The 202294-nt window shown below is 35.7% G+C and overlaps 4 protein-coding genes and 2 pseudogenes across 5 annotated transcripts; 3 read left to right on the forward strand and 3 right to left on the reverse strand.

Moving 5' to 3' along the window:
* Positions 1 to 5442: 5442 nt before the first annotated feature.
* Positions 5443 to 120098, reverse strand: VMP1 (vacuole membrane protein 1). The gene is made up of 12 exons (XM_019736323.3): positions 119962 to 120098; positions 102149 to 102250; positions 99698 to 99833; positions 98335 to 98425; positions 96806 to 96916; positions 74399 to 74566; positions 67372 to 67503; positions 33577 to 33657; positions 30041 to 30157; positions 24975 to 25036; positions 8259 to 8361; positions 5443 to 7204 (listed from the first exon to the last, which is right to left on the reverse strand). Exons 2-12 carry the CDS (start codon positions 102222 to 102224, stop codon positions 7061 to 7063), a joined length of 1221 nt encoding a protein of 406 aa, XP_019591882.1. The 5' UTR covers positions 102225 to 102250; positions 119962 to 120098; the 3' UTR covers positions 5443 to 7060.
* On the forward strand, positions 47286 to 48173 carry LOC148756495 (thymosin beta-4, Y-chromosomal-like). Its single transcript, XM_088788991.1, has 2 exons — positions 47286 to 47743; positions 48137 to 48173. Exons 1-2 carry the CDS (start codon positions 47649 to 47651, stop codon positions 48171 to 48173), a joined length of 132 nt encoding a protein of 43 aa, XP_088645117.1. The 5' UTR covers positions 47286 to 47648.
* Positions 85428 to 85813, forward strand: LOC148756496 (small ribosomal subunit protein eS27 pseudogene; annotated as a pseudogene).
* A 92-nt stretch (positions 120099 to 120190) lies between the features above and the next one.
* On the forward strand, positions 120191 to 125822 carry PTRH2 (peptidyl-tRNA hydrolase 2). The gene is made up of 2 exons (XM_019736325.2): positions 120191 to 120330; positions 125200 to 125822. Exon 2 carries the CDS (start codon positions 125200 to 125202, stop codon positions 125737 to 125739), a length of 540 nt encoding a protein of 179 aa, XP_019591884.1. The 5' UTR covers positions 120191 to 120330; the 3' UTR covers positions 125740 to 125822.
* Positions 125823 to 130022: 4200 nt separating this feature from the next.
* CLTC (clathrin heavy chain) lies at positions 130023 to 194658 on the reverse strand. 2 transcript variants are annotated; one of them, XM_019736320.3, is made up of 33 exons: positions 194246 to 194524; positions 173753 to 173960; positions 170680 to 170948; positions 170051 to 170212; positions 167135 to 167248; positions 166544 to 166717; positions 162461 to 162658; positions 160454 to 160654; positions 158198 to 158350; positions 157582 to 157704; positions 156787 to 156924; positions 156376 to 156540; positions 156048 to 156228; positions 154500 to 154663; positions 150007 to 150132; positions 149227 to 149369; positions 147343 to 147577; positions 144030 to 144152; positions 142911 to 143056; positions 142503 to 142686; positions 142110 to 142302; positions 141498 to 141655; positions 140677 to 140841; positions 140444 to 140551; positions 140191 to 140358; positions 139919 to 140068; positions 139693 to 139824; positions 139465 to 139575; positions 138409 to 138579; positions 137801 to 138022; positions 136541 to 136561; positions 132839 to 132914; positions 130023 to 131061 (listed from the first exon to the last, which is right to left on the reverse strand). In XM_019736320.3, the coding sequence occupies exons 1-33, from the start codon at positions 194285 to 194287 to the stop codon at positions 130937 to 130939; spliced, it is 5049 nt and encodes a 1682-aa protein (XP_019591879.1). In that variant the 5' UTR covers positions 194288 to 194524; the 3' UTR covers positions 130023 to 130936. The 2 variants fall into 2 exon arrangements, with proteins under 2 accessions (XP_019591879.1, XP_019591881.1); XM_019736322.3 differs by lacking the exon at positions 136541 to 136561 and having other exon boundaries at positions 194246 to 194658.
* LOC109449756 (ran-specific GTPase-activating protein pseudogene) lies at positions 185787 to 186870 on the reverse strand (annotated as a pseudogene).
* Positions 194659 to 202294: the final 7636 nt, after the last annotated feature.

Consider the following 202294-nt stretch of genomic DNA (forward strand, 5'->3'; position numbering starts at 1 on the left):
GGTCAGTTATCTGACCTCGGAATGTTCAAAACACAGTACATCCCCCTCCCTCAAACCTGCCCCTCCTACGTTCCTGGTTCGCTGACCCTATCCGTTTTGCCATCTTCTCGGGGTTCTCTGGTTCCTTCTTCACCTGAACTCCACCCACCTCCTTTACTCTGGCTTTGCCTACTAGCCAGGATTTTACTCAGGTAGCACCTCCTGCCTGCCCTTGACTCTCCACCACGGCCTCACCTGGGCTCTTGCAATATTCACTCAGCAAATACTCACTGTGAGCCTGCCAAGGGCCAGGCCCTGTTTGGCTCTGGGCATAGAAAGGAGAGCACAACAGTGTCTGCCCTTACGGGGCTTAGGTTCTAGTGGAGAAAACAGAGCAAAAACAAGAAAACAGACAAACCAGTTATGAATTCTGTCCATATTTTAAAGGAAACAAAACGGGGCTAAGACAAAGAATAACAAAGGAAGCTCATGACTCATTGGTCTGGTCTCTTCGAGCCACCCCCCACATAGCTCTCCTACTTGTGCTTTCCTGGTGTCTCACAGGGCTTCCTCAATTAGAATACCTCCCCTCTCTCCACCCCTACCTGGCAATTCAAATGCCACATCCTCAAGAAACCTTTTCTGATCCTTCCTACTCAGCAATTCTCTTCCTCACACCATTCACTTCACTCTACATAGTTATCTGCATATATGTATACTGCCCACAAGACTGTTCAAAGTTCCTGGAGGGGTCGTTTTTCAACACCTTTGTCTCTTCCCTATACCTTAAACCAGTTGAAATTTAAAAAGCGAATAAAAAAATTGTTTCCCCCAGTGTGGCTAATGCCACTACTAGCCCTAACTATTTCATAGAGTTATTATAAAGATGAAATAAAATTCAAGATGTGAAAGTGCTTTGAAAAAGAAAAAAAGGTCAGTACACACAGAAATTGCTTTGTAATCATTATAGCAAGCACCACTCTGGGAACCTGCCCACACAGGATGGCTAAGAATGGAGCTGGCTTTTCCAACCCTTGGTATAAGGGAAACACAAAGGCTGCTCATCTATGTAAAGAGCACAACTTTTGAGGCTGTCACTTTGATGTTTTGTTGTCTCCCTTTCTCCATTATCTACTTATGATCACAAGATAAAAACAAGTACACCAGAAGCTTGGACTTTGGCACTGGGCTGTTCTGCAGAACTGAGTGGCTGAAAGCCAGAAGGCCTGGGTTTGAATTCTAACTGCTGCTTCCTTGCTTATTCCAGCGAATGACTGAACCTCTCTGCTTCAATTTCCTCAGGGGGTTGTAAGGATTTAATGATTAAATACATTACACGTAAAACAACACTGAAAACAATGCCTGGTACAAAGCAATCCATCAATCATTATCAAAGTTACAGTAGTCCAGTGTGCTTCCTGGTACAAGGCACCAGAGGTTCCTGGTTGCTAATCTTGATTGCTGGTAGTGTGTGGGTAGGAACAAAGGATATACCACGGAGGGGATTTAGGGGTGGGAAGAGTTGGTGCAATGGGCAGAATGGCACAGAAGTGTGGGAAGAGTCTCAAGAGTGTGACCAAACAATGAGGCCAGGCACAGAAAGTTTGGGGCTGTAAGTTTAGGGTCGTCATTCAAGTGAAAGTGACTATCCAGAGACTGAGATAAACTGAAAAATGAAACAGAGCAAGGCCTCCTCTGGTTATGTTTGGCTTTTGTCTTTTTAGCTTATGAAGAGGTTCAGAGCATGGTTCTTGGGTGACGTGGTGCGCTGGCCTTCAGCACTGCTGCCAGGGGTGGGCCTGTCACTGATTCCTACACAACCAGTGAGACAACAGTGAACTGACCAGTCTCGTCCCCCACCTTCAGGGAAAGGCGGAACCATCCCTTTTCCCATCCCCAACGGCCTCACTCCACAAAAACAATCCCTTCCGCCCCCCCCCCCCCCCCCCCAGGAAACAGACCAGGACACAATTAAGCAGTGCTAAACGGCTGAGTTAGTCAAAAGTGGCCTGAAGGTAAAAGCTGCTCGTGCTATTCCCCAAAGAGATGTATCCCAACAAAGGGAATGTATCGCAACAAAGGGAAATGCTGCATGGGGCATTGGCTGAGGTAGAGAAAAGGAGACTAAACCAGGCTTTTTCCTCAAAGGGCTTTCGGTGCAAAGCCATCAAAGCAAGTTGCAGATATTTCTCCTTGGAAACTCAAAAGAAGGCTGTGACTGTCAGCTTAGATGGGTGGCCCAGGGGTCCCTTAGATGCCCGGAATAAGCCAGAGGCTTCCCGTCAAGAATTCAGGACTGTGCTCTTCGATACAGACGACATTGTAGAAATAGAGCTGGAGTGTGTCCAAACTCTCTCCATGTCCTTTGAGTCATTTGGAAATGGTTAACTAATGGGTTGAACACCTGGGCTGATTACTCCTGAAGGGGATTTCCACACTCTATATTGTACAATCATCTCTTCCCTTCCCAAAGCAATTCAGTTCCACCCTCTCTGGTGTGCCCTCAAGATTCCAAAATTTCTAACGCTGATTCTAGGCTTCCTAAGTTAGAGCAATAACTGCTGCTGACACAGAGAAACAAGGAGCCAAGCAACTTTGTGCTTTTTAAAGTTTGTTTTGAATTACGAGGAACAGATGTCCAATGTTTCAAAAAGCCACACATTTGTGGATTTGGCTGACAAACCCCCTAAGCTGCACTTCGTTTCTGTTCCCATAGAGTCGGCCACTTACAACTGACTCAGTCTCTCTTGGCCACAGTTTGGACCAGTATCCCAACTACAGAATTAGAATCACAGATCTCAAATGAATCCAGGGCATCTGGGTGGAGAGCGGGGGCCATCTAAAAGTTTTGTTTTTTCCTTTTAATTTAGTAGTATCAACACCCACAGAGCAAACTGCAAGGCTAGTAGGTCAAAGAGAATGAACAGTTGGCACCTGCCTATCTCAGCACCATGCCATTCTAAAGGCAATGAGTAAGCAGGTGTCCAGAACAGGTTTTCCTTATAATCCCTCTTAGGAGTACTGGTGATATATGCAAATACACGTTATTTGCTGCAATTCAAGGCCTCACCCCCAAGGCAAACGCATTACCTCAGGTGAACTCTTGGCCTTGCAGGGAAGGGAGGGACAGGAACTCAAGCCCCTGACTACCAGACATAAATGACTCAATTGCTTCTAGAATTTTAAAGTACATTATGTGCTTTCTTTTCTTGTTGTCTTTGAGAATAAAGGAACAAAACACTTCAGATGCCTGTTTGGTGCAGCATTTCATTTACCATGTTTTGTGAAAGCCGGAGTTTTGATCAATATTAGAAATGGAATGTTACTTAGCTTTCAAAAATAGCTATTAAACTCCAGCTTAGGCTGTTTTAACTTTTTGTGAATACATTAATAACTAATTACTTAGGGATAAAATAAACCAATTTTGTTTTTCTAATAGGAATGAGACTTTGAGGCCTATTGAGTAATAGCTTACATGCTACCAAATTTTTTTTTTTTTTAAACTGTTTAAAACCTATTTACACCCAGCAAATCTCACTGGATAATCTAGATGGGAAGTTTCTAACAAGGAATTAAAAGTTGATAGTAAAATAACTGGAAAGTAGGCGGGGATTATTAACTGTCTTTATAATTAAGTAGGAAGTGTCAACATTTTAAGGTGGGAAGGTTAGAAAAATTATTTTCAATTATTTCAGTTTATTTTGTGTATCTGTGCTTTGTACTTTAGGCTAGCTGGAAACTTATTTTCTTATTTTAAAAGGCTTTGGTCTTATGTATGAAGTCATTAGTTCATTAATTTCTGCTTTTCTCTTTAATTTGTACCTTGGATTTAATTTCTTTAAACAGAGTATATCTACTCCAAAACAAAGGTGAATGTGCTGAGAACATTAAAATCATTTGTTTTGGGAGTAAATACAATGTTGTGAAATTCTTGCATGGGTACCAAATGCTCTTGGATGAGTTAAAAGTGGGAAACATACGAACATTATGGCAGTATTTTACATTGTATTTGATTTAACCCTTAGGACAATCTGGCTATCTGTATTTCTATTTTGGCAGTATTTTACATTGTATCTGATTTAATCCTTAGGACAATCTGGCTATCTATATTCATATCTATTTTTATAGATGAAATCTAGGCTTAAAGTAAAAAATTTCCTTAAGGTCACATGTGTTAGAAGCAGAAATCTAAACCATCATTAACAGACTACTGCACGTGGGGGAAAGTAGGTTTCAAAACATATGGAAAGGCCTTTTAATGCCAAAAGGTTGGGAACTTCTATGAGCTCTTCACATACAGGGAAGTCAAAACACAGCTCACCCCAGGGTACAAGAGGGCAATTGATTATTTAGCTTAACCATTACTTGTACTCAGTGGAGTTGGTGCTGAGTGACTAGTCAAAGTAAACAAGCCTTATGCTGTCCCCCTAAAGCTGTAAGGACAGCACAGGGCACACTGGGAATGTGGGCTGTGCATTGTCTGCATAGGAGCACTTGTTACTACATACACTGAATTAAGCAATGTACTTCAGAAACTTCACCCCAGCATTCTTTTTCTGGATTTTTCATGGAGATAATGGCCATTATCCACATGAAAATAAAACTCTTCCCTTCTCCCAAGCTCCCACTTGATTAAGTATATATAGAAAACACTGCAGTTTCCAAAATATGTTAATTGTTTCAAGGGAGGTGCTTCTCAGTACCAAGGGTATGAACTGCTGATGTACATACTGCACTGTACTGTACTCCCCCAGTCACCGAGAGGAGACATGATACAACACTGCAGATATTTAAGGCACAAAATGAGACCTAAACAAAGTAGAGATGGAATTAGAATTCCCAGGCCCCTCCACTATTTTTTTATTTGCAGTAATATCAAACCATCCATTTACAAAGTTTCTGGTCTCCTACCTGCTGGAATTAACTAGGTATGTCTTTGGGACCATGTAGTGCGTCCACTTTGGTGGATACAAGAAAGGAACAAACCAACCACTGGAACACAAGGGTGGCATACTGCTGCAGCGGGAATCCAGCAGTGTCACCTGAGCATCTCACACCTGAACACTGAGTGGAGGAAAGGAGGAGAGCTGCTCTTCATTTGTTTCCAAAGCAAATTCGTTTGAAAGAGTGAACAAATCATCAAGTCAAATGTTTTAATCACTTAGACCTTCAGCCCAGGACACAAAGTTTTTCTTTTTCTAACACCCTATCCTGAAATAAATTTAGCAATAAAACCCAACGATTTAGTACAGATAGCACAATTCATATTTGCTTTCCTCTTTCCTTTTTTTTTTAGACAAACACCAAATAAAATGAAGGTGAAGATGAAACACAACTGGAAGCTGACATAGAAACTACACTAACCCTAGAGAATCTAAAAGCGTTTGGGTACTACTGCTTTTCAAGTCATAATGCTACAAAGTCCCTGGGTGGAAAACAAAAACAAAAACATTGAGGATAACCTTTTCAAAAAGATTACGGCAGGTTGATTATATGCTTTATTTATTGAGCTGTGGTTATGGAGACTATCCCAATTTTCCATAAAATTCTCTTGACAGTGCTGCAATACTATGGCACAAATGATTCAAAGTACCACTACACATAAGGACCAGAGTTTTTGATAATAAACCATGATTTTGGGCAATGTTTGGATGGGAACATTTGATATGGATGGTCAGATGAAAGATACCAAAATGTCAGACAGCCCATCGACTGCTGTTGCCATGAGATTCAACAGTCAACATCAGTCTGATAAGCTACCCGACAAGGTGGTACAGCCATGGAGATGTCACGACGGTAGGCAAAACAAGCAGACATTCAAGCAGGATTTGATAAAACAAATCAGGCATTTGTGGCCTGTTGAGATTTAAACTACTCTCAACGTAATGTCAGTACCAATTTTCCTAAAGGAAAAAAGTGAAATTGTTTATTTTCCTCCGAAGCAAAACAAAATGACCAAGTTCAACCAGAAATACCACAAAGGAAAAAAAATCATGTAAGAGCAAAACACTCACTGAAAAAGACAAGAAAATTAGGTTACATATAAATTTCTGTTAAAAACCAGAGTACATGCTGAGCTAAAATTAACGAGTAAAGCGCTTTTTTTTTTAATGAGTTATTTCTCTCGCCATTGTTCTTAGATTTGCATACTACCATCTCTCCCGTTTTCACTAATCAAGAAGTCACCTCACTTAGCCAGTCCCTAAGGTGCCATTTCAACAGTGTGCAGCCTGTGGCTCAATTCCAGCCTAACAAAAAAATGCCTTGGCGGTGGCTCTTTTCATGCAAACAAATGAAGGCTTAAACTACGGTTCTAAGTGGATATGGCAAGGCTGTCATTCAATTGGTAGAAGCTAAAAGGAAGTAAAACATCAATACGCTCAAGAAAACAAACACAATTTTGGAATGATCAAAGAGGTCTTTATAAAGTTTTTTCATGACTTCATTCTAAATATACAGAATAAAAAATGGTGTCAGTACATTCATGAGACACCAACCAGATTTTCCTTATACTGTCTCAAAATTTAAAGATCAATTTCCCAAAAGGGTGTGCAACGCATCATAAGATGGCCCTTTTTTGTAGGTGTGAGAGGAAGGGTTGGGCTGGATGGCATATTAAATTTTACCATGATAGACATGCAAGACTGTTATCCAATCTAGTATAATTTATATACATTTTGATGACTTAGAAAAACAAAGCAGTCATTTGTGACAAGCCTAAAAAGCTTGATATATTTAACACACTGAGGAACTTCTTTTATGGTGTCCGGAATTCTTTAATTGTACCACGGGGGCCTTTTGAAAGTAACAAACAGAAGGCGAGTTTCTGTTCAGTTTGCTGAACATCACATTCCACCCTAATAAAATAAAACTTGAATTGAACTGAGGGTGGATACCTTACCTTAATACACAAAGGAAAATTATGCCAGTGCAAAATATGGACTAAACTGCTTTCAGGGGAAAAAAAAAAAAAATAAATTGATCCAGGATGGAAAAGGGAATTTTCCTTCCTGGTTTGGAGTCTTCCCAATTAAGACAGAACCCATCCATTATAATTTCTGCTGTTAAAAAATTTTCCCACTTATTTAGTTTTCTCCTCTGAGCTGAACCGCTGCTGGATTCTTTTGGCATAACTTTGTGCCATGGAGTTAATGATGGACAGGATGAAGTAACACACCATTACAACGACCAACTTCTCAAATATCCAGGACAACCAGTTTTCTCCCTGCAGGAACAAATACAAAACATCCACGAGATACTTTATCACTTCAGTAGTAAGAAAGGGATCAACTACAATATTTTAAGGAAAATAATGAGAATTTGGAGCTTATAACCTATAAAGCCTGAACAATTAAAGATGAAAAGTCTAGTGTCTCCAGCTACTCTGAAATCTACATTCAGACCTTTTTACACCCACTTATTAAGATTTCACTTTGTTGGGTATAAAGTCAATGTTGATTCATATAGTTTAGAATGGGGCAAGCGTGAAGTCATCTCGTGTCTTTTACTACATACTAAAGTCTTTCATTAACTTCTGCTATCTGAAGGCACCACACAGACACTTGGGCAGGATAGTGTCAAGATAGTTATATATTCTTGTTCCAGTATTGGGAGCAGCTTTTAAAATATAAATGTTATCTGCTTCTGAAATCATGTTTGGTCAACTGAGGGCAGCAAAGGGCCACATAAAGAGTATAAGGCTACCCCCAAAAAACACAAAACTATGCTTCCTTCAAGTTTCCCATTTCAGGTTATTGCTTACTCATCTTGTAGTCATTTCCCTTTGTCACAGAACTGCTTACAAAAACGGCAGGCTTAGCTGAAGTTAAAGATTTTATGTTCAGCTATATTAAGAGCCTTGGTTTATTAAAACATGATTATTTTCCCACCTCTGAAAATAGTGCCAAAATGAAGGGAGATAGTCAAGTGACCTCAGTAAGCCCAATACTTTGTTATGCTATACATTTTAACTTTTTAATCCACTCAGGAACTATCACTGCTTATTAATAAATCATTTAAAATCAAGGCAGTAACTCATTCTCCACAACAGATCTATTATTTTCCATTAGTCCTACCCTTGTTTTTGAGAGACGATGTACAAAACAGAAGTTACATTTTCTGATTTAGACAAAGACAAATTTCCCAGTAGAGCAAATCGAGCATCAACTTCTGTTAGGGCAGACTGACAAAGCTAAATGCCTAAAAATGCCAGTGACTGCTGTGAAAGTAGTTTCAGCCTGAAACTGTGGGGGTGGGGAAGCGAGGAAACAGAGTCTCACCTGTGGTGTGCCCATTCCACTTCTGTGGTGAAGCTTCTGCCGCTGGGCTTCCAGGTATTCCTGGAATGGCTTCTGCAGAGATGGCCCTATGCCAGGGACAGCACTGGAAACAGGGTACAATACCCCAAGGAAAAAGATACATTTGGGAAGAAAAGAAGGAAAAATGTTAAAGAAAAATCCACTTACCGCCTGGAATCAAAAAGTAGGGATGGATAGAAAGAGTTTGAAAAAACTAAAACTATCAGCAGAGCTGGTGAAATTTTGTGAAGTCTTTTTAGTGGATAAAAATTCATCCTTTAACAATCCGTTAAAGGAGAAAAATCTCTCCCACCAACATGTCTGGGAGAAAGTAGGAGCTGAGCTCCCTCCTTTTAGCAGGAGAGTGTCCTCAGAGTGAAGCGAGCTTAGCTGATGGTGCATACTGGTGTGGCACAAAGAATAAAATGAATGACTTCGGAGAAGTCTCACATTTATCACCCCCAGTTCCTGTAAGAACTGGTTTGAACCGATTAATAAGGAAATGACTTATGCTTGTGTCATCCCTAGTTGAAAAAGAAACTGCCCGCCCTCTCTCTGACTTGTCCCATCTTCACAGAGGGGGCGGTACTTTCTCAATCTAAGTCCTTATTAGGACAATCTGTGCGTCATCCATTTCCAAAAAGAATGCATTAGCAAATTTGGGAGGCACCTCCCACTAGTCAGAAGTCAGTGATTAACAAAGGAACAAAGAAGGAACTATGAACCTTGAATCACTTCGTGTTTTATGGTAGACGGTTTGCACAGAAACTACAGTACATTACTAAACAACTTGTTCTGAGATGACTGGCATAGTGATCTCTGAGAAGTTTATGCACTCGGAGCTCCCTCTCACCCAGAATAAGTGGAGACCGTGCTGTTAAACCGGTTTGGCAACTGCAGCTACAGACTCCCGTTTTAGAAATGCTTGCAGGCGGTTTTTAAAATGGTAACTTGGGGCAATTTAGAAAACCAAACATCTCTATTTTCTGCACCCTTCATTTTCTCATTGTCATAATAGGGCTACAAGGTAAATGGGTCCAATCTCTTTCTTGGGGCCAGAAAAAAGTATTTCAACATGTGCCTAATGCTCTCCCTTTTAAGTAACTATTAAATTAACTTCACCTCCTCGTTTCTAGAAAAATTCACTTGCTGCTTTCTGTAATAAAAAGCAGAGGAGTAGAGGAAGAGAAATTTTGTGCTACTGTATTTACCAGAAGCTAACAAATACATAACTCCTGGCTGACAATTTTCGTTAATCCTTTTAAATTGTCAACCACCAAACACTTCAAATGAAGTCCTTATTTTGTGTCCAACACTGTAATTGGTACCATGGGGGGGAAAAACTGCAAGAAGTAGTCCATGCCCCCCAACGACTTACAAATCCTCATTATGAGGATTCAACACACACACACACACACCCCAAAAATGATTTGGGGACGAAAGAATTTACAAACCAATACTAAATTTTTTTCATACAGAAGATATTTTCCAAAGGACCTGGGAGGAAGGAGAGATCAGGGTGGCGAGTTTCTGTGTGAAGCTGTCCTTTAATGCACTCTGAAGGAAATGTAAAAAGCCCTGAACAGACTATGTAGTCGAGGCAATGGCTGCAGTGATCAGACCAAAAGACCCGTATGACAGACATCAAAGATGGAGACGGGCGAGGTCTTTCACCTCACAGTCTCAGTCTCTCTCCCCCTCACTGACGTTTAAGTGGCCTTACATTAGTGCGGTAAACCAGAAGAGCTGTATCTGAACTGTGTTGCTGTGTATCAGTACTGACTGACTGCAAAGGAGCAACAACAGTACCACAAACTTTCCCTTTAGGAGAGAGATTTTCCTTATATAATGCGTAAGGAAATAGCTCATCCATTTACACTTGAAACAAACCGCATAAACGGGGGTGGGGGGTGGGACAATTCCAGTAAAATACATACACAAAAAGAGTGGAGATTGAAGACTGCAGATTTGTAAGAACTTTCCTCCAGAAGTTGATTCATTCACACTTAGGTAATTTAAACTCCCAAGGATAACCATAGGGCACACCATTATTTATTTTTTGAAGGTAAAAAAAACCCCAAACAAACAAACAAAACACCCTTTGATTTAAAAGGTTGAAATGATTGTATGCTAATTTGAACAGCTAGGTTGTACAAGAAATGACTTGAAAATTTCCTTTTTGATGTTCTCCCGGGAGCTGGATTTCATTGTGTCTTGTTCTTCAGTTTTCTAACTTCAGACTGGAGTTGAGCAGAAATGCTTAATTTCCTTCAAATTATTCTTGGACTCCAGGGTCAAGTCATTATTTAAACAACAAAATTAAGAACCAAGACCCAAATGCTAGAAAGTGTCTACTTTTTTGTTGTTGTTGAGGGGAATGATCATTCTAGACTCCCTTCAAAATAATTAGAAAAGATAAATGATTTGCCATTGTAAGTCCATGTTAGCTGATAGAGAAAATGTTATTATATATTTATATGACATGCAACTATCAAAGATATATCTTGGGCTAATGTTGAGATTAATTTTTCAAGGTGCTATCGTGTTACATACTTTTCAGTATTTGGTGGTGGGGTGGGAGACGCACTTTCTCACAAAAGACTAGAAAAACGGTTGAAAATAGAGATGTTAGGGTTTTTATAGTTTTTAATCAAAACTATCACGAACAAATGCCAAATAAATCTAAAAAAATTAACATATTTGAAATCTGGGTATTAAGTGTTATACAAACAATTATTTGTCAGATCCTCTTAATCTGTTTTACATATTCATCAAAATTTTAGTTTTCCTTTACCTCTACAAACAATGGCTTAGGCCACAGAAGCCTCAGCTTATACAAAGCACTTTTAGACTACAGTTTTCTTAATTGACACTAAAGCTATTTCAGTAATGGACTAGATAAAAATTGAAATTACAGCTGTCACTATCAACATGCATTTAAGGCAAACAATGCCAGCCCACAGCCTCGAGTTATTTTCAAGCAGCAGACAAAAGTTAAGAGTCCCTTCTGACATTTAAGATTAATTTAAGGTATACATATTGGGGGTGGGTGAGGGTAGGAATAACTGGCATCACAGTTCAGTGGCTTTTTATAGTTGGCTTAGGAAATAGCTTAAATGCCATTCTCTGAAAACCGTTACATTCAGAGTACCCTGTTGCACCTGGCTAAGAACTCTCATCTCAACCCGTAGTGAGTGGGTGAAGTGTTCCATCTGCCATTAGGAGCTGATTAAACTCAAAGTATTACAGTTTTGTGATACAAAAGAATATAAAGCAGGAGGTGAATGAACGTGCAGAATTATTTTTCAGTCAATGGTTGGACTTAAATATGCGCACACTAGCCTTGTAAATAGCCACTTAATCTAGGTGAGAAAGCCTTAAAAAAGGAGCAAAAGAAACACAAAAATTGATCTCATCTGCTTTTCCTTGCTGCAGACGTTCAATATGATAGGCAGAAAAAGCATTATGAATAGTAATATCTTGATATTTATTTTCTCCACACACACATTTTTGAGATAATATAACTCATTAAAAAATAAATTTCCAACAAATTATTCTAACGGCAATTTTTCAACCTTTGTTACTGATTTTAATAAAGGCAAAAAACAAAACAAAACAAAAAAAACCCTCAAAAATTGCAAACAAAAGGGCGGGAGAAAAAAACCCACAGAAATCCAAACCCGAGAGCTCAAAAGTGGGTTTTGTGGGAACAATATTTTGCCATGCTTACATACGTAAGTACAGGGTGTGATCAAACAATAACGGTGAGTGTTTAAATAAAAACAGTTTATTACAGTAAAAGACATTGCCATTAATCCTCCTCAAAATATTTCCTTCACTTTGAACACTTTATTCACCACACCTGGCATCATGCAAGTTCTGGCTCTTTCCCAAAGTCAAAATGACCATGAAAAGTAAACGTTTTGAATCGATTCAGGACATGGAGGCAGTCACAACAGCTCAACTAAGACACTCACAAAAGAGGACTTCCAGAACTGCTTCCGAAAGTGGCAAGAACCATGGGATAAGTGTGTTCAAAGCAAGGGGGAGTATTATGAGGGGATTAATGACAATGTGTCTTTTACTGTAATAAATATTTTTTAAAATATTCACTGTATTTTTTTGATCACATCTTGTATGTGTTTAAACAGAAATAAGATAAACTGCTTTGCAAAATTCTGTCAAGAGTCCTGATCAATATGCAAACAAAATCTATTATTTTTTCATAGTTTTTAATACATATGTGACTCTGCTTCTGGAAATCATTTATCTGGTAAGAAATTTGTATTTTAAATTCTCCCCATATTGACCCATTATAAATAAAGGTCTGCATTATTCTCTGTACCCACAAAAGCCAGAAAACCTTCCAGAGGAAGCACCACCATTAGCAGATGTTGCACAGAGCGTGGGTAGTGTGATTACTCCTGTTTTTCACAATGCTTAAATTTTCATGTTAGTCCTGAGCATACACCCATTCCAAAAATTCATCAGTCATTACTATTCTTGCTTTCAAGGAACCCCTTTCAAATTGTGTACCTCTCAAACAAACTGGTTCACCACATATAAAAAACATACCATTTGATTTACTTTGAATCTCTTCTCCATCATGGAGACAGTCATCAAACTAGGACTTGTTATTAGAAGACCTAAAATTTTCCTGTTTATGATTCTATTTGGGTTTTTCCAGCCAGGTGTTTTCTTGTTACTATGTGCCATTATAAAACTGGGGCACAGTGCCCAATAACACAGAAATAACATGAACTTAAAAATGGATTTGTCTTAATTGTTTAGCCCTATTTACACGGGGACTTTAAAAGGGTTAAGCTGTTGAAATGCCTAAGGGACTTAAACAGGTATTAATACAGTAAATTTTGTATTTAATATCTACCATGTTCCTTTCTTAACCACTTTTTTGGAGGATCTTAGCATTAATGTGATTGTGTAAGTAACACAGGCTTTCCAGAAAACATACTGTCTGACACAGGTTCCCGGTACCATTCATTATAGGGTAATAAGCCTTTAACTTTCTCAGAAAAAGTGTGGGCACAATGGTTTTTCACCTTTGTTTCACTGCTTGTGAAGTACTTTGAGACTGATTTATTTAACATCCTTCTGATGGTTAATCAGAATGTCTAGGGTGTGATTAGTCAAAGCTTTGAAAACTTCTAAATCTGAGAAAATGTGTTTTTTTTTTAATTAAAGTTTACTGGGGTGACAATTGTTAGTAAAGTTACATAGATTTCAGGTGTACAATTCTGTATTACATCATCTATAAATCCCATTGTGTGTTCACCACCCAGAGTCAGTTTTCTTTCCATCACCATATATTTGATCCCCTTTACCCTCATCTACCACCACCCTCCCTCTTACCCTCTGGTAACCACTAAACTATTGTCTATGTCTATGAGTTCTTGTTTCTCATTGTTTGTCTTGTTCTTTTGTTGTTTTTGGTTTACATACCACATATCAGTGAAATCATATGGTTCTCTGCTTTTTCTGTCTGACTTATTTCGCTTAGCAAGAAAATGTTTTTAGAATAAGATTCAAGTCAGGGGTAATATTAAAAGACAGGGAGGAGAAGGGTTTAATCAATTCTACCGCTGCTATAATTCAGAAAGCATAGAGAGCTTTTGAAGTAGACTACCAATAATGACAAGTACTTTTTGATAGCGGCTTTTAAGGGCAGAGGAGCCTAGATCAATGGTCTGCAAAATGCACAAAAACAAATCAAAAAAGAGAAAATAAAGATTAAATTTAAAAACTTATTTACTTTAAATGTTTTGCTAATTATGATGGCTTTCGTGCTTCCATTAGTGACTATTTCAAGGCATATTATACACTTGTCCTTTATTAAGATTGATAATTACTGAGTATTTTGACTGACTTCTATAGACATATACTAGGAACAGGTAAAATGTCAATGCTGCAATTATTTTGCTGTTTCTTGTGGGTCCTTTCTTAGTATTATCCTCCATTATCTATAGGAAACTTTTTAAGCCACTCGTCTGTCTGTGTAGGTTTAATTAAAACTAGGAACTACAAGCTATAAATCTGATTAATGGGGACAGAAAACAAAATTGCAATGTGCCCATTTTAAGTCCCTTTTGTACTGTGGAACTCCCAGTCTTCCCCAGCCTCAGTTCTGTAATCTTCTGCCATGTGGACTGAGGGAGCACCTTACCATCAGACTGATGGGAAGCTATATCCTCCTTGTATGCATAGCCATGTAAGTTACATATATGTGCTGCCATAATAATGTTACATATGTTTCAAAAATACACAAAAAGAAAATAACAAAGGTTAAAATAAATATAAATGGAAGTCCTATAATTTTAGTACCACTCCAATAGTAAAGATGACTGGTTTAGACCATGAAGCTAAACTGCAAGGGTTATTATACCTTGTTCCCAAAAGGTAAGAAATACCTTGAGACTTAGTTAGCAGATCAACTCAATGCAGGACTGTCAGGTAACATATTAGAGAAAACAAAAGCTATTTCTACAAAGATGTGGACTGGATCTCTCTTTTTCGCTCATCCTTCCAATAGGCCACTATGAAGAGAGCCTTAAAGAATCTGGATGGTCAAACCTCAAGAGATTGAAACCCTGTGCCCACAGTTAAAACTTGTAATTATGTTTCAAATGAATATCAGGATCTTTCAAATTTTCTTGATTGAGTGAGGATTACTGTATGTAAATCAAAGATCAAATTTATACTCTGACTCCAGCGAAATCTATCAATTGAGATTTGGCCCAGGAGCACGGGTGTAGAGCCCTAAATAGAAGACAGTCCTCTTCTAGACTGAAGCCAACAGACTCTTCAATGATACTAAGTAGGATGTATTTTCAGTGATTCAATAAAAGCCCCTCCCCATCCCATCCCCACTATATGCTTATCTGTCTTTGGTACAAAAGAGACAATGACAATGACTGCATGATAGAAGTTCAGTAACAAGATGGACTAGCAATTCCCCTTCTTAATAACAGTCTTATTAATAATTCTTTGTTTTCAGAAATGTGCACATTTTAGTCAAACATTATAGAGTTAAATTTTCCGCCCCACCCCCCAGGCAGTGAGCTAAACAGGCTTAACGGTTAGTATTTTAATGAGTTGTCATTTCCTGTCTGATAACGATTCTCACAGTATTTAACCACTGACTTCTCTAGCCCAACCAATACTAGAGCTCTATTCACAGTGACTCAGAATGTATCTCAGGCTCTTGGCCTGATTCAACAATGACAGATTGCCCTCCAAATGAAACTGTCTTTCCTCCTAAGGTAGAAGGCTCTGGAGCGGGGAAAGTGGGAGTAGTTTATCATGCAATCTTTCTGAAGAAGTCAAAGGCCATCATGCTGACTTCCACTAATATCTATAGGCTTTCAGTCCTCAGAGATTAGAGAAAGAAAAAAGAGAAACAAACTGATATCTTATTAACCCAGGAACATGACAAGTAAATGAACTGGTGTTAACTGCAAATCAACTTTAACCTAGCAAAAATGGGATCCAGTAATCCCGGGTGACATGAATGAAAGTGTTATTTAATTTTCTCGCTTAATTGAATGGAGAATCTGAATCTTTGAAGCTGATATTATAAGAAAAATTGGTAACTGATGTATTCTAATTGCATATGGATCTGAAATGTGGTAGCCCCCCCAAACCAAGTTCTTTTACATCTCAGAATGTCGGAAGAGTACCTCAAAATAAATTCAGAATAAAAAATACGCGATACATAAAAAAATCTAGGTCTGTCTCCTATGTACAAGTTTAGGTTGATAGTTTCTGGCACCGTTTAAAATACGTTGTGATTCAACCTCAGGATTTGGAATTAAAACATCTTGAATTTCATTCACATCTGTGCCCCTTTCAAATTATTAAAACCTCTTTTGTACTCGTTAGTCCATTGTGTGCAGACTAGTATTATAAACACACGACACCATCCATTTCTTAGTGGCTGTGTAGAAGGAAGACCACTGCTTTATCTAGAAATATGAGGTGTATTGTTGCTACTGCTTCACAGCATATTTATATTACAGGTGTCCTTCAAAACAAGAATTTGCAACTGCCCTTGCATTTGGAATTATATTCTGTAAGAGTCAAAACGGAGGTAAGAGCTCCTTATTATAAGCAGCTTCTCTTTGAAATACGCTATTGATGGGGAAACTGACCTTAAAATGGTTCCCTGCCACGTGGGACTGAGCTAAAATGGTGGCCCAAGCGGGGAGAGAGAAGTCCCAGCCTAAGCCCCAGCCCACTTCCGCATAACCCCCCTCCAAGCCATACCTTGAGCCAATCACCAGACGACACCTACCCCTTCCCCAACTCAAGGAAGTCCCCAACCCATAAAAACCTGCTCAAAACCTTGCTAGGGGCTCAGTCTTTTGGGAAGGATCCCGCTGAGCCCGCCAGTGTAATAAAGCTGACTCTCCTAACTCTCTGAGTGCCACTTGGGTTCTTTCTGGTCTTGGATTCTGCAACACTATCATTAAAGGGAAGCTTTTGAAAACAAAACCTTGTTTTAGAATGTGGACTTGAGCAGCACCAGCCAAACAGGCATTTATGTTAATGAATGAGGCCAGCGCTAATGAAGGAGTGGTCTATAAGAACCAAGTAAAAGTGACTGGCTGCTAACACAAAACCTGTTAAAAATCAAATGATTTCAGTTACAGAAAATGACAGACTGGTCGCAGCTTTATATGGTGACAAAACAATCTGTGACAGGCTTGAAGACCCACTGAGTTCTAAGAATGAAATAAGCAATAAGGACCCATAAGACCCAAAGGTCAAGAATAAAGAGTAGTTTGCAGAATTTTAAATTTAAGGTAAAATGGCTCAGAAGCTTATTGGCCTTTAGATCATTCAAAGTGGCATTATGATGAGTGGACTAAAAAAGTGACAGTAATGATTGGAATTCAATGTCATCTAAGAACAACCTAGTTATTCCAACTATTACTTAGGCAAAAACATCACTATATGCAGTAGATAACTAAGAAAAAAAAAGTCACGATCTCTGCCCTCAATGAACTTAATCTAGTAGGGCGATGAGACAAAAAGATCCTTTTTAACCTAAGTACAAAACCAGTAGATCTCGCTCTCAAAGTAACACCAGTAGTAACTAGTTTCAGCTAGTTAACAAATGTGAAATAGAGGAGTGTGGACAGAAAGAATTCATGCTGACTCCATATCCAATTCACAAAGCAGCCATTTGAAACTGACAATCTCCTCCAAATTTTCCACTTCAAGCACATTACCTCACTGATTTCTATAGTGCTCCCACAATGTCCCTTTTCTCTCCCTCAAAAGATCTTAGAATCTTTACTTCTGAAGGAAGAAGTGGTTAAGGAGGATAATCAATCCAGTCAGGCTTTTAATCCTATCTCCTTTCATCTTGCTATTTACATGATTTTAACTTCTCTGTGCTTTAGTTTCTTGATCTACAGCAGTGATAGTACCTTATAGGTTTTGTTATGCATATTCAATAACAATGTATGTAAAGCATCTGACACATTGTGTACTTACTAAATGCTAATTTCCAACCCACATCCTTCCTTTTTTTCATTTGTATTTTCCATCTCTAGCTTTTTACTAGTCTTTTCCTCGGCCTAAAATACACAGAGGTCTCATCCAATAATGAATGAATGAATTCACTTAGTCAACAAATATTTACAGAACACTTAAAATGTGTCAGGTATACCATGGCCTATGTTTTTTTACCCAACACTTCTATGTAATCCAATATAATTGGGTTTTAGTTTTCACCATTCTACAGAAATGCTCTAATTATGGTTAACAGTAACCTAATAGTAACCTCCATTTCTCATCTAACAGTCTAACTTCAGAATTCCTCTTTAGCCTTTAACTATGCTGCCTCCTAATATCTGTAACAAAAATATAGAAGAGTCAAAAGAGAAGATAAACTATATGAAGAGGACATGAAAAGGAAGGAGTTTATTACTGTTACAAAACAAAATTCAACTGTGTAAATTTTAAAGATCTTACTGACTTTATTCTATAATTCATGGATCAGGCAGCATCCCATCTAGCAGGAGCTCTGAAGAGGTGTATAAAATGAAAGTTTTACAGACAGAAGGAGGATAGGACCAGGAAGTTACTAGCAAAGAGTGGATTGTTTCAGGCAAGGTCACCTTTCTTTGGGGGACGGCAGGGGTCCATCAGGCAGGTTACCTTACCAGTGCTGACCAGGTAATTACAGATTGATTGGTTTGATTCCACTCCTGGGAGATGCTGAAACTGTAATTAAGTTAGATATTAAGTCTCAGTTTGGCGTCGTGTGCTTATTAGCACAAGTGACTCCATTTTGGGCCTGTTGTCTCTTTTTTTAATACTATCTGAATTACATAAGATTATATTAAAATCAGTGTGTACAACTGAATCGCAGCAGCTGGGGTCTTAAGATCTATGTGTCCTTTTTCAGTTAATACAAATATTTGTGTTCCTCACTTCCATAACTTTTTCTGATTATTTTACAATGATCGAAGTCAAAGAGAATCAAGTACATGAACCACTTTATATTTGAAAATGAAAGCACATAGATTTTCTTTTTGTAGAAGAAAAAGTCTGGGACAACATAGCTCATTCTGACCACTTGTCACTGAGTGAGGAACAAGAAACAGCATTAAGATTCAAATACTTAATTACTCACTGGTTAAAATGATATCTTATGCCACAGGCAAGTACAACTCTGAGGTCAAACATCAAGTTTACTCAGAAACAGGAGACAGCACAGAAGAGTATGGAACATTCTGTATCTAGTAAAAAGTCCCTGCTCCAGCCAAGTCCCATCCCCCAAGTTCAATGATTGAGTTATGGAAACTTTCTTGTGTGGTAAAACTGGAGACTTTGTCTTCTAATAAGACCCTGGCAACCTGACAATGAGCCAATGTTCTGTATATGGTTTGTTACGGGTCATATGCTTAATGTTATTTTCTGGAAATTCTCATCTCTATTTGGTGAGAATACCAGAACATGTCATTTTAATCATGGTTTTAAAGCTAGACTTGGTTCTGTTTAAAAATATCTCCAGGTCTCTCTCACTGGAGGAAGGCAATAAATATAATGCCTTTGAAACTCTTAAGTTACCTGGTTCTTGGTACTGTCCCCTGACTTATTTCCAGCCAGGATACCAAAAAGTGAAAAACTCCACTACATGCCTAATCTTTTTTCAGACCCATCTTTCTGTCCTCCTGCCAAACATACCATCAACCAAAAATCCTTTTCTAAAGGCTATTATTTGTATTCTAATCTCTCTCCGAATATCTGATTCATTACATCTGTTCAGATGTCCATATATAACTAGACAAACCCTTTGATTTAGGAATAGATAATTGGGATACCTTTCTCTAAACCTAATGACATTGCCAATTACTTTCCAGAACTGTCCAACAAATAAATCTACTAATTACTATTTCCGAGGAGAATCATTTACTTTTACAATTACAGTAAATTTTGAAGGTAGGGCTTACATTCTCTCTGGGACCTTAGGACTATCATACAAAGACATACTGTACTAAAAATACCACGGGCCCAAAGCATACTTACTTAGGGCATCGTATTTCGCTAGGCCACTCCATGGGCATTGTGACTAAAGCCCTTTGGGGAAGGATATTTCCTTTAGTCATCAGTATAGCATTCAAACCTGTATAAAATTAATACTTAAACCTCACCACCGGAGATGTAATGGTCAACACTAACTGCCACGTGGGGGGAGGTGAGTAACCTGGCCTGGCACACCTGTGGTGAGATTTTACCCAAGTTTGGCCCCTAGACAAAACTAAGTTATCTTAAATTATTGAAACTAAGTTATCACAACAAAGGGTTATGTTGCTTATGTCCAATCTCTCTTTCCTTTTCCTTTTCCCTCTTTTGTGTTGTCCCTTTCATCATCCCCTTAGACTACTTACTATGTGCTCAACACATCTTACACTAAGAAGATGTGTACACTAAGAACTATGTGTACACATCTTACACTAAGAAGCTCCTGTTGCTCAGAACAGCAAAAAACATGAAAACATTCCAAATGCCCATCAGTGAGAGAGTAGGTGAATAATTCCCCAATGGAATAATATATAGCCGTCAAAATTAATAATCTTCAGCAACACACAATATATCAGCAATATAATATGTGAAAAGTCCCAAAAGGTTACATATAGTATGAACTCCTTTTTATGAATGAAAAAAACTAAAATAAAAAATTATGTGAGTTATTTATAACCACTTAGAGCCCATTTTCTTATCAATAAAAGAGGGATAAACACCCATCTACATGGCTGCAATTAGAAGTAAACAGTAACAATAATAATTGTATGTAGAATACTCATTATGTTAAAAAAAATTGTATCCTCAAGAATTATTTGTGTGGCAACATGGATGGACCTGGAGGGTATTATGCTAAGTGCAGTAAGTCAGACAGAGAAAGACAAATACCATATGATCTCACTTTTATATGGAATCTAAAGAACAAAATAAATGAAACAGACTCAGATACAGAGAAAAAACTGATGGTTCCCAGATGGGAGGGAGGATAGGGGGCTGGGTAAAAAGGTGAAGGGATTAAGAAGTACAAATTGGTTGTTACGAAACAGTCATGGGGATGTAAAGTACAGCATAGGGAACATAGTCAATAATTTATTATTAATTATGTATAGTGCCAGGTGGGTTCTAGATTAATCAGGGGTTCACTTTGTAAATTATGTAAGTCTAACCACTATCCTGTCTGTGCACCTGAAACTAATATAAAATAACATTGAACATCAACTATAATTGGAAAAAAACCAAAAACACTGAGGTATGCTCATATATACTTTGATGAAAAACTTTGTCCCGGTTAAAGGCATTTTACTGATCAGAGAATAAAGTAAAGAAATGACAACTTCCTGCAAGGAAAAGAATGCGTTCCCTCAATCTTCCCCAAAAGCACACAAAAACAGTTACTAGTAGTAGTATACCTTTCTATCCGCAGTCAGTAGAAATTTTGGAAAATGAGACATTAAGAACACAGGTAATGCAGAACTTCAGAGGAAAGGCATTTTAAAAATCCACATGTCTTGGAATGTTAAATCACTGAATTGAGTATGTTTCAACTAAACTAGAAAATATTTTGATATAGGACACTTCACATTTTGACTGGAAGTTGGAAAGATTATCAGTAGTCTCCTAAACTGGGAAAAGAAACGCTACTCTACTCCTGTTGTTTGAAAGAACAGCAAATAAAAGTGGACACAAGCAAGTAACTGTGGCAGAGTTCATATTCAAATCTAGATTTGTTTTCTCTGAAGCCTGTGTGTTCTCTTCATCTTCAACTCCATAGCTGTCCTTACTCTTGAGATTAATTTTTCTTTCTTTCTTGCCTTAGTGTCTCATAATTTTATATTTGAACAGTTGCTGCCTCTTTTTTGGTCTTGTCTTTTGACATTTTTTTCTCTACCATGGCAATTCATCACTCCCTTAATTGTAGGCACGAAAATTTTAAATATTCTTCAAAAGGTTGTATTCCAAAATTTACTAGTTTACACTAAGAAGATGTGTACACTAAGAACTATGTGTACACATCTTACACTAAGAAGCTCCTGTTGCTCAGAACAGCAAAAAACATGAAAACATTCCAAATGCCCATCAGTGAGAGAGTAGGTGAATAATTCCCCAATGGAATAATATATAGCCGTCAAAATTAATAATCTTCAGCAACACACAATATATCAGCAATATAATATGTGAACAGTATTAAGAGGGAGGAACTAATAATCAAAGGAGAATGTCTCTACAGTAAGCTCCAGGCCGTATTTTGAGTTCAACTCAGCAATGGGTCTACGGATTGTGACTGCTCTTCCTTTTCTGCAATAAACTGCTAAGCTACTCATTATGACACAAAATAATTTTAGGTCTACTGCAAATTCATTCTCCCTGTTTTAACTTAATTTTCAGTTTAGGTTTGATGAGCCTATTTATGAGTTATCATTTGAACATTTACTATTTATACTATTTAATATATTATCTTGAAAAGAAGTTGAGGTAATCCCTACAGACAGTGCTGGGGAAAAGATGAAGATATCAGGACATTCCAACATATGTCTCCTGAAAACAATTTAAAAAATATGACACCACCCATCTAATTCAATAAAAATAAGAATTCAGTAGGTCTTAAATACCTTAGAATAACTTTATGCAAAACTTTCTTTAAGAAGAAAGGATCACTGGATTTTTTTGAGGGGCTGCGCTAGAGGAGATAAGGGTAAGGAACTACTGATTCTGAAAAACATAAAAAATTCTAACTTTAAAATGTCAGTTTAAGTTTAAGTACACCTTTTTTATTTCTATTTACTGTAGATAAGTAATATAATTTCTTAAAAATTCCAAAGGCTAGAGTTTTATATAATTTGCTAATTTTTATTGGCCAGATCTTTATTTAGACACCATGTGTTCATTTATTCACCAGGTATTTATTTAGCATCTGCTTTATGTCAATCAAGATGCCAAGTGCTGTGGACTGCGTGGTGAACAAAAACAGTCCTGGCCTCTGTCAATAAAAAGCTTACAGGTTAGTGGGAGGAAAATAACCACACACCCTTAAACACAGACATAACAGTACAATTGTCAGTGCCTGTAAGAGTGTATTTGACCTAGTAAGGAAAGGCATTTTGTGAATATAATAGTGGAAATCTAAAGGATATTATCTAGACCAGTGGTTCTCAGTGGGTTGGTGGTGGTAGTGAGGGTTTACTTGCCGTGGGACAATTGGCAATGTCTGGAGACATTTTGATTGTCACAACTGAGACACTGTGGGCATCTAGTGAGTAGAGAACAAGGATGCAGCTAAAACATCTTACAACACACAGGACAGTCCCCCACACAAAGAATTATCTGGCCTAAAATGTCAATAGTAGAAATGTTTTCTGAGAAACCCTGAACTAGGCAAAGGAAAAAGCACAAGCCAAGATCAGTGGTAGCTGACTCAAGCAGAGAAAACTATAGGGGACAAATCATACAAGGCTTTATAGACCATGTTAAGGAGTTTAAGCTTTTCTTAAAAATAAAGGGGGAAAAAGTAAAGGGTTTCAAGAAGATGATGAACTGGGGGGTGAGGACAGTGGTGGTGACCTGCTCAGATAAAAATTTTTAAAAAGTTACTAACTGCAGTATGGTGAACAGATTGGAAAGGAATGAAACTGGATGTGGGTGGATAACATAGGTGACTAACTAATCTATCTTCTTAGAAACTCCAAAGGCTGGAAAGACAAAAGGTGGTAGTGGTGAGGATATAGAAGTAAACAAGAAACTTCTTTCTAAAATGTTCAGTATGGCGAAAGGAGAAAGGAAAAATATAGGATGCTGCGAACCCAGTCACTCCTACAACGTGTGGGTCTGTGTGGCATTTAGCTACATGTCCTTCAGAATTCTCTCAGGGCGCAACAGTAATCTCTAAGAACAGATATGAAACATCTTCTTTGTAGTTAAAAAATAAAGCTGCAAGAATAGTCCTTCTTTCTTTTCAAATGCCACATATGGTTACTTGTAAAGCACTTTTTTGTAAGGATTCAAGCAACCAAAAACTGGAGTAATTAAACTTTAATGTACAAGCTATAATTCACATCTATAATCAGAAGTTTAGGAAGTAATAAAACTAATAATGTTTGGCTCCACTGGGTATATTCTCAAGATATGTTTTTCCTCAATTACTACTAAATTACTAAAACTAACTAGAAAATATTAAAAAGTATTTTATTATAAAAATATCATTATAAAAAAGAGGAAATATATAATATACGGCTTAAAAAATAAAATTAATACTCATGAACCTCTAAGTGGCAACTTTTTAAAAAATAGCAAAAAAATTTCACAAATGTTTTGTTTTATAAATAGCTTTTAAGATAAAGATTTATTTTAAAACCACACAAAGGGTATTTCGACTTAATACTTTTCCACCATTGGGCAGTTATACTATCAAATGAAAAGAAAACCTCTCAGCTATAAACACTGAATTAAAATCATATATTAAAAAAATCTCATTGAATATATCACTGTATTCACATTCCAATTGACAGTTAATTTGACTAATCAAACAAAATGAGTTTTTCTTTACTGTTTTATCAAAGTCAACTCCACAAATTTATGACATTATTATTTAAAGTTTATGTTAAAACTGGTCTTACTTCTGTAAATACAAAAATGAAAGCTTTGAATACTAGCTTTTTAAAATAGCCTGATTTTTCTCTAACGAAGTAACAGGTTCAAGACATCATATTATACTATCTTATCATATCTTATTTAATTAAATGTTAATATTTTATGAAGGTTTCTTTTTAAATTAAATGCAACTGTGTATCTGGCTAAAAATCAAGGCACTGTACTATAAAGCACTATTAAATTGTAATGACACACATGCCTTTTATATAAAGAGAATTTCTTACTTCTTTGGAGGGCAACAGTCTCCAACTCCAAAGCCTCTTTCAAATCAAGAATTTTATGACTTGATACATGTTTGGTTTAACATTAAACAAGGATAATCTGAGCTTTATCCTTCCCTGCTGCAGGGCAAGAGGGTCTTCGTCAATTTAACTAATAACAGGGCAAAAGTTATTTCCTCAAAAGGAGAGTTATCTAACAGTTCTAACCCAATAAAGTCTTTTATACATTTCCTCCCATTCAAACGGTGATATTAATATTAGTCCTTAAAGAATTACTCACCCAATGAAAGCCACCATCTGCTCCACTATGTGTTTGCTGAATGTTATTATAACAAAGATTTTCTGTAAAGAAAACACCAGTTACAATAAGTATTTCTCATGAAAAAAAAAAAATAAATTCACAATTCTGGTAAGTCTAAAAAGGTGAGGTGCTGCCTCTAATTGCAATCTTTAAGATTCTTTATAAAAAAATAAGAAACACCATTTGCTGCCTACGTGGTATTTTAAAGATGTTTTTCCTTAAGCACTGTTCTAGACTTACTGAGATACATGACCATGTCTGAGGGAAAACTATGAGTCATGAAACCCAAGACTGGGAGGACATTCCACATGTTTTATGTATCTTAGAATGGTGTATACAACTGAAATCATGGGTTCCCATATAGCCCCCACTACTGAAATTAAAGCTGATCAGCCTGATGACAGGGGCTTGGCTAAATCTAATCCAAAGGATCTTGGAAAGACTACATCCTTCATGGAAGTATGAAAATTCCATTTTTAGATCCTGAATGAGCTTGGACTTTCAGGATTAGGACACAAACAAAGGCATCAGCAAATTATTGAGGATCTTTATTAGACCCAGGTCATTTTCAATTTGGTGTTACTGAGGTACTCTCCATTAATTAAAGATGTTGATACCTTATCTTTCTGACAAGTAAAGATGCCTTTAGGGCTAACGGGTAGCAAATATTCTTTTTTTTTTTTTAAATATTCTTAACTCAATTCAACAAATGTTACAAAAAGTACTATAAGGAATTATTACGGGTTTTCAGAGAACACAAAGATGAGAAGAATACTTCTTCAATGCCCTGAAGATATTGACAATTTTTTTCCATACACAGTACAAACATGGTAAATACTATATATATATGAATACATGTGCCATTTGTGGTAAAAGCAATGTGTTATAGACATTCAAGAAAGAAAAGGTCACATAAATACAATTAATTAGAGACTCAAGAAGGAGATATTAAAGTTTAGCTTTATAGGATTGATGACTGATTAAATATGAGTACTCCTATAGTGTCTCTCCAAATTCCTGATAACATTTTAGTGCTTTGTTATTAAATAATAACTTTAGCCTATGTAACCAGGGGAAGGAAGGGAAATAAATACTGTTTCCCCGAAAATAAGACCTAGCCGGACAATCAGCTCTAATGTGTCTTTTAGAGCAAAAATTAATATAAGACCTGGTATTATATTATATTACATTACATTATATTATACCCTGTCTTATAGTAAAATAAGACCGGGTCTTCTATTAATTTTTGCTCCAAAAGATGCATTAGAGCTGATTGTCCGGCTAGGTCTTATTTTCAGGGAAACACAGCAACAGTTTTCTTTTTATCCATTCATTGTAACTCTCAGGAAAGTGCCTACTTTAGACTAAAAAGCTTATTATTTTAGGTAGAAGAATAAGGCACCGGCATTTTCTTCATGTGCTAGTGTTAAGAGATATTGGCAGCTGCACAGTATAAGGAAAAAAGTCTAAAAAAAGTTCGTAGTCCTTTTTTGGTGTTTGTTTATGCACCTATTAATTTGAAAAGGATACTTACCTATCTCATGGAAAAAACAAGCACATATAGATGTCAAACAGCTACAAGATGGATGATTTTATAAACAATGTTACATCAATGGTATATGAAGATTATGAAGCTAATAAAACTATTATAGATCATTTAGGATAAAAGCATTACTATATGAGGGTCCTTCTAATATCTAGACTAAAAGCCGCTTACTTAGAGCTATAAATCTTTTACTAAAAAACAGAGCTAATGGTTTTGTCTCTTAGTGATCTCACCACCATAAGCTTTCCCTACCATCATTTCCTAACATTCAAAATAAGCCAATACCCAGATAATTGCACAATTTCATTGCTTGAAAACAAAACAAGACTTTCTTGTTATATGCAACAGCTTGAAAATTTATTGTTCTCGGCACGACGTAAATGTCTTGTTTTTAATGTGTCAGACATTTAAGAACATAAATCTCAGGCTAGAGGTCTGAGTGGGGATTCTACCAAGTAAAAGATCACAAAACAGCCCACTCAACCATGTGCACAGAGGAAACAAGGGGAAGGGGAGAGTATGAAAAAAAAAAGATGGGTATAGGGAACTAATGATGGCAAAATGAACAAAGAAGAACCTATCTGTAAAAGAAAGGTCCTTCAATGATAAGAAGAATCTTAGATTCATTTATTAACTATTTACTGCGTGCCTACTACATGCTAATGCTACTCTAGGCAGCAGAATACCTCAGTGATCCGAAAGACAAAAATCTGTGTCCTCCTGGAGCTTATATTCCTGTGTATGTATGTGTGGTGGTGGTGGGAGGGTAGAGCGGCAACAAGCAATTCATATAGTAAGTAAATTGTATGGTACATGAAATATTATACATGAACATGTTGACTTCTCACCTTCTTCATTATTAAGGTTTCTAATGGTCCTTCTACGGGCAGAGTCTTGAACTTCTCCAGTGGAAGGGGAAATCCTGAACTCACATTATTAAGTGGGCTGATTTAAAAGTTTTAGGGGAGGTTTGACAGCAAGATATCAATAAAAGTAACAACATTTATCAAGGAAAGTTAAAAAAGAGGAAAAAAAGAGAAGAGAACCAGAAGAGGAGATAGGTTTACTATTAGAATATAGAAAAATCTGTGCATGGTGTTTTTCCGTTATTTCAGGATGTTACAATGTTTATATTACTCACTAATATTGCTTACCCAAGGAACACAAAATGTTTGTTGCCCTGAGCTACACATCTAGTGACATGCCTTTAGAAAGTATGTCTCAGAAACAGTGAAACAGCAAACACATCCCATGGTCTCAGTTTAGTGAAGCAACTCAGATTCTTTCCTTTCAGAAACATAGATGGATTTTAGCTTTCTCTTTTTTCTTTCATACAGAAACAGGGAATGAGCTTTGACTTTATAGAGATTGGTTTGAATTCCTGGCTCGTAGGCATGTATTTTATCTTCTTTAACACTTAGTTCCCCATCTATGGATAATAACCACCTCACAGAATTGTTCTGAAATAACCAGTGCCAACTGCTTGGCACAAGTCCTCAAAAATAGCAGGCATCAAACAATTCCATTTCCTCAATCATATAAATAATTTATAGTTAAGAAGGCAATGCAAAAGACTGGAAAAAACACTGAACTTGAAGCCAAAAGACTAGAGTTCAAATTCCAGCTGTTACTTACTCTCTTAGGTAACTATTACTTATTAACATCTGCAAGTTTGATAATTACAAAATGGGAGCAATAATCCCTCTAGCCCAAGATTATAATAATTAAATCAAATGACATACCCTAAGCACTTTAAAGTATGAAGTACTATGTAAAAAAAATCAAGCATTGTTCAAACTTGAAAAAAATCTACTGAGAATGTTTTTAAAATATACTACTTTTGAATATTCTGTAATAAAAGGTCTGATATAAGTTGCACACCTTATCACTATAGGGTACTTTTAGCATAACAAATTGTACTATAATTTATAAAACATTACTACAGAAAGCAGGATGCATGAAGATTATGGATTCCTAAAGAAGTTGCTGTTAGCAAGGGAATTAAAATGATCTGTTATTATTCCTTGGGTATTACTACTTTCAAAGGACTCTGAAAAGCTAAATGATAGCTTCTTCTTCCCCCAGAAAGAACTAAAAAGATCACAGAAAACATTATCTTCAGATACATTGTAAAATAATTCATTACTCACTACAATATTTTATCATTTGAAAAATCCTGTTACGGTATTTTAAATATTTACCAAACTAACTAGCATTCCAGTATTAAAAAACTCATGTTCACAGAACAATATACTTAATGTAAGTAGGACAAAATATACTCCCTGAAGGAGAAAGAAACATACCCTTGAAATTTTGAGTGGTTATTATGGGAGGAGAGTGGTTTAAAAAATTCATCTCACATGCCAAAATCTAATATTGAAACTGTGCAGGTAGAAGCAGCTGAAGTTTTTCTATTTTATTCTTTTCTACTAAGAACTGGAGGTAGACAAGTGTTAAGAAGCTTGGAGGATAGACATTCTTTCAATTATTAAGGAATCATACCAGGGCATAGACATTACTCACTGTTCTTGCCTTTCCTTTGGTGAATGCCTCTTTGTTGCAAATCTCATTGATTAAGAAATTCTTTCCAGGTTAATTTTATTTTATTCTGGTGAGATTTGCACTTAGAAGGAAACAATTTATATCACAGTCCTAGAAGCACACACGCTTTCAGCTCATTTAAATTCTTAGTCTCTTTTATCTCCTCTGTACATACAGTATATACACAACATACCATGTTTCCCCGAAAATAAGACCAGGTCTTATGGTAACTTTTGCTTTAAAAGACGCATTAGGGCTTATGTTCAGGGGATGTCATTCTGAAAAATCATGCTAGGGCTTATTTTCCAGTTTGGTCTTATTTTTGGGGAAACACAGTACCTGCTGTCCTAAAGATTTTGTTAAGAGTGGCTTTGAAGACTAGCAGATTTTTACTTCTCTAACCATAAGCCACATCTTTTTGCCTCTTTGGACACCCCTTTCTTCTCCATTTTACCCCACACTAACATCTGGCTGTTTTCTGTAAAGGATAGTGGTGTCTGGAGAGGAAGCATTACTATATGCCATGTGCAAAAGGAAAGTAGAATGAGAGAAAGGAAATATTCTCTCAGCTCATGGTCAGCAAAGACACACTGTTTGGGGCTATGTATGTGAAAATGACATGAATTTTTTCTATATAGGAACACTATTTTTGTTTGGTAAAAGTCTTGGATAAACAGTTTCACAAAGAAAAAAGTGAAATAAAGAAAGAAAAAAGGAAGGAATGGAGGTAGGAAGAAAGAAGAAAGAAAACAAGAAGAAAAATAATAAAGGGTCACAATTTTCCAAAATGGACAGGGAAAACCTACCCAAAATTCACTAACCTCTAAATGACATATGATAGTTGAATACCTAAGCAAGCTACCAACCAAAAGAAGCAGAACCAACATCTTAACAATTTGCCTTGGAATGCATTTTAATCGACTCATCACCATTAGGCAGTGAATAAGGGTATAATTACCTGAATATGCATTTTAATTATTGCTTTTCCAATCAGGGTCGCACCAAAGAAAGTCCAAAAAGGTACAAGAAAGTGTCCACATGTGATTCCAGCCAGATCAAATAGAGGATTTGGAATCTATTAAAAAGAAAATTAAAATGGGACTTACACATATAATACAAAGAACAGTTTAATTTCACCACCTATAGGTAAAGCCTTATTTACATTGCAAAGAGAGGTACGGGTTCCCCTATCAGTACTAGACTGTTTAGGTTAGGCAAGTGTTCTAACGTGTCTATAAATTGGGTCTCATATTTATCTCAGACTATTCAATCTATTCAAAGCAAACTGAGCTTTCCTTTTGCTTGTATTACTTATAGTTAATGTCCCCAAAATATACTTTTTTCTATCATATTAGAATTGGACAAAGCCAATGGATTCACAGGAATTTAATACTATTCAGTAGATACTTGGTTTTTGGGAGCTAGCTGTTTTCCAAGGTGAGGTATAAATGAAGAAAAAAAGCCTTAAGATTATTTCAGTAGTTACTGGGGTTTACAGATCTTTACACTAAAATAAATACTATCTAGAAAGTGTTCACATCTATAGCAAACATTCTTGTAAATTCACAAACACATTTATATATTGATCTACTTTTACTTTGCAACATAAAAAAAAAATAAATTCATTATTTGTATTTTATTTTATAAGAGCCGAAGGCTGTGGAGCTGTGTGACATGTTTTAGAAAGAAAATCAAGTGTGGAAATACAACACTGATTCAGATGTTTTGAACACTCAGTCCCAGACAAAGAAGTGATTCACAACAAATACCTTTTCCAAACAATCCCACATTTCAAGAATACTAAAAGACAATTCATGTAAAAATGCAAAGAAACCACAAGCTGTTTTTCAGCACTTCATCCGTTTTTCTCCCACAGAAGTACTCCCATAGAAGTGGCTGTTGGCCGAATCATTTATAAGTCAATTAATTTATATAATTTCATTTTTGAACTTTCAAAGAAAAGCCTAGTTGTTTTAAAAGATATTTGTCATTTATGTTCTTTTTTAAAAACAGTGCCATGACTAAATTAGAATTCAAGTATTCTTTTGTTAGTAACTGGATTCGATAAGTTTTGTTTTCCCCATCCAAATTCAAAGTGTTTACACAACTTCATCTGTCTTACAACCACGTAATAACAATATCATTTGCATAGCACTACAACTGTCATTTCTTATATTTTCTCATTCGACCCTCAGAACTCTATGAATAATTTTCATTGTTTTCCTTTATTATCAGGCTCCACCTCATGTTGAGATGCAAATCAAACTATACAAGATATGTAAATCAGAGTAGATAAAAATTGGAATTTGTTAACATGTTGGACACTTCAGTGTAAGTAGGATTATAATCAATGAATTGGTTGTTACATGTGCATGTTATTTATTCTTTTTTTTCAACTTTAACTAAATACATAGACAGAAAGATTAGAATTAAAAGAACTATTAAGTAGCTTTGAGATATTCCCTCAACTACAAATTTTACTTATTTTTACCTTAAATATTTACTGTTTTATTTTTACCTTAATATTTACTGTTTAAATATTAATAGCAAAATAACTAATTAATAAGGCTTTTACCTTAAATCAAGTATATATATCTTTAATACCTTAATGTATTAAACATATCTTTAAAAACAGTTCTTAGGGCAAAATTAATCTATCAATTTATGTTAAATATTGACTATTCTAGTCAAATATAAAGAGGACTGGCTAGTATAGAAAGCAGATTTTTAGCAGTTTGGACACAGGTATAGACGAGTGCCAAGGAATAAGTATTTTTTGCTTTAATAAATCAAAGATATTTGTATTTTCCCTAGGAATAATGAAAGCTAACTTTTATTGAATGCTTTGATTTGCTTGGTACTTTTCTAAGGTTTCTACATCATCAACTTACTTAATTCCCCAAACAAGGCTATGGATGATTCTGTTCCATCCATTTTACAGATAAAAAAAGTGAGACAGGTTAAGCAATTTGGTCAATGTAAATGGCAGCAGAGCAGGATTTCCACCCAGGCAACAACCCTGGTTCCCAGGCTTGTTGTCTTAGCCTGAAGCTAAGAACATTATTATCCATTAAGCCTCTCAGCTTAATCCTGTTCTGCTTAGTTTCCACAGCACTTGTTACTTCTCGATATATTTCAATGGTCACCCTCACTAGACTTCAGGATCCTTGAGGAAAGGGAATATTCCTTTCTCTTCTTTATTCCAAGCACTCAGTGGCTGATCCAAAGCTGATGAATAACAATTAAAAAATGGTTGACCATTTATGTTCTAGGCACTGTGTTAGTTCACATATATAATCCTCACATCAGCCTTTGCAAATGTCTTATTGCCCCATTTGAAAATTAAAAAACTAGGGCTCAAAGAGAGTAACTTGACTGAGGTTACATAACTAGGTAAGAGTGAAAACTAGGAACTTAAGTAAGCCTGACTCCAAAGCCAATTCTGTAATATCACACTACAACATACCTATACATTGCTCAAATAGTTAAGATCAATATTGTAATAAAGAGCTTCTATATTAAAAAGTTAGATTATGAAAATTGCTAGTATTGCCAAGGTCAAAAGATAGTATAATTCAGGCACATGTATATTTTAAAATATCTCTAGACTGCTGATACCACATTTGAAATTTTGGCACCAAATGTTCTCCTTTGTTGGCCATTTGCTTTGCTAAGGCATGGAAAGTGGGTACTCAGAGATATATTCATGTGCTCATACATAATAAAGTAGCTATGTGTCAGTAGACAATAATTTTGTGAATTTTACTTATAATTACAGCTTTTATCATATCAACTAGGTTCACCTAGTTATTCTGGCCAAATCTACCACAGAACTACCAACAAGTGTATAAGGACTACCAAAGAAAATTTGGCTCAAAATGCTGCATTTCAAATGTAACTTTTTATTATATTTGAAAAGGACAAGGATAAACACCAACTCATCAAAGAACATCAATTTCACAAATTTTGCAATTTGAGAGATTAAGTTTCTGACATAAATGGGTTCTGAGTTCACGGTAACCAAAGATGGCCTTAACTTTGCCACAGATGTTCCAATTACCTAACTAGGTGTTAATGTCACGTAAGACGGGTTTTATGTGAATTCATCTTTATAACTAATGCTTGAAACTTTGGAAAAAGACTACTTATCTACAACTCTGGAAAGAATGAAGTCATTGTTATTTGGTTAAATGCACTTCATTATAAATTCTTCATGGGAAGGATGGATTTTGTCTCCTTTGTTCTTACTGAATCAAGCCATTTAGGCCTGAAGTCATCATGGCATGATGAAATGCTTAAAAGTCAATAAACAAAATATGAACCTATCTAACAGAAAACAGCTCATTTGATGAGTAAGATGATTAATAAAATTACATACCCATTAAAAGTGATACCATTTTTCAACACTCAGGCTTGTATCTTTAAAAACAAGTTGGATCAAAATATAAATCCACTATTTATGGGAATTTCTCATATTTAATACAATTCACTTACTGAAGCACAGGCCAAAATTCCAAAAAATCCAACCTTCTGTACTAGTTTTTGAACTGCCAGTTTAGCCCGGGAGGCAAAGTCCTGTATAAAAGAGGGGTATCAAGACATTAATGAAAAGTACAAGGAAGAAGGAAAGATAGTTCTTTATATTATAGAGTTATATGAAATGTCTCACAATCTGAAAGCATTGATTCATTTAATAAGATGAATGATTTTTTAAAATCACAACAGGCTGCACTGGAAAACATGCAAATAAAATCTTGATAGAACTTTAATTACATCCGTAAAGATAAACTTGTACCACATTTCAAGAATAAACCAAAACATTGTTAATTAATTTATTTTTTTTATTCCCTCTGGATTATCTAGGGATGAAAAAAGTGCTATAAACTAACCATGAACCAACACATTTTTTTTAGAAACACTGGCCTACCACCTCTACTTCTCTTTCCTTCTCCAACTCACTCCTTGATTTATATCAGGGTAAGAAATCATAGGGTTTTCCAAGACAGCCAGTAAAGACACCTCTGCTGATCACTAGCCAGAAGATGGAAAAAAAACGGCTATGTGGCAATAACTAAGCCATTCATTATACCCCAAAGCAAAATAACATCCTACATTTGCACAGCTTGTGCTAGTTTTATAAGACGTTTTCACAAACATTGTACTTGAGCCTTTCAATAATCCTGAGGTGTAGGTAGAGTAGACTCTTCAGATTCTGAAACCAGTGCTCTTTTTATTTCTCCATTGCCACTTCCCATGCTGAAACATGTATTTGGCTGGCTAGTTTATTTTCACAATTTTCTTCTTCTAACATGTTCATGCTACAATTATACATATGTCTACACTTTTTCTTAAAAGTACCAATCTGAAATTTGACTCTAATTCTTTCATGGTTTTGAAATGGTATGTACTCCAATCAAAATTTCAATGAAAATGATTGAGACAATAAAAAATATTAGCTAATGTGTAAACGTCTTTTTAAACAGTAATTCACATCATAGGTCTTCTTCCTCTCACTAGTTCAACACTCTAATAGACAGAAATCTTATAGAAAAGTCAGAATATAAGATAGAAGGTTCCTTCACAGAATATTAACAGGGTTTAAAGCACTTCACTAATCCACAACAGAAAGTGTTTATTTCTACTTAAAAAAACAAACAAACAAAAATCCTTTAACAAATAATGTAGCATAGCCCTATCAAATTACCACATTGAGTATTAAAATAAAAAAATAATATCTTCCTCCTACTCATTTGCTGAGAATGGTGAAAAAGTCAAAGGAATTCAACCAATAAGGTATATTTTAAAAGCTATCAACAGTCAATATAAACACTTTTCAAGTTCAAAGTTAATCATTAACTAAATTCTGCAATGCAATTTTGTAATTTTACAATTTATTTCCAAAGAGACAATTGTTTGGGGGGGAATTAGGCTTACTTTCTTAGTAAGTCAATTACATCAGATTTAATATTGTAAACAACTGAACTATTGCAGCAAAGGACACTTTCAATTTTAATTCAGATTTCTAACTAGACTTTTTTTTTCCTTAAATTAACTATTGCATTAAGAGTGAAATATTGATTGTGATTTTAAAACTGTTTAAGAATATATAATGAAATCAGCTTTCCAAAAAAACTTATTTTAAAACAAATTACACTTCCATTTATTTTGAATAATTTACACAATCTAAATAACTAAATTTATAATTTATTAGAGGTACTAAATAAAAATTGGTAAGCCACAGTGAATAGAAATGTTTTGAGTTTTTAAAACATCAAACAATACTATTAGATTATCAACTAGTTATGAAATTTTCATTAATAAAGTCTAAGAGTTAAAACTATAAATTCAGGAAAATGCCTTCCTTTATAGCCCTTGATGTGTTTACAGCAAATCTATTTTAATAAGAGGCAAGATGGTATTCAATTGCTAAGAAAAAGTAAAACAGAGAAAAAAAACAACTACACAAATTTTATTTCAAAGACAGCATGCTTTTTATAAATGTGTCTTCCAAGTCAGACATGTGTGTGAACATTTTTCTATCACAGGATTTATTAGTCCTCAATACATAAAATTACAGAAAATTAGATATCTGCATAAAATGGCGTAGACAAGAGCAACAAAGTATTTAGACATTTCAGTGTCCTGTTTCCTTTTATATTAATTTCAAGGCTTTGGAATCTCATATTTATTTAAACCAAGTGGACTATGGTAGTATTATCATTTTACTGATGGTAGTTTTCTTTTTTTTATTTCCACTTTTTTATTTTATTTTATTTTAATTTATTGGGGTGACAATTGTTAGTGAAATTACATAGATTTCAGGTGTACAATTCTGTATTACATCATCTATAAATCCCATTGTGTGTTCACTACCCAGAGACAGTTCTCCTTCCGTCACCATATATTTGCTAAGGTATTTTTCTACTAGTCTCTCTCTTTCTCTCTCTCTCTCTCTCCAACTGGAAAACAGGTATAAATATACCAGTTGGTTTATATAAAAAAATGATTAAACATTATGCAGGGCACCTAATATACAAAATAAAAAAATGTGTAAGCCTACAGAAGTTCAAGGAATTATGTTTTTAAAGTCATCCTGAAAGTAAGGAGCCATTTTATCCCTTTGGGGCAGAAATCTCTTTACTCAACAGAAATTAGACAAAAACAAAGAAAAATAGACTCCTTGTTCTTTCAGATGCCTGGGTACCCATCATCAATTATTCTTAACAGTGCTTCAAGAATTTTTATTTGAGGCAAAAGAGTTACTCTATCCAAATAAGTGAAGTAGAAATCTCCCTAACCTTTTTCAAAATTAACTTTCAGCTGGCATATCTTACAAGGAAAACAACTTAAGTGCCTTTTTAATGGGGAATCTTACTTTTTAAAAAGTCTGAAAGTCATCTACTGAAAATGGATTTCATAAATCTTACTGTGTCTTTAACACACACGCACACAGTGACCATGCTACTTTCGGTTCCTATAATTTATTTTCCAGGTCTTTCACAATAGTCTCAGAATTAAAATTACATTTATACATTAAACCATCCATGAACATTTACTTAAATTAAACTAATGTGAAGTCTGCACAGTTGTTTTCATTACAAGAAACCAACAGTAGGAGAACATGCAGTCTGAGGGAAAATTTTTCTTGATGTTTTTCCTTGCCACTGTAATGAAAACAAACTCAGGGAATCATTAGTATTTGTACTAAATGTAAAATATTTTACAATAGCAAAATAACTTGTTTAGTTTTCATAAATACAATCAAATTTTGTTGTTTTTATTTTACATTTATTTTACTTTAAAACCATATATTCAAAACTTAATGATATGGCTTTAACGTCTTTATTAACATAATTTTGTTGAAAATATCATTCTTTTATTATTGTCTAAAATGTTCTACATGTTAAATGTAATGTACTTTTCCTTGTTTGTTGTTCTATAGTTCTAAAAGTTCTTTATTTTTTAACAACTTCTGTACTTTTTTATTATTTGAATAATTTGACAGCTCTTATATTGATTTTAAAGTAACATTGTCTAGGCATTAAAATATTTATATTTCCACCTGCTTTAAAATAGAGAGAATTGTACTGTGTATTATTTGACAATAAGCCCACCTTAAATACACATACCGATATTAACAAAAAGCCCCTCTTTAAAGTTTAAAAAAATCATTTCAAATAAAACTTGCTATTGTTATTAGGCCATCAAATAAGCCAAAAGTGTGTACCAATAATAAACAACAATATTTTAAAGCAGAAGTTTAACAAATTAGTATGTTATGCATTTGATATTCAAGTTAAATATAAAAGGAAATTATCATTTCATTTTAATGGTTTTGGTGTATTTGTGGGAACAATGTAGTTAAGTTCAGTTTGAATACTTCCTCAATTGTCATTCTTCATAAAAAAAAAATCTGTACAACTAAAACCAAATTCCTTTTAATACTTTCATTTCTCTGGATTCACATTTCACAACGTTTACCTATTTCACAATTTAAGTGCCTCAGAGGAAAGTTTCATTCTCTAGCTCAACCTAAATAATCAGCAAGCATTTACAATTAGTAATCATACATCACTTTCTACTTTTTAAAAATAAATAAACAACATACAAGTAAATAAAATTATCTTTCCCACTCCCACCAACAGTGATTATGTGTGTAACTGACCATGCTTCTAAAAGTAAGAATGAGAAACACTAGGAACAGTTCCCAATGACTGTAAAACAGATGAAGAAAAGTTACAGTAAGTCCTTAACACTGAGATTTCAAGGATTAATAATAATATAAAACTACACAGTCTTCAAGTATAAATATTCCTGGACTACTTTCACTTCACATTTCTTTTTCTTAAGAAATATATTTGTGATTCAGGAGAAAGAGAAACTGTAGAATTAATAATAATTAACTTGTAAAATACTAATCTTTGAATCTAAATATGTCAGCTTGGATCTGAATATATGAAATAAATGTATTTACTTTCAAATAGCAACAGTAATGTTTCATTTTCATGATCCGTGACCACACGAAATTTCAAGATCTCTTTAAAAGAAACTGAAAATCCCTAAAGATATTAAATGAATGCAATATCACTGAAGATAAATATGCATTTGGTTAACAGCTTATGTTAGTTTGAACTGACCTATTATCAATATAATAGTAAACATTCAGCAATTTAATACATTATCTGCCTTCTTAACCCAGTATATATTAAAATTTCTGCTGAAATGCTATTCTTGTGGTTGGTATTAAACCCTGCTCCAATATTAAAAACCACAGAGCAACTATTGTAAATAATTCCTTGCATACAAGTTGAATTTATGTTAAAATATACTGTATTTGTGAAGTTCTTTTGCCATTTAAAATGAATTGCTAGTTCCTGTATCCTAGTCAATTATGTTGTGTCAAGCAAGTAAAACTCTATTAATCAGCAATGGAGCTAAATAGTAATGATGACTTAATGTTACAAGCTGTTTCAGCATCATGGACAATCACTCTGAACTATTAACTTGTTATTAAGACTCTAATAACCATGTAATTAAATATTTTCTGCAATGAAATCATATTACACACAATAAATAACAGAATTAAAGAGTACAATTAATTATTCATGGAAATGGCAATGAAACATGACTCATAATCTTTAAATCTTTCTCCATCTAAAAACAGGCTAAAGTGTGTCTTAATAGCAATTTTCTACCTGTTATCAGGGTTCTTTACTGTTTTTTAATCCAAAAATATACAGCATTAATTCATTAAAATTAAAATGAGTAAAATATTTTATCTTACTGTTGACTTCCTCAACAATACCATTAATGTAACTGCTATGTTAATATTGTAGATTTGAGTAGGTCTCCTTTAAATGAGGTACATTTTCAAAGAGTTACACATCATCTATTCTGTTATAATGGACCCAGACCCACTTATGAGATGAAGATTATTAGGAAATAAACTCTAGGGTTACAAGAAAAAGTAGGGATATTAACTTGATGAAATAAAGTGATTGCGACAGTAAGAAGTAGTAAATATTCACTACTGATAGATGCTAGATTATAAAATATACACACATTTACCAAAAAACAGTAATCAGAACAGACTTGTGCAACTATTTTCTAAAAAGGAAATGTTTTAATACACAATTTATGGCCTTTACATTATTCATGAGAGAGATCACTAGAATTTCTACTTAAATTGGAAATGAGGGTAAAATTCTATAATAGTGTAAACAGAATACATCACAAAAACATAAATCCAAAAGCAAATAAATTTTATTCTGAGAGTAATTTGGATATTTAGAAGTTTTAAGAAGATATTATAGAGTTCTGATTCAAGATGGTGACATAGGAGGAGCCTATACTCATTTCCTCCTAGGAATACACTGAATCTACAGTTGGAAAAGTAACAATTCCCTATGAAGGAAATTCAGAAACTAGTTGAGTGACTCCTAGCCTGATGCCCCAGCTTTTGTGGCAGTCACCCCAGAGGACACATCTCCATAGTCTGGCTCTAGTGGCCAGCAGGGATTGTGTGTTCATGGGTTCAACAGGATGGTAGCAAACAGAGAAAGTTAGTTAGTAGGTAGCTATTCCCCCAGGGAGCAGTGCAGAGAGAGCAAACAGAAATGCCCATCTTCCAGTCTTTCATGGAAAGGGGTGTATTTGAATACTTTAAAATTTGCTGCCTGAGGGAACACCTTCCAATCAGCCTGCACCTAGGTGCTGATAAGATAGTCACAGGTTTTGACACACCCTCAACAATTGAGACAAAGGACAGAGGACTCTAAGGACAAAGAAAGCTTCTTAGACAATCAGAAAAGAGTAAGAGCCAATCTAGAGCTAGGGCAGAATTGAAGAATAAGGTTCATCTCCTACAGGAGGCCACTCCTTCAAGACTGGGAGGGGTGGCTGTTTTATAATACATATAAACTAACACAGTCAAAGAAAATGAAGAAACAGAGGAATATGATCCAAAGGGAAAAAACAAAATAAGACAAAGCCTCAGAAATAAACCTTAACAAAATGAAAATAAGTGATTTACCTCCCAGTTCAAAATAATAGTTATAAACATGCTCATTGAGATCAGGAGAACAATGTATGAACAACGTGAGAATTGCAACAGAGATACAAAATATAAGAAAGTACCATATAGAAGTCACAGAGGTAAAAACTACCGTGTTTCCCAGAAAATAAGACCTAGCTGGACAATCAGCTCTAATGAGTCTTTTGGAGCAAAAATTAACATAAGACCCGGGTATAACATAATATTAATATAATATAATACAATACTGGGTCTTATATTAATTTTTGCTTCAAAAGACACATTAGAGCTGACCGTCCAGCTAGGTCTTACTTTCGGGGAAACACGGTATGATAGCTGAACTGGAAAATTCAATAGAGGGGTTCAAGAGTAGACTAGATAAAGAAAAAAGGATCAGCAAACTTGAAGAAAATAAGGCAGTAGAATTCTTCCAATCAGATGAGCAAAGAGAAAAAAATGAAAATGAGTGAAGACAGCTTAAAAGACTTATGGGACAACACCGAATGAACAAGTATTTACATTAAAGAGGGTCCCAGATGGAGAAGCGAGAGAGAAAGGGGAAGAAAAGTTATTTGAAAAAATAATGGCTGAAAACTTCCCTATCCTGATGAAGGAAAGAGACATCCAGACTCAGGAAGCCCAGAGATCCAAAAAAGATGAATTTAAAGAGATCCACAGGAAGACACATTATAATTAAATAGTCAGAAGTCAAATACCAAGAGAGAATCTTAAAGGCAGCAAGAGAAAAACATGTTACATATAAGGAAAACCCATAAATGATAAGTGAATTTTTCAACAGAAATTCTGACAGCCAGAAGGGAGTAGCACAATATATTCAAAGTACTGAAAGAAAATAACTGCCAACCAAAAATACTCTATCTAGCAAAGCTGTCCTTCAGAATAGAAGGAAAAATAGCAAAAGTTGAAGGAGTTTAGGGAAAACATGAAAATATAAACCTCACTGCTAAAGGTACATATACAGTTAAATTCAGAATAATTGAATGTTGTGAAGGTGGTAGGTTAATCACTCATAAAGCTAGTAAGAAGTTTAAAATCAAAAGAAATTAAAAGAATTATAAGTACAGTAATTTGTTAATACACAGATAAAAAGATGTAAATTGTGACATCAAAAACATAACAAGCAGTAGAAAGTAAAAATGTAGAATGTTAGAATGCATTTGAACTTAAGTTGTTATCAACTTAAAATAGACTTATAAATATAAGATGTTTTATATAAGCCTTGTGGCAACCACAAGGCAAAACCCTACAGCGGATACACAAAGGACAGAAAACAATATAAGCATACCGCTACAAAATCATCAAATCACAAAGGAAGGCAGCAAGAGAAGAAGAAAGGAACAAAGGAATTACAAAACAGATAAAAACAATAAATAAAATGGCAATAAATCTATACCTATCAATAATAACTTTAAATGGATTAAATTCTCCAATAAAAAAGTACAGAGTAGCTAGATAGATTAAAAAAAAATACCCAGGTATACGAGGTGTGATCAAACAATACGGTAAATGTTTAAATAAAAACAATTTATTACAGTAAAAGACACATTTCCATGAATCTCCCTCAAAATACTCCCCCCTCACTTCGAACACACTTATCCCATCATTCTTGCCACTTTCTGAAGCAGTTCTGGAAGTCCTCTTTCATGTCTTTAGTTGCACTGTGGTGGCTGCCTCAATGTCCTGAATCGATTCAAAACATTTTCCTTTCATGGTCAGTTTGACTTTGAGAAAGAGCCAGAGGTTGCACGGTGCCAGATCCAGAGAATAAGGTGGATGAGGACACACCAAAACGTTTTTATTTGACAGAAATTACCATATACCAGAAGTGATGCGTGACACGGAGCGTTGTAATGATGGAGATGAAAGTAAAGACACTCACGAAAGAGGTCTTCCAGAACTGCTTCAGAAAGTGGCAAGAATGATGAGTTAAGTATGTTTGAAGCAAGGGGGAATTTTTTTTTTTTTTTTTAAGATTTTATTGGGGAAGGGTAACAGGACTTTATTGGGGAACAGTGTGTACTTCCAGGACTTTTCCCAAGTCAAGTTGTTGTTCTTTCAATCTTAGTTGTGGAGGCATGGTGCCATTCAGCTTCAAGTTGTTGTCCTTTCAGTCTTACTTGTGGAGGGCATAGCTCAGCTCCAGGTCCAGTTGCCATTGCTAGTTGCAGGGGGCGCAGCCCACCACCCCTTGCGTGAGTCAAACCGGCAACCTTGTGGTTGAGAGGACGCGCTCCAACCAACTGAGCCATCCAGGAGGCAGTTAAGCTCAAGGTGCAGTGTTCAAGCTTAGTTGCAGGGGTTGCTGCCCACCATCCCTTGCGGGACTCGAGGAGTTGAACGGGCAACCTTGTGGTTGAGAGCCCACTGGCCCATGTGGGAATCGAACTGGCAGCCTTCGGAGTTAGGAGCACAGAGTTCCAATTGCCTGAGCCACCGGGCCAGCCCCAAGGGGGAATATTTTGAGGGGAATTAATGGCAAAGTGTCTTTTACTGTAATCATTTTTTTTAAATTTAAACATTCACCATATTTTTTATCACATCTCATATGTTGCCTACAAGAGACTCACTTCAGGTTTAAGGACACACACACTGAAAATGAAGAGATTGAAAAAGTTATTCCACACAAGTAGAAATCAAAAGAAAACTTAGGTAACGATACTCCTATCAGACAAAACAGACTTTAAGACAAAGAATGCAATAAGAGGCAGACTGTCATTATACAATAAAGGTATGAATCCAACAATAGGGTATAACATTTATAAATAGTTATGCACCAACATTATACACCAACATAAGAGCACCTAAATATATAAAGCAATATTAACATATCTAAAAAGGGAGAAATAAACAGCAACACAATAATAGGGGACTTCAATACCCCACTTCCATCAATAAATAGATCCAGACAGAAAATCAATAAGGAAACATTGGACTTCAATGACACATACTAAGACCAGTCACAACAGATATTTACAGAACATTCCATCCAACAGCAGCAGAACATTTTTCTCAAGTGCATGTGGTACAATACACAGGATTGGATCATGTATTAGAACGTAAGACAAATAATAAATTTAAGAAGATTGAAATCATATCAAGCATCTTTTCCAACCACAATGGTATTAAACTAGAAATCAATTACAAGCAGAAAAACTGGAAAATTCACAAATAGTGGAGGTTTAACAATATGCTATTGAACTACCAGTGGGACAAAGAACTCAAGAAGTGAAATCAAAAAAATATCTAGAGGCAAATAAAACTGGAAATATAATATAGCAAAACTTAAGGAATGAAGAACAAACAATGCCCCAAGTTAGTAGAAGGAAGGAAATAAGAAAGATCACAGTGAAAATAAATGAAATATAGACTAGAAAGATAATAGAAAAGATCAATGAAAGCTGATTTTTTGAAAAGATAAAACAAAATAAACCTTTAGCTAGATTGACCAAGAGAAAGAGAAGACTTAAGTAAATAAAATCAAAACCAAAAGAGGCGACATTAACACCAATACCACAGAAATACAAAGGATCATAAGAGACTACTATGAATAATTTCACACCAAAAAACTGGACAACCTAAAAGAAATGGAAAAATTCCTACACACTTATAACCTACCAACAATGAATCATAAAGAAATAGAAAATCTGAAAAGACCAACTGCTAGTAAGACATTGAATCCGTAGTCAAAAACTTCCCAATAGAGAAAAGTGCTGGACCAGATGGCTTCACTGGTGCATTACACCAAACATTTAGAAAAGAACTAATGCCAGTCTTGCTCAAATTCTTCTGAAAAATAGAAGAGGAGGGAAGACTTCCAAACTCATTTTATGAGGACACAACATTACTCCAATACCGGTACCAGGCAAGGACACTACAAGGAAAAAAACAAAAAATTACAGGCTAATATCCCTGATGAACACAGATGCAAAAATCCTCAAAAAAGTATTAGCAAGCTGAATTGAACAATACATAAAAAGGATCACTCACCATGATCAAGTGGAATTTATTCAAGATGCAAAAATGATCCAATATCCACAAAGCAATCATCATGATACAGCACGTTAACAAAATGTAGAATAAAAATTATATGATTGTCTCAAATGGTTGCAAAACAAGCATTTGACAAAATCTAACACCTATTCATGATAAAAAAACTCCCAACAAAGTGGGCAGACAGGGAATGTACCTCAACATAATCAAATGCCATTTTTGACAGAAAGAAAAGCACAACTAATATCACATTCAACGGTGAAAAACTGAAAGCTTTCCCTCTAAGATTAGGAACAAGACAAGGACTCCCACTTTCACCACTTTTATTCAACAGTCCTAGCCAGAGCAATTAGACAAGAAAAAAAAATAATAAAAAAGGCTCTCATATCGAAAAAGCAAAAAGTAAAACTGTCTCCATTTGCAGATGACATATTATTTACAGAAAATCCTAAATACCCTACCCAAAGACTCTTAGAATAAACTAATTCAGTAAAACTGCAGGATACAAAATCAATATATAAAAATCAGTTGCATTTATATGCACTAATAATGAACTATCAGAAAGAAACAAAGAAAATAATCCCATTTACAATTGCATCAAAGAGAATAAAATACCCAAGAAGGTGAAAGACCAGTACACTAAAAACTATATGACATTAAGGAAAGAAACTGAAGAAGACACAAATAAATGGGAAGATATTCCGTGCTCATGGATTGGAATAATTAATATTGTTAAAATGTTTATACCATCCAAAGCAATCTACAGATTCAATGCAATCTCTATCAAAATTTCAATGTCATTTTTCACAGAAATAGAACAAACAATCCCAAAATTTGTATGGAACCACAAAGGACTTAGAATAGCCAAACCAATCTTGATAAAGATGAACAAAGCTGGAGGCATCACACTTCCTGATTATAAACTATATTACAAAGCTGTAATAATCAAAAGTATGGATTGCCTTAAAAACATACACAGATCAATGGAAAAGAATACAGAGCCCAGAAATAAACCCACGCATATATGATCAGTTAACTTATGACAAAGGAGCCAAGAACATAGAATGAAGAAAGAATAGTCTCTTCGATAAATGGTTGCTGAGAAAACTGGACAGCCACATGCAAAAGAATGAAACTGGATCCCTATTTTACACCACAGATACAAAACTCAATTCAAAATGGGTTAAAGACTTGAACATATGATCTGAAGTTATAAAACTCCTAGAAGAGACCATAGGGGGTAAACTTCTTGACACTGGTCTTGGCAATGATTTTTTGGGTGTAACAACAAAGCAAAGGTAACAAAAGCAAAAATAAACAAGTGGGATACATCAATCTAAAAAGCTTCTATACATGGCAGCCACTTTGGAAATCAGTATGGAGGTATCTCAAAAAACTGGAAATGGAACTACCCTATGACCCAGCAATTCCACTCTTACATATCTATCCAGAAGAATCCAAGATGCTAATTCAAAAAAATATATGCACCCCTATGCTTATTGCAGCGCTATTTACAACAGTCCCGGCTTGGAAGCAATCGAAACGCTCATAGGTAGACTGGATTAAGAAACTGTGGTACATTTATACAACGGAGTATTAAGAAGAATGAAATCTTACTATTTGCAACGATATGGATGGATCTAGAGAACATCATGCTAAGTGAAGTAAGTCAGTTGGAGAAAGACAAATACCGCATGATCTCACTTACATGTGAAAGCTAAAGAACTGAATAAATGGGCAAAGTAAACAGAAAAACAAACAAGAAAACAAATAAATAAATAAGCTTCTATACAGTAAAGGAAACCATTGAAAAAAAATGAAAAGGCAAAATCAAATGGGAAAAAACATACACACCATATATTTAACAAGGAGTTAATATCCAAAACATAGCAGGAACTCATACAACTCAATAGAAGAAAAAAAATCTGATTAAAAAATGGGCATAAGATCTGAATAAGCATTTTTCCAAAAAAGATACAAATATGTCCAACAGGTACACGAAAAGGTGCTCAACATCAGTAATCATCAGGGAAATGCAAATCAAAACCACAATGAGATATCACCTCACAATTATTATAAAGGCTATCAATAAAAAGAAGAGATAACAAGTATTGGTGAGTATATGGAGAAAGGAGAATCCTCATGCACTGTTTGTAGGAATGTACGCTACAGCCAGTATGGTGGTTCCTCAAAAATGAAAACTAGAACCACAATATAATTCAGCAATTCCACCTCTAGGTATTGATCCAAAGGAAATGAAAACCATTATGTAAATTTAAAAAAAAATCTGCTCGCCCCAAGTTTAGTGCAAGATTACTTATAATAGCCAAGATATGGAAACAACCTAAGTGTCCATTGGTGGATGAATGGATAAAGAAAATGTGGGACATAAAACACACACTCTCACATTACTCAGCCATAAATAAAAAAGAAAATTCTGTCATTTGCAACATGTATGAACCATGAAGGTATTAAGTAAAATAACTCTGACGGAGAAAGACAAATACTATATGATATCAATCATATGTGGAATCTAAAAAATCCCCCAAAGTGATAGATACAGAAAACAGATTGTTGATTGCCAGTGGAGGAGTCGGGGAGTGGGTAAAATGGGCAAAGGTGGTCAAAAGGTATAAACTTCCAGTTATAATATAAATAAGTTCTGGGAATGTAATGTACAGTATGGTAAACAATCTGTATTGTGTATTTGAAAGTTGCTAACAGAGTGAATCTTAAAAGTTCTCATCACAAGAGAAAAAAACTGTAATTGTGTGGTGATGGATGTGAACAAAACTTACTGTAGTAATCATTTTGCAATATATGTTTATCAAATCATGTTGTACACCTAAACTGATACTATGTTATATGTCAATAATATCTCAATTTAAAAATAGCAGTTAAAATAAAATAAAAAAAAGGAACTAATGGTACCACTAATGGTTTATAGATTTGACAAAAATCAAGCCTGTAAATGACAAATATGAGAAATTTGGTAATCCAATGTGTAGTGGGCAAACAGTTGTCCTGTCTTCTTCATATCCCAGCCAGTATACCAACTTTTTATTTATTTTTTAAACTTTTATTTATTTTAAGTGTTTTTCCAGGACTCATCAGTTCCAAGTCAAGTAGTTGTTTCAATGTAGTTGTGGAGGGCGCAGCTCACAGTGGCCCCTGTGAGGATTGAACCGGCAACCTTGTTAAGAGCACAGTGCTCTAGCCAACTGAGCTAACCAGCCACCCCCGTACACTAACTTCTTAGAGAGTTAAAGATAATTATTACAAAACAATATTGGATTATCAAGCTAAAATTATTTATTGCTTGCTTTGTCACTATCAAAAAATGGGACTACTAAAAGTAATATAGAAGAACAAAAAAGCAACCAACTGAATGGGAGAAGATATCGCAACTATTTCTGATAAGCGGTTAATATCCAATACATATGAAGAAATCAGACTCGGAGACCGACCCTGAACAGATCGGACTCCACTTGTTGGCGTGCCTCGCCCCGCTTCCTCTGCAACCATGTCTGACAAATCCAATAAGGTTGAGATCAAGAAATTCGCTAAGCTGAAACTGAAGACAGAAACACAAGAGAAAAATCCATTGTCTTCAAAAGAAACAACTGAGGGGAAGCCAGATCACTCAGTCAAAGTGAGAGCTCTGAACAACAGGGTTGCCAGTTTGATTCCCACATGGGCCAGTGAGCTGTGCCCTCCGCCCTCCACAACTTGATTGAAGACAAGCTGCTGCTGAGCTTCCAGAGGGACAGCTGGATGGCTCAGTTCATTAGAGCGTGAGCTCCTAACAACAAGGTTGCTGGTTCAATTCCCACATAGGATGGTGGGCTGCGTCCCCTGCAACTAAAGATTGAAAATGGCGACTGGACTTGGAGCTGAGCTGCGCCCTCCACAACTAGATTGAAGGACAGTGACTTGACTTGGAGCTGATGGGCCCTGGAAAAACACTGTTCCCCCAACATTCCCCAATTTTTTAAAAAATTGAAAAACAACAACAACTGAACAGGAGAAACAAGCAGGCGAATCATGAGGCATGCACTGCCAATATGCACTGTACATTCCATAAGTATTGCATTCTTATTTTATTTCTTCTACCTGTTTAACTTTGTAAGATGCAAAGAGATTGGATCAAGTTTAAAATAATTGTGCTGCCTCCTTTCACATCAGAACTACTGACAACGAAGGTCGCACCTGTCTCTCTTATGCCTGTCTGGCTGGCAGGGAAGGAAACGAACTTGCATGTTGGTGAAGGCAGAAGCTGGGTATGAAGACAATGAAATCTAGAGTAAAAACCCAGCTGGTCCAAGGTGTCCTGCAGGCGGTAAATTGCAGCTTAATCAGAGTGCCATTTTTGTTGTTGTTGTTGTTCAAATGATTTTAATTATTGGATTGCATAGTTTTTAAAATATGCAAATAAAGTTTTAAAACCTGAAAAAAAATCATGGAATTCAACAACAACAAAACAAACGACCCAATTAAAAAATGGGCAAAAGATTTGAACATTTTTCCAAGAAAGACATACAGAAAGTTAACAGGCACATGAAAAGATATTCAACACGAGCAAATATTAGTGAAATGCAAATCAAAACCACAATGAGGTATCATCTCACACCTGTTAGAATGCTTATTATTAAAAAGACAAGAAATAATAAGTGTTGAAGAGAATGTGGAGAAAAGGGAACCCTCATACACTGTTGGTGGGAATGTAAATTAATGCACCCACTATGGAAAACAGTATGGAGGTTCCTCAAAAAATTAAGACTAAATCTACCATATGATCCTTATTCTGTGTATTTTATCCAAAGGATATGAAAATACTAATGCAAAAAGATACATGTACCCCTATGTTCACTGTAGCACTATTTACAATAGCCTAGATATGGAAATAATCTGTGTCCATTGATACATGAAAGAATAAAGATGTGGCATATATACACACACACACTTACATACATATATATCACATATATACACACACACATATACATACGTATATATGTGATATATATATATTCATGTATGCTTCCCTGAAAATATGACCTAGCTGGATAATCAGCTCTAATGCATCTTTTGGACAAACATTAAGACCCAGTATATTTTTTATATTATATGATATTATATTAATTATATATTATATTATAAAGACCCAATCTTACATTATAGTAAAATAAGACTGGGTCTTATATCAATTTTTGCTCCAAACAACACATTAGAGCTGACAGCCCGGCGAGATCTTATTTTTGGGGAAACACGGTATATACACATATACATAAAATGGAATACTACTCAGCCATAAAAAATATGAAATATTGCCATCTGCGACCACATGGATGGATCTTGAGGGTATTATGCTAAGTGAAATAAGGGACATGAAAAAGGACCAAAAAAAGTATGATTTCACTCATATGTGGAATATAAAACAAAAAAGTAACAAATGAACAAACAAATTCATAGATACAGAAAATAGATTGTTGGTTACCGGAAGGGAAGGGGGTATGTATGGTGACAGATGGAAACTAGACTTTTGGTGGTGAGCATGCTGTATAGTGTATGCACATATCAAATTATGATGTTGTACACCTGAAACTTATATGATTAAACAATGTTACCTCATAAAAACATTAAAAAACTAAAATTAAAAAAAAAAATAGAACACAAAACAAAGACCATCTTTTATCCTTCAAAAAAGGGGAAGGGATTATATGTAAAAATATAAAAAACAGATGTTACATCAAGCAAAATAAATGAAGGCATGTCTAAAAATGAACACAAGCAAAGAGTATCTTGCGTATTCTTTGAAAACGTAAGAAACATTTATTTTGGCAACCAGCTAAATTTAATAAGTACTAAAAAAATTAGATCCATTTAGAAATCTGGAAAGAAAATTCAGATTTTGTTTCTGTTCATATTCATATACTTCTATTATTTATTGGTTTTATTAGACGGCATATTGTGAAAATTTAGCTTCCATATAGCATCTCGTTTTTTAATAAATAGAATAAAAATGTGAGATCAATAAATACACGTGATAGCAGTAAATATTGTTTCATGAAACATTTGTTTCAGTTACACATGCATAGGCTCTGCATTGTGAAGTACAGTCAATTTATTTTTTTTATTATGGGTTGTAGTAAAAATAAAGGCCCAAGTCATTCACTTAAAAGCAACTGTGCCCGTAATAAGTAGGTTCCATGTCACTTCATCCACATTAAACCTTTCAAAAAGTATGTGAGAATGATCAGTTGTTTTTTTTCCACATAAATACACACATAAGGAATATATAATCTACTGTGAACAACACACATTTTGTAGCGTTGTGTCAAAAATGGAGGCTATCAGCTATATCTGTGTCAATATCAGGATTAAATGGATTTCTGCATGTACTGAGGTATTTGTTACCATATTTACTTTGAGGGGAGGGTGGTAATAGTATTTTTTTTTTAACTGAGGTACAACAGATATACAGTAAGGTACACAAATCTAAAATATACATCTTGATGGAATTTTACAATGAACACACCCATGTAACTACTGAGATCCAGATATAGAACATTACCAAAACTCCAGAAACCCTACTGTGGCACTCCTAGTAATTATTCCTGCCCCCAAAATAAACACTGTCATTCACTTCTATTACCACAGATGCAGCATGACTATTTTTGAACTTTACATAAATGGAATTATACAGTAGGTCCTCTTCTTTGTCTAGCTTCTGTTGCTCAACATTACGTCCGTGTGATTCATCCACACTGCTGCATTTAGCAATTATAAATTTGTTGCTGTTGCTGTATACTACTCCACTGCATGAATATACCACAATTTATTTATTCTACTGTTGGTGAACATTAGAGTTGTTTTCAGTTTGGGGCTATTATAATAATGCTGCTATGAACATTCTTGTACAAGTCTTCTGGCGCATCGTTCTGTTGGGTATTAATCTACATATGGAATTGCCACATCACAGGGTATGTGTCTGCTTAACTTTAGCAGATAGTGCCAAAAATTTTTCAAAAGTGGTTGTAATATAGATTACTCTTAATATTGTTTCCATGCTACCAATTGATAATAAATCTCAATTGAAAAAAAATCTAAAGGTTTATCTTCTGCTATAGATGGCTCTCATGAGTGTTTATGGTAATTAGCAGCTTTGAAAACTTACACATATGAAGAGTAAGTAAAGTCAAACATGAAATCAAGAGGAAAAGAAAAGCTTTAAGTATTTTAAATGCAAAGTTATGGAAAAAAACTTACATATTTTCTGTAATATAAAATTTCATAGAATTTTAGAAGAAAATTAGAATCTTTTTTCAAAAACCAGAATTCTTATCTAAAAGAAATTAAATTCAACCAAATAAAGCTGGTCACTACTATATGCAAGGTAATAAAAATACAAGGATGAGGACATAGTGATTCAATCATTCATTCAACAAATGTTTACCAAGTGTTTACTACATGTCAAACACTATTGTAGGAACAGGGGATATAACACCGAATCAAACTGGTCAAACAATATGGACCCTCATGGAGCTTACATTTTAGTGACAGGAGAGAAAAACTATAGAATGGGGTGGCAGGGAAGGTATAATTTTAAATTTAAATTTAAGGCAGAGAAGGCCTTACAGAAAAGGCGACATCTGAACAAAATCCTAAAGGAGGTAAGGGACTAATCCAGGCTAAGAGTTTAGGGGAAGAGAGTTCCGGGAAGTTTCTTCCTTTAAGAAATGAGAGAGAGAGAGACAGAGACTGCAATTGGTAAAGAGAAGGGGAAAGAGATGATGAATGACTCAGGAAACCTACAATGCAAGGGAGAGCATGAAACACAAAAAAGATGAAAAGTGCTTAGGAAAAGAGAATACAAATACCAACTGTACTGACTTCCAGTGACATCAAAATGACACAGCACCGAATATACTGCCTTCAAACTTCTCTGAACTATAGCTTGGTCATCTTTTCTATAAAATGGTGATAATATCTACCACCATGATAAATAAGAGACAAAAACTGATTATGGGACAAAATTGTCTACACTGAAGTTATATTAACTTACCGTCAAAAGATGAAAAAACCTGAGACCCATGAAACAAAATACCTTGTCAGAATTCTCAGTTAGACATTATGATGATCTCAGTTCCAGTGCAATCTCATAACTCAGGGATAAGAGGTTTTTGTTTGGTTTGGTTTTTAATTTCAGAAAGAGAAAAGCAACATGTTAATATCAAGGAAGGAAGAGAGGCTGTAAAGCAGCAAGGAGGGAAGGAAGGAAATGAATTAATAACTAAAAATTATCAAATCTGCCCTGCAGTGCCCGCAATGAGTTTATTAAATCCTCCATCACAAGAGGGTAGAAATGGATTAGATTACTACTCCTGAATTCTAGTACTTTTTGTTTTCTTTTTTTTTAAGGAGGGCACAGCTCACAGTGGCCCATGTGGGGATCGAACCAGCAAACTTGGTGTTACTAGCACCACGCTCTAACCAACTGAGCTAACTGGCCTCCCCTGAATGCTAGTTTTTAATCAATATATTCTTGTCTCCAGAAAATAAGAGGAAATTTTTTAGTTATGTATACCTGTAATGATCATCTCACTATGATTAAAACTCACTAGGATTAAAATTCACAAATAATCTATTAAACAAAGTATCTCTTGGGTAGTGTAGGAGGAAAGAGATGGAAAGAAGTAAGGTTTCAGGAGGCTTTCTCAGGGACTGACCATCAGCATTTGTTAACATTTTCAGATAAAAAAAACCCGAGAAATATTTTTGGAAGTTCAGATAAGTATACAGCGCTTTTTTTTCCTTTTCACAGACAAATTAAAGTCCAAGTTACCAGCATACCATGCTCCTTTCTTCTCCTCTGTCTCTGTTGAAAAGAAACCTAATGGTAGGTAATTCTTAGGCAGGCAGGCATCTACTCCTATCAGTGCTCGCCTAGCCTCTACTTGAAATGAGAACGGAGTCTAAAGCCCAAGAAGAACAACAGTGTTCTAGACACTCAGGGAAAATGTCTGATTTTGGAAAATGCAAGATTTATTAGAAATGACACATACAAGTAATTAATTTTGTTTCTTCTCTTTCTTTTTCCTGTCTGAAGCCAATATCTCATGTGATTTCCTTATGTCACTCCAGAAAGGATTATTTAGCAAATCTCAGTTGATATGGGGAGGCGGAAGGGGGAATCACCTTTCATTTTGAGTACTTTATTACTGATTGTATTTTGGTTACAAGTAAGTAATGAATAACATTTATTTCTAGAATCAAACTGGAATCTAAAAAACAAAAAGCACATGACAATCTGCTATGTATGTAAGACAGCAATATTTCTAGTTTGTGGGTGAATAAAAAAAAAAAGAAAAATGGTTGAGATGAACCTGACTTAAATTTCCAAAGCTATGAAAACTACCATGTTTCCCCAAAAATAAGACCTAGCCGAACCATCAACTCTAATGCGACTTTTGGAGCAAAAATTAATATAAGACCCGGTATTATATTACATTACATTATATTACATTACATTACATTATACCCGGTCTTATATTAAAATAAGACCAGGTCTTATATTAAGTTTTGCTACAAAAGACACATTAGATCTGATGGTCCGGCTAGGTCTTATTTTTGAGGAAATATGGTTAGTCAATATGTCAGGAACAGGAAACTTAAGATACTGAAAACAAAGGATAGAAATAAATGGGATCTTCTCTATGATGGGAAATGTAAAGCGGGATTTTTTCCTAAGATAGAACTTAATAAATTTATAAATGGCCCTGGAAAAAGGAGCAGAGAGTTTAAGTTCCAAATCTGCATTTGAAATCAGAAGTGCCAAATATATAACAATAAATTGGAAAATCATGTAAGCTTGAGCAAGTAAGAAGAAAAGCGGCAGGTGAGTTTCAATGTGAACAAGAGTAAGATAACACATTTAGAGAAAATCTATTTAAATATTAAATGATGGATTAGAAAAGTTTTAAGATATGAACAAAGAAAAAAGAAATGGGAGTAGTCTCCTAAGTAAACAGTTTACTGAAATAAACAATTTATTAAAAATATCATCGAATATATGGTGATGGAAGGAGAACTGACTCTGGGTGATGAACACACAATGGGATTTATAGATGATGTAATACAGAATTGTACACCTGAAATCTATGTAATTTTACTAACAATTGTCACCCCAATAAATTTAATAAAATAAAATTTAAAAAAAAAATCAAAAAAAATCAGGGGCCGGCCCGGTGGCTCAGGTGGTTAGAGCTCCGTGCTCCTAACTCTGAAGGCTGCCGGTTCGATTCCCACATGGGCCAGTGGGCTCTCAACCACAAGGTTGCCAGTTCAATTCCTCGAGTCCTGCAAGGGATGGTGGGCTCTGCCCCCTGCAACTAAGATTGAACACAGCATCTTGAGCTGAGCTGCCTCCCGGATGGCTCAGTTGTTGGTTGGAGCATGGGCTGTCAACCACAATGTTGCCAGTTCAATTCCTCAACTCCCGCAAGGGATGGTGGGCAGCGCCCCCTGCAACTAAATTGAACACGGCACCTTGAACTGAGCTACTGCTGAGCTCCCAGACGGCTCAGTTGGAGCATGTCCTCTGAACCACAAGGTTGCCGGTTCGACTCCCTTGGGGATGGTGGGCTGTGCCCCCTGCAACTAGCAATGGCAACTGGACCTGGAGCTGAGCTGCGCCCTCCACAACTAAGATTGAAAGGACAACAACTTGACTTAAAATAAATAAATAAATAAATAAATAATTTAAAAATATATATATCAGCAAAATACATTGCCAAACAGGACTTTAGTTGTAGAGATCTGAAAAACATGAATATAGTAATGTAGTTGCCCTTGGAAAATCATGCACAGTTCTGATAACTTCATGGTAAAAAAGATATAAAAGAATTAGATAAAGTTCACACAAAAAAAGTTAGAGTGATCAAAGTCTTTTGGGGCTGTCAGATATAAATTGTGAACGATTACCTTCTCTAGAAACGCTGGAAAGGCAACAAACTGAAATCTACAAAGTTTTCAGAGGGGAAAGGAAGTGTTTAAAAATCTTATAATACTAAAATGTGAGGCAAATTTGAAACAAAGAAATGGAAGCACTGCTTTAACTTTCTGAAGCTGTTACCTCAAGAAGCACTAAAAATGCAAATTTTTACAAGTTTTGATAAATTAATTGGTGCAGATCCACATCAGGGAAAGGGACAAAGAAGTCTAGAGTACACGCCTACTTTTGAAGGGAGCACTGTATTAATTATCATGCCCACTTCCTGATATCTTTACAAAGGGCTAGTTTTGATTTAAAAGCATGACAAGTCATGTTTTTACACTACAAGGCCCAAGACAGGAAAATGGGAAGAATACTCTACAAAAAGAAAGTTCCTTAAATATTCACCAAGAGAAAACTATAGATTATGACAATCTAAACACCTTGGCTAATTAAAAACAAAAGCATCATTTGTAATAGGAAATGAGCACAATAGTTATTCTGCCATCCATGTCTTGCATTAAACTCTGATCTTGGGCTAGGACCCCTGGGAGCACTCAGCAGTTGTAACAGAGTGTGGGTTTGTGTTTAGTGTGTTAACTGATTTGCAAAAATCAAGACCAAAAGCACAGCATACATAGTCTATTGGTCAGATTCAAAGAAAGGGGCCTTTCTAAAGGCATTTTACAAAAGGTGTTTGAAACACAAACCTGAAAAAATCTTTAAATTAGTTTAGCAGATGTAACCTAATCCTTGTCCCTTGCTTATTTTTTCCGTATCTGTAAGCAGGTGTGCAAATGAAAAGAAAAAAAGCAGACATAAAACTGCTTTTATGTCCACAGCAAACTAACAGGAAAAATCGTAAGCATTTATTATTTACCACGCTTTGTTAATGATGGAGCTATAGTAACTATTTTTTTTTCATTTTAAAAGAATCATCTAATTTCAATTAGAATTTTCTTTATCAAATTTTTTTGTATTTTAATTTAATCATTGAGAGTTAGTATTGCTAGAATATAAACAATTTTAATCTTCCATTAGTCTGTATTCTTTCCTGTGAGGAATAACTAGCTCAAAATTTTCTACCTTGTTATTTTTCTTAAACTAGTTTTGTTACAAAAAAAAATTAAGCAGAATAAAAGTGATTTTTAGGAGGTTGGTTTTAAATGAATTCATTAAATTTATGTTTTAAATAAAAGTCTGCCTGAAATGGCATGGTTAAATACAGAAATGCACATGTAAAAACAAATGGATTCAGGAATGCAAAATGAGCAATTTCCCAGTGGCCATTCATTCAGTAGCTTGCATAAAGGTGCAACTCTCTTTGGTATTCAGTTAGTTAATACTATTATAGGAGTGGATTAAGAACCAGAGAAGAGTCAGAAAAGGAAGAAAGATTAAAAATCTGGGATTGGGGTGGCGAGAGAAGAGTTCAAAATAAAGTAAAAGTTTCCTGAGAAAGCAAATAAAAGAAGCACTAAGAATTCCACCATAAATCATGCTAAGTGTGTTTAGAGACTGCAACTGTGTATTCTGTGCCATTGAGTTGGTTCGGAGTCCTGGCGACCCTAGGAAGGAGTGAAGTCCACAATGTTCTGTCCTCAACAGCCCTGCTCAGCTCCTGTAGATGCAGGCGGATGGCTTCCTCTATGGACTACAGCTACAGAACTACTTTAAGTGCTGCTACCTTTTCTTGTCCAACCACATGAAGTGACCTTTGTGTACCAAAGCTAACTCTGCTAGTTCGTCGCAATATCCTACAACAGAATCCTTCAAAAGAGACCACTTAAAATTGCTTAATCTTGATGGTACTTTGTGGTAAAATCATGAGCCAGCTCTGAAAGAAAAGAAGGCCTGCCTTTTCAAAAACTAAACGTTGCTGGGTGTGGTTGGTTGATTCTGAAAAGAGAAACTACAATAAGCTTTGGTAGTTTTGACACGGACTTTAAATGATAAAGAAATGTGTTTAACTTGTCTCTCATGTTCATTAGGGCAAAGTTTATCAGTTTAACCCTTTGCAAACAAGCAAGAGATCATGAGAGCAGGAAGCTTTTCTGTGGAACTCCTGACGCAACACAAACCATAGCAGTTACAGCAAAGCTTAATGCAAACCCTCTAGAGTCCACGTTGACAAATTCTTTAACAAGCCCTGTGGTTACAGGGAAGCTGGTTTCACTCTGACTCACTCCTACTCAAACAGTTTACTGGAAATGAAGGGGAGGGGGAATTTTCAGAGAAGTCATGTGATGGCCAGACAAACCACAGTCAGTAAAGGTTCAACAGAGTCAAAAACAGGTCCCAGCAACAACTGACACCCAGAGTGTTCAAATGGCACTAAATTATATGAAAATGAGTCCTGTTGGGTTCTAGATCATCCAGACTATGAACTCTTTCTTAAATATCTGTATGTAAAGGAACAGATACTTCACAAGGAAAAACCAGCAGGCATTGACATGGTGTGGGCAACTGCAAACACTTCATAGGAAAATGTGCTTAACAGAGAATAGCATCAAAGGAATGTTAAAGCACTTAAGTGAGTGTATAAATAATCATTATTAAATGCTTTCCCACAGTCTGTAAACTCAAATGATCAAACACATATACTATCATCAAAAGAATGTCAAGAGAACCTTTAATTATCCCCCTTGTATTGGGGGTATGTTTACTGGGTAATCTATTCTACTACATAAAAAGAAAATATACTAGCCATGAGAACTACCATTCCAATTGAGGTACTTTTTCTTGGAATTATGTTTTCACTAATAAAATAAATCGACTCAAAATTTCTGAACAGGATAAAAATTCTATTAAGCTAAAAAAAGGTGTTTTTCAGCCTTAAATATATTTAGTACAAACTAGTAAGGTAAAAGATATTAGTATTTAAACTTGCAGGTTTAACTTCAATAAGTCAGGTTAAGTGCAAACATTAATTAATTTAAATACTGCAGCCCTAAACGAAAGCTAAAAAAATGCTCCTTTAAAATAAGATTAAATAAAGAAACTATAAAATAACCTTTGAGTAAATGCTTAACCTAAGACAGTGTACAGACTCATGAGTTATATTCAATAGAAAGACAAGCTAGTCAATATAAATCATGGAGGAAAAAACTGCATTCTTTCAAAAGATGAAGTTTTAAGAAATTTAATTTTCTTACTTCTGACTTAATTCTCAATTTCCTATATTGATAGGAATTAAGAAACAGTTTCACAGTCAGCAAACTAACATTTTGTAATAAAGAATCCAAGTAGCTAAGTCACTTGGACAGATGGTGTTTAAAAAAGCACACTTATTCAAACCATATTCTTCCAAGTAAATATGTACAACATTCCTTCTCTATTGTGTAAGCTTTAAACACAAAAAAACCACAACCACCCCCATGATCCCATTCCCCATTACTTCAATACTGGCTGCCCTAATTTTTTAGGATACATCAAGCAAATAAGTTACTTTATTTTTCAAACTCTTATTCCTAATGCCTTTAATTTTCCTTTTTTTTCTCTTTTTTTTTTGTTATACAGCTTATAGAACAAATTACAAGAACCTTCATTTGTTTCTAAAGTATGGAATTTTACAAATGTTATTTTTCTTAATGTGAATTGAAAATTATGTCACTTAACTTAATGATGTCTTCTATATTATCTTGAAATCCTTGCTCTCAGATGAGTATTAAACTCAAAGATGCAACACAGTTCAATCTTTTTTAACGTAAAATGATTTCTGTGTTCGCTGTGTTTTACATTTTGCAGTGAAGACAATATTAAAAGAACCTGTTTCGTGTAATGCTACATTTTCTCTCACAATTTGATATTTCTCAGTTTATTCCAAGTATCTATCTCCTGAGTTGTATGTGCAATACCAGGCGGACACTGATGAAAATACACACATTTTTGTGGCCTCCTCTCAAGGAGTTTAAAGACTCCTGGGGGACATAAGGAAAGTCCATAAATAGTTTTAAAAGCAGGAACAAAGTGAAAGGTACACAAGGAAGACAGAGCAAGAGACAATTTCCAGGGATTGGGAAGATTTTTGAAAAGCAAAGTTCCATGACTAGAGGTATTTTTCAGAAAATTACTTTTTTTGCTTTGTGTGAGACCTGATTACAAAGAAAGAAAAAAAAAAAGACCCATAAAGAGGAGACCTATTAGGAAGTCACTGGAAATGTTCAGGGAACTGGTGATAAAGATCTGAATCACTAGTGGGAAGGGAAAGGAGAGGGCAGATATGAAGATACTGTGGAGATAGAATCACCATGCCTTGAAGAATGACTGGATATGGGAGGCAAGAAAGGAGTCAGATGACCTAACTTTTATAAATGATGCTAGAACTGCTCAAGGTCATAGGAAGCTACATTCATTCAAGTCTACCTCCCACAGACATCTAGTGAAAACATGATAGAAAGCCAAGAGCAAAAGGAAGTCAGCTTAGTGGAAAAATACTGCCTAATCTCAATACTGTACTCACGGAAATAAATTAGGTACCATAAGGAATCAGAATTCAAATAAATGAGTTAATATTCTTTATCCCCTCGAAATATCTATATCACAAAATCCAACTATCAGTCAAAACTAGAATTTAAAGAAAATACTTAGCTTCAAAATTATTACCTAGTAACAATTTCCCAGTAAAAGCATATACACCCTTTAACCTAGTTGGAGAGCACATGGTAAAGCAATGAGAGCCAAGTATTTTTTTTCACTCTTCCTGCTGATAAACTTACTCTACCGAAGGGATAAAAAAATGTATTTTCTACCTAGTCTCAGACAATCTTAAAATTTAAATACCCACTCATAATTATTCATTGTATTTAGTTTGCTGTTTTACCCACTGTTGATCCAACTTTTCTATATTTTATTGCTCCCATCAAATTGGGGTTTTACAAAATACATGTATCTATGAAGAAATTCCAATACCAAAGTCAGATAAACTTTTGGATCCTTGTGAAACTGATTACTACAAGAACTTTTAAATCACAATCAATAAAATGTGACTAAAAAGGTGTCAGTAAAGTTATAGGTGACCAAATAAAAATCTAGTATTTTTTTATATACCATTAATAACTATTTACAACAGTGTAATACCCAATTTACAATAACAAAATGTAAGACAAAACTAGTATTAATCTCACTGAGAAAATAGTGTTGGAATACACAAACAGTAAATTACCTGAAAAAGAGAAAGATTCCTATATGATAGGTAAAGTATTTTAATAAAGATTTAATGGTAAAAGAATAAAACCATAAACATACTAAAAAGAAACATACAACTGAGTATTTACTACATAATTGGAAGGGTTCAGGAACGTAATTTTAGGCATTATTCCAAAGGAAAACTCTAAGATATTGATACAAAAAAAAGTGTAAATTTCTTTATTCAAAAAGTAAAACAATAAAACACACAATAAACAATATGGAAAAAATATTGGCAGCATATGAATTGCCTCTAAATGTTAATCAATAAGAAAACGAAAAATATACTAAGTATAAAAAAATGGGTAAATGAACCAGTTAGACAAAGTTTGTCTTTTTTTGTTTATCTGCATTTTCAACATTTTCTATAATAAACATACTTTGTAATCAGAAAATTGTTATACAAAGCAAAGATGTAGAAAATATTTGATGGCACTGAAAAATGTTCACAGTATGTTTTTATATTCAAAACAAGTCACAAAACAATAAACAGAACATGACTCACTCTTATAAATATTTATAGAGAAAAAGACTGTAGGATGGAGGGATTATTTTTAAGTACATATATATTTACCAAATGTCTACAATGAGCTGTGTCACTTCATAATAAAAACACAGTATTAAAAATCAGTATCAAATGTCCATGACATGTATGTGAAAAAAGAACTTGAGACTAATATGTATGGTATGATCCCAGCTTTTATTTTAAAAAGTTATATGTGCAAAGAAAACAGTTTAGAATAAGGTGATTATTATTCTACTATAGAGAGGACTTTTTACTTTCAATACTTCTGGAATGTTTCAATCTTATTACTATAAGCACTTATGTAATTTAAAAATATGCAAATCTGGAAAACATAAAAGCAAAGAGCTAAGACAAAATTGTTACTGCAAACAAAATATTTTTAAGATAGTTGATTTAAAAATGATAAAAAATCTTCTTAAATTGTTATAAATTTATTTGCACAGTGAAAATCTTAAAAATCAAAACAAGAATGTATCATAACAGTGTACCAACACAGCTGAGGCATAATAGATCTTGCTTGGATATAGTAATAGTCTGCAATGTTAGCAAGAGCAAACGAAAACAAAAAACTTATTTTGCCAAGCCATAGCAAGAAACTCTTCTTTGAATAATGAATTAAAATACTAGTACGATCTCGGAGACAATTTATAATGTTGAAAACTGGCAACAATCTCTTTCCAACTATTCTTCCTCTATTTCCTCCAAACACAAAATAAATAAATATAAGTTAATCCTTTTCTAAACCTGGGAGAAAGCATGCAGGGATAATCACACTCACATACACTGAAATCTCTACTAAGCCCCAACTGATGGAAACTGGTGAAAAGGCATAAAAGGCAATAAAGAAAAGAAAAAAACAATTAAATATAGTAGAAATAAATAATTTTTAAATTAGCTTAGTTTTTTATTGCATTAACCTAGATGAAAATGTTGCTATGTTGTGATAAGCAGAGCACTACCTAATTCATATTGTTCACTGGTACTAATAATGACATATCTGTACTGTTTTAAAATATGAGAAACATAAAGGAGAAAAATCAAATTATTCGCAGCACACCGCCACCTGATATAAACAATGCTAACTTTTAAATGTAGTTCCATGTCAACTTTTATATATATCTACATAACATAACAGAAATTGTATTTGTATAGATTATTGCCCGATTTTTTTCATTTAACATTTTATCATGAGCATATTCAAACTATGCTACTGTTATTTAAAAATGTAAATTTCTATAGGCCTCCTACATTTTTGTATCACATGGCCCGGTCGTTTTTATTTTTTTTACTAAATTTATTGGGGTGACATTGGTTAATACAATTATATAGGTTTCAAGTGTATAACTCAGAAAATTGGGTTGGGTGTTGGCTCTGAGATTTGCTAGGTGCGTCTTCCTGAATGTGTTTCCCATTCAAATCAGGGAAAATACCTTCTACTTCAAGTTTGTACTAAGGTAATGCATTCACGTGACTTATACACAGATTTTAGAAAGAAAATAGGGAAGATCACAAATTGCCAGGGATGAGTTACTCTTTTCTCATATTATTTCACTTAATTATTTTCTAGTTTGACTGCATAATTGGTTGACAAGACATAATTGCAATATTGTATAAAAATTTTAAATAAAGTGTTCATAAGGAATATATAATTTCTGACTAAATGACATGAAAGAATGTGCACACTTTGCTTACTTGATTTTTTCATATAAGCAAATATGAAATTAGAGAATAAGGAATATATATAGTTTATCCTAAAATAGTGATTGTAATTATTGGCTTTATAGGATGAAAATAGCAAACCTCATAACCTTCAGAAGTATTCTGTGCAATCTGGTTTCCACAATTCAAACCAGACAGAGTAGAATTAGAGAAGAGCCAGTCAAAAAGTAACTAAAATAATCAGTCATAATACATGAATGAAAAAGATTATTACCCTAATGGTAGATAAAGACTAAGAGTCTTCAAAGACTCGAAAGTCTTTATGACCCCAAATTATATGTATAAAATGAAGTATAATTTACTTCTACATCCAATTCTAGAAGATCTCAGTTTTTGGAAGTTGAGGTTTTAGATGGTAACAAGTTTATAGAATATATTATTTATTTATAATCCTAGAATTAAAAAAAATTGCAAAGAATGAAATGAGTCACCCAGCTTAATATTCTGTTCAATATAGGGAGTGCTATGCATGGATCCATGAAAGTTAGAGAAAAGACCAGGCACTCATTCTTTTTGAAATAGCAATTCTATTTGTATACAATTAAAATTAATAGGAAGTTTTTGTTTTGTTTTATTTTTAATATTGAGTCAATATGGGCCTCAGAAAACTTTCATCCACCAATTCTAAGACAAACCTTACCTCTGCAGTTTATCAGCAGGAATATATCCTCTCGCCACAGGACAACTTTTTACATATTTGACAAGCTCATCCTTTCACCCTTTCAAGGAAACATGTCTAAATTCTTTTCAACAATTTCTTATATTATAAAATTTCAAGATTATTTACCATCTCATTCTCCCTCCTATAGGGAAATTGTTTTGTCAATGTTCTATCCTATTAAAAATGATATTATAGGAAGTTTCCCACTTCAAGATGACCAAGTAAGACCTCTGCCTCTCTGCTAGAATAAAGATGGTTGCAAATTCTTGCTTAATCTGCTCATTGAGAGGCGGAGTCTAATTCCCCTCTCTGAATATGGGCTGGCTTTAGTGATGATATACATGGCAAACACAATGTGGCAAAGTGACTGGGATTTCTAAAGTTATGTTACAAAAAACCTTGCAGCTTTTACCTAGGGTTCATTCAAAACATTTGTTCTTGGAACTCAGGTGCCACAATATGATGAAGCCCAAGAAGCCCCATGCAGAATAACTTGAGGTCCAAAACCAACAGTCCAGCCAAACTCCAAGCCAACAGCCAGAATCAACTTGTCACTCATGTAAGCAAACCACCTTGAAAGTAGATCTCCAATTTACAGCCAAGCCATTTTGTCCAAATTGCATATTTGTGTGCAATATAAATGATTATTGTTTCAAACCACTAAATATTGAGGTAGCCTGTTACTCAGCAATAGATAACCGGAACACTCCTTATCTTAATAATAACCCTAAAATAACAGAAATTCTCTCTTTGATGAAACTAGCATTAATAAATGAAGTAGAGGAAGATGGAATAAAAGATTATATCTGAGAGTCAGCAGTGGAAGATACAGTATGAAAGAAAAACAAAGTGATTTGCACTACAGAACTCCAAAAAGAATCTACAGCACAACTACAGAAGAGTAGCTGGAGTAGCACTGAAAACAAAGAGACTGCGTAAGAAGCGGACTCTCAGGTCCTACCCCTACTGCAGCCAGACAACGTCCTCCTCTAGCCCCATCTAAGACACCAAAGGTTCTAGGCTCAAGCCATGTTTGTGCAGGTATCCACGGACTGAATACAAAGCAGGTTAAGTGAAAACCGACATGATCTCTAACTCCCCTTCCACAGCCTCACTTTAGAATGTCAGCAGCAAAGTTTATATTCCCCAAGCAAGAAATCAAAAGATTCATCACTAGAGAAACAGAACTATCACAAAGGACAGATGTATAGGACCTAATATATGGACGTTCCAATAAATAAGGCAGCCTGCCACTCTGTACCTTGTCTCCACACACATAGCTTCCATTCAGCTTTTACATGCCATCTTCTTATATATAAACAGAAGAACAAGAATCTCCAGGCTTTGAGGAAAGCTTCCAAGAAGAAACAGAACAAAGGGGGAAAACTATGCCTAGAGGAACAGAAAACTTGAAAAAATGAAATACCTTCAAAAGGATAAGAAACTATTTCATGGAAATATAATGCAAATTGCTTTTTTCAAAATAAATATATGATAGTGGAAAACACTGTAATATTAGCGTTAGAAGACAAAGTTGAGAAAATGACATACAAAGTAAAAGGAGATATATATTAGGAGCAATATGATAAAAAAAAATTAAAATGATGGGTGTTGGAGGCCCAACATCAAAATAATGAGAATTCCAGAAAGAAAGAATAGAGATTAAAGAGGACAAATTGACACAGGAAAAAAATACAAGAGCTAATGGACTCTAGATTTCCCAAAATCAATGGACTCTAAATTGACAAGTTTCCTGAATGCCTAGGAGAATAAATTTTTGCAAAAAAATCCATATCTCAGATAAGGAATCTAAAAGCGTCTAGAGAAAAAAACAAAACCAAACAGCCTTGCTCAGCACAGTATTAGCCCTATCAATATCAACACCAGATGCTTGAAAACGATTGAGCAATGCTTTCCAAATTCTAAGTTTTGATAGATGGACTTTTTAAAAAATGACTTTCAATTTAGAATCCTATATTCAGTTAAGTGATTATAAATGAAGAAAAACATCATTTTCAGAATTTTCCATCTACTCATACTTTCTCAGGAAGCTACTACAGAATGTGTTCAACCAAATGTGGGAGTAAATCATGAAAGATGAAGACAAGGGATCCAAACCAAGAGAGAAGCAACTGTACAGAGGGCCAAGAGAACAACACCAAGTCCAGATTGGAGTAGGAGCAAGGACTCCAGAGTGATGATGCCAAGAGAAAATCCATACTTGGTAGTAGTTTATAGGTGTTACCAAGGGGAGAGTGATACGAGAGGTATTTTACAGAGCTGGCAGAAGGGAGAGAAGATATTGAAGAAACTGTGTAAATGAAAAAAATGTTAATTCCAAAATAAAAAGCTTAAAAAAAAAGGAAAATAATCACAGTACACTAGGTGGCTTAAAAGAAAACAATAGTTATACCTGTTTGGCATCCAAGCCATAGCATAAACATTTAAAGCTGCAAGCCATCTTAGACTTACTCTACTTCAACTTGCTGATTGTATATGCATGAAGAGTTTTTAAGATGTTAAATGACATACATTAATGAGTGCCACAAATGACAGAAGTATCAACTGTTGCAAGTGGGGATACTTAGCCATTTACAAGTAGGTATATTGATGGACATGGTTTCAGTAATTTGAATGTATCAGTGATGCTCGCATTCTGAGTTCTGCTTCTCGCTCTACTTCTAAGCATGTAAATTAGGCAGGGGACAACTTCCAGATCTGCAGTTTTTTATAAAATCAGAAGGGTACCTTTCCATAATAACTCAGAGTTAACACAAGGGTCACATTAGATACTGGAATTTCAAAAGCATTAAAAATAATTAAAAAGTTGTTTATATGAGTAATAATTATTAGCCTTAATATAAGCATTATGATGTGAGAAAGAGAGGCATAATATTTGGTTGACAAACAAGGCAAAGCAGATACAAGGATAACTTGCCATGTAGAACAGATGTCTGTAGCTCTTTGGTTAATTTGTTTATATTTTAATAGTCTACATTCATATTCGAGAGTTTTATTTTCAATTAAAACCTATAACTATCCTTATTTGACTTCCACTTAACGTGCTTTTTTAAAAAAAGGCCATCTAGCATTAAAATAAATATATATATTTTTCCCCTCCAGGGTAATGTTTTTTTTTTGGGGGGGGTCTCGGATTCCACTGAGCAGAAAAGTATATACTCAGTCCTCAAAATAATGTGTGTACATTTATGTGGGCACACATACTTACAAACACACAATAAGACAATTTTCAAAAATTTCATAGGTTAATGAACAAATCTGGAGAGGGAGAAGCATTTTATATATAATCTTTCAAAATTCTTTTATATCCTTTTTATTTAGTCTATGTTGATTTAGGCCATCATCCCTGAAATGGAGACTCAGTAAGTTAATAATATTCTTAGGAATTTCCCTGCAAAGAATAAAACAACTATTTTGTAACATTAAAATATAGGTTGATACACACTTTGTACTCAAGTGTAAAAGGCTTTATCCCCACTGATAAAAAGTTTATCTTAATTTGTTTTTTCTTAATTGTGAGTTTCCAAATAATTTCCTCTAAACACGATAAACACGAATAACTATGTTATTTTCAAAATATTAATTTGGAAGTTCTACTATTTAGGGCTCCCAGCCTGGTCCCCCTTATTCTTTTGGTGCTCTGCTTGGTAATACAGCAGGTCCTTGAATAACATTGCTTCCTTCAACATCGTTTTATTATCAGGCTATAGGAACTTAACTCTTGTTTATATCAATTAGCCTATGGTAAATTTGGTTTCATTATGGGATGTTTCGATAAAAGCCAAAGAACCTATTGACGACATTAAGCAAGGACTTACTGCACTTATAAACACATAATGGACAAAGAATGTTTCATCTCCTTAACTTCACTGGTAACGTAAATTTACCCTGGCTCCTGGCAAGGTGTTGTTTTTAGCTTAGTCTGAGTGGTCTTGTTGACTATTTCTATATTTCTCTATTCTAAGATCAAGATTATAGTCACTTATATTTCAGCTTTTCTGAATATTCTATCCCAAACCAATCATTGTTTTCACACTGGCAGTTTTCTTCTTTAGAGTAACTTTTAACATCTTCACCTTAATCATAACCTCTTTAGGGATAATTAAAGTATTCTATTTATTTTCTCCCATTGTTCTTACTTGTGCAGCCTCTGCGTGTTCCAGCATTTCTTCGAATTCCTGGTACTCCTCATCATCTGGTTCAGCACCTGAGAGTCGAGCTGCCCTGGCCATGAAATATGGAGGCAGCTCTCCAATTGCTGTACCGACACCCTATGTGAAAAACCAAAACACACATGAGATCCTGTTCTTAACACAGTGACAGTAAACAGATCAAGTCTATATGTTTCTATATCACCAAAAGCATGTTAAGATGTGTGTGTCAGGGAGGAAAGCATATATTAGTACATAATCAGGAGGATGTGAGTTTTAATCCTGGTCCTACTACTGACCTACACAATGAATGCCGGGAAAGATAATACACATCAAACTCTTAGACAATCCCTGGTGTATTGCAAACACTAAATTAATATTAGTTCTCTAGCATTCCTACTTATACTCTGTTATTTTTGTCAGTTTTCCCCTCTATTTTCAAATATTCAACTACTTTGATAGTGAGCACTCACTATACTACTACTATAACTATTAGACAAATATTTTAGCAAATCTTCTGGGATTTAAGATGTTGTTTTAATCCCAATACAACTTTTTTGTGCAGAGTTAAAACTTTTAACAAATTGTGGTCAGGAAGCCCCTTGAAAACTCAACATTAGGATGGATAAATTTTCGCCACAGGAAAAATGTTTATTTCCTCAGGACATTGAGTGATATGTTTCAGGCTCTTTGTGGATCCTTATTTTTTAAAGACAATTTTTTCTCAATCACTTTAGGATATATGGATGAAAACAAAAATAATCAGAAACTTGGTTCGGACTTAAATGGCTTAAATACAAGATAGGTAATAATGTAAGAGGCGCATAGTCTCTAGGAATAGTCTCAATTTTGAGCCATCCTTCTCTGCCCTGAGTCACAGTGAATGAAAAAGCTTTGCTAGTTCTCAGAAGTAACTTGAGGCCTGTTTGCTCTGTCCAATGGCTCTGCTTACAAATGCCTTGAAAAGAATCCCTAAGGAACATTATCAAATTAAAACATTTTGTGATCACAGTGTTATATTCCAATGTGTGGAATCAACGATCTCCAAGTGAAACTGCATTATCCACATGTGAAACAAGAATTCTGAAAAAGGACATACTCTCGTGCCAAGAGAGTAAGACTATATTTAGTTAAAGAACAGACAGACAGGAGGAGGAGAGACATATATAGAAAAAGATACAAAATGAAATACAAATCATACTTTGTCAAACAAGAAAAGTTAGTGCTAGTCAACGTTAGGGGATGTTAGAAAACCAACTTATTAATTGAAAAACTGGTAAATAAAGAGAAAGAATCAATTATCCTGTTTTATATATGAAAGACAACCCACGGTAACCAAATTGCTGATAAGAACTTTTTCTTTATAAAATTATTCCAATCAATAACGAAAGGAAAAAAATGATGTAATTGAAATATCCCCCATTTTATAAGCCCCTAATAAAATAATGTACTTATATAATAATGGTGCTAATATCACACACAAAAAAGACAATCAGACTTTATTGTACCTCGTGATAGAAATACACAAGATTCTGAAGTGCCAAAAAAATGCCAAATTGTTAAAAAACATTTTTTTCAAGATTCTCAATCTAACTATCAATATACAGGACACACACAGAACAGAAAAACCAGTTTAAACTACACCAACTAGAATACAATCAGTAAAATCCACGCTGTGGGAAACTATATTTGACAAACAATCCAGTTTCAATAAAAAATAAATTTGAAAAGAAAAACAAAGAAATAAATACACTCAGAATAATTTGAACATTAACTGGTTAACTGATTTGAAGCGACTATTCCTTATTTCTCTTAGGTGTAATAATGTTTCTAAAGTCCTATGGCTGATATATTTACAAATAAAATGTGCTATGTTCTCTGGGATATGCTTCAAGATAATTGAGAAAAAAGTGAAGAGGGGTATTAGGTAAAACAATATGAGCTAGGAGGTAATATTAGCTTAAGTTCGGTGATAACATCCTGAATTAATTATATAATTCTTTGTACTTAAAAAATTTTTTTCCATAACAAGTAGGACTTTTAGCTAATTGCCAAATTTTACCCAAAACATGAACTTCTCTTAAAACCTGTTAAGTCAAATATTTAATATTTCTGAAAACAATCATATGATTCAAACTCATGACAAGTTTCCTTAAAGTTAAAAAGGAAGTACTGATGATTGAAATGAAATCAAGAGCTACATGTCTTATACTTAATTGACCATATTTACTGTAATATTTTAATTCTGCTCATTTTGCCATTTTAGCAAGGAACAAGAATGATGATCACGAGTCAGTATTCTATTTTTATGCAAGTAAATAAAAAAGAAATATGGTCATCCAGGCAGGTCCCCCAAAATACATTATATTCCAGACATAGAAGTTTATGTAACCAGTGTCCTCAAATTTGATACTGAAGTACCATAATCTCATGATTCTTACAAAATAATTTTATAATTCTTACAAAATCAAAACAAAACTATGGAACACTGTGGAACACTAAAAACTGTCAGCCTAGGTTTAATTAAGGGGAAGAAACAACTGGTTTCCTTATTGCAAAAGACAAGTGGTATTCAGTCAAGCAATAATTCAGAAAGCTCTTCTAAAAACCCTCTACTACATATCAATTTATTACCCTGAAGTCTCTGCTGCTTGAATTGGAGATTTTAATATGCACAAAACATGCAAAACCAAAAGAAACAACATCTTTTTGGAGTGTTCATTTTATTCAAAGATTTTTGGGAGGAGAAAAATCTTGAACTGTGCTGTTAAAAAGTTTTGTCAAGTGGATTCATAAGCAAATCAATATTATCTTGCATTTCTATGTAGGAAATCGTAAGTTTAATGGTAAAAATATGGAGAACTGAAATTTTTATACATATATGCTTACTATTCAGAAAGTATGACAGTTTTGTATTATCAGAGTTAATAATCTTTAAAAATAAAATCATTTGTCTATTAAATATTCCAACTACAAATATAATCAGAGGTTAGAAGTAGAAGTTTGGAAGGTAAGCTTGAAACCACTGAGAAATTCGGGGCTCTTGCAGCAATGTTTAAAAAACAATTACACCAACTCTAGTAAAATTATCAGATTGTTTTATCAATGAAAGAGAGAAAATTTGCTTCTAGTTTTCCTTGAGGTCAGTTTTTAAAAGGCCTTAGAAGGAAAGAAGTTCTGATGCACGTTACAACATGGATGAAACCTGAAAACATTATAAGTGAAATAAGCCAGGCAAAGAAAGACAGATATTGTATGATTCCATTTATATGGGGTAACTAGAATAGGCATATTCATAGAGGCACGAAGTGGAATAGAGATTACCAAGGGCTGGGGAAAGGAGGGAATGAGGAGTTACTGTTTAATGAGTACAGTTTCTGTTTGGGATGATAAAAGTTCTGGAAGTACACACTGGTGAAGGTTAAGCAACACTGTGAATGTCCCAAATGCCAGAAACTTGTGTACTTAAAAATGGTAAAAATGGTAAACTTTATCTCATGTACATTTAACTACAATAAAAAAAAATTAACTTAACAAATAAAAGCCCTTAAAAGGTGATGCTCTCTATCTGAAAGTCATCTCACATGCTCTTCTTTCCCCTGCCCTGCTGCCATCCCTCCACCCCACTTCACTCCTTATTATCCTTAGACTCAACTGAATCAGACCAGAGAACACTTTTGTCTTATACAGAAAATTTTTCCTCCACAGTACTTATCATATTTTGTTTAAATATTTATATATAGAGAGAAATGTATATATACAAAGGGTGCCAAAAAAATGTACACGTTTTAATAAAGGAAAAAACTGCATTAAAATTATGCTGATGGTAACCACTTTGAGCAGCTCTTGTAATTGCAGAAGTCAAATGTGCTTTGTATTCATCTTCTGTTATCAGTATATATTATTACAATTTTAATAAAGTTTTCTCTTTTCTTAAAATGTATATACATTTTTTGGCACCCTTTGTGTGTATATGTATGTGAGTGGTGTGTGTGTGTGTGTGTGTGTGTGTGTGTGTGTGTGTGTGTGCGTGTGCGTGTGTGTGATACTCATATATACATTTTCCCTGGTAAGTATTTCCCTCACTAGAATGTAAAGCTCCATGAGGGTAGAAACTATTAAGTGTTGTTCACTCTGACTCTTCAGTACTTAAATATGTAATAACTATACAAATGGGATCAAATTTATGGAAGGGTAAACTATAAGAATCAAGTCCAACACATTCTAAATCAAGTTTCTCAACCTCAGTAGTACTGATTTTTACGAGTGTGTATCATTTAACCACTTTTAAATATAAAATCCAGTGGTATTAATTTCATTCACAAAGTTGTGCAACCATCATCACTACCGATTTCAAATATTTTTCATCACCCAAATGGAAACTCTGTATCCATGATGCATTAACTTCTCATTCTCTATACCCCTGGTAACCTCTAATCTTCTTTTTGTCTCTATGAACTTGACTTTTCTCGACAGTTTACCTAAGTGGAATTACATAATAATTGTCTTTATATGTCTGGCTTATTTCACTTAACAATATTTTCACAAGGTTTACCCGTATTGTAGCATGTATCAGAACTTCATTCCTTTTAGGGCTGAATAGTATTATGTTATATGTATATACCACATTTTGTTTATCCATTCATCTGTTTAAGGATACTTGGGCTGTTTCTACCTTTCTGATAATATGAATAATGCTGGTAAAAAGTGAAGTACACATATCTGTACTTACACTTGAGTCCCAGTTTTCAGTTCTTTTGGATAGGAGTGGAATTAGAGGGTCATAAGGTAATTCTATGTTTAAGCTTTTGAGAAACCCACCAAACTCTTTTCCATAGCAGTTGACTCACTTTACATTCCCACCAGCAATCTATAAGGGTTCCAATTTCTCCACATCCCCACAAGCACTTACTCTGCTTTATAAATAAATAAACAGGCCATCCTAATGTGCATAAATGGGTATTTCCTTGCAGTTTGGATTTGCTTTTTTCCAACGACTAATAATGTTGATAATCTTTCTGTGTGCTTATTGGCCATTTGTATATCTTCTTTGGAGAAATGTCTATTCAAGTCCTTTGTCCATTTTTAAATTGGGTTGTGTTGTTGCTGTTGAGTTGTAGTTTTTAAACATTGAGCATATTAAACCCTATCAGATATATGATTTATACACATTTTCTCCCATTCTATGGGTTGCCTTTTCACTCTTCATAGTGCCCTGTGGTGTGTGCAAGGTTTTAATTTTAGTGAAGTTCAGTTTATCTATTTTTTTCCTTTTGTTGCTTTTGGTGTTATATTTAAGAAACCATTGCCAAACTCAACACCATGCAGATTTGTCTCCATATTTTCTTCTAAGAGTTTTATAGTTTTAGCTCTTAAGTTTATGTCCTTGCTGTATTTTGAGTTAATTTTTGTATATGGTATAAGGTAAGGGTCCAACTTCATTCTTTTGCATGTGGATATTCAGTTTTCCTAGCACTTTTTGTTGAAAGGACTGTCTGTACAAATGTTGAGAACAATGGGAACCAATATAAACATAACTTGATACGTGCTACATTTTTTACATGACAGAAGACATTTTCAAAAAAGGAACTATGAAAAGCAAACATTCAGCCAATAGTGAGTATTTATTGAAATTCTTGTACTAAGTGCACAACCTAATGCTGATTGCTCTATGAGCAATAAATTTAAGGTGCAGTCTGTATTTTTTTGTAGCTTAAAATTTATTTGGGGAAGTAAGCCACTAAACCAGCCAAGATGACTAATTTAAGGCGTCCATGGAACCAGGCCAAATGAGCGCTACAGACAATATGCACTATGGGAGTTTGGAGGAGGGATTTATCACTGCCAGCTGAGATGGAAGTGTTTCTTTATTGGCATTAGTGTTAATTCAGCCAAGTAATTCATTTTTGAAAGAACAAAAGAAAAATAGAAAACTGAAGTCTATACACATAATCCCTTTCGAGCATGTTCCAAGTATCTTCTGTTATTTTAATAAACATTTTTCATCAAAAGACTAACATGGTCAAATTCAAAAAACATATGCAACTAGTACAATGAATTTGTTTCCAGTATTTATAAAAGAGTAACAGGAAACATGACAATTTTTCCTGTCTTTCATATTCAACCAATTCAATGTATGGCATTTCCTTTATAATTCTTCTAAAATACAACATCATTGCTATCATTTAAATGTCTTTGAAAACTCTGCCTTTTCTGTGGGCATAAAGTTACAGGGAATATATAACTTAATAAATCCAAATGATGAATTAAAAAATAATTCAGATGGTAATAGGAATTCTTTAGCAAATGATTTATTCCTCAATGATAGGCACCTGAATGAATTTAAGTATGTAGGGAGAAAAAAACCAATGCTTTGTGTGGGTTAAAATACTTCTGCCATTGAACATACAGTCCAAAAACTTCCAAAATATACTGAAGCAACTCATAAAAAAGAATAAATTAATACAACTGAAAGGAAGATCACAACTTACAACCATATAGTCTGATACCACCACTAAAGTAAAGCTTGGTTTATTAAGAAATGTCTCACCTTACTTCCGTATAACAATTCAGAAAGTGAAATGAGTTCTCTAAGAATAAACACAGAGTATTTAAATCTAGGAGACAGACATAATATTTGCCAATTTGGGACTGACAGATATACGTATAACCACCGCTACGTGTTTATCAAATATATATATATTATATATTATACATTGGTAAAATTTTACAAAGTACTATAGTTGCATCATCTATACTCCTTTATCCTGCTGTTGTCTACTTGGCATCAATTGCTTTGTGGTACCTATGGTTTCATTCCTTCCTTCTGAACGTCATTCACAGACAGAAGCTCTAAAAGGCTTCTCTAAAAAGTTTACTTTACTTGCAAATAGGTAGCTCATTACACCATGAATTAATTATCTGAGTTGGTATATGTTTGAATTCAACTTCAACGAGGGACAACAAAGTATCAAGATAGGTTAATTTCAGAAAAATATGAAAATGGACATCTTACCCACATGCAGGCTTCAATTCTAACTTTTGAGATGATGCTCCACAAAGAAACGGATCCTTCAATGCCCTCTTCATCTGGACAAATAATCTGATCAGGATAGGGTGGTTCAGGGAAATTAACTGAATTGCATTCATAAGCAGCTAATGTTACTGAAGCTATATGTGGACCCTATAAAACAAATGAGAAAGCTGATTAGAAATATTAATGAAAAAGGAATCAATACACATGTTATTTTAACAGTCCCTTAATCACTACATATTAATAGAAAAACCTTTTAAAGAACAAGAGTCTTTCTAACTAAATATTTCAAGAGGCAGCTGGTAATTTGAAAATTCCTTCCCAGAATTTCTTCCTGGCTTGGTTAAAAAAAAAAAAAAATCAAGATTTATTGATAATTTACATCTAGTTAAGAGTCACTTTTTTAGGTATATATTAAATGAGTTTTGACAAATACATTCAGCTATATAATCACAACCAATCAAGATAGAAAATATTTCCATCACTGCAAAAAGTTCTGTGTCCTTTTTGCAGTCAATCTTCCCCTAACACTAGCCCTTGGAAACCATATGATTTCTGGCTTGATTCTGATTTTACTGATCCATATTTCTCATTTATAAGAATGCTAGCCCCTTCGATAAAAACTTCCTGTGCCTTATTCCTTTAGGTATATTTGAAAATATCACTTTTTGTCCTTAAAAAACAGTTGAAGTAACTACCTCACTTATCTTTCTCACTGAGATCCTAAAATAAAATTGTGGAACTAGTATCAGTGAATATTTCTTTTAAAGTAACTTTTTCTATGGAAGCTTTGGTGCTACTTTGTACCCTTATTTTGAAATATTAAAATTGATTGTAATCATATAGACTAAATGGGTTAATATTTAGGTGTGTGATAAAGGTTTAAACACAAGGGTTCCCAAATACACATGGGTGCCAAGGTGAGGTGTCTGCATATGAAGCAACTAGGGAGTTTGTTAAAAATATAAATTCCTGGGTCCCCTAAACATAGATTGATTCAACAGGCAGGGATGGGAACCTGTATTTTATAAACAAGCTTCTTTCAAATAGGTTAGGTTCTAATAGGGTAGGTTTAGGAACCATTGGGAGAATAGTAAGTTAAGGGTCAGAAAATAAGCAATCTTGGACAAGTCGCTTAACCTTTCTGAGCTTTAGTTTACTCTTCTGCAAAGCAAGAGAATTAGACTCATTTAATGGTTTCATCTAGCTTCAAAATTCAAAAACTCCAAATATAATCAAATATGTCAATAAAATCTAATGCTAATTTCCAAAGTTCTCACGAAGTGTTAAGATTTAAGAGCTAGACATTCTTAACATGTTGCTCTCACACACACACACGGTATAAGTATTCACTTTAAAGCATACTGTAGACAAAGTCTATAGTGTAGTGGCCATAAGCATAACTTCGAGAGCCAGATATTCTGGTTTAGATTCTGGCCTCTGACACTTAACTTCTGACTCATGCTTTCCTCGTCTATGAAATGGGAATAATAAAATACCTTCAGGATCTACATTCTGGGGATGTTGTGAAGTTTAAATTAGTCAATTCATGCAAAGTGTTCAGCTTAGAATGGTGGTGGTGATACAGTAAGACCTCAAAAAGTACCAGCCATTAGCTATTATGAAGAAAAACATTATATTTGTAAAATAAAATTATATATACATATACACACACATATGTATGTATAAATATACACACAATTAAGTGGTCTCTGAGTCTTTTAAAATCACATAATGAAAGAACTTGTGGTTCAAAGACAAAGTGCATAAGATGCAATGATAAAATAAGACATTAAAGAATTCCTACTGCTATCAAGATAAATGGCAATATAAAACAAAATTTTTGTTGCATATTAATATGAAAAATATATTCACAAATCTAAGCTACATTTCTCCCTAAACGCAATAAGGTATATTTTTGTTCAAATAAAATCTAAATAATGAAGTTCTACACTTAGCACTGAATCAATTATTAGGTTTCTTCTGAACCAACAAAATCTATGTGAATTTTTAGTTGGTTCCTCTTTTTCTTGGGTTTTAACTCATAGAAATCCATAAATAGTAATAGTTAAGTTTAAAAGATAATTATAGTATTTTTTTTAAAGAATGCTTTAGAGTACTCAGGTTTTTTAGAAAAGTTATTAGCCATAAAATCTACAACTGTTTCTTTGAATACCATGTGCATAAAAGAGGTCTCACAAATGGGGGAGGGGGGCGAAAGGGTTATTCTTGTACTCTTCCCAAAGAACCTCAAAAACCCAGTTTAAAGATTTGGGAATTCAGAATAACTGAAAAATTAGTGAACAGTTTCTCACTGTACATATAGCTAAGTTTCAGACGCAATTAAAAAACACACAATTATAACCTTCACCTTTACCATTTGAAGACACAAAAGAGAAATGTGATATCAGTAAGTAAAACAAAACAAATTCAAGAGTTTCTTCAGATCGCCACACAACTGTCCCCTGTAGACTGCAGGAACAGTCTACCCTTCAACTCTAGGAATGAACTCTCAGTGACCAAATATTTAACTGTCCTGGATGCTAATAATGACATTTCTGGGATACATAGGAAGGAAAAAACTACATTTATATTCCAGAAACATAGATAAAATATGTACCCCAAGAGATTAAAGAAGAAGATAGAAGATGCCTTCATAGTTTTAATTTTAAGTGATTCTAAATCTAAAAAGGGAAACTTTCAGCAATCTGATGAGAATTTTTCCCTAAAGAAAGGACAGTTCATTCACACAACTAAACTGATATAGATACTTTCCATAACCATACTACTAAGTCATGATTACTCAGCCTCAGAGGCAGATGTGGTGGTTCCCAGACAAAAGAAACACAAATAACTCAGCTTCTTGTCCTTTGTTCATTCTCAAGAGTCCATTTAGCCTGTACCTTGACATTTTAGTTTAAACTATGTTAACTGATAGGAAACCTCACAAATTCTTTTCAACGTTAGAGGTTAATGGTTCCTAAATATAACTGACTTGATTGAAATAAGTGTTAGTTTACACGAAAAATCCAAACACAAAAACTAAAAAAATCATTTTGATTAAAAGAATTTTAAAAGTTATACATATTCAAACCACCTTTTAAGTGTTATTTTCTAAAACCTACAAGACCCACTACTATGTATCAAATATGAAAGAATCACATTTCAACCATACTTCAACCATTTCTTCATACAAATGAAGAAACCAAGGGGGTAAAGACAAGCAGCTATAGTATAAGTAGAAAAGACTACCAGGCCAGAATCATCATAAGACATAAAAATAATACAATGTACTGAGCAGGATGTTCTCTCATGGCAGCATAGAGACATTGTCATGTATGGGCTAGAGATCCTGGCCTGTGACTGAGTAAAGTAACTGGTACTGATTTTCACTCTTACAGCAAACAATTACAAAACTGGACAAAATACATGGAACAATTCTTTTCAGACATTATACAACAGGCAGTACTGGACTTCTGATTGCTGAGAGAAGGAATACAAATGAGAAAACCCTATGATGACTCTGACTTTTGATTTGTAGACACATTCTATCCACAGCAAAAGCGATGGCCCAAAGAGGAGGAACCCACACACAGCATGATGGTCTTGCTGTGTTGAGTAGGAAATCTGAGTTCAGGGAGCCTAAATAATTGAAATTTTGGGGGCAGAATCCTAAAGAAGAGGGAGCTATGTAGAGAACGAGCTCTAAGTTAGAGTTTGTTTAGACTTTGGCATAAAAGCTGCATTGCAAACTGGGGTGAGATTCCATAAGGCCAGGAAAAGTACAACTAATGGGAAAAGAACAACTAACAGGCAATTGTAAGCTAAACAATTCCTAGAGTTCATAGAGGGCTGGCAAACACTTGAGCTTCAACCAGCCAGAATGGTGATACTCAGCATTCAAGGAAGACCTTGAAAAGAGCAAAGAGTAAAAGCTACTCCAGATAGGCCAAGAAAGATTTTTAAAAAGACTTAAATATATCAAGCTGATCCATAGGTAACTTAACTGCCCAACAAAACAAAAACTGGACACTATAAAGGAAGACAACAAAATCATGCAATCGACAATTTAACACCACACATCGAGCATCCAATAAGAAATAACTAGTACGTGACACAGGAAAATATGACCCATAACCAGAAGAAATAGTAATCAAAAGAAACAGACCCAGAAATGTTGGAGATAATGCAATTAGCAGGCAGGCACTTAAAAACAGTGAATATAAATATGTTCAAGATTTTAAAGCAGCAGTTGGCAACTTCAGCCCAAAGGCCAAATTCGGCTTACCACCAATTTCATATATTTTTCAAGACTACAGCTCTGTGCATTCATTTACATACTGTCTCTGGCTAACTCTGGTACGATGACAAAACTGAGTAGCCACAATAGAGACTCTATGGGCTACAAGGTCTAAAATATCTACTGTACGGCCTTTTTCAGAAGCAGTTTGCTGATCCCTGATTTAAAGGAAAACATAAAAACAATGAGGAAAGACATGGAAAGTATTAAAAATAACAAAATGGAACTTCTAGAGCTAAAAATATCTGAATAGAAAAACTCATTAAATAATCAACAGATTAGACACTGCAGAAGAAAATATTAGAGAACTTGAAGACTGGGCAATAGAAAGTATTCAAACTAAAGGACACCGAGAGTAAAGGCTATGAAAGAAATGAACCTCAGTAACCTATGGAATAATACCAATCAGTCTAATATACATGTAGTTGGAATCCCAGAAAGAGAAGAAAGGGGAGTGTGTGCATGTGTGTGGGAGGGTTGTGTGCAGAAAAATACTTGAAAGAGTAGCCAAATATTTTCAAGATTTGATAAAAAACGTAAATCCATCAACTCACAGATCTAAGAAACCCAACAAACCTCAGTCAGAATCAACAGAAAGAAAATAAAACATATAATAAAACTTCTAAAAATCATAATGACATCATAATAAAATTGTAATAACTCAGTAATAACAAGAAAATCTTAAGCAATCAGAGGGGATAGAAATAACACTATCTACAGGGAAATACAGATAAGATTTCCTATCAGATATAACGCAAACAAAAATACAATGCAATAACTTTTCTAAAATGTTTAAAGGGAAAAAAAAATCTGTCAATTTAGAATCCACAGAAAATATATTTCTAAAATAAAGACGAAATAAAAACATTTTCAGACAAACAAAAGCCAACAGAATTTGTTTCAGCAGACCTGCACTACAATAAACGTTAAAGGAAATTCTCAGAAGAAAAGACTGATACCAGATGGAAACTTTAATGTACACAAAGAAGTAAAGAGCACTGGAAATATAGACCTTTTCTCATCTTAAAATCTCTTTAAAAAAAATAACTAGTTGTTTAAAGCAAAAAAGATGACACATATAAAAGTAAAATATATGACTACAACAGCATAAAATAAGGGAGAAAATGGAATATAATATCGTAAGGTGGTTGCATTATATACACTCAGTGTATATATAATACAAAAATGCTCAATTCAAAAAAAAAGGTAGGAAAAGAAGAATAAAAAATAGATGGGAAAATAGTTTGACAGTAGACTTAAACCCAACCATGTTTATAACTACTTTAATTGTAAATGGAGCAAACATACAAATGAAAACCAGAGAGTGTCAGACTGGATTAAAAAGCAAAACTCTAGCATATGCTATCTACAAGACATTTTAAACATCAAGATTCAGAAGTAAAAGTAAAGGGATAAAAACGGATAAACTATTTTAAAATAATCATAAAAAAGATGAATTGGCTACATTAATATCAGATAAGGTAGACTTCAGGATAGGGACTTACTAGAGATGAATAAGCATATTTCATAATGATAAAAGGGTTAAGTCTCAGGAAGACAGAACAATCCTAAATGTGTAGGAACTCTAATAACAGACTGTGGAAATACATAAAGCAAAAACTGACAAAACTGAAACAAGAAATAAACAAATCCACAATTATAGTTGGAAATTTCAACACCCTTCTCTTCTTAATTGATAGATCAAATAAAGTGAAAACCACTATGGATATAGAAGACCTGAACAGTGTAAAACACTACATCCAAAAAAAGCCAAATACATATTTAGTATCCATGGAACATTCACCAAGATAGAATATATGCTGGGGTATAAAATGAGTCTCAGTACATTGAAAAGAATGTGCCATGTGGCAAGGTAAACATCAATACAAGGAGTACTGCTTAAAGAAAAATGGCAAAGAATTTCTCCAGTTAAGGACAGTGTCCTTCAATCTTTGTGGTGGTAATCAAAGGGGAATACAGCCCTGACTGTTATTCCCCAACACGAAACTCTAAATTCCCTCGTCAGCAATCAGGTCACTAGCAACATTCACTAACTGCACACATAGCCCCTGAGAGTTCCTAATTACTGCCAATGAAGTTCCCGTTAGTGATAAGGAGGTTAAACTTTGTGATGAAACGTTATACTCTCATCAGAGTGATAGGTTTTAGGGTCCTTTTTGGGGGGCAGAAGTAATTCAGTATAGTCATTCTAAGTGAAGTCAACTCAACAAGATAGTTCAGTTATTTGTGACATATTGAACATCTGGTTCTGCTTCAGTTCAAAGCTTCATGTATCTAGTCTCATGAGTTGCATTACATTATATTTTCCAATGTTCTGATAATGGAATAATTTTGCCTGTCCTGAATAAAAGATGTAGTGCTTGGCCAGGCAAGACTATGTCTGGGTGACAGCAGACCCACACTTAGAGCAGGGGTAAGATTTCTTATAAGAGCAGATACAGGTATTTGTGGAAAAGTATTTTAACTTTTAAAATATTCTCTTTAAATTTTAAGTTAAATTTCTGCAATTTATATTCCTTCATGAATAGTGTAAAAGAGGAAGTTTTAGTGATTGAAAAAAATTAACAGACAATTATATGGGATCAATTTTACTCTAGCTTCAGGAACAATATTAAGAGAAATTTAGAATTAAAAAAAATTATCCTGAAGAGATAAAATTCACTCCTGAAATTACACCACAGTGAAGGTAAGTTCCAGGCAGTGCCCTGACAATACTGCAGTACCTACCTAAGCCTTGAGAAAGAAGTCCTGGTGCTGCAAACACAAATTAGGGTCTTTGTCAGGAAGATGGGGGATCATGGCTGAGTCATTAAAAAAAAAATGTTTTCTGGATTTTGAACTTCACTGTGGATTTATTTTAAGGCCCCACTTTCCATAGACATTTTTAAAAAAGTAAAAACCTAAAATGGTCATATTAGTTAATTATGAGCCTAATTTAGCCAAGCCTTTTTAATCAAGATGAAGAACACAGTATCACATTAAGAGCGCAGTATGTATATGTATGTTTTTGTAAGGAAGATGAGCAGACAGACTGACTGATCGACAGACAGACATTCTTCCACCCTTGATGGCTTCCTCAGAACTGATAAAACATTCCTAAAGACTGAAGCTGTTTGCATAACATCTGTAATGTCAATTCATAGCCTAATCCATCATCCATACACAGAAGTCAAGTGAGATCCCAAAGGCAAAATTTCCAATTAGTTTTGTCTGGAAAGTTTAGGGCAAAGGTAATAAAATCAAGAATCCTGTGCTGATTCACTGGGAAAACATTTGTTTGCCACACTCCTTCACTAAAGGAACAAAAGGAGTCAGTGCTTAGTCTGGAATGTGATTCATTAGGAGTATCTTGGTGATAAATAAATTAAAGATGACAAATGGTTGTCTGTATGACTTGCAAAACCGTTGTTTTCTTTAAGTCCGACTTTAGAAATGCTTTTGCAAACAGGAACTCTATTCCTCAAATTCTTCTCATCGTTGCTTTTCTCATTATAGTCAGAAAACAACTTAGCTAAGATGATGGTATACAGCAAATCCTTGAAAGCAAGAGTATAAAACTACTGATTCCAAATGGGCACTGAGAAATTTAACTAGTGTTTATATTCTTTTTGTGAAAAAGATCCCAAGTTTACAAATTCACCCTCTGGTCCCTTTCTATAAAATGCAGTACAGTATGTCAAAAAGCAGTAATCTGGACATTTAGTTAATGTGGGTTTTAGTTTTCTGAAGCTGTTAGTAACTTAATAGATGTAATCAGACTTCTAGCTCACATTCCTCATTTGATGAAAAGTCTAGTAATAATAATTATGATAATGATGCCTGCACAACCCAAATAACAGGACAATATGAGGTTATATAGTCAAAGTAAAACGGTAAGTACAAAATTGCTAACCAAAACAAGAAATGTATAAACTCTGTATCGGTCATGCTCCAAGTTATAAGGACCTATCTTTGAAATCATTTTTATTATATTGAATCAATCCATAAATAAAGACATGTTTCACCTTTCTTATCAAACCTAAGCAACTTTTGATCATAAAGTTGATTTAAATGTCCAGGAAAAATGGACCACATATTTATGGAGCTTTAAAAAAAGGTTATTATAAGTTGTTTCAAATATACATATCCAAGAGAACAGATTTCAGCTAAACTGAGTCTTCTTAGCTTTTATTTAAGCACACATTAATAAATAGTGATTTAAGGGCAGGAAGTTATCCAGTCTGTGCATACCCCTTTTGTTTGGTGAAAACCCAGACTATGTCCTGGAGACCTTGGTTTCTTCTTTGATGTGGTGAGGCTAGTAAGAGTTAATACATGAGTCATTCCTTGGGGTAAGACAGGGCGAAGAGCTGATCATGCACTCATCAAAGAAGGGCAAACAGACCTTTTCTAAGAAGGGCCTGTTGGTCTTCCCGCAAGAGCCCTGAGTCACTGCATGCTTACAGCCAGAGTCATTCTACCTATCCAGAGCAACATCAAGTCACACCAGAACGTTACTGTTGGCCATTTCTTCCTTTTTGTGTCTTACAGAGGGACAGCCAGGTGAGCAATGAAGAAATAATCAGAAGTCACGCAGGAAAAAAAGCAAAAAGGTTGGCTAAAACTTTTTTAAAAAAAGTTACTACACCTCACGGCATTAAACAATTCCTACAATATTTCTCTTTTTGAAACTACTGCACTATTTCATTTCAATCCATATCCACGCAGTTTTCCCAGTAACATTTACTTTAGGCAATAAATAGCCATGAGTCAAAAGCTATAAGAAATGTCTAAGGAAAAAACAGCTAAAGTACTAAATACATACTGTAAAGTACTTCTTCATTAAAGGAAACAGGACGCTATATACAGAGGTGTTTTGTAAATACTTGATAGCAATCAAGATGCCAGATCTTTTAAATGTACAATTTTTACCACGTATTTTAGTGATAAAATAATTGTAAACTTTAAAGCAGAAACTGGCCTCTGAATCTTATACAGGGGCAAATATCTCACAACTAAATTCTTTGTATTTATTTTATAACAAAGAGCCAAATATTTTTTCTTTTAAAATGGTCATAATTAAACAAATGACTCATAGATACCATTCAGATGATAACACCTTAATGTTATAGCTTCTAGTAAAACCTGGTCTATTCTACAATGTAATTAAATAGTTCTAAAACTTTTCTATACCCCAACTGCATCTGGATAGGACAACTCTAATGTTTTGAAATTCCTTCTATTTGATTCCCAAAGGTGGGGGAAATCAATGGTTAAAATACATGCCAAAGAGAAAAGTTACCTGTAAGATATATTCAGCCTTTTATTTATAGTACAATGTTTGCTTGCCTTTTAAAATTGTAAAATGACTGTTGATATTCTTTGTTCTCATTAGAGTTCTTTGTCTAGGAGCTGGGCTTATTTAAAAGGAATATAGGGCTTGTTAAGTCTTTCTCCAGGAAACTGCTCCACCTAGTGTCAAAACTGTTCGTATATCATATTGGAGCTTGTAAATTCTTGCTGCAGGACTCATTCTCTTTGTTATTGTTAAATAGAACAAACTTTATAAATCATTAATGGCATACACAGTTTACAAATGGCTCTTTAATCTTTCGCTTGTCTTGTAACTTGACGAATAATAATGTACGTGCATATTAGGAGCACGTCTGAGATACATTTCTCATTATCAAGTACCCAAGTTCCTGTTTTTGTTAACCTGGTTTACAGAATTACGAATCGTGTTTTTCTAGTAATGGAAAGAATTCTAAGGTGGCTACTGAAATAACCCCACCACTTCTCCCAATTGTTTATAACAATCTAAATTATTTCTCAATCATAAATTATTTCTCAAAACGATTGCAATATTGTAAAAACCAGTATTTAATAACTATACACATCAATGGTTAAAACATAAAATTAGAACCAAATCTTGCTGTCATCAGGCATCTCATTTGAAAAACTTCTACTTTTCTCTTCATGAAAACTGTTTTTTTCCCTTGATGGTTTTCTAGACCACTCAAGTACTTGCACAAATATATTTTCTTCTAAAACGTCATGTTTTTGACAACATAGATAGACCTAGAGGGCATTATGCTCAGTGAAATAAGTAAGACTGAGAAAGACAAATACCATATGATTTCACTTATATGTGGAATCTAAAGAACAAAATAAATAAACAAACAAAACAGAAACAGACTCATAGAGAACTAATGGTTGTCAGAGGGATGGGGGGCTGGGGGACTGGGTGAAAAGGTGAAGGGATTAAGAAATACAAATTGTAGTTACAACATAGTCACAGGGATGTAAAGTACAGCATAGAGAATACAGCCAATAATGTTGCAACAACTATGTATAGTGCCAGGTGGGTACTAGACTAATCGGGGGATCACTGCATAAATTATATGAATGTCTAACCACTATGCTGTTCACCTGAAACTAATATAATAATATTGAATGTCAACTGTAACTGAAAAAAAAAAAAAAAAGATAATAAAAGAACAACAAAAACAAACAAACATCATGTTAAGTGTAACATTATGACCCAGAAAAGAAATAATCCTTTTTTGGCAAATGGATGAATCAAATGCACAACGTGTTATGTAAAAACCCTTAGAAAGCTCAACATGCTGCGTCTGGTGTACCACTGTCAGTCATCTCATGAGTAGGAGCAAGGATCCATAAACTGGAGTAGCCCGCAGATGGAATCAGGACTGCCACCTATAGACTGGAAAACAGTCACATTCATTCCTTTACACAGTCCCTTGGATGCTTTCTCATTACAAGGACAGATTCGAGGAGTTGTAAGAGAGGCTGATTAAACTGTAAAACCTAATTATTTTCCTTTCTGGGGGTGACAACCTCCCTACGAGAACATGCCTCTCACTAAGGATCTCCTGCATCCCTCTTCAGGAGAGAAGAGTAAACACAAGAAGCGCCTGGTGCAGAGCTCCAATTCCTACTTCATGGATGTGAGATGCCCAGGATGCTATAGAATCACCACCGTCTTTACCCATTCGCAAATGGTAGTTTTTTGTGTTGGCTGCTCCACTGTCCTCTGCCAGCCTACAGGAGGAAGAGCAAGGCTTATAGATGCTTAGCAGCACTAAAAGCACCCTAAATCAGAATGAGCGAAGAACCATCGCAATAAACACATTTTGGATTTAAAAAAACAAAACACCTAATTAATTACTATCTGGCTCTTTACAGAAAAAGTGCTGACCCCTGGGTTGTCTAGCCCTGGGTCAGACCGTTATTAAGGTGGAAATTTTGACTCATCCCAACACAGAGATGCATCAAAGAGGTTAACAGTAGCCATGTTCCCTTCATTAACTTCTTGTTTTTACTCTGAGGATAATTTCCACTAGTAAATAAGCAATCCTGGATCACTTATGTTCCAAATCTTCTGAAAGGAAACCTATGACCATGTTTGCTGAGACTAAAATAAGTTTGCTCATGGATTTCTGAAAATTAAAGTCCAAGAGAAGAATGCTTAGAAGGTACAACCACAGAAAAATCTGTCAGCCACAGAAGTTTTTTTGTGTGGATCTGATCTACTTATAAAAAACAAATGAATGAAATCAGTTAAATCACACTACTTTCCAGGTAAAATTTGTTCATGAAATAGACATCAAACAAAGGATCAAAAAGATGCCTGCATAAGAAATAAAATCATATCCGATGGACATGTGTCCCATTTGGGAGACCACCTCAGGGATGATGTAGCTGCCTGATCTCTGTACAGTACACCTGAAGCTGAACAATACTGAATGCCAACTATAATTTTATATAAATATATATATGTATGCATATTTATATATTTGTATGTATATTGTTACAGGAAGCGGAGTACAGCATTAGGAATAGAGACAGTGGAAATGTAATGGCTCTGTGCAATGTCAGAGGGATAGTGGATAGGGGGAGGGGAGTTCACCCAGTGTGAGGGATATAAATGATAAACGTCTAAGTTTTTCTTTCTCTTGTGCACCTGAAACTAATAAAATAAAATAAAAAATAACAACAAAAACAAAAAAATAAAAAAATAAAATAAATTTAATTAAAAAAAAGAAATAAAATCAGAAGAAGAAACCCAGTTTACAAATGCAATTTAATTTATTTGTTATTTAATAAGGATTATTTCCTTATATCAAAATATAACCTACTTCATTTTACAGATATACTAGAGATTATAAGCGTGTTGGTATACATTAACTAAAAAAAAAAAAAAAAAAATCACATTTTAAATCATTCATTATGCCTGTTGTTTATCTAAATTAAATTTAAAGCAAAGAGGGGCCAGCCCGGTGACTCAGGCGGTTAGAGCTCCATGCTCCTAACTCCGAAGGCTGCCGAGTTCGATTCCCACATGGGTCCTGGGCTCTCAGCCACAAGGCTGGCCAGTTCAACTCCTTGAGTCCCGCAAGGGATGGTGGGCAGCGCCCCCTGCAACTAAGATTGAACATGGCACCTTGAGCTGAGCTGCTGCTGAGCTCCTGAATGGGTTGGTAGGAGCGCGCGTCCTCTGAACCACAAGGTTGCCGGTTCGACTCCCACAAGGGATGGTGGGCTGCGCCCCCTGCAACTAGCAATGGCAACTGGACCTAGAGCTGAGCTGCGCCCTCCACAACTAAGACTGAAAGGACAACAACTTGAAGCTGAACGGCACCTTCCACAACTAAGATTAAAAAGACAACAACTTGACTTGGGGGGAAAAAAAAAAAAAGAGGTCCTGGAAGTACACACTGTTCCCCAGTGGAGTCCTGTTTCCCTTCTCCAATAAAAAAATCTAAAACTAAATAAATAAATAAATAAATAAATAAATAAAATTAAAGCAAAGACATATTAAATATTTATAAAGCCATGAGTAGATGCAGTTTTATTTGCTGGGGAAATTATAAAGAGGATGTACTGATGTTCAATATGAAACTACTGTTGGACCATTGAACAACACAGGGGGTAGGGGCATTGACCTCCTTGCGAGTCGGAAATCTGCGTCTAACTTTCAACTCCCCTAAAACTTAACTAATAGCCTACTGTTGACCAGAAGCCTTACTAATAACATAAAGTCAATTAACACATATTTTGTGTTATATACTGTATTGTTATAATAAAGCTAGAGAAAACAAAATGTTGAGAAAATACATTGACTGTATTTATTGAAAAAAATCCACGTATAAATGGACCCCACAGTTTAAACCCATGTTGTTCAAAGATCAACTGTATTATGCCAAATAAGAAAAAGCTACACACAGATTAGGTCATTTTTCATTAAGTCACAAATAATACTCAAATGTTAGGAAGAGACTGTTTTGCCAACAAAAGAAATCCAATTATTCTGCTTCCCCCAACCTCCCCCCAGGATCTCTCAAAGATTTTATTCTATTATTACTTTATTCAACGTATTTATTGAGCACCTAGTGTGCACCAAATATTGTTGTAGATACTTGCAAGACAGCAGTCAGCAAAGTAGAAAAAAAATCCCAGGTGAGCCTGTATTATAGAAGCGAAACTTCTATTTCAACAGTTTTTTTTTTAATTTCAGCTGCAGTACTTGCAGGCTCACATACTACCCAATCCCCCAAATCTGAAACCCTTCCTACCGTTACTGCTTTAGATCAGGTAATTATTAACTCTCACCTAGACCACTGCCTTCTAACTGGGCTCCTTACTTTTAGTTGCTTCCCCACCAAATCTACCGTCCACCATGCTGCCTGTTATGTTCCTGAAATAGGTATGTTAATGTTTATTTGAATAACTCTTTGTGACATATAAAACCTAAACTCCCTAAGTCTGACTTTCAAAGCTCTTCACAATTTGGCACCAACCTATTTTTCTCATACAGGTCTTCATTTCATTTCCAAGATATCCTACTTTAATAGCTCTGCATAGACTGACTGCCTTTCCCTCAACAAACTCACTTTTCCTATTTTTAATTCCTCCAAGAGACTTCCTCCCTATTTTAAAAGAGTCCCATAACACAATTCATGTATATCACTATAATATTTTCACAATGTCCCGCAGTGTAATTATTTATGTAATATGTATCTTCTGTTCTATCTGTCCAATTCCTATTGTAATTCACATAGTATTTCAGAGTGTTTTACACAGAGTAAACGTTCAAGTTTTTTGAAGTGAACTTAAAATGAATTACTACAGTGATGATCTTATGAAAGAACTCAATTTGTTGAGGATATGTAAGACAGCTCATTGTTCTTAGTCCTAGTTTGAGAAAGTCTCAGAAAAATTAATGTTAATGTAACATTTCTGTTTTTAGGAAGCAGTTAGATACCAATTTAAAACAATTACAGCAGACATTACCCAGATGTACTTAAGGCACAAAAGACTATAAAATTCTAAAACAGAATATTTATTTAAATATAGCACATATAGCAAAGTATGTAATGCATACATCTTAATGAATTATTACAGACACAGGTATCCTCTATCCAGACCAAGAAACAGAAACACACAGTAGAGGGACGCACCCTATTGGTTATCAACCCTAAAGCTGCTGTAATGAAAAAAATCTTCAGTTTGTGAATTCCCACAAAAATACTGACTCAAGTTTTGAATGATATTGCACTGATTCTGTAGATAAACCAGGAAGAACAGCCTTACAATATTCTGTCCTATAATTCATGAACATGATATATCCTCCAGACTTAAGACTTAAGCCTGAGCTTCAGTCTCCAGAAGAGCTGATATATATCTAGTTCCTTACATTCTAAGTGTGATCTCTTAGAACTTACCCAAAGCCTGTGGGTTTATCAGGGCATATCCTTGGCCAGTCTCACCTCTCTGGGTTTCCTCTTTTACACAGATGTTGACCTTGTAATTCTTTACTTTCTTTTTTTAAATCTCTATGATGCCTTTAAACAGATGTTTTTAAATTGTATCAACTTTTTATGACACTTTCATGAGAGAGTTGATCCAAATTGTCTAATCTATCATCACCAGAAATGGAAATATCAGTGATTTTCAACTATTCCATGATATACTGATACATTAAAATCAATTGTGGGGCTGGCCCAGTGGCTCAGGTGGTTAGAGCTCCATGCTCCTAACTCTGAAGGCTGCCGGTTCGATTCCCACATGGGCCAGTGGACTCTCAACCACAAGGTTGCCAGTTCAACTCCTCGAGTCCCACAAGGGATGGTGGGCAGTGCCCCCTGCAGCTAAAATTGAACACGGCACCTTGAGCTGAGCTGCCGCTGAGCTCCTGGATGTCTCAGGTGGTTGGAATATGTCCTCTCAACCACAAGGTTGCCAGTTCGACTCCTGCAAGGGATGGCGGGCTGTGCCCCCTGCAACTAGAAAACAGCAACTGGACCTGGAGCTGAGCTGCGCCCTGCACAACTAAGATTGAAAGAGGGATAGTGGATGGGGGGAGGGGGGGCTCACACAGTGTGAGGGATATAAATGATAAACGTCTAAGCACTGCTTTGTCTTGTGCACCTGAAACTAATAATAAAAAAAAAAAATCTCAAAAAAAAAAATCAATTGTGGGAAATGTTGCTTATAATTTTGTAAAAATAGCTAAAGCATGTAAATTATAATAATGGTTGCTTTTAAAAGTCAGAGTAAGAATAATAATAATAATCATAATATCAATTATCATTTATTGAGTATCTTACATATACTAGCTACTGAGCTGTAAAGTGTACACTTACTTATTAAATTTATTAATTTTTAAATTTGTTTATTCAACTATTAATGGAAATGATAATAATATGTGCCATAAGGCTGTTTTGATATATTCCTTCTTTTATCTAGATCTTTTTGCTTCCAATAATATTTTAAAACTTTATGTAGAGGCCAAGCACATCTTTCATTAGATTTATTCCTAGAATTTTGCTTTTAAAAATATTATAAATGGTAAATTCTAAAAAATTTCATTCTCTAAATGTTTACTATAGCATGTAGAAATACAATTGTTATGTATATGTTGACCTTATATCCAATAACTATACTCGAAGTTAATGGAAATTATCCCCTCCTCTTTGTAGTTCTGCCAAGTTTTGCTTTTTACATGTTGAGTATATTAGATAAAAACAAATTTAGAACTGTTACATCTTTCTGGTGAATTGAATCTTTTATTAAGAATGGATACATATTATAATTTCCATTTACAGTTGAATAAACTGCGGTTTAAAAATTAATAAATTTAACAAATTTTTACAGTTAGTAATATTTGGCCGGGCATTTAAGCCCAGCTTTTTGACTCTGAATATGCTTACCTCTCATGATAGGGATGAAAGATTGCAGTCCCATAACAAAATTACCTTCAATCCCTTGTATATTTTTGCATAGTAAAGAAAAGGATGAAATTATGACATTATCTCTGAAATTTGGCATGCCATGGGAGCATGTCTGACATGTGAATATATATGTCACAATGGGAAGAAAGGCTGACTGCTAACTGTTAAAGTAACCAATGTACATGGAAAACTATTAAGAAAATATTTCCACTCACATGCATTAACTGGTATTAGCATGTAGGCATTATTACAGATAAATAATAGAATATCCTTCTAATTTAAGTATAAGAGCTGTTTGAGAGTTTCATATTTTTCCAGAATAGAACTTGCAAACACAGTACAGTATATTGGTTGTATTGGCAATGCCACCTAGTGGTAGTCAAATATAGACATACTTAGAAAAAAGTTGATTCTTAACCTCTTATGGGTTAGTCTTTAGAGAATCTAAATATTAGGTTGGTGTAAAAGTAATTGCAGTTTAAAAGGTTAAAAATAATTGCAAAAACTGCAATTACTTTTGCACCAACCTAACAGGTCCTTTTTGTCAGAAAGATACATATTTCCAAAGACACATAACACCATGCATAGTATTTCAGGGAATTAACAGACCTCCTGAAGCTCATCTGTTGACTATTAAAATTAATGGAACAAACTAACCTAGAGGCCCAACTAACTGCCCTTGAGCCTAAGAGAAGGAATCCGTTTACTTTTCCCTTCATCTCTTCCTCTCTGGTTAGTAACCATTATTACTGCATAAATAGTACCTAATTTCTCCTTTGTGGCTAGATACCTGTTCTCTGCAAATTACTAGATTTCCACTGTTCTCAAAACAATTTACAAAATTTGATGGTGGCCCAAACTAGTGATTTATCCTTGCTGACTTTCATTAAATTTAATGTAGGCCAAACACCTACTCTTACTTCTAATGTTTAAATAAATGATGAGGATTTCCAGGACATCTGGATTTAAGTTGTATAACTTTTCAAATATGTCTAAAAATATAAGTGAAATTTTTTATTGATAAACTTAAAAAAATCAAGACAGATTTCCATTTTAAAGGCAGATATACAGGTATATAATATCTTAGGAAATACAGCAACACTTTTAGATCAGCGTTTAGTTGTACAATGAGTTGCAATTAACTAAATGATACTTCCAAAAGATGTAACTTCCGAACTGGCAAGAACCTAATTGGGAAATTCTGTTTACTTGGGAAAAATTTTCCTATTTCACTTTTAAGCCATGATGTCCAGGAATGAGAACCACAATGAAGAATGAATTAAATCTTTCCCCTTTCTTAAACTTGGTTTCTTTTTCTCCTATTTTGCTGCAAATTATTGTCAAAAGGAAGGTTCTATCTCTGATCAGGCTACTCTCTTAACATAGTCACTTGTTTTCTTGACTGAGGAGTTATATGCGTACGTGGTAACGGTGCCCATTTCATCGGCTCAAAAGTGTATGACATAAAAATGTTAACATCACGTCTTCCCAAGTGAGGATTATGTAAAGCCTCATAAAAGAAAGAAGGTATAATTAGGACTTTCCAAACACAATCACATTTCACAGATACAAAACAAAAGGAGTGGTGATCTATTAGGATAAAACCCTGTCAACCATCCATCACCAAGAAAATGTTAAGTTTTTACAATTGAACCCAATTACTTCGAATAGCTTCTTAAATAATAACACAGATCAAGTTTTTAAACCCTTATTTAATTCCACGTTGCCTCTGGTTTCCTGGCTATTTTTCTCTATTCTATAACTGCCAAAGTTCACAAGTGGATAGTCTATACTTATTAATGAAATTTTTTATTATGCATTTGCTACTCTACTGGTTATTGACTATCTTGGCTCTTTGGAGGACTACATGAGATAATTCATGTAAAGTGCTCAGCACAGAGGCCAGCACATAGTAAGCATTTAATAAATGTTAACTAGTCTAGCAGTCAAGATAGGCTACAATAACAACCCCAAAATCTCAGCAGCTGACTCTACATATCCATCACATGCTGGCAAATGGAATCAGCTCATCATAGTCAAAGACTCAGGCTCCATCTTGACACAACAGGTAGATGAAAGAGAGTACGACAAATCTTGAGCCTTCTGCCAGGAAGCAACACCTATCACTTATGTTGGTATTTCATTGATCAAAGCAAATCATATAGCCGGAGGTCAATAGGATGGGGTCCCAAAATCTCCCCAGAGGTATGGATACCCCAAAAATGAACATCAAATATAGGTAAAAAAGAACTGACTTCAGCTAGCATTACTTTGATGATAATGACGATGATAATGAAAGCTGTTGTTAGTAGTAGTAATAGTAGTAGTTAACTCCCTGCAATCTAACTTCCATTCCAACCAGGCAATTGAAAAATAAACAAAGACCAGTGACATTTCATTTCCCTTTTGTTTGCCTTCTCTGAAAATTATTTTTTGTAAATGCTCATTTTTCTTCATTCTTCCTGTTACACCTAGGGAATCCTGGAAGGAAAGGCTATGTCTAAATGAAAAGATCTAAGAACTAAAGATAATCTGGTCAAATGGAAATGGCATATGCTGGGTGTCTTACCATTTCTTTTTAACATTTACATATTGCTCCCCAAGTCGTTACATACTGAATTTGTTTTCTATATTGGCCTTCCATCCATTTCTGATCACTATTGTCTAAAAAAGTGTTCTTTTGACAAAATCAACACTGATTCATGATAAAAAAAATTTCAGCAAACAAGGAATAGAAGTGAGTTCCGTTAACGTGATAAAAAAATCTGCAAGAAACACACAGCTAACACGATACTTAATGGAGAGAAACCATAGGCTTTTCCACTAAGACTGAGAACAAGGCAGGATGGCCCACTCACTATTCCTGTTCAACATCATACTAGAAGGCCAAGGTAACGCAGTAAGACAAGAAAAAGAAATGAAAGGATACACAAAGTAAGAAAGAAGAAATAAAAGTAAAGTCTTTATTTGCAGAAGAGATGATTATCTATGTAAAAAATCCTAAAGTTATTCAGAGTCTTTTATGGTTCCGTATAAATTTTAGGATTAAGGTTCTGCCATTGAAAGAGTCAGGTGGTACAAAGTTCGGTGAAGCAGGGTCTCAGGGAGTCCCAGGGTGGGGCGAGTGGTGTTCACAAGATTCATGCAGATTCAGACTTGGCACCAGTGCTGAGCCTGAGATCACTCAGCAAAAGGCACAGAGCACGATGATGCCAGTCACTGCCCACATGGGGCCCACAGACCCCCAGGAGTTGTCCAAGAAAGACTGCAGTAAGGGCCAGCCGTCATCTTTTGTTTTCATTCTGCCTGACTTCTCTCAGCAAATTCTTTTTTGGAAATACCCCTTCCTCTCCATACTTCCTGCCACCCCCATGGAAGCCTGCGTTTCTCAGAAGGATTGTCATAATTACTCATCTCTCTCCTACCTTCAATCTATCTCCCACTTAACAGCCAGAATTATATATTCATAAAATGAAGATCTAGTTATTTTACTTGTATTTAATTTTAGAACGTTTAAAATAATTCTAAATGCTTACAAAAAAAAATATCAAATTTACGTAATGCTGAAAAAGTGGCCTGATCGACCCTAGACCCCAGTTTACTGTCAGCAGTGAAAACACTACAAAGCTTTTGTATAGCTTTTATGTATAATGCAACAGTTTCAGATGTTCCTTGATTATATATTCATACCTGCTGAACTCATATAATATACAGAGGGTGCCAAAAAAATGTATACACATTTTAAGAAAGGAAAAAACTATTGAAATTGTAATACTCAATATATATGCTGATAACAGAAGATGAATACAAGTTACGTTTGACTTCTGCAATTACAAGAGGTGCTCAAAGTGGTTACCATCAGCGTCCAGACACTTCTGATTACGGCAAACTACTGCTTGAGCAACAATGACTAAAGTGCCCACTTGGCATACATTTTTTTGGCACACCCAGTATGTAGTACTGAGTATAGTGAGAGAGTGATACCCTTTAAATAGCTCTTGAGGAATTCCTTCTGAACTCGTGAAAAGTCTAACTACACTCCATTAAACCTGCACTCTGATCAATGGCAGAAATAACTACCTAATTTATGGAAGCAAAGGCTTGATTATTTCACTCAAATGAATTTTGTAACAAATGCTTATTTGTATGTTACTAAATCCTTTACTGGATACACAAATCAATGGAACTAAACCAAAAATGATTTCCCATCAAGACATTTTATAAATGTCATTTTATAAAGGTTTCTCATGGACATGAAGAAACTTCCATGTTTCATATTTCTTTATTCTAACTTATTGTGCAATTTATAAACTTTATTAAAATCCCTTTTATGGTTCAGCAGACTCTGTTATCTGTGTTGCTTGTTAGATACTTCCAAATTAATACAAGGCTACAGTGAGTTCCTTAATCTGGAGTAGCATTCTCTATTGAAGAACACAGATTGGAAGCATTTGCAGTGTTCAACTTTATTCAGTAGTCAGTACTGCTGTGACAACATTTCACCTGTTTTTCCTCAATCAAGATCAAGCTGTTTTCAAATATGAAATTGCTCACAATGTATTCAAGTATAGGAATAGCATGAAACAAAGAGAGGCATCCAGGGCACAAAATTCAATGAGGCGCTCACTCATCAACCCCATACTTATATGACCCTGAAAGCACCTATTTAAATTCTGTGCCCTAAATGTCACCCTTATTGCATGCCCTGGTCCTAGCTCTGCTATTATTTCAGTATATTTGTTAATGTCCAAAGGAAAACCTATCTTTTATCTCTCTAATTTCAAGTAAGCACAAAAATATTTTCTAGGAGGAGTACATTTTATACTTTGGTTTAAAAGGATTTAAGAAAGCATTTATGGGCTGGCCCGGTCCGGTGGCTCAGGCAGTTAGAGCTCCATGCTCCTAACTCCGAAGGCTGCTGGTTCGATTCCCACATGGGCCAGTGGGCTCTCAACCACAAGGTTGCCAGTTCAATTCCTCAAGTCCCACAAGGGATGGTGGGCTCCGCCCCCAGCAACTAAGATTGAACACGGCACCTTGAGCTGAGCTGCCGCTGAGCTCCCGAATGGCTCAGTTGGTTAGAGCGCATCCTCTCAACCACAACGTTGCCAGTTCGACTCTCGCAAGGGATGGTGGGCTGCGCCCCCTGCAACTAGTGATGGCAACTGTACCTGGAGCTGAGCTGCGCCCTCCACAACTAAACAACTTGAAGCTGAACGGCACCCTCCAGAACTAAGACTGAAAGGACAACAACTTGACTTGGGGAAAAAAAAAAGTCCTGGAAGTGCACACTGTTCCCCAATAAAGTCCTGTTCCCCGTCCCCCCTCCCCCCAAAAAAGCATTTATTTCTACATATATAATACTTCACCAACTACATTCAATAAGAATACCAAAATAACTATTCAGGTGTGTACATAGGGTTTGAGGATATGAGAGAAGACCCTGTTTCTTGTTTTCTGTTTAACAGAGAAAGTAAACTGTCCAAATTAATTCTAAGCCTTACATGGAATTTTGTGCGTTTAAATAACTTCACTTATTAAAATGACATTTGCATAAGCAAGACAACCATTATTCCAAAATCTGGAAAGAAAAAACATTTCCTGGCTGAATTAATTTAAGGAAACAAAATCTCATTTGCCTAAGGGATTTGTCCCCCTTCTTTTGAAATCTTCAACCAAAGGAAAAACAAAACAGAATTCTAAGTCAAACTTAAAGCACTGGTTTGAGGATTAGAATGCTTCTAAAACACAAAGGTAATCAAATAAAAATCTGAAATAAAAGCACTAATTAAAACATAATCTCTTTCAAACTTGCTTATTAAAATTTATTCTTACCAGATAAAGCAGAAAGGTGTGCAGCCCTGTTCCAAGCCCAACAGAAGACAAAATTCCTAAGCCTATCCAGTAGGCATACAAAAGAAACTGTTTCTCTATACGTTGCACATACTGGAAAACAAAAGGGATGAGGTGAAAAAACAAAACCAAAATTCTTAAACAGAAATATAACACTTATCAACTACAACCAAAATAAGGTAAACCAACTAAGTGTCCAATAGGCAAAAAGTATTAAGATTAAAAGCCTTTTGAAAAGGCCTAATTCCTTCAGTAAGTGATAGTAGAGACAGCAAAAAATTCATCTCATTCAAATAAAGATCTTGTTTCTAGACCTACTATTACAATGACATTTATAAGAAAAATGCAAATTACTAAGATAAATATAAGAATAAAAATTTTAAAGATATTTAAAAGTTACAAAAACTTTAAGAACGGTAATAATACACAGTGGTAAGAGGGGGACAGCTATTTATATAATATGTGACGAGAACATATTCTTATTTATCCAAGTAAAAAATGAGAATCAAATTATTTTTGTATATTTAAGACCAAGATGCTTTTCAAAAAAAGAGCAAACTAAAGTCTACTGGGATATGGACTTGTTGAAAGAATACCAGACTTTATAGAGTCTAGATTCCCACTGGCAAGTAAATTCATCAAGCCAGTTCCTGCAAAATCTTAGTAGCACACACAGATTTCTGTAAAATACCAGGAGTGCCAAAAATTGTATACAAGGGGACACTTTTGTCAACGTTGCTCAAGCAGTACTTCACTGTAATCAGAAGTGTCTGGACGATGATGGTAACCACTTTGATCACCTCTTGTAATTGCAGAAGTTAAACATGACTCACCTTCATTCATCTTCTATTATCGGTATATATTGAGCACTATAATTTTAATAGTTTTTTCCTTTATTAAAATGCGTATACATTTTTTTGGCACCCTCTATATTTAAAAGAAATGCATTTAAAACTATAAAAACTTCTCTGAGATTAGAGGTAAACTGCTTTAAAATATGAAATGATGTCATTTTAGAACATTATCCTATTGGAATACATTAATGTTTTGCTATTTTAACAAAATGTCCCTTTTTCCCTTCAGTTATGCTGACTATAAGCAAATGAACTTCCCTTTTTATATATATAAAACCTAATTTTCAGGATGAGTATATCTGTTTGGATGGATCACAGGAGTGTATTAAGGAAAATATGACAACTTTGGTAGTAAGTCAAGAATTTGTCCTGCTTTGACTAAACACCTCAGGATAGTTAAATCCTTGAAGGTTAAAAAGAAATGACAAATACCAAATATAAATGCTGAGCAGCCATGAACTACAACAAGAATATTTTTAATATCTGGCCTTAAAAGTAAGACATTAAGATGTCAGTTATGAGATAAATTTAAAAAATAAAACCAAGCTTAAATATTGTAGAGGGTAGAAAGTCTACGAAATCCACAATAGTCCCATTCTGAAACTGTCTGGGAATAGGGAAGGCACAGAATGGAAGCAGAGTTGCTGAGCCTCTTACCTGTTGATGTGCTCCTTCGACATAATACGTAGCTATAAGCACAGCAAGCAGCAGTAAAAAACACATCACAATGTTTTGACGATGCCATAATCTTAAAAACATATTTAAAAAAAAATAAATGAAATATGTCTCATTTTTCAGGATTCATCGTTCTCAAAACAATTGCTTGTTTGAAGCAATTAGGTTATTTAGCTCAGCTATACATCAGTTCTTTCTGGGATGAGCTCTTTTGTCCTTAAACACATGGTCTCTTGGAGGACTGAGGGGGGTCAAGGGAAGATAGCCAATTTCTTATCATAAACCCCATGGTAGCCTTTCCCTTATCCAAAGACTGATCTTGTTTACACCCAACTTCTAATTGGTAGAGACATTATAATATAATAGAGCACTGGCTTTCAAATCAGAAGACTTGGGTCAGAGTCCCTTAAATATTGTACTTTGAGTAAGACACTTAACCAATCTGATTCTGTTTCTTGTTTTTAATATCATAATAATCATATACTTGTTTTACCTTCTTTGTGGAGTTGCTTTAAGGATCAAACTAATTGGAAAATGTTACAAAATGTTTTATAAACTGTAAATACAGAAAAATGCAGAATATTTCAGATAATAACTTGGAACAACAAGCCGGAAAATGATAAGGCATACCAAAGTTCAACTTGCTTTTTATGATACTGAAATAAGGCTTACAAGTATACTAAATTTAAAGATAGAACATATTTCTTTGGCAGAGTCCTTTCTCATTGGCTCAAACTATCAGTAAAAGTGCCACGTCTCCTGAACCTTGTCCTACTAAAGAATCAATGTATCTACCTTGTTTCCCCAAAAATAAGACCTAGCCAGACAATCAGCTCTAATGTGTCTTTTGGAGCAAAAATTAATATAATACTCGGTCTTATTTTACTATAAGACCAGGTCTTATAACATAGTATGATATGATACAATGTAATATAATATAATATAATATAACATAACATAATACCTGGTCTTATATTAATTTTTGCTCCAAAAGACGCATTAGAGCTGACTGTACGGCTAGGTCTTATTTTCGGGGAAACACAGTAATATACACAGGGTTGAATTCTCCTGAAGGTAAAGCCAGAAGAAAAAAAAAATCTCGTTTTCAGTGTTCTCCTTTGCATAAAAGATTTAACATGAGACAGTAATCCAGTGAGCAAACAACTGTATGTTCCCTTAATTTATTTTTCTTCAAACTATAGAAAGGAAAATACATATGTTCCCATAACAGTCTAAATTTAATTAATCCATTTTGATAGACCAGGTGGCAGGGACTAGGAAACTGTTGAAAATTTCAAAAATTAGTAAATAAGGTTTATATAAAAGGTAATGGAAGATTCTTTACTTCGAGGTCCATTCCTTCAAGATTACTAGGAGTTCCAGAGAAAAATACTGCAAGGTAACGAGTGGCTGTCTCCACAGGACAATATTCTGCCTCTCTTCCCGATCCCGCCTCTTCTTTTCATTCATTGAAGAGGGGTCTGAAAAACATTAGTGCAGAAGATAAAACAAAATGGTCACTTTTTCCAATCACTTTCAAAACTCATCTACCTTCCCATCCCATATTTGAAAGAACGAATATAAACCTCAAAAAACAATGTAGTTCACATTGTGACAATGGGCTAGGTTTTTCTACTCTACTCCTACCATTGTTTATGCAATTATTTCATTGTCAGGACACAAGTTTCTCCTCTTGAACGTCACTGGAATGTTAAATTACTCTACTTTCTGTGAAGGGCAACTTAGCATCCTTTTGTGCAGCAAAGCTGTCTGGAGCTAAAAATGTAAAGGCAAACTACTTAGTTCCAAATACTTACTGGTTCTTGCCACCTACTGGTCACATAACTTTGGGCAAGTTAGTTAACCTTTCTATGCTTCAGTTTTCTCTTCTCTAAAATGAAGACAAAAATAGTACTGATTTCTTAAAGCCAATATAAAGAGTAAATGAGTTAATATATGTAAAGCTCTCAGAAGTCTGACAGTAAGTGCACAATTAAGGTTAATTACTGTTGTCGTCATCTATCGAAATTACAAATGCACGTGGAATAGTCCCCTTATATGCAGTTCACCACCCACGATCAACCTTGGTCTGATATTAAATGAAAAATTCCAGAAATAAGTAATTCGTAAATTTGAAATTATGCACTGCTCTGATTAACGTGATAAAATCTCCCACTAACTGCTCCATCCCACCTGGGACATGAATCATCCTTTAGTCCAGCATATTCATGCTGTATCCACTACCCACCCATTAGTCATTTAGTAACTGTCTTGATTATCAGATGGACTACTGTGGTATCGCAGTGCTGTGTTCAACTAATCCTTCTATTATTTGATAATGGACCCCAAGCGCAAGAGTAGTAATGGTAGCAATTAGGATTTGCCATAAAGTGTATGCACGTGTGGAAAAAACATAGTATATACAGGATTCGGTACTATCCATGGTTTTGGGCATCCACTGGGGGTCTTGGGATGTATCCCCATGGATAAAGGTGGACTACTGTATACCCTGTAATCCAGTAATGCCATTTCTAAGAATGAGTAAGTATAAGGTGAAATGACTTGCACAAGCTTGTTCAATGCAGCATTATTTGTCCTAGCAAAAGATTATAATCAACTTAAATGTTACCAACAGAGGACAGAGGAGTACTAAACTATGGTACATTCATACAAGGAAATACTAAGCAGTCATTATAAATAAATTCTTTGTGTACAGTTACAGCACAATCTCTAGGAAATATTAAGTAAAAAACAAACAAACAAAAAACCCCATGAAGAGGAGTGTGTCATACTAATATTAATTTTAAATACCAAGGGTGTGGGCAGAAGGGGAAGAATATATAAACGTATGTGCTTGTTGAAGAAAAGGGAAAAAACACGTAAAAGCTACTAATGCGAAGAGATTATGACATACGCAATTTGTCTCTGAATCCTGAAACTCTAAGTGAAATAATGCAAAATTTATCGGCAACCAGAATAAACCAGAAATCAGATAAGTGCTGCAAAATGCGTTCTGCAAGGCGATGAAGTTATCAAAACAAACAGACAGAAACGACTATTGCAGGTAGATCACACTTCTTCCAATAGAAGATTTCTATAATATAGTATCACAAAAGACTATTTACCTGTTTGAGTATGCCAAATGTATCTGAGATGCCAAGCAATTTAGAAGTTAAAACCATTACAATTAACAGAGAAGGAAAACCTTTCATTTCCCTTTAAACACATAAAGGAAAGTTCCTACTTAGACTATCTATATAAATAAAACCTGTAATTCTCAGGATAAATGCATGAATATATGGAAATTTACCATAAATTACAAATTTAGTTAAAATATGAATTTGTCTCAAACTAAAATTTTTAAATAAATTCACAATAATCACATTCAGAGTTTTTTTATAATTGTGTTTTGAGGATTGGTATGAGTAAATTTATAATCTACTTCTAAAGTCATAAATTGGATGATAAAATTGAGTACCAAATAAATACTTATACCATAAGATTAACAAGTAATAATCTGGTACCTAAAACACTGCTAATGTGACTATGGCAAGGCTACTTCTGCTATCACTGTGAAAAATCACCTTATAGGCCCTGACCCATAATTTGATTTACTATGAAGAGTAAACAAAAGATAATTAATCGTATATAAGATATGTAAGAAGCTTGTATCCCTTATATTATATAAAACATTATTTTATTAACATAATAAATATTAGATATTTCTATTTTACTCCAATGAAAAGGATATCACTTAAACTCGTAGATCTTTTCCCTCCAAACCACCATACATTACCTGTGAAGTTTCCATTATATTGTTCCTTGTTCATTGCTACACGTCTGTGGTCAAAATTTTTTCCATTCTCTGCCATTTCATAGATCAGTAACTCTTGAGGAGCTAATAAAGCAAAATAAAATCCAGTGATACATTACATACTTCTGCTTTGTCTCTATGACTAAATAAAACTGAAATCAGAAACAACATGGTATAATACCCATGCTATTTGAATAATGTTTACTGTATTTGTAGCTGGGGCCTTTAAACAGGTAATTAAAGTTAAATTAGGTCATAAGGTGGGGCTCTAATCTGATAGATGTGGTGTCCTCCGAAGAGGTGAAAAGAGACACCAGAGACCTCCCTTAGCATGCACACAGAGGAAAGCCCATGTGAGGACACCAGAATGCAGCCCTCTACAAGCCAGGAAGAGAGGTCTCATCAGAAACCAACCCTGCCAGCACCTCAATTTTGGACTCCAGACTCCAGAAGTGTGAAAGATAAATTTCTGTTGTTCCAGTCAACCAGTCTGTGGTATTCTGTACAGCAGACTAATACAATGCTGACTAGTATAAATAAGGGGAACCAGATCACAGGATGATATTTCGCTTTGTAATTTAATAAACTGGTATTCTGGCTTATGAATCTGGTTAGAATAACTCCATCTTCTGGAGTCCATTCAGTTATGTTTACTACTTGAAATTTATACACTACAAAGCTGAGGATCAGACACTGAAATGTGGCATCTATACCAAGGCCGAGACGCCCTGAGGGGACGTAAATGTGTAGGCCAGCCTATCTTTCATCCAGGAAATTCCCCATGTACTTTACTTCATGTGTCTTCAAATTGCCAACAGTGACTACTCAATCTAGCATCAACATACCCTGTTAATCTTATTCATTACCATTTTCATAATCATAAAATGACTAATTTTATACGACAACAGAAAACCTGGGTGCCTCAAAGCTGCCAACATCTTGCTGATTTGAGGCTATACTCAGACAAACAGTATTTAGACGAGGTATTTCACCTGTATTCCACACCCTGGGACTGAATGCATCCACCAACTGAAAGTAGTTTTATTTCTTTGGAGATAAAAGAATCCTATCAGTATCACTTACTAGTTGCATGACGTTGGGTAAGCAATTTAAGCCTTTGTGCTTGAGTTTATTTGTAAAATATCCCCATTTTCATGTCATCCTTAAATGTTTTTGTGTTGCGTTGGGGAACTCTCAGTAATTTAATTTCTCTACTTCAAGAGAAATTATGTATTAATATCCTGCACGGTGACTGGCACATAGCAGGCAGCTGATGTTAGTTTCTCCGTGCTCTTTTCATGAATGTCACAATTTTCCAAAATAACCATGGTAAATTCTACCCGGAGTGTTCAATTATTACAAATATTTGTTTTCCATATTTCTATAGTATACATAAGCCGGCATAACTGGTTCCTACAGAATCAGAAAAATCATGGTTTGTTATATTGGATAAGATAAATGAATTATTTTTCATCAATCCAAATATTCTGAAAAGTACTCAAGGACAATCTGTTAAGAATTATTATGGGGTAAATGGGCGCTAGCTTATGTAGCTAGGGATAAGATAAAGTAATAATTTTTAAGGAGAGCTACTTTTCACAGTTCTATGTAGTAGTATTAATTTTGGAAATCTGTGGTGAAACAATGTCAGTCAGATTCCTGGATGTGGGAATAAATCCAAAGTATTCCTAGCATGTTTAAAGGATTGAAATCTCCTCAAACAGAAATCTAGCATATATTCCTGACATTCAAGGGTGCTTTTCTTTGCAGTGAGAGTGTTATAGTATCAATTTTAACAGTGTGCATCTAAATTTTGTTTGTAAGAATTAAATTGTTGAAATCAACTCTATCGGTCTGTGGACGGGATAAGATAACAGAAATAGGAAAGAGGCATAACTCAAACATCAAATAATAATTTTTCATTGTGAAGCTACATTTAGATATAAGAAATACTTTAAAAGGCTGTAACTTACAGATTTTAAAAACAGCTGAAGCATTTAAAAATAAAAGGTTGATATGAAAATATGTGGGGGTTTTGTTGTGTTCTGGCAAAAATGCTTATAAAAAATACTGTTAAAATCAGCTCACAAAGGTTCTTTGTAGGCTGTATATCCAGTGCTAAGACTATAATACTCCATTCATTTTAAACATTAGCTACACTTGTGAATGCAAAAACAATGTGAAACTAAATTACTGTGAGTTTTTCAAGGCCACACAAAAAACATTTAAGGATAAAATGAGAATGGCAACTCCCTACCTAACATTAGAGTTATTGGAGAATTTAACAAGATGAAAAGGAAAAGCAAACAAGATCACTGAAGCCACTGAGTCTAATTTTCTTGGCCGCTGTGTTCCAAAATACAATGAACACACTCCCTCTTAAGAAAATAATCTATCCAAATGATTCTTTCTCACAAAAATGTTAAGTTGGCTTTCTCAATAAAACACACTGCTTTTCATAGAAGGCATACAAAGACAGCCAATTTGACTATTAAATCTTTCAGTAACCTTTCTTACTTTCAGAAGTGTGTATCTTTAACTGCATTATTTAGTACATTCAGTCGCAGAGTACTCCAAAATAGCTGTAGATTCCCCTAAAACTATAAAGATTAAGAAACTGCAACGTATTCTTGGAAACTTAATAGATAACCTAAGTGAAGAGTAATATATCTTGACAAGTGAAGCTTTGATACAGCTTTCCACTTGTGAAGGGGTATAAAGCCAAAGATCATTCAGACACCATGCACGATATCAGTGACTATCATCAGATCATCTGACTCTGAGAGCCAGAGAGTTATCTGTGTTCTAACAGTTTAAGAATGTGTTCTCTGAAAATTCATTATTAAATGAGAATATGTGAAAAAAATTCTCTGAATCTTTTTGAACTTTATGGAGAATTAGCCAAATTAAAACTCCAAGTAAGGATACCTATTAAAAGCATTCAAAATCTCAATGAATCTCCTGGCTTAGCAGGTTATGAGGGTACACACAGAGGATGCCAAAAAAAATGTATACACATTTTAAGAAAGGAAATAACTGTATTAAAATTGTAATAATAAATACCGATAACAAAAAATGAATACAAGTCATATGTATACTTTTTTGGGCACCCCCAGTATTTCTGGCCTAAACTGTCCATCACCTTAATTTAGCGAAGTGTAAAATACATTCAACTCATCACAGTCTTCTAATTGTTGAAAAAGGCCACTGCTCCATATCTAATTTTTAATTAGATAAAATTAAAAATCTAAATCTTAGAAAGATACAACCTGGAAGACATTTAGGGACTCCCCTTTTGAGAGTCTGATAGGTTTTGAGAGTCTCATAGGTTTGTTTTTTCATCTCTCACTTTCAACATGTAAAATATCATTTTATGTTCCTTTGTGCAAAAACATGATTTTATTTTCATGGGGAAAATGAGTAACTTACAAAATCGCAGCTTGAAAAACCCTATTTCTCATTTTCTCTCAATATACTTCTAAATCTTCACTCAGTTATTCATAAGAAATGCAATCTTAGCAAAACATTTTCACCAAAAAGATGGGGGAGTAAGAGTAAGGTCAAGAATTAAGACAGTAAAAAGGATAACAGCCTAGAGTTGGGAGATTTCATTGACTGTGAGACCTTGGGAATGTCACTTCACATACATGATTCTCTCTTTGCTCATCCAATTATCAGGCACATGGAGTAAATGATTGTCATAATTTTCTTTCTATTCTAATAGTCTAAGAATTCTACCCAGCCCAAAGCTAGGGTTTGGATTTATGTAATAACAACTACTTCTGTATAGTGACTTACAGTTTACATACAGATTTTCAACATGATGCTAACAACCCTGTCGTGCAGGGCAGCCTGGGGGGTCTCAGCTCCCGCTCCCCACACAAGAACACAGGATAGGGTGAGGCCAAAAAGGAACACCCACGGAGCCATAGATAGGGGAGTCACACCACTATAGTCTCGCTGGCGGCTGGGTGGGAGACACAGGCAACAGGAGCCAGACGATCCAGAACCCTCACTGCGCCACTTGCAGGCTCAGCCCCCATCTTCTTGCTAGCCCCCCATTTGCTGCTAGCGAAGCCACGGCAGTTATATTAGTGGCCAATGGCTCACCAGCTACAGCTGACGGCCAACTAGGCACAGCTGATGGCCATCCAAGCACAGTTGATGGCCATTTACTACCTGAGCCAGCACCTTTCCACGTGAGGCCGAGAGCCTGGAAACTGCTCTCTGGGGTTCTGTCCCCACAAACCCTTTGTAGGGATAGTTTTCATCCTTGCTCTTTACAAATGAGAAATGGAGGGCTCAAACAAGCCCAAACAGCAAATTCAGCAGCATGTAAACGGCAAAGTGAGAATTCAACCTCACTTTTCCAAGTCCAAATTCAATGTTTCTTCTACTACACAGAACAGTCTGGTGAGAGTATTTTCAATTCTCACGGAGGAATTCTGGAGTCACAGAAAAAAAGTGATGAAAAAGTCTTCCCAATAACTTAGCTTGTCCTGTTTTACAAATGTTCCTCATTACTAGAATTAAGAGAACACTCATTTCTATTGATTCTCACTATTTAAACTAGCTGTCATGAAAATCAGATGATTTCACTTTTGCCTCTTTTGGTCATTTCTTTGTGGATTATTACCGTTTGTGTATTTTTCTGACAAAATTTAAAATTCAGACTGCTTATTAGACCTCTTTACTTTGCCCCCAAATACGTGTGGAATATAAATTGGCCTATACAAGTCATTAATAATAAGTTAAATCACAGAATATTTTCAAATGATAAAGGTACATGCTTCCAATTATATTATAATGAAGGATTTGATGAAGATAATTCTAAAATTTATGATCTGTGAAACAGAATTTTTTTATTATCCACTGTTTGGAAAAACACCAGGACTTGCTACACATTCTCTATCTATGAAAATGGTAGTAATGTCCTCATTCCACCCATTAAGATGGATAATTGGAGATACCTATTGGTATTTTGGTCATTCAACATTTCCTAAGGCCAGAATTACCCACAGCACTTTTTACATTGTACATTTTACATTCTTTGCCCATTTTAAAGGATATTTTGGGTTTCATTTTCCCTTAAATATTAAAGAGCTTCCCAATAATAATCGCTAGGGATCTTCATTTCTATCTTAAGAAAATTAGAACCTACTGAGTAGATAAATTATGGTGTAATTATTTGCATCACTGAATTCTTGGCATTCAAAGGGCTTCATGATAAGGTTGTATAGAATAATAAACTAAAATAGTGCACCTGGAAAAACAGAAATTAAACATTTCAGTAACATGTATTATGTGAAGTCAGGTACATGTACTAGGAACTTGGAGAGACCCTTCGTGTCCATAAAAACTACATCTTGGATTGGCTATATTCTTTGAGATATCCCTGGTCTCAAAGGTTAGAGAGTCTCCCAAGTCCCCTTCTGTCCCTTTAAAAAAATAAGCAAACTATACAGCAAACCCAGAAAAGGCTGGATGGCCAAGAGCTGGGGTGGTTGGGAGGCATGGTGGGAACAGAAGGGAACCTGAGCAGCAGGAAGGAAACCAACAGGAGCAATAGCAATTGGGAAGGCCAAGGCTACGCTCAGACAAGATCCCTGGAGGAAGATTAACTTTGGAGGAGGGATGCTGAATTTGTGGCTTTCTCTCTGGGCTAAATCGCATGCCAGATGGGCTAAGACCCATATGCAGAATATGCCACCGCAAGATATGTCACTTTGGCATATTGCATACTTTGAATTAAAAGCACTTGAGAAACGGCAGGTACAAGGACACTCTGACTCTCCTTTTTCTTCTTGAAAGCAGGAAATAAAACTCCCATGTGACAGGTACCCTCCCTGTACAAGGAGGAAGGAAGACATTCTTATCACGAAAGATGAAGATTTTGGGGCCCACAAATCTGTACAAACAAACCTTGTTAAACTAACCCTTATCTTCCTATTTGTTTCATCATTCATACACCTGGCCCAAACCTCTTTGTATGGTCAATTCTTCACAAATTTACTGTTTGTCTAAAAAGTATAAAGAGCTTCCTGCTCTGGTCACTTCTTTGGGTCTTCATTCTATTGTGAAGGGTCCAATTTACATGTAAAACTGGTATGTTTTCTCCTGTTAATCTGTCTTCTATCATTTTTATTCTTAGGCAGCCAGAGACCCAAAGAGGGTAGAGAATTTTTCCTCTCTTACACCCACACGGACCACGGATGTAGCCCAAAGTCAGTGGTGCGTTCTAGCTCTAAACACAAGTAGAACAAACTCTCTTTGTAAATTAGGTCCATTGGACTCCCACAGAATAAGATCAATCAATAAATTCATAAAGGTAGCAGAAACCAAGCCATTATAGGCATAGGACCCACCCACCCCAATTACTACCACCTAATCTCCTACCCCTTCAGGATAAGAACAGTAGATATTAGAGTTTCAGGTGCAGAGTTAAGTATTTTATGAAACAGCTATGTATACAATGTTTACAGAACAAAAGATGCAGTTACAAAGATGAGCACACAATAAAAACTATCACAACTAAACAGAATTGAAGGGGAAAAAAGCAAACGGAACTTCTAGAAATAAAAAACATAACTGTTGAAATTAAAAGCCAATGGATGGATTAAATAGCAGAGCAGACACAGATGAAGTGAACTGAATGAGTTATCCAGGGAATTTATTAAGAACGCAGTAGAGATATAACAGAAAATGTAAGCAAATAAAAGACACAGAGGATGAGAGCTACCATTTGTTTAACTGGAATCCCAGGAGAATAAAGAATACAAGAAATACAATTTTTTTTTAAAAAGCCCAGTATTTCCAGAATTGGAAACATGAAGGTCTAATTTTTCCAGAAATGAGTCAGTAGATCTAAGATGTATAATGTGTGCCAAGTAGAACAAATTTTTAAAAATCCTATTTAGAAACACTGCAATCACATGATGGAACACTAAAGCAAAGAGATCTTGATCTTGAAAGCAGTCAAAAAGAAAGGACAGATTGCTGAAAAATGGAAGAATAGTTAGAATGAAAGCAGCAATCTCAACAGCAACAATGACAGCCAAGAAACAGTGGAATATCATTAGAATTGAGAGAAAACAGCTAGTTTAGAATTGTGTATCCAACAAAATATATTAATAGTAAGCAATAAATGAGGATTTTACCACCAAATCTAAAAGTTAGAAATTTCTAAAGAATATGCTATAAGAAAGCAATTACACCCTAGATAATCTGAAATATAAGAAATGTAAATGGCAAATATAAAGTTAAATAAAGACAAATACTGTATAAAATACTAAGAGTGTCTAATTGGTAATAATAATGTTAAAGAGAAGTGAAATTTCAACAATAGTATATAAATCAGGAAGGGAAAGATTAGAGCTAAAGTGTTCCAAAGTTGGGGAGCTTAACAATGTACGGGATATAGAACATTGGAAAGAAGGTTAACTCCCAATAGAAGTTATAGAAACAAGTCCAAATATGTCAATAATCAAAATAAACAGATTAAACTTATCACTTGAAAAAGATTGTAAATTGTACTTTTGAAAACATCCATGCTTTCTTATAAGGTCATAGAAAGATTGAAAATAAGTCAATAGACAAAAATCATTATCAGAGATAGAGAACATAATTATAAAAGCATCAACTCACCAGGAAGATTTTAACAATTCTAAATTTGAATGCACCTAATAATGTTAATAGCATCAAAATTCGTAACACAAAAAAACTGATGAAAATACATGAAAAAAATGGATAAATCCAACATTATATTGGGAGATTTCACAACTGTTAATTACTGCTATTTCAAAAAAACAAAAATCATTCAGCAAAGAGAGAAGATCTTAACAGTACAATTTAAAAATAAAATGTAGGGAAGGATATGTATAAGATTCAGCATCTGACAATTAGAGAATACAGATTTTGTTCATAAGCCACTTATCATGATTAAGGCAAGGAAACAAGTCTCAACAAATTCCAAAGAATGGGCATCACAGACCACATTCTTCTATAATCCAGAAATTAGGGCAAACTTTAGTAACAAAAATGTAAAATTTGTACATACTTAGAATGAAACGCAGAGTTCTAAGTATCCTGTTTCCCCGAAAATAAGACCTAGCTGGATAATCAGCTTTAATGTGTCTTTTGGAGTAAAAATTAATATAAGACCCGGTTTTATATTATATAACACTGGGTCTTATAGTAAAATAAGACCGGGCCTTATATTAAAGTAAAATAAGACCGGGTCTTATATTAATTTTTACTCCAAAAGACGCATTAGAGCTGATTGTCTGGCTAGGTCTTATTTCCAGGGAAACACGGTAACTCATGCATCAAAATAAGAACAAACTGAAAAATACTCAGAACTACTAGAACTAATAAGTGAATTTAGGAAGGTCACAGGATAAAACGGCAAAACCAATACTTTTTCTATTCTATACTTGGAATAAACAATGAAAAGTTAAATTTTAAAGAATTTCATTTACAGTAGCATCCGAAAACATGAAATGTTTAGAAGTTTAACAAAATACGTAAAAGATCATTTTTTATTTCTAAAAAAATAAGAAGTTACAGAAGACCTAAATAAATGGGGAGATACACCATGTTCATCATTTGGAAGACTAAATATTGTTACTATTCCAATTTCCCTCAAAGTGATGTATAGGTTTAATGCAATCTCAAAATTCAAGTAGGCTTTAAAAAAAAAAAAACAACTGACAGTGGATTCAAATTTATATGGAAATGCAAAAAAGTTAGAACAGCTAAAACAATTTGAATAAAGAACAAAGTCAAAAAATTTGCACTAATTGATACCAAGACTTACTATACAGCTACAGTAATCATGACTGGTTTTGGCAAAAGGACAGACACGGATCAATGGAACAGAATAGTGAATATAGAAACAGACCCATATACATAGAGTCAATGAATTTTCAACAAAGGTACAAGACAATTCAATGATAAAAGGAAAGTCTTTTCAACAAATGGTACTAGAATAAATGAACATTTTAATGAAAAAATGAGCATCAACCCTTATCTCTCACATGCAACAACTTATTTGAAATGGATCACAGATCTGAATGCAAGAACTATAAAGCTTCTAGGGGAAAAAAACAGGAGAAAATCTTTACAATCTTGGGATAGATAAATATTTCTTAGGACTTAAAAAGCATAAACCATAAAAGAAAAAAATGATAAACTGGACTTTATCAAGTTTAAAATCTTCAGCTCTTTGAAACGTTAAAAAACTGAAAAGATAAGCCACAGAATGAGGGAAAATACTTGCAATACATATATCTGACAAAGATCTTGTTCCAGAGTATCTCTCTTTCTGTATTTATACTATACACACACACACACACACACACACACACACACATGTGTGTATGTTATAGTAATAAATAACGAAAGTGTGGTGTATAGATACAGAGATAGACAAACTGACCAAGAAACAGAAAACAGGGCCCCTCAAAAGATTCTTGTATATTTGGAACTCTCTGTATGACAGAGATGGCAAGACAGATGAGTGGGGAGAGACAATTCAAATTGGTTATCCATATAAGAAAAGAACAGCTGATCTCTACTGCGAACCACGCAAAAAATTCAATTCCAAATGGATTAAAGATTTAGAAGTCAAGAAACAAACCTTTTAGAAGAAAACATAAATATATTTCTGCCTTAGGGTGGGGAAGGATTTCTTAAAACACACAAAAGACCTATCCATAAAGGAAAAGACTGATAAAATGGACATCAAAATGAAAACAAATTCATCAGGTATCTTAAGTGAAAAGACAAATGAGAGAAACATAACTGAAAAGGACTAGTAGGCAGGTTATATAAAGAATTTAAAATATTAAGAAGAAGAAAAAAACTAACCCCACAAAGCTAAAATAGGCAAAAGGTATTTTATAGCAGAGGAAATACGTGTATATATGGCCAATACTGAAGATATCTACTTGACTTCATTGACAATCAATAATTATAAATCCAGATCACAATGAGATACCATTTGTATCCATTATCTTTTGCTGTCTTATAACAACTTAGATCCAAAACTTAGTGACTTTAAAAAGTCACTTACTATTTCTCATGATTCTGTGAATTAGGTTGGGAGGTTCTGGTCTGGGCTAGCTTGGCTCTACAGCCAGGCAGGTCTCAGCTGGAATGCCTTATCTTTGTTCTTACATGGTCTCACCCTGCCCCAGTAGGTTGGCCTGGGCTTCATTCACTTGGGCTCAGGGTAGCAAAGAGCAGTATTGTTTCCCCGAAAATAAGACCTAGCCAGACGATCAGCTCTAATGAGTCTTTTGGAGCAAAAATTAATATATTAAGACCTGGTCTTATTTTAATATAAGGCTGAGTCTTATATCATATATCATATCATATCATATCATATCATATCATATAATACTGGGTATAATATAACATATAATATAATACAGTATAATATAAGACCGGATATAATACAATATAAGACCGGGTCTTATATTAATCTTTGCTCCAAAAGGCGCATTAGAGCTGATGGTCCGGCTAGGTCTTATTTTCGGGGAAACACGGTAAAAGGAGACAGGTCACAATGTGCAGGTGCTTTACAAGCCAGTGCGACAGAGCTAATTACATCTTGAAGCTAACCTGCCATCATGATGACCCCAACTCCTCCTCTGATGTACACAAGAACTCTCTGTTTTGCCTCTGAAGCGAGAAGCCCTTCAAGTTATCTCTTGACCAGCTCAGTTGCCAGAGCCTCTGGACATCAGACGGTTCTGCCACCCCCACCCCCCACACACCCTTTACATTCAACAAACTTTCCCTTCCCAGCGTGTAGACTGGTTTTACAGAGACTCTGGGAGTGGAAGGCATGTAGGATATCCATGTCATCTTGCCGAGTAGCTGGTATGTAAGTTCCCTTAATAAACTCTTAATGTAGTGATGGAATTATCAGCCTCTTTCTCTGGTCCCTCTGGCTGAGAAATTTTACATAACAAAGCCTGTTTGTGAGATACTTCTTGTTAATGTCCCCTTGGCAAAAGCAAGTCACATAGCCAAGTACAGAGTAAAGGAGGGTGGAATAACAGACTCTAGAAGTAAAATCTTACTGTAAAGGAGTATGCATACAATGATGAGAAGAATCTGTGACAACTGTGCAATCCAACATTCAGTTTTACAATCCACCACACCATTCTTTACATGCATTCCTTTGGCAAAAGTTAGGAAGCATAATAGCAAAGCCTGGGAAACAACTTGTGAAGTTAAATATCGACATACCCTTGCTGGCAATTATATACCTAGGTATACAGTTAAAAGAACCTCTTGGACATGTGAAAAAAAAACATTCACATGCTTTAAAATATATATGCAAAAAAAGGTGAAAAATCTTGCTCCCTTTGTCCCTCATCTGTCTAGTAATCTCCCGACTACATGTAACCAACCACTTTTAATTATTTTTGTATACGACGTGTGATCAAAAAATACAGTGAATATTTAAATTTAAAAAATTTGTTACAGTAAAAGACGTATTACCATTAATTCCCCTCAAAATACTCCCCGTCACTTCGAACACACTGATCCCATCATTCTTGCCACTTTCTGAAACAGTTCTGGAAGTCCTCTTTCATGCGTGTCTTTAGTTGCACTTCATGGCTGCCTCAATGTCCTGAATTGATTCAAAATGTTTACCTTTCATGGCCATTTTGACTTTGGGGAAGAGCCAGAAGTCGGACGGTGCCAGATCCAGTGAAAAGGTGGATGAGGACAGAATGAGGACAGGATGTTGGTATTTGACTGAAACTGCCATACCAGAAGTCATGTGTGACACAGAGCCTTTCCGTTGTGATCAGAAAATACGGTGAATGCTGCTGCCGAGAGCCATCCAACAAGACCCATCCAACGGAAAGGCAGGGATCTTCAATACGGGAAGTTGTGCTTCAAACCTTAGTAACAGTGTGTTACAATTTTCAACTTGACCAGAGTAATCAGTCGGGGGTGAGCTATGGTTGAGAGAAGGTGTGTTGTAAAGTGTACCACAAATCATCCTCCATCATGACAACGCTCTGTGTCACACATCGCTTTTGGTATATGGAAATTTCTGTCAAATAACAACATTACGGTCTGTCCTCATCCACCTTATTCACCGGATCTGGCACCATGGGACTTCTGGCTGTTCCCCAAAATCAAAATAATTCAGGACATCGAGGCAGTCACGACAACACAACTAAAGACACTCATGACAGAGGACTTCCAGAACTGCTTCAGAAAGTGGCAAGAACAATGGGATGTGTTTGTTTGAAGCAAGAGGGAGTATTTTGAGGGTCATTAGTAGCAATGTGTCTTTCACTGTAATACTTTTTTTTTTTAAATTTAAACATTTACCGTATTGTTTGATCACACCTCGTATCTGATTATTCTTTCTTCAAACACTCATTAGTCTCCTTTGCCAGCTCTCTCTTTTACCTCATCTGGGTCCCCTCCTCTTCCATCTCCCCAAGTGGCTTATTGGGTTCCAGAGTTTAATATCCCAGCCTGAATTTATGTTTTTGGTCCTGACTTCTAGATTTGTATCCTAATAGCACCACTTCGATGATTCCTAAGCATCTCAAGTACAATACGTCCTTTTTTACCGCCAACCCCATCCCTCTTCTTGTAACAAACCTGGTTTTCCCCAAACCTTCCCGTTTCCAGTACTTGACGCAACCATCCACGCAGTAACTAAATCCAGAAGCATAGTCATCCTTGACTCTTCTCATTTACTTATTCCTCACATCTAATCCAGGACCTAGTTCCATTCCAAGTATATTTAGTATCCACCCACTCACTGCTCTCCACTTTTTGCTACCACTCTGGCCCAGGCCATTCTCATCTCTCACTTGGATTATTCTTTCAATGGACTCCTAACTTCTCTCTCCATTTCTATTCTTGTTCCCTTTAATTCATCCTTCACATATGTGCAAGAGTGAACTTAATATAAATCATAATACTCCCTACTTGAAATTGTAGAATGACTTCCTATTGCACTCAAAGTCAAATCTAAACTCACTTCCACGGCCTGCGAAGTTCTACATAACCTGGACCATGAGTATGTTTCCTATCTCAGCTCATGTTGCTATATTACAGGTGTTCTCTGCTAGAGACTCAAATAGGCACATATCCATATTAATTCTCTCTCAAATCCTTGTCTATTTTTTTACTGTGTTTACTCCTTCATTTCTGTATTTATTTTTTTCTCTACCAGGCTCCCGACTAAAATATCTGATTGTCTTTGTTTCCCACTGTTTTCTCCAGAACCTGGTAAAAGGCCTAAGACACAAGTATTTATTCACTGATTGGATGAATGAACAGATACGGCAACTGATGTCATTGCAAAATGATCTTCCCGTGCAAAGAAAGCAAATGCTAGAAGACATCACTAAGTATCAAATTCCCAAATTTCAATTCTCAAATTCTGTGTTATAGCTTACACAGATAAGCCGTTACACGGTTCTTTTTGGCTGGTTGAATAATCAAATCAACATGAGACAGACTGACAAGAGAATATCAAATTTAATTTCATACGCATGGGAACCTCATATACATTAGAGAATCAGAGACCCTGCATATATGAGAGTTTCTGAGACAGAAAGGAAAAATGAAGTATATGTAACATTCTGAGTTTAGGATGAAGTAAGGCACATTGGGGCTTCAGAGTGTCACTGTAGGACAAGAGCAGATGGTTCAGGGATTACTAGTTTGCCCTGTCACATAGATAGGCCCAAAGAGGGTATTTCTCCTATTATGGGCAAGGTAGTTAAGGGAGGCAGAAGTTTCTCTTGAGCCTACAGGGTCTGTTGACTTTAGCTCAAAATAATCTACATAACACAAAGGCACATCAGGGAGTAACTCATTGTGAACCCCTACAATGTAAATTGTTAACACTATAAAAAGGCTGAGAAAATGGCCTACAGGAATGCCTCACATAGTTAAGAATCCCACGTACAAAATACTCACAAAATGAAATTGTGTATATCAGTACAATGGTTGACTGAAACTTCATTAATAATGAGCAAACAATAATTAAGTAAGCAGCAATATAAAGACACGCTTTCAAAAGAGGGTTGGGATGAAGTTCTTAGCAACTGCTCAGGAGGCCAGTTGATGATGATAATAATCATGGTTAACTATATGCCAGGCACTGTCTAAATGCTTTACTTAAATCTATTCATTTAACCCTAACAATAAAGGTACTGACTTCATTGTCAAGGAGGAAATTGAGATAGCAAGAGGTTAAGTAACTAGCCGAAGGGTAGCACAGTAGCAGAGCTGGAATTTGAACCAAGGCAATCTAGTTTCATAGCCCTGGTTCTTATCACTATCTACCTAGTCTTTCAGAAAAATCTATAATGACCAAGGTTACTATTATTAAAAAAATGCCTGAAGTTTAAAGTATCATCTTTTATCGGACACAGAAAAGTATCACCTGTTCAAATTTCCAAAGCCTTCAAGGAGCATAATATTTTTAAATGAGCTTTACATAAGGGTTTACATAATATATGATATCAGGTCAGCAAACTTTATACAAAGTTGCTTCCCCAGACAAAATAAGGAGTTTCTTGCAATAAACTCTAAAAGTTTGCACCTGAAATATCTGCAAGTCTTTGTGAAAGCAGATTTTATTAACTAACATAACAGCAAACAAATTATCTCTTCTATTCATATAGTTTGAGCCTGAGGTTAGTCAGGAGAAGAAGGGAGGTAGAAGGGGGGGAAGAGGGAGAGAGAGAAAAAGGAGGGGAAGGAGGAACCAACAAACAACACTTGGGCAAAACAGCAGTGGTAATAAGCAACTGGCACTATAATCTCCAAGAAAGGGGAGAAATTAAACAGCTTTTGTGAAATCACTGTAAGCAAGAGTTCCCAAAAAGACAAAGCATTAACTCTTCTACAGTGGCTATCTACCCAGAATGAAACAGAGAAATGCCTCTATAGATTAAGAGATAATTAACACACAGAATATTAGAATTGCAAACAGCTTGGGGAAATTTTTTAGCAGGAGCAAAGAATTAATACAGCTTCCTCCTACTCATTAGCAACAACATTCACTCAGTACAGACATGTGTTACAAAGATCCTCTGTCTTTTCCGCTTGCTAGAAAGAAGACACCTCGATACCTGATAGTAATGAAGCAAGAACTCAGAATAACTGTTCTCAATAGAACTAATTTTCTTTTTTTCTTTTCTTATTACAGTCCACTGCAAATCTTGTGAAGCACAGTGTTTTTGTTTTTATAGCGTTTACAAGACTAAATCAGATCGAGGGGAAAAAAATGTATACACACACATAGATCCCTTTAATATGAGAAACCATTTTCATGCAAACCAGAAAATATTACCAAACCATATAAAGATGCTGGAGACAACCTTAGCAGAACAGAAAGAATACCTGGGATCTCATTTCCAGTTCAGGTTCTGGCCCTACCTAAACCATATGACCTCTGGCAAATCAATTACTAATTGTTTCTGGGCCCCAATTTTCTCCTTAGTTAAATGAGAAGAATCTAACTAAATGTTCACAGAAGTTGCTTCTAATTCTAAATACTGCGTTCAGTAGGTTTCAGTGAAATGATAAAGTTCCTTACTTAATATAAGTAAGGCTACTTCTAACCTCTAAGCACCAAAAACTTCAGTTCCCTCTGCACTTGAAAATTCTTAAGTGACAATACATGATGACCAAAAGAGATCAGACTTAAAATTTCCCAAAGCAAAGCTATAATCATTTTCCAGTCACCTACTTATTAACCAAGGTGACTAACTCAATGGGTTACAGTATCAAACTCTTCCTGGCTAGCTTTTATTATGTTCAAAAGTAGGACAAAGATCATCTCAGAAAAGTGCGATAATATTTTCAGATAAACAATACACTGAATATAAAACATTACATTTTGAAATGATGCAAAGTAACATTATTCTGCACTGACATATGTCCAGCTTGCAGAGTAAAATGACAATATGACCATATTTTCATTTATATAGTGATTTCATTTACTCTCTCACTTAATCATCGTGACAATCCTATGAAGTAAAGTGAACAAGCACTGTTAATCAACACAATCCAGGTCAGCTCAGAAAGTTGTGTAACCTGTCAACCTTCACTCAATAAGTGTTGGAGCCCAGACTTCAATCCAGGTCTTCTGATTTAAAGTTTGATGACCTTTTGAAATCCTAAAAAGTGGTTATTCAAGACAAAAGCAGGAAGACGTTGGAAAAGAGAGAAAATTTGGATAATCAATCCCTAAATAACTGAATTGAACAAAAAGAATATAAACTATAACATCAGGTTTGGCTGTTATAAAGTCAATACGCACATTTACCAGATGTTAAAAACTAATGATAACATCTAATGTATATAATTCCACATCTCAAAAATTTTGTCACCTCATTTCAGACAAGTGTGAAAATTTTTTCTAAAACAAAAATAAGAATATTATGTAAACTAAACAATAAGTCGATTAAACTAGCTGTAGGTAAACTGGTAAAAGGCATTAAATCATTTATTTATGAAGTAGTTCAGAAACTTGGTGATTCTGGAATGTCACAGAAATTAAAGTGTATTAATCAAGTAGGATACATTCCTCACAGAAAAAGAAAATACTCTAGTGTTTTAAAATAATACAGGCAAAGAACAAAATATGAAAGATTTCTACAGTAGAGTAATTTCACACAAATTGGCTACATTTGTCTGGGTACCACCATCACTCTTCCAACGGTCAATAAAAACATAAAGAATGCATAAAGTGTTGCCTAGTAGATAAGTTTCTTAGTATCATCATTTATAGAATGTACAGCTAAGAGCATACAACTAAAATCAGAACTAATGATAATACAGTTAATAGGTAGCAGCAGTCAGAACATTAAATTTTCTATCACTTCAACATTAGAAAAACTTATACAAGCTTTTCCAAAAGATCAGGGCAATCTGTCTACAAAATTTCTGACAAGCCCCAAAGGAGAACTGAGACATTAAATTTAGGAAAAGGAGATATGCTGCCAAGATAGGTAAACAGTGCTAGAACCTATATGTTATAAGATCTTTCAATGGCTTTGCAGAAAAACAAAATAGTTGAAAACCTACTGGATTGGAGGTCATAAGTAATCTTAGCAGTGTAATACAGGGCCATATATGAGTTTTTTGAATGTTAGAGAATAAGCCGACCTTCATGTTTTATTGCAAATACCTCCACTGTAATGAAATACTCGTACAGGGGTTGGAGGGGTCAGGGATTTGGAAAAGGCAGAGAAACCTATTCTTCGTGAAAGTCCTCTGCAAGAGATCTACGGTACGAAGGCCCCATTTCCTTGGCCACCAACGCTTTAGATGGAACTTGCACGCCTGAATTTTGTTTAGAAGCGGATATATTTAGCGTCACGCGCTAGTGGTTGGGTAAGGCAAGAACCCAAACTGACAGATCCTGAGAAACAGCTTGGTCATCAGCAGGGAAGATCTCCATTTACTCTAAGGTCCTAGACACCCGGAGAAAAAGAAAGGGGTACTCTACAGAGGCTTAGAACGGCTTCCAAATCCGCGGCGCTGAGAGCAAAAGGTCGGGAGTCCAGTATATGGGGTCAAAGTATCGGTGGCCCACCACAGGGAGATGTCCCAAATAACCCGGCTACCGCCTGACTGAGACCCAGGTCAGCAACACCCTAAACCCCGCTTGAAGTCGAAATCACGTTGCCCCAGATCTGCACGGTCTAAGTGGGAGAGCTCCGGAAGAAGCCAAGCTCCGAGGACAGTCGCAGGATTCTGTCCCCTCTTCCCCGCGCTCGTTTACTTACCCGCTCTGACCCGGGCTTCTCCGGATCTCAGGATCCTGGAAGCGGCTCCACACCGACTCTCACACCCGCCGCTGGGCTACGACCAACCGGAACTCGCCCCGCGTCACTTCCGGTCCGTGTCCCCCCAGGAGACCGCCTCCAAAAGAGAAACGTTCCCACCTCCTTTCGGCAATCTTGGCGGATCGTCGCGGGATTTCGGTTCCGGACCCGCATGCGGGGTGAGAGGAAGAATGACTGTTCTCTACGCAGTTCTTGATCCGGAACTTGTTGTCAAGGGATCCCGGAAAAGGTAACCCCCGCGGCAGAAGCGTGCTCGCTACTCAGAAGTGAAGAACGCGAAGACGCCAGTGAGGTGGAGAGGTGCTCCAGGTAGGTCGGTCCCTCACAGGGCGAAGGAGAGGGATGTCTTTCTGCATCCTCTCCAGTTGGACTGCTGCTTCCTACCTCATTGCGTAACCGCCCCCCCCCCCCCAACCCTTCATCTTCTTCATAAACTGTATTCCGCCCATTGGCCGCTGGAGCCACTCTTCTTGTTCTGCCAGTCGTTCTTTGGGAGAAGGGACCAAGATTCTGGAGAGGGGAAGGACCCAGAAATTTTAGTTCCCAGGCAAATCCTCCAGTCAGGCAGCATCGATGTGCTCGCTCCGAATGTGAGAAAATACCGAGCAGGCTTACAGTCTGCTGAATATTTATTCAATACACAGCGTATCAAGTTGAGTCCTACGAGCAAAGAAAAGATTTTTAAGGATATGATCGAAAATTTGGTTCCTCCGTGTCACACAGACATAATGCCTCGAAAAGTATTTAATTATTTAATATTCTATCCCAGGCACTGTACTGGACGCTGAGAATATGATCTGCAGTAGTTATGTATGTTACAGCCGATCTGGAGAATAAAGACTTGGGGGCGGGGTGGTAAAGACCAGAGGGAGGTGTCATTTGAACTACGTCTTCACGGGTGAAGAGGATGTTTTTGTTTGTGTGTTCAAGTGGAGAAAAATGGAAAACAGTTTCAAGGAAAGATCGCAACTTGAAAGAATCTAGTAATTTGGTGTGGCTGGATAGTACAGTATATTGCAGGAAAGTGGGTCAGAAGGATAAAGTAGGTTGTAACCAAATTGTGTAGTGCTGTAAATTCGTGCAAAAGGGTTTATGTCTTATTCTTTAGGCGTTTATCCAGTGATTTTTGAGCAGGGAAATTACAGAATCAGATTTGTGTTTTAGAAGTATAATGATAAGGGCAGATGGACTAGGATGACCCAGAGCAAGACTGAAGCAAATGTGGAAAGATTAGTGGTAGTGACGTTAATTTTGGAGGCTTTGGGCCAAGAGATAATTAGGGCACTGGAAGTAGAGATAAGGAGATGGTTTAAGACAGATAAATTCAACAAGTGTAGGGGACTGGATGTGGTCAGACAGAAGATGAAAAGTCCAGGGTTACTCAGAAATGAATACAGAAAAAAGGGGTTTGAGAAGGAAGGGGATACTGACTTCAGTTTAGGACACAGGTTAGAGTACTTCATAGACATCTAAGTGGTGAAATCTAGCAGAAGCTGGACATTCAAGTTTGGAGCCCAAGAGAGGCTTTAGTGGGCCTCAGCATATGATGATTTGGGAGATAAGTGATTGTTCATCTGACAAACTGTTGTGTCTCCTCCTACTAGAATGTTAACTCCATGAATGTTAAGTTTGTTTTGTTCAGTGCTCTATATATATCCAGGGTCCAGAACAATGCCTGGGGCACAATAGGCTCTCAGTAAATATTCATTGAATGGACGGACAGTATATAAACCAGCACTGTCCAATAGAACTTCCTGTAGTCATGGAAATGTTCTATATGAGTGTCTGGTAGAGTGGCCCCTAGCGACTTTAAAGTTATTGAGCTATTGAGCACTTGAACTGTGGCTAAGTGTAACTGAAGAAATGAATTTTTATTTTGTTTCAATTAGTTTAAGTTTAAGTAACTACGTTTGGCTAATGGCTACTGTATTGAACTATGTAGGTGTAGATTGAAAAGAGAACCAAATGTGTAAGCTAATAATACATACATCAGGGGAAAACAGAGGACATAGAGCCAGACAAGGAACCTGGAAAACCAGCTATTCTGAAAGGTAGGATGGTAATGGTGTGAAAACTGAGTTAAAGAATTCAAGGGAGGAAAGTTTAAAGAAAAGTTCTCAGTGAGTGGTGCAGAAAACTCTAGATGAGGCTTAAAAAGAGGCAACTACAGTTGGCAATTAGCAAGTGTCTGATTCCTTAGCAATTTCATCTGAGTGGGGAAGGGAGGCAGGTAAATGCAGAAGGTTAGAGGTAAATGGAAGAGGAAAAATGAGGCAGTGGTTTAAGGTCCAAGAGGAAAGGAAGTTTTAGGTTGGAAAAGGCCAAGGGGCAGTAGCCAGTGGAATGGGATTAATGGATGGTAATGGGATTCAAGAGCATTGGTGAAAGGTGTCTAGTCTGGCAGAGGAATTAGAAGGTACTAAGAAGATGGTTTTACAGGACACGTTTATTTTTCAGTGCCATCATTGCCCAGTATTATCTGTGAGACTAAGAATAGTTATTTTTACCTTGGTTTCAAGCACTGGGTTTATTGGTATATTTATAGAAGACACGCAGGAAAGGGGACATACTGAAACACCTTTTGGTGGAGTTACATGATAATCTGATCGGGCTGTTAGAAGATTAGAACACCCTAAAGAACAAAGATGTTAGTATTAATTTGAACATTTTAGAATTAGAGACCTCATGAGATATGGGAAAGAAATGATAAACAAACGTGGTGATTTCTGGAACTTTTTCTGCTTACCTGTTTTTAAAGTTTTGAAGATGAGAAGCTTTCCATCATGACCTTTAGATTGAGTACATTTTATATCGCTCTTATTAGTATGTTGCTATGGATAAGTAACTTCTCTGATTCTTATTTTTCTTATCTTTAAAATGAGGGTAATGTCTTCCTTTCATTTTCATAGCAACAGTAATAGAAGTAAGGGGTTTAGCATGTTACCCAACACATAATAGGTCCTCTATATATAATTCCCTTCTCCAGTAGTACCTAAATTTAGTATATGGGATATTTGGTTTCTTTGCAACCTAGAAATTAATTCAGAGAGAGAGTCCTTCTAATTGTTGACATAAAGGTTAGTAGACTTTTAAATATAATTCCATATTATTTGGAATTTGTTAGATTACCAGAGAAATCCTGCTGATATGTAAGCATCATGTAGTAACTAAATGATAGATACATTATAATTTTTTTCCTGGCTGCAAAGGTGTCTAGAGCCATAAAGTCCTATATGTATATCTACTCCATGTCACTCTTTTTTGAACCTCAAATGTTTCTTTCCTTGTTTTAGCCCTTTCTTCACACTGTATACTTTTCCCAGTGGCCTCATCCACTTTCATCACTTCAGTGACCTGTTATATGTTAAGGTCTCTTAAATCTGTATTTCTAGGCTGGGCTTATCTTCTGATCTCTAAAATGATATACATATGATCCAACAATATGGTGAATATTTAAATAAAAAAATTTATTACAGTAAAAGACACATTGCCATTAATTCCCCTCAGAACACTCCCCCTCACTTTGAATACACTTATCCCATCGCTCTTGCCACTTTCAGAAGCAGTTCTAGAAGTCTCTTTTGTGTCTTTACTTCATCATCCATCATGACAACACTCCATGTTGCACATCGCTTCTGGTACAGCAATTTCTGTCAAGTAAAAACATTAGTTTGTCCTCGTCCATCTTATTCACCGGATCTGGCACCAGGCCACTTCTGGATCTGCCCAAAAGTCAAAATGATCATGAAAGGTAAACATTTTAAATCAATTCAGGCAGCCACGACAGTGCAATTAAAGACACACACGAAAGAGGACTTCCAGAACTGCTCAGAAAGTGGCAAGAATGATGGGATTAGTGTGTTCAAAGCAAGGGGGAGTATATTGAGGGGGATTAATGGCAATGTGTCTTATACTATATTTTTAAATTGAAACATTCACTGTAGTTTTTGATCACACCTCGTATTGTATGGTTTGATTTATATCACTGTCCAGAATAGGAAAATCCATAAAGAGCAAGTAAATTAGTGGTTGCCAGGGCTAGGGGAGAGCAAAATGGGAAATGACCGCTAATGGGTACAGAGGTTTCTTTTTGGGGCAGTGAAAATGTTCTGGAATTAAATAGTGGTGATGGTTGTTAACCAATCTTGTAGATATATTAAAAATCATTGAATTGTATACTTTAAAAGGCTGAGTTTTATAGTATGTGAATACATCAAAGTTCAACATCACCTTCCCCAATACTATCCTGATATTAAAATATTTGATAATACTGTATAATCTACCTTGTAATTTCAAAAATATTTCCTAATTTTAACATAAATGAGAAAAATAAATTTGATAAAATATGTATTTCTAGGACTTGTGCCTATTCATAGACTCATATGACTCCAACAGCTTCAAATGTAGACTGATGTGTTTTATTGGTGACCCAAATACCATGAAAAACTTTGCTGGGGTAACAAGAATTTCTGATAATGATAAAGGATTATCTTCCTTTGTTTTATGTGATAGACTTCTGGTAAATTCAGTGTGTATTAAAACTATGCAGAAAATACTTTGTGTTCATATGTAAAATGAAGTTGGGTTCCAGTCTCGGGTATTAATAGTTTTTCAAATATAATGATGTCCAATGGGACAAATCCTCACTGTAAAGACTTTTAGCATTCCATGCTCGGGTGCAGTAAATGTCAGCCAGGCTCCTTACTCCAGGCCTGTGATTTTGACAGCTAGGAACTTCTCTGAGGGGCTGGTCCCATCCCTATTGAAACCACTGTATTATGAAGACACAATTAAATAAAACTATATTTCAGAAAGAGTGGCGGGGGGTATTCTTGGTTTCTTTAGACCCTTAGGGCATCTTGGTAAAACAGAAAATTTCCTTTCTCCACAAGAGTTAGAAAAACTGAGGAACAGAGCTTTGTTTTGTCCAAGGAGAGAGAGATTCCTCACATTGCAATTCAAAGTGACCTAAACTGCTTCCCCTGTATTCTTGAATCTTTTCTAGATCAGAGGAGGAAAAGACAGTACATGCGTAAGATCCAAGATATATTTTGCATTTTTTCTGGATGACCTCGTATAGTTTTAAATGTTGCTTATATACTTACTGTTAAGGTGTTTTATCTGATAAGCCGATGAATTTCACTGCTAGATCGTAATGACTTTTTTCTTTCCTTTAAGATGCTTTCCAAATCCTTGGTTATGGAGTATTTGGCTCATCCTGGTGCACTCAGCTTGGCTGCCGGAGTTGCTTGTGGCATGTGCCTGGGCTGGGGCCTCCGCATACGCTTCGGGACGATCCCCAGAAGCTCAGTGAGTGAGACAGACAGAGAGACCGGAACTGAAACGAGCATCTTAGGAGAGAGCGGGGAGTACAAAATGATTCTTGTGGTTCGAAATGACTTAAAGATGGGAAAAGGGAAAGTGGCTGCCCAGTGTTCTCATGCTGCTGTTTCTGCTTACAAGCAAATTCAAAGGAGAAATCCTGAATTGCTCAAACAGTGGGAGTACTGTGGCCAACCCAAAGTGGTGGTCAAAGCCCCTGATGAAGAAACTCTGCTTCAATTACTGACCCACGCGAAAATGCTGGGGCTGACTGTAAGTTTAATCCAAGATGCTGGACGTACTCAGATTGCACCAGGCTCTCAAACTGTCCTAGGAATTGGGCCAGGACCAGCAGACCTAATTGACAAAGTCACTGGTCACCTAAAACTTTACTAAAGTGGAGTTTTGTATGATGATGGTCCCACTACCACAAGCATTTGAAACTGTTAAATTGAATAAAAGCTGAATTTCTTCCCCCAGTTTAAGTATTCTGTAGATGAAAATCTGTTCCTGTGTTCTTCTGTCATGTACTTGGTACAGTTAGTTATCTTGGGGCCAAAGGGGGAAAAAAGGTTAGTTATGATGGTCCCAGTAGTTCCAAGTGCTGAAACAAAAAATACTTAAGAGGAATAGGTCACAACAAAATTGGATTACAAGGGGGGGAAACAGTATTCCCTATGCATGGTTAGGTCCCTCTGTGTTTTAATAGCTCTTCTTCCCCAAGACTATGTTGCTGTCCCCCTCGGAGACAGGTTCAAGTGTAGTCCCACTGGATGCAAACTGCAGTTTTCCCCGCTGTCACTTTCTGGATGACTGACAGGTCGACTTCATTTGTAGATGATGGTATAGCTACCCACAACGAGTTTAGAATCTAACCTGGATTTTTAAATAAACGCCTCAAAGTTGATGTTTTATAGCATTGATATAACCCACCTGTGTAGCGTTCTATGTTCGTGTCCCTGACCCACACTAGCCAGAGGTTCTCAGCAGTGGTTCTACATCATAGCGTGTAAAAGTTGCTTTATATGCTTTCTTAACAGTGAAGGCATTGAAACTTATGAAGTGACTTGTGCAGACCTTGAAGGTAGTAGAAGGCATGCATACGATTTTATGGTAATTGTGAAATGAATGTAGTGTCATCCCAACATCCCACTGTTTGCCTGGAATTTAAGGAACTAGATAATTCAATTATTTAAGGGCACCTTTATTTCCCTTTTGATCCCTATACACATAGCATGACACAATTCCAGTAATTACTATGCCATACCAGCTGCCCAGAATATAAAGGGGAAGTTCCCAGCTCCCAAAGCAACGTAGCTTCCATCCTTTTTGCAATCTCTTCTTGCAAAAGCCATTTTTCCTGAAAGCCTTCTTTGGGAGGATCCTGACAGTCTTTCTAAATTCAGTATCTCCCTGAGTAGGATGGTGGTGCCAGGGAGAATTTTGTTAACAGGAGCATGGTAAGTGGCTCCAACTCTCTGTGGTGAACTTCAACAATTAGCATTACTTAGCAGTTAACTTCGACATAGCAGCATGATAGCACAACTAAGGATAAGTTCAGTGGAGTCTGGGGGCAGAAACCACTAAAGCTACTGCAGCTAGTCACAGGTTCTAATATTTGGCCAGTTTTATGCCATTTATACTAGCATATGACAGCACAGGAGAAACTGCAACTGAATGATGCCACAGTAGCCACTGTTTAAACAGAATGTTTTTACTACTACATTCAAAAGTGATGCAACAGCATGTAACTGGGTTGAAGAGAATTCAAGCATGACTCTGGCTCAGGTAATTTCTGAGGCTTGCCTCAGAGACTGGTGGTTCCAAGTTCAAAGAACAGTGCATTCCCAACAGGATGGCCTGTGGCTGATTCAAATAATTGTAATAAGTTATGGTATATCTGCTAGAATGAATAGTATACAAACTCTGGTAATTCTGGGAATCTATTATGATTGTTTTCTAGTTTACCTGTACTTAGTATTTTTTTTATAGGTTTCATCTTATAGTTCTCCAAGTACGGGGAGAGCCCATGGTTTCTCTCAGACACTTTCAGGGGGTCCAAACTATTTTCATAATATTAAGACATTATTTTTCTTTTTCACTGTGGTGACATTTGCACTGATGATACAAAAGCAATCGTGGGTAAACCTGCTGGCACTTTTCACAGATCAAGACAAGGGCAGCTACCTGAATAAGTAGTCATTGTAGTTTTCACTGCCCTATAATCAGTCAAAAAACAGTTTCACTTAATATCCTCGATGAAGCAATAAAAGTATTATTAAATTTGACCATGACCATTTGTCTCAATACTCTAACATGAAACACTCTGGTGTACACCAAGTATGATTTGAAAAAGATTTGTGTGGCTGAGTCGTGAGATGAACTAGTACTTTTGTCATGGAACAGCCTTACTGGCAAGAACAACTGACAAACTGGTTATCCAGATCTGGGGGGCTGGCAGATATTTCCTCATAAGTAACAGTTGACAGTATTTAGGGAAATTTGTATCTGCCTCTCTTCTAAGCTTCCCAAAAGGTAAGACTTCTGATAAAATCAGCATTTCTCACAAATGATTTTTTAAAATAAAATGTGTCCACATGTAGAAAAACTGACATAATAAATCAGTATTTTCCACATAACCAATGCATGAGGGTACAAATCATGCATGGGTAAAAGATCCATTCAAAGTAAAGACAGACAAATAGATTTAATATAACAGTACAAAGAGTTCACTTTTATGGTTTCAGATTCCACATTTCAACTAACCCCAAGTATCTGAAAAGGCTATTAAAATACTTCTTCCTTTACTATTTACATATCTATATGAGGCCAGATTTTCTTCATATACTTCAACAAAAACAACATACCATTGAATGCAGAAGTGCATATGAGAAGCCAGCCATCTTAAGACAAACTCTGAAGAGACTGTTCAATAGTACAATGCCACTCTTATCACTAGACTTGTTTGGGGAAATATGGTTAATTCCTAATTGTTTATGTTAAGATGGAATGAGTTAGTTATATTTAAATGGATTAATAATTTTTAAAAATTGTTTTACCTAATACGGTAAATATTAATAGATACAACCCCACATAAACTAAAGGATCTTCAGTAATTTAAGAGTATGAAAGGATCCTGAGAAGAAGTTTGAGAACCCACTACTGTGAGAATATCTGCATGAGTAAATCAATTTACAGAACATTCCAGAAGCCCTACTTGGAGATCATCAGTCTCTTGCTATTGTACTAATGTCTATGTTGAAATGGTTGTCAACAAGCATCACAGATTTTTTTTGTTTCTGGTACAAAGGCTGTATTTGGATACTAGGGAGGAAGATCACTAAAAGCAAGTTTACATCCTGAAAAGCTTCCCATTAATGTCTCCCCTCTTCTCTCCTGTTTCAGTTACATTTAGGGTGCTAAGGACTCTTCGTACCCTAGTTTTCTGTTTTTAATTCCTTCTCCCAGACCATCATCCTATTCAGAGTAGTGTTAGGGAAGACCCACCCCCTTAAACTACAGTTTATTGCCCAGTCTTGAGCCAAGCATTTTGTGATTTAAACTCCTGCAAGTAATTCTGAAAAGTACTCATAGCATTAATATACACAGGAGAGAACAAGTTTGCTCAGGATTAGAACATAAGTCTTACACTACAGCACTTTGTCATTCTACTATAGACCATTATGGATGACTTAAGTGGCAACTCAGTCTCACAGGACGCCGCACATGAGGAACACAAGACTTTCTTGTTCTTTCAAAAAAAAATTCTTAAGTATGCTATAAGGAAATCTTTACTAAAGTATTTTAACCTGTTTCTATTAGGGAAGGGAAGAAAGAGAGAAGAATAATTCTGCTGATAAAAAACAGTTGATTCAAAGTACAGAAAGCTCCAGGAGAACAAATCTTGACTCTGAAAAGAATGAGCTCACAGGCACCATTACTAGTCTCCCTCTTGATTTTGATAATGATGAAGAGGGGGGACAGAGATCCAGCAAAAACAAATACAGTCAGGGCCTAAACAGCAAAATGTGTTCACTGTGACAAACCAAAAAAGGAAAAGGGATTTTCCAGGTAGTACTGTAATTTCCTATAGGAAAATAAAGGGGATGAAATTGAGGATGGGGGAAGAGCAGGGCTTCTAAGTTTTTAAAAACCTTTCTGTGTCAACACAAGGTAGGCAGCTCTCTAACTCTACTAAGGATTAATAGTGAAAGTAAGATTCTCAGCCATCCACCAGAAGAGTTGGATTCAGACACTACTTTAAAAAAAAAAAAAAAAAAAATCACCTTAAACTGTAATTTGGGGACCCTTACAATTTCATGGCGAGGAACAGCATGTTAACTACATGTTTATATTCTTTTATTTCAGTTAATAAAATTTAACAGTCATGATCTGTTCATTTTAGTGAAAAGCTGAGATAAAACCTAAAAGTGTCACTTGGTTCAAATGATGGAGACAGCTGAAATGCAGAACCTGACTGGTTCTTTCACCTACTGCATGTCCCTTATTAACTGCAGTTCTGCACGTGATGTATACAGTCCTTCCACACGTCCCAACACGGGTTCCGCTACCGCTCTCACACCTCCCTGTCCCCTCAGAACCCAACACGAAACTACCAAAACCATGGTTCTTTTGGTTTCAGTTTGAGAGGTATTTAATTAAAACTGCCATTCTACATGTTATTTCCACAGTCCAGTAATTTATTTTAAATTTGAGTAATTTCAAATTCCACAAACGAAACTGAAGAACAGCAATATTTTGTTTGAATTCTCTCTTCTGTACACTCAGTGATCTAAAACACCACAATATCCAACATACACAAACCTCAGGGAAGGGTTAGTAAATACACACAGATTGGAATCATGGTGCTCTTTGTTCCTGAATGGAATGGTCCCACAGAAAAAGCACAGGATACAGCACAACAGAAGGGCACCTGTTACATATGAAGTGAGCAAAAACACACTAGCATTTTCTATACGCGTAATGAGGAAACCTGCATAGGTCAGAGGGCCTTTTATGCTCGTTTAAAATTCAGGCAAGTTTTCTGTAATGCATTTTTCGAATAATTTGGAGAGCACTGCAGTCCAGTGTAGGCGATGCTGATTAGTGTCGTCTTCGTTGGCATTGACAGCCTCGCAGGGTCACATACCAATATATTCACCTTAGCTTTTCTTTGAATAAAGGAGATTTAAATGCATTTAGACAATACATATTGTAAGCTGTTTACATACACTAAATTCATGAGATTCAATATTAGAGTTTTTTTTCTTTAAACACTACAGAGTGCAAATCAGGTTCTTCACAATTGATTGAATATTAAGCAGTTTTTCAAAGAATCAGGGGGAAGAAAAAAAGCCCAAGTGAATAAAACATTGAAACTATTCCCCTTTGAAAATAACTTCTAAAATGATGCGGAATGTGAAATAAGCTTTTAACATAGGTGATCCAAGTTTATAGTTAGAAACAAAAAGTAGTCCTTCATGAAATAAAGGTTATAAGAATGTGTGCCTGTTTTCCTCTGTTACAAACTGAGAAGCGGGTAGAGACGATGTTTCAGTACGAAAATAGGCGACTACAGGATCAGCTTTCCATCTCACATGCTGTACCCAAAGCCAGGCTGTGGCTGCCCATAGGGTGGTGCAGTGTAACCATAGCCAAAAGGTGCCTGGGGAGGGACTGCAACACTGGGTCCTGCTGTCAGCATCAACTGGGGCTGACCTAAAGGTGGGAAACAAAAAGGAGCAAGGGCAGGGGGCAAGAGGGTGGTAAAAATGTTAGCGTTGTAGGACTATCACACTCCAATCCCCCCTACTCTAGCAGCACAATCACAATTTAGAATGAGTTTTGCGGGGGCACTTTAGGCTGTCACAATTTTGGCATGACAGTCACCCTAAGAAGGTTCTGCCTTAAAAGCCAACACACAGTGCAGGGCTGAGGGCCAGAACTGTCACAATAATTACGTTACTTCATACCTTTCAAAGCAATATGCACATGCGTGCTTGACATGATCAGGCAAGACATCTGCTAATAAGCCTATCACCACATGGTAGTCGCACATTAGATTTGGTGATTATACAGAATTAACACAGAAAACAATTTTTTAACACAACATGGTTTCAACACAACTGAGCGTTTAAAGTTAAATTTAAATGCATGTAAACAGTCATGAACCCTAACGCATTTTGAGCAAAGAATCCAGTACTTAGAGAGAGCAATAAAAAATAACAAAACATATTCAAATATACATTAGGTATGAAATCCACTAGAGCATACAACCTCTTTCAAATACTATGCTAACACTCTAATGACGTTTAAATAGTAGTTGACCACATACAGAAAACAACCTGTAGAGAACCTGGCTCATTTAGAGGGAGAAAACATAACACCTCTATCCAGCCACCACAAAAGTACTCTCCCACTAGAATGTAAACCTTGAACAAGATTTCTCCCAGACAAGTGACCTCATGTCTCTCCTTTTTGTGAATAGCAACCAAAATTGTCTTTAGTAAGCAAATTCTTTTTGCAAACCTGCAGTTTATTAAAAAAAAAAATCACTTCTAACCTTGTATTGACATTTTCTTAAAATTTCAACCCCATTGTCAACGGCCTACAAGGCCTGTCCTTGTAAACACCCCGAAGGCAAGCCAAATTCAGTAGGTGACCCCAAATTATTATACTCACTCTGTTTTTGTTCCTGTGTTTCCCATCTCACATACGTCAAACATCTTGTTCCCATGTCTAGAATCTACTTAAAGTTTATCTTCTCCAACTTTATCAAAACTATCTGGTCCACTAAATTTCTGAAGTCCTTTTTATTTATAATATAAAGGAGACAATGCCATAATAGATTTGTATATTATCATTTCCTTTAGCAGGATGAGATGCAATGGTCATAATTTTATGTCCTCCTCCAAAGAACACCTGGTCATACTGGTATAACCTATACCTTTCAAGTTCATTGTTGAAATGAATCTGTTCACCAAGAGTGAGATGGAAACGGGAAGTAGTTCAGACATGTAAGAAGGAACTGAATTACACCTTAAATATTCACTGAGAATTTCAATATCCTACGTCTCTGGAAAGTTCTCAAATGGAAACTCTATACAAGTTCTCTGTCCCAATTAGAATTTAAAGAGAGGATGTTCTCTTCATGTAAAACATACTAAAGAGAGCTCTGGCACTTCTGAAAATTGAACTCACTAATACTTCTTTCTCAGTAATTTAGGAATAATCAATCAGTGACCAGACCACAGGAAAATTTAGGTTATGATCATAAGTTTTTTGAGATTGTCTTTTCATTTAAGATTATCTTAGTGAATAATGTCAATGCCTGCCTTAAGATTGTTTGCAGGAAAAAAAAAATTACAGTATTATTTCTTAACTCATGGAGACTTTTTACACTTTAGCAGATTATCTTTCTATATTGAGGTAGAATTCCTACAGAATGAAACATCTGTCTACTGTATGCCTGTGAGGATAAAAAGAGACAGATTACCATAAACAATAGGTTGCGTCTCTGTAGCTTGTTCTTCTTCTTTTCTCAGTGATTCTGAAGCATCTAATTTGTCCACCTGGAGAAAAACAGGTAATGTTAATTAGCATCTCAAAAGTATTATAAACCTAGGTTTATGGCAGAAAGTGGAAAAGCCTTAGTATGTTAAATTTTGTCAAAATAAAACGGACTAGAAAGAACATTCTCAGGCCCCTCAAATTCAATGGCAATGTTCATACTTCAGTCAAGGTGATTTTTAGCACTGTCATTATAAACCCTCAGGAAGGAGGGATTTATAAATGCCATAAAAGCGCACACCAGGCTACAACTGGGCATGCTAGGATGCAGCCAGCCTGAGGGAGGGAGATAATGAGAAGGAACCACTTTTTCAAATGAAGACTAAACCCTATCAGAGATAGTAATAATGAACTCATGACCTGGCAAGACTTCCTCCCAAAAGGAAATGGTATTCAAAAAAGTAAAATGAGTCTAATGACTAGACAAGTACTTGTGCAGAATAAGCTACCTTTTGCCCAGTGTATACAGCTTCTGCTGATACTGGTTACAGGTGCGGACTGAAGTTTAAGACTCAAGTGGCTCCGTATCTGATCTTTTTATATAAAGACAGGCTGCATGATTTTATGCTCAATTTTCTAAGAAGTAATTAGGAATACATGATTTTGCCTCAACTTCTTCAAGGAAGAAATTTTTTGCTTTTAATTAAGCCAAAGAAGTAAATGGCTATTATATGCTAGCTACTCTAAATACAAGTGGATAGCATCAGACAGAAATAATACTGTAGAGGAGTCCAAATGTATTAGTGAAAGAAAGGAGCTGGAATACATAGGTCCTTCTACTAACTAGTTGTGTGACCTTGGCAAACCACTGCACTGACCCTCAAAAAATTTCCTGAGACGGGTGAATGAGATATCTGCAAAGTTCTTCCTAGGACTAGCATGACTTGTTTCTTTAATGATGTGAAGAATTAGGGAGAAGTGACATTGGGACACTAGGATTAGAGCATCTCCACTGTACAACTTCCATTTGCCTTTGAAACTATATTTGTCTTTTAAACTATATTTAAAAGTTGGTATCTCAACCAAAGCCTTATAATTGCACTACATAATACCTAAAGTAAAACTAAACTTCAAGTCTCGATGCTATTACTACTAGTGTTTTTCAAAGTCACAAATGTGCTGAGTGAGATGGGGGGCAGAGGGCAGGAAGGAAACTTTTACGAATGTTCCCTGCATGTTCTTCAAAAAGGCATAAAAGACATGCCAACTTCAATGAAAAAGCTATGAAGACTGGGTCCTAAAAAGGTTAAGGCTGCCCCTAGTTTCTATTTGAAACTATTCAAAATAGTGTGTTGGAGTCTTCAGATCAGCCATTCAGGTTATGACGGTATTTCGTATATGTTTTAGTTATTTAATATTAAATATCATAAGTATGGGTCTAATCCTAATTTGTAAGGGAACAAAATTTGAGAAAAGTAAACTGAAATAGACTCTAGACACCTTCAGGTAAAATGTCATTTTTCTACCTTAGGAATATGGGTTAATTTGCTTTTATATACTATTTTCCTATTTTATAACCTAAGTGTTCGTTCAGTTACCTCAGTATCAAATTAAAGACTGCTATGGAATATAAGTACCACAAGAAATACCCACTGTTTGGCATCCAAACTTATGAACAAAAATTATTATAGCTATATACTTTAAAGCACAGTCTGTGCCATCAAAGGTCAGATGGAGTTCTGCTAACCTAAACAGTATCCAAAAGTGAGCTAAAGAGGTTGTACAAAAAAATACATGGATGTGTATACGTTAATAACTTCTAAGAAGAAGAAAAATGAAAAACAAAAAATCCAACAACCACATAATACATTTCCAGACTTTCAAGGAAAAGAATCTAAAGTGAACACATGTTTAAAAAGTTAATGTCTGAGACAGATGTTGAAGACAGAAGTCCTACTACAGAAGTACATGTAAGACTTAGAAAAGCTAGCAATACACACGCCCAGGCATAGACATAGGCAGGCTGGGCACAAGGGGAAAAAAAACAAAAAATAAGAACTCTGAAGGAGTAGCATCAAGCTAAGCAAAAAATTTTGATTTGTCTGTATAAGGGGACAGCCTCTGGCACAGCAACATCCAATTTTTGTTTCCACTGACCCAATTTAGATTGCTCAGAAAAGAAAAGCAGAGAAGGCTTTTATGAACACAAGCTTTTGTTAAGAGCTGTAACAAAAGTTTCTGATCCTTGGGTTTAAAAAGAAAAATTACACGTAAGCACGTCACTGAGTTCAGTTCCATCTGCACTATTGAAAATTCACTATAATGTAAAAGGCTTTTCCACAAAGACTGCAATATGCTGCACAGGAAAAGTTAACATGCAGTCAGTTATTTTGGTGTATGTGTGCATGAAAAAAAGGCAAAAGTACTGAAGCAAGAAGTGAGATCTGAAGATGACTGTTGCTTTACAGGCTCTCAAGAAACACACACAGCCCACAGCAATGCTTTAAGAGTTTCAGAAATAGTATGATGTAATTGCAATGACTGTTGTACATGCTTGATTTAAAACAACGCATACCACTGCAGTTCATTTACCTGGTTTTCACACACACGCTTTCTAACTGCCTTGCTTACTAGCTGCTGAAGGGCCTCACACACAATGCATTTTACTCAGGTTCGCCCTAAGTTCCAATGGTGACTCCAGTTTGGTTCAACAGAATCCCAAGGCATTGTCCCCCACCCAAATTCTTTTAAATTTGTTCCAACTCTCCTTTACCTCCCCCCACCTCTTACCACAATTTGATACCAGACATACACTTGCAAGTTGGTTTCATTTATATTGGAATGGAGACAAGCCAATACAGGAAGCAGCAACCAAAAGGTGCCTAAATTTGACCTTGGACAAGCCAACAGATGAACAAGAGAGCAAATTTTAGGTAGCTTCAGAGGTGTGTCTTATTACAGAAAGTAGAAGTTAATATTGCTTCATTATATACAGAAATAATCCATGTTGCTTAGCAACAATTATAGCAAGCTCATGATTTAGCAACTCTCATGATTTAAAAAGTTTTGATTCCTCTTGAAAATGGACTAGCACCATAAGAACTGGACACCTGGAGAAACATGAGGAAAGTCTCTTCGGAAGCAGCTAGTATCTCTTGTATCTACTTTCAGCAAAAAATTAGTAAGAATCAAGAGATCAGAAACTGGATCACAGTCCTTCAATACCAAAAAAAAACCCAAAAAGCCTTTTAGGGCATGTATATACATATATAAATTCAACAACTGTCAGGCAAGCTCACAAAATAAAACCAGAGGCTGTTTAAATTTATTTAGAGTATTAAGAAAATCCTATTACAGTCCAGATACCCTGACAGGGAAATTTCCTGAAACTTTGGAATATGGAAACTCACCATGCTCGGTTTTTAGTAATATATTTAAGAGACTGTGAACCAACTACTGATTAGCCTCCTGCCCTTCCTAAAGCCTATTAGCCGATTAGTAGCAAACATCTACTAACGTCCTACAGCTCTATTATAGTTATGTTTCAAGGGACTTGCAGAGGCTTTAGTGAAAATTTATTGGGGGGAAAAAGCAGCAGCAGCAGTGTAGAAAAGGAAGGAAAAAAAATCATGCAAATTCCTTAGACTTAGTCCTCCAGACTTAAAGATGGAAAAGAATCAACTTTCACCTTTTCCTTTATTGCATCAACCTGCAAAGGAATTCAGAAGGTGCAGCTTAGAAAAAAATCAAATTCCATATTGAGCATAAAAAGGTAGAATCAGCAACAAAGGTTTAGGGGAGAAACATCTAACCACTAAAAAAGGTATGAGAAAAGTGAAAATAAAGGGCATACTGGAAGCAAAATTTAGAATATATATGTATTTTTTTTAACTTCAGAGCTTATCGCAGAAGAATTTATGCTAGTCAGTGTGAAAGAAAGCAGCTTAAATGCTAGTAAAATTTATAGCACTTCGGTTAACAGCAGCTTAGAGCCAGGTCTCAAGTTGGCATTATGCATAAGAAAAGAAGCTATCTCATCTATGGCTAAGATAAGGCAACTGTTTTTTCTCTTACACTGAACTTCAAGCAGTTTATACACAGAAAGTGTTAATTCTTAAATTAACTGGACACAATGGTATCTAATTGAATGGTAGCCGAAGCAAATACTCCATATATGGGGGGTTGTTAGCGGTGTGCTATTTTACCCCCTTTAAATAGGCATGCTGAAGAGATCAGATGTGAAACTGATTTTAATAAGCATGTTTCGCTTTCATAAAATGGGTCCTTTAGGACCATTTTAAAACATTCTACAGCAAGAAAACTAGTAACTGTTGAAAACAGGGTGAAAAATATTCTAATATCATAAAGGGACACTAAGATGAATAAGTGAATTTTATATGATTACACTCCCAGGTTATTTAATGTACTTTTAGGAAATGTGTTAATTGTTAACCTCCTATTGTATTTTTAAATTAGGGGTAAAACTATCAAAATATTGAGAAGATTAACAGGATATTAAGAATACAGATGTAGCTTCCCCAGGGGAAATATATACATATTACAGTCAAGAACCAACCAAATAAAGGGAATCTACACTACTAAGTTATGGACATCTGAGTTAAAAGAACTAATTTGAGGAAGACATTAGTTTGAAAAAAAAAAAAAATGTATCAAATGTTTAAAAAAAACCAAACATACAATATAGAAGTAATACTATTCATCCCCAGAAATACACTGAGGATAAACATTCTGACAAGTCATGTTTTAATTCCCTTTCCCATGCAATGTCATTTGTCAGATATTTAAAATTTATGGAGAACAGGAATATTTTATGATCAACTAAATGACTCACTTCTAGAGAAAAAACACTTGAAAAAGTAAGTCTGCACATGGAGTTTTACATATGCTCAAGATAATTAGTTCTAAATAGATCCAGAGGTGTCATTACCTTTGTCAAGTATTCCTTCATAACCTGGATGAAATAGGGCATGGCAAAATCCATGATATTGTGCCTCCAGGCAGTTTCCAGGACAACATCTGGCCTTAAAAGATCATAACAGGTAAAGAGACAAGCTCCAAAGCACTCTCTTTTTTCTTCCTGCAAAAACCACTGTAGGAGTTCTTCAGCCAACTCAGTATCTTTAGATTCAGAGGCGTACTGCATAGCATCCTAGTCAAAGGAAAGGATGAAGGTCAAACATTAAACTCAAATATACCAAACTGGTAAACCAAGTAATTCAATGGGGGAAAAAACCCTTCCAGTTATATCATTTAAATTAAAGATTTGTTGAAAGAAAAGGTCAGCGTAAAGCATTCTTTTGCTTTTTTTTAAAAAAAGAACAACAGAGAGAGGTTTGACATAAACATAAGATAGCTCCCTAGAATCAAGAACTTGACTTAACTGCCATCTCCTCAAATGGGGGCTTAAAAGCAATTCTCATATTCACAAAATTAATACTTTTATAGACTATAATCACTTGTAATATACCATTTCAGGGTTAGCACAAATCATCTATTACTTGGTTTAACAGCCCTGCCCCCACCAACTTTATCCACCTTGTACAGGCTATCCTTCTTGCACAGCTCAACACTCTGTTTCCAGCGATTGTTGCCTTTGAAGAGATAAGCAGCAATTCTTCTGAACTCGATGAGTTCATGTTTTTCCAAACGCTGAGCAAGCGAGATATTGTCAAAGTTGTCATAGGCATCTATTGATGTCCGCAGAGCCTTAAAAAAATAATAAAACAAAGCCATCCAAATGCCAACTCAGTATTTCATTTTAGTTTAAAGTCTATGTTCTACCATTCTCGATCAATAAGCCGTTACTGTACACAACTAATTGTACATGACTTGATCATTATAATATGACAGCCTAGATTCAAGCATCAAACCACAAAGTTGTAATGTGAATAAGTATCAAGGTTCTTCAATCTAATTTTATAACAAATAAATTCCTCAAAGGTACTATAAAATCTCTAATGGCATAATTTTCTCCAAGGTTTTCCGTATCAAGGACTAACCTGACTGGTTATGAAATTGGGAGGATTTGTAATTTGGAGGGTAAGAAGTGTAATTTGGAGGGTAAGATTTAAACTCCTGACACAACTCAACATGATATTTAGTCATACAGATGGGCATGGCATCTGAGCCTAAAAGAAAATGGTGTTGAGAGAAAGAAAAAAGGCAACTAGCTGAACCTTATTTCTAATTAATTTTGTTTCTGTGCAATCCTTCACAAGGTAAAGTTTACTAAAAGATACTAATATGGTATTGGGCAAGAAAAGCAGTGAAAAAATACAGTTAATACTGAAGAACTTTTATGGACTACTTAAGAAATCAAAGACTTTCAACACTACCTAAAATCTAGATTTACGGATGAAGTAACCTAAAGCAAGTCAAGATCTAAGCAAAATTCTGCAAACTTGGCATTTAATTAGAAAGCAGGTTTATTAATCTTGAAAACCTCACTAAATTTAGACCCTCGGCACATAAGTACCTACTGTTTGTAATCCTGAGGTATAATAGGCTTTTTTTTACTGTAAAACATACCAACTTCACAACCCAGTCATAACTTGAGTTTTGAGAATAGATGCAAGAACCAAAAGGTTTTACCTGATAGTCTTCTTCTGTAATAAAGAGGTTGTTCAGTGACTCGTTCACAGATTTGTTGTTGTGGTTCTGAACTGAACGCAAGTATGGTTTCACCAGTGGTAGCTGTTTAACCTTTAAAATAAAGAGTTTGTTACAAATATAGCACATTGTTCAAGTTCCATGGACAAAAGCAATCCAAGTGTGTTTTAGATCCTTGTCATAAAGTTCTGAAGTTTTAAAAATGATTACCTTGCTGAAATAATTGACTGCACGAGTATGATCCAACCGTGGAGACAGCACCATCAGCAAATCATTTAACAACAGAGGCTTGAATTCTAAGTAGAACTGTATTGCTCTGTAGTATAGTTCCACATTGGCAACCTAAAATGGGAAAAAGCATATGTAAGTCAGTCACAGTTATTTCCTAATGAGCTTACTCCTTCTGAAGTCTTTGTCTTCTGAAAAAGGTACACACCTTGGTAATGATATCTTTGAACTGCCCTTCTTTCCATGCATCAGTTGGATGATTCATCATGGTAATTATGGCATTATCATATTCTTCATACTTGTCATACAAAAATACCAATTCTGCCCAAAGATGAGCTTGTTCTGCAGCTCTTAGCACCTGAGTAAGACATATTTGATTGCTTTAAATATGAGTCTCTAATTCTAGCTAATAGCCTAAAAAGAGATATTTTAAAGTAGTTTCAGCTTCAGAATTGCTTCACAATGTTAAAGGTTGGTTACCTTAGGAATATTCACTCTGGACCAGAAAAGCTCCAGATGCTCCCGCATTTTCTGTGGCTTAAATTTAGAATATAGAATGGCTAATTCAGTAAACATCCCCATATGAGCTCGCTCAAGTCCCAGTGCTGCTTCCAACATGGTTATCAGTTCTTCAAAATAGCCACGATCCTAAATAAAGGAAATATTAAATAAGATAAGAACATCCATGGCATACGTAAGATCTCAGTTAATAGAAAAGATTCCTGTTCATTACCTGATAGTAGTTGATAAGTTCCTCCAACTCGTCTGCATGTACTACAATATGAAGTCCACACATCTGAGCAAGACGGAATTCTTTCCCATCTACACAGGCAAAGCAGACCTACAAATAAAAGTTTCAATTACGTGAACTCAAATGTAAACATAGCTGGTTAATTCAATCAATCAGTTTAAAGAGCATTTTTAAAGAGCATCTCAGTTCTTCATTTAAACGGGTATTGAGATTACCTCTTTCCATGTTCGAGTGCTGTTAGCCTTCCTAGCTCCATCAACAGCTGCCTGATATTCACCCAGGTGAACCAGGGTAGATGCCAAGCGTCCAAAATTGGAAACATTATTGTATAACAACTTAGCAGCATCATACATTTTTTCATCGTAACAACGGTCACCAACCTGAAAAAAAGACAATTCAGTCTAGGTAAGCCTAAACTCAACGAGAAATAATACTTTTCATGTAAAAGTTTTTTTTTCCTGGCCGGCCCGGTGGCTCAGGCGGTTGGAGCTCCGTGCTCCTAACTCCGAAGGCTGCCGGTTCGATTCCCACATGGGCCGGTGGGCTCTCAACCACAAGGTTGCCAGTTCAATTCCTCGAGTCCCGCAAGGGATGGTGGGCTCTGCCCCCTGCAACTAAGATTGAACACGGCACCTTGAGCTGAGCTGCCACTGAGCTCCCGGATGGCTCAGTTGGTTGGAGTGTGTCCTCTCAACCACAAGGTTGCCGGTTCAACTCCCGCAAGGGATGGTGGGCTGCGCCCCCTGCAACTAGCAACGGCAGCTGGACCTGGAGCTGAGCTGCGCCCTCCACAACTAAGACAGAACAACAACTTGAATCTGAACAGAACCCTCCACAACTAAGATTGAAGGGACAACAACTTGACTTGAAGAAAAAGTCCTGTTCCCCTTCCCCAATAAAATCTTTTTTTAAAAAAAAAAAAAAGTTTTTTTTCCTTAGAAATCTTTGGCTGTGATCTGTTGATCCTACTAAACAAATAAAATTACTCAACTATTCATTTTTCAGCTCTGCCAAAATTTCTGAACAGGAAACTTACTTGTTGGATATGAGCATTATTTGGCCCATTGATGAATTCTTCTAACTCTGCAAGGCGGTTTGTTTTAGCCAGTGCAAATATCAATTCTGTCTCCACATAGGACTCACGAGCCTTCTTACGCGCCATCTGCAAGTACTTCACCAGTTCTTCCCAGTTTCCTAGGTATGAAAAAAGAAAAAAATTAATCCTAACACTAACATTTAACTTTTCACCCAAGTAAATGAGAATTGCTATTAATTTCCTTTTCAAGGAAACATTATAGACAATAACACATGTAATCAGTGAAATACATCTACAATAGCAAAACTATTACGCTTCTGTATTATTACCACAAAGAACAGCTGAATTCCCCCTTTAAATTGTAAGATTAGAACTTGATCAGGATTTTATGAGCCTTCAAAACAGAAAATTAATCGTCTCCATGGACCTTTGTAAGTTCACAAAATGTAGCCTCTCTTTATCTGGACTAAGATGGAGAGCTAAACGTTTTCACAAGTAACACTACAGTATCTAACTCCTACATAATTCAGAATATACAAACATCTTAATGCTTAGCTTAACCATAGCTTAAGTACATTTTCTGATGTCACAAACACCTAAAAGAAGTCATACCACTAGTATTGGCAGCCTGAACAACTTCCATGTAGGACGAAGGATCATCTGCTTTGATGTAAGAATCAATGGCTTCTTTCACCATTCCTTTCTGCAACTGGGCTTTCGCAAGTTGACTCCAGACTGCAGGTTCATTGCAGCGTTCAGCAAACTCATATGCCCGATCCAAATTTCCAATATGTTCAATTAAGACCTACACAACCAATTTTTGAATTAGTGTTACAGTAAAATGAATCTTAATACATGGCAATTACAATTAAGCAGTCAGGATTTTATTGTTCTCACTGCCACCACAATCAGGTATGCCTACCTTCATAGGAAAGTGCATATATGGAATGCAGAGAAGTCATTACATTTAGTAAATCAAGTTGGGTAGTCTAAGGGCTTATTCACCTGCACTGCTGAAGTGTTAACATCAAATTTCCGGAAAATGGCAAATGCTTCCTCAAACAGCTCGTTGCTGATGGCAATGTTGGCAATATCTGGGGCATCATAATTATCCAGACGGTTAATATATTCCATAACACGGGTACGGTCAGCCTTGATTGCAGTGAGGATGAGGAGGTTCTGCAGATTCCTTTAAGAAAAAAGATTTGAATGCAACATTTTAAAAGCTCACAAGTCATAAAGGATCAACACTGCAGCTATAAACAGTTTTTTTGTCTCAAGAGGTAGGGTGAGAAGAGGAGGGTAGTAGAAGACAACGTTCTCCAATCTTGGTGTCTTTGTTCCTTCCCGAAACTGAAAGGCCACAATTAAAGATTGAATATAAATAGCCAATGGACCTCTCTCATAGCATACCTGTGTTCACTGAATACAGAGTTATCAAGGACAATTTTCTCCAGCAGTTCAATGAGTTCATTAGGAAGGTCTGCAGTCATAAAAGCCTTGACAGTCACTGACACTTCCTCAGGGTCCTGAGTCTCAGACAAGGCAGTTTGTACAACCTAGAGAGGGTATATAGCCAATAAATACTAAGAATCAAGGTGATTTTGAAGATATCTATTAAGTTGGCCTTTCAGTAGAAATAGGTAGAAAAGAATGGAGGAAAATATCTTTAAATTTACCAGTCAAAGGTCTTTGTACACAAATTCATGTATACCCATATCACGTATACTTCCATTCTCTTGAAAAATTTTCCTAATTACGTAATTTCTATCCTTTCCCTGATTAAAACATTATTCATAATAACTATTCCCCAGTATCACTTTAATAGCCATATAGCAGTGGCATTCTATACTCAGTAATTCCTCCCTTTTTGGCTATTTGTATGGTTCACAGGTGTTGCAATATTTTTTCCAGGAAGCTCTGTATCTACTTGAAAATTTTCCTTAGAAATGCTTAGAAGAGGAACAAAAAATTAACAGCTTTTAATTTATTCTCTTCCATATTTATACTTCTATAAGAATTTAATAATCATTATAACTTCCAATTTTTAGGGTTTTAAAAAATATTTCAATTTTATATAGTTATAAGCCCCCATCTCTTTTGCAGTTTTCTGCTTACTAGGGAGATTTAATATTGACCCATTTGGTCTTTTGTATTTTCTGTTATCAATTCTTATCCTTGGCTAACTTATCACTATCTTGAATATTTCCAATCAATTTTAGAATTTCTCAGGTATTAGTAATAGCAATTCTTACTCATTCAATGTTTAGCTTGCTGTTTTCTTTTTGAACTATGATGATTAGAGTTTTACACAATTAAATAATCTTTTTTGGGATGTATTTCCTTATGGAAGATGTATTTTATTTTTGTTAACATTTATGATATTGTCTTATAATTAATTTTTTTTATTTTTCTACTTTTTACTACTTTCTTTCAGTTAAATATGACACATTTGAGTATATTTGGGTATATGAGGGGAAAGGTTTTATCATAGTTAAAAAGATGAGCCTGAAACACATTTGTCAATTTTACCTGGTCAATTAGTGGTCTCCTGTAAGGATTGCTTTCCAGCAGCACACTACCCCACAATTCTGGATCCTTTCGGCGCACCAGGTAGCGGGAAAGACTTTTGAAGAGGGAATTCTCATTACAAACCTATACGAGATATTAAAGATTATTTTCAAGGTAAGAAGTGAAGACTTTTTATAACTGACTTTACTTTTAAAGGTTATTTCCTATCATTTAAACCATGTTTGTTTTATAGGGAAAAAAACCCACTATTTTTACATATAATCTTGAATAAGTCACAACCAAGCTTTTTTTTTTTAAAATTAAAATTCAATCAACAGAAAAAACATAGTTATTAATTTCTGGAGTCCTTTAAAAAGCATCCCAAGTATAGATGTTGGATCTATACTTATATTTGTATACATGTATATGAAAGGATGTATGTACATATATGCATATATTTCTGACCACTGAATGATCCTTAAAGCAAATATACCTAATAGCCCAGATCTGCATTTTTAATGGCATTCCCCTGGAAAAATGGTGTATTCCAGGGCTAGGAGAGTACGAGAGCATGGTGTAACTTGCTATGCCAAAAAATAAAGAAGTGCTCAAAGAATGAGGAGACCATGATACAAAAGCCCTAGGAAACAGGCTGAAGGGGTTTCTATTAGCCAAAACAGAATTGAAGTACCAAAACAGTGGTGTATTATAACCTATTGAATAAAACAGAAATTCATGAGTACATGAATACACGAGTACTGACTGATAAATGCAGAGAAAGTGCTGGAGTTGGAAAAATTGTCATTTTGCAATAGACACATGAAGAATGGTTCAAGAAATATCAATAGATTCTAAATTGGTGAAGGAAGGGAGACATGGGGACAGGGTATATGCATGGTTTTAAGTGTCTCCTTGCAGACTATTTAATATCTGCAAGGGAAAATACAATAATTACACAGTAAAGAAATTGACAACTTGATAAAAAGTACCTCCACAAATGAGGGACAAAAGAATGTCAGGTGCCTCTGCATATAACAGCATGAGAAAGACAAATCACTTAAGCAATATTCTGGATAGAAATGTACAATCTAAATCTAATCAGGAGGCACTATCAGAGAAACTCAAAGTGAACACCACTCTCTTTTTTAAAAAAAGAGACTTTTCATTTATCTGAAATATACAGAATAGGTAAATCCATAGAGACAGAAGGAGCTCAGTTGTCAGGGGCTAGGAAGAAGGGAAAACGTGACACAACTGCTTAATGAGTACCTGGTTTCCTTATGAGGTGATGAAAACTTCAAACTAGATAGATGTGGAGATTACACAACATTGTGAATGTACTGTAACTGAATTGTTCACTTTCAAGTGGTTCACGATATGTGAATTCCACAGCAATAAAAAGTTACAAATAGAAAAAAAAGACTTTTTACAAAGACAAAGAAAGGCTGAAGAACTGTTTCACATTAAAAGATACTAAAGAGATATGACAACTATATGCAATATGTAATCCTAGACTGGAGGGAAAAATTGCTAGTCAACTGACAAAATTGGAATAAAATAAATTTTAAGAAATATTCCATCAGTGTCAAACTGACTGATATTGGTACCTATAATGCCCTTATGAAAGAGAATACACATCTTTATTGCTAGGAAATACACATTGAAGAGGCCATGATATATGACATTTCTCATGTTTTAAAAAATGTATGCATGGTGTGCACATACACGCATGAGATAGCATACAGAAACACAAGTGAAAAAACTAGTGGGGTTAAAATGTTAATAAGTGAATACAGATTTGATCTACTATTTTGGACATTTTAAGATCAAAACTATTGGCAAATAAATTTTTTTAAAAAATCGTATGTCTTCCGCAGAGAAATCCAAACAAGATGAATCCAAAGAGGACCACACCAAGACACGTCATAATTAAAATGCCAAAGTTCAAACACAAAGAGAAAATCCTAAAAGCAGCAAAAGAAAAGCAGTTAGTTACTTAAAGGGACCTCCCATAAGATTGTCAGCTGATTTCTCAACAGAAATTTTACAGCCCAGAAGGGATTGGCACAAAATATTAAAAGCGATGAAAAACAAGGATCTACAACCAAGGGTATTCTACCCAGCAAGGCTATCATTTACACTCAAAGGAAAGATAAAAGAGCTTCCCAGACATGAAAAATCTAAAGGAGTCATCACCACCAAATTAGTATTATAAGAAATGTTAGAGGGGCTTCTTTAGGACAAAACAAAGAGAAAGAAAATAAAAAGTATGAGTAACAAAACGGTAATAACTACATATCTATCAACAACTACATTAAATGTAAATAGATTAAATGCTCCAATCAAAAGACACAGTGGCTGAATGGGTAAGAAAATAAGACCCTTAAATATGCTACCTACAAGAGACTCACCTCAGATTGAAAGACACATACAGACTGAAAGTAAAGGGATGGAAAATGGAAATTTTCATAAAAATAGAAGAAAGAAAAAAAAAGCTGGGGTAGCAATACTTACACTAGACAAAAATAGATTTCAAAACAAAAGCTGTAACAAGAGACAAAGGAGGACCCAGTAATCCCACTTCTGGGGATTCATCTGAAGAAACCCAAAACACTACTTCAGCGGGACGTGTGTATCCATATGTTCACTGCAGCATTGTTTACAATGGTCAAGATGTGGAGGCAGCCTGGGTGTATATTGATGGATAAATGGATAAAGAGTAGGTGGTACATATAAACAGTGGAATATTGCTCAACCATTGAAGGAAATGGGTTCTTGCCATCTGTGGCAGCATGGATGAACCTGGAGGGTATTGTGCTGAGTGGAGTGTCAAGCAGAGAAAGACAGATGCAATGTGATTTCGCTTATATGTGGAATCTAAAGAACAAAATAAAAAAACAAAACAGAAACAAACTCATACCTAGGTACAGAGAACATTTTGATGGTTGCCATATGTGAGAAGGGTTAGGAAGTCGGTGAAAAAGGGGAAGGGATTAAGTACAAATCGATTGTTAAAAGTAGTCATGGGGATGTAGGGTATAGCATAGGAATATAGTCAATAATATTGTAATAACTATGTAGAGTGCCAGATGGGTACTGGATTTATTGGGGTGATCACTTCGTAAGTTATATAAATGTCTAATCACCGTGTTGTACACCTGAAACTAATATAGCATTGTATGTCAACTCTAATTGAAAAATGAAAAAAAGCACGTGTCTTCCAAAAGCTCTTTATATTAACTAAAATCACTCTCAAAATTCACTAATCTAACATTATCTAACAAATTTTTTAAAATGTAGCCTTCTCTCTATACACTCAGCTAGCAGTACTCACATTAATAAGTTCCTGATCACACTGGCCACGTTCATAAGCAACACAGGCCAGATGTGGATCTCTCTTCTCACAATACTTTCCAACAACACGACTGTCATAATAAGGATTTTCACGAAGAAATCTCTCTGGGTTGTTGTTACTGTCTATGTAGATTTTGGCTAACGCATTGTGAGTAGCAGGCTCTTCACAGCCCTCATGAATTCTGGCCTCTAGCCAAGGCAGAAGCAGTTTCAATCTAGTAAGAAAAAACAAAACAAACAAAAAAACCCAAGCACACATATACTGTATTATATAAATAACACATTCTTGACATGTTAACTATGTAAGTACTTTATGATCTATAATGTGCGTTCCATACATTATTTTGAATTCTTAACAATCCTACTACAAATTGAGAAATTAAGGCTCAGAGATGGTTAAATGATTTGCCTAAGATTACACAGAAGGTACATAAGACTATACTCTCCCAGACTTATCTGCTACATATCTAGATAAGACATTGAAAGAAGAGATTATAGATTCATAGACTGTTCTTTTTTCACAGTAGACTATCTAGACTTCAGATAAATTTTGTTTAGGGGTAGGCTGGGGATGTGCTATGAGAAAATAGGCCACATTATCTGAGGTTCCTTTCAAATTTAACAGTTAATATGCAATACCTACAGCCAAAGGAGGCAGTACTCTAAACGCACACTGGGAACAAAATCTGGTAGATTTAGAAGTTCTGGGTTTAATAATTCTAGTATTCCATTAAATATCAAAATCACCCAGAAAAAGAGCAGTAGGCCATTATTTTGGCTATCAAATTAATGTAGTTATTATGAACACACTCCCATTATGGTAAAGACACTTAACTCTTCCATTAATAAAAGCAAAAAATCAAGGTCCTATAAATATGTGCAAGCCAAGCAGATGTTCCATGTTAACTGAAACAAGAAAGATTAACTAAGGCACATCTATACTAACGACTAAGATGTGAATTTAATTTATCACAATATAATTTGTCACTTAAAGACCAAATTGTCTAACTGTAACTATCTGGCTCTTTCCTTGGAATACACAACAAAGAAGATTGTTTTCAGGTATTAGACATAAGACTCAACTGAAATCTCTTTACATGTTAAATTGTTATTATCAATCACTTCAAACTAGGCTCAAACTTTTAAAATCAGTATTATATTCTATATCTCCATTGACCTTACATGCAGAATTTTTCCACGTTTGAAACATTCAAATACAAATTTTATTACCAACTCAGGTTAAAATCATACCCACAGGCTTTCTTGATATCTTTTTCCTAACTAGAGTAACTTCCCACTGTTGTATCAATCCACAAACCTTGTTTACTACAACACGTTCTAAACACTAGAGTTCATCAAAATGTCCCAGCAAAAACAAGACTTCATTGTATAAATAGTAGAAGCACTTATATTATTAATTCATAATTCACATTACCATACGAAGGTCCAAATAAAAAACCAATTTAACCCAGAATTACACAGGGAACTCTTTTTGTTATTACACTTGAGAACAATTTATCAGAGAGAATTAGTTATTAAATATAAGGGTATCATACCTAACTAAAAGGAGGCTTTTTTCATAGTTTACATTAGAAACATACACAAGGTCAACCCATTTAGGTATAATTACAAATATGCAAACAAGTGATCAACCAGGTTAACAGATTTTCTATTTGACAGATGTAATGTTCTAGAAAACACATTTTTTTCAGCGCTACAGCTAGCTTATCTCTTCTAAATTAGGTGTTTCCAGGGAATTATGGACAATGTATTTCTGAGTAGCTTTTAGACAACAAGTAATTTTTATCCATTACCATGCTGAGACTAATTTCTCCCACTTAGGAAGGTTAAAACGGTACTACACCTGTTTCTTTTTTCAACCTCAGCAACAAGCTCATCAGTAGAGAATTGACCTCTTACAACAAGAATCAAGTTTTTAATGACATCTTCAGAGCAATCAACATCAAGTAATCCTCCAATAACTACAGGAAGTCGACTTGGATTCACCTAAGGTTAAAAAATAGAAGAATGCCATTATTTTATTAATAAGCAAAGTAAAAAGGAGTTTTAGAAAATAAAACATTTCCCTCTTTTAAGCTCAGTTTTAAAATTCAGTAATAAACTGAGAGTCTAAATTTGCAATTAGACCGAGGAATTTAGCAGGAAGTCTGACTTGGTTAATTAATTACCTCGGCATTGCTCCAAAGGATAAATAAGTTCAAAGAAGCTAAAGTCACAGAATGATTATGGAAGACTGTCCAATAAAAAGTCCTCCATTATAGCAAAACTACCTTTTTATTTCTGGAGTTAGATGGTACAGTTTCTAATATCTATATCTAAGATGATTTTAGAACTGTGCTTTGGAGTCTATGATCTCTACACGGACCCTTCAGGGACTATCAAGTAAGTAGGGTGTAAGCCACCCAACTTTTTCAATTATAGTAGTTTTGTTTCATTTTACATACTTGGCATGCATGTAAAGTTTTTAATCAAAGAAAGGATTCTGGTGGGAAAAAAATGTTGAAAGCCACTGTAGCAGACCACTGTATTGGGCACCTAGTTTCAAACGGATGATGATTTCCAAAGTGTGAGAAGTAACATCTACAATAAGATTTAATTTTTAAGTTACATCAATATTACTTACCTTCTGTACATATATCTCTATATACTTTTGAAGATTATTTCTGTATAAGTAGAGCACCAAATCATGGACAAAGTCGAATCGATCACACACAATGATGAGTGGTAACTGATCTGTTAGCTTCGCTTCCTAAAAAAAAGAACAAAAAGAAACCTTAATTTTCTCCTCTGTGAGGTATCAAATCTACGTAAAATATGAGAATCTGTTTTATACTGGTAGGAGACGCTCACATAACCTCAGCTCTTCTCTTAAAAAAAGAAATGTCCTAATTGTTGGAGAGTGCCCGTCCCAGTTTTGGTAAACTTTTACTAATCAACACTTAGATTCACAGCAAAATACCAGGTCCTTCCCACACATTCTCTTTACCAAAAAAATAAAATAAAATAAATAACAAATTAAGATTTGTGAGCCACCAGTGGCATTTAGGATATAAAATCATCACAATGGGACTTTCATTAATAGCAGTACTTCAAGTGAATTGAGTTAAGACCAATATACTGTCAAAATGATATAAACGGCTCACATTTGTTTCAAACCAACGACTTACTTTTTTTTACCCCTCCCCAATTCCAATCTATATGGCTAGCCTCTAACATTCTATTATAATGTCATCTACAAGGAGCAGCATGATGGTGATGCCCATGAATTAAATACACCACATGTTGCTATAATAAGAAAAAGGTTAAGAAAAAGAAAGCACTTTAAAAAAAGACAACTTTAAATTGCCAATTGCTTTTACCACTACAAATGTCAAGCTACAATCCTACTTTATGGATTGACACAAATATTATAGACAGGCGGTAAGACCTGTACTAGGCATTTACCTGATACATGTCCTGTTACATTCCACAGACATAAGGTACAGCACAAAAAACAACAGTTTCCATCAGGAATTCATTTACACACAGTGAAACATTCCTCAATAAACGATTCCTCTATGATAGTCTAGTAAGGAAGTAGAACTAAGCAGGATAGGACTTTCCCCAATGACAGCCACTAAGAACATTATTTGCAAGATTAGAATGAGTCTAGCGCCTGTCAGCCACCCAATTATAAATAATTCGAAGATTAGTCTATGAAGTGGTAAGAGAAAACCAGACTAAATCTGAGAGTCATGAAAAATCCTGAATAAAAAATCAAAATGGCTATAAATCTGAAGTGGAAGTCCAGCTGCAGATTTTTCACATTAAGGAAAGTCTAAAGCAAGTATTACTTAGCAGCATGAAGACTCTATACTAAACAGCTGCTACAATCATTTCTAGAAAGAACATTTGATCTACCTACACAATGATTTCAGTAAGCTAAGTTTTTCCTGCTAAATAAACATCAAAAAGTTAATGGATCAACACTAATCTTTATCCTATTTAATATACACATAAAATATGCATACTTTATTTTACCATTTAGGGAGAAAATACACTTGGAAGTAATCTAAGATTACATGGGTAATCTACTCTTATGCACGGGTGCTTAAGATTTCTGCTGGCAAAGGCAACTATACTGTATTCCCAAAGAAAACATAAGATTGAAAAAGTAGGAAAAACTAGGATACTTTCTGGATTGCCTAAATTTGCACAACTTCATATGTGTAAATAATGCTATTAATATTTTAAATTATTTTCTTATTAAATTATTTACTTATTAAAAGTTTACCCTCTAGCTATTACGGGAAAAGATTTTAAAATCAAAATTGAAATTATATAAACAGTCAGAGGTTTTCATAAACATGAAGTTATTCATTGAAGTAATATTTACTGAGTGCCTATGTACCAGACACTGTTCTTATGCACTGGAGATATACCAGGGAACAAAGCAAGCATTCCCTCAAGGGACTTACACTGTAGTGGGAAGAGACAATGTCTCATAGTGTTAAGTGTTATTTTAAAGAAAAAAAAATAAAGCATAATATGAGGGAAGTAAGGATTGAAGAAGGATAGGTTTTATTTAGATAGAGTAATCTGAGACATCCTTTCTCATAACATTTGGTCAGAAATCCGAAAGGTAAGGATGCATGTCATGAAGGTCTGAGAAGAAAATGGAAAAGGGAACAAGCAAAGGCAATGGGGCAGGAAACGAATAGCAAGCAGGTCAGTGTAATTGAAGTAAAACCAGGAAAGGATAAATGATAGAAAATAAGATCAAAGGTAGCCAGAAGCAGATCATGAGTCTGAAGAACAGTCCCATGCTTCCTACAAGAGCTACAGTTCTACAAGGTTAGGGCATGAGCCAAATGATGCTAATGATACCATATAAACCTACTCACAAGTTACTTTAAAGGAGAGGTGATAGTCTACCAATCTCTGTATTCCGGGTGGCTAGCATATAATTGACACTTGAATGTTCAAGATCAGATGCAGCAAAGTATTTTTCTTATCACAGAGTTTACATTCAACACCAGTCAATTATCACTGTACCTCCAAAATGAACTTTAATAATAGTAATGATGAGATGTAGCATTGCAGCTACCACACTACAGGTCAATAAGGAAAGTGAGCAAATGGTCTAGTATGTTCATTCTCACTACTGGGGTGAAAGGCTGGATACAATAGTAACATCTCAGTATTGAGCTCCCATCTCAGATTATCTAAAGACGGGACACCAGGTTTACCTCTAACTCAGACTGGAATTAAAATTCCTTCAAAGAGGCAAGAGTAACTTAAAATCAAAAAGAAACAAAACTTGCCTGATAGAAAGAATTAGCATGCAGGCTGACCCTACCTTATTTCAAAGGCCCACCAACACAGCTTATTAACAACGGTTATCACTTGAACACCTATGGCATACAAGGTACTTGATAAACACAGTGTGTGGTTGTAGAAACGGGGGCTGAGGCACATTAGTTACTTTGCTTGAGGTAACAGGTAGAGGTAGAACAAACAATAGCTAGTAAGTCCACAATCCATATCCACTCCCCTGCTTTAAGTTTGTACCCAATTCACAAGTGTGGAGGGAGAATCCTCACCCAATTAGATCTTAAGCGCTATGCAACCTAAGGCTGCACCATCGTAGTATCCAGAGGATGTTTTTTGAAGCTCAAGATCATAATAAAGTGAAAAAAGTTCATTTAGTCCTGTTTTAAATATACATCATGACTGAAAAATTAAAACCCAATGCTAAAGAAATTACAACTGAAGCATAAGAGCTAAGAGCTTAATAAAAACAAAAAGAAATCAGTTTAAGAAACTGGTAGTATTTTTAAAAAAAGGAAACAGTACTGATACTCAAAGGAGGAACTGAACTGGTGTTAGGGGTACACTAGTCAAGCATAAAGCATCAATCTTTCTCAGTTTTTTGACACCAGTAAGTCTTGGGTTCAAAGTCTTGGGTTCTAGCCAAGCCACTCAGAATATTCATAATGGCCAAGAGATTATAAAGCTCTACTTTTGGGGAAAGTTTATTTTTCTAAAATATAGGGTAACTTCAGCCCTTTGACCATCTCATAACACTGAAACCAAGGGTTTAGCTATTTAATCTAGAGCTCCGGCAGTAAAGTTCTTCAAAAGAATAATCAGCTAATCATACAACTATAGATTATCTAAAAATGATGACAGTGTAGGCATAGGAAAAGCCTATTTTTCTACTGAATTATACAATAAACATTTTGGTTTTAGTTTCAATCTAAAATTCTTCTAGAAGACAAAAAACTGCTTAAGAACTTTACATTCAGTCTCTGGAATCATTTTATATATATAACATAAATGTAAAATGTATTAATATATATTTCAGGGGTAAACAGAATGTTCTATTGTTTTCCTGATTTTTATAGACAATTGCCAATTGTAAAGTTTTCTTTTCCTCACAAAGTAACTAGTAGGTATGAGAATAAAGCTAAAGTTAAGTTAAACATTAACATTAAACAAAATTAACTGCCCTGAGGCATGTTTTAAAGAGCTAAGAATCTTTAAACCATTAACCTTTATTCCAACACAGGCAATTCTTACTTCTCTATAACTAAATTCATGTGTCAAAAAGCTGAGGGTTTGTTTGTTTGTTTGACCTTACCTTCAATTTATGAATTACACATGATTAATATTTAATTTCTAAAGTCAGGCTAATTTGATGAGAAGGATAAACCTATGTTCTTTAGATCACAGAACCCTTTGCATATAATAGAGACTCCTAAAAATGACACTGAGGGCAAGTTGATCTTAAGACTTAAAAGGAGCCTAAATGATATTCTAAAATGACATTGAGTCAAAAACCACTTTCAAAATTTTCTTCCAAATTTAAAGCCAAAGAAAGAAAATTCCTTTGAGACAGTGCTTTTTTTCTTCTTTTAAACAGATGGCCATTCTTAAGTATTACTTACCAATTTCCTTCCCTATTTCAAAGGAAACCACAGAGTATTAAATTTGGAAAAAATAATTCAGCACGCAATTTGTGAATGCTAAGAATTTCACATTTAGGGGAAAATTTTTTTTTTTAAAACTAACCAAACCCTTGTAGAACTGCTGATCTTCAACCCAACAAGAAATGCATTACTCAAAACCACTTACCTTGAGAAAATTCTTGACTCGCTCAGGATCATAGCAGTTGCTTTCTCTGCAGATTCTTTCTACTTCTTTGATCTGCCCAGTCTTACAAGCTGCCTGAATATATTTAAAGTGCACATCTGGGTCCTGACTAAAGTTAACAATGGATCCCAGAAAATAAAAGAGACCTTAAAAAAACAAATATTTGAAATTAAGAATAGGTGCACTTTTGAGAATGACAGAACTGAAAAATATTTAAGCAATTAAAAAACACCGTTGTCAATTATGCCTCAAATTTAAAAAAAAAATTTAAAAAATTGTTATACTGAATACTCCCAAATCAAAAACTAGTTACTCAAAAAGCTTGATAAAAATACTAATTTGTCCAGTAATCAGTTAAATAAATGGATTTGCAGTTTAACCCCTACAGAACAGAAAATTCAATCCAATGTTTCTTTAGTGGTTGAAAAATAGTTAGGAAGTAGCTACTTAATATCAAAGCTAATTATCACACCATACTCCATATGAGAAATTTTAAATCAAGTCCCTTATAGCCTGGTGTTTTTCCATATGCAGCGCAAAGTAGTTTGAAAAGAACTTAATGCAGTGCTGTCCAACAGAACTTTCTGGAATGATGAAAATGTTCTATATTTGTGCTGTCCAATACAGTAGCCACTAACCACATGTACTTATCAAGCACTCGAAATGTGGCTAGTGTGACTGAAGAACTAAATGTGTAATTGTATTCAATTTTAATTAAATTTATATAGCTACATGTGGCTAGTGCACTGAATGAATAGTATAAATTTAGTGCATAGTTAATATACAGAAACTGAGAAAATTAAGAAAACTGGTAGAAATCTTATTCCTTCTGTTGAGAGCAATATTACAAAAAGGGAAAAAAAGGTAACTGAGGACCAGAAGTTTAGCTAATGAACCTAAGAGCTACCCAGCAATGATTATATTAGTACTCAGTACAGCAGTGGTTCTCAACTGGGGGCGATTTTCTTCCCAAGAGATATTTGGCAATGTCTAGAGACATTTTTTGTGGTCACAACTAGTGGTGCTCACACCACTGGCATCTAGTGGGTAGAAGCAAGGGATGCTGCTAAATACCCTGCATGTACACCCCCATCCCCCAAAAAAATATTCACCCCAAAATGTCTAGTGCTAAGGTTGGGAAAACCTGCTAAATAGTAACAAGTCATAAAATGTCCTTAGTTAGAAACATTTGCCATCATTAACAGTAGGACTATCAACATAAGCATGAAATTTTATATCTGATCACTAGTATTTTCTCATCTTACACAATTATGACAAAGATACTACATATATTTGTATCTTAAAATTCTGCCTTTGTTTCGCCTATAAAATATGCAAGCAGTCTTGTTCAGAGCACATCCCTAGAACCTGATGCAAAAGATGCATGACAACATTTATTGCATAATAAAACTTACACTGTTCCATAAAATTAAGCTTGTAGGAAGACAGAATTTCCAATAACCTGTAATCATAACAATACTGCCACTCTTGGCTATCTTAATTAAAAACAACTCACAAACTCCTAATTACCTTCAAAACTTTTGAAAGATTCAAAAAGTTCAATCAGAGACTGAGTTGACAGTTGTTCGTGATACTTAGAAGCTACTTGAACACAGATCTGCAGATTCTGACGAATATTGGCAGACAGCATGGCCCGGAGGCATTCTAGGGAGTCTTCTACTGATAAGGATCCAAAGTAATTCACTAACCACTAGAAGGCAAAATAAATAAATAAGCAAATAAATAAATGAAATAACATTGAACAGAGGTATGAAACGACTATCATTCAGTACCACACATTTTCAGTCTACCAATTAATCATGACTAACACCATCTGTTAGGTAAGAAACTGAAATACCTCGGGGTTAAGAAGATGGGTGTGAACAACAGCACGTTTTATATCATATAAATCAGTGAAGTGTTCTAATGCGCGCTGCAGGAGGCCAGCCTTTTCACACAGCTGAGCAATATGAGCCCGGTCATAATGCGTGAACATCTGGTTCCCTAGAATAGCATCCGCAACCTATAAAACCACAAACAGGATGAGTTTATTTGACCAGCCCATTTATATCAGTAATTCTATATCCAGATTAAATGTTAAGACTCAACAGTGAATTGATACAGGTGAGAAAGTACAAAGGAATGTTACTAAATTTTCTTAAGTGAAGAAGAATAAGCATATCAGCAGCTCCAAATAACTTAACCTAGGAAGCCCTGAGTAACTACTAAAACAGTGTAGGAAATGCCCCAAAAGCATGGCAACGCATACCTGAGGCGCATGCATCAAGTTCATCTCAAGCAGCCGAGTCTGTAAAGGACCTTCAGATGGGCGGTTATTCTTCAGGGCATCAAGCAAAAAGGCAGTACACTGCTGAATTAGATTATACTCCATAAAGACATCCACAATCTGCAAAAGAAGATTGAGAGGATATTGTTTTAAGATGTTTAAAAATTGCTTTATGATACTGTTGTAATATGTGAACGAAAGGAAAGGAAACATGATCTCCTTTTTTACATATAAAAAACTGCCAGACCAAATCCCAGATTTAAAAAATATTATTTAGCCAACATAACTTCATAATTTAAGAATAAATTTTTGTCGTCTGGAGTTACTTTCAGTTCTGGTGAAAACAACTACAAAATATTTCAAGACACAATATAATAGAATACAATCAAATTGATGGATTTAAATTTTTGATGAACTATTTAAAATATACAAAAGCATAAATATGGAGTGATTCCCACTTCATATATGCACCTCTTCCTTCTCCCCTCACCCCGAGACAGCAATTATCCTTTGCGTTTTATTATTTACATATATATTTCTTATATTTTTAATACATATACATCTCTAAAGATGGAGTTTGTTTTGTACATTTTAAAACTGTATATAGATGGTACCTTACTGCCCATTCTTCTGCAACTTGCTTTTTGTCTATGTAGATAGATCTCTAATTTCTACAAATTGAATGGTTAACCCATTCTACTCCAAGTTGTTTAAACTCAGATCCCCCCCATTCTCTATTTAAATTGACATCTACAGAATACATTTTAACGTCCTTACCTGTGTGATATCAGCAAGAGGTTCTTCATCCTGAACTAACATCTGAGCAAACTGCTGTCCCTGATCTGGACTGATACGCATGACGTTTCTCAGCAGAAAGATCCAGTCTGGAGTATATCCAACCTAAAAATAGACAAGAATTTAAATCCTGCCTCAAAGTTTCATCTATATCATTTAAAGCTTTTTTTCTACAAGAGAATCTTACTAATATAGAACTACTGGTGAAAGTACAAATTCAGTTTTAATTTAAGATGCTCAATTTGATCATGGCTAATAATAGGCAAGTAGACAGATACCTTAAGTGATAACATATTTGAACAATTTGCCATGAACTTTTATAATTGGCTTATTCATTTTTGATGTTTCAAAAGTTTGTTCTAACAGATTAAACATGCCCTTGCCATCTTAAATTCTGATGAGCCATGTAAGAGCAACTGTCTTCATTTCTGAGTAAATATAATTCTATATGTGAGAACTAAAATAGGGTTTTTATACTTTTACAAGTAATTCAAAATGTAAGGAAATTCACTATTAAAGTCACTTAGAGTTTCCATAGGCTAATTTCTCTTTAATGCTTTAATGAATTTATGTTGAGAATTTGTTACATTGAACTCACTTTTTTAGCATATAAAACAATCTTCTGAACTTGACCTGTTTCTGCAAAGCACTGAATGACTTTATTTGGGACATTAGCCCTTAGGTACACACTAAGTGCCAATGTAGGGTCCACAGATTTCACAAGGTCACCCAGTTCTTCAGAACATTCCAGCTGTATAAAGGAAAAAGAGACTGTTTAGTAATCCATGAGTTGTTTTACAAATGAGCGGTTGATACTATTTCCACTATAAATAATATGATAAGCACTTAGTTACTCAATTGTCCTAGAATGTATTTTAAATATTCAGGGGTTGTGGTTAGTAAAGGCTCTTGATCATGTATTGACAGCAATGTCTCAGTAGAATTCTCAACGCATCCTACTTAAGGATAAAAAGCCCACCAAGATGTCACACTTATAGATATTACCACATACCTTGTTAGGAACGTAAGTACTTAAAAAGCAGAATCTTGTACTTCTAACTATTAAGAATATTCAGATATCAGACCCACATTGCCCCAATTTTTTCAAAATAATGCAACTTTAAATATAATGTTATCATATGAAAATTTGATATTAAGGAACCAGATGAAGCTTACCATAAGGACCATTATTAAAATTAGGGTATAATCTGTATGTCTGAAGGATCTAAGCTCCATTAACTTCTTGACTTTTGAATTCAAGGTTGTAAAGCAGGACACTCTAATTTCACAAGGTCAAACAAATAAAAATTTTAGAATTTTTAGGTGGTATACAAGTAGATTCCCTCCTCTGTACTATTCAACCTGCCTTAGTAAACTGCCCAATCTGGAAAGCAGCTTCCCTACAAGAGTTGTTCATACATACTGCAGTTTTCTACTTTTAATGGTTATGTCAGAGAATAGCCTTTATCTTTTATATTCAGCACTGAGAAGTAAGAAGTTCTACTGGAGTATGTATCTCTTAACTGAACATGCTAACTAATGAAGCATTGACCAGTATCCCCCTTTTACTACAAGTGGATTCCATACGACCATTCACACAAAAACAGTAATGATATCCGAAAAGTTTTTATACTGTTATATAGGTCAACTCAGTTACCTTGGCTGTCCCATCCTCCCTTACCTTAGCAAACAGGACTGATCTCAAATACTCACTAGTGTGGCTAGTAACTATTCCTCAGCAAAGACCCCTACCTAAGCATCCCAACTCTGAAGTACTATTCTCCAGTATCCTAGAAGATTGCCAGAAGCTGGGTCAAGAAACAAGGACTTAGAATTGGTAATGTAAAAAATAATACCAATCCCACTAAAGCTGAAAGGTGTAATAACATTAAAAGTTATCACTACTCAAAGTACGTTATACAGTACCACCTCATTCTTGACAATGGCATAAAACATGGCAATTCAATACTGCCACTTTATGAAGAAAGGTTTTTTACAGTGATATGAAAGGAATAATAACACTAATGGATTGTTCACACTTGTTAGTTGCCTTACAAATAAGCAATGTTTTCCATAAAGTGCTCTAAAAAAACATAGTACTATTAGATGCTCTATGTAAAAAGAAATTAGGTAAGTACTGACTGAATATAAAAGGCATAGAGAAATTCTACAGTAAAGAAAGCTGGTTAACAAGTTTTTCAAGGTTCATACTCAAATAAATTTCAAGAAACTGAGTTAAATATTTTCCCATGTAATGCCAATTAACAGTGAAATCACTCTCGAAATCTGTCACTAATTAGACAACCCTGCTATCTTGTTAACATATCTATGATCCTACATTTTAAGTAACATGTTTCCCTTGCACACCCAAACATGGTGACTAGCAGCAAATACCACAATGTTGATGATACTTGGTTCTGAAAGAAAAGATGTATTTGTATGGTTGAAACTACAGTGCATGTCAAGTGTGGGATGTGGGAGACAGGAATATATTTTGTCCAAATGAGTGTTATGTATGTTGACAAACATGAACACATAGGGAAGTAAGCGTATCACACTAAGTTTTTCCTTAAAGCAAAAGGACAGCAATTTGCTTCCAGATTAGTAGTTTTAACCACCAAGAAAGAATCCTGGATTCCACTTCAAAAACTAAACAATGATATCCTTCCTCAATATGCCATAAAAATACACTTTAAAAAGAAGTAAGTTTATGCATCTCATGCAATGTCTGCTCTTATTCTAGTCCTATAAGAAGTAAATAATGGATAGAGATGTTTTGGTGCAGCTGTTTTTAACTTGCAACATGGTGTTTAATGCAACCAAAGCAAGAGTACATTAAGAGAAGTTAACCTACCTTATCTTCTTTTAACCATTTCTCCAAAAGCTGTTTCCGCCCTTGCTGAAGTACAGGCCTACACAGTTCTAAGGATTCATATTTGTTTAGTTGGCCTTGGTCCAAAAGGATTCCAAAATATTGAAGTAGAGGAGAAGTTTGACCTGGCTGGGCTGGGACACTCTGGAACCGACGGATGGTGTCTGGGGTACGAAGGATTCCCTTTAAGAAAGAGAAACGGGGATCAAATATATGGTGATGGAAGGAGAACTGACTCTGGGTGGTGAACACACAATGGCATTTATAGATGATGTAATACAGAATCGTACACCTGAAATCTATGTAATTTTACAAACAATTGTCACCCCAATAAATTTTTTTTTTTTAATTTTTCAAAAAAAAGAGAAACGATAAAGACTCCTTTTAAAGGTGATCTCCAACATTACACTAATAACTCCCTGGGTCTCTTAGGTCAATCTTAAAAGCATGATTCCATTTAATAACACCAAATTTCAAATTTTCAATTCATTGAATAGTAAAGATTCAGTCAACATTCATCACAACTCTGGTTCAATGTGATGTGATTATTCAGAATCAGAAATATACCAACTTAATTACAATGTCAATGGGTAAGAGAATAAGTATAAAGTTGTTAGAGCTAGCTGTTATTCCAGGTTCACATTAAGTACAAATTTTGTAATAGTGGTCAGGGTGTAAGTGCTAATTCAGTCCAACATAATACAAAGGTGATGAGAATAAACAGCTTAATTTCAGACAACTCTTCCTACCATAAGTTGAACGTGATCTGCTTAATTTCAAAGTTTGCAAATAAAATCAGTACAATCAGGCACTGGCCCTGCAGTACCATGGGTCTGTCATCTGCTTCAATAGTGCCTGGACAGAACAGACCCATGTGTACTCCCCTTCCAGCCTCCTATCACCCTCCAAACTCTTCCAGTTGCAAGCTTTGGAACCACATTCTGTCATCCTCTGCCTCCAGGACCAGCCAACACTTTTTGAGCTTAGCTCCTCTTATTGCTGATCAACCATGAGCTCCAAGATTTGTCAAGAGTTGTTCCACAAAGGTGCAAGTGGCTAACCTGCATCTGCGAGCCTCCTACACCTACCTCTCTTCTGGGCTTCTATTTTGCAAAGATGTGGCTCTGGAGTGCACGGGCCACTTTTTCCACAAATTGGCTTAGGAGAAGAAGAGTGCACCAAGAATCTCTTGACTGTAAAGCCAGCACAGTGGCCATGCCCTCTTCCAGGACACGCAAAAGCCGTCCCAGGACGAGTGGGGTAAAACCACGGACACCACGGAAGCTGCCATGGTCCTAAAGAAGAACCTGAACCAGGCTCTATTGGATCTGCATGCCCTGGATTCTGCCCAAATAGACCCCTATTTCTGTGACTTCCTGGAGAGTCACAAACTAGATGAGATGAAACTCAATAAGATGGGTGACCATCTAACTAACCTCCGCAGGCTGACGGGCCGCCCGGCTGGGCTGAGTATCCCCTATGAAAGGTTCACCGTTAAGCACAATTAGGAGCCTCTGGAGCCCAGTGGCCTTTGAGGGGCCCACTGACATCCTTCTGTTGTCAGGGCTTCTGCCTGAGCCTCTCCTTACAGCTACTAGGCAGCTTTTTAACCACCCTGGAGCCCTCTTCCAAGCTCTGAACCAAATGGTAACAAAGCTTTTTGCATTAAAAAAATAGTTACCTTTGGTAGCTATTATTGATGAGGTCAACAGTATAACTAAGTAACTATACGTTTTTACATCTATGTAAATCATAGCTTGTTAGATCTACATATCCTTCTAACATTCTGAGTTTTAAAAAGCTAACCAAATCTAGAGCACAGAAAACTAAGCAAATCTAGAGGTACTGACAACTCATATTCTGCTACAGGAAAATGTACCCAAAAGAAGATTAGTTTCTCTCTAGAGAGTTGGTCCCACTTCTAAGTCTTAGAAATACAGCATATTAACATTAATCTAATCACAGCAACTTCTTTTCATACACGTTTACCTTTGGTGCATTAGCAGCCACCTTTGCTGCTTCTGAGTAATTTCCCTGGGCAAAGAGAGCATTAAATTTCCGGGCAAAGAGTTCTTCAGCACCAGCTAAGTTGTTACGTACAGCCATTCTCAGAGCCAAATCAGGATTTTGTAAGACATTGGTGATGTACGGAATAATGTTTTCTTCTTCCACACATACTGACAGAACCTGAAGTGTAAAGATTAATGAATAGTTAGTTGCAACATGATCATTTAGAGATCACTGATACAAAATCTGTTTAGAGTTAATTACTACTAAATCACAAAGGTATTAAAATTGTGATGGCTTTCTTGTTGCCATAAAAAAAAGTTAAATAAAAAGACAAGAAAGAAGCCAGAAGAGAGAAAACTAAGGGTGCTAAGCCAGTGGGGGTTCCTAAAATATGGGCATTCTGTAATATAAATAACTCCCTGCTTCATACTGTCCAAACTCTAATTGCTTTGCTACCATCCATTCATTCTTAATGTGGTTAATATCAAAGATTAAGGCTCCCATTTAACTATGCTCTGAAAGATAATTCTATATGGTTTATAGATTCCTGGGGAACACAATCTTGACAACCTACAGAAAATGACTCTGAATGACTCTGAAGAAGCTACGAAACCTAGTACTCACCTGTTTCGTAGACGTATAAGGTATAGTCCTTAAAAGGAAGTTTAAAGTACATTTCTTTTAACTCTAGGATTTTTTAACAAGGATTTTTCAGTAATTTTCTTTAACTACATTTACATTCCTATCGGCCAGATTATATACTCACTGAGGGGAAGGAACCACCAAATCCTCATGTACCTAATATAATGCAAGGTATACAGTAGGTGCTAAATAAATTGGCATCGGTAAGAAGCAATTTCTAATTGCTTGTATTTGGAGTACAGTTACCCACCCTCAGTCCTCCTAAAAAGTCACTGCCACAGAATGCTGCCCCACTTGCTGAAAAGCTGCACTACTGTCAATTGCCATAGAGAAAGGGAACCCACCCTTCACTACATATTCATTCCTCTTTCCAACACCAGGGCTGGTTATACACCCCAGCTTTAATGAAAATGAGAAATTTCTGTCTCAAACAAAAGGAATTGAATACAATTTGAAAACTCAATAACCAAAGGTAGATAAAAGTCTATCCTGTATCCTTTTGAGAAAAATGAAGATATTTTCACCTCCAAACTCCTTTCATTGCTACAGGTCAGAGCCCTATCCGCAAAGCTTACTTAGACCATCCTGTATCTGCAATGTGTCATTTTACTCCATATTAAGACATGTTTTCTTAAGACATGCAGTCATTTGCATTCCTGACCTCCACCTTTAATTAATGGTGACCTCCTAGGAAAAATAAGAAAAATGATCAAATCCAGTTCCAACTATACTTTCTGAAGCTTCCTACTGATCACTACCTTAGTCTTCCCCAAACACCAAATCCGCGTTTCATCTTTATCCTTTTAGACTCTTCTAGCCCTTGCAGGACACTTGGTCCTGTCCAAAACATCCACAGAGACATTTGGTCCATGACCAAAGGTTCTTGAAATTTGGTCCTAACAAAAATGTCCATGAGCTTAGTTGGTCCACACCAAATGGTCCCGTCAAAAACATCCATGCTCAGAAAACGTCCCTGGGTACAAACAGCACAGAGCATTTTTTTTTTAAATACTTTTAGTTTACAGGATTAATACAGAAAAGATATTACCACGTTTTAGGTCCAATAATTGTCCTGTGGCTGTATAGCCAATAATAACTCTTCTTGTCTTGGTTAGCCTATCTGGCAATGGCACATTTCAAGGACCAAATACCCAAAACCTTGCACGTAGACCAAATGTCTCAGTGGACATTTTTGGACAGGACCAAATGTCCACTAGTTATTCTAACAGATTTCTAGCAAATAGTACTTAAGATCTACGGAGGACAGAGAAGGTTCCAGTATCTTCTAAAGTACTCAGTCCTACCAAGCTAAGCTAGATATTGGCAATAATGACATCTTGATCACCTTTGATTTTTCAACTCAATAGAAACCACACACTTCAGGGCACATGTCCAGCCCTGCTCTTTTGGCTTTGATCAAAAGAGCAGAGAAAAGCCCTGAGCCTAAGGTTACTGTAAACACCCAACCTCCTGACTCAAAGCAGCTGGCACAGAAAATTGTAGGGGAAGTTAAGGAAAACAGTAAGTTCCCAGAATCAGTTATGAATATCAAATATATTGATGAAATTAGTCAAGAAATTTTAGTTGAAGCATTATTTAAAAACATCAGCAACGCAGTCGAAAAAGGTCTCTGGCTTATCAACTTCATGATTATTAAATTATTACTAACCTACTTCACCAAAAGTGAACTTGATTTTTCCGAGAGACATGTGCAACTGAATAAATGAAAGCTACTGAATTTTTAAAGTTGCTTTTGTGCCAGATATCGACTGGTGTAGTACTACACTTGAACCAAAAAAAGCCCCTTTCTTATTGAAGAACAGTGACTGAAGCAGTTCAGCAAGCAACTGTAATTCATTGTGATATGTGCTACGAGGAGGGTTACCTAAGTCTTAAGGGCATAAAGGAGAAGCACCTAACCAGGTGTGGAGTTGAGGTAGGGGGTGGACAGGAAGGGAAAGACTCCCTTTCTCTAGGGTATTTGCCTTTTCATACTCCTATATACCCCATTTCCTGGAAATTAACAGAACAAAGGAAAAAATACCTCCTATTTCCTTTGCTTACTAACCTATTTCCCCGAAAATAAGACATAGCCAGACCATCAACTCTAATGTGTCTTTTGGAGCAAAAATTAACGTAAGACCCAGTATGATATTGTATTATATTATATTATATTATATTATATTATATTATATTATATTATATATTATACTGGGTCTTATAGTAAAATAAGATTGTGTCTTACATCAGTTTTTGCTCCAAAAGACTCATTAGAGCTGATGGTCCGGTTAGGTTTTATTTTCGGGGAAACACAGTATCTAGGAAAAATACAAATTTGGAGGAAACTAGTAAAAGGCAAGACTAGTAACAGTATTGTTTTTGAAGTTTTAACAATTTTTTAGAAAATGGGATACCTCCAGTTATAATGTTTTTAATTACATTAAAATACTAAGAAAACACAGAAAAAGGATTATTTATTAATGATGTGAAGAGGTTTGTCAATCATGACAAATTCAGAACAGCTAATATTTTCCCTATCTATCTAGATAACTTGCCAGGTACTCCACAATAGCTACTGTAACACATCACCTTCCAACATTAAATATTTAGTAATAAAGAATTAGGAAGAGATGTAGGAAAAATTCTTTCCCTTGTAGTTGATAATCTGTCTTAGAGGTCGTAGGAAGAATACCCCTACAAAAAGTCTGTCAAGGGCCAGCCCAGTGGCTCGGGCAGTTGGAGCTCCATGCTCCTAACTCCGAGGGCTGCAGGTTCAATTCCCACATGGGCCACTGGGCTCTCAACCACAAGGTTGCTAGTTTGATTCCTTGACTCCTGCAAGGGATGGTGGGCTCTGCCCCCTACAACTAAGATTGAACACGGCACCTTGAGCTGAGCTGCCACTGAGCTCCCGGATGGCTCAGTTGATTGGAGCGCGTCTTCTCTACCACACGGTTGCTAGTTCGACTCCCGCAAGGGATGGTGGGCTGCGCCCCCTGCAACTAACGACAACTGGACCTGGAGCTGAGCTGCTCCCTCCACAACTAAGATTGAGAGGACAACAACTTGACTTGGAAAAAGTCCTGGAAGTACACACTGTTCCCCAATAAAGTCCTGTTCTCCTTCCCCAATAAAACCTAAAACAAACAAACAAAAAGTCTGTCAAATGTGACCCTATTAGTTTTTGCATAAAGTCATTTCTTTCGACAATAAAGACACATAAACACAACCCTGTGTGGCAATAGGCTAGTTTCTCTCTCTGAGACAGGATTAAAGAGAGACTTTGTATCATATGTGTCTGTAGTTTTAGGAATATGTTATTTTCTGACATCCAAAGTAACCATTGACTTAAAAAAAAAAAAAAGCTAATGGTAATAAGTGTTATTTTATTGCTTAATCTAAGTTTCAATATTTCCTTACTTGTCCTTTTCTATTTACTCCAATTATTCCAGCTGTGGCTTCATGAGGTGCAGTGACAAAGATAGTTTCTCCACTGATTCTATTCATGTAGATGCAGGTACCGGTCTCAAGGTCATAGAGGTGGATATAACCATACTTAGTAATCAGGAACACTACATCATGCTTCTCACTGATCTGTATAAAGAAAATCAACACTTCAGTAAAATACTCAATCTACAAACAGAAATTTTAGTCCAATCCCATTTTAGAGATGGTAAAATTCTAGAACTTTCACAAGAGGCCCATATGAAAAATTAAAAGCTAATATTAATGGTTTCCTCATTTTTATAGCACATTTAAATATCCCAAGCTCTTACATAAAACACAAGAACATGAATAAAATGTATAAAAAAGAAAACATAATTTTGAACAATTCAGGATAACCCAGTTTATATTAGAGTATTACTTTATAAAGTATCACTAAAAAACTTTATTTTCAAATAAAAGGTATTCTTTTAAGCACCGATTAAATTATACTGAATATAAGTATACCAGTTTTTGGATTAATTTTGTTAAGAGATTTCAAAAGTCCCTTTATTTTGCTTAAAATACCTGCATTGCAACAGGAAAGTCATTTTGTGCTTCTGGAGGAAAGAAAACATCCACTGCCTTCTTTGGAAAGGGCTGGTTCCCTGTAGGAGGTGTGCCAACTTCAATGATATGTAACTGTTCAAAAAAAAAGAAAGAAAACATATATACACCTGGGTCTTCTAGCAGTTGATCACAGCAGCTTTGTCTGTAGACCCAAATTGGAAACAACCAAAATCTCCTACAATAGGTGAATATTATATACTATGGTACAACCATACTATGGAATACTCCTCAGTAATAAAAAGAGCTCTAATGGACATTATGCTGAGGGGTAAAAAAAAAGTTCATCTCAAAATGTCACATACTACAGGATTCTATTTACATAGCATTCTTGAAATGACAAAATTATAGAAATAGTAACTTAGTGGTTGTCAGGGTTTAGAAATGGTATGGGAGTGTCACTATAAAGGAGTAGCATGAGGGAAACCTCGTGATGATGGAATAGTATCTTGAATGAACTCGTGATAAAGTGAGAGAATTACACAATTGTACCAATGTTAATTTATGGGTGTTTTTTTTTATACTATACTACTGTGTGTGTGTGTGTGTGTGTGTGTGTGTGTGTGTGTCTAAGATGTAACCATTGAAGGTAAGATGTAACCATTGAGGTAAAGAACACAGGGGATCTCTCTGTACTATTTCTGCAGCTTCCTATGCATGTGTATTATTTCAAGATAAAAACTTTAAAGTCAGTTGAATACCACTACTTTAATTAAGGGCATAGAATGGTAATACATAACCCTCAAAGGTGTTTTTTCTCGTGGTTTTCAAATATAATTTAGCATTTCCAAATAGAAATCTAACTTAAGTTATTATTTTCTGCCTGTACCTCTACTCTAATACAAATGGAAAATATGCACCTAAGCTCTAATCACATGGACCTCATAAACTGGATGAGAACATTTTGGTTTCAAATGTCTGATGCTGCACATCAGCCAGGCAAGAGAAAGCACACAATGTCAATGAAAGAGTAGTATACATTTTACTTAGTCACGCCAAGAATGGCCTCAGACAACAAATAATTCAGTTCCCAAGATATATATCATATGAAAGTTATAGGCTGTCATCCTTAATTAATTAGAATGACTAGCCATATAGAAAAAAATTATGTCTTCTTTTAAAAACCATAGCATACTACAAAAGCTATAGCTAAATGAATCAAATAGGCTCAAGAACCTATAAACACATTTTCAGATACTATAAAAATGATATTGGAAAAAAGGAAAAAAAAATGATACTGAAGTTGTTATTTTTCCAGGAGTTTTCAAAAAAGGTCTCAGCCTTATTCTTAAGGATAGTATCTCATTTCTAAAACCTATAATGTGTTTTTTTGTTTATATCACACCAATTCAGATCTAAATATCAGTGTTTTCTATCCTTGTCATATTAAGAGGTTGGTAGGATCCTTCTTTGGTTCAGGGATTCCTACTCTGAAATTTTAGCCAGAATTCTAACTGCGCATACTGTCTCTCCCTCCTGAGAGGGTATAGATGATCATGTTTTCAGCAATTGCTGTGTTACTATTTTTAAATAGTTCCCATGGAAAAATATGAAGACGTTAAGATTCTACTCTGGCAGTGAGAACAGCAATCAAACTGAGTTTCCAGAGGTCACAGTGCTGTGTCATCCAGCACTGCAGTCACGGGAGCGGCGGAGTCCTCAGGGTTCTGCGGCAGGACTTTTGGCTGGGCCCTGGCTACTGCCCATTCTCACTTATTCCCCCTCACCTTCCAAGTTTGGTTCTAAACATTCCTAGCTATTGTGAACTATGCATTATCCTTTCAGTATATTTTCTATGCTGTAATCAACCAGACCTTGCTTCTGCTGTCTGCAACTAAGAACCCTAACATACAAAGTACTTCAATTTGTACAGGTGATTCCATGGGAGAGCCAAAGTTGAGAAGCTCTGACTTAAGGTAATGTTACTCAAATTGCAGGCTACACTCTATCTAGTCATGTAGGGTATTTAAAGCACAGATTACAAGCTCCACTTACTGAAACAGACTCCCTAGATGTAAAGTATAAAAAAAGTACAGTTCTACAACTCTAATGATTCTTATACACGGTGAAGTTGAAAAACACAGAATTAAGGCCTTAGGTAAAGGCAATCAAAATAAAGTCTTACTATAAACAACTGATACAAAAAAGTTGTTAAAGAATACTATTCATGGGGTGGTCGGGTGGCACAGTTGGTTAGAGCGGGAGCTCTGAACAACAGGGTTGCCGGTTTGATTCCCACATGGGCCAGTGAGCTGTAGCCTCCTCAACTAAACTGAAGACAACGAGCTGTCACTGAGCTGCTGGAGGGGCGGCCGGATGGCTCAGTTGGTTAGAGCACGAGCTCTCAACAGCAAGGTTGCTGGTTCAATTCCCACATGGGACGGTGGGCTGCGCCCCCTGCAACTGAAGATTAAAAAATGGCAACTGGACTTGGGGCTGAGCTGCACCCTCCACAATTAGATTGAAGGACAACGACTTGGAGCTGATGGGCCCTGGAGAAACACACTGTTCCCCAATATTCCCCCCCAAAAAAATTAAAAAAATAAAAGAAAACTATTCATGGGGTGGCCGGTTAGTTCAGTTGGTTAGAGTGTGGTGCTAATAACATCAAGGTTGCTGGTTCTATTCCCCACATGGGCCACTGTGAGCTGAGCTGCACCCTCCTTAAAAATAAATAAATAAATAAAAAAGAAAAAAATAAAAATTTTTAAAAATAGAAAGAATACTATTCATCTTAGATAAGTCTTTAAACAAAGTCACCACAAATCTGAATGTTAAAAACATATTAACAAGGAAGGAAAACACTATTTTGAAATTAGATGACTAGTTAAAGACAAATAAATTCTCACTAAAATAATTTCCAAAGCCAAACCTTACCTTCCCTCCAGCTTGACCTCGTACTGCAAAACAAAATAATGTTGATTCTTCTGCATTTCCTTCCATCTTAAACTGTGCGAAGCTAGCGGCATGTCCTTCAATGGGCTGAGACACTTTCCTATCTACAGAATATAACTGCATAGCTCCCACCACACGATTTTGCTACAAAAGATCAAAAAGAATAATTTGGGGACCTAATAAGCCAATAACTCCCAGATTCAACTAGTGAAATAATTAGCATTGCTTTATCATCTTTAGCAGGATTTATAATTCTTTGTTATTTAGTCTCTTAATGTAGATTTGATACCTCTTAATTTAAAGTTTAGCTCCAAACATCATCTTATTCAGCAGTAATAAATTCCAAATCATATATGAACTCAATACCCACTCAATCTGCAAGTAAGACTTAAAAAAACACTTGGTAAGACTACATAATCTGAAAGTATATGTCAGAATAAAGGCATTAAGCCAGCAACCTTTATTTCTTAAAAAAGGAAAAAAGTCTTCCAAAATAAGTCAGATTCAATATTGACTGACTGAGCACAGAAGATCTAATTTAAAAATAAACTGCATTCTGGGCGTATTAATTTTCTAGAACTTTTCTTTATTTACAACTAGAAAAATGTTACCTGTGCAGATATGCCAGTGAGCAGTAACCACTTTTGCTTTGCATCTGTGCGGTAATTGATAATCTGGCAACCTGCAAGGCTAGAATGGCGATCAAACATTTTCACTGGCTGAGACTCTCCTTCCATACTCCAATGGTAAACTGCATTATCCGTAACAAGAGCAACAGTATTCAAAGAGATCCATTTCCAGAAGGTGACATCATCAGTCATGGTATGGGCCTTCATTTTACTCTTCATTTCAATGTTAAATATCTGAAGAGTTTTCCCAGCTAAAGACAAAAATTAAGAATTATGATAAGAAAGCAAAGTTCAGGATCAATTAATATCTAGCTAGACTAGCTCTGTAACAAGATCTATAACTTCCAAACAAAATGATTCTATCATGAGACTACTCAATTACCAACTACAGAAGTCAAACTGATAGAGCAGCAACCACTGAAAAGATAGCGGAGACTAAGCAAACAATCAACATCTACATCTGAAGCAAAAACTGTATTACCTCTAACAGACATTTTAAACAGAGAGCATAAAATTCTAGTTTCTAAATCCCAACTAAAAGTGAATCTGAAGAACAGCTTGCTTAACAATGATGGAAAACAAGGCTGTAATCTTCGTATTTATACTTAAGCATGTTTATGCATTAACGAAATTGTAGGTACACAAAACAAAGCAAATCTGATACAAACACGTGGGGAAAATGTCCCTTTTTAAAAGGCAGTCATCCCCCATCCAACGAAATCTTGTGGAAATGAATTTTGGAAGAGGATCCACTTCAACTCTGCCTTGTACCACCAGCACATAAGAGAAGTGCATGCTACATTTAATTGGTTTAAGATACAAAGGGAAAGGTAGAAGTACTGGAGGAAAGGAGAGGGAGACAGAGGACAGTTTCAGATGCTGTTAATACACTGCAGATAGGAACAAAGTTCAAGCTTCATCCAATGAAGACAGCAAGTATTTAGTAAAAGAAGGATGAAATTTGCCTTGAGTGTAGAGTTCACTGAATCAGATGCAAAGGCTTGTACTTGTAATTTGAAAGCCATCATAGTCAGAAAAGTGATTTGGTTTATATTTATAGAGGTTATAGCCCACAGCTATCAATAGGCTATCTAATCCAGATTAGTCAATAGAAACAAAGGAAAACTCCATTCCTGAGCCACAGAGAATCTGGCTCCTGAATAACAAAAATTTTAAGATAGTATGGGGGCGGGGATGGGATGGGACACAAAACATACAGCTCTGCACCATGAGCCTTCTTACCACATGTGTAAGAACTTCCTCCATAAAACAAAGAATGTTATTTCCATCCCACACAATATGTAAACCACAACCAGACTTGAACAATTGTGAGAGTTACAGTCCTGTTTATAAAAAGAAGCCAAGGCATTTAAAACTGGCTTCATCGGGAAGCAGTAGTTAAGTCCTCGATAGGATCTCTGACTTTAAATGACAAAACAGAATAACAAAACCAACTTTACCATAGGCTAATTGATATAAACAAGTTAAATTTCTATGGCATCTCAACAATCTTGTAACAAAACGCTATTCCAGGACCTGCTGTTTCTGAAAATTACTTACTTTCCTTTGCTGCCTTCCCAACCCCGAGTCAGACTTTTATTCTTTTTTACATGAAAGAGGTTGGCGTATATGTATGAAAGGGTGGTTTGGAGAGGAGGGCAAGGAATGACAGCTTACGTCCACAGTGTAGACATATGGGCACGAACCTATAATGCTATTATTGTACAATGCTCTGAAAATCTTTTCAATTTATTCTTTTTATAGAACAGGACAATAACTAATACAATCTAATTTAAGATAACTCACCATCTGCACACATAAGAAAGCATTAAGAAATGTGATAAGATAACAACAACATTAAAAATAGAAAAGAATTCTGAGAAAATTAAAACGATGGCCTTTTAATAGAGGTGTGAGAGTTGATAAGCAGTTGAATTTAAATTCTTTAAGGAGGCTGAAGGGAACTTAATATCTTAAAGTATAATATGTATTTTCTGATAGAAGCAAAAGCTTACTGCCAAGAAACATGTGGTCCTAGGTGAAAGCTGGACCATCTATTGTTGTGATGAGATCAACTCTAATCTTGGATATGTAATGGTGACATCTGTTTGAATATGCTTGGCCCTCTCCCTGCCCCCCCCATTTAATCTCCAACCAGTATTACTAAATACAAAATTTAAATCATGTAAAGTCTGTTTAAAAATTTCAGCACTTCTAACAACTCACCCACAATATATATCAAGAAATTATTAGAAACCTGTACTCTTCCCACTACTGCCAAGAAAAACAAGCAAAAAATAGACAATTAAATGTCTTTTTTAGAGTCAATCAGTTTGTCACCTAGCCCTCTTAAAAACTTCTGTTTTAAAGGGTCAATTCTGTTCTCTAAAATTCAAAGGAAAAAATTAATATAGGCTCCCAGTCAGTATCAGGTTCTTTGAACTCTGTTTAGACTAATAGGTTGTATAGTTCCCTCCTGTGACAATTAAAAAGTTAGTCTGAATAAACTTTAACATGCATGATTCCAAAGCTTTAATACCCCCTTATATATAAACTTTTAACAAAATCAGTATAAATTCAAGCTATTTGAAAAACTTGATAATCTAAATGAAATACAAGTCTGAAGTACAAAAATGGCACAGCATGAATGGCAATTTTATCATCATAACAAAATATTTAGGTGCTAATGTTAGCAAAGTATACTTTATTCCAGACTATGAATCACTAATTTCTTATGTCTTCTGTATATGGAGTTATTTTTTTTAGCAGTCTTATCACACTGAAGGTGTAAAATTTACATTAATTCACTCTAAAACCTAAAATTTTTCCAAGCAGATCTATGCTGAGTAAAAAGTAAGACATTTTATAGAAACATGCCAAGTAAAAACCATCAAAGTAGTTAAAATCAAATTCAGTAATAGCTTTAACTTTGCAGATCTATTTAACCAAATTTAATCACAATACTAAAAGAGGCGGATTCTAATTACTATATTTGAATAAACTATACATAGGAAGAGTTTTAAGGAAAAATAAAAAAACCCACAATCTTTTATACCTTTCAGGGCAATTACTTTGCTAGCTGGATTCATGATGGCGCTGTCTGCTGAAATTGGTCTTCGAATTGGATTACTTGGATCATTCATATCAATGATTACCACCTGGGCCTGCTCTCCTACTTTCTCTCTAATGCAGATGAATTTGTCTGACTCCATAGTCAGGGTACTAAAGCCAATGTTTGCTGGGTTTATACCCAGGTTCTGGAGCTAGAGGAAAAACAAAAAACAAAAAACATTAGTAAGCCATGTTACAAAGTGAATTAGACTTGATATTCATGTATTGTCATCATTACAAATCCTCATTTAACCATTAATGCTTCAAGGTCAACAGTGAAAACTCTATTACATTGATTCAAGTGCGGCAATTAATAGCCAAATAATGGACCTCTTGCTCTTACAACAAATATGGCATCCAATTGTTTGTTATAACCTTGTAGTTATAACTAGAGATTTATAACCTTGAGGTTATAACTAAGGGGCAGAACAAATAGACATAAAGGTAAAGGAAAGAGCTACATCTGAGAGCTAGCCTTTATGGTTCAAAGGATTTGAGGTCACCAGTGTTTCTTAATTTAAGATTTTTGAACTATTGGATCTGCTCTCTCCTACCCTCTTTAACATTTAGCAGTTACTTGTTCACATGCATTAGAACTCAGGAATCTGAAAATTAAGTTACAGCATAAAAAGAGAGAAATTTAAAATTTCACAAAGCTCCTGATCTAAAGGAACTTGGACTAGCAAAAGAAGACAGACAAAGAGTTAAAGTACTCCAAAACAAAGGTATGTAAGAGGGACCTTGCCAAAGAAGGCCCACAGTAAGGGAATGTGTTCAAGGGAGGTGGGCTAGAGAATGTTCAACAAGAAGGAAAAACAAATGCTAAGGCCCAGAGAGGTGAAAGTATGGTCTGCTAAGGAAACTAAAGTACTTTTATAACATTGGGAGTATAGACTATGAACATAGTAATAAAGTAGTGGAGAATTAAGGTTATAAAGATAAGCCAGGGCCAGACTAATAAGCTAAATGTAGCCCACTAAGAATCCTAAATTTATTCTTTAGGCAAAGGAGGCTATTTAAGGGTTTTAACAAGGAATAATGGAATCAGATTTGCTTTGTGTACTCAGAAGACATTCAAGTAGTTGCTAAACAAATACAGAGGCTCTGAGGAAGGTAGGTCTTTGAAAACCAGTTAAGTGTGTAAGAATAAAAGGCACCTGTTAGAAAGAGATCTCTACCAGAGTGGGTTATTAATATTCTAGGTGATTAAATGTGGTATAACAGAGTAAATCCCACTAACTGGCTGCCAGAAGGCTTTATTATACTAGCCTTGGCCAGACTAGTTTGTTTCGTTTTTTGTTTTTTCCTTTCTTTCCTCCACTGTATAATAAGTTCACACGGAACAAAATACGAAAATGAAATATCACAGGAAAAAGAAAAAAATCAAGTCTTCCTCCTCGCATTGTCCTCCAGATATCCAATTTTCCTCCCCAGAGACCAGCACTGTCACTACGCTCTTACAGACTGGCTAAGCCAAGTTAATTGTATTTTCTCTAAATTCTTTTGTCAAGCACATCTGCTAACAGTGCTTAACTATATAACCAGACCAGGATCTGAATAAGATATAAGATTCAGAGACTACATTTTACTTTCATTTCCCTCTTATACCTCAATGATTGCTGGCACAACCAATTATAAAGCAATAGGTACAGTAACTCCGTCACTGAACACCAGAGCAAGGACTCAAGCCAACTGTCTATTAACACAAACATGGTAATAAAGTAAAAGATTAACTAGCTTTACAAGATCAAGTATATGCTGCCATGCAAGGCAAGTATACAAGCTGTGAGATATGTAACTTATAATGAATTCGGTTATAATGAAACTTTATAAATTATTAATTTTCATTTCTTCCTGACTCTAAGTTTTATAGTGACTTTTAGTTCCAGAACTAGTGGAGGAAAATAAACTAGAAATGGTCCCCAAAAACATACAAAGGGACTGTGGGTGGGCTTCGGGGAGACCTTATACAAACCACGTTGTCAGTTTAATTTCAGGGGGATGTATACATCTATTTTTCTGAGAAGACCATTCTCAGACTCTTGTAAGTTTAATTGATAGTTACTGTTTCCAATAATTGGAGAAAATATTCCAGCTCATAGAACTAGAAATACATACATAAAAGCAACAGGAAACGTAACCAACTCTATGTTTATAGTAATACTACTCTCCAGCAATTTGAGATACTTCATCTCAGAAATATCCTATGCATTTCCATCCTCCATTTAAAAAAAATACTAATGGCACATGCACGAAAGTACAAATTATCAACTGCTCCCTTAAAAGAAACAAAAGACACACTTTGTAACTCATTTGGTTTACAGACTAGATTTGTAACAGGATCTACAAGTGGCACAACTGTAGGAGATGATACTTATTCCCAGCTTAGATTCCAAAAAGTAACAGATTTACTTTTAACCAGCCAACCCAAAACTCTAGAGTGCCTGGAGTTACATGTTACAAATGATAAAATGTTTCCTTTTCCCCTCTCCTACCTCCCTCACCCTATTTTGGATTAACATGCCTGGGGAGAAAAAAAGACACTACTTTCTTAGTTTTTTTTCAGTGAGAAATAGTGCCGTTTCCCTGAAAATAAGACCTAGCCGGACCATCAGCTCTAATGCATCTTTTGGAGCAAAAATTAATATAAGACTTGATCTTATTTTAATATAAGCCTGGGTAGAATAGAATACCAGGTCTTATATAAGACTGGGTCTTATATTAATTTTTGCTCCAAAAGACGCATTACAACTGATGGTCCGGCTAGGTCTTATTTTCGGGGAAACACGGTATTTCAGACTTCCCATAATCTAGAGAACACAGGAGGTTCTTCATTCAAGTAGTCAATTATTGTACAAATGTATAACTTTGATTATAAAATATAAGTGCCATCCAGAGTTAGTAGGTTCTGTGGATACCTCCTAAGAGCCAAAATATCTGGGTTTAGTCCCAGTTTTGCCACTTAAGAGATCATGGACAAATCAGTTATCTCTGTGTATGTTTCCTCATCTGAAACACCTGAAATGATAGTAACCTATCCCAGAGATGTGAGGATTTAATGAGAAGTGCTTAGAACAATGCCTGACACATAGTAAAGGCTCAATAGATACTATTAGTACATATAACACAGTTCAAGGGTTTTTTTGTATTTCCATTTTATTATCTGCTTAATTCAGCAGTCCTAAACGTTGGTTGAAACTCTGGGTGTGAATTTCTTTTGACTACTGATAACAGATAAGGGGTCTCTGGGTGCTTAACTTACTCAGACACTGAAAAGCTTTTTTTTTTTTTTTGACAAAAGGAAATTACACTTAAAGACTTCAAATTCTGCTCCCTAATTTGCCTACCTAAAGTTAGGCAGACACCTGAATCTTCAAAACATGTAACACAGAACCATTTAACATGCTTATGCTAAGTAACCCTACTTTATTTTAATTCTATTTTTAGGGGCATCATGGAACAGTTCTAATAAACTTGCTGAAAACATGTCTCCAACATGTTTGCTGAGGAAGCAAGCTCGGAAAGCTAACACAAACAGATGGCATAAGGTCAGCATCATCAAAAATTCTCTTTACCTTAAAGAGCTCAAGAATAAGAAACTAGTAAGTATTAAAATGGAAAGTAGGCACAGAATTTCTCTCTTCACTGTGCACAAGAGTTGAAGGCACCTGGTTCAAAGACTCAAAGACAAAGACACACACACACACACACACACACACACACACACACACACACACTCCTATACTACATGTTTCCAAAACCAAAGTTTCCCAATCTGCCCATGGCCCACAATTCCAATTCAATTTATCCAACCAAACTTTAAGCTACTCAAGTAAAAGAATTTTCTTTAAGAATGAAAACCTCTTCTACCTGTGCTCTCCAAAATGTCTAACTAAAGTTACAGAATCCAGAATCTTCTTACACAGGATAACATTCCTTTTACTGTACGAATACTTTTCAGGACACTTCTAGATTAAGAGATTTATGAAACCTGAGAGAGAGAGAGAGAGAGAGAGAGAGAGTATTTAAAAAACACACACACAATGAGATATCACCTCACACCTGTTAGAATGGCTATTATCAAAAAGACAAGTGATAGCAAGTATTGGAGAGATTGTGGAGGAAAAGGATCCCTCACACACTGCTGGTGTGAATGTAAATTGATACAGCCACTATGGAAAACAGTATGGAGGGTCCTCAAAAACTTAAGAATTGCCATATGACACAGCAATCCCTCTCCCTGGGTATCTACCCAAAAAACCTGAAAAATTTATTCATAAAGATGTATGTACCCTTATGTTCATTGCAGTATTATTCACAGTGGCCAAGACATGGAAACAACCAAAGTGTCCTTCAGTAAATGATTGGATAAAGATGATGTGGTATATATACACAATGGAATACTACCTGGCCATAAGATAAAATACTGCCGTTAACAACACGGATGGATCATGAGATTATCATGCTAAGCGAAATAAGTCTGATGGAAAAAGTCAAGAACTGTATGATCTCACTCATACGTGGGATAGAAAAACTGAAATCAACAAATTAACAAGACAAACAGAACAAAAATCTCACAGACACAGACAATGGTGGTTACCAGAGGGAAAGGGAGGTGGGGGGAGGTAGAAAAGGTAAAGGGGGCTGAAAATATTGTGACAGGAGATCTGACTTTGGGTAATTAACACACAATGCTATATACAGATGATGTATTATAGAACTGTACAATTGAAACCTATGTAATTTTATTAACCAATGCTACCCCAATAAAATTTAAAAATACATACATATATATATATATATATATATATATATAACAGGAAAAGCTGTTCCTTAGAGAAGCTAACTTAAAAATGGTAAAAGATTTACATTGTACACCTGAAAGTAATATAATATTGTATGTCAACAGTAGTTGAAAATTTTTTTTAATTTTTTAAATTTTAATTTAAAAATGGTAAAAGACTGATAGAATTATTTTTAAAGTCACTATAGGTATTTTGTAATCACAATAACTGACTCAGGCAAGAATCATAAAGGATACTAAAATTAATGACTGAAATTTTAAGGAGCAACACATCCTCAGAGTATCTCCCAAGATGCTTATACAAAGGGAATGAGAGATTTGTAGTGAAGAAATCTGTCAGACACAAACTCCATCAAGTAATCAAAGTTAGTATCACTAGGAATGGGTCAAATTGACAGCGTGTGCTTCTTGAGAGCATGCACTACAAAGAACACATTACCTTTGTGGTATTCCTGCCAAAAATATACAACCTGAATCTAATCATGACAGCACATCAGGTAAACCTAACCTGAAGAACATTCCACAAAATAAACAGTCTGTACTCTTCAAAAATATTTATGCCTTCAAATACAATAGAGTTCCAGATTAAAGAAACCTAGAGACAGGACAACTCATGATCCCAGATTTTCTTTTGATATAAAGAACATTATTGGACAATTGATGAAATCTGAATAAAGCCTGAGGTTAGGAAACAGTATTGTTAATTTCCTCACTTTGATCATTTTAGAATGGCTATTAAGACCATTTTGTTTTTCTTAGTAAACATACTCTCTATAGTATGTAGTGGTAAAGAGGTACCATATCTACAAATTACTTTCAAACAGTTTAATAAAAATATGTGGGTATAGAGAGACAAAAGAGGATAAATCAAAGGTATTAAAAAAATGTTAAGAACTGAAGAATCTGGGTAAAGGGTGTATATGGGAATTTTTTACACCCTTCTAACTTTTCTGCAAATCTGGAACTCTGTTTAAAAAAAGTGGTTTTTAAAAGACTCTTTTAAAAGAGACATAACTGAAAGCAACATGTAGATTTTGCCTGGATCCTGATTTAAACAAACCAGTAACATTTGGGGATGATCAGAGAAATCTGAATATGGAATATGGACTGGCGTTTAGATATTGAGGAACTGCTAAACATTAGGATGTTATAATAACACCGTGATTATAAGAAAATTTCCTTATTTTCTAAAGATGCACGCTGGAGTATTTAGAGGTGAAATGTCATGATAGCCCAAATTTCTTTAAAATGTTAAAAAAAAAAAAAAGCAAAACATTGTTAAAAATCTGAATGATTGGGTATATGACTCTCCTCGTCTTATGAAGGCTTACAAATTTATTTTTTTTAAAGTTTTCAAAAAGTGATTAATCTCCACTCTTCTATAGGTTATAGAAATTGAAAATTAAATTACATGGATCAGATTTTTATTAGATAATTTACCTGTAGGGTAGAGGAAGGAAGAATACAACTTCAAAAGGTGAAGATGAAAATCAAACCAGAGTGAAATAATTCAAGCACACGAGTTTACGCTCAATAAAGGAGCTGTACACTGGATGTCTGCCCAATTGGAACTGAGAGGTTTGCTGCTCTGTCCAATATGGTAACCAATGGGTTACATGCAGCTATTTAATTTTGTTAAGCAAATAAAATTTAAAATTCAGTTCCTCAGTCACACTAGTCACATTTCAAGTACTCAACAGCCACATGTGACTACCGTACCAGAAGGCACAGAATATAGAACATTTCCATCATCATATAGTTCTACTGGAGAGTACTGTTTTCAAAGTTTTTCTTTGTAGTCCAACAAAGAGAAAAGGAAAATCTTTAACATTAAACTGTGGCAAAATATGAAGAACAGGTGGTATAGACACACATTCAACTTATACAAGGATTTCAGACAAGAAAAGGAAACACAGAAAAAAAACACAGAATTTTCAGGTTTCAGAGTCCAGATACTTGGGGGAAGTTTAATCTGCAAAGTTCAAAGCTAGCAGAAGCGAGAGCGCAAGGAAAAACTCCTCAGTATGGGCACCTCATTCCCTTCAAGAAATCACAAAACATTCAAACACCAGAGGCCCAGTGTTATAAGGGACTGAGGACTGAGAATGTGCAGATGGAGTTAAGATGCAATTTCTTCAAAGAACGGAGAAAAAGAGAGGCCCATCTCTGTGCTTGGTAAACTATCACTGTCGCAATTTCTAAGATGTTCATCAATATCATAAAGCTTTTGGGGAAAGAGTACACAACTGTAAGATGAATCCTCAATTTCAAAAATGGTCAGTATGAAAAGAGATTGTAGTAAGATCAAAGAAATTTGGTAAAAAGATTCTAAGTTAAATGCTCACAGTTTTTAATGCTTTAAAGCTTTGTCTTTTTTGTCTTGCTTTTGAAACTATAATTGATTGTAAATGTGGCACAGAAAAAATTGTCCATTCTTGCTTTATGGGGAGCAAAGCATGCCTAGGTGCTGAATGAAAGTGATTTCACACACACCACACACTTAGACAGTGTGGGGGTACATGAGCACTTGCTATTTTAAGGATTTCTGCCCTTTTGCAGTTACCTAGCTCTGGGGTCATGGTATTATGACATAGTATTGTAAAACAGACTGGCTCTGATGTAGGGCTACTAACACATAGTCAAACCTAGGGTGGGCCAATTTGCTTTGTTCAAAACATTTTACTAAAGACAGTTAGAAAAACCTTTACATATCAAGGAATCAGGAAATCCAATGGCTGTAAGTCAGCACATTATTAGAATACATTAGTGATCAAACTATGAAAACACTGTTAAAGAGACCGAATAGACAATGAATATATTTAATCCAAATGGAATACATTTATTAAAAAGAGCAGAAAATGCTAGCATAAAACAACACACCGAAGTAAAACCACAGTATTTTTCAATGTCCAATTCTTTGACTAGCTAAAGATAAGACCCTCCATTAGCACAAAGTCTCTATCTCAGCAATCATAATTTTGTGCTTACAAAGATCACATAATTAAAGGAGCAATAGGTTTACTTTCAGCCTACCAGCAGTTCTTACATTTTGTCAGATAGGAAGACTCATGGGAAACAGGCTTTTTTATATGCCTACCAGGAAATTTGCCTCCTAATGAATGACTAGTAAACTCAAATCAGAACTACCAGCTGTATCAGCTAAAATCAAAATACATTAAAACTTGTGTTTATGACAGCATTACTAAGAACTTATGTTTCACAACTAAGTGCTTGGCTTTACACTTTCCAGATCCTTCCTCCTTGTTTCATCTGAACAGTTAGGATGTAAAGGAAGTATGCATGAGTTACTGTATCTCAGATGAGGCCATTTTGTAAATGTTCTATGTATAGTCCTATTTCCGTTACCTTTCTGTAAATGAATCATGTATCTTGATAAACTTTATAGGTGTTACCACTACAGAGTTAAGCAGTCAACAATTTTAGAAAGAACTGCTGATACTTGGATATCACGCAATACAGATATTTTTAAGTGGCTGAAGATTTGGTTAAGTTCCTACCCCAAATTTCACTCAGCATAATTTCCTTTAAAATTTCCAAACATCCTTTACCTTCATTAATATCAATCACAGAGGGAAAAAATGCTGACAGTGATTACTTCATTAAGCTCTTCCAGGAAACTAGCAGAATGTCACATAAATACTGCAGTAGCTGTCTTCTACAGGAAATGAAGAAAAATGCTGAGAATGCAGCATTCCTTTAGTTCTTCCATCAATAGGGTATCAGCCATTGTTTTCTGTGTGCTTCACACATTTCAAGCAACAAAGAAAAATGCCTTTAATATTTGCTGACCCCACACTTAAAATATATAGGTTAATTTATACCCCACGATAGCTTCTGAGGCAATGACTATCTCTTAGGAAAATTTTTGACTCTCGTCACTCACTCCCAATTGTTAAGAAAGGAACTACAGTTGAAGACAGACTATAAGACTTTTAGCTCTGGTAAACGATCAGGAGACTCAAAGGGAATTTTTCCTACTTGCAGCCAACTACTGACTAGAAAATTTTAAAACTTTAAATTTGACTCATTCTTAAAAAGTAATAATCCAATAATTAGGTGAAATATTACATATCAATTCTGACCAAGCTGCAAGGGAATACAAGTTTTTACGCCCCAAATCTTGCAGATGGGTATGACTCTCCAATGTTATGCATCCCCTTTCTGGTATAAATGCCATTCAGCTGGCACAGAACAACTGAATGCTACCAAAACTGTAAGAGATTATAGGTGTGTGTTGGAGTAGGCAATGGGGATGGGGGGGTCACAATTTATCCACTTTCCTTTCAAAGATCCACAAATGAGGCTTACTTTGAAGGTTCAAGATTACAATAAATATTTAGTGCTGACTTAACATAAAGACCTTCAAAGGATGATCTGAGTGTCCCAGGGCAGACACCAAGGGCTTGGTTTCCCGGAATGATCACAAATAAAATACGTGATCAGTTTCCTTACTATTAAAACTGTAAAGGTTCCAAAGAAACTTTATTCTATAACGCAACTTACCAACGACTTCACAAAACGTAGTTTAAGTGGGAGCCCAGCTGTTTCAACTCAACCTCAGTATTGATGCAAATATTCACGTATTTTTCTACTTTATACTAACAAACCTGCTAGGAAATTAGACATTATGCTGTGTCGCTTATTTTTCTAGTTGGATCAATCATTTAAAGCATGATCAGCACCAAGGTGCTGTAAGTTACAAGTCTAGAACGATTTCATTTTACACTGGAGTCACTGGAATATTTCCTTGTAAACCTAAACGGCAAAAATGTCAAGTTCAGCTGAATGAAGTAACACTCAGCACAAAGACTTGCAGGCTATCTCAAAATCACTTAATATTAACAAATTCAGGGAGTTCCAAGAATTAAAATGATTAAATGACTAAGGTTTATTTTCTATTAACACCTATTGAGCGCCTATTATTTGGCAACTTAGTATCAATTCAATATATTATAACCTGTTACTTAAGTACGAGTTCTATGTTAAATTGTTTCCTTTGTGTTAACTACTACTGAAGTAACAATCTAGATACTGTTTCACTGTGTGACATTTAAAGATTGCTTTGAGTTTTTTGGTTAGGGATAGGGTATGCCCTGGACACTTGATTTTTTTTTTTTCCAGTTACAGTTGACATTCAATATTATATTAGTTTCAGGTGTATAGCATAAGTGGTTAGACATTTATAAAACTTATAAAGTGATCACCTCGGTAAGTCCAGTACCCACCTGACACCATACGTAGTTATTACAATATTACTCATATAGACTACTTTCCCTATGCTGTACTTTATATACCCCCATGACTGTTTTTATTACTGGCAATTTGTACTTCTTAATCCCTTCTCCTTTTTAAATCACCCATCCCTCAACCCCCTTCCCATCCAGCAACCACCAAACTGTTCTCTATTATCTATGAGTTTGTTTCTGTTTTGTTAATTTTTTTTTTTAATTCATGGTACTAAAACTTCCCCAGGTGTCTCAAACACCGAACCCTTTAATCTTGCTTCTTTCATATCAGGTAAGTTTTCTTCCATTAACTGAAAAAAGCTTCCCTTCCATTTACTTTGGTTTTTATCATTCTTAAGATTTGTAACCTATTCTGTCACACCTCCCATTTTATTTAATTCTGTAATTTCCCTCTAAATGTAAAAATCTTCAAAATAAATGTTCAAGTTAATCTTTTGACATTGCAGGTTTCCACAGGGCCAATTCTGTTCCCAACTGCCGTCAGGATCAACTGTTTCTGTACATGTTGTTATTGCAACCCTTTATCTCCACGGGACTTTCTGTTTGTATTGTATGAAGTGTTTTTGCATGCCACAGATGATGCCAACAGTTTTCTTCCGGTTCTAATGGAAGCCTTTAAAGTATTTCCTCCAGTCTCTTCCTAATTCTGTCGTACTTTTTCCAATACTCACACATTTAAACAATTACAGAACAGCTACTGTATGCCAGACACTATACTAATACAGAGAATTCTACAGTAAACGAGGTATGGTTTCTTCTACTCATTGCGTTAACAGGCACACAACAATTACAAAGGTGTCGTGCGGTCAAAGGGATGCATGCCTAACCCGGATAAATGTGGGGGTATATGTGGTATCTCTGAAGAAATGGAAACGGAACCTAAAGAAGGGCACACAATTTACGGAAGGGCAGGGCTACAAAGCTTGGGAGAAAACACAGAACTAAAAATACAATACATGACCAAATAGGGTATTCATTTTCCCAAGTAGTCTATTCCCCAGACACCCAACAAACCTTCTGACAAGCGTTGAAGAGAATGTGAAAAAAAAAAGAACCTCGAACTCTCATACATTGCTGGTAGAGATGTAAAATGGTGCAGCTGCTATGAAAAAGCTGGGCAGTCCCTCAAAAAGCTAAAACACAGAATTTTACCAAGTGACCCAGCAATTCCACTGCTAGGTAGATATTCCAAATAACTGAAAAACAGGCATTCAAACAAAAAGTTGCACACTAATGTTCACAGCTGCACTATTCACAATAGCCAACAGGTGGAAAGAACCCAAATATCAACTGATGAAAAGAATAAAATGTAGCCTGTCCATTCAATAGAGTATTATTCGGCCATAAAGGAATGAAGTATTGATACATAGTACAACATAGCTGAATCTCAAATATTATACTTAGTAAAAGAAGTTAAACATGTATTGTATGATTCCATTTATAGGAACAGGTAAATCCATAGAGACAGAAAGCACATTAGTGCCTGCTAGGGAGGAGTGGGGAAGAAAAGACTGCTTGATATGAGGTTTCCTTTTGCAGAGATGAAAAAGCTTTAGAATTAGATACAGGTGACAGCTGTACAACATTGTGAATGCACTAAATACCACTAAATTTGTTCACATTAAAATAGGCAATTTTAAGCTTAATGAATTTTATTTAATTTAAAAAGGCTTCTGGGTCCCATTAAATTACAAACTCCTAAGGATTAGATATTATATATGTATACGTGTGTGTATATATGTATCTATGTGTATATAGATATATATATGCTTATAATGTATCTATATACACATAGATATATATGCTTAATATATAATTCAAGTAGACATTTGACTTAATTTATAGAAACACTTAAAATTATAATTAACTCAGAAATGTTTTTCTACTTTTCACATTTCAGACACCATTTTACTTAAACTCTTCACATGCCTTTTTTACATCAGTGTCTTCATTTGCAGTAGACAGTCATCTCCAATCCAAACCTTTTTTAAAATCATTATGGTGCTTTCATGGGAATTGTACATGCCTCAAATTCCATTTGCATATTATGAGTTTGTCTTTTCACTTACTTTTGGATTATGATCTCCAGAAACATATCCCTAATGGATTGCTTGCTGTTGTTGTCGTAATTCAGTTCTCTCTATATAAAGTCCCTTGTAAAAACAATAAAAACAAACCAAAAAGAAAAGGCAGGGCCTTTCTTTTTTTTTTCTTAAGGGAAAAGAAAACAAGGGTAGAGGACTTATTGTTTCTCCTCAACTTTTTCCTTGGTCTCATTCGGACTCGCTGCTCTCCTCCTTCACCAAGAGAGGTTCTAGTTTTTCAGCCACTTTCTTGCATTATCATTTTTGCCCGATTCTTTCTTTTTCTCTGTTCGATCTCTTTCCTGGATTCTTCAAACTTTGTCTTGAATTTCTGTGCATTTTCAGCATTGAGGAAGCGAATGGCCAGCAACTCTGGGTTAGGTCGCTCGTGGGCCAGCCAGGACCGCATGGGTGTTCCAACCCCTGGCGCGGTCACTGCCTGCTTTGGCTTCAGCTCCAACATTGCCGTGATATAATGGTTGGTGCGTATCTTCAAGGTCCTGTCCCTACGCATGAGGCGGATGGTCCTTTCTCCGTTTGCTTCAGGAGCCTGACGCTGCCAGTGCCTCGTTCCTTCCATTCTGGGAGATCGTTCTCTGAAGCAAATCGTAATGGTTTTGCCCACATTTTGAAAAGCTGCTCTTCACCTTCTTCCAGTGTTTTAATTTCTTGCTCAAGAAACTACAGGCTCAAACTGGGGGTGGTGGCTGGACTCTTCTGCGTTCTCGGTGGGTGGAGTCTTTGGTGCTGTGGAGGCGGCAGATGGGTAGGCCTGGCTGTGCTCCTTCCCTCCGAGCACAGCGCCGGCACCTCCCACCCGCCCATTGGCTGTTCCCTTCCCTAACGGGTTGCTTTTTGAGGGATATTTAAACCGTATGCTTGTAAGAGTTGTAACTGTTGAGGCCATACAGAGAGGAATAATTATTAGACGGGATAAATGTACCTCTTACCAATCCAGATGATTTCAAATAAGGAGATCTATCCAAAGTCAGCTCTTTGCCAAGGTGAGTGGATATGATAGTCTTTGGCTTTACTCTGCCTACTGTGGTGGTTTTTAAGCCCTTTCTTTTTAAAAATTTTAATTTTATTGGGGAATACTAGGGGACAGTGTGTTTCTCCAGGGCCCATCAACTCCAAGTCGTTGTCCTTCAATCTTGTTGTGGAGGGTGCAGCTCACTGGCCCATGTGGGAATCGAACCAGCAACCCTATTGTTCAGGGCTCAGGCTCTAACCAACTGAGCCATCTGACCGCCCCAAGCCCTTTCTTACATGAGCAGCTGGTCAGAAATAGATGAAAGCAACTCTCAACCCAATTCCCATTTTTCATCTGTTATACTAAGATTCCAACAGTTTCAATAGATGGGGGTCATGAAAAACTGCAATGCTGAGGACCCCCAGTGTGTTCACTCTGAGAGTTCTTGCCTTCCCTACTCCAGAAATGGACGAGGATGAAAGAGCCTGGTGTAACTCCAAGATCTTGCCTTCAATAACTGGGTAGATGGTAGTTTTTCCCTTAGCATGACATATATACGTTCAACTCAACTGGATAATGAGAGACTCCCCTCCAGCATAGAACTAATATTTGAGTGTCTGTAAGGGCTACAAATAGTATGATAAACACGAACACATATACTATAGTCTAACTTTACAACTGCCAGAAAGCATTAATTTAATAAATGAGGAAGTTGAGAAAAACTAAAAAGACAGCTTGGATTAAATATCTGAGACATCTTCCACAATAGCACACTACAGAATATACATTTTTTAATGTGATGAAATGATTTTCATGAACTCATTTCCTATTCTTTCAGAAATAAGCTTTAAAATCTGCTTTACTTCAGAACTTAAAGAAAAGTCCTTATTCATCCAATGATTCAGAAGAGGAAGTACTAATATTACTGGAAGTTCTGCCTCCAAGCACAACCCTACAAGTCTGTAATCACTTTCCCCTCTGGTTATGCTATTCAACCTCAGCAAGCATATTCTAATCCCACTTTCCTCCTCTCCTTCCCCCAAGCACAATTGTTTTCCTTGAGTTCTACTCAAGTTTTACATTAGTATAAATAAAAAGAATGAAAAATATAGTAAAATAGAAAGCTACTTTCACAATTTTCACAAGTGGTTTCAGTCCGGAACACATTCTTTCTCTTGTCATTAAGGAAAAGGCTATAGAGAAGTTTAAGAAGTTCGGCCTTATGAAAGGGATATAGATTGATATTCCTGGTTACAAGTTAACCTAGTCCCAATCATTCTGCTCAATTTCTACTAGGAACTTGGATAAAGCCTTTAAAAACATAATCTAAATAACCATTTAAGGCATAGAAAATCAAATGTTGGTTCACTGGCCCCTATTTTTCTCATACTATAAAAACTACTGACCTAAAGACAAACTGCTAGTAGAATGTGTACATCAAAGACCACCACAGCATAGATACAAATTGTGGTATATTTTGTAGTTCAAACAATACAGATCATTCACCAAATGAGGCAATGTGCCACACTGAAAGAACAAATATTAAAGTCTGACCACCCACTCACAAGCTGTGTGACTCTACAAGTTAACTGCTATGAACTTTGGTTTTCCTATATGCAAAGTAAGTCTAACCCCACCTACCTGAAGGGATTATCTTAATTAAATCACAAACACAAAATATTTAGCATAGTTCTTGGCACACAGTAGGTACTCTAACAGCTATAATGGTCAATTTATTTTGATCTTGTAGATTTCAGAGCAATTAAGATGTGATGGATAGTTATTCCCTCTAAACTAGGGCAAAATATCTTAAATTATGTCTTTCATTAACACAAAAGAAGAGACACAAAATCCAAGTCTGACAGATGGGTTTTGCATAATACATTCTGACCCAAGCCTCCTGCTATCCCTTTGAGTTAAGAGCATTAGCCACAGGCAGTTGGCCAAGAGGGGAGAAAAGAGATACCTAGAGCTGTAAATTTTGCTATGGTTTACAAATTGATTTTATGAAGTAGCTTTAGCATGGCATGTATGTAAATGAATTAGAGATAAGTGAACTAAAGCCTCATTCTAACATACAGGACTAAAACATCTATCAGTAATGAACTCATTTCCCATTTAAGTAAGGACATTTACTTATAGAAGGACATATATAACAACACGAACAAAAGCCTCAAGGGCATTCCACATGGGTATTTCCTCAGATATGTTTTGGTCTCTCAAATATATCTAACTAAGGAACACTAATTTTAAAAATGTACCAAAATGTAAACAATGTGCGCTCGTGGAATACAATAAAAGATTTTTAAAATTCTTTCTTTTGGGCAGTTTCAGAGCAAGATCAATTTTGCATCCCATTAGTATTTGTATTAAATTCTGCACAATATCAAACATTCAATGACATCCATGGTTTCAATTATGTGGGGACAGCCTTTGCCAACTAATCAATGCAAACATGAATGCAAGCTGCAATCAGTCTTGTTCAGCACTTTGTCCCTCATCTAATACAGTTGCTGATATATGATAAGTATCAAATCTTAGGTGAGTACCTAATATTTATGAGCCATAAAAAGCCAGGTCTGAAAATAAAATGTTGTATCATTGGTTTTGAGATACCTGCATAAACTGTACTTGACAAAAATTATATAGCTAACCATGCTCTGAGAGTACTACACCAAGTACTTTCACACACACGATAACTTTGGGAAGCGATAGATCTACCTATTTAACAGAGAAAAAAAGAGGTTAAGTTTTACCTGGCATTCTCCAACACTGTAGCCACATTTCATAAGCCGCATGTGGTACTGTGCAACTGAAATGTGCTTACTGTGACTGAATGTATTTTAAAATTTAAGTTCAAGTTACTGATGATTAATTATGAAAAACGTAAGTATGTTTCGAATAACGTAGCGTTCCCCCGAAAATAAGACCTAGCCGGACAATCAGCTCTAATGCATCTTTTAGAGCAAAAACTGATAATAAGACCCGGTAGACCTAGCCAGACAATCAGCTTTAATGCGTCTTTTAGACCGGTTCTTGTATCAACTTTTGCTCTAAAAGATGCATTAGAGCTGATTCTTCAGCAGTCTTATTTTCAGGGAAACACGGTAGGTATGCAAATCTGCTTTTCCAACTGTAAATTTTATGAAAGCCAAGTACAGATAAAATATTTCCAATGAAAATAGGGTCTGAATTGAGATGAGCTTTAAGTGTAAAATATACATCAGATTTTGAAAATTCAGCACCCAAAAAAAAGGAATGTAAAATACCTCATTTGAAAATTTTATACTGATTACATGTTAAAATTGTAGCATTTTGGGAATACTGAGTTTTAGAAACACTAAAATTAATTTCACCTCTTTGGCACTTTTTATATGGCCACTGGAAAACGTAAAATTACGTATGTGGCTCTTACTATTTTTCTATTGAACAGCAGTGGTCTCAACAACCCCCAAACCCCTAATCTGTCTACTATACCTCATCATCAATCACATTTTCAACCAGTAGAGAACTAACTTCTTGGAGCAAAGTCCAACAACAAAAAATAAGCACACTAGGACACTGTATAACTTCTCTTAAGGCCAATCATTCTTTCTTTGAAATATTTGGTGCCCAAAGACCTAGGTTCCAATCCCATTCTGACAATGTGTTCCCTTGGGCACTACTTTGGGTCTCACTTTCTGCAGTTTGAGGATGCTGGAGGATTAAGTAAAGACCTGAAAGCCTCCAGCCACATTCACAAGCTGTAACAGGCTTTCACAAGAAGTCTGCTGCTCCCTCCATTCACTAATCATTGTTCATGACCACTACTTCTCCAAGAGACAGCATTCAACTAACACTTTCAAATAATGAATGTTTTAATTTTAACCAATGAAATGTAAACAAATAAATATGGGTGGTTAGCTAAATCTTCACTCCCACAAAGCCTATCAGCTTGGCCTATAATTGCATAGTCCAATGTCACAGTCAATAGCCTCCTGTGGCTATTTACATTTGAATTAATTAAAAAGAAATAAAAGTAAAAACTGAGTTACTCAGTCACACTAACCACATTTCAAGTGCTCAATATCCCTCTGTAGCTAATACAAAATTTCATTATGAAGGGAAGTTCTACTGGACAGTAACTCATAAAGCAAAACCAAACCTATAACAATGCTGGAAGAAAACACCTTGTTAACTATAGTTCAAATATCATAGGTTAAGGTTTGTGAAATCACGTATTTCACTGCACACTAAAAATGAAAATAATTGAGGTTCTACACACACACACACACACACACACACACACACACAGTTCCATGTGTTAAATTATTTCCTAAAGAGTTAAAGCACAGTCATTAGAATTAGCCATATCTTTAAGCCAAGTAAATTAGGAAAATTCTGAAAAACACGATACATCTTAAACTTGGAAGCTATTCCCGGGATAGAATGCAGCATAATTCCAAGCAGTATGCCTCTTCCAGGCAGTACAGTTAAGCATACACCATATCCCAGTAATACTTAGCTTTGCTGTCTCTTTGCAAATCAAAACCACCATAGCAAGAACTCCTACTATTCAACTCACAACATATTCCATGCCTGAGTTTACGGATTGAAGGGAAGAAAACAGAGTGAGGAGATTTTTAACTACAGACCGGAGAAACCTGGTAAACAGTGGAATGTGTCCATTGACATAAAGATACTTAATGCACCAAGAATTAAGAATTGCAGGCAACATTTTATGTGTAGCCTAAGGTTTTGTTTTTTTCAGAATCTGCAACTCTAGCAATGTTTCAAATAGACATTCATCCGTTGACTGCTATCAGCTTAAACATCCTAAGAGAAAAAAAAATCCTTCATAACTTAAAATATTATTTATTTGCTGCAATTTCAAGCCTTGATGATAGATCCTTCAGTTGGCCAAAGTAGTTACATAGTATAGAAATAAATTCATTTACAGTTTACCTTTCACAAGCTAACTTACACTCGAGTTCCTCAATTCTTGTTCCCAATTTTTATCCTACGTGCTTCAGAAAGTTTTCTGCTACTTAGCAAACTGGCAGGACTCAGAGGTCAAAGACCTAAAATGCCAATTAAAACAATTCTTATTTATTTTTTTAAAAGGAAGGGATAAAAATGAGAAGTCAGGAGTTTATTTTCCTGGAAGAGGTTGGTGATTGGGGATCTTTGCGCAACTAATCACTACCAGTTGGAGTATAAAGTCACAGTAGCAAGCTTAAATTTAGGCATGGCATATTAGTCCAAAAAAGGGATGACTAAATTATTCAAGTATATGTACAAAGCTGCTTTATGCTCAAATCTTCAAATTATTTGAGAAGGAAATGGCTTCACTCAAGTATTTTCAGAAATTTCGAATACTTTAGATATCAGACCCTGTCTTCACATTAAACCTGTCTTCAATCAGTTACAAGGTTGGATTTAAATCGTTGGGATTATTTAACAATTCCTGTTTCCTCTTAAATAGGGATGACAAGCTATTGCTCAAACCACCACTAGTTAAGAAATAAGACTTACTAGTGGGCTGTACTTCTGCCTTGTAAACAGCAACTATACCTGCGTCTCTTGTGTATGATTTTACAAACCTCTGTCTGCAGAAAGATTATACATCATATGCACTTCAGTGTGAGGAGCCTGTGTTTTCCCCCACACTCAAGGACATTTTTTTCCTAAACCTACATTCATTTACACCCCTCTTGAACAGAAGTAACCACAGCAATTAAAATTTAGATTGAGCATAAACAATAACTTCTCCATGTCCATTAGGTCACTTAACATTTTTTTAACCTCTTGTAAAATAGTGTTCCATTACTTCAGATAAGTTATCTGAAAACCATAGATGACTGAAGAAAGGGTATTACTTAACTCATTTTCTGAGTAAAGATTATTCATTACATTTCAAGACTTAAAAGGAAAAGAATTTCTTGCTGATGCAAGCAAAGGTGATAATGCCTGTAAAGAAATATGAAATGTTACTGATATATTAAACCTTTTTATTAACAAGAATCCTTAATGTATGTTATACCAATGGAAAAAAAGTAAATAAAACTAGCCTTCTAGTGGTAAAGTGTGTGATAGCCAATAGGTCACTAGTATTAATGTCATGTCAAACCACAGCATCTTTTATCATTGTGAAATTAGCCCTTCAGAAGATTGAGCTGAGGCAGGCCTCTTTAAAGGGTATTTCGGAAGAAAGCACATTAATATTAATAAATTATTTCAGCCAAAGTGAAACCAGGATTGGTGAACCAGGAAAATCAGCTCAGAAAAGGCTTAATTCAGTCAAACCTTCCAACTATCACCTGCCTAGGCCCTCCCTGGGCATGTTGCCAGATAAGACAGTATGTTGTCTACAGGATAACGCACCATAGGGAAGAATTCTAGAACCTACGAAAAGGAAGCCAATTCCAGGCCCAAAACCTTGCATATCTCAGAGCAGGTGTGCTTTATCCTCAGGGCTTGATTTGATTCCAGGCAAACCTGAGGGAGGTACTCACGCCCACAATTACCTGCCAGACTCCAGCAGACCCCAAGATAAACTCTCCATAACCCTTCCTACCTTCCAGAACCAAAGAGGGGATTAAGGGCCATTCCATCCCCAGGGACTCAAGGGGGGGGGGGGGAGGCGAGTTCCCCTAGGGACCTTGACCCCACGCACTCAGATTGACACCGCCCTGTGAAATACGTTCCTCCATTCTATCCTCCAGTTCCTTCAGTGACCTTCTGTTCCTACTGCCTCGGGGATGGCAAGAGACAAGCCACCGCCGTTCCCCCCACCCCCAGGGGAAGGTGCCTTTCCCAGATGAGAGCCGCAAAAGGAAGGAAGAAAAAAAGATTGCTCCTCCCCAACCCACCCGCCCTACAACTCCTGGGTGCAGACACGTTGGGGGAAAAAGAGCAATGGGAGGTGACAGCCCTGCACTGACCTAGGCGATGAAACCCTTGCTCCGGAAGAAACACGGAGAATTCCCCCCGCTCCAACCTATCCAAATGAATGAACTGAATAAAACGGGGAGAGGGGTGGAGTTAGTATGCGCAGTTCTTGCCATCCAGGAAGCGAAGATAGAAAGGCCCTCGAACCCACGACAGGCCTCGCGGCACTCTGCACCCCGACTCTCGTCCTTTCCATCCAAACCCCACATCACTTAACCCTTTAAGCTTTCCAAAATAGGCCCCCATCCTCCATCTACCCCGGACACCGACACCCCCCCCACCCCCACCTCCGATTCGGCTTTTTGCTTGGGCCTAGAGTCCAGCTTTCTCCTCCTTACCACCCTCTCCACAGCCCTGACCAGCCAGGGCCCAGTCGCACCTGAAGATGCTCCTGAAAACGAATTGGCAGAATCTGGGCCATGGCGCTGTCGGGGGTATGGTCTCCTCCTGTCACTGGGGCTGCGGGGCAGTGGCTGCCCGGACTCTCCAAGGGAGAGGAGGAGAAAAGGGAGGGGGGAGGCTGGGCTCAGCAGGATACTCTCCGGGGACGCAGGAAACTGGCAGGCAGACGAAAGAGCTCGGGTCGGGGGCGGAGGCTCCAGGGTCCGGGAGAGCCGCAATGGCGGAACCGGGCGCAGCGCAGACTCCGGAAACGGCTGAGCCCTGCGGAGGGATCCCGGCGACAGAACTCCGCCCAAGTCACCTCACCCCCTCCGTCTTATGTACCCCTCCACACGGAGCGCCGCGGTGCCGCGGGCGCAGGAATTCTGGACGCAATGCGCTGTGGGACTCGCTTACTGCTGACACATGAGGGGAACTAGAGGAAGCGAAGGGACTACTTTTTTGGACTCATCACTTTCCCCAGCCTCCAGCTTCTCCCTCCCTCCTTTCTTTTTTTTTTTTTTTTTTTGCATTTTGCCACATCATGCGACTAGGGGCGACCAACGTCATTTCCGTGGACTCTTTAGGTCCCACCCACGTACTTCCGGGTGCACGTGATGCTGGTCAGGATGGGTTGGCTGATTGCTGCCAGAATGCAGAACGAGTTCTAGAGAAATGTGGAGTCTCCTGGGAATGCGGTGGCTGTTGGGCCGCCTTGAGGAATGGTGGTGCTGCTCCCGTCCCCTGTGGATCCTGTCTATTTAAACTGAATCCCTTACGAAGAGAACGTGGAGTGGGCAGATGGGCCCAGCCTCCCGCCCTCTTCGTGACTCAGGGAAACGACCTCCCTGCAGAGCGCTTTTTTGGCAGCTGGCTGCAGTTTTCCCCCGCCTAGTTTCATATAGTGGGTGTTTTCTTACATCCCAGGGACGGGGGAGTGAAATGGGGTTTAAAATCCTCCCTGCCCTATGCACACCCTTCTGACGGTTGGAGAGACACGCTTGGATTCTAACTAGAGCTAGCAGTCTCTTCGGATGTTACTTTAAAAAGTGGCTCGGACAGTGAAGGCCATTTCTGAGGTATCTCAAACTGGCCTTGTGATAGCTTTTAACGTTTCTGCGGACATTTTGGCGGACATGCATATCGGCCTAGTTTAGTAATACATTTGTCTGGTGTTAAAGGATTTGAGTATCATAAATACGCGGAAGAACTGGACCAAAATTGTAGCAGGAATCTTTTGGCCACATCAAATCACGAGACTCGAAGATTTAGATAATTAGGTTAAGGGTGGTTTGTAAAACCTTAAGGTTCTTCCTCGGTGTGGCTAATGAACACTTGGAGAAAGGGATTAATTATTGGCAGGGCCACCTCCACATTGCTTATAAATTAGCAGTGTTTGGAAATGTAAGCGCTTCAAAGCAGGAGTGTTGTGTCTTTTTCTAACAGAATTAATGTATCTGGTATTAACGATTAATAACCTTCCTAGTACTTTATTGCTAAATTGTAAGCTGTAATATTTCATAATAGCACAAATACAATAAGGACAAAAAAATTTAGTTCTGTGCCTTTCATCTTGATAAGAGATGTGATTATTTTTCCAGAAAGATCTTGAGGAAATACTCAAGTATACAGTGATTTTTAGTGCCCTTCCCAGTTAAAGACGTAGAACACTATTAAGTATGCAATGATTTTGTGTGTTAAGCAGTTTTGCCTAGAGAAGTTTGCTTCATCATTTAAATTGCTTTGTTTTTCCCAAAATATATGTCAAATACTGAGGATGAGGGAAGACTCTTTGGCAGGTAAGAAACAGCAGAGAATGTTCTGCAAAGAAAAGCCTTGCCACCATGTCATAAGAGTGAATATTTATGCTTGGCAAAATTTCATTTTATTAAGCTAAAGACTTGAAGATGTTCTGTATTCTGCAACATTTTAAATGACCTTCCTAATACCAGTATAATAGTAGCTGCTTTCAATCCTTTCTGGAAATAGACAAATTCTAAATTAAAAATCTATAGGACTTATTGTTTTATTACAGTAAAAGCTATAGCTTAAGAAACATTTCCAATTAGAATCTGGGATAAAGTTATATCATGAACAAGCCACTGAAATTTATTAATAACTTGTGTTTTCGTACAGACCTGTGTAATTTTAACTACATTTAGAATCCCCAAAGGAATTTATTTTAGCTTGGATAATTGGTGGGCAATATCTAACGGAGAGTGCACTGAGGTTGTGTTAAAGTGACTGCTGTGTCATCACACACAGAAATCTAATGAATGCATAGTTCTCAGAAATCATTTAGGGAGAATAAAAATAGATTACAATATACCAGCTCATTTTGAACACTGTATCCTTCAAATCAATAAATCCAAAATTTTTCAAGAGAAAAAAATTGGTCCAGATGGTAAAAAGTTGAAAAACCAAAACTGCATTTTAAAAATCAGTAATTTTGGCTGAGGTAATAAGAGCTTTGTATGGTAGTATGCTGTTGTCGCTAAAGGTGCAGAGGCAGGGTAAAAAAGATTGTCAATCCTTGGTTTAGAAGCCCCAAAGGCTGAGTTACTATGAACAGTTACCTGAGCAGTAACTGCAGGGCTTTGTTTTCAGGTACCATATTAAGTTAGAGAAAAAAATAAATAGCCTAATAAACCAGAAAACAAATGCTGGGGTTTTTTCCCCCCTAAGTATGACAAAGTCTTTTAATAAGAGTACTACTATAAATGTATCATCATCCTTTGGTTTCAGAAAATGGTTTAGTAACGTAGCCATGTTTAAAAAATGGTCAAGTTCTTTCAATTTGAAGCTATTTTTTTTAGCAGAATATCCTTGCTCTGAGTCACAGCAAGCACCATTAGCAAAAACTGCATTGTTCATCTATTTCAAGGAGTGCCAATTTCTCAAAACCTATTTTATGTTTTATGCCGATAACTATAATACGTTACCTCACATGAGAATGACACCTCAGAAAAACTTATCATTGTAGAAAGTTCCTCTGTATTATTCATCTTCAAGCAGTCCCTGAATTAAGGTCCCTGCTGTTTAACTTGACCTTTTAAAAACAGTGTGAGCTAGCTGCATTGCAAAAACCGCAACGTAAAGGCATTCCTCAAACATTAAGAGATTAATTTTAAAGCAGAACTTTAAACCTAACCCACCAGTACCAAATATTTAAAATTCAGATTTTAGCAAAACCAAACAGGATATACTTTAGCATTACCCAAGTAAGATAAGTGGTTTTGCCACTTAAACCGCAGCTTTGAAACATCTCAGCCCCCTAGGGCCACTGATACAATCCCAGCAGGATTAGATCAAGGGCAGTACATCAAACGCACAGTAAGTGGCTCAGGTATCAGTCAACATACAGTGCTCACTTTATTTTAGCCCTGTATAAGGCACTGATTTATAGGCAATGCTCACCCAAAAGGACACACAAAGGAAGAAAAAAAAATTTGTGGCCTTTTTTTAGAATGAAATGGACTCGAACTTAACTCGGATACTCAGTATCATTCACTCAGGCTTGCCCTAAACCTAATTTACATAGACAAGTTTATAATGTATCAAAGATGGCAATAAGATCTATAGTGAATCTTTATTCCATGTCAGGATAGCCAAGACTAGTCCTGTGGGAATACGGTCTGGAATGTAGTCATATTACACAGGCCCCTCGCATGTTTTCTAAAAGTTAAATCAGAGCCCAGCAGAGGAATAAAGTGGCTGATAATAACATTACCTTACAAAGTTATCTCAGGAAGGTTGGTTCAAATATAGTGATAGAGCATTGTGGACAGAAAACCCACAAGTTATAATCCTGCTGATCAATAGGGGGTCAGATGCCACATCACAACATCTCTTTTACAACCAAAAACAAGTCACAAGAAGCTTGAGAGGATCTATAGAATGAAGGGCAATGAGGCTCAAGGGGTGGGAATGATTGTTAAGGGCTAATTTTCCTCCTTTCTAAACATGTGGAACTGTCTTTTCACTTTCTAGAGTTATTACTGTCTCCAATTCAAAACAACGCATGACCCACAAACATGTTCTCCCGGTAATCTTAAAATTCTGTCCCATCAGTGGCAATGTACACATATGCGACCTTGTTATGGTAGTAAACTCTACTTCAGAACAGAATGGTTAAAGACTGAGATTTGGTAAACAAAGTTTTCGTTAACTGAATAATAGCAAAGTTTCAAGGAAGTGTAAAATTTACAGAGTCAACAAACACTTTTCAGTACAAAAAAATGAAAAATATTAAAATCTTTTGAAAAGGCTTTTAAAAAAAATGTTGTATGTAGGGAAAGCAATTATGAAACTTAAAAAGGCCTCAGGTTCATCACTGTGATGTTTTTGTACAGTACTCCTGCAAATGTTGCCTGGTCCAAGTATGTACCAAATTTAGAACACACTAGAAATGACTTTTTAAAAATTGCCTTAGCTCAACATGTCATAAGTGATAAAAGAGCATCATGTAAAATGAACCCAAAACCGGGTTATTTTCTTTTCCTGGTTGCTCATATTCCAAATAACTGTGAGTTTAATGTATAAAATCATACAACTACTATTCATAACACTCCAGTAATGAAAAATATGTAGCATTCATATGAACCTACCTCATGGTTATTGATTTAAATCTTATTTTTCTTTTCTGAACCAACCCTGTTAGCACTAAAACGCATGAAAAATGAAAAGGTCTCTTCAAGTTAGGTATACCAATACAAAGTTTTCCACAGGGTGAAAATAAAAATCTGATAAAGACAGCCCTTTATCATCTCTGTATTTTCAGATTATCTAGCTAACCATTAGATCAGTTGTAGAGCTGAGATTACACGCCTCCTTCCTGAGGAGGCCTTAAAAATTCCATTTCTGGGGTGGTGGGTTGGCTCAGTTGGTGAGAGCGCAGTGCTCCTAACACCCAGCTCACCGGTTCGATTCCCACATGGGAATTTTCACCCTCAACTAGAGTGAAAACAACTTGACTTGGAGCTGAGCTGTGCCCTCCACAACTAGATTGAAAACAGTGACTTGACTTGGAGCTGATGAGTCCTGGAAAAACACACTGTTCCCCAATAAAAAAAATAATTTTAAAATTCCATTTCTTGAAAAGGAACTATTGGGATAGTGAACTGGCATGCAATGGCAGTCTATAAATGTTGCACACTTTTTAAAAGGAAAACTCCAGTCCAAGATGACTTTCAAATTTTCCTATCTGCAAAATGAGTGGCACTCGTTATTCTTCATTTGACCTACTAAGTGTTAACCCAAATTATAGACTAGAAACTGCACAACACTTCAAAAAAGCCCCTCTCAAGGTGATACTGATAATCTTTCCATTATTTAACTCTCACTCCTTTCCCCAAACACACAAATCCTGTCTTTTTTGTTGTAGTCCAAGTCCTACTTTCCCTTAAAAACTGAAATCTACTTACCCTACTTCTCAAGCTATTATAGCATTTATTGACTGCACCACCTATTTATTTCGAAGGCTTGGCTAACTTATGTTGTTAATAATCACACCCAGAGTTGTCACAACAATTATTTCTAAATACCACCATATACAAAAAGCACCAAACTGGGTGCTAGGCTATATTTTGGGTTGACCGATCTCATTTCCTATGTTTCAGCTGAGCACCAAGTAATATTAGGTTAAGAAACATACAGAGATTTTATCTGAATATGTGATTCTTTGAAAAATCTTCCATAGCTTCACAAGAGAGTTTTGTATTCATATTTTAAGGTTAAAGGAACAGCTAACAAGCAATAGGTATTATTTTGAAAATCTTTGGGAGAACAAAGATTAAAATTTTAAATTACTGATTCCTGACATTATGCTGAATCCCATCAGTTCTGCTATGAAGAAAAGGTAAAAACCAGGAAAATCGGGTATTTCATGAAATTAAAGATTTTTTTCTTTCAAATGAAATAATTTTAATTAGGTATATGAAAAGTTGCTACCCTGGATTAGAATGGAAAGTGGTTAAAAAAATGAAATCAAAAGAATATTTCCTGACATGAAACTAATATAAAATTGAAATTTCATTGTCCATAAATCGTTTTATTAGAATACAGACATACGCATTTGTTTATGTATTATCTATGGCTGCTTTTATACTACAATAGAGTAGTTGCAACAGAGACTATGACCCAAAAGTCTTAAAATATTTACTGTCTGGCCTTATCAAAGTCAAATGAGTTAATTTTATTTCTTGTAGACAATTTAAACATAAGGAAAAATGGTGTAATATCTAAATATGTAAATTAACAAAATAATGAGGCACCTTTTTTGGTCTTTAGTTAAAATAATATTTTTGAGACTACAAAGCTGCAGTAAGACAGGCACTTTACTACATTGCTGTTAGGAATGTAAACTGGTTTATCTGTTCTGCGAAGCAGTTCAGGAATAGGTATCAGGAGTCTCAAATATCACTTTCAGTGCTGTAAAGAATTTGACCATAAAAACATACCACAATTTATTCAGCCACTTCCCTAATGATAGCTATATGTATATTGTTTTCAATGTTTTACTATAGAAACAATGGAATATATAACATTTTTATGAATGCTCTATTTTAAAGATTTTAATGTATTTAACATAAATAAACTGATGCTAAATCTATGGGAGTCACATTTAATGAGAAACAGAGTATTTTACATAATTTCAGAGTTCCGTGAGCTTGCTGGGTCACAGGTTATACACACCTTCAACTTCACTAGACAGTGCCAAAATGTTCTCTAAAATAAGAACAATTTATTCTATGTCAATACTTTTCAGACATATTCATTATTGCCAATCTGATGGAAAAGAATTGTTGCCAACCTGATGGCATCTCACTGTTACTTTCAACTGTATTTTCCTAATTACTAGGAAGATTCAGTGACTTCTTTATTGACCATTTATGTTTCCTCTTTCTGAAGTGACTGACCAGGTCCTTTGCCCAATATTCTATGATAACATTTGTCTTCATTTGTTTCTTTTTGTTTTGTTTCCTTTAGTAATTTGAAGGTGAATCCTCATTCTTTTTTTTTTTTTTTAAAGATTTTATTGGGAAAGGGGAATAAGCCTTTATTGGGGGAACAGTGTACTTCCAGGATGTAATCCTCATTCTTTTAAGAACAAACTTTATAACCACCACTTTTCCTCCAAAGCTCTTCCATCTTAACTAGATCCAGTATTATTCCGTTCATACTACTTTTCACAGCCCTCTCAATGGAAATAAATTCCTCTTATTGACACCATTTTCACAATTACCTTAAAGCTGTAATGATGTCATCCATTCCCCTCCAATATATTTACATATAACATAGAACATACCCAAATTCGATAATGTGCCTTTCAAAGCCTTCCATAATCTGTCCTCAACCAACATTTTCAGCCTATTACTCTCCTGTATATACTCTATGCACCAAATAAACTGGACAGTTTGCCACCTATCTCAGATACCCCCTGCTTTCTAATTCTGTCTTCATCTATGCAGTTCCTAGCACCCATCTGATTATTGGAAATTCTTCTTCAAGGAAAGCTCTTCCTTACAATATAATGCCAACAAATAAATATAGGAAAGAATTAGAAAATAAAATCACCATTTTGCAACCATATGAATAAAATTCATTCAGGCAAGAATCATCAGTTCATGAAAACCCACAGGGTGGTAATTTATGAGGAATAGACTATTTCACATAATCTCAAAGTATCCCTCCCCCAAATTACTCATAAGAGTAACTAAATTGAAGAAATAGAAAAAAAAAACACTGTAACCAACTAATCAAAATTAGTATCATCAATAAGGGGCAAATACCACATGCCTCCAAATTTGATGTCTTGAGAAAGACACTGTTATCACTTATGCAGTATTCCAGTCAAAAAACCATAACCATGAGTAAACATCAGAGAAACCCAAACTTAGGACATTCTATAAAATACCTAGTCTGTATTATTTTAAAATATTATTCAAAAATGTTAAATGTAAAAGACAGACTAAGTACTTTTTCCAGATTAAAAATTATACATGATTCTTAACTGGATCCTGAACAGGGGAAATTACAAAGGACATTA

The sequence above is a fragment of the Rhinolophus sinicus genome, chromosome 12 (genome assembly GCF_057876585.1).
Source record: "Rhinolophus sinicus isolate RSI-liver-muscle chromosome 12, RSI-T2T, whole genome shotgun sequence".
Lineage (NCBI taxonomy): Eukaryota > Metazoa > Chordata > Mammalia > Chiroptera > Rhinolophidae > Rhinolophus > Rhinolophus sinicus.

What these genes read in the sequence shown, in the direction of transcription:
- VMP1 (XM_019736323.3), bottom strand. Translation starts at nt 102,224, where the DNA reads ATGGCAGAGAATGGAAAAAATTTTGACCACAGACGTGTAGCAATGAAC. An exon ending in ATATAATGGAAACTTCACAG is followed by an intron (nt 99,834 to 102,148) that starts GTAATGTATGGT and finishes AATGTTTTTCAG; the next exon opens with ACCCCTCTTCAATGAATGAA. An exon ending in ACACCTTTCTGCTTTATCTG is followed by an intron (nt 74,567 to 96,805) that starts GTAAGAATAAAT and finishes TTTGTTTTATAG; the next exon opens with GGTCCACATATAGCTTCAGT.
- LOC148756495 (XM_088788991.1), top strand. Translation starts at nt 47,649, where the DNA reads ATGTCTGACAAATCCAATAAGGTTGAGATCAAGAAATTCGCTAAGCTG. An exon ending in AATCCATTGTCTTCAAAAGA is followed by an intron (nt 47,744 to 48,136) that starts AACAACTGAGGG and finishes TTGAAAAACAAC; the next exon opens with AACAACTGAACAGGAGAAAC.
- CLTC (XM_019736320.3), bottom strand. Translation starts at nt 194,287, where the DNA reads ATGGCCCAGATTCTGCCAATTCGTTTTCAGGAGCATCTTCAG. An exon ending in GAGTAAATAGAAAAGGACAA is followed by an intron (nt 162,659 to 166,543) that starts GTAAGGAAATAT and finishes TTTACACTTCAG; the next exon opens with GTTCTGTCAGTATGTGTGGA. An exon ending in AACTTATCAACTACTATCAG is followed by an intron (nt 140,359 to 140,443) that starts GTAATGAACAGG and finishes TCCTTTATTTAG; the next exon opens with GATCGTGGCTATTTTGAAGA.
- PTRH2 (XM_019736325.2), top strand. Translation starts at nt 125,200, where the DNA reads ATGCTTTCCAAATCCTTGGTTATGGAGTATTTGGCTCATCCTGGTGCA.